Source organism: Adiantum capillus-veneris, chromosome 30 (assembly GCF_014529385.1).
Source record: "Adiantum capillus-veneris isolate H3 chromosome 30, ASM1452938v2, whole genome shotgun sequence".
Lineage (NCBI taxonomy): Eukaryota > Viridiplantae > Streptophyta > Polypodiopsida > Polypodiales > Pteridaceae > Adiantum > Adiantum capillus-veneris.
Window position 1 is genome coordinate 2,390,288 of NC_140960.1, and position 288,358 is coordinate 2,678,645.

At 44.2% G+C, this 288,358-nt stretch overlaps 1 protein-coding gene and 1 pseudogene across 2 annotated transcripts; one reads left to right on the forward strand and one right to left on the reverse strand.

Annotated features, from left to right (window-relative positions):
* Nucleotides 1-613: 613 nt before the first annotated feature.
* On the reverse strand, nt 614-154,437 carry LOC147417440 (endonuclease 4-like). Of its 2 annotated transcripts, XM_086506775.1 has the most exons (9): nt 154,292-154,437; nt 82,209-82,389; nt 81,788-81,889; nt 6,545-6,600; nt 4,750-4,833; nt 4,555-4,650; nt 2,839-2,906; nt 1,002-1,075; nt 614-918 (listed from the first exon to the last, which is right to left on the reverse strand). In XM_086506775.1, exons 1-9 carry the CDS (start codon nt 154,394-154,396, stop codon nt 824-826), a joined length of 861 nt encoding a protein of 286 aa, XP_086362901.1. In that variant the 5' UTR covers nt 154,397-154,437; the 3' UTR covers nt 614-823. The 2 variants fall into 2 exon arrangements, with proteins under 2 accessions (XP_086362901.1, XP_086362902.1); XM_086506776.1 differs by lacking the exon at nt 6,545-6,600 and having other exon boundaries at nt 4,778-4,833.
* LOC147417441 (uncharacterized) lies at nt 122,871-124,153 on the forward strand (annotated as a pseudogene).
* Nucleotides 154,438-288,358: the final 133,921 nt, after the last annotated feature.

Consider the following 288,358-nt stretch of genomic DNA (forward strand, 5'->3'; position numbering starts at 1 on the left):
GAAGCGTTATGTTGGTTGAATCAATGCTGATAACAAAAGTAGCATTTACTACATGTACTCTATGAAGGTTGTAGTAGCAACATACAAAAGACAAAGCTAATTAAGGTTTCTTTGGTATTTGAGTATCAGATTTTTTATCTTGGATAATTTATCCATTAATCAAAAGCTTCTCAAGAGGAAGGCTACATGTAGAACTACCTTGAAAAATATGAAGTCATAGTGGAGATACAAGAAGCCTTCTCATCAGCAATGGTCGTGATGGATGCTCACAAATAGATATTACTCGAGCCAATCGCCTCTAATGATTTAAGTATATCTTGAGAGTTCAAAAGGAGGGATATTTTATTTGAAAAAATCTTTAAAAATAATTTATTTTATGTTGGGAAAACCACCCCAAAAGTTTTTTGGAAAAAAGGAATATTTTGATACCTTGTAGCTGTGAGTAAAGGAGTGTCTTTTAATAGACTTTAAACACACATTGTATGGATAAAATCTGAGAGGTGAATTGGCCCTTGCCCAATCAAATTTGTGGAAAAGAAAAGTTGTAGGAGAACAAAGCCCCCCCCCCCCCCCCCCCAAAAAAAAAAAAAAATGAAGCTCATTGTGAACATTGTATCTATTGAAGGATAATCAAGCTCTTTTTAAAGATGGATGGTTCTCTTGTTTATCCACTTTAATTAGAACGATGTACCCTTGTTACTGTATTGCTGTAAGTAGCTAACATTTCTAGCTTACAATGGCAATGTAAGATAAACATAGCAAAAATGACCTTGCAAATTTGCACCTGGAGACATTCAAATGAAGCATTATATGGGCCTGCTTTTCAAAGTAAGACTTTGTTCAGAATGGATGCCAATCTAACTCCAGCCTGTGCAAGCCGCTTTTGAACAACAGCAAGCCTAGAATGGTAGTATCTATCTGCACAGAAACATCAGAAGACAATGACCAAAAGCTTTCCACCCATAACCCAAGAAACTCTTTATGTTTTAGAATTGATATACCGTCCAGATTGGATCCTCGCGATGCACCTTTATATGCCCACCAACACGCCAACTTGATGCTTTCTTTGGCATACCTACAACAGACCATTCATTTAACCTTGTTTGAAGCCTTACATAAAATCTAAGCAGGTAAGACCAAAAACCGAGAGTGACTAAAGTGCAGCTCAGTGTCTTATCCAATAAGTATGTTTGGAAGAAGAGGACCAATCTTGAGATTACAATACCCATTAGCCACAAAAATGCATTAGCTTGCTGCAATGATAAACAATAAGAGCAAAAATGGTCCTTGAAACTTATGGACGTGCATTTCAATAATGTCCAGTCTCAATTATGACCTCCTTTCTAATAAACACCCATGTTCTGTGTTCAACAGGATGGATATTGGCAATAATCTGAAAGGAGCTGCATTGGTCCAGTTATGAGTGTATGTTGATTAACCACTTGGTTTTTTGTCACCAAGGAAAGAGTGTCAAGCCTTAGTATGCAGGATTCCTTCCAAGAAAAATTGCTTTGCATTCACCCAAGAAGTTGTGATGGAGAAAGGAAGAGTGATTTGATCAAGTTTAGAATGACATCCAGCAGTCCACTTGTTGTTTTGTGTTAGTCCATCCAGGTTGGTGGCGGACCATAATGAACGCCTGCCATTTACAAGGGACATGCATTGTGTTCACTGGAACGATTAACTTGGTTTGGTCACCAAGGAAATAGTGTCAGGCCTTAAAATTAGCAACACGAGTGAGATACTATATATTTCTCTTTTAAGTATAATAATCCCTTGAAATATAAATCACAGCTACCAATAGGCTTAGTATCTTGTTGAAACTGTATGGCCTATCACAATCTTAATCACAATGTCTCATTAAACACATGCACGCGACATACGTGAGAGAAATTAAGAAGGTTAAGTCTTTATACAATAGGCCTGGTCTCGAGAGTCATTTAGGATGCCTTCCAAGGAAAATTGCTTCACACTCCCCGAAGAAGTTATGATGGAGCGAGGAAGTTTGATTCAGTAGCTTCTTTGAATCACATTTTGATGGTAGGGATTGACTTTACAATGACATCCAATAGTTGGTGGCATACCATGATGGATGCATACCAGTTACAAGGGACAAAGCTGCACCGTAGTCACAAGGAAATGGGAACGTTGTGGGGAATGGACGACCCTTTGGAATGGGAATGACAAGCTTGAGTAATAGGGAACAACATTGGGAGCCCACATTACTGCATAAATGTGTTAGAAGTTTGCTTTGAATGTCTCCAAATCATTGAGAAAGAAAAAGGATATCAATGGTGGTCATAACAATCCAACCGTTTTTCTTACATGAACCTCATTAACAAATATAAATTACAAAAGAGAGGGTGTAAATTTTATTGAGCAACATTGACATGAGCACCAAGAAACCTTTCTTTCTTCAACAGATTACTCTCGTATTTCGAAAGGTACCTCCGGTTGGAGTATTTATGAGAAGCTCTCTGCAACGCTAAGGTGTCATATAGACCAAGTAGAGCCCTGTTGAACAGTCTTCTTACTATTAGAGAACTCGCTCACAGGGAGCTCATTACCTTTTTTTGTGCATGAGAGGATAGTGGACACTGCACATCATGTAAAGCTTCTTGGTTTTACAAAAGACAAATTTGGTTTGTATGTAGGATCATGTTCTCAAGACAGTACTGGATGCCATGCTTTTGAGAATCCCAAGCATCATATATAGTCTTCTGACATTGCACATTTGGTTTGAATAGGAGCCAGTGACAAAACAAGCACATGTGCAAAGCCTTCCAGGAAAACTTGAAATCTAAAGAACCAAACCCCTTAAAAAGCAACGCCACTTACAAATCAGGACAGGTGACCTTGCCAGCTTCGCAACTTGTCCAATTTGGGACATCATCCTTCCAATAACCCTGCAGCCAAAAAAATGATTTCCTCACTCAATCACAGTGACCTAAAACAGATGGTTTCACATACTGCCTTTTGAATGCTTGTGAGATACTCTTACCAGCACTCAGCTCATGTGCTCAATACGGAAGCCTATGAGAGATTTTGAGCTAACTGGTCAGATCATGCAATAGTCAAAGTTAAAAGTGGAACTGGAAACCCATTTGTTCTCAATAGCATTTGGCTATGATATACAGATCTTTAGCGGAGCAGGCTTTTGAGAAACTGGGCAGAGGGGGTCAAAGCTGGTTTCTGATAGGCATACACCGCCTTTTTACATAGAGCGATCATTGGAGGGTTGAGCTCAGCAAAATAGGATCTATTGCTGCCTTGTAGAACCTGGCAAAGCATTGGATGCTGCCACATGTGACATTGATGAGGAGGCTACAGGATGCTGGGGTCCTTGTGGAGGTACAATGGAGCATTTGTACCTGATATGAAATAGTGATGAGTGCGGGCCCTTGGAGGCATGTAAGATCTTGTTAGAAGAACCACTGGAGTTATTTACTTTTACCTTCAATATTTGGACTCTATATAGATGAGGTCTAGGATTAAATTGAGAGAGGAGGTGGGCTGCTAGTTTCGATGGGATGTTGAGACCAATATTATGTGCAAATGATATTGTGATTACATCAGACTCACCACAGCATTACAAGATGTGAATGCATTCCAGGCCTTTTGAATAGATAGAGACATTAGGGTGCGTCTTCTAAAGACCAAGGTCGTGGTTTTCAACACACAGCTGCTTGGATAATGAGATATGTATATCACCTCACTTTTGGAGGGGAGCAGTGGCGTTTATCAGACAATACATATAATTAGGGATTACCATCAAAAGACCACGGTACTCTTGGAAAGAGACATCAAAGGCTTGACTTCGACAAGCATATGGAACACTTGGTGCAATGAAGAGGGAGTGTGCACATATATAATTCCATGAGCCACACAAAATTGTGGACTTTTTATGCTTACCCCACACTACCTTATGGGGTAGCTATTCAGGGACCAAGCCTCTACTAGAAGTGAACAAAGTCGCCAATAGCAAAACATGTCAGCATGATGGTTCAGAGAGCAAGTTCATGGAGAATCCAGAGGTCATCATGATGTCATGTATGATAAGAGAGAAGGGCTTGATTTCACACAGATCACTGGAGTAAAGAGGGGGAGAGCACCTGTAGTGGTCGATGCCTTTGTTCAGGCGGTAACTTTCCTTTCCTCCATAGACTACTGGGAGCTCCCTAGAGATAGATATCTGCAACTAGTGTTGGTTTCCCCCATTTAACTAGCAATTAAGGGCGAAACACACTATTTGGTGTAAGCAGATGAGTACTTGCACATTGATAGATTACCACCCAAGAATCAAGGTGCCAGATCGACCTAGTGTGCCTCAAATTCAAGGTACCATACCAAGTGGACCCAAAGTGGTAAAAAGCATGATCGACGGTACCTCACCCAGTTCTTATTGTAGACAGTGCACCTACATGTACGTACATATCCTCCATTTCGACCTGCTATAGTGACAAAGCTGACAACTGTGGTCCTTGCCGTGACAAGTCTGACAAATAACAATACTACAGGTAGTTAGCTTGGTTTTGCGTGCTGATATAGACCCACCGTGATGTTTTCTTGTATATCCTTGATAAGCTCAAGAATGCTGGATTGTGAGTAATGCTGGGATTTCAGACCACATAAGATACCGTCATCCCATACCTGAAAAGAACAAAATGTGAGGTTGCAAAAAGTGTGGGTCTAAGAAGCAGAGATACATGCACTGATGTTTCAAGACTCTTGCAAAGAATGCATGCATACATGGTGTAAAGTTTTTTCCTCGTTGTACCACTGTAAGTTGATCAGGTGTGCTCTTGAATCTTTGGAGAAGCCTACATGCAATGGCTGTTTCAAAACAACAAGAAAGTATATTAGAAAACAGTTCTGTTTGGGAATGATGGAATAAGGTTTAAAGGCATAGATCTTGAAAAGCGTCAAGAAATGCTTTCTTGTCCAATATTTCTATTTCTTTCTCATACATGCTTACAAGGTCCTCATACCCCTATCTGCAACCCAACCCTGTACACTTTGGTATATCCTATTCCCAATACGAAAGCTTTTAATAGTATGCATGCCGTTACCCTCCTCCAGTGGATCCTCAATCTTGAAACTCAAGACCCTTTGTTCCACCTGCATTAATAGGCAAGCCTCACATGCCTTACCTTGGATGGCCTCTTCTTCATTAGCCATTCTCCTTCAACCTTGCCTCGACGTTTGCAGTGTGATGGCTTCTTGCCTTGACATGCACCAATGCTGAATTTGTGCCCTATGCGGTGATTGGACCTCTTGTTTCCTAGACAAGCTAAAATACAGGATTGATGCCTAAACATGTATTGCAAATATTTACTAGATAAACTTCTTTTCTCTGTTCGTAGAAACTACCCACTGTTTATACATGCTGGTAATGGTGTCTCATTTGTTAATCTGATAGCATATATTAAGAATGTAGGGCAGTAACAATTTGCAAGCCGAGCAGAAATAATGCCCGGAAGCCTTTCCAGGATCACAGCCATTTGTGATGTATAATCTGCAGCAGGTATTAAATGACTGTTTTACGGGCATCTTACGGCAATTTAGTTTTCACTGCTACACTAGAATGCCAACTTCATACATCAAAGGTGATTCATCTCAATCTGGCCCAAGGCTGAAGCTCAATGAATATCTCTGACAGATAATCAAAAGTGACGCTGTTCTTCTAGCAAAAAATGCCTTTGCCAATACTACTAGCATCTTTATCATTAAAAAAACATAAAAACCTTAAGAGACCTTGTTTTCACAGCGGACCAATCATGCACCCACTTGTGATTTTTATGAGTGAATCTTGCAGCCACCTGTGATTATTATAAGTGATTTCCATTCTGCTCTTTAGGGCTTATGACACCAGATGTCAATTGTTAGACAAAAAGGCTAGAAGGAAGAGAGCGGCAAACTAGAAAAGCTGATTAAACCACTATGTAAAACAAGCTCTTCGAGTCCCCAAAGAGTTGGTTTAATGATAAGGCTTTGGCCTCTCAACCTACGGGTTGTGGGTTCAAATCCCCTGTTGGGACACACTCTAGAGGGACACCTGGTGTTCACGTTGCTAGGGTTCTTGCCCTTGGACACTCGAGTGCATCCTCCTCCTAGGGTGGGTCACCCAAGGAGGAGGTTCCTAGCTGGTTGCTACGAGTTCTCTCCGTCGTTCCCAGCACGTGGTGCATCAATTATGTGGCCATGGTGATACCTACACATGGCTCTTGCCCGATAGTAGGTGGCCCTTGCCCGACCATGTAACATGGCTAATATTTGGAAGGGATAAGCACCTCCCCCTGTGGGCTGTCTGGTGTGTTGAAAAAAAAAGAAGAAAAAAGACAAGCTCTTTGAAAATGCACAATTCCTCAAAAAAATTGAGTCTACAATGCTTTCCATATTTGATGCATCTCTACATGAAAGGATAGTTTAATGCAAGAACTCAACCTAGTTGATCAACGAAGCATGTTATAAGCTACAAAAAGCACTATGTTGATACATCCAACACAAAAGTGTACAGAACAGTTGAAACTTTGAGTAAAATTACCTGATGAATGTCGCCCATAAAATGAGCAAGAAACAGAATTGATTCAGTCAAATTATCTGCAAAGACTCAATACTATTATGAAATTGTGAAGTTTTTTTTTTCGTTTTTTGCTTGCTTGAAAGAGATCCTTCTATTAGTTTTTTTGAAATTTCCCATTGGGCTACAACTCCCCTATCAAGAGGGTTCAAGTTTCAAGAACAAGGGGAGACTCACCCATGATGAACAGATATGTATAGAGCAGCTAAGTCGCAAAATGGGAGGAGGGAAAAGCCATACAGATGGCAACAGTGCCACTGAATGCCTTGGCCCACCGTGAAGAAAGGCCATGGCCGCCAAAGCTCTATGAAAACCTGGCATTGTCTCTCTGTGCTATCCAGGCTTTGAATCATGTCATACCGGCCTCAGAGCATGTATGAACTGTAACCAAAAAGCGCGCACTGTCACTGCTGGAGGCTCACATTTACCCTTCGAACACTTTATAGCCGCAGGCTCACCATACAAACCATTAACCAAGGCTACTGATGTCGACCCGCCACGAGCTGAATCCCAAGGATGTCATGCTCTCTCTCATATCCAAGGGCTGGCCCTAAATATACTAACCATGCAATTGCACCCAAGGTGAAACTCATCTCTAGCAATAGGGATGCCATCACTCAAAGTATCCTGAGCAAATCTGCTTGGTCAAAGGGCAGTCCCTGTCAAAGTCGACAATGCGGAAGCGTAAAGCAATGGGGAGAATAAGAGAGAGAGAGAGAGAGAGAGAGAGAGAGAGAGAGAGAGAGAGAGAGAGATGAAGTGAAATGAAATGTTATATTAACGTCTTCAAAAGGCCAAAGTGACCTATGAGACCAGAAAGTTACAATGCGGTGTATCTGATGCAAAGTCAGATTAACAAAATAAATTAAACTAGGATAACAAGATATAAATATTGCGGAATCCTAAACTAAGCTGATAGGTGAAAGGCGTGAAATGTGTGAACTAAGCAGTACAATGTGTAGACAATATGGGAGGGAAGTAGAGATCCATCTTCATCTGCACTCTGAATGACGAAAAAGTATAGCTCGAATCCTTTGCTGTAGCCTCTTTCGAAACTGTGTAGCTCCTCTTCTCCATCGGGGTCGTCTAGATCTCCCTAGCTCCAATGCTCGGTCTATGAGAATGCCAGTAGTGCGGGCAGACCTCTCCACTGTTGGTTGCTCCTCTGTTTGTTCTTCTGGGTGTATAATTTCTAGTGTAAAGAAATCTGTGATCTGTCTCTGGGGTTGTCTCTCTTCAGCTCTCCTCAGTAAAGTTTCTCTATGCCTGTGTAACTCAAGTAGATATAGCCCAAGACATCTCTGAACCTCATAACTCATGACCCTAGATAGAGGCCCAAAACCTTCTCTGAATAGACAATGAAAACGGCCTCGTATCTCATAGTACACTGTGCAATGACATATGTAATGTACCTCTGTCTCTGACTCTAGATGGCATAAGCGGCATATCCTGCTATCTCCTGGTGTCCCTCTGAATCTGCCAGTCTCAATCTTGAGCTGATGTGAGGACGTGCGTATCTGGCCAATGGCACAACGCAAACTATGAGAAAGATGTGTCCATATAGCTAGGTCCAATCACAAACCCATCCCCCATGAGGTGGAGAAGATGCTCTCTATAGAAAGCCATCTTTGTGCCCAACTCTTGTATTGGCTCTATCCATGTCCTCCTCGTGTCCAACTGGATCAGATCCTGACAAATGAGTCTATTAATCTCTACCCGCGTCAAAGACCTCAAGGGTGCCTGTAGAGAGTATTGAAAAGGATGCAACCTGTCCATGGTGAAACCATGTGTCTGAGAGAGAGAGAGAGAGAGAGAGAGAGAGAGAGAGAGAGAGAGAGAGAGAGAGAGAGAGAAATGAAATGAAATGATATATTAACGTCTTCAAAAGGCCAAAATGACCTCTGAGACCATCAGATACAAAGTGGTGAATCTAATACAATTTCTGAAGTACAAGTACAAAAAATACTGAAAGTGAAATGTGAAATGTGTAAATGTAGAATAGGCCCTCAATGACAATCTGGGTGTCGTGCTAGAATGCCTCTGATCCTCTGTTGGAGTCTCCGTCGATGGAGTGTGCTTCTGTGTCTCGGTCGTGGTCGTCTTGATCTCCCGAGCTCAGTCGCCCTGTCAATGAGGGTGCATCTCGTATGAATGCGGGTACAACCTTGTGCTGGTGGTTGGTCTCTTGGCTCCCTCGATCCAAAGAAGTCTGTGATCTGTCTCTGCGACTGTCGTGCTCCATGTCTCCTCAACAGACTATCTCTATGTCGGTGTAGCTCAAGTAGATATAAGCCAAGGCATCTCTGATCCTGATACCTCACGACTCTATCTAGGGGTCCAAAACACTCCCTGAATAAGCAATGGAAGCGCCCTCATATCTCATAATACACAGTGCAGTGGCATATGTAGTGTAGCTCTGTCTCTGGCTCTCTACCGCATAGTTGACATATCCTAGACTCCGGCGGTATCCCTCTGAATCTACCCGTCTCAGTCTCCAGCTGATGTGAGGATGTGCGCATCTGAGAGAGAGAGAGAGAGAGAGAGAGAGAGAGAGAGAGAGAGAGAGAGAGAGAGAGTGAAATGAAATGAAATGTTATATTAACGTCTTCAAAAGGCCAAAGTGACCTATGAGACCAAGAAGTTACAATGCGGTGTATCTGATATCAAGTCAGATTAACAAAATAAATTAAACTAGACTAGGGATAACAAAATATAAATACTGCGGAATCCTAAACTAAGCGGATAGGTGTGAAAGGCGAGAGGCGTGAAACGTGTGAACTGAGCTATACAATGTGTAGACAATTTGGGAGGGAAGTAGAGATCTATCTGCATAGAGATCCATCTTCATCTGCACTCTGGACGACGAAAAAGTATGGCTCGAATCCTTTGCTGTAGCCTCCTTCGAAACTGTGTAGCTCCTCTTCTCCATCGGGGTTGTCTAGATCTCCCTAGCTCAAATGCATGGTCTATGAGAATGCCAGTAGTGCGGGTAGACCTCTCCACTGTTGGTTGCTCCTCTGTCTGTTCTTCTGGGTGTTCAGTATCTAGTGTAAAGAAATCTGTGATCTGTCTCTGGGGTTGTCTCTCTTCAGCTCTCCTCAGTAAAGTTTCTCTATGCCTGTGTAGCTCAAGTAGATAAAGCCCAAGACATCTCTGATCCTCATAACTCATGACCCTAGATAGTGGCCCGAAACCTTCTCTGAATATACAATGAAAACGGCCTCGTATCTCATAGTACATTGTGCAATGACATATGTAATGTACCTCTGTCTCTGGCTCTAGAAGGCATAAGCGGCATATCCTGCTATCTGTTGGTGTCTCTCTGAATCTGCCAGTCTCAATCTCGAGCTGATGTGAGGACGTGCGTATCTGGCCAATGGCACATCGGACACCATGAGAAAGATGCCTGTCCATGTCGAATCACAAACCCATCCCCTGTGAGGTGGAGAAAATGCTCTCTATAGAAAGCCGTCTTTGTGCCCAACTCCTGTATCGGCTCTATCCATGTCATCCTTGTGTCCAGCTGAATCAGATCCTGACGAATGAGTCTATTAATCTCTACCCGCGTCAAAGAGGTCAAGGGTGCCTGTAGAGAGTATTGAAAAGGAGGCAACCTGTCCATGGTGAAACCATGTGTCTGAAACCATGATGCCATCAGTGCATACCAGCATGATGTATCCCCATTAAGAGCTAATTGTCTGGAGGACTCTAGAGCCACCCTGGCATATCTGTCTCTGGTAGTATCCCACAGACTGTGTACAAAAGAAACTGATCTAGTAAGTGCCTCAATCACCATAGGGGGAGCAGCTAATTCCGCTCGAATGATATCATGTGGTACGGAGGCCTTGGCTCTAATCAGCCGAGAGATCATAGATACCAGGGGCTTCTCCATACGCCTCCAACCCTCCTAGCCTACAGAAGGTCCCCAAACCTATACCCCATATAACATAGTAGAGGCAACCAGAGTATCAAAGAGCCATAACTTTGTCCTAGGTTCCTGGAACTGAACCTGCGAACACATCCTCTCCATTCCTCCCAGAGCCGCACCAGCTCTGGTTAGTCTAGTCTCTGCCGCTCTTCTCAAGGAAAATCTCGGCCCAGTAAAGACTACCCCCAGGTAAGTGTATGCATCTGTATACTCCACAATCTCCTGACCATATTTGAAAGTAGGTACTGATCTCCTGACCCATTGCGGTGTGGTGTTAAACACCATAACCTTGGTTTTACCTAGGTTTACACACAATCCACTATCCTTTGCAAAACTGCGAAGTGCATCCAACTGTCGTTGCATACCTTCTGGTGAGTCGGATATCAGCACAATATCATCAGCATATAGCAACAATGGGATCCACGTCCCTGCCAGCTGTGCACCTCTGTCACCCTCTCTGTCGATGTAATCAGACACTCATCAACATACATACCAAATAGAGTAGGACACAATGGGCAGTCCTGTTTCACTCCGAGAGAGAGAGAGAGAGAGAGAGAGAAAGAGAGAGAGAGAGAGAGAGAGAGAGAGAGAGAGAGAGAGAGAGAGAGAGAGAGAGAGAGAGAAATGAAATGTTATATTAACGTCTTCAAAAGGCCAGAGTGACCTATGAGACCAAACTGATACAAAAGTGGTGAATCTGTTACAATGTCTGAAAAGTGTGAAAATAAATGCAAAAAAAACTAAATACAAAGTATTAGATAAACTTCTTAGGAGCATTCTGGGTGTCTGGCTAGAATGATTCTAATCCTTTGTTGTAGTCTCCTCCGGTGAAGTGTGCTTTTGCATCTCGGTCGTGGTCGTCTCGATTTCCTAGAGAGAGAGAGAGAGAGAGAGAGAGAGAGAGAGAGAGAGAGAGAGAGAGAGAGAGAGAGAGAGACCTTTTGTATTAGCTGGCACATCCATACAGTCCCAGCTTGTAGTAGTTGTATTTTTTGTTTCAATTCTTTTTGATTCCGGACATGGTATCAAATTTACTATGTTGTAACAGCTTGGTCTCATAGGTCATTTTGGCCTTTTGAAGACGTTAATATATCATTTCATTTCATTTTCTCTCTCTCTCTCTCTCTCTCTCTCTCTCTCTCTCTCTCTCTCTCTCTCTCTCTCTCTCTCTCTCTCTCTCTTATATACATTTGGACACCAAGAGGACATGGGTAGACCCTACACAAGAATTGGGCACGAAGATGGCCGACTACAAAGAAAACTTCCTACAGCTATCTGAAGATGGTTTTGTGATTCGCCCGAGCTACATGGATACCCACCTATCTCATGGTTTGAGATGTGCTATTGGTCAGATTCGTACATCCTCACACCAGTTGGAAATTGAATTTGGCAAATTTAGGGGAATCCCACCTGAGAGCAGAATTTGCAAGTTATGCGGAATGGAGCCAGAGACAGAATTACACTACATATGTCATTGCACCGTATACTATGAGATACGTGGGCGTTTCCATTGCCTATTTAAAGAAGGCTTTGGACCTCTAGATAGAGTCATGCAATACCAAGATCAAAGGTGCTTAGGCCTGTACCTACTGGAACTACATCGGCACAGGGATAATCTAATGAGAAGACAAAGAGCACTACAGCCTCAGAGGCAGATCACAGATTTCTTCGGATCGAGAGAAGCAGGAATGGAAGGAGAAGCAAGAGGCCAGCAGCGAGCACAAAGGAGTACCCACATTCATACCAAAGGCACCCTCATTGATAGGGCGATCGAGCTTAGGAAATCGAGACGACCACGACCGAGATGCAGAAGCACACTTCACCGGAGGAGACTACAACAAAGGATTAGAAGCATTCTAGCCAGACACCCAGAATGCTCCTAAGAAGTTTATCTGTATTTAGTTTTTCTCATTTATTTTCACACTTTCACACTTTTCAGACATTGTAACAGATTCACCACTTTTGTATCAGTTTGGTCTCATAGGTCACTCTGGCCTTTTAGAGACGTTAATACAACATTTCATTTCATTTCATTTCTCTACGCGAGCTCAACGCTGCCCTACGCGCTGCTCAACGCTGCTGCCCTACGTGCTGTCCTCTCGCGCTGCCTTGCAGTCCCGCCTCCCCCTCGCGCCACTCTCTCGTGAGGGACTGCTGATGGCGGGCTACTCTTTGCGCGCGTGAAGGACGGCTGATGCCCCTGCTCTTTGCGCGCGTGAAGGAGACCATGGCCGGCTGCTGATGCCCCTGCTCTTTGCGCACGTGAAGGAGACCATGGCGGGCTGCTGACGCCCCTGTTCACACTGCCTTGAGGCTCGCACACAAGCCCTCTCCTTCTACGCGTAGCAAGTCTCCGGCACCCCTCCTTTACCTACGCGTAGAAGGACTTCCCATTTCCTACGTTAAAGTTTAAAGGTTTTTAAGCTTTGAAATAGACTTTTAAAGTTTAAAGGTTTTTAAGATTTAAAATAAAACTTTCAAGTTTGCCTTATTCTAGTCCCTCACCCTAGTACCCTACCCCACATTTGTGGGGCGGGTTCGATGGATCTGCCTACCAAAGGGGAAGGGCCGGGTGTACATAGCTACACCACCCCAAAAAAAACGACGGCTACTTTCAAACGGAGAAACAGAGATACTGTACTATCAACAGGATCCTTACGAGTTGGGAAAACCTCCAGGATACATAATGAGCTACTAATGGAGAAGGTCGAGGTGATGCTCAAATCAGAGCTAAACTATATGAGGGATGACATCACGAAGGAAATGCACGTGAACGCTGAGAGCTACAGGAACTCCATGTATGGAGACATGATGAGAGAACTAAGGAGAGAGATCCGGGGGGTTGTAGCAGGCTACAGTGTCACTTTCACAGGACACAATTAGGACAGTTGGTCTAGGCTGCTTCACACTGGACGGACATTGGATGGACCCTCTGGGCTGGGGAGTGACACGTGGCAAGGTATCGACGGTGGTCTAGTGGACCTCGTGGCCAGGTCACCTCATGGCTGACATTTATGAGCTGTTGTGAGCTGTTGGTGGCTCTTTATGGTGGTACATATGAGTGGTAGCGGTTGGTGATGTGATCATCTTCTTCACCGATTATCTTGTACGTAGTCGTCTAGAGTGAGTCTATGCACAGAGCACTGCTTCACCATCCCTGCACATCTGAGCCTCGACACCCCCATTGTACCTGTGAGTCCTGGGCTGGAGCTGAGTGTGCTGCCATGGCAGAGTCTGTATCAGTCTTTTTTTTTTTTTCCAAGAAAAAGATCCTTCTATTAGTTAATGAAAATTGCCCATAGGGCTACATCCACCTCTGCAAGAGAGGGCTACAACAAGCATGATGGGGAGACTCTCCCAATGAAAAAACAGCATATATACAATGGGGCTAGATCAAGAAATGGGAGGAGGGAAGAGCCACACAGGTGGACAGTAGTGCCATCTGAGCACCCCCTGGACCATGGTGTAGAAAGGCCCGGGGCGCCAGAGTCGAAGGAAAGCCTCGCGGCGCTCCCGCATGCGGTCGGAGCTGCCCTGTAGTCCCTCAAGCTGTCCTCTGAGAGTATGGATCAGCTCTAGCCAAAAGTCACGAACAGTCTCTGCTGGTGGCATAGGGCGAGCCTCAAAGATGCGGAAACAACGGGCCCGCCAGATGAACCAAAGAGCTAGGCCGCTGATGAGCTCCCAGCACTCCTCTCTCTCACTGCACCACTCCTGTGGAGTAAGGTCTGTAGCAGGCTGGAGTACAGGTCGCCCCCCCTGTATCACTATCATCTTGCTGGTGGAAGATAGTTCAAACTGTAGTGCCGGGCCCGTGAGGGTGGACCAAGCCGCTGCCCCCCAAGTGTACTGTCAAGCCGCGGAGAGGGCAGGCATCAGCCGAAGAACTCGTAGCCACACCTGCTGGGCCGAAGGACAGTCCCAAAGACAGTGTCGCTGACTCTCCACCAACTGGTCACAGGCTGTACATGCGGCCGAGAGACCACTATGCACAAGCCAGCTCCCTACTGCTGTGGCTCTGTGTGCAACCAACCACTGGAACAAAGTGACGCGCCTCGGCTGTCTGGAGTCCCACAGCCTCTGCCAAAAAGCTGCCAAGAACTCAACTGTGAGACCCTCCTCCTGCCAATGACGTGCTGCAGCGGGGCGGGCCTCTCTCTGCGCTGCAAGTATATGACGTCCAAGCCGAACAGTGTACTGAAAGAAAGGGACTCCTGGGCGGTCTGCAGAAGAGAAGGGGTCCCTCCATAGCCATTCACCAGGGTCCCACTGTACTCGTGCCAGTGGACAACACTCCCAAGCCCATAGCCTCCAGTGTCCTGTCTCGAGAGCTGTTGGGTCAGGGTCTATGACGCAAGTCCTCCCACAGATGCCCACAACTCGGATCCTCTGGAAACAGCACTCTGCTACCTGCGGGGCCTCTACTGTAACTCGCTGTAATCGTCCCCCACCCTGAAGCTCAAAGAACAGGCCTGGGACAGTCTTTGAACAAGCCCTGACTGAGATGAGAACCTTCAGTCGTGTGAAGGCTCCCATCCATCGGGGTGCTACTGGCTCGAGAGGCGCGAGCCACTCAGCTGGAACTGACTCTGAGATATCCTGATACATGCTCTGAACCCCTCTCATGCCCTGTAGCTGGACACCCTGCACCTCCTCTGACAAACCTGTGAACTCTAGCCAGTCACCTAGAGAGCGCGTTGGACCTGCTGCCATGGGACCCCATGACACATGAGGCCTACTCCCAACCAGGTGGCCTCTCTGAGTGCTAACCATGGGGTTCCAGACGAAGGGCTGTCGTAGGCGCTCCTCCGTGCATGTCGGTTGTCTCTGCTTTAGGCCACGCCGTAAGAGCTCCCAAGAGCGAAGCAAACTCACAGCGAATCGGTCCTCCAGTCTCCTGCTCAAACCAACTCGGCGCAACTCTGTAAAGATCCATCTGGTCGAAGGTTGCCAAGGGCCTCCTGACTGAGGCACCCTGGCACGAAGCCTCTGCAGCAAGAACTCTTTCCAGGGCTCCTCGCCTGGAAGAAGTCCTCTGACGACGAACTTCCCAAGAAGGGCTCTGCTTTGCTGTGCTGGATCAATGATCCCAAGCCCTCCCTGAGAACAAGGAAGTGTGATGACCGACCAAGCCACCTTGGCTCGGGCAACCTGAGTGTCGCGACCTGACCAAAGGAAGGTCCTGATCAGCCTCTCTACCTGGCTGATACAAGAACTCGAGAAGATCCAGCAAGAAGTGATGTACCACATAGTTGCCAACAACACCTGGTTGGCAACTACTACTCTACCAGCCAGGGAAAGTCGTGCTGAGCTCCAGTGGAACAGCTTTCTCCTGATGGACAGGAGAAGAGGAGCAATCTGCTGCTCGGGGGACAAATCCAAACCAACCTGACAACCCAAGTATCGAACTGCAGTCCCTGGGGGAATCCACCTGAAACCCTCTCCTAGCATCCACTTTGGCACAGGAGCACTGCCAACCGAGAAAGCCACTGTCTTTCTCCAGTTGATCAATGCGCCCGATGCACAGCAGAAGGTCTCAAGAGCCTGCCCACACCTGTGTAAATTGGCCTCCTGGCCCTCTAAGTACAAGGCTGAGTCGTCGGCAAACTCAGCGTCCAAAAGCTCATCTCCCCGTATCGGGAGTGCTAAGCCCCTCAAACCAACCTGCTGTGACACCAAAAATCTACTCATCGCCTCTGCATAGAACAGAAAGAGAAAGGGGGCAAGAGGACAACCTTGTCTGACCGATCGTGTGAGCATGAAGCGCTCTCCTCTACCTCCTGCCAAAAGCACCTGACTGTGAGCCTGTCTGTACAAAGCCGACACCCCACTGATCCAAGCATCTGTAAAGCCCATCCTGCGAAGCGTGCCCTCTAGAAAGTCCCAGTCAACTCTGTCGTATGCCTTCTCAAAATCGAGAAGAAGAATCACAAGGTCCTCCCCACGGAGACGTGTCAGGGCAGAAGCCTCCCAGAAAGTGAAGATGTTGTCAAGGATACTGCGTTCCTTGACAAAACCTGTCTGAGTCCCATGTATAAGGCTCTCCAAAAGTGGCTGAATCCTCAAACTCAGAGCCTTGGCAAGAATTTTGTAGGCTGAGTTGAGGATGGTGATGGGGCGCCACTGTCGAATCTCATCCAAGGAGCCACCCTCCTTTGGAATGAGGTAAATCAGGCCCTCACTCATGCTATCCGGCATCACTCCTGTGTGCAGAATGTACTGAAAGGCACTACAAAGATCTGGGCCAAGCAAGTCCCAGTACTCCAAGAAGAAACTGGGAGTTAGCCCATCCTCACCTGGACAACTACCACGAGGAAGGGCCCTAAGAGCCGTGTGCAGCTCCTCAAGCTGAAGAGGTATCTCCAGCCTCTAGCGCATCTCCTCAGTCACAAGACAAGGCATCTGCGCCCAAACCTGCTCCCTGCATGCATCCTGTCTCTCTGACTGGGGCTCAGCCGTCAGTAGCTCACGGTAAAAGTCAGTAGCAACTGCACGCATATCCTCAGGCTCACAAGCAACTGACCTATCGGGTCTCCTCAGCTGAGTGACCTTGGCATGCGAGTGCCGAGGTCCTACTGTCTCAAAAAAGGCACCTGTCACTCTGTCACCTACATGAGTCCACTGAGATGCCTGTCGGTGAAAGGCAAACTCATGGCGCCTCTCCTCTGTGCGAACAAGCTCCTGTCGAGCCTGCTGTAACTGCTCCTCCAACCATGGACTGTCTGGATGCTGCTCCTGCATCCTCTGTAGTGAAGCAATGCCTCGTCTGAGACGCTGCTCCTCCTCTCTCGCTGCGGCCCGTCGAGCCAAAGACTCCTGGAGAAAAAAGTGGCTAAGCTGAGCTAGGCCTAAGGCCACTCTGTCTGCCGGTAGAGCCTGGCTGTCCATGCCCTTTGTCCAAAGAGCCTCTACCCTCTCTCTGAGTGTTGTGTCCAACAAGACCCGCTCTGGGATGCGAAGCATCGTGCTCCCACTCCTCTGCCTGTCTGCCACTGTGAGGATCACTGGTGCATGGTCCAAGAAGGATGTCCCTGCCAGGATGCCCACTGATCCCCCCAAGTCACTGAAGTGGTCACTAGTGTAGAAGCGATCTATCCGCGATAGATTCACTCCTCCCACTCTGCGGTCTGATCTAGAGAAGGCAAGACTCTCTGGAGGCCTCACAAAGCCAGAATGCTGCCATGTATCCGAGACCCTCAAGGTCATACACAACCTCTCCCAAGCTACTAACTCGACTCCATGCACAGTAGCATGGCTGCCTCCGATCCTGTCAGAAGGGTCCTCCAACATGTTGAAGTCCCCTCCTACACACCAATGGTCAACCTGTGGCAAAGACTCAACAATCTGTGACCAAAACTCTGCACGAGCACTCGCCACATTGGGCGCATAGATGTTCAGGAAGCCCACAAGGCCCTGGGGCCCACCTAATCCCTGCACGTTCCATGAGACGATCCTCATGGGGAGCGAGAGAGAATAGATGCTGCAGCAGCAGCAAGACGGGCTATCTTCGAGGCAGGCTTGGATGGGGAGTAATCCGCATCCGAGCGTCCTCTAGATAGGCGAGCCTGTAGTGAGTGCCTGGCCCAAGCCCAAGCAGAGCGAGCCGAGCGTAAAGCAACCTCCTCTGTCCAGGAGTCCTCATGTATGTATACATAGCAAGGCAAACACTATGTATCAGCAAAAAAGTAAACCACAATGTGCCTACATCCTGCCGAGTCTGGGGGTGTCACCGCAAACTTGGCCAATGGCCACAAAGTCTGCAGCAAATCTGTAACTCCAAGTTCTCCCATGTGGTGAGAGAACTCGAGAACCTGTGTATGCAACCATCCCACCACTGAGTCGAGGGACCACTCTGTCTCGGTCCTACCGCAGAGAGGAAAGGAGAAACCAACTGCTGAGTCCAAGGCCTCTGTCCCCCTAGCGGCGAGGAACAGAGCGTGGACCCTGAAGCAGGCTGCCTCGTGGTCTGCTGCGGAATCGCCGAGAAAGCGAGTGAATCCGTAATCGAAGAAGTCCCAGCGGCGTCGGAGGTCAATGCTCGTCAGACCACGAGGGATAGCTGCAAGGGAAGATGTCTGAATCTGCAAAGGGGGCCGCAAGAAGGGCTGACCCTCTCTCGCTAGGCGACTCGTGGCAAAAGCGCTGCCAAGAGATCTCCTAGCCGCCGGCGAGGGACCAGTCTCCTGAGTCGACTGTGGTATTGAAGCAGGAGGAGGGGGAGAAGGAGCTGGGGGGGGCAGAGGAGAAGAGAAGCGGGGCGGGACGACAGAGACAGGGGGGCGAGGTGGGGAGTGGGCGGGAGCAAAGGGCGGGGGAGGGGATGAGGAGGAAGAGGGGAAATCTGAAGGTGGAGGGGCTGGCGAGGGTGAAACGGAAGAGAAGGCTGGCGTAGGAGGCTCCTCCTGCTCAAGAGGACCAAAGCGGTTCCCCGTGGGAACCCATTGCTGCTGAGTAGGCACCTGAGGGCCACTCTGAGTACCAGGCTGTCGCTGTGGCCCCTGGCGTCGATGGCCACGGGCCTGCTGCCATCCCTCCTCCGCTGGAGCCCCAGGCTCGGAGGGTGGCTCAGAATCTATGCGCTGTCGCTGGCTGAGGCTGCGGCCCAGCCTTGGCAGGCTAGGGCTGAGGCTGAGGTGCAGGTCGTGGTCTCCTCCGTGGACAGGCCTTCGCTAGGTGGCCCATCTGTCTGCAAATGAAGCACTGGTTCGGGAGACCCGAGTACTCCACACTCTGCCTAAACCAACCCCCACTCACCCGAGGCAAAAGGATGACCTTCGGGAGCGTGTGGGTATCTCTGACCAAAACTCGAACTGAAGGGATGCCGGCCGCCTTGGTAGCTACTGATGCTGCCGTACGAGGTGTCTCCAAAACAGTCCCGATGGCGGAGCCAATCCTGGAGAGCAGTGGAAGGTACTTCCTCCGTAAACCCGGAAAGCAGACTGAGATGGGGATGTCTGCCTCCTCTACGAGCACATCCGATGTCGGGTCAAAACCGTGTCGCCACTGTCGAAAGTGGGCGCGTGATGCTCGGATAGCCAGTGGACTCATAGCTATGACCTTGGAGGCCATTTCGGAAGTCTCGAACTCGATCTGGTAGTACCCCCGTCTGAGGATCTGGACATCCAAAATCTTGCCCACCTCTGCGAGAAGGCGGGCCTGGAGAAGGTCACGCAGCTCTCCTCTGCTGGGTCGGGTGCCGAGAATCTTGCAAATGACTGAGGTCGCCTACAGACGCTCTACCTCATCGGCTAGGTTCGCTTGCTCTGTCGGTGAGAGAGCAAGTCGAATGGTGGGCTCAGCGGTGTCGGGCGAGGGGGCTTCGGAGGAGTCCCTCTGAGGTGGAGCATGAGCCTCCATTAGTGTCTGCTGCTCTGAAGGAGAAGGGCGGACGAGAAGGCCAACGCTTGAGAGCTCGGCAAGGAGAAACCAACTGAGAATCCACTGCCAGGCAATTCAAACGAGGCCTTCGGAGGGGGGGGGGCGTGGGGATAAGGGGGGATAAGGGGCTGGAGCGGCGAGGCAGCGGGCAGCGAACAACAGGGGGGGGCAGCGGGCGGGGCTGCACTCTGGCTGGGCTGCGCGCAGGCTGGGTGTAAGCTCAGCAGCGCGCGTGAACAGACAGCGCGCAACAGGGGCAGCACGAGGGCGAGGGCGAGGGCGAAGGGGGGGCTATGGCGCGGGGGAGCAGGAGCAGGCGGGGGGGGGGGGGGGGGGGGGGGGGGGGGGGGGGAGGGGAACGCGCAGAAGCAGCAGCGAGCATTTCGTTTCGAGTCTGTATCAGTCTTTGAGATAGTCGAGTCATATGTTCTGGTCTGCTGATGTGTCTTTGTGAGCTCTGTTGATGTCTATTATCTCCTTTCTGTTCAATCTATTTGAGTGAGATTGTCACGCACATTGCAATGAGGACCACCCACTGTAGAGAGCACGACACATTATCCCCGCTACAGGTGCTCCCATTTTGGCGATCACGGTGGGACCTCAACTGAAATCTCACTTTGTGAGGTGCAAATCTTGAAGCTAGTTAGGTTTATCTAGCTTCGCCTACCTTGCCTAGCTTCGCAGACCTTGCCTTGCACGGTTCTCCTATAGCTTGGTCCAACTGTCTAGTCCCCTCTCGCCTGGTCCAACTGGTCTAGTCCTCTCTCGCCCTGGTCCAACCTTTCCTCGTCCCTGGTCTAGACCTCCTCGACCCTGGTCTAGTCCTCCTCGTCGTGGTGCAGCCTGGTCTAGTCACTTGCCTGGTCTAGTAGAGTCTAGACCAGTCTTCAGCCAGTTCAAGGTTTTCTTGCCGAAGGTTGGTGGGATTGGTTGTCACTGCATGACACATACAAGGCGGTCTGTCGAGCGTCAAAGCGCACTACTAAGCCCTCTGAAGTACTATAACAGAAGACGACCTTTGGTACCGAGTAGAAGTCCATCAACCTCATCACCTATCCCTCCACATACATCACCCATTCCTTCATCCGCTTCCACATCTTCGAGATCTCATTCTCCAGTAAATCTCTCTCCTATTCTGCTACAGGCTACTGAGCTACAGGCTCAGCAAGGGGCCATGGAGCCGTTGGCTAGCGTTTTGGCTAAGGTAAACATCAAGTTCCCTACATTCAAAGGACTCTCTTCAGAAGATGCTGACGACCATGCAAGGAGATTTGTATCTCTCTGTAGGGGTCGTGGTCTTAACAGGGAAGATGCCTACTTGGTACTCTTTCCATCCACCTTGGATGGCTTAGCAGACAAATGGTACAGCCAGTTTGCAGAGAACCATTTTGCAACTTGGGCAGCCTTAAGGCAACAGTTCTGTGCAGCTTTCAGGCCCGGTGACTACCAAGAGAAGGTGTTGGATGAGTTATCCAACATGGTGCTCCAGCCAGAGGAGACTTTTGCAGAGCTTATGACTAAGACTAAGTCTCTGGTTGCCAAGCTTCCTCAGCAACCCAGTGAATTCATGGTGAAGAAGTGGGTGGAGAAGGCGCTTCCCAAAACTTCTCAACAAAAACTCCGAGAGAGTCTCCGGCCCGACGCCACTTTGGAGGAGTTCATCGCAACTGCTACTAGGATAGAGGGGGCTAGGAAGCTGTTCAACAACTCCCCTCACACAGAGACCTCCTCTGTGTTTCCGGAAAGTCCTGCTGATCCATTGACTTCTTTACGTAGAGAACTTGAAGCCCTAAAACTACAACGCGCTCTTCAAGAGGAGAAAAATATCTCTCTTCGCCAGGAGAAACCCCCACATCTTGAGGCTTTAAATCAAATCAAGAGAGAGCTAGAAGAGCTTCGGTCTCAACAAGAGACTAAGGCTATGGTATGGTGCAGCTCGTGTCGCTCTCCAGGGCATCCTCCATAGGACTGTCCCCTTCGGGCTTATTGACACTTCTGTGAAAAATCTGGACATGAGGACAAGGATTGTTACTACCTCAAGGGATTGCGACAAATACAGCAAAGTCTTGGTCCTTCTCTTCAGCAAGGGCCAGCACCTGCAGCCAACATGGTTTCTCCCTGTGGCCATCCACACCATATGCCACCTTTGCTGACAACCCCTTCTATGCAAGGTATGCAGAGCACTTTTCCCTCTCAGAGCTTTTATCATACCCATGCCCCCTCACCACCTCACAGCTTCTATGCCTCCACCTCCAACTCCATGGAGCAAGGACCACCTAGTCCTTTGACTCGTCCAGTGAATTGGCCCATTTTGTGCTACAGATGCGGGGAATATGGTCATTACCAAAGCAAATGCCCTCTCCCCGAAGGGTCTCCTCCTTGCCGTCATTGCCCTGATATGAAGGATCACTACAGTAAGGATTGCCCTAAAATTCGTGCATCTACGACTTCGAACCCAAGTCAAGGCCAGACTGAGTTTGCCTTTCCCAAGCTCAATTTGATAGCAATTAGCACTGTTTCTCAGCCGCCCTCTTCTACCCACGTGGTTACCCCTCAAAATAAGCCACCGCAGTTGGCAAAGGAGCCATCAGGCGTCCTCACCCGGGCCCAGAGAGCCGCTCTCGGTCTTAGCATTCCATCAAGTTCAACTCCCCCACACATTGTCACACCAGTGGATACCCTGCCTGCAGCTGTTAACAAGCCATCCCCTAGTGCCATGAAAGAATCCAGATCTTTGCTCTCAGATATTGATGAAGCTTTCTTGGAAGCAGTTTCCGATCTACAAAAGATCAAAGTACCAGAGGAACAACAACAGGTAGAAAAAGCGAACATACAGCAGAGACAGTCTTGAAGAACACTTTCCAACAAGTGTCCCTCTACGACATGTTGCGGCTAGATGCGAGTTTCAGAAGTGACACCCTTGCAGTTATTCAGTCACTTTACCCTGGAGCAGGGCCTAGTGGCGGGCACCTCCCAGTGCGACCGTCAGAGTCCTATATGATATCCAATCCTGCTGCTCCACTCACTGATTATAGAAGCCCTCGCCTGACAGTGTCCGTTTGGGTCGACAATTCTCAGGAGTGATAGTGGATGGTGGATCTGGCATCAACCTGATGCCCGAGTTCACTATGTTAGCTCTAGGTCTACAACCTACTCGCCCTGCTCCCTTCACAGTTACATTGGCCGACAAGCGGACAGTCTACCCAGTGGGCATAGTGGACAATGTGCCTCTGCAGGTACAAGACTTTACTTTTAACTTGGATTTTGTTGTGGTTCGTCTTCCCCAGGTTGAGGGCGGATTTCCTTTGCTCATTGGAAGACCATGGCTACGACACACTAAAGCACTTCATGATTGGGGAAACGGCGCAATGTGGATACATACTTCTGGCTCCTCGATGCAACCCATTCTCTTAGAAGGTGGTATGGATCCCGTGGTGCAGCAAGTTTCTTTGTCAATGGAAACCAAACTTGAACAAGAACAGCCTACTACACCTGAAGGGTCAGATGAAGATCTGCTGGAGTGGTTAGAGGCTACCCAATCTATGCCTTGTTATGGAGTCTCTATTCACTCTTTGCATGAAGGTACACACTCTTCTAATGTTTCCACAGTAACTAAACCCAATGAGCCACCTGAGCCTATGAAGAAGCATAGAAGCAGTAAGAAATCTCGACCACAAGAGTTCACCACCCTTCAAACATCAGCCTCAGAGATGTCTGCTGCTACGACCAGAACTAAGCTCTGCTCTGGGTCTGGCGAACTCCCTTCACAGAGCCCGGCCTGCTTGACAAATTCCTTACTCTTGATAATTATCTTGCTAATGATAGTTCGTTCTGTCCTTGGCCCTTACCTTGCTCATCATGGTCTGCTACCTCTTCTCCCTTTCCCAACTCCCAACTCTACCCACCTCTCTCCCAACTCGAGCCTACCCACCCCCTCCCTTGGCCTTCGCCCTAGTCCCCCTCACCACCTATCCACTCAACCTCACACGCTCGCCCTAGTCCCTCTCCCTCTCCATTGCCCAGCTCTCGCCCTATTCACCCCACCCCCTCCTAGCCCTCGCCCCTTCCCTCCCCCCAGCCCCTTGTCTATCCCTCTCGCCCCCTACCCACTCGCCCTCGTTCCCTAGTCCCTCGCCCTTGCCCTCGCCCCTAGTCCCTAGCCCCCTCACCTACCCACTCGCCCTCGCCCCTCCCCACCCCCTACCCTCCCCCTCTCGCCCCTACCCTCTCCTCCCCCTTCCCCCTTGCCCCTACCCTTCCCCTCACCCCTACCCTCCCCCTCACCTCCCCTCGCCCCTACCCACTCCCCCTCGCCCCTATCTAGTCCTCCCTCCCCACCCTCGACCCTACCTACCCCCTCTCACCCCTACCCTCCCCTCCCTTGCCCTCGTCCCTACCCACCCCCTACCCTCCCCCTCTCACCCCCACCCTCTCCTCCCCCTTCCCCCTCGCCCCTACCCTTCCCTCACTTACCCTCACCCCGACCCTCCCCCCCTCGCCCCTACCCTTCCCCTCACTTACCCTCACCCCGACCCTCCCCCCCTCGCCCCTACCCACTCCCCCTCCCCCCTCGCCCCTATCTAGTCCTCCCTCCCCACCCTCGCCCCTACCCACCCCCTCCCTTGCCTCGCCCCTAACCAAACCCCCTCGCCCCTGGTCAGGCTGGCATCCAGGTCGGGAATGCTTGCTGGGAGCGCTACTGCCTCGAGCATGGCATCCATCCAGATGGACAGATGCCCAGTAACAAGACTGTTGGTAGCGGTGATGATGCCTTTAACACCTTCTTCAGTGAGACGGGAGCGGGAAAGCATGTTCCTCGAGCTGTGTTTGTGGATTTAGAGCCCACTGTGATTGATGAACCAACCTGGTTACTTACCCCAGAATTCACTTCATGCTTTCATCATATGCCCCAGTGATTTCGGCAGCTAAGGCCTATCATGAGCAGTTGTCCGTTGCAGAGATAACCAACAGCGCATTTGAGCCATCGTCAATGATGGCAAAATGTGATCCTCCTCATGGTAAATACATGGCATGCTGCCTCATGTATAGAGGCCCCTACCCACCCCCTCGCCCCTATCTAGTGCCAATTCGGCCCCCCACCCCCATTGTCTATCCTCTTCTCTCTCTCCTACAAGGAAATGGAGACCTCCGGTAATAAATAATCAATCGTCTCTCTCGCCTTGTTTCCTTCGTCACGAGAGATGGCCAGAGACACAAAGGGACAGAGCAATTTTGTGTAATCCTATCACAGCAGCAAGCTTAAGAGCCTTTTTGGCTGTTTCCTTGGGGCTTTCAAGCATTCACCTGGTTGCCATCACCATGCCGTTAATGCTTTTCGTTTTGCCATTAAAATGGAGCTTAACCGCATCGCGTTATTACTCGAGCTTCTGATCATCCCTCTTTTCGACAATTTCATCTGCAAGTGCAGACCAGGTCATTTTCTTCTCACTATAGTTATGGAGGATAAAGATGCGTTAGATCCAAACCGATGCATATCTCTTTGTTGAGGAGCCTCAGTCTATTTTGCCGATTGGGATTCTTGGACTATGCAATCATATTGGGTTCTTGCCTATTCAAAGGCTTAAGGCCTTGCAAGCAGGACAGTGTTTTACTCCACTTTTGAGGCATGTAAGGTCATGGTTGGGCCTAGCACCTACTTCAAGAAATGTACGGATGCAACACCTAGTGGTTTTCTTTCACAGTTTTCAGTATTCCTCTCACCTCTCACCGAGACGGTGAGCGGTCTTGTGGCGGGCAACCTGTAGGCTACAGTGTCACTTTCACAGGACACAGTTAGGACAGTTGGTCTAGGCTGGTTCACACTGGACGGACATTGGACGGACCCTCTGGGCTAGGGAGTGACACGTGGCAGGGTACTGCCAACGGTGGTCTAGTGGACCTCGTGGCCGCCAGGTCACCACATGGCTGACATTTATGAGCCGTTGGTGGCTCTTTATGGTGGTACATATGAGTGGTAGCGGTTGGTGATGTGATCATCTTCATCACCGGTTATCTTGTACGTAGTCGTCTAGAGTGAGTCTATGCACAGAGCACTGCTTCACCATCCCTGCACATCTGAGCCTCGACACCCCCATTGTACCTGTGAGTCCTGGGCTGGAGCTAAGTGTGCTGCCATGCCAGAGTCTGTATCAGTCTTTGAGATAGTCGAGTCATATGTTCTGGTCTGCTGATGTGTCTTTGTGAGCTCTGTTGATGTCTATTATCTCCTTTCTGTTCAGTCTGTTTGAGTGAGATTGTCACGCACATTGCACTGAGGACCACCCACTGTAGAGAGCACGACACATTATCCGCGCTACATGGGTACAGAATGAGGAAATTCAGATCGTGAAAACGGAATTACGAAACCGAATCAAGGCCAAAGTAAATGTAACAGAACGCGTTATGCAAAAGAAACTCGATGAGGCAGTAGCAAGTTTTGAAGCATGGAGAACAAATATGGAAAAGCACATGGGGGAAAAAAAAGCAATAATCGAGGAGCTAAAAGGAGAACTTGTGGCTTGCAAATCTGCAACTAAGGAGAAGGGAGACGACCAACCTTCGGTGCTGAAGGAGCTCGAGGACATGAAAGATCAGATGAAAGCTCTACGGGAAGGAGATGAACAAAAATCGAAAACGGCATCTTCATGGGCGGAACGTCTTGTTAAGACACAAGAAAAGGTTGATGAAGCAGAGAAATGGATTGAGGATGCGAAGAGAGGGAAGGCCCAGATGCCTGAGACCACACCTACCTCCACCATTATTAATATGACCATTGAGGAAGAGCAGAAAAGGAAGAATCGGGCTCTGCGTGTGCGGGTCACACGAGTCAAAGACAAAGAGAATGTAGATGAAGAAGTGAGGGAACTGCTACAATGCATGGGCATCATAGAGCCTACTCACACAAGTGCATGGAGAGTCGGCAAGAAAGGAATCGACGAGAAGGGAAACGTAAAGGAAAAGGCACTTATTCTCTGCTTCCCGAATATAGAAATAAGGAAAGAATTTCTAAAGAAGAGGCCAACTCTTAAGAAAACCGGTATTTTCCTGGGAGATGACCTTACATTGGCACAAGTGGCACACATGCAAGAGTTGATGCCAGAGATTAGGGCAGCAAGAGAAAAGGGGAAAATCGCCTTTTATAGAGGAGGGAAAGTAGTGGTTCTCGAAAAGTGCTCATCATGACGGTGCGAGACCTATGGGGCGACGCTCCGGATAGCGGCGTGGAATTGTAATGGATCATATAGGCTAGATGTAGGTGCCTTTGAAGACAGCTTTAGGGACAGAGACATAGTTTTCTACTCAGAGACACACCAAATACCGGGATAGATTATGCCACATGTGAAGGGGTATTTATGGGAAACACCTGGTCGACCAGACAACAGATCTCTGCGAGGTAGCCGGGGTTCAGGAGGAGTAGCAGTCTTATTTAAAGAGGAGCTGAAACCACTACTACAGATTATCACGAAAGATGAACAAGCAAGGTATATGTGGGTGAGAATGAGAGCCGAGACAGGTAGATTTCTATATATTGCTATATGCTACTTCCCTCAAAGTACATCAGTCTACTCCTCACCTGAAGGACAGTCCCCTTTCTCCATATTGACTAATGACATATGGGAGTTCTCTAGAGGTGGAGACATCGTTCTCTTAGGAGACTTTAATGCCAGAACGGCCAACTCTCAAGCAGTATTCTATGATACTTCTAAATGCTCAGAGAAGTGGATTTATCACAGGAGGGGCTTACTAGAAACTCACAGGATAAAGAACACACTGAATATGGGAGACATCTCATGGAAATGGCAACTACACATGGTTTGGCCATACTTAATGGTCTAGAGAATTTCCCTTTATCTGTGGGATTCACATGCTTCCCGCACAGGCATGGGGCCAGTACAGTGGATTATGTCATGACTTCACCGAGCTTTATTTGTAGTATTGAGGACTTTAAGGTGGGACCCAGACCGGTTGGGATTGCAGTGGATCATGCTCTCTTGACCTTATCAATCTCCTTCCAATACAATGCCTCTCAAGTACAAAGGAAGAAGACACACACAAGATATACTTTCACGCCAGAGACTGATTCAGTCTATGTGGAAAAGATCTATAAAAGGATGTGGGCAGCCGAGCCAGTATATACTGTAGAGGAGATTACTTCTCAGCTAACAGAGATACTACATGGAGCAGCACAAGAGGCATACCCACATACTCAGCCTGATCAGAAGAGAGGATCTGGGAACATGCCTCAAAACAGTTGGTACGACGAGGAATGCAGAGAGACAAGAACCTCAAAACATGCCTCAAAACAGTTGGTACGACGAGGAATGCAGAAAGAGCTTACACTTGGGATCATCACATATAAGCAGTCTCGGATTGCTCTTCGGCGTATAGTACGTAGCAAGAAAAGGGCATTTTTAGCCAAACTGGAGAAGGATTTATATCAGCTCTTCTTGAGTCAGGACTCACATGAGGCCTGGCGTTTATTTCACGAGCACTCATCGACTCCGACAATTACTTCTCCTGAGATTTGAGGTCAATATGTAACATCATTATATACGGTATATGGACAGCCTCCATTACCAGATCCGCTAGAGCCATGCCCTGCTACTAGTACTTTCTTTACCACGGAAATGGTGGAAAAAGCATATGATCATGAGGGTCTAGTAGCAGAACATCTGATCCATGCAAGGGATCTACTTTCAGAAGTCCTTGCTCGTTTGTTTAATCGGGTCATGTGTGAAGGATTACCTGAATCTTGGAAATTATCTAATATCGTACCTATTTTCAAGTCAGGGGATCCTATGATACCCGGGAACTACTATACCATTATGGTGGGTCACACATTGACCCGACTGTACGCATCCATTCTATAACAAAAATTGAGTAGATGGGCAGAGAATGAGGGCATAAGGGCAACACGATAGGCTGGATTTAGGAGGGGTTATTCCACTTTAGATCATATTCTTACACGCAGAGCCATTATTGAGGAAGGAAGAGCAAGCGGGAGAAGGATGTATTGTTGCTTTGTGGATTTTCGGAAAGCTTTTGATACAGTACCAAGGGCCAGATTGATGTGCAGAATGCAAGAGTTGGGGGTCCCCAAAGAGATATCTGGGGGATCATGGCCTTATACGGGTCAGTAACTGGTTATGTGCGTACTCCAGAAGGGGATTCCGACATTGTTCATTCCACCGTTGGAGTAAAGCAGGGATGCCCACTATCCCCTACTTTATTTGGTATGTATATAGATGAGGTATCAGATTACATTGATAGAGAGGGTGACAGAGGTGCTCAACTTGCAGGGTCATGGATCCCTTTGTTGTTGTATGCAGATGATATTGTATTGATAGCGGAATCACCAGATGGAATGCAGAGGCAGTTAGATGCATTACATAAATTCGCGGAGGACAGCGGACTACCGGTAAATTTGGGTAAAACCAAAGTTATGGTGTTTAACACCACACCGCAGTGGGTTAGGAGATCGGCACCTACATTTGCATATGGTCAGGATACAGTAGAGTACACAGATGCATACACATACCTTGGTGTGGTATTTACAGGACTGAAGTTTACTCTTAAGAAAGCAGCGGATGCTAGATTGTCCAGAGCCTCTGCGGCCTTCGGAGGGTTGGAGAGGATGTGTTCACAAGTGCAGTTTCAAGAACCACGAACAAAACTTTGGCTCTTTGATACTGTGGTGGCTTCGGCTATGCTTTATGGGGTCCAGATTTGGGGACCATCTGTGGATCAGGATAATTGGAAGTCAATGGAGAGACCTTTGGTATCTATGATTTCCCGAATGATTAGAGCCAAGGCCTCCATACCACACGCGATTACCCGAGCGGAACTAGCTGCCCCTCCGATAGAAATTGAAGCTCTTACCAGATCAGTGTCCTTTATACATGGTTTATGGGATACAAATAATTTCCGATATACTAGATTGGCCCTCGAATCCTCACGACAATTAGCAATGAAAGGAGATACATCATGCTGGTATGCGCAACTGTCCTCGTGGTTTCAGAGACACGGGTTCAATATGGAAAGATTACCCCCCTTCCAATACTCTCTTGAGGCTCCATCACTGGAAATCACATGAATGGAAATTAATAAAATCATCCGCCAGGATCTTATATAGTTGGACACTAAGAGGACATGGGTAGACCCTACACAAGAATTGGGCACGAAGATGGCCGACTACAAAGAAAACTTCCTACAGCTATCTGAAGATCGTTTTGTGATTCGCCTGAGCTACATGGATACCCACCTGTCTCATGGTTTGAGATGTGCTATTGGTCAGATTCGTACATCCTCACACCAGCTCGAAATTGAATTTGGCAGATTTAGGGAAATCCCACCTAAGAGCAGAATTTGCAAGTTATGCGGAATGGAGCCGGAGACAGAATTACACTACATATGTCATTGCACCGTATACTATGAGATACGTGGGCGTTTCCATTGCCTATTTAAAGAAGGCTTTGGACCTCTAGATAGAGTCATGCAATACCAAGATCAAAGGTGTTTAGGCCTATACCTACTGGAACTACATCGGCATAGGGATAATCTAATGAGAAGACAAAGAGCACTACAGCCTCAGAGGCAAATCACAGATTTCTTCGGATCGAGAGAAGCAGGAATGGAAGGAGAAGCAAGAGGCCAGCAGCGAGCACAAAGGAGTACCCACATTCATACCAAAGGCACCCTCATTGATAGGGCAATTGAGCTTAGGAAATTGAGACGACCACGACCGAGATGCAGAAGCACACTTCACCGGAGGAGATTGCAACAAAGGATTAGAAGCATTCTAGCCAGACACCCAGAATGCGCCTAAGAAGTTTATCTAATACGTTGTATTTAGTTTTTTTTTTCGCATTTATTTTCACACTTTCACACTTTTCAGACATTGTAACAGATTCACCACTTTTGTATCAGTTTGGTCTCATGGTCACTCTGGCATTTTGAAGACGTTAATATAACATTTCATTTCTCTCTCTCTCTCTCTCTCTCTCTCTCTCTCTCTCTCTCTCTCTCTCTCTCTCTCTCTCTCTCTGCCTAGTACAATGTGTAGTACAATGAGAGAAGGGAGGGGGGGGGGAGATGTGGTAGAGATCAATCCTCATCTGCAGTCTGGAGGGAGAGAGAGAGAGAGAGAGAGAGAGAGAGAGAGAGAGAGAGAGAGAGAGAGAAATGAAATGAAATGTTATATTAACGTCTTCAAAAGGCCAGAATGACCTATGAGACCAAACTGATACAAAAGTGGTGAATCTGTTACAATGTTTGGGTACCTTAGTAGTAAAGTACTAAGTGTGAAAGTGTGAAAATAAATGTGAAAAACTAAATACAAAGTATTAAATAAACTTCTTAGGAGCATTCTGGGTGTCTGGCTAGAATGCTTGTAATCCTTTGTTGTAGTCTCCTCTGTTGAAGTGTGCTTCTGCATCTTGGTCGTGGTCGTCTCGATTTCCTAAGCTCAATCGCTCTGTCAATTAGGGTGCCTTTGGTATGAATGTGAGTACTCCTTTGTGCTGGCTGCTGGCTTCTTGCTTCTCCTTCCACTCCTGCTTCTCTTGATCCGAAGAAATCTGTGATCTGCCTCTGAGGCTGTAGTGCTCTTTGTTTTCTCATTAGATTATCCCTGTGCCGATGTAGTTCCAATAGGTACAAGCCTAAGCATCTTTGATCTTGGTATTGCATGATTCTATCTAGAGGTCCAAAGCCTTCTTTAAAGAGGCAATGGAAACGCCCACGTATCTCATAATATACTGCGCAGTGGCATATATAGTGTAATTATATCTCCGGCTCCATTCCGCATAACTTGCAAATTCTGCTCTCAGGTGGGATTCCCCTAAATCTGCCAAATTCAATTTCCAACTGGTGTGAGGATGTACGAATCTGACCAATAGCACATCTCAAACCATGAGACAAGTGGGTATCCATGTAACTCGGGCTAATCACAAATCCATCTTCAGATAGTTGTAGGAAGTTTTCTTTGTAGTCGGCCATCTTCGTGCCCAATTCTTGTGTAGGGTCTACCCATGTCCTCTTAGTATCCAACTGTATAAGATCCTGTCGGATGATTTTATTAATCTCCGTTTGTGTAATTGCCAATGATGGAGCCTCAAGAGAGTATTGGAAGGGGGGTAATCTTTCCATACTGAACCCGTGTCTCTGAAACCATCAGGACAGTTGCACATACCAGCATGATGTATCCCCTTTCATTGCTAATTGTCGAGAGGATTCGACGGCCAATCTAGTATATCGGCAATTATTTGTATCCCACAAACCATGTATAAAGGACATTGATCTGGTAAGAGCTTCAATTTCTATCAGAGGGGCCGTTAGTTCCGCTCGGGTAATCGCGTGTGGTACGGAGGCCTTGGCTCTAATCATTCGGGAAATCATAGATACCAAAGGTCTCTCCATTGACTTCCAATTATCCTGATCCACAGATGGCCCCCAAATCTGGACCCCATAAAGCATAGCCGAAGCCACCACAGTATCAAAGAGCCAAAGTTTTGTTTGTGGTTCCTGAAACTGCACTTGTGAACGCATCCTCTCCAACCCTCCCAAGGCCGCAGAGGCTCTGGATAATCTAGCATCCGCTGCTTTCTTAAGAGTAAACTTCGGTCCTGCAAATACCACACCAAGGTATGTGTATGCATCTGTGTACTCTACTGTATCCTGGCCATATGCAAATGTAGGTGCCGATCTCCTAACCCACTGCGGTGTGGTGTTAAACACCATAACTTTGATTTTACCCAAGTTTACCGACAGTCCACCGTCCTCCGTCCTCCGTGAATTTATGTAATGCATCTAGCTGCCTTTGCATTCCATCTGGTGATTCTGCTATCAATACAATATCATCTGCATACAACAACAAAGGGATCCATGACCCTGCAAGAGAGAGAGAGACTGTTGAACCAGCCAACCTTGGCAATGAATTGATAAGTTGGATAATACAATGGGAGCAAGGTGGTGCTTTATATAATTACCTTAGCAAATTGCCCCACACACACTTTGACAATAAGTAAAATAAATAACTAAAGCCAAAATAAATATTGGGATCACATTGGGCTATTCACTTGAGATGCTGTAACTTCAATGCTTCATAGTGGACATGTGTAGGAAGACCAAGTCAGTGAAGTTACCATGGATACCCCAGTAGCTCTACACTGCATTAGATACACCTTGGTTATGCTTGCACCAATCTTTTTACCTTAGAAGAATGCCATCTTGAGCACCGTTCGCCTCATGGAAAATTGAATTGTAGACCACACTACGTCCAAGAATGCCCATTCGTGAATTGTAAACAGATCACGTCCAGACTTTCCTGGACAATGAACTTTAAACACATCCTGTCCATAATCCGGCCAACACCAATGGATTGGTGTACTCATCCATAGTGTTGTACATACGTCTGATTGGTTCCTTGCCAGATGCATGTGCCTTGAACTTTGACCCACGGGTTCAAACACCGATAACTTGAACTCCAATGTGTAACTTGAACTCCAACACATTGGTCCAAATTATTTGTAGGGAGCATTGTTTGCCCCTCTGTTGCTCACAAGCCTCTCCCTGGTTGAAGCTAGTTGCGGCAACCGCCAACTGACTAGAGATCTAGCATCATGGCCACTATGGTCACCACCACATGTAACATTTAATGGCCTAGTAACTTGTGTGTAGCGGAAAATAGCATGAACATAGTGAGCATTTCATTAGAATAGACTCCTAATGAGATTAACAAGAGTGCTTGGGAGGAGAAAGAAACTAAAATCATAACACCTAGTTAGATAGCATGAACAATACTTCAAAAGAGAGAGAAATTAAGCAATTGACAACAACTGAGGACCGGATTTGCATGGAGCAGGTCTCCCCTCCAAAAGGCTTTGTATTATGGTTTCTCCCATCAAGAGAGACATTTTACAATACAATTTCTTGTGTCCTTCAATACTAGATAGTGCAATGAAGATGAAAACTTCATGCACTACGCAAAACACAACATCAATTCCCTCACGGTCTCAGACCCAAGACCTCACACAGCTTCGAAGATGGTGAGAGCTAGCGAGGTATGACAGTAGATTGAGAGGAAGGAGTATTCTTACGAGAAAGATGTACATCTCCTCACATAATCACTCATATTAGCATAGCTTAGCTTAGTAATTAGCATGGTAGAGAAGATGAGCATGCATTGAAGCTTAGCTCTTGGTTGGATTTGCATCACAAAGCCAAGAGTTGTTGGTGTAGGCCTTCCTTCTCACAAGCTTGGAGTAGGTGATAAGCTTTCCATTAAAGCTTGAGAAGGAGAGAGAGTCTTCTTTACTTCACACATGAGATTGTGTGAGTGTGTGTGTGATAATGCCTTGCAAAAATCAGCCCCCTCTCTCTCTTGGTCGACCCCTCTTGCTATTTGCTCTTGCTAGCATCCTATTGGACCTCCCCAGGCTCAGCCAATGGTAATTAAGCAGCATAAGTGATAGCCTTCTGACATGTGTCTCCCTTTCCCCTTTTGTGAGAGTTTTAGGTAATTATTTAATTCAACTAAACTCTCATTGGACACCTTTGCCTCCTGACCAATAGGAATCAAGCAAGCCATTGGGTTGTTGAATGCTCATTGGTCCCCTTGGGAGACTGTCCAATAGTCTTCTAGAGAGCTTAATTCTTATTGGTTCTTTTATTAAGTGTTTTTAAATTAGTTAAACTAGATCTACTCGAGCCTAATTCTCATTGGTCCACCTCCAAGGCCATCCAATAGGAATTGGGTACACCTTGTGGGCATCTGGGCAAGGGAGCTGACATGTGTCCCTCATTCCCTTTGTGTAAAGGGAGCTTGTGTGTGTGTGTGTGTGTGTGTGTGTGTTTCTCTCTCATCTCCTACTTGCAAGGCTCGCCCCCTCCTATGTAGGGATTGACAAAGACTTGTTGTGACACACACTAAGCATCCAATTTCCCTAGTGTTTGGCCTTTGGACACAACCTTTGAATTTTGGAACCTTAGCATTTTGGAAGTCTTAATGGGCTGAACCTTAGGGTATTTTAAGCCCATTGTTGCACATTGCTCTTTTGTAGATGGCCCTCCCTTTGGATCCCTATTTTCCCTCCTTTGGATCCCTCTTGTGGCTCGGTCTGCTAGCTTAACCAATATTCTAGCTTTTTCTCCCCTGGCACTTCCCCATATTAAATCATCAGTTTAACATGAGAAAATCATTTAAGAGAATTAGATATTGATTATTATGATATTATCTCTCTCTAGAAATCATAGTCGTGCTCGACTATGGGGTAGAGAAGATAAAGCATACTCATTAGTCCTTTTTCGTAGCGGGTAAAGGATCCCTATGTTACCCTACGACATCATTTCACAATTGTTGGATAAAGGCCGCATCAAATTGTTGGATAAAGGCCAAGACTTTGTCCGTAGCACCAAGAGTGCCATCATAGGTAAGGAAAGAGATGCTCTTCCCTCCCTCTTTGAATTTCTTGAGCTTGGACGACCTCTTCTACGCAGCATAGGATTTCCTATGGCCTCTTCTTTTTGATGGTTCAAAGGTTGTACCATCACTTTCTTCAGAAGATGAAGAATTTGAGGAAGATGGAGAAGAGGGTGACCTCTTTCTCGCCTTTTTCTTGCCTTGATCTTCGTTGTCTTCACCATCACTTTCATAAGAGGAAGAGGATGAAGAAGATGGAGAAGAGAGTGTCCTCTTTCTTGCCTTTTTCTTCTCTTGCTTTTTGTCATCCCTCTTTGAAGTATGGTGTGGAGAAGTATGTGATGGTCTTCTCCGTTTTGGAGGCGATGGAGAGCGTTTAGCCCGCCGTCTTCGTGAAGCCATCTCCGTCGAGGTGACAGGAGACTCACTTCTTTCTCGTTCCTTCGGTGGAGGCTCTTGAATTCTCCTTTGAGAAGGAGATACGTCATCAAGGAGCAAATTTCTGAGCCCTTCATAGGGAACCTTTTCTTCTTCCCGAATCGGAGAGAGACCTCTTTTGGAAGTCTCGCAAGGAGGCTTCCTAGGTGTTCTCTCGTGATGGTGGGGAGCTTGGAGAATCCCATGAGCATGAAGCTGCCGTTGCACTTCACTTTGGAGGGATGGATTGCCCATGGCTTGTGAAGCCTAGAAACAAGATAGTTAACAAGCATCGGGGCATCATTAGTAGCTTGCTCATTAGCAAAATCAAAGTTATCAACATTAATTTCACTCTCTTTACTATTGTGAGCCATTCTAACAACTTTTAGGTGTAAACTTTTTAGGTGTACTTTGGCACTTCAAACCCTAGTTGCTACTCCTCTTTACCCCTTTAAAAAAAGCACTCAAGCTACTGTACCCGTGGCTCGAATACCATTAATTGCAAGGAATAGAAGAGAGGGTCGTTCAACACCAAAACAGCACCGGCTCTTGTCAAGCTTCTAATAGCTCAATAGTGGTTAAGCCATAAGCAAGCCCCGTAGGACTCCACTATTAAGACCATAGCTCTCGACGGTCATGCCCCGTTAACTGCACAAAGGCAAGCGCACTGCAAGGCTGGAAAATCCCTATTCTACTTACTCACATGCAATTAATAGTACCAACCATTTATAGCTAGCTTGAGGACCTCCCTTCTTGAGCACGAAAAGAGAAACCTTGTGCTTTGATACCAATGTAACATTTAATGGCCTAGTAACTTGTGTGTAGTGGAAAATAGCATGAACATCGTGAGCATTTCATTAGAATAGATTCCTAATGAGATTAACAAGAGTGCTTGGGTGGAGAAAGCAACTAAAAGCATAACACCTAGTTAGATAGCATGAACAATACTTTAAAAGAGAGAGAAATTAAGCAATTGCCAACAGTTGAGGACCGGATTTGCATGGAGCCGGTCCCCCCTCCAAAAGGCTTTGTATTATGGTTTCTCCCATCAAGAGAGACATTTTACAATACAATTTCTTGTGTTCCTTCAATACTAGATAGTGCAATGAAGATGGAAACTTCATGCACTACGCAAAACACTTATCAAACACAACATCAACTCCCTCACGGTCTCAGACCCAAGACCTTACACACCTTCGAAGATGGTGAGAGCTAGTGTGGTATGAGAGTAGATTGAGAGGAAGAAGGAGTATTCTTACAAGAAAGATGTACATCTCCTCACATAATCACTCATATTAGCATAGCTTAGCTTAGTAATTAGCATGGTAGAGGAGATGAGCATGCATTGAAGCTTGGCTCTTGGTTGGATTTGCATCGCAAAGCCAAGAGTTGTTGGTGTAGGCCTCCCTTCTCACAAGTTTGGAGTAGGTGGTAAGCTTTTCATTAAAGCTTGAGAAGGAGAGAGAGTCTTCTTTTCTTCACACATGAGATTGTGTGAGTGTGTGTGTGTGTGTGTGTGTGATAATGCCTTGCAAAAATCAGCCCTCTCTCTCTCTTGGTCGACCCCTCTTGCTATTTGCTCTTGCTAGCATCCTATTGGACCTCCCCAGGCTTATCCAATGGTAATTAAGCAGCATAAGTGATAGCCTTTTGACATGTGTCCCCCTTTCCCCTTTTGTGAGAGTTTTAGGTAATTATTTAATTCAACTAAACTCTCATTGGACACCTTTGCCTCCTGACCAATAGGAATCAAGCAAGCCATTGGGTTGTTGAATGCTCATTGGTCCCCTTGGGAGACTGTCCAATAGTCTTCTAGAGAGCTTAATTCTTATTGGTTCTTTTATTAAGTGTTTTTAAATTAGTTAAACTAGATCTACTCGAGCCTAATTCTCATTGGTCCACCTCCAAGGCCATCCAATAGGAATTGGGTACACCTTGTGGGCATCTGGGCAAGGGAGCTGACATGTGTCCCTCATTCCCTTTGTGTAAAGGGAGCTTGTGTGTGTGTGTGTGTGTGTGTGTGTGTGTTTCTCTCTCATCTCCTACTTGCAAGGCTCGCCCCCTCCTATGTAGGGATTGACAAAGACTTGTTGTGACACACACTAAGCATCCAATTTCCCTAGTGTTTGGCCTTTGGACACAACCTTTGAATTTTGGAACCTTAGCATTTTGGAAGTCTTAATGGGCTGAACCTTAGGGTATTTTAAGCCCATTGTTGCACATTGCTCTTTTGTAGATGGCCCTCCCTTTGGATCCCTATTTTCCCTCCTTTGGATCCCTCTTGTGGCTCGGTCTGCTAGCTTAACCAATATTCTAGCTTTTTCTCCCCTGGCACTTCCCCATATTAAATCATCAGTTTAACATGAGAAAATCATTTAAGAGAATTAGATATTGATTATTATGATATTATCTCTCTCTAGAAATCATAGTCGTGCTCGACTATGGGGTAGAGAAGATAAAGCATACTCATTAGTCCTTTTTCGTAGCGGGTAAAGGATCCCTATGTTACCCTACGACATCATTTCACAATTGTTGGATAAAGGCCGCATCAAATTGTTGGATAAAGGCCAAGACTTTGTCCGTAGCACCAAGAGTGCCATCATAGGTAAGGAAAGAGATACTCTTCCCTCCCTCTTTGAATTTCTTGAGCTTGGACGACCTCTTCTACGCAGCATAGGATTTCCTATGGCCTCTTCTTTTTGATGGTTCAAAGGTTGTACCATCACTTTCTTCAGAAGATGAAGAATTTGAGGAAGATGGAGAAGAGGGTGACCTCTTTCTCGCCTTTTTCTTGCCTTGATCTTCGTTGTCTTCACCATCACTTTCATAAGAGGAAGAGGATGAAGAAGATGGAGAAGAGAGTGTCCTCTTTCTTGCCTTTTTCTTCTCTTGCTTTTTGTCATCCCTCTTTGAAGTATGGTGTGGAGAAGTATGTGATGGTCTTCTCCGTTTTGGAGGCGATGGAGAGCGTTTAGCCCGCCGTCTTCGTGAAGCCATCTCCGTCGAGGTGACAGGAGACTCACTTCTTTCTCGTTCCTTCGGTGGAGGCTCTTGAATTCTCCTTTGAGAAGGAGATACGTCATCAAGGAGCAAATTTCTGAGCCCTTCATAGGGAACCTTTTCTTCTTCCCGAATCGGAGAGAGACCTCTTTTGGAAGTCTCGCAAGGAGGCTTCCTAGGTGTTCTCTCGTGATGGTGGGGAGCTTGGAGAATCCCATGAGCATGAAGCTGCCGTTGCACTTCACTTTGGAGGGATGGATTGCCCATGGCTTGTGAAGCCTAGAAACAAGATAGTTAACAAGCATCGGGGCATCATTAGTAGCTTGCTCATTAGCAAAATCAAAGTTATCAACATTAATTTCACTCTCTTTACTATTGTGAGCCATTCTAACAACTTTTAGGTGTAAACTTTTTAGGTGTACTTTGGCACTTCAAACCCTAGTTGCTACTCCTCTTTACCCCTTTAAAAAAAGCACTCAAGCTACTGTACCCGTGGCTCGAATACCATTAATTGCAAGGAATAGAAGAGAGGGTCGTTCAACACCAAAACAGCACCGGCTCTTGTCAAGCTTCTAATAGCTCAATAGTGGTTAAGCCATAAGCAAGCCCCGTAGGACTCCACTATTAAGACCATAGCTCTCGACGGTCATGCCCCGTTAACTGCACAAAGGCAAGCGCACTGCAAGGCTGGAAAATCCCTATTCTACTTACTCACATGCAATTAATAGTACCAACCATTTATAGCTAGCTTGAGGACCTCCCTTCTTGAGCACGAAAAGAGAAACCTTGTGCTTTGATACCAATGTAACATTTAATGGCCTAGTAACTTGTGTGTAGTGGAAAATAGCATGAACATCGTGAGCATTTCATTAGAATAGATTCCTAATGAGATTAACAAGAGTGCTTGGGTGGAGAAAGCAACTAAAAGCATAACACCTAGTTAGATAGCATGAACAATACTTTAAAAGAGAGAGAAATTAAGCAATTGCCAACAGTTGAGGACCGGATTTGCATGGAGCCGGTCCCCCCTCCAAAAGGCTTTGTATTATGGTTTCTCCCATCAAGAGAGACATTTTACAATACAATTTCTTGTGTTCCTTCAATACTAGATAGTGCAATGAAGATGGAAACTTCATGCACTACGCAAAACACTTATCAAACACAACATCAACTCCCTCACGGTCTCAGACCCAAGACCTTACACACCTTCGAAGATGGTGAGAGCTAGTGTGGTATGAGAGTAGATTGAGAGGAAGAAGGAGTATTCTTACAAGAAAGATGTACATCTCCTCACATAATCACTCATATTAGCATAGCTTAGCTTAGTAATTAGCATGGTAGAGGAGATGAGCATGCATTGAAGCTTGGCTCTTGGTTGGATTTGCATCGCAAAGCCAAGAGTTGTTGGTGTAGGCCTCCCTTCTCACAAGTTTGGAGTAGGTGGTAAGCTTTTCATTAAAGCTTGAGAAGGAGAGAGAGTCTTCTTTTCTTCACACATGAGATTGTGTGAGTGTGTGTGTGTGTGTGTGTGTGATAATGCCTTGCAAAAATCAGCCCTCTCTCTCTCTTGGTCGACCCCTCTTGCTATTTGCTCTTGCTAGCATCCTATTGGACCTCCCCAGGCTTATCCAATGGTAATTAAGCAGCATAAGTGATAGCCTTTTGACATGTGTCCCCCTTTCCCCTTTTGTGAGAGTTTTAGGTAATTATTTAATTCAACTAAACTCTCATTGGACACCTTTGCCTCCTGACCAATAGGAATCAAGCAAGCCATTGGGTTGTTGAATGCTCATTGGTCCCCTTGGGAGACTGTCCAATAGTCTTCTAGAGAGCTTAATTCTTATTGGTTCTTTTATTAAGTGTTTTTAAATTAGTTAAACTAGATCTACTCGAGCCTAATTCTCATTGGTCCACCTCCAAGGCCATCCAATAGGAATTGGGTACACCTTGTGGGCATCTGGGCAAGGGAGCTGACATGTGTCCCTCATTCCCTTTGTGTAAAGGGAGCTTGTGTGTGTGTGTGTGTGTGTGTGTGTTTCTCTCTCATCCCCTACTTGCAAGGCTCGCCCCCTCCTATGTAGGGATTGACAAAGACTTTTTGTGACACAGACTAAGCATCCAATTTCCCTAGTGTTTGGCCTTTGGACACAACCTTTGAATTTTGGAACCTTAGCATTTTGGAAGTCTTAATGGGCTGAACCTTAGGGTCTTTTAAGCCCATTGTTGCACATTGCTCTTTTGCAGATGGCCCCCCCTTTGGATCCCTATTTTCCCTCCTTTGGATCCGTCTTGTGGCCCAGTCTGCTAGCTTAACCAATATTCTAGCTTTTTCTCCCTTGGCACTTCCCCATATTAAATGATCAGTTTAACATGAGAAAATCATTTAGGAGAATTAGATATTGATTATTATGCACAACATGTATGATGTGCCATGCCAATCTCCTCTATCAATTCTTTATCATCATTATCTCTGTTTAGCTTGCCCTTGCCTTTGTCCTCTTGTGAGTTCCTGCTTTTGCCTTTGGCTTCACATTCATTAGTCAAACAAAGCGTCTTCTCGCATTTATAACAACGAATTTCGGACCTCATGGGTACCTAGGTAGCTAATTGAGCACTAGTTCTCCCATCCTTGTCAAGCTTGACATTGCCTTCATCCTCTAGAGAACTTGTATATTTGCTTTTGGCTTCATGATCCCAAGCCAAACAAATTGACGACTTCTTGGAAACTTTTGTCGAGTATAGGCCGCTAATTGAGTGATGGCCATCCTCTGATTGCAATCAAAATCACTAGCTATGTAAAAGCATCCATCTACATTGGGTTTGCAACCCTGAGCAAGTCCTGCTATCATGAGTCATCAAGTGATATGCAGCCTAGTACTGTGTATATGCCCATGCTTTGTGTGAAGCAAGTGGCTGAAGATCAAAGGCTTTTGAAGTCGCTCCTCCAAGCAAGTCAGTCTGCTCTGCCCTAGGCATGTGCACATCTCGTAGGATCTCAACACGCTCAAAACAAACCTATCCTCTACCCCCTCCACAGACGAATTCCACGAGGAGCGGTTTTGCCTTGTGAGATCGGGGCAGGCTTCGATGGATTGGTAGTGAGGTCGGGGCAAGCTTCGATGGATTGATCTCTATGGGCGGTGGTGGTTGTGAGCATCTCCCACAAATCTTGGACTGATGACAAGGATCCAACATGATTGAATGAATTTTCATAGACTGTGGTAATTGGAGATGATATATGACTGGATTCACTTGGCCAATTATCATGAATGGTCCAAGTCCTAGATAATCCATCTTTTTGGACGGGCTAGATGAACACATGTCGTGGCGGAGAAGCCACACTTAATCCCAATTCTAGTATGATGGATGTTGCATTTGGTGTTCATCTGCGTTACTTTAATACCTCTCTTGAGCTTCTCTGATATTCTTTGTCAATTCTTTATGAATGCTTTATAAATGTGTGGCTAAATCTATGGCAACCGGATTCTTCACTTGGTGACTCATGTGAACATCCATTCTTGGGTGCTGACCATAATTTGCAAAGAATGGGGTATGTCGAGTAGAAGCATGAATAGTGTGAGAATAGTGTTGTTATAGGGAAACTCAAATAGGGCCAATAGATCCACCCAATTGTCTTGATGGTAGTTGATTGTGCATCGAAGATACTCCTCTTGGACTTAATCCACCCGCTCTGTTTGTCCATTCACTCTATGGATGATTGGCTAAAGAAAGGTTGATCTTCACTCCTAGAAGCTTAAGCAGGCCTCTCCAAAAGCTTGATATGAACTATGGCCCTCGATCTAAATGATGTGATCTAGAAGCCCATGATAGCAACAGATAATCTCAAAGAAAAGCTTCACCGTTCCTTCTCGTGCGATTGAAGCAGGTCAATAGCCCAGTCATAGCTTGTCAGGCTTGGTTTCGACAACTACTTCTCCAAACACACTGAGAGAAGAGTGCCGATGAGACTAACTTGAGAAGCACCATCCGGGTAACGCTCTAGTTGCATGCATATAAATAGCCTCACTTCATGAAAGAAGATTCTAAACTTTGATGTTGTCCCATCAAACTTTTTAGGTGATTTGACCTTGGGCTCCTTCCTTTGTTGTGGGTGGATTTGGAACTTAATTACGACACTTAATAATCTTGATTACAAGACTTCATACTTGATTAAGAGAACTTGATAAAAGACTTGGATTACAAGAATGGAGTATGAGGCAAGACTTGATTACAAGAACAAGACTCGAACACAAGACAAGAATTGGAAGAGGACTTACCTCACACAAGCCTCACACACGGTGTTGGAAAGATTGAGGGGCTTATAGCCTCCATTTACACTAATGCTTAGGGACGTTAAGAGAGACACATGTCAATACAAGAGTCCCAAAGTGTGCCACATGGCATGACATGTATGTCAACACATGGTGCACATGCATGGTGACACATGGCGTAGGAGGTATGACACATCGATGTTGACATAAGCGATGATGGAGACAATCCTCCAAACGCTTCTATTACAAGCTTCTAGAACCTTTTAGGATCTTCCTTCTAAAACCTTTAGAACTTTTCTGGGAGCTCGTATACGTGACAATGACTAACCAGGTCATCTTTGCACGTGTTGGGTCTCTCTCTCTACTGCAGCATAGAAGTTTATGATGAGCAGCTAAATTTAGTCTATGCACAAGCTCAAAAGATCCAACAAAAAGTAATGTACCATATCGCCACCAAAAGCACCTAATTGGCCACCACGATGTCATAAAAACTAATATCTAATTCTCCTAAATGATTTTCTCATGTTACACTGATCATTTAATATGGGGAAGTGCCAGGGGAAAAAAACCTAGAATATTGGTTAAGCTCACAGACTGGCCACAGTAGGGATCCAAAGGAGGGAAAATAGGGATCCAAAGAGGGGGCCATCTGCAAAAGAACAATGTACAACAATGGACTTAAAAGACCCTAAGGTTCAGCCCATTAGGACTTCCAAATGCTAAGGTTCAAAAAATTCAAAGGTTGTGTCCAAAGGTCAAACATTAGGGAAATTGGATGCTTTGTGTGTGTCCCAAAAGTCTTCATGCATCCCTACATAGGAGGGGGCGAGCCCTAGTTGTAGGAGATGAGAGAGAAACTCACACAGACACACACACACACAAGCTCCCTTTACACAAAGGGAATGAGGGACACATGTCAGCTCCCTAGCCCAGATGCCCACAAGGTGTACTCAAATCCTATTGGATGACCTTGGAGGTGGACCAATGAGAATTAGGCTAGATAAATCTAGTTTAATCAATTTAAAAACACTTAATAAAAGAACTAATAAGAATTAAGCTCTCTAGAAGACTATTGGGCAGTCTCCCAAGGGGTTCAATGAGCATTCAGCAGCCCAATGGCTTGCCTGATTCCTATTGCCCAGGAGGCAAAGGGGTCCAATGAGAGTTTAGTTGCCATTATTAATTACCTAAAGCTCTCACAAAAGGGGAAAGGGGGACACATGTCAGAAGGCTATCACTTATGCTGCTTAATTTCCATTGGTTGAGGCTGGGGAGAAAAAGGCGAGAGAGGTCACCCTCTTCTCCATCTTCCTCAAATTCTTCACCTTCTGAAGAAAGTAATGGTGCAACCTTTCAAGCATCAAAAAGAAGAGGCCATAGGAAATCCTATGCTGCGTAGAAGAGGTTGTTCAAACTCAAGAAGTTCAAAGAGCGAGGGAAGAGCATCTCTTTCCTTACCTACGATAGCACCTTTGGTGCTACGGACAAAGTCTTGGCCTTTATCCGAACAATTCGATGCGGCGTTTGGAGATGAGGGCTTCACGGAGTCCTCTAAGCTACGCCATGTAGCTATGCACTTTCAGAAGTCCGCCAGACAATGGTGGTCTAGCCTACGGGCCAACGGTGAAGCTCCACGAACATGGAAGGCTTTAAGAGCTTCCATTACGAAGCAGTTTTTCGCCACAAATGCCAAAGACAAAGTACTCACCGAATGGCGAAGCTTGAAGCTCTCTCCCTACGAATCCATTCACAAATATGTAGACAAGTGTTGGGACTTACAACTCAAAGCCACTATCTTCAAGAAGTTGGATTTGGGAGAGCAAAAGCAGCAATTTTGTGCGGGCTTAACTAAGAAATGGCGGAGTATGTCAACTCCCAAGGCCACGCACCATATCGGCGGTTATACACCATACTATGGTGGCTTCTCGAATCAATTTTCAAATGGGGGCTACAAGAAATTCTAAGCCCATGGAAAACAAGGGTTCCAATGAGCCTAAGAGGAAGGACAATTTCCAAAAGTCTCCTAAGGGCAATTCCAACAAAGCTAAAGAGAAGGGAGTTTATAAAGGCAAAAATAAACTCTCTCCTGAAGAGCTTGAGCGTTATCGCAAGGATAACCGTTGTTTCAAGTGCGGCGAGCAAAGACATGCGTACCGCGCTTGTCCCCAAAAGAACACCCGCCATGAGCCTCCTAGAGCTACCTTGGTCGAAATCCAAGAGGCGGAACTCACCACAAAGGATCTCCTCTATGCCATGCTTGGGGAAAGGTAAGAGAACATGATGCTTTTATTCTCTTTGACCCTGGTTCGACTCACAATTTCATATCCACAGTGTTGGCCATCAAGCTAGGCATACAAGCTTACGAGATGGGAGATGTCCTACTCGCAGACAGTGCTTTTAAGGGGCAAGAAGCTTCAGTCACTCCCTTAATCGGGAAATTGAGGCTCCATGTCCAAAGCTATGTGGACAAAGAGGACTTCTTTATCTCTCCTCTCAAGCGTGAGGATGTAATCCTAGGGGTTCCATGGTTTGATCGCATGGCTGCCAATGTTAAATTCCCTGAAAGGAGAATCTTCTTTAAGTTCAGGGAAAAAGATATGTACATAGATGCCAAGCAAATGGGTAACACCATACCCATTGTACATACACAAGCTTTCAATAAGTCAATAAAGAGCTCTATTTCCGTGTATATGATTTTTGTTAAAGACTCTCAAAATGAACCTAATGTTTTAGCAAAAGAAAATTTACACAATAAAAAAGAATTAGAGTTATCGAATTTTCTCGAGAATTTCAAGATGTCTTTATTGACGACATCCCTTGTGAGCTACCTCCTAAACGAGGGAATGATGACCATGCAATTGAACTTCTTCCAGGAAGTTCACCGCCTAACAAACCTCCTTATAGAGTTTCTCAAGCTCAACAAGAGGAGATTATGCGGCAAGTGCATGAGTTAGTTGAGAAGGGCATGGTTAGGCCTAGCTCATCTCCATTTTGTTCTCCTGTGCTATTATTGCAAAAGAAAGACGGCAGATATCGCATGTGTGTCGACTATAGAGCACTAAATAGGATCACTATCAAGAATAGGTTTTCCGTTCCACGGGTAGAAGACCTATTTTGATAAGCTACAAGGGTCCACCTACTTCGGTAGGATTGACCTAAAAAGTGGCTATCATCAAATAAGGATAGTTGATCAAGACATTGTAAAGACCACATTTCGCACTACGTTTGGTCTTTACGAATTCATTGTCATGCCTTTTGGCTTGACCAATGCACCAACCACATTGAACCGCTTGATGGAGAAGCTATTCAGGCCTCACCGAACCTTTACTGGAGTGTTCTTTGATGATATCATCATCTACTCTAATTCATTAGACGAACACAAGAAACACCTCCAGGTAATATTTCAAGTTCTAAGAGAGAATAAACTTTATATTAATCTAAAGAAAAGTGATTTTTTCTTACAATAGATTCAGTATTTAGGTCACATTATCTCTCAAGATGGCATCCAAATGGATCCATCAAAATTAGAGGTAATAAAAGGATGGCCTAAACCAAGGAATCTTCATGAGCTAAGAATCTTTATAGGTATGTGTGCATACTATAGACGCTTCATAGAAAAGTTCTCACTAATAGCAGGACCATTACATGACCTAACAAAGAAAAACGTTAGGTATACATGGTCTGCCAAGGAGAATAATGCTTTCGAAAAGCTGTGCTTACACTAACGGTTCTCTCAATGCCATTTGAGGTCCAATGTGATGCTTGTGGCGGTTGCCTTGGAGTTGTTTTGCTCCAAGAAGGGCACGCCATAGGCTATGAAAGTCGAAGGCTCGACCCTGTTGAGCAAGCTCTAGGTATATATGAAAAGGAACTCCTCACAGTTCTACATGCCTTAGACTCATGGAAGCACTATTTATTGGGGACTCCTTTTATTCTACGAACGGATCACCAAAGTCTTAAGTACTTCATGACGCAGATCAAGCTCTCCGACAAACAAATGAGGTGGGCAAATTTCCTTTCGCAATTTCATTTTCATATTGCTCACATTGCTGGCAAGCATAATCAAATAGCCGATGCACTCTCAAGACGGCCGAGAGTGAATGCGGTTTCCATAGCAACTCACAATGATCTATCTTCTATGATAGATGAGTTTTTTATTGATCCCAATTTTAGAGATGTGATTTCAGCCCTTGCAGTAGGGAAGAAAGAGGAACCATTTACTTTACAAGATGGTTATCTTCTCTATGGCAATAGACTATGTGTTACTAACACACTCCATGAGAAAGTAATGCATGAATCTCATGCTCCTCCTTATGCAGGACATAGAGGGATTCACTCTACCCTAAAGGGCATTGAAACATATTTCTATTGGCCTACCATGAAAGCAAACATACAAGAGTATGTTTCCAAACGTATGGTATGCCAAAAGACGAAGTTTGATAGAGGTAAGGAACCTCGATTGCTTCAAACTTTGCCAATCCCTAATTGACCATGGGAGAGCATATCCATGGATTTTATCTTTGGATTACCTAAGTCTATCCCTGGGAATACGGGAATATGGACGATAGTAGACAGGTTCAGTAAACAAGCTCATTTTATACCTGTCAAAAAGACTATCAAAGCCCATCAAATGGCAACCCTCTTCATATCACAAATCTTCAAGTACCATGGCTTACCAATGTCCATAGTGTTGGATAGAGATCCTAGGATGACCAGTAATTTCTGGAAGGGTCTCTTTGACAATTTAGGAACAAGGATAAATTTCTCTTCGGCCTATCACCCGCAAACGGATGGCCAAAGTGAAATAGCTAACCTAACAATTCTCGATATACTAAAAGCCTATGTAATGGAAGTAGATCAAAGATCCCAATGGGAGAACTACTTACCGTTAGTGGAGTATGCCTACAATAACATTGTGCATACTTCCACGGGAAAAGCACCTTTTGAGGTAATTGAGGGAAGATAAAAAAGTCCCCTGCTACTTAAGGTACACGGGAAGATCTTCACTACAGATGAGTATAGTCGAGACCTACAAGAATCTTTCCAAAAGATTAAGGATGCTATCTCTATCTCACACCAAAGGCACAAGGCTGCTGTTACAAGCATAGAAGAGCCCAAGCCTTTAAAGAAAATGATTGGGTCTTGCTCAAATTTTCCAAGGCTTGATTAAGGCACACGACGGGCAAGAATCCTACGGGACATCAAAAGTACTATGCTAAGTTATAAAAAAGGTACTATGGTCCCGTCCATATTCTTAGGCCAATCAATGAGATGGCCTATCAACTCAAGTTGCCTAGCCATTGGCTCATACACAATGCTTTCCATGTGAGCCTATCAAAGCCTTACAAAGGAGAGCCACCTCAAGAATCAACTATTGAAGACCCACCGGAGATCGAGGACGAAGAAGAGGTGCTACAGCCCGAGTCCATTCTCCGACATGAAGACAAGGTACTAAGAGGTGGTAAGACTATCAGACGATATCTTATTAAGTTTAAGAATTATCCTTTTGAAGATGCTAGATAGGTGTAAGGCATACAATTAAACGATAACCTAAACCTTGTCAATGCTTCCCAAGAGTAACCAAATGTACAAATGTTAAAAATGAACAAAGTTTTTGTTTTATAAGACTCTCTTTTTCTTTATTGTGCACAAAAATGAAGTAGTATGCATGCTTAGATCAAGTTTGCGGAGACGACGTCTCCCAAACACCAAGTAGAGCTTGTCACTCTACTATGGAAGATTGATAGGACTAATGTGTAGACATGCTTGCGGAAGCTTAGGCTCTCGAGCGCCAAATAGACTAGTCATCCATTCTGGAACGATGTCGTAGGGTAACATAGGGATCCTCTACCCGCTAGAAAAAGGACTAATGAATATGCTTTATCTTCTCTACCCCATAGTCGAGGATGACTATAATTTCAAGAGAGAGGTAATGTCATAAAAACTAATATCTAATTCTCCTAAATGATTTTCTCATGTTAAATTGATTATTTAATATGGGGAAGTGCCAGGGGAGAAAAAGCTAGAATATTGGTTAAGCTGGCAGACCGGCCACAGTACGGACTATAGGGATCCAAAAGAGGGAAAATAGGGATCCAAAGGGGGGGCCATCTGCAAAAGAGCAATGTGCAACAATGGGCTTAAAAGACCCTAAGGTTCAGCCCATTAAGACTTCCAAAATGCTAAGGTTCCAAAATTCAAAGGTTGTGTCCAAAGGTCAAACATTAGGGAAATTGGATACTTTGTGTGTGTCCCAAAAGTCTTCATGCATCCCTACATAGGAGGGGGCGAGTCCTAGTTGTAGGAGATGAGAGAGAAACTCACACACACATACACACAAGATCCCTTTACACAAAGAGAATGAGGGACACATGTCAGCTCCCTAGCCCAGATGCCCACAAGGTGTACTCAAATCCTATTGGATGACCTTAGAGGTGGACCAATGAGAATTAAGCTAGAGTAAATCCAATTTAATCAATTTAAAAACACTTAATAAAAGAACCAACAAGAATTAAGCTCTCTAGAAGACTATTGGACGGTCTCCCAAGGGGTCCAATGAGCATTGAGCAGCCCAATGGCTTGCCTGATTCCTATTGGCCAGGAGGCAAAGGGGTCCAATGAGAGTTTAGTTGCATTTATTAATTACCTAAAGCTCTCACAAAAGGGGAAAGGGGGACACATGTCAGAAGGCTATCACTTATGCTGCTTAATTTCCATTGGCTGAGGCTAGGGAGGTCTAATAGGATGTGAGCATGAGCAAATAGCAAGAGGGGTCGACCAAGAGAGAGAGGGGGCTGATTTTTCAATGGCATTATTGACTTACACACTCACACAATCTATGTGCGAAGCAAGAAGACTCTCCCTCTCCTTCTCAAGCTTTAATGGAAAGCTTACCACTTAGTCCAAGCTTGTGAGAAGGGAGGCCTACACCAACAACTCTCTTGGCTTTGTGATGCAAATCCAACCAAGAGCCAAGCTTCAATGCATGCTCATCTCCTCTACCATGCTAATTACTAAGCTACGCTATGCTAATAAGAGTGATTATGTGAGGAGATGTATATCTTTCTCGTAAGAATACGCCTTCTTCCTCTCAATCTACTCTCATACCCCGCTAGGTCTCACCATCTTCGAAGGTGTGTGAGGTCTTGGGTCTGAGACCGTGAGGGAATTGATGTTGTGTTTAATAAGTGTTGTGCTTAGTGCTTAAAGTTTCCATCTTCATAGCACTAGCTAGCATTGAAGGAACACAAAGAATTGTATTGTAAAATGTCTCTCTTGATGGGAGAAACCATAATACAAAGACTTTTGGAGGGGGGACCGGCTCCATGCAAATCCGGTCCTCAACTGTTGTCAATTGCTTAATTTCTCTCTTTTGAAGTATTGTTCATGCTATCTAACTAGGTGTTATACTTTTTGTTGCTCTCTCCACCCAAGCACTCTTGTTATTCTCATTAGGAATCTATTCTAATGAAATGCTCACTAAGTTCATGCTATTTTCCGCTACACACAAGTTACTAGGCCATTAAATGTTACAACGATGTAGCTTGCCAAAGAAAGACGAGCTGAGTTCCAATGTACACGCTTCCTCCGAATGCTCAGGTGGAGGTGGAGATGTCAATCTACTGCTCTGATGTCAAGTCAAGTCCAACATGGAATCCAAAGTATCACACTACTATCCCAGGTGGAATCCATTTGAAGCCCTCACTAGGGCACAATCTAGGGTGGATGTCCTGCCAATCAAAAAAGCAATTGTCTTGCACCAGTTGATCAACACTCCAGAAGCCATACAAAAAGGTCTCGAAAGCTTGCTGGCCATCCAAATACAATGCAGTGTCATCAACAAACTCCACATCCAACAGCTGCTCCTCGGGCATAGGCATCTGCAAACCTCTAAGCCGAATGTCCTGAGCTGTGCTATAACTACTCAACGTCTCAACAAAGAACAAGAACATAAATGGAGCAAATGGGCAGCCCCGTCTGACATACATCATCAATGCGAATCTCACCCCTGGCTCCCCTACAACCTAGACCTGGCAATGGGCTATAGAGTACAAAGCAACAATATCTCTAATCCATGTCGCTGAGAAACCCATCCTCAGCATAGTCCCCTCAAAAAGATCCAATCCACATGATCGTACACTTTCTTGAAGTCAAGCAACAAAATCGTGAGCTCCTCATTCTGCATACGGGCCAAGGTTGCAACGTCCCAAACATTGAAGATGTTGTCAAGGATATTGCGTTCCTTGACGAACCTCACCTCAGAATTGTATTTCAACTCTCCAAGGCATGGCTAGACCCTCAAACTCAAAGTCTCGCAAGAACTTTGCAGGTTGTATTGAGGATCATAACATGCCTCCACTCCCTGATATCATCTAGTGAACCACCCTTCTTGGGGATGAGATATATCAAACCCTCTGATAGGCTATGTGGCATCACACCTATGTTCATACATGCTCCAACCCACTGCAGAAACCAGGTCCCAGCAAGGCCCAATAGCTCAAAAAGAAATCAAGGTTCAAGCATGTAGCAGGGCTACAATGTCACCTACAAAAGACAAGCAATTAGTTACGGTTGGTCTCAAGTTCACACAAGACGGACTCTCACCCAGGTAGTGCCACGTGGTAGTGATACGGGTGGTGGTCTAGTGGACACACTGGCCAGATCACCACCACCACAGTCAGGAGATAGACTTAGCTGGAGTGGGATATTTTGCTAGCCGTTGGTGGCTCTTTATGATTATATGCGTAGTTGGTTCTAGTCGTCGTAGGGCAATATCTACTTTCTATGGTCTAGCGTCTTGAGTCGTGTGTCTTGCATCCAACACTGCACACCTTCACCCTCCATGTACATTGGAGCCTCGACACCCCCATTGTACCTGTGAGTCTTGGGCTTGGAGCTACATGTGTAGCCAGCCACAGTCTGTATTCATTCCATGAGTGAGTCGAGTTCCATGGTGTTTTGAGTCTATTGTTGTGTCTTGAGTTTCATGTCCAATGTTATTTGTGTTTTCTTTCTATTGGAGTGAGGTTTCATGCATATTGCACTGAGGAGCACCCACTATAGAGAACACGACAGACTTTTCCTGCTACAGGTGCTCTCATTTTTGGCACGCCCTGTGGGACCCCAATTGAAGCCTCACTCCACTCCATTGAGCATACATGGTTGAGGAGCTAGCTGGTTCAGCCCCTCGCTTGGTGTATAGTCCAGCTTGGTCTAGTCCATCTTCACCTCGTCCAACTTGGTCTAGCTGGTCTAGTCTCTCTCGCCCCTATCTAGCAAGAGTGGCCTAGCCGAGTCTAGCCTGGTCTAGTCAAGTATGGTACAGTGAGTCTAGACTATCCAGCAAGTTCAAGGGTCTCTGCGCCCAAAGCTTGGGTGGGTTTGTTGTTACTGCATGACACATACAAGGCAGTCTAAAGATCGACAAAGCCCACTCTTGAGCCCTTTGAAGTACTACCACACAAAGCGCCATCCTTTCGTGCCAAGTAGAAGTCCACCAGCCCCGTTACCCCTACCCTCCCAGGCTCCGATGCATCTACCTCCACTCCCTCAACTAGTGCTTCACCTACTAGGTCACCTTACCCATTACAGTTCTCACCCATTGTATTACACCAATCTCTTGAGCAACAGGCTCCGGGGCACGCAGCCATGAGGAGATAACAAGCGTTTTGTCCAAGCTGAACATAAAGTTTCCGACTTTCAAAGGACTCTCCACAGAGGATGCAAAAGACCATGGTAGGAGATTTGTATCCCTTCGGGGTTGTGGCCTCAACAAAGAAGACGCCTACCTCGTGCTCTTTCCATCAGCCTTGGATGGCTTAGCAAATAAATGATATAATCAGTTTGTTGAGAACCACTTTACTACTTGGGCAACACTAAGGCGACAGTTTTGTGAATCTTTCAGACCAAGTGACTTCCAAGAGAAGGTTCTGGATGAGTTGGCCAACCTAGTGCTCCAACCAAATGAGGCTTTTGCAGAACTCATCACAAGAACAAAGTCTCTAGTCGCCAAGCCTCCCCAGGAACCAGGAGAATTCATGGTCAAGAAATGGGTGGAGAAGGCTCTCCGCAAGGCTTCTCAACAAAAACTCCGAGAGTCTCCGAACTGAAGCAACTCTGGAGGAGTTTAACGTTGCTACTACTAGGAAAGAAGGGGCAAGGAAGCTATTCAACGACCCTCCTCAGGTAGATACTGCCTCAATTCTATTAGAGAGTCCATCTAACCCCTTGACTTCTTTACGCACAGATATAGAAGCACTGAAGTTACAACGAGCTCTTCAAGGAGAGAGATCCTTCTATCTTTGACAGGAGAAGCCTCCACATCAAGAGGCTTAGGACCAGATCAAGCGGGAGTTAGAAGAGCTTAGGGCTCAGTATAGGCGTCTAAGGCTGTGGTCTGGTGTAGCTCTTGTCGCTCTCCAGGGCATCCTCCACACGAATACCCCTTCGGGATTATTGCCACCTCTGTGAAAAATCAGACAAGGATTGCTACTACCTAAAGGGATTGCGGCAACTACAGCAGAGCCTTGCTCTACTCTTCCGCAAGGGTTGGCACCCGTATCTAACATGGCTTTCCCCTATGGCCATCCAAACTACATGACACCCTTGTTGAATACACCCCCTATGCAAGGTATGCAGAGCAATTTTCCATCTCCGAGCACCTATCATGCAAACGCTCCCTCAGCCCCTCAGAGTTTCTACACCTCAACTTCCACCTCCGTGCACTAGGAGCAAGGACCACATCGCCCTGCAACAACAGAGCCTTGCTCTACTCTTCCGCGTTGGCACCTGTATCTAACATGGCTTTCCCCTATGGCCATCCAAACTACATGACACCCTTGTTGAATACACCCCCCCCCTATGCAAGGTATGCAGAGCAATTTTCCATCTCCGAGCATTTATCATACAAACGCTCCCTCAGCCCCTCAGAGTTTCTACACCTCAACTTCCACCTCCGTGCACTAGGAGAAAGGACCACCTCGCCCTTTGACTCGTCCATCCAATCGGCCCATTTTGTGCTACAGATGCGGGGAATATGGGCATTATCAAAGCAAATGCCCCTTGCCAGAAGGGTCTCCTCCTTGCTATCATTGGCCTGAGGCTAAGGATCACTACGGTAAAGATTGTTCCAAACATTGCACATCCACGTCTTCCAGCACAAGTCAGAACCAACTTGAATTCACGTTCCCAAGATCAATCTGATAGCAGTTAGCCCCATCCCTCAGCCGCCACCTTCTGCCCCTGTAGTTGCCCCTCAAGACAAGCTGCAGTTGGTAGAGGAGCTCACTAGTGTCCTCACTCGAGCCCAGAGAGTAGCCCTCAGTCTTAGCATTCCAACAAGTTCAACTTCCCCACACATAATCTCACCATTGAATACCCCTCTTCAGAGGTTGACAAGCCATCCCCTAGTGCCAAGGGAGGATCTTCATCTCTACCCTCCGATATTGATGGGAATTTCTTAGAAGCAGTTGCTGACCTACAACAACAGATCAAAGAAACAGAGAAGGCACTGATCCAAAGAGAACCTACAGCGGAAACTATCTTGAAGAATAGCTTTCAACAAGTATCACTCTATGACATGGTCCGGCTAGACGCAGGTTTTCAAAGTGACACCCTTGCAGTTGATCAGTTGCTTTACCCCGGAGTAGGTCCTAGTGGCGGGCACCTCTTAGTGCAGCCATCAGTCCTATATGGTATCCTATCCTGCTACTCCCCTCAGTAATTATAGAAGCCCTTGTCTCACCGTGTCCATCTTGGGGCAGCAATTCTCAAGAATGATAGTGGATGGTGGATCTGGCATAACCTGATGCCTGAGTTCACTATGTTGGCATTAGGTTTGCAGCCTATCCGACATGCTCCCTTCACACTTACGTTGGCCGACCAGAGGACAATCTATCCATTGGGCATAGTGCACAAGGTGCCTCTGCAGGTACAAGACTTCACCTTTAGCTTGGATTTTGTTGTGTTTCGTCTTTCCCAGGTCGAGGGTGGATTTCCTTTGCTCATCGATAGACCATGGCTGCGGCACACATGGGCAATGATTCCATGTGGATACATACTTCTGGCTCCCCAATGAAACCCATTCGCCTTGAAGGAGGGATGGATCCAATGGTGCAACATAATTCTTTGTCGATGGAGTCCAACCCTGAACTGGAACAACCTACTCCACCTAACCGGCCAGAAGAAGACCTGCTAGAGTGGTTGGAAACTACCAAATCTATGCCTTGTTATGGGTCTCTATTCAATCTTTGCCTAAGAATAACCCATCTTCCAATGTCCTTACAATAGATGGCCAGTGTACCGCCTAGTCCAAAAGCAGGTGTCAAGGTCATCGAGGTTGATGACTTAAATGATGCAACAATACGAGCCTTTGGACTTGGTGAGCCTATAAACCATAGAGGAAAGAATCAACATCCTCTGTGTCTAGGCAAAGCTAACCTGTGTGTCTAATGAACTACCGTTCGATGAACTTTCCCAAGGATGGCTACAAGAAGCATATGCAGATTTCAATATTGATCAAATACCAGCTCCAGATCATGATGTCTTTGTGCTCCAAAAAGTGGCAATCTCTTCACTTGCAAAAACATCTTCAGCAAGGCCCTCTCCAGATCCAGTTTTAGAAGTCAACTTGGCGACATTGACAACCTCCAACCCGTTCTTTCAGCGGCATGGTTGTGGGATCACCCAGTGCTACACAAGGTTTCTACAGCGTATTTGCCGTGTCCCATGTCCCAGAAGATAAAATTAGCCTCTTCCAAACTGACTAAAGAGTCATGCACTGATGAGTTTGAGACAGATTGCTTTGTAAAACCTTTGGCAAGACTAGTGATGGTACAACTCGCAACTCCTCCTGTCTGGAATCTGCATGAGAGGTAAGGGCCACATTGCACAAAGGGCATGTTTCTTTCAAATGGAACTAGTAAGCTTAAGCTTCATCCACCACCAATGTCTAACATCAAAGTTTCTAACACCTAAGATAGTCAGATATCTTATGTGTACACTACTAGCAGTGCCTTCCCTAGCCCTACCCACCCCCTACCCTCTACCTTCCCCCCTACCCACCCCTTGCCCCCTCTCGCCCCTACCCAACCCCTAGCCCCTCCCTTCCAACCGCCCCCACCCACTCCCCCCCTTGCCCCTACCCACCCCTTACCCTCGCCCTTCATCCCCCTCGCCCTACCCACCGCCTCTTTGTCTCTCGCCCCTACCCACCTCCTACCCTCTCTCCCCTCTCCCCTACCCTTCCCCTCATCCCCCTCGTCCCTACCCACCCCCTCTCTCCCTCTCGCCCCTACCACCTCTCCTCCCTGTTACCTAGCCCCTACCCTCTTACCTCGCCCTACACCCCCTGCTTCCATGATGTTGGTATATCCTAGAAGGCACACGAAGACCCACCCCCTTTGCTTGATGTTGGTATATCCCGGAAGGCACAGAGAGGTCTGTCCAATCTCTACCATAGAAGGAGATTCTTCTGAATCCTGATGCCATGTCCAAGGAAGGAGACTCTGCGTTCTCAGATGGTGAGCTTTACAGATGCACAAATGCACACGAGTGTAGCAACGGAATTGAAGAAAGAAAGGATAGACCATGGCTTTCTCCCCACGGACATACCCCAAATCACCGCCCACCAATCAAGAGCCATTGGATCAGGCAGTTCGTTTCAGTTGTCTTGGTGCACATAGCAGTTTCTTCCTGGGACTGCAACTTTTAGTAGTTTTTAGTAGTTTTCTCTCACCAAGATGGTGAGTGGTCTTGTGGCAGGCAACCTGTAGCAGGGTTATAGATCACCTGCACAGGACAAGCAATTAGTTACAGTTGGTCTAGAGTTCACACTGGTGGACGGACTCTCGCCTGGGTAGTGCCACGTGGTAGTGATACAGGTGGTGGTCTAGTGGACACCGTGGCCAGATCACCATCACCACAATCAGGGGATAACTTAGTTGGCTGGGATATTTTGCTAGCCGTTGGTGGCTCTTTATGATTGTATATATGCATAGTTGGTTCTAGTCGCCGTAGGGAATTATCTACTTTCTATGGTCTAACATCTTTAGTCGTGTATCTTGTGTCCAACATCGCACACCTGCACCCTCCTTGCACATTGGAGCCTTGACGTAGCTGGATTGGGATAATCTACTAGCCGTTGGTGGCTCTTTATGATTGTATATATGCATAGTTGGTTCTAGTCGTTGTAGGGCATTATCTACTCTCTATGGTCTAGCGTCTTGAGTCGTGTGCCTTGTGTCCAGCACTGCACACCTGCACCCTCTCTACACACTAGAGCCTCGACACCCCCATTATACCTGTGAGTCCTGGGCTTGGAGCTGAATGTGCTACCAGCCAGAGTCTGAATTGGTTCCATGAGTTAGTCGCGTTCCATGGTGTTTTGAGTCTATTGTTCTGTCTTGAGTTTCTTGTCCATTGCTGTGTTGTGTTTTCTTTCTGTTGGAGTGAGGTTTCACACATATCGCACCGAGGAGCACCCACTGTAGAGAGCATGACACTTTTCCTGCTACAAAGCCATCCTCTCCTGGTCAGCTCTGATGCGACAAAGCCCTCGATGCATCCAACAGCTTTGACTCGGAGAGAAGTCTCTCAAGCCTAATACGCATGTCCTTCATGACCTACTGTCTCACATGAGCCCCCAGACCTCTCCTCTACAAGTGTCTAGCTATGTTGTAGGGGCCTCAACTAACACAAGAAGATTTAGAAATTTTCTCATGTAGGAAAACGGAGTCTTTCTCGTTGTTTTTCATACAATGCATAAAATCATGAGCTTCTGCTCCAGAGGCACCGCATACCTAGCTAGGTATGCGGTACCTCGCTCACAGAAGCTCACGATGTTGAGGTAAGTCACAATGTGGGAAATATTGTGAGAATTTGTCCAAAACTTCTTGTGTAACAAGAGCTCTCTGTAGAAAGCTGTAGCAATTTCCTTGATCTCTTGCAACTCCTGTAAAACCCCGGTGAGAGAAAGTTGAGGTCTACGGATCTCGAAAAACCCACCACATTCCCTATCCCCAACCTGTGTTCACTGTGAGGCCCTCCTACGGAAAGCAAAATCATGCCTCCTATCCTCCAACTCTCTGAGCTCTCGTCTTGCTTGGTCAATCTAGTATCTATCCATACACTGTTTGACTATCTCTTTTGCAGCCTTTGAAGGGAGGCCAAGCCCTGTCAAAGACATTGCCTTGCTCTCTGATCTCCATCAATCGTGTGTAGGCCATGTTGTGAAAGGCTTAACTCAACTCACTAATCCCTACAGCCACCCTTTAAGCTACATCTCCCACACTACTCAAAGCAATCTAAAAAATCATCTCCACTGTGTTGGACAAGCTAGCATCCATAATAACTCTCAAGAATCCAAAGTGTCTGATCAAGTCCCACTTCTTGTCATATAGGTATCGTACGCCCCTCAGGATGAGCCCTCTACCTAGAGCTCATTGCATAGGAGCACTATCTAGAACTGTTTACCCAACCATAGGAGCCCCATGGTTATACAATCCTAGCCTAGCCATTCACACTTGGATGGACATGACCCAAGCCTATGGTGTGTTGGGCTACATACCTCTATGGACATCTAGGCCTCCTCAAATTTTGTGTGGACTATGCCCCGAGCTTGGCATACACGGTGTGTCGTATGCACATATCTATGCATGCCATGTGTATTCCTTGGTCCCAATGCTATAGATGACGTGACATTGCATCCCTCATGCTCCTTGGTCCCGATGCTATAGATGATGTGACATTGCCTCCCTCTGAAGTAAAGGTTACGTCCTCATAAACATCCTAGGACCCCTAACAAGAGAAACCCAAAAGGTGAAAAACACTCCTAGATTGAGATCAACTTAGAACTCCTGTAACCTCTTCAAGTGAGTTCTCATTGAAACCCCTTGTTACCTTGAGATTTTATTGTCGTAAACTCCTCACATCTTAATGGGAACCCTAACCTCTCAGGTTCTTAGAGACACTAACTTAGACACTATAGTGCTTAAAATACAGATACCAAGCATCTCATACTACTTGGTCGAGCAGTATGATTTCCCCTCTTAGGTAGTTATCGTCTACCTATCTTTAGAGATCTTTAAACCATTGGCCACGTGAGAACTCCAAAGATTATAGAATGCTTGCTCAAGACTCCACCATTATTGACTTGACATCTGTGGCCGTATACCCATAAACTTCCTTGCTTCTTTTCAAGCCAATAATCTTACTTTTCCCACAATGTGCGCACTTCTAGTTGGGAATCAACCATTCACCATTAAATGAATAGGTCTTCTAAGTCTCTCACCTTGCAGTGTGTCACTCAAAGTTACCGGGGAATGCGTTCTCACAGACCTGGAATGCCGAAAGGTCGTTCTAACAGATCTTGGTGACATGGAACGGCTCGAAACGTATGGGCGTTCCGGATGGAGAACTGGTACTGGAATGGCATAGTCCAAACGCTGGGTAACGGGCAAGTTTAAATACGGAAGGGGAGCAAAGCTTATAAAATGCACCCCCCCTCATCCCTTTCCTTAACTCAAACTCTCAAGCTCTCAACCAAAGCTCTCAAGCTCTCTCTCTCTTCATTGCTCTACAGTCTACCCTAAAGCTCTCAAGCTCTCTCTCCATTGCCCTCAAGCTCTCTCTCAAGCCCTCTCTCTCGATCTCTCTCTCTCAAACCCTCAAGGCTCAAGCCCTCTCTCTTTCTCGGATAATCCATGGCCTCTTCTTCTTGTACAACCCCCTCCGTTCATGCAGGCAACACTCAAAAGCGGAAGGAATGGTCGTGGTGGAATGAAGTGACTTTGGAGGGCACCTTGTCGACGGCGGGAGGTGCTCGTGTATGGGCACGCAAGCTATGCTCTTACACGCGGAAAGGGGGGCATGACAAAGTGAGGGCACACTTTCTTCGAGTGTCGGGACATGAGGTGAGATTTTGCACCAACGTGAGTGTCGAGAAGAGGAAGAACTTGAGGAAAAGGATCGGCAATGCAACCATAAATCCAAGCCCACACGCAAATCTGTTGACCCAAAGACCCCATTTTCCATTCTTCCACTCTACCTGGTGCCGGTGCCGGTGCCGATGGATCTTCATCCGGTCCGATTGGTCGCTAAAGGACCCTTGCCACCTCTCGGGACCCAAAGAAGAAGGAAGAGGTGGATGCCGCCGTTGCCCGATTCTTTTATCACGACCATATTCCATTTGTCGCGGCTTGGTAAACTTTATCGAGCTTCTCTGTCATTTCTTTCCTTATCGTCGTTTCCGCCACTATGATCTCTAAAGTTTAAACTATGAATAGTGATACTAACCTCTTCTATGTGTGATCGAAATAGGTCGGATTATTGGAAAGCTATGGTGCAACGGATAGGAGAGTATGGCACTAGCTATGTGCCACCATCTTCAGAAGCTCTGAACCAAGCGATCGTGGAGCAAGAAACGCTCAATATTCGATGGATGTGGGCAAAACATGGCATTTGCCTCATTGCCGACGGGTGGAGCGATACAAGGAGAGATCTATCCATGGCCTCATCGCATACTCGAGTGGAGAGATGTACTTTGTGCACTCTCATGATTGGACGGCATGAACGCTTGCATTGCAAGGTTTATGAGGCAATGGACCGCATGATCGAGCAGCTTGCGCAGCTTGAGCCGGATGCAGAGTGATATACAAAGATCCATGCGCTTTGCAACTCGAGATGGAATTCATATGCTTCTCCTTTACACAAGGTAGCATACATGGTGGATCCAAAGTTCAAAGTTGCAAGACAAGAGACAGATAAATAAGTCATGAATCAATTTACAGAGATCTTAAACAAGATGGTTCTAGATAGAGATGGGCGACGCATTGTGAGAGATCAATTGAGACAATACAAAGAGATGCGGGGGTCATTTGGCAGTCTAGATGCTCAGATTGATCGCAAGAAGATAGATTCACTTCTATGGTGGGAGGACTATGGCTATGATGGCCCTGAGCTTCGGAGATTGGCGATCCATATTCTCAGCCAGTCAGTTAGTACCTCATGCTTGAAGCAATTGTGGACTACCTTTAGCCACATTGCTTCCAAGAAGAGGAATCGGCTTGGAATAGAGAAGGCAATTGATCTTGTCTTTTTAAGCACAAATTTGAAAATGCTTTGCAAGAGTACAAGTAAACAGACAAATCCTTTTACACACTGGGAGATGGAGCAAGACGCTCCTCAGGCAGGTGGAGATACAGGGGCACCGACACCAGGTACTTCCTCCATGACCGAGGTCGAGCCGCGGGCCTAGATCTTGATGATGAGGCATGGGAGGATGTGCATGACATACAGCCGGCTACTACTAATTGGGAGGCTTCTCAGGCTAGTGGCTCTTGAATCTTAAGTCTTGAGACTTTAGGACTTCCATTATCCATACCTTTTTGTATTGCGGCCACCCCTTTGTAGCATCTTTATGGTATTTGTCACCTCTCATTTTTTGGAGCATCTTGGCAGGCCTTAATAGCCAAAATTAAGCGAAAACTATATTTTGCTCAATGTTATGGCTCAACTTTCAAGTCTTATCTCTTAACTTCTACTTTTGCAATTATTTAAGAGCTCTAATCTGTAACTGCATCTGTTATTGTGTATGGGCATTGTGTCTGTTGTGTATGTACTATGACCGCGACGCCGCACATCACAATCAGGTCATAATAAGGGTGAATAGTCTTCAAATTGTGTTTTTTGTGGATATTAGAGTCAAAGGACTCTAGTACTACTTGTATTCAAACGCATAGCGCTAAAAATTGCATTATTTGGGTGTTTTTTATGCATCCCATTCTGCAGCATTCCCGTTCCGGACCCCTTGCCGTTCACCCGTTCAGCGGGGAGGCCCGTCGCCGTTCCCGTTCCGCGTTCTGGGTAACTCTGATGTCACTAGATAAAGTGGCATCTTTTCCTAGGAACTTACGACCACTTAATTGGCTGACAATCTTAAGGTATGAGTTTTTACAGTCAAGTTTTCCCAAAGATAACTCATTGTTATATCTTTACTTTCTTCCTCCCTTACAAACTTTATCTGTCCTCGGAAGAAATTTCATTGTCAAGTGTGACAACTTGGATTTGAATTTCTACATGTGTGTTGGAAGTTGAGCACAAAATTGTATACGAAGTGCTCTTAGATGAAACCATGCGTCCCATACCATACAGCTTCATTCAAGGTTGCTTTCTTGACAAAGTCTTTTTAAGGATCACATATCCTATTTATTGAAACTAGGTATTCGAATCGCAAACATGCTTCGAAACATTTATGCGTGATATTATCTTTTGTTTTTCTTTGGTCATTTTTACCGCCATAGGGACTGACTCGTCCATGAGTAACAACTATAATGCCTCCATCATCTAAGTATAGACAGCCGAAGGACTAAACGTTCCAAATGGGTGACATACTAGGCTGTCTCCTACATGCAAGACTACTGAGGGACCAAGGTGACATGCAGTAATCACCAATGACCAAATCCTATTAAACCTTAGGTAGCCATGCCTAACTACCTTTGCATCGTCACCAATCTCATCCTTAGTTGTCTCAATGGTTGTTCAAGATCTAAGGCATTGTTCGAGATTCTAAGTGTATAGACCTTGTCTTGCTTCCACTGTCAAATAGTTAGTTACAACTGACCTTTGGTATTTCTATGATAGCAAAGTTCATCCTCATTGAATTATCCTACGGACAAGCCAGTGTCCCACATCAACAGGGCAAGAGTCTTAGAAAGAACCAAGGGAACCGGATAAAAAGGATTCCGGAGAAGTAAGGGAATCACATGATAGTGCATCCGAGGGTTCCAACGAACCAAGGAAACCAGATGCAAGTTCATTAGAGGATTCTGGAGAAGAAAGGGAATCAAATGATAGTGCATCTGAAGGTTCGGACAAAGCAGGGGAATCAGCTGATGGTTCATCAAAGAATTCCGACGATTCAGATTGAGGTGCCAGTGGATAGAGGAGGCCAGCAAAGCTACCAACAGGTCACAAGGCACAAGAAAAGAACTGAAAGGTAAGCTAGGTCCACCAGATAATTTGGTCAAGGGTACTTTTTGGCTCTTGATACAAAGTGGATGGAGGAGGAGAACATCGCAAATTCTCTTCAGAGAGAGCTATACCTTGAAGCTTTTGGATGGAGGAGGAGAATGTCGCAAATTCTCTTCAGAGAGAGCTGTATCTTGAAGCTTTTGGATTATTAGCAATGTCTATGCCAAAAGTTACCGATGCATTACCAGGTTGAATCTGGTGCGATGCGGAGGGGAGCCACTCCACTCCTTTGTCACAGATTGCCTAGATTGAATAAAGTCAATAATTTCTTTTTGAGATTTCAAGGATACTGACAAGCTGGTAGTATTTTGCTGAATGACCTTATGACCATATGTACATTGAATTGGAAATTTCCTTAATTGAACTAAAGACATGTGCTCTTTCATGTGTGTATTGTTAGAGACGTGTAGAGAAAGATGAAATGTATGCAGCATTTTGTCTGATGAATGATTTGCACTTAGTGAACTGATGTGATTCTAGTGCATCAAGATGTCTATTTGGATGAGATTACTGTTGTGAGTGCATCAAAAGTTCCCGAAAGATGAGATGGTTGCAGAGTGACCTAGGTGCATCAAGAGTCTTGGACAAAATGAGATGGCTAGATTGAATGATTGAAACATGGTGTTCAATGTGAATTAAGTGTCTAATTTCGTAAATTGCATGCTATGTGTATATACTATCTTGTGGGGATCGTCATGGGCATGGTTTTCTTGATTGAAATGTGAAAAGAAAGGATATGAATCTGATAGTAACAAGATTTAGAAGATCAAGACATCATGAAAAGATAAGCGTGCTCTAAATGTGATTGCTAACTAGGTTACATTGATCATGATTTGTATATGAGACCTTCGACAAAAATGTGATTGATTAGTGACTGATGTCTTTATAAAAGTCGTGGATTGGTGGAGTCTCTTGCATGGGTACATAGAGTCAGTGTCTACTGAGAAAGTTTCTGTCCTTTGGCTGTTTTACACGCGTAATTGAGGGCAATTACAATTCTTTCAAGAGGGGGAATGTCACAAAGTGAAGACGTGGCATGCCCAATTGGAAGAGAAGTTAGGGTTTTTATTGAAATCCTAACCCTACCCAACTTATGGAGCACCGGCCAAGAGGCCTAAATCCAATTAGTCAAAAGCTTGATCTTAGGACTGAAATTCCCTAAATCGCGTTGACTGCTGATGTGGCAGTGCTGTACGGAATTCTGTGATTTGTGTTGACTGCTGACGTGGTGTACAGCTGTACGAATTTTCATAAATTATGCTACCTGGTTTCTTGCAGTTTGGCGTGGACTTTTGGAGAGCAGATGCTTTTGGGCATCCCTTGTATTTTAAAAAGAGCCCGGAGGGCCACTCTTCTGCAGAGCATCTGACGCAGAGTCTGGGAGAGAGTCAGACGCTCAAGAGTTGTACTTTGCAAAGTGAAATTAAAAAAAATACCGAAAGGGGCGCCAATCTTTGGGGCCAATGCGTCTTTGTTCGGAACTCCACCGTGCCATGTCGACTCTTCTTTCCTATTTAAGTTCAGTAATTTTGTAGTTTCTGTTTGTGTGTTGCTATTGATTTCTCGCTTGGAGTGTCCAAGCCTAAAACAAGTTGTCGAGTAGAAGCATCGGAAACTATACTAGTTCGCGGTTGTGGGGTATCTTGGGTGGAGGATCATGAACTTGGGTTTATCTTCTAGGAAGGGGCCGTAATGTCGATGAATTCTAGTTCTTTCTTCATAATGTGATACCCCACTCTTGCATGTGACATTAGTTGACGCATATTTGAGACCACTTTTCCTATACAATATCTCATAATGGAAAAAGTAGGCCCACAGTGTACTTCTCATACTGTCCTTCAAAAGTAACGTCTTGAAAAGTGGAAATTGGTAGATAAGCATCCCAAAATCTTTGGTTGTAAGTTGGAAGACTGTTCGAGGGATACGTCCTGAGGCCAGACCAGGCTGCAATTATGTCTACTTCAAAGGTCTCATCAAGGAAGCTTGGGTAGAAAGCGATCTTAAAGTCATGCCAAGTTTTCAGGCTGCCAGGTTTCTTGGTTAGGGCAGCCCACCATGTCAAGGCAAGCGTAGCTCAGTTGATAAGACCTTTGTAGCAGGCTACAGTGTCACTTTCATAGGACAGTAGTTTACAGTTGGGCTTTGGTCAGTTGGTCTTTGGTCTGGTCGGTTCACACTAGACGGACTCTTTGGGCAGAGACATGTGGCAGGGATAGGGTGGTCTAGTGGACATCAAACACCAGATAGGTTGTAGGAGCTGACGGGTCTGACGAGGACCTGCTACAGTGGTTGGAAGCTACCACATCAATGCCATGCTACATGGTCTCTATTCAAAACTCACCTGTGTCGCCGGTAATACTCTCTCTTCAAACTCCTCAGGAGGACACAGATATCCAAAGTCCTACAGCGGACAATACAACAATCGAAGAAGTAAGTGTGTCAGCCCCAAATTCTCATGCTTCGAATGACCCGCCGATGGAAGCCCTCGGTCTTGGTGAACCTATAACACATCACCGAAGGGGGAAGAAATCTCCTCTGCATCCACTCGCCAATTATTTCCCCCTCCTGTAGCATCTCCCAAGTCGGACCCCCTACAAAAGCACTCTGTCATGTCTGGGTCTAAAGATTTACCCTTCGAGGAGCTCCCACAGGGATGGTTACAAGAAGAGTATGCAGAGTTTCCAATCGATCAAACACCTGCACATGATGTCTTGAAGCTCCAGGAGGCAGCTCTCCTCTCATCTTCAGAAGCACCCTCTCCAGCTACACCCTCGGACCCGATCAAAGAAGTCAACCTGGGAGATCCTGACCACCCTCAACACGTACTGTTAGCAGCGTGGTTATGGGAGCATCCCGCATTACTCAATCAGGTAGTCTCTTTCATACACTCTTTTAAAGATGTTTTTGCTTGGTCCTACAAGGATTTGGAGGGGATCCCACCAGAATTGGGTGTTCATACTATACCTCTGGTTGAAGGGGCTAAGCCTGTAAGAGGCCGAGCTTACAAGCTCAACCCGAAGTATGCTGAGGCGGTCAAGTCAGAGTTAGAAAAAATACAAGAGGCAGGGATCATTGTACCTGTGGAGCACTCTGAGTGGTTATCACCCATGGTGATAGCGCCTAAGAAGCAGTCCAACAAAATCCGTGCTCTGAATAAGGTAACTATCCCAGATGGTTTCCCAACACCTTTCACTGAGCGTGTGCTCGAAGATGTAGCAGGGCATGTATTGTACAGTTTCATGGATGGGTTTAGTGGATACAATCAGTTGGGCATCCATCCAGGTGATCAGTTGAAAACAGCCTTTGTGACTCCCTCGGGTATTTTTATCTACACTCGAATGTCTTTTGGGTTGAAAAATGCCCCACCTTCTTTCAATAGGGCGGTATATCTCATCTTTTGTCCTCTGCTGACGGATCATCTTCGCATCTTCATGGACGATTTTTCGACCTTCTCAGGTGCTCAATGTTCAATCCCAGTGGAAAATCTAGAGGAACACCTCGCTCAGCTCTCTGTTGTCTTCCTCAGGTGCAGAGAGGCACGCCTAAAGCTAAATCCTAACAAATGTCATTTTTTTATTATTGAAGGCACACTTCTAGGCCATGTGGTGTCTGCTAAAGGTTTAGCGCTTGAACCTGAGAAGATCGTGGCAATCTTAAAGTTACCACCTCCCATCAACCCAAAAGGGTGCAGAGCTTTGTAGGCCACACAGGTTATCATCGCAGGTTTATACGCATGTATGCACAGGTGGCTCAACCCCTAACCCGCCTAATCGGTGCTACTGTTCCCTTTCAAAGGTCAAAGGCAGAGACTGAAGCTTTTGCATACCTTAAAAAACGTCTCACTGAAGCGCCTATCTTAGTAACTCCCGATTGGTCTCTCACCTTTCATGTGCATACAGATGCCAGTCAACTGGCTGTGGGTGCGGTGCTGACTCAACCTAATAAGGAGTACAACCTGGATCGCCCTGTTCACTATGCGAGTCGCCTACTCACCAAGACAGAGTGCAACTATAGCACCACAGAAAGTGAATGTTTAGCTATTGTGTATGCTCTGCAAAAATTTCGGCACTACTTATTAGGGGTCCACTCCACAGTTATTACTGATCACCATGCCCTGCGATATCTGCTCAACAAGCCGCAGGTTGCAGGTAGAGTATGGCGATGGCTACTCTTATTTCAAGAGTTCAATTTTGAAGTGGTACTCAGGCCCGGCAAACATCATGTCCTTGCCGACCACCTTTCTCGCGTTCACACTGGTGAAGAAGCAACAGGGGTTGCTAACGACTTTCCTGATAGCAATCTCTTTAAGGTGGATACCACTCCGGAATGGTACGGCGATGTTTTGCATCTGCTTTCTATTGGCCTCTACCCAGAGAATGCTTCTCCCCTACGGAAGAGACGCCTTGCTGAAGTCTAGGCCTTTCACTCTGATTGGGGGCCAGCTATACAAATCAGGGCAGGATGGTGTTCTGAGGCGGTGTGTCTCCCCTCATGAAGTCGAGTATATTTTAGAGGATGCACATAGTGGTCCCACTGGTGGCCATTACCCTAGTTATATTACTGCACAGAAGATTCTCCAGTGTGGCTTATGGTGGCCCTATATTTTTCGTGATGCAATTGCCTATGTAAAGGTATGCGATGTATGTCAGCGCTGTGGCCCTAAACCAAGCAAACAGTCAAACCGTCCTCTGCAGATCTCTATGGCATGGCAACCCTTTGAGAGATGGGGCATAGATTTTGTAGGTCCAATTACTCCCTCTGCCCAACCTGGCAACCGGAAGTATCTCTTGGTGGCTACAGACTACGCAACAAATTGGGCAGAGGTACTTGCAACAACGGACTGCACTGGCACTACGGTAGCCAAGTTTCTCTACGAAAATATTTTGTACAGGTTTGGATGTCCCTTGGAAATCACCAGTGACAGGGGTAGTCACTTTGTGAATGAAATAATTTCTACCTTGCTGGCCAACTACAAGATTTTTCACCGAAAATCTTGTTCCTATTATCCTAGAGCAAACGGGCAGGAAGAGAGCACTAATAAGGTTCTGATAGCACTCCTACGGAAAGCATGTCATCTTCATCCCTCGACTTGGGCTCAAGCTATCCACGGTACACTTTGGGCATATCGAACTTCTTTCAAAGCCACAACCAATCATACCCCATTTCAATTGGCTTTCGGTTTGGAAGCGATAGCACCTTTCGAATTCAACTCAGGATCCCCGCGAGTGGGCAGTCTTCGTGCCAATGGAAATTTGGGGTCGGCATCTGTCTCTCGTCTCTTGCTTTTGGAGGAAAGCCGAGGTTTGGCTTCACTGGCTCTAGAAGCAGAGCAGCTTCGTTGTAAAGCCTGGCATGATCGCCATCTCAGAAAGCCGCAAATAACGCAAGGAGCACTGGTGCTACTTTATCAGGCCAAGTTTCTGAAAAAAGCAAAGAAGTTGGTCCCAGCATGGCAAGGACCATATAAGGTGATGGAGATTCTACCCCACGGAGCTGCACAATTAGCCACTCTCGAAGGAGTTTCGTTGCCTTTAGTCAATGGATCTCAGATCAAATGCTATCATGCTTAAGCTACCGCTCAAGGGTCTACCCGAGCTACAATCAAGTGTTGAGCTTCGCCGATTCCTGAACCTTTAAATAACTGCGGAATCACTATCTTCCGCATCTTGCTGTTCCTTTTCATCTTATCTCATACACCCTCTCCTTCTGCAGACTCTGTTAAGCTCAATGAGTTTGATTCTGGAATTGGATCAACTCTACCCTTCACTCTCTGTCTTCAATCTCTGTCCTCTGTAAATCCCTTGTGTTGTGTGTGTAGGAATGATTCTAGTCTGGGGCATAACCTATTCTCCTCAACCCTGACTCAAGCCTTTTTCAAAGCACAGAATTCTTTGATCTATAGCGTCTCATGACACTCAATTCTCTTACTATGCATAAATGCATGAGTATTCTTGATTGGGGTATTTATGAAGGCTGTTGTACCCGTACCTGATGTGTATTGCTTCTGCTGTCCTCTCACTCCTTCCCTTTGCTTTATTCTTCTTTCGGCTTGTGAGTGCCTTGAGAATACCAGTAAACCCTAACCTAACCTAACCCTGATGAATTTTTTCCGTAACGGTCTTTCTATAACCACTTGGGGAAGATTGGCTATGCCATTTCCTTTTCCTCTTCAAAAACCCTCCTCAATAGCAAGTCTTGCGTTCAACTCCTATGCTTGATCTTTATGATCTCTGAATAGTTTCCTGCACGTTAAAACTCTTCTTCTTCCTCTACCACCCTCTGTTTCAACCCTAGCCCTCCCCTTTCCCTCGCCCTAACTTATTCCCTATTCCCACACAACTCGCCTTGTCCCATGCCCTCGCCCTCGCCCTTGCCCTTGCCCACCCTTCCTCCTCGCCCTCGCCCTCGCCCTCGCCCTAGCCCTCCCTTATCCACTATCCCCTCGTCCTCGCCCTTTCCCATCCCCTCGCCCCTAGCCCTATCCCTCCCCTTCCCCCTCGCCCTCGCCCCTTATCCCCTATCCTCTCGCCCTTTCCCATCCCCTCGCCCCTCGCCCCTACCCCTAGCCCTCCCCCTCGCCCTCGCCCTCGCCCTCACCCTAGCCCTCGCCACTTATCCCCTAGCCCCTCGCCCTCGCCCTAGCCCTACCTTTCCCCCTTGCCCTCGCCCCCATTTCCCTCGCCCCTCGCCCTAGCCCCCCCTCACCCTCTCGCCCTTGCCTCTCGCCTTGTCCCTCCCCTCTCGCCCTTGGTCCTCCCCTCGCCTCGCCCTCGACCTTCCACCTCGCCCTCGCCCTTCAACCCCTCAAGCCCCTCGCCAGTTCTCGGTCCAGGCCTCGCCCTCCCCGCAACCTCGCCTCCTGGCTGCTGCGCAAAAAGCAATCAAGGACAAAACAAATACAAAAAACAAAAAAGCACATTTAAAAAAAGAAATCAACTGGAAAACGAAGCTATACTTACCTGACTTTAGCTTCAACTGAAACATAAATCAGCCTCAACTTCTTCATATCAGAAGCGCCAAGAATAATCTGGACTCCACACTCTTCCCATCACCAGGTGCCTCCAAAGCTCCTGCGCCCTGCTACTCCAATTTCTCAGTGGAAGTCCCCGCACAGTTTAGTAAGATGGTTCGTACTCGGAATAGAGAAAAGCATCTGCAATCAGAGGAAGAGTCCTCTGCCTATGGGGATAGCTCTGACAGTAAATTAGACTATACTCCTAGTTCAGAGCAGATTTCAGAGGAAGATTCAGCCCAGTCAGTCACTGCTGACAGGGTCACCACTCTCCAGGTGCCTCGCCCGTCTGGTGCCCTCTCCAAGGTACCTTTAGTAATGATATATCATTTACAGGCTCCGAATCCAGCACTCAAGGATGTGTTCTCTCAGTAGCAAATGATACACTTAGGTCTTCAAAATTTGGCTCGGGCCGATTTGTCCTGCAATATCTCTACTGCCAAGCTAAGTTCCCTCTTGCTCACTTTTCCAAAGCTGAATGGTACTGCACTTACAGTGAAGGATATCGGACAGGCTATGGGAATATTGACTGTGCTGGCACCTCTGCCTGCAACCAAAACCTTCTCGAATCTCTCACCGGAAGAAACTGCAAATGCTTGTCAGGAACTTTTGCTGGACTCACATCCAGACTATCACAGGAGTCAGCAGCTGTATTCAGTGTTACAGTATTATTTTTTACTGCGCGCACCAGAAAGAACAGGGGTTCCATCTTCTCCAGGTTCTCCAGCAATATGCAATGCTCTTTTTTGTCTCTACCACTGCCTGCCGTACCCATTTCACCATCTGCTGTTTAAGCACTACAGGACAGGGCAAAGCGTTTTCGGACTCTGAGTAAAGGGAAAGCGGAAAGGTTCAATTGCTATGCAGCCCCTATTATGTATTGGGTAGTGCAGATTATGCAGCAAAAGGCAAATGCAACAACTGTTCTCACCCTTCAAGATGACCCGAAAGAACAAAACCGTTCCAAAATGGCCAAAGGAAAAGGCATCTTGCGCAAAAGGGCAAAGGTACAAAAAGATTTGTCTGAGCAGCTAGCAACACTACCCTTCTCAGAATCACAAGTCAAAATCTCTGACGTCCATACTACAACTCCAACAGTGCGTATGTCTACTTCTGTGGCCACCGCAACTTTCACACCACCTCTTGTGAGTAGTGTTGCAGTCACTAAAACACAACCTCCAGTTGTGTCGCCAGCACCACGTACTACTCTTAGTGCAGGGGCACCTAGGGATATTGCAGGGGCATCTATCTCTGGGACACCTACATCTGAAAAGCATGACATATATGAGACTTTTGCGCCTCAGGCCGACAGACTCTTAGAGGCGGACAAAAGAGCCATTTCGACGATTATCAATGTAGCCCTCTCATTGCAAGGTACCAACGGTCTGCATCGCGCTTGCTATGACGGTATGACAAGGGAAGTGCAAGCTCATCTTCAACGAGCGATGGATAGGGACAATTTCATTGCTACAGCTCAAGATCGCATAAGAATCTAACTCAACAGTTAGTGGACCTCAAACATATTGTCCACACTCAGCAAAAACAGTTAAAAGAGGCAAATGATATGACCGCAGCAGTTCAGGACCTCTCTCCTGTGGTACATACAGTGTGTCCCTCATGTGCAAAATACCAAGCTGTAACCATTTCACAGACAGTTCCAGCTACAGCTACAGCTACAACTACAACTACAACTACAACCCCGGTTTCTCCGCAAGTTCCTGTTATGGCAACACAGATACAGACACAGACGGACGTTTCCAAAGCACATTCAGGGGATTCTCAAACAGCAAAGAAAGCAAATCCTACCAATATGGAGTCTAAGCCAGCAGGATCGGTCTCATCACAATTTCATGGACCCTCTATGGCCTCCCCTTCCCAATCCCCATCCTTTCCTTAGCACTTCTACGACTTCCCTAGATTCCAACAACCTGTTCCACCCTCGCAGCCTGCCCAATCTTTTCCTGGGTTTCCACCAGCTCCACCTACTCATCCTCACCCGACACAGCCTGCTGCTCATGGGGTGGCTACTCTATACCCGATGTACCCTCCTCATGGCCACTACCCCTCACCATACACTTGGCCTCCATCTCCTTACCCACATTTCTATCAGCCTCCTCCATCATCCGACCACCAACAGTAGATCGCCGATATTTCAGTTCTTCAGTTCCGCTCTCCGAGACGGGCAGCGGTCTTGTGGCGGGCAACCTGTAGCAGGCTACAGTGTCACTTTCACAGGACAGTAGTTTACAATTGGGCTTTGGTCAGCTGGTCTTTGGTCTGGTCGGTTCACACTAGACGGACTCTTTGGGCAGAGACACGTGGTAGGGATAGGGTGGTCTAGTGGACATCGTGGCCAGATCACCACCGCCACCCATTGGGGATAGACTTAGATGATGTTCTTTATGAGCCGTTGGTGGCTCTTGATGATTGTACATATGAGTAGTCGTTTTGGGCCAGTGGTATGATTTTGTACATAGTCGTCTAGAGTGGGTCTTTACACAGAGCACGTCTTCACCATCCCGGCACATCTGAGCCTCGACACCCCCATTGTACCTGTGAGTCCTGGGCTGGAGCTGAGTGTGCTGCCACGCCAGAGTTTGTATCAGTCTTTGAGATAGTCGAGTCATATGTTCTGGTCTGCTGTTGTGTCTTTGTGAGCTCTGTTGACGTCTATTGTTTCCTTTCTGTTCAGTCTGTTTGAGGGAGATTCAGTCTGTTTGAGTGAGATTGTCACGCACATTGCACTGAGGACCACCCACTGTAGAGAGCACGACACATTATCCGCGCTACAACCTTTGTGATGTAAGCCCAAGGTTAGGGCAGCCCACCATGTCAAGCACTATAAAAAGAGGTGACTTGTAGCGACATGGATTCTTCTATAAAATTTCCGTTACTGGGCAGGATGTCGAACTGTTGTAGGAACTTGAGAGCGTTTTGAGAATCTTGGATGCCTGAGAAGGTGAACATCCTTGAAGGGTTTTGGACCCAAATCTGCCACTAGAGGTGCTGAGTAATAATAAAAATGGTGATGGCACCCATCTGATGAATAGCAAGGTGCGGTAGGTGGTGGTGGGACCTAGGGTGGAGGTGCAAGAGGCAATGGTAGGGGTGCTTCGGAAGCCACATGCGATCGTTCTCTTCAAGCCATGTTCTTGAAAATGCCTCCAAGAAATTGAGAGACGTCTCCAAGGCTCTGTCGTGAAAAGATAATCGGGTGATTTCGAGAAGGGTCACGCAGAAGAGAAGAGTAAACCTGAGAGTGTAGAGGGGTGGCATAACAGGGTTAACAAGAGGATTTAAGGTGCCCAAATAGCTATTCAAAGCTTCCAAGTCAATTCTCTCATCCATCGGTCTCTGATTTTGTTGTTCGGCTAAATAAACTAATTGTCGTACCACATTCTGGGCATGTGTCTCTTCATGTTTCCTCTGAGTGCAAGGGCTCAGTGGATTTCCTTCTTCAGTAATGTGATCTCCCGGTGCTCCATCCATGTTGACACGATTGTGCTTCGATTTGCAGAGGGCAAGGAAGCAAGCTGTGCTCTGATACCACTGTAATCGCTTTCGAAGAGTGATCGGACGGAAACATAGAGATAATTGCAATCTGCACACTCAGCAACACTCTTAGTACTTTGGAACACTTGAATAATTGTGAAAGAAAGAGAGAGAGAGTTGACACAGCACGGCAAAGTTCCAAGCCAAGACGCATTGGCAACACTCTTAGTACTTTGGAACACTTGAATAATTGTGAAAGAAAACCCATAAAGACATAGGCACAAGAATAAAGATGGGTTTTGAGAAGCTTTTTCTAAAAAGCAGGATATTTTTGAGTTCTTTCCGGGAATGCAAATGCTCTCCCGTGAGGAAATCTAAATCTGCATTGCATCTGTGTCTGTGATTGCATCCACATACGCCCGGGAAGTGCAATGTAGCACTAGTTTTCAGCTCACAAGTTCTTCTTGAGTTTTTAAATAGGTTCACATTATTTTTTAAAGGTGACCTGCTGCCCACTTAATAAGTGGGCAGCCAACCATTAAAATAAAGCAAGGCAAGAAGGGGGCGCCCAAGCGGCAGCATCTTCTCTCTCCTCTCTATAGTAATTTTCACAGCATTCTCTCTTTTCTCTCTACTACTCCAGCGCCCTTATCCATTGCTGTTGGTGCTGGAGAGTTGCCGGCTATTACTGCCAGCCTCCAGAGCCTATAAAACAGCCAGCGCACCCTCTCTCTCTACACAGAATTGCTAGCGCTAGCACAAGGGAGACTCTGCCACTCGCAAACTGCAAGTGATCGCATGAAGTCGACGTACGGAGGTCGCTTTTCCGTATTTGGAGTGATACAGCCTATGCTCGGGGATTTTGATTACGAAATCCGGAATGGTCTGCAAAGCCTTTTGCTCTAAGTACAGACAAGAAAAGAATTGAGAGCTCATCTCTCGAAATTTCCCTAGCAAGAAGGAAACGACCATCGAGTCTACGATCTAGAACGGAGGGGTTTTCTCAGTTCTTGTGCTGGTAAAAAGATTCTACCTCAATAAAGATTCTCTTTTTTTGGGGGGGAGGAACCAACCCATCTTTTGGTCCCCAATACTCTGTCGATCTTCTCCCTCATCTCTTTTGGTCAATATTCTAATTATTTTCAGCTTATTGATTATTCGTGCACTGGTGCTTGTGACACGAATGCATTGGTCCGATGCGTATATGATCTCGACACGGAAACCCTAACCCTAAAACCTGTCACATCTGCAGCCCCGTTGATATCACACCACTTGTCAGTAATGGTCGTCGTGGCCACTTCTCGCAATCTTCCATCATAGGCCCAGTTTGAGTGTGCTTGACATTAAGAGGCTCTTGAGCACAAGCAAGAAGTCAATCCATATAAATGGGCGCTTCCATCTGACCTCAATGGTCTGCAAGCACGGGGTCTTTTGTGTAGAGTTCGTCATCAAGAAAATTGCTCAACCTCCTCCTAATAATCAACTTCTTCTTCTTCAGCTTCCTTTTCGGATTCCTTTGCTCTATCTTCAACTTCTCTTTTCAGAGGCGGTCTCCCGCTCGTAGTCTCTATCCTTCTCCACGGCGTATATTGCAAAAAGTCGGATCGGTGAATCCGAAGAATCGAGTGAAGCTCTAATACCATTGTAACCGGCTAGCCACTAGCGAGGTGGTGAACACACAACATACACACAACAAAACTTGAAAATTGATCACACTTGAACTTCAAAGAGCACTAGAGACAAGGCACAGTAGATCAGAGTTCTCTACCCAAATGCTATAGGCCCTAAGTCAAGTACCCCACAAAAGTGCTTTTTATATTGATAAAATCAGAGTCACTCTACAACCATGCAATCATGCACTGATCTGCCAAATGTGACCCCCTAGGCCTGAATTTGTAGGCACACAAGCCAAAAAGCAGTAGCAAACAAGGCGCCCAAAAGCTCTACCACCCAAAAATCCAATGCTTTCAATAGCTCTAGCCAAAAAGCAGCATCAGCAACCCGCAAATCATGGCAAAAAAATGAGTACCACGTCAACATACTCTCTCTCCTCTGTCCAATAGGGTCTAGTACTACCACGTCATCACTTTGTGACACTAAGTCTATTACTATGTTGTATTTCCCACTTACGTTTTGTAGACCATCTTATCATTTTGGGTTGTAAAAAAGAAGAGGTAGCTTTCAACCTCCATCTCCATTGTGTGCTCTCTTGATGTGTGTGTGTGTGTGTGTGTGTGTGTACGCACACTGCCGTTTTAGGCACCGCCCATGAGCTAACATCACCTGACCCAACATTTTTGCCTTTCCCTGCATTTACATTCCCAACATCAGCAAACTGCGGATTTTTGTTTTTCCCTTTGTCTACATTGGGAATCACCTTCATAATAGAAACTCCATTCAATTTAGCTTCACCAACAGATTTGCCTATAGGGGCAGGGGCAGAAGCAAGAACAACCGAAAGAGGGGGCTATAGAACTGGTTCAGGGCATTCACATTGCATGTGACCAAATCTACCACATCGGAAATAGGAGTTTGCAAGTTTGCCCCATTTGAGTTTAAAAGGATGCTTGCCAACCCATGGATCCCCTGAGTCCATCATAATTCCATCCGGGATATGCTTGTCCGTATCCCAAAGAATGTATCGTTTAAGCAGCTTCCCTACAATGACAATCGCACGTTGATTGATGCTTGGGAAAAATCCATGCATTCTTATAAGGATGTGCTTTTGGGTGAGGCTTCCACCTCTCAGGCAGATCCTATGGACAAGTCTACTGCTTTCACTCAGCGGATGGGTTCTGGTATGGATGTGGTGGATGGAGATGTCCATATGGGCATCTCGACTTGATCCATGTGTTTCTTGCCATTGTATATATGATTTCTAATGCACAATCGCATTAAATGCATTACATACAATGTGCGTGGATTATGTAACCTTGACAAATGGCGATTGATCTAGCACTATGTACATACATGTAGGGCAGATATAGTTGTTTTGCAAGAACACAACCAACATGACTTTGCTGGTCAGTGTTCTTATTTTGCTCGTTATTGGATTGCAGATGCTGGTTTGCAAGACTATTCAGGTTTATTGATGCTGGTTCGGCATGAGCTTCAGCCAGCTCTCTTATACAATGATCTGCAGGGCCGCCTGATGGTGATTTAATGCCTGTTGAACGGTCAGGTTTATGAATTTGGAGGTGTTTATGCGCATACAGCATCTGTGAAAATGGTTGCTCTATGGCGAGACATCTCTTCTCGTTTACAGACTTTAAATGTATTCCTTTGCGGTGATTTTAATAATACCCCTGCGATGGATGATAGTACCACAGGTGATTCACACATGTTGTCTACGGAAAGGCTAGAATGGGATAATCTGTTTGCTACTACTCCGATGATTGATTTATGATGGCATTTGCACCCAAATGCCTCTGGATTTACTTTTCAACATGTTGCTCACTCTTCTTATCGAGCGCAGTTGGATCGATGGTATTTGCTTAATCTGCAACAATATGAGGATTTTGTATGTGAGGTCAGCATTGATTACACCTCACAATTATCTGATCATTACCCTGTTTTGTTGAATGTGAATTTTGGGCAGTCTCTTTGTGATCGACCTCTTTCTAGAAAACGTCTGCTACATATCAACAATGCTTATCTCACTCATGCGGCTTTCCGTGACATGATTTCTGATATTATTCCCCCGCTTCTTGCTCACATGCATTTTGATCTTGATGCTACCTGGTATCACTTTGTTATGAGGGTGCAAAGTGTCATTTATGACTATGGCACGGACTACATGCAGTGCACTCGGGGGGATGTTAAGGATGAGAAGCAAGCTTGTCAACAGTTGCAAGTGTTGGCTGATTTGTGGCCTTTGTCTGACTCTGAGATGTCAAAGTTGTGCGAAGCTTGTGTGTGTATTCAACATAATGACAAGCGTAAACTTGCTAAATGGCAGACGCGTGCCCGAACAGGCTTTCATGGATAAAGGTTGTGCTTCGAAGCAATTTTTTAAGCATTTGCATCATACGAGGGTCTCGCAAGCAATCAAGCGGGTTATGCTGTTCCAGTTGTTTGGACTTCTTCAAAGCAAGAACTTGTTGATGCCATGGTGTTGCATTATCGACAGGTGTTTGCTGCTCCTTCTCAGGCATCCTCGGTTGCGTGCCATGCACGTCAATCGATGCTTTCCTTTGTTCATCCAATCATATGCCCACAAGATGCATGTTGCCTTGAGGACCCGTTCACTGCCTCGGAATTGCATAGTGCGTTGCTTGCTTTGGGCCGTTGGTGGTCTCCCAGTTGGGATGGACTTACTGTGGAATTCTTCCTCTCCTTTTGGGAGACTCTTGAACTTCCATTGCTTTTCATGATAAATGCAGCATGGTAGAAACAGGATTTGCCACTATCTTGGAGAGAAGGTTTACTTAAATTGCTGCCTAAGCAAGCGCTTTGCGAGCGATTCTCTCACTGGCGTCCGATTACTTTGATGCCGTTGATTTACAAGATATTGGCTAAGATGCTGGTGCACCGCATTAAGGACCATGTTTTTGCAGGACTCCATCAAGCTCAATATGGTTTCATTCCACGTCGCCAGATTATGGACAATTTGGCTGATGTTATGATTGGCATGGAGTACGCTAAGTACACTCATCAGGATGTGCTTGTTATGCAAGTTGATATTGAAAAGGCCTTTGACACTATACAATGGGATTTCATTGCTGCCATGATGAGGTGCCTAGGGTTTGGTCCTAAATTCACCAATGTGGTTTATTTCTTGTATGCATGTAGCACGTCTTCGGGGATCTTGGAAGGCGAATTAACAGAATCTTGGCCTCTTGGTTGTTCGGTCAAGCAGGGTTGCCCCCTTAGTGCTCTGTTGTATGCTATTGCCACTCACCCGTTGTTGATGTCTCTTGATCACTTGACCTCTATTGAGCGTCTTCGTGGTTGCGGTTACTTTCGGGTCGTACATTTGTTGGCCAAGCTAACGCAGATGATTCGTTGTTTATGCCTCATAATCAGAAGGCTGATGTTGAAGTGATTATGGAAGCCTTGGAACTTTTTGGCATTGCGGCTGGGCTTATAGTCAACTTTTGCAAATCGAAGCTTCTGCCTCTTCGTTCTTGTGATTGGTACAGTCTATTGTGGCCAGGTGAGATTGTTTTTCCTCGCTTTGATGTTTCCCTCTAGTAAATTAATCAAATAGATTTACCAAAAAATAAATAAATGTGTGTGTACGCACACGCACTTGCAAGAGCTCAAGATCTCTCCTCCTCTATCACTTTACGTCATCCAAATTTTGTAGCTTTCTTCACTCTGTATCTAGTCATTGGTTCTCTTGCTTTATCTCCTATATGGAACCACCATGGACAATATCTTGTCACCATAGGGAAACTCCAACTACTTCACCTTATGAAACAGAACCACCAATACAACCCCAAGCTTTTAAAGGTGGATAAAATTTCAAGGCTTGGAGTTGTATTGGCAGCTCTGTACTATGTGGTATTATGGCCAAGTGAGGCAGGAGAATCAAGATATAGAGATGCCTGGTCATGTGATAAATTAACGTTTTGATGATTCACAAGCATCACTTATGTGAGAGCCCCATTTGGCATTCTGGTCGTTTGTTGGGCTGCAGGCGTATGAGACTTTCTATCTATAGCATTTGGCATTATGGGAGCTAAGAATGGCGCATTTAGGATGGCTTATGTATTACTGATTCACAAGCATCACTTATGTGAGAGATGCCTGGTCATGTGATAAATTAACGTTTTGATGATTCACAAGCATCACTTATGTGAGAGCCCCATTGGCATTCTGGTCGTTTGTTGGGCTGCAGGCATATGAGACTTTCTATCTATAGCATTTGGCATTATGGGAGCTAAGAATGGCGCATTTAGGATGGCTTATGTATTACTGATGCAGAGTCATGCAATTCCAGTTGGTTGGTCCACAAGCCATTCTTGACATAGCAAGCTTCCCTAACTTGGCTTCTTCCAGGACTTTTGGGGGGCACATGGTGATCACTTTTTGTTTACATCTCTGAGGGTCATCAAGGGCCCACATCGTTGGACGAATATGAGCCACTGATCCCTCCTGATTATGGAGGTGTTAATTAGTCTCATAGATGGTCACTGAGTCACAACATCATTCAATGAAAAACATAATTTTGGCCCACATAATAGGGTGAATCTAGGTCGATGATCCCTCCTGACCCATGGTGGTGTCAATTAGTCCCATGGAAGGCCACAATGTTGATGTTAATTTCTTTGGCACTGGATGGTGTTGGGGACAGGGGAAACGAATGGATGGTTGGGATGGGAAGTACAAAATGAGCGTCCCATGTTACTATGGCCTGAAAGCAAGATTGATTGTGACCTTTGCAAATAGCCTATTTCCTTAATGCCAAGCTTTCATGAGCAACTATCGATATAGGGCTCAAAACTGCAAGAAAAAGGAACGTGAGGGACCGAGCGTGTAGGAATGTAGACCGTGTATACAGCTAATAAAGCAAATTGTGTTTGCCACTCTAATGAACGTAAGCAAGGAAGAACTTTCAAGTCCACATCATTAGGAGATGGCCAAAACCAGTCACTCAGATCCCATGACCTCCCTTCATGCCACATTTCAAACAATTGGTGATGTTTTGGGTAGATTGCTAGATGCGGCTATCTTTAATTGTATTAACTTGAAGAATGGATAGATCACATTCATAAGCATCCAAGAATGTGCCAAAGAATTCCTTTAGGACAAAATTCAGCTTTTAATAGTTTCTGGCTATGTCTGCTGGATTTACGAAGGTCTGGCTACCCTTATCAACAAAATGATGGACTACATTTTGCATTCTTGAGGGACTTTCATCGGAATTTTTCTGAAGTTGAATCAATTCAGGATTTCACAACCTACATGAAATGTGGAGTTTTATTGGACTCTATCTGGTTACAGGAGGTTCGCATATTCACACAGATTGCTTCACCTTTGCATGAGTTCACCAATACTGGTTTAACCTAGTGTTGGGGTGATAGACAAAACAATGCTTTCCAAGAGTGTAAAGAGGAGCTAGCTGCAAAATCCAGTCCTCAGTCTCCAGATCTGAGGAAGTCCTTTACAATATAGTTTGATTCTAGTCACGGTGTCATTCTTATTAAAGATGGTTGTGTTATTGCTTATGAGAGCAAACACTCTTTTCCATTTTGAAAGCTTCTTCAAATTAGAAGACAGTGATTATGTGATGTATCCTTTGCCAATTAGACCAATCGTCAGTCTGAAAAATCTCTCTCGATCAAAGCTTTCGGACAAACACTAAGTGGGGGAACTGTTTCTATTAGCTGTTCTGCTACCTCCAATTTAAAGAGAGACGGGTCACGGTATTGAGCAAATTTGATCAGGGTTGAGATGCTTTTAGCAAGGGCCATATTGGTACATGCCCCTTGCAGAGGATTTACGTGATCACAAGGACAGACAAGAATTGACGTCACCCTATTATCTCAATGCTCACAGTAAACATCGCACTTCATGGATATAAAAGGACCATTCTTTATAAGGAGCTGGCCTCAAAGATGCTTACATCATCAGTTTCCTACACCTTTCACTATACGAAGCAGGGTTGAGAAGGAGGGCGCTTGTTGAAGCAATACTAATTTTACACACAAACGATGTTCTTTGAGCCAAAAGAAGGTATCTCCGGAGATTTCTCAGAGATAGTTTAAGCTGGTTAAAGTGATACTTTTAAGTTCTAGAGGAAAATATCTGTGTGTGAATAATTCCTCATAGCAGACTGGCAAGTGGGGTCAAACTTGCTCAGATTGGGACACCATGTAAGTGTAAAATGTATTTGTAGTCAACCCAACTATGGTGCAAAGACAGATGAAAGAGACGACATTCATTGCTGTGCTTTAGAGAATACAGGGACAATGCTTGTGACTGCATCACAGGAAGAACTAAAAGAGGGATTTCACGATGTGACATGGTGTCTCATTTTATGTGTCTGGTGCAAAATTGGAAAGAATAACTTCAGATGGCAGTTCTTTACTTTCTCTGAGGCAGGAGAGGTGTCAATAGACACTTCTTTACTCTCTCTAAAGGAGATGCCGATAGCATTTCCTAGGCACTCGGACACTTAGATATCTCAATGAAAGAAAAAAGATAGAATTATTATCCTAAGATTAAAAAAGTTTGTTAGAGACTACTGAAAGAGTAAAACAAGTATGCAATTATTTCTGCTCTAACATGCACAAACATGAAAGAAGTAAGTCTTTACATGGTTGACTTGAAGAGCCATACGTAGTCAATTGAGCTGTGTAATTGTTTATAGCTCCTACGGTACACATATCACGGTGACCTTCAAAACTTTGACAATCTCCTGCAGAAACAAATTCATTTTTAACAAAACTCAGTTCCACTTTATGCATTTTGAAGCGAATATAAATTTAATCATGCAGCCCAAATCACACATTGAGTCTTTCAGACCATGAAAATAGTGTCTGATGATCTGTTATGTACATACCCTTTGATATTTACAAGAAATGTTTTCCCTTAAAAGTAGGACTGTAAATTTCAAGTCTATCCAATGCTCAAGGACCATTCCAAGCTTTCTCATGTGTAGCATGAGATGAACAAAAAAGTGGTTATAAAGTACTGAAATAAACTGGGTGCGGTGCTTACTAAAGGAGGAAACTCACTCTTGTAGTCATAATTGCAGAGAAAATCGGGGGTTTCTACAAAATGTAAAGGAATACTCCACTGCCACGTTTCAATAAGCCTGATTTCATTTGCCCAGGTGCACAAGTTTGCAAGGCGGCCTCCAGCACGTTTAGGAAGTAGACTTTGCACAGCTTTTAGGGTATTTTCTGAGAGAAGAGACTGATGCCAAAAGGAAAACAACACAAAGAAAAATCTGTTACTGCTTAAAACTCATCATTGTGCAGAAACTATATAAAGTCCTATTGACTACAATGGTGGCAGCTGCATCACGCTGCACAGATTGAGCTCTAAATAATGAAGATTCAAAAGTGCCCAGGAATCGACAATAACGGTACAGCAACTATACGCTGATAAACTCCAACATACAGTTTTGCAAAGGAACATGATAAAGAAAAGGAGCAAAGCTGAGTTTGAAGCTGCTGCACAAATCTTTCTGAAGCAATTTTGCACCCCAAGCAATCCAGCAGAACCAGTACGACTGCCTCTTGTGGAATATATGCACAACAATACTGCCCATACATTTACAAGTAAGACACCTTTGAAGCGATCAATAACCCAAGAGATAGAGACTCCAATGAAACAATTCTCCCTAGTAACAGCTCAAACTGTCGAGAAAGTGTACTGTCTGCTTGAGACCCAAGGTGTGTCTCAGCCTCTAAATAAGCCAGGCAGAAAAGGGAAAAGCCCAACAGGTATTCATCAGAAGAGTAATTGTGTGTCTTTTGAAACATGAATGCGTAAATAGCATCCACAGCCAGGGGGGCTTACTTGCCATCCAGTGGGACATGAGGATAGGGGGAGAATAGTGGATCAAATTTTGTACCCAATAGAGCTAATTACACAAATTGGTGACTTTGAAATATTACCTAGACTAACTGGAACAGTTGATCACTCATATCCGTAGTCATCACAAGAAACGGAATCAGAAAAAACGTAGTTTCGGAGTTTCGATCGAGGCCAAAATGATCAAGAACTTTCAATTAAAAATTTAGCTTAGTGTACAAGCTATTATAGGACTTCAAAATACACAGTCACCCATAGAGCCACCCAAAATGCCCACAATCAACAAGTGTGTAAAGAAGCCACAAGTACTCGTTAAATCTTGGTGAAAGAGAAGTGAAGTGAAATGATGTATTAACGTCTTGAAATGATGTATTAACGTCTTCAAAAGGCCAAAATGACCTATGAGACTCTTTTGTTACAAATTGGTGAATCTGATACCATGTCTGGGTGCAAAAAAGAGATACAAAAATGAATCTAGAAGTGCTGCTAGCTGGAACTGTGTGGGGTATGTGCGACCATTAATACAATGGGTGCCCAATACAAGAGGGTGATACAATGGGTGATGAATCCATCCTCATCTGTACTCTGGATGTCAAGATAGTATGGCCCGAACTCTATGTTGTAGTCTCCGTCGATGCTGTGAAGCTCCTCGTCTCAATCGTGGGCATCTCAATCTCCCTAACTTTAATGCTCGGTCAATGAGAGTACCGCAGGTGTGAGTATGAGCTGAGCTTTGCAATGGTGGCTGCTCCTCTATCTACCTAGTGTCTGGTGCGAAAAAATCCGTAATCTATCTCTAGGGTTGTCTCTTCCTCATTAAACTATCTTTGTGTCTGCGTAACTCAAGTAGATAGAGTCCAATACATCTTTGGTCTTGATAGCTCATGACTCTAGAGAAGGGTCCAAAACCCTCTCTGAATAGGCAGTGGAAGCGACCCCGTATCTCGTAATACACTATGCATTGACATATATAATGCATCTCTGTCTCTGGCTCTGTATAGCAAAGGTGGCATATCTTGCTAGCTGCTGGTATCCCTCTGAATCTAACAGTCTCAATCTCAAGCTAGGGTGATGATGTCCATATCTAACCAACGGCACACTATAACCCACGAGATAGATGTGTATCCATATAGCTGGGTTGAATTACAAACCCATCCCCTGTGAGTTGGAGAAGATGCTCTCTATAGAAAGACATCTTTGTGTGCAACTCCTATGTCGGCTCTATCCATGTCCTCTTGGTGTCGAACTGGGTCATGTCCTCGAGAACGAGTCTAGCAATCTCCACCCGTGTAAGAGACAGCAATGGTGCATCAAGGGAGTACCGGAAGGGAGGCAAGTTGTCCATGATGAAAGCCATGTATCTCGAACCATGATGACATCTGTGCATACCAGCATGATGTGTCCCCCTGTAAAGCTAACTGTCTCGAGGACTCAAGGGTCAATCTGACATATCTATCTCTAGTTGGAGAAGATGCTCTCTATAGAAAGTCATCTTCGTACCTAGCTCATGTGTGGGTTGTATCCATGTCCTCTTCGTATCCAACTGAATCAAGTCCTGTCTGATGAGCCTGGTAATCTCTGCTCTTGTGAGGGGGATGGAGGGTGCATCCAGAGAGTACTGAAATGGGGGTAGCCAGTCCATACTAAAGCCATGTAACTGAAACCAAGATGACATCTCTGCATACCAACATGATCTATCTCCTTGTAATGCCAGTTGTCACGAAGACTCTAGTGCTAATAGAGCATATTTGTCTCTAAGGAGAGCCCAAGTGCTATGCATAAATGAAACTGATCGAGTGAGTGCCTCCACTACCAATGGAGGAGCAGCGAGCTCCGCCCTAACAATGTCATGTGGTACTGAGGCCTTGGCCCTAATCATCCGAGAAATCATACACAGCAATGGCTTCCTCATACATCTCCATCCGTCAGTACTGCCAACTCTGCTATGATGATCAACTAAGGGGCCCCATATCTCCACCCCGTACAGCATGGCCGAAGTGACCAAAGTGTCAAAGAGCCAAAGCTTTGTCCCCGGTTCCTGGAACTGAACCTGCGGACATATCCTCTCAAGTCTCCCCAATGCTGCATAGGCTCTGGTCAATCGCGTATCCGTTGCACGCCTCAGGGAAAATATTGGACCACTGAAAACCGCCCCAAGATAAGTGTATGTATCTGCATACTCCACAGTCTCTCGACCATATGTAAAAGTGGAGGCGGACCTCCTTACCCATTGCGCCGTGGTGTTTAACACCATTACCTTGGTCTTACCAAGGTTCACAGACAATCCACTGTCCCGTGCAAATACATGCAGTGCATCCAAATGATGTTGCATCCCTTCTGGAGAATCGGAGATCGGCACAATATCATCAGCGTATACTAGCAACGGAATCCATGTCCCTGCAAGTTGAGCACCTCTATCACCCTTTGTATGTACATAATCTGAAAACTCATCTACATATATCTCAAAGAGAGTCGGAGATAGGGGACAACCCTGCTTCACCCCAATGGTGGAGTGAACCATGTCGGACATGCCCTAAGTAGTGCGTACATGTCCTACCATTGTCCTGTATAAAGCTAAGATCCCCCAGATCAGCTCTGTGGGCACCCCCATGTCTTGCAATCTGCGTATGAGTCTGGCTCGTGGCACTGTATCAAAGGCTTTGCGGAAATCCACAAAGCTACAATATATCCTCCTGCCATGGTGTCTACCCTTCTCAATAATGGCTTTGAGTGTCAAAATCTGGTCAAGAGTGGAGAAACCTCTCCTAAACCCTGCCTTTCATGCTACCCGTATGCCCCCTCTCTCTGCCCATCCACTTAACTCATGCTCAAGAATTGATGCATATAGCCTAGCCAGAGTGTGACCAACCATGATGGTTCGGTAATTTCCGGGAAGCATAGGATCTCTCGACTTGAAGATAGGCACAATAGTGGACATACTCCAAGTCTCAGGGAAACCCTCATACATGGCTCTATTAAACATCATAGCAAGAGGCTCCGCAAGCATATCTCTGGCATGGATAAAGTGCTCTGCTACCAGACCATCATGATCATGTGCTCTTCCTGTCTTCATCTTGTCAATGGCTTTCCTTACCCTCTCAGCAGTAAAGAGAGTACATGTTTCTGGGCATGCCTCTGGAGGGTCAGGCAAAGGTGGTCCCGATGCTGTATAGAGAGATGTAGCATATTCCCCCCATGTCTCTGTGGAAGTGATGGCTGGTGGTGGAGAGTGCTCATTGAAAAGCCTCCATGCCTCACTAGAGTCCTGACTCATAAACAACTCATACAGAGAGAGAGAGAGAGAGAGAGAGAGAGAGAGAGAGAGAGAGAGAGAGAGAGAGAAATGAAATGAAATGAAATGTTATATTAACGTCTTCAAAAGGCCAAAATGACCTATGAGACCAATCAGTTACAAAATAGTGAATCTAATACCATGTCTGGGTACAAAAGAACTAGAAAAGAACTAGAAGTGGAACAAAATACTACTACTACTACTACAATCAAATGTGACATGCAAATTTTTACTCCCAAAAGAAAAAGATCAGAACGGTAGATCCTATAACAAGATTTTACATTAGAATAATAGAGGAGATGAGGACATCTTACGTGCAAGGCAAATTGTCGATTAGGAGCTATGTGGAAAATATCAAGGAACTGACTAGACAGCTACAAGAGCCTCCATCTAAAAGGGCCAAAGCATGATTTGGTGGTGCAAAAAGTGGTGTCTTGGAAACTACCTTAAGGATCCCAATTTCATGTGTCCCATATGAACATACCAACCATGTTGTATATCATTGCGCAAACAAGGGTAACCCGTTGGGAAATTACTAGCAATAGCCCACCCAAGAGACCACATATTAACAAAGAAGAAACTTGTTTAGGCACGGCTTTAAGGCTCTGATCAAACCAATGCACTTGTGAACAAAGGGGACACACAATTTTGTCACTTGAAATCATGTCCATGTTCAAAAATTTATTAAAAAAAGGGGGTGTTCAAACTTTGCTCAACTGCGCGAGCCTCCTGCACATGCGGTACCTCCAGTACGCAGCAATTCTAGGTTTCAGCGATTGCTGGCAGTTTTGCGCTCGCGAGTGGACGTGTGTGTGCGGGTGTGTGTGTGTGTGTGTGGTGTGTGAGTAGCCCTACGCAAAGAGAGCCTACGCGATCAATTGCCTTGCGCGAACACCAACTCTGCGCGACGAGCAGCATGCGCAATTTTTCTGCACTGCGCGCTTGCTGTTTTACCTCGTCAACAGGTTTGGGCAGCCTGCAGCTCTGTGTGTGTGGGGGTGTATGGGTGTGTGTGTGTGTGTGTGTGTGTGTGTGTGTGTGTGTGGGTAAACGATCGAGAGCTCCTCTGTCGCGTGGGTCTCCTGCGCGTATCTGCATCTCGGCGCCCTCGCCAGGGTCTATGTGGGTGTGCGCGCTCTGCGAATTGGGTGTTCAGTGCGTCCTATGTATCATCTCACAGCAGCCACCCCTTCGCGCAGTAATCATCTGGCTCCACAGGCTGCCCGCACTGAGTGGTTTTATCTTCGTCCAAGGACAGAGCTCTGTTTGTGTGTGTGTGTGTGTGTGTGTGTGTGTGTGTGTGTGTGTGTGTGTGTGTGTGTGTGTGTGTGTGTGTGTGTGTGTGTGTGAGTGCCCTGCTGTAATTCTCTACGCCTGCGCCAGCAGGTGGATGTGAGAGTGCGTGTGTGTGCGTGGGCGTGTGTGTGTAAAGCAGCAGGCTGCCCTCACGCGAGAAGTGCCCCTGCGCGAACTGCCCTTGCTGGCGAGAATTGCCCTGCGCCAGTTTGCCCCTGCGGCAAGTGCTTCCCCGTGTGAGTCTGCCCACCTGCGAATTGTTGCAATTTCGTCTTGGCTGCAGTTTCAGGCTCCTGTCGACTTGGCTGCTCTATGTGAGGGGTTTTGTTGCGAGCTCGCTGTTGAACATCTGCAAAGGAGTTTTGTCGCCAGCAATAGCCTCTGCAAGGTTTTCTGTCACCTAGAAATTCAGCTCCCTGTTGCAGGTTTCGTTTCTCAAGCAAGGGGTATACTTGTACGTGTTGGCAGTGTGCAGGTTATAACAGTGACGCTTTCTGTTTCTGCTGTATTTTCTACAAAAAGGGGTTTTGGGCCTTAGAAGATTTCCTATTCAGCTTTAGCAGTCTCAGTTTGTTCGGAATTTTGTACAATGCAGTCCTTTATGTACAGTCTTGAGGTTGGTACAAAGAACGTCTGCTAATATAAAAACAAAAAAGAGTGTGTTTTTTGGAAATTCAAGCTGTCTTTATAATCCAAGTAGATTTTGTCAGTACAAAGGGAAGGTTTTTTTGGTCATGGCAGAAGAGGCTGTATATAAGCGTAGGAAACAGGTTGACCTTTCCTCCATGGATGCTGCGCATATTATTAAAGAGTGTTTGTCGGAGGATTTCGCGGATGCTCGGGATGCGTGGGAAGGCCAACAACCCACTAGTGAAGTGATTATTCCGGTTTAGCAGTTGATGGATCCAGTTGCACAGTATGCATTGAATGCCGTTATTTTGTTTTTCCCTGGCAAAATGCCATCGGCACAAGATGTAGGTCAATGGGTTGACTTTTTGTTGAAAAGACAAGCAGTTCGAGGGGTGTATTTTGGTGCCGGCGGGTTTTATGAGGTGCTATTGGAAGACATGGATGCTCGTTCGCGCTTGTTGGAAATGTCGCCTTTGTTTTTCAACATGCAAATGACACATGTTTTGCCATGGGCGCTTACTAAAGATTATCAGAGCTTGATGCGACACAGGTGCCCGCCGGTCTGGGTGGAAATAGTCGGATTTCCGAGGACTTGGAAACATTTCTTGCCTATTTTGGCTGCGCAATTAGGAAAAGTGATTTGCCCCCCAAACTTGGATACTAATTCCAATAGATTTTGCGTACTATGGGATACAGATGTGCCTAAGGCACCGTCAGGAATTACGGTTGACTCTGGTGATCCAATGGTAGGCAAAAGGCCATTTAAACTTAAATGGGGGAAGTTTGCAGGTGCTTGTTTTGGTTGTGGAAAATTTGGCCATATGCAGTCTGAATGTTAGGAATCTATGTTTAAACTGCCACCATCTGTTGTTCCTATGACTGGAACTCGTGTTGTTCCTCTGTCTGCTTCGTCTGTGAAGTCGAAGACAGGAGAGTCTAATGGCAACATGCAAGCCAAGCAAGGCAAAGACTCCATTAAGAATCTGGCTAATATGCAGACTGCTGGGAAGACTATTAATAAAGGTAAAGCTAAGCTCGTAGAGTCTAATGATGGTTGGCAAATTCCCAAGAAGCCGGCAAAACCTCGTGTTTCGCCTATTTCAAGGAATTATATACCTGCTATGGATGGAAGAGGTGGTGGAACCTCTGCATCTACATCCCATGATCGTAAGTCGTTGGTTGAAGCGTGGGATAAAGTGGTTCATTCATATAAAGACGCTTTGCTTGGGTCGACATGTGCGTCGTTGTCGATGTATCAAAATCCCCACGAAGGGATGCATATGGATTCTGCTGTATTGAATGGTAGTATGGAGGCGGACGTGCCTATGGGTAGCACTACTTGATGATTGTGCCTCATGGATCGTTTGTAAATATTGTACAGATGCATTCTCCTATTAGATGTTTGACTTATAATGTGCGCGGATTGTGCAACCAGGATAAGTGGAAGCTCATCTGGCATTGTGTACATACAAACAAAGCAGATATAGTGGTATTGTAGGAGCATAATCAACATGATTTTGTTGGTCAATCATTGTATTATGCAGGATTCTGGATTTCTTATGCTGGTACTCGTTCTTTTTCGAGAGTTTTAATGATGGTGCGTCATGAATTGCAGCCGGTGTTGGCTCATAATGACCCGGCGGGACGCTGGATGGTTGTTCAATGTCTTGTGCAAGGCAATATTTTCGAATTTGCTGGTATTTATGCTTATACTACTTTGGCACATAGATCTCGTCTTTGGCAAGATTTGGTCAAATATCCCTGGCGTTCACATGCTTTTTGGTGTGGGGATTTTAATAATGCGCCGGCAAACACGGATAATACAACTGGCCATTCACATATGTTAAACTTGAAACGTTCTTCGTGGGATGCTTTGATTAGTGGTACAGGAGTGTTGGATCTATGGGCTAGCTCTCATTATTTGGAGCGAGGCTACACTTTTTCTCATAATGCTCGTTCGGAATATAGAGCTAGATTGGATCGGTGGTATGTACTTGGCTCTCAGCAATATGATATGTTTGCATGTGATATGAGGCTTAATCGCTCCTTTACTCTATCTGATCATTTTCGTCTTTGGCTCTTGATCCATACTGAGACATTGGATACAAATTCCTCGCTTCCTACTAAGCGATTTTTGCATATTAATAATGCTTATCTCTCGCACGAGGCATTTCGAACATTGATTGAAGCAGTGATTCCGCCACTTGTCTCTCATATGTTTAGAGATGTGGATATGGCTTGGTACCACTTTCTCATGCGGATTCAAGCAGTCATAAAGGATTTGCTTCATGGTACATGCACCGGATGAGAGATAAAGTGCAGGAAGATAAGATGACTACTCAAACTTTGGAAAGTATTGCAGATATTAGACGGCTTACTCGGTCAGAACAAGATGAATTATGTGCAGCCAAAGCCTCTTTAATGCGTAATAACAGAAGGAAACTTGAAAAATGGAAAGTAAGATCAAGACAATATGCTTTTACGGATAAAGGTTGTTCATCGAAGCAGTTCTTTAAGCATTTGCATCATTCGAGGTTATCTATGTCTATTAAAAGGGTTAAGATTGATACTGAGCAATGGACGGCCAATAAAGGTCAATTGGCGGATTGCATGGTTGATCATTTTCAACAGGTTTTTGCTGGGACTGGGGTTCCTTCAAGTGAAGCTTTGCAAGCCAGACAGCTACTGTTGTCGTATGTGCATCCTATATTGACGAGGAATGATGCAGCTATCCTTAAGGATAGTTTTACTGAGGCTGAGCTGCATGACAGCTTGTTGCATCTTGGGCATTGGAAATCCCCTAGATGGGACGGTCTTACAATTGAATTTTTCCTTCGCTTTTGGGAGTCCCTTAAGCAACCTCTACTCTTCATGATTAATAAGGCATGGGTTAAACAGTCATTGCCGCAATCGTGGAAAGAAGGATTGGTGAAATTGTTGCCTAAGCAGACATTATGTGATGAATACTTCTCGCACTGGCGTCCGATCACGCTTATGCCGGTTGTTTATAAATTGTTGTCGAAAATGATAGCTTCTCGTATTAAAGATCGTTTGTTCTCAGGCATACATCCTGCTCAATATGGATTCATTCCTCGTAGGCAAATTATGGATAATATTGCTAATGCTTTTGTGGGGATTGAGTATGCAAAATATACTGGACAGGATGTACTTATCATGCAGGTTGATATAGAGAAAGCATTGGACACGATTCAATGGGATTTCATCGCTCAGACTATGACGGCTTTGGGCTTTGGTTCCAAGATGTGTCGAGTGGTCTATTTCCTATATAAGAATAGTCAATCTGCTGGAATCATTGATGGTGAGTTGACTCGATTATGGGATCTTGGTAGATCGGTTAGGCAAGGTTGCCCTTCGAGTGCCATGTTGTATGCTATTGCTACGCACCCTCTTTTGTTGTACTTGGACTCCTTGACTATGTTTGGGCGTTTACATGGGTTGGAATTGCCATCTAGAGATCATTTTGTGGCGCAAGCATATGCGGATGACTCCATGTTTTGGCCTATAAATACACCGGAGGATGTTCAATGTATAATGGAAGCATTGCATCTTTATGGACAGGCTGCAGGATTGCAAGTAAACTTTAGAAAATCTAAATTGTTACCGTTGCATAAAATGGATTGGCACTCAGTATTATGGCCAGGGGAGATAGTAAAGCCTGACCAAATTGTGAGACATCTTGGATACCCGCTGGCTTGGTCGGATAATAATGCAAAATTATTGGATTGGGTTGAGAACAAATTGAGGCCTAAATTACACTATTGGAAATTATCCACTTGGCCGCTACATGTAAGACTCAGAATAGTACAGTCCATATTGGTGGCATATGTGCAATTTTTCTTGCCTATGTTGCATTGGCCACCTCGTCGTATTTGAGCTTTGATGTCTCGGATACTGGAGCACTTTTGGCCTACTTCTCAGAAAAAGGGTCTGTGTTTGCTTGTGATGGATAAATTATGTTCTCCGAAGCATTGTGGTGGTTTGAATATTCTGCATCTGGGTTCTCATGTTATAGCAAGAAAGGCCACATTGTTGTTGGTGTTGGTTGAGCAAAAGCAGCCTTGGACACAAATGTTTGCGTTTTTGTGCTCTCATGCGGTTTCTACACCGGCTTTTGGCCATTGGCAGCCATCGTATTGGGATGTGGTTTTTATAAGTTTCAGGCCACGATACCTGGATGTCCTTTTGCCTCCAGTCTTGTAGCGGATTGGAAAGTAGTCACACAGGACTTGTTGTGGCATGGTAGAGATGACGTATGTGGCAACTCGCTTCGGTTAGAAAGTTTACATTGGAGTCGGGTTTTTGATCAAACTCTTGTTCAATGCTCTCCAAGACAGGCTTATTTTCTCTCGCAAAAAGGTATTTGTAGCGTAATTGATGTGCTGGATGTTGATGGACAGATGCTTTCGTTCAGACAGGCTGCTCATATCTTTGGGCTTGGGATGCATTATAGGCGTATGTGGGACAACATTAAAAATCTGGTTGATTCCATATCTCCAGTTCCACCGCTGGTTGCAAAAAACCGAATTTGTGATTGGCACTATGATGGTTCTTCGACCTCTTTGATTTCTGCAAAGAAAGTGTATGGTCATTTACAATCGTTTTCTTGGATGTACGAAAACTGTAATAAGGTATGGAATATGAACAAGAGTGATATTTGGTGGCAGAGTAAGGTCATGAAGGTGTGGCATGCGAAATTGCCTCTGAAGGAGAGACTGTTTATGTGGAGATGCATACTTGGGGTTCTCCCGATTGGCAAATTTCTACGTTCTAGGAGATTGGCCTCTTCACGATGTGTTAGATGTGGTGCAACAGTTGAGACCATTCCGCATTTACTGTGGTCTTGTTCTCATACGCTGCAGTTTGTGGATTGCATCTCTACTGCTCTTCGCACTCGTTTTCCTAGCATACAGTTTGGTAGATCTTTGTGGATCTTTGGAGTACTTCCGCCATTGCTTCGGCCGTATGCATACTTTTTTGGCTAGGTCAGATTTTGGGCGCTTTGGACGGTGTGGAGAGTACGTAATTCCCTCATGTTTCAACAGATGCGAGTCGATTATGTTTTCTTCTTCAAGACGGCTCTGTTGCAGTCTCTCCGAGTGGCTTATGACTTGGATGAGATTACTCTCAGTCATTACGAGCTTTATTTTGACTGTTTCTGATTTCCCGTTTGTAGTATTTTTCATGGGTTTTCCTCGTCTTGAGGTTTTCCATGGGTAATTCAAAATGACATTACAAAAAATGTGTGTGTGTGTGTGTGACAGTCAGCTTCCAGCACGAGTCTTGTACAGCTCATCTACTCTGTAGTTTAAGTTTGGTGTGTGTGTGTGTGAGAAAGGGAGGTGAGTGTGAGAGAGTCCTTCAGCATCACAGCCGCCTTGCATGTGTGTGTGTGTGTGTGTGTGTGTGTCTGTCGAGTGCGTGCGTGTGTACGCTTGTGGGAGATTTGGGTGTGTGGTGAATCCTTCGGCCTCGTCTGTCGCGCGACTCTGTTTTGCACACGCTCGCCTTCGAAACTTTCTACTGAGGTTCAAACTAAAGGAGTTTCAACCTCCTCCCCCTCAGCTGGGGCGATTAAAGGCAAGCGGAAACAAGTACAATTGTCTGCACTTTCTGCTTCTCCAAATATTAAAGACAAGGAAAAAGAACAGGTTTCGACCTTTCAAACTTGGATAGTGCCCAAGAAACCCGTCAAAGCTGCTACAGCTCGTGTTCCGGCATCTTCTCGTAATTATGTGCCTCCTTTGAAGAATGTTTCTCAGAAAAAACTCCCTTGTAATGACAACACTTCTTTGGTTGAAGCTTGGGACAAGGTTGTTCGTTCTTACAAGGAGGTTGTTATTGCAAAATCTTCTTGATCGTAAGGTGCATTTCCTTTCAATTATCCAGGTCCAGGTATTGATCCGCCTTCTCAGGCACCTTCAGCTGGGGAGGATGTGCCGATGGGCATTGGTACTTGAGTTTTATTCCCCCCCTTTCTTTTCCTGTTTCCTCGTCCACTGTATATACCATATAGAATGCATAGTTCTTTGAATTGCATCTCCTATAATGTGCGTGGGTTATGCAATCACGACAAGTGGCGGCTTACCTGGCACTATGTACATACATGTAAAGCAGACATTGTGGTTCTCCAAGAGCATAACCAACACCAATTTGCACGACAGACTTCTTACTTTGAGGGCTACTGGATAGCTTATGCAGGATCAGCTAGCCATTTTGGAGTGCTTATGCTTGTTCGACATGAACTCTTCCCGACCTTGATCTTTAATGACCCGACTGGGAGATGGATGGTCATCCAATGTATTGTTAATGGAGAAGTTTTCGAATTTGGAGGATTATATGCATACACAACTTCTGCAGATAGAGCACGGTTGTGGAGTGCTATTTCTTCTTAGTGTTGGCGTTCCAATGCCTTTCTCTACGGGGAGTTTAATAATGCACCAAACCTTGCTGATAATACTACTAGCCATTCTCACATGCTTCATATGGAACAGCAATCATGGGACCAATTTATGTCGACCTATAATGGGCTTGATTTGTGGCCCTTTTTGCATGCGACTGATCCAGGCTTTACTTTTCAGCACAATGCTCAATCTATGTATCGCGCTCGGCTGGATCGTTGGTATCTTTTTCACATGCAACAATATGATGACTTTGTATGCAAGATGAGGATTCATTATGCTATGTGTCTCTCGGATCATTTTCCCGTATGCTTGAAACTTCGTTTTGGCTCTTTTGATGTCAATGATCGCCTACCCAAGAAAAGACTTCTGCATGTCAATAATGCTTATCTCAAGCATGAGCCTTTTCGCACTATGATTGTGAATATCATCCTGCCTTTGCTCTCCCAGATGTATGTTGACATGGACATAGCATGGTTTCGTTTTGTTAGGCGTGTTCAATCAGTTATACAGGATTATGGCAGGGATTATTTGTCACAATTAAGGGAACAGGTTAACCAGGCAAAGGATGCTTGTATCCGATTAATGCACTTGGCTAATCATTCTTCTCTTACTGAAGCTCAAATGACTGAGTTGTTTTCTGCTCGCGCAATATTAAGGCACAATGATGAGAGGAAATTGGCCAAATGGCAGACTCCATCTCGTCAACAAGCTTTTGCAGATAAAGGATGTGCTTCTAAACAATTTTTTCAGCATTTGCATCACTCGAGGCAGTCTCAAGCTATACGGAGGGTTAAATTACCGTCAGGGGAGTGGACCTCCACTTTTCGAGAGCTAGCACTAGCCCTACACTCTCATTATGGCAAGATTTTTGAGGCCCCTTCTTCTCCCACGAGAGAAGCTCGCCAAGCGCGTCACATGTTTCTATCGCATGTTACTTTCATTCTCTCATTGCGGCAAGCTCAAGACTTGGAAGTTGTTTTCACTGAGTCGGAATTGTATGCCAGCTTGCTTGATTTAGGTCAATGGAGAGCTCCTGGTTGGGACGGTCTCTCTATGGAATTCTTCTTGTCTTTCTGGGATTATTTGAAGTTGCCTCTATTGTTCATGATGAATACAGCTTGGGAACAACAGAAATTACCCTCCTCTTGGGAAGAAGGTTTGCTCAAGCTGATCCCTAAGCATGCATTGTGTGAAGAATTTTCACATTGGCGGCCTATTACACTTATGCCTGTGGTATATAAATTAATGGCAAAAATGCTTGCTAACCGACTCAAATGCTTTCTACATGAAGGCTTGCATCAATCTCGATATGGCTTCATTCCGCGACGTCAAATTACTGATAACCTCGCAAATGTCATTATTGGTATGGAATATGCAAAATATACTCGACAGGATGTATTAGTCATGCAGGTTGACATTGAAAAGGCATTTGATACTTTTTACATTGCGGATACCATGCGATATTTGGGCTTTGGGCCTAGGCTATCCCGTGTCGTGCTTTTCTTGTCTGCAAACAGTACTTCTGCAGGCTTGCTGGATGGTTCTCTCACAGAATCTTGGCCTTTGGGATGGTCGGTACGGCAGGGCTGCCCTCTGAGTGCTTTTTCTTTATGCGATTGCTACTCATCCCTTGTTTATGTATTTGGATTCCTTGACCTCCACTGGTAGGCTACATGGCCTTGCTTTACCTTCTGGTCGACAGTTTGCTGGTCAGGCTTATGCGGATGACTCTTTGTTCATGCCTCGTAATAACTATGATGATGTACAATAGATTATGCATACTCTTCACTTGTTTGGATTGGCAGCAGGTCTCAAAGTTAACTTTTGCAAATCCAAGCTATTGCCTCTGAAAGAGTGTGACTGGCATAAGATATTGTGGCCTAGGGAGATTGTTCCTCCCCATGTTCTGGTTCGCCATTTGGTTCACCATTTGGGTTGGAATGTATCGGCTATGAAGAAAATGGATTAGGTGCTCCAACGTCTACATTCCAAGTTGAATTATTGGAAATTGTCCACGTGGCCACTTCATGTGCGTCTCAGGATTGTCCAATGCATCCTGGTGGCGTATGTGCAGTTTTACTTGCCTTTGTTATCCTGGCCTCAGTTGCGCTTGCAATCTCTCATGTCCAATATTTTAGAACATTTTTGGCGGACCTCATCTACCAAGCGAGGCATTCGGCTTCTATCTATGGACAAGCTGCGTTCTCCCAAGCGGCTTGGAGGGTTGAATATTTTGGACTTGAGACGTCATCTTCTGGCTCGGAAAGCTATGTTGTTGCCAGTTTTGGTGGAGCAGCAGCAACCCTTGGCTCTCATGGTCACACATTATGTGCGCACATTGTCACCCCTTCTTTTGGTCATTGGAAACTGACTTATTGGGATGTTGTTTTTGGGAAGCTTGAAGGACACATTCCTAGATGTCCCTTTACTTCTTCTCTAATTGTTGATTGGAAGGTTGTCACTTCGCAATTGGCTTGGGATGATCGACAATCCTCTGGGGGTAACTCTCTTCGCTTGGAGAGTCTGCATTGGAGCAGGGTTTTTGCTTCAACTTTGGTTCAACGGTCTCCTCGCCAAGCGTATTTTCTTTCCCAAAAAGGAATATGTGAGGTGCATCAAGTGGTTGATGACTCGGGTTATGTTCTTTCTTTCGTTGATGCCGTCTCCCGCTTTCGGTTGGGTCTTCACTATTCTCCTCTCTGGCGGGAGATTCAAAACATGCTTGCTGCTCATTCGCCCATTCCTCCTCTGGATGAAGACTCTCGCTTCTCTGATTGGAATTTGGCTACTACTAGATTGCACTGCATCTCAGCTGCCAGTGTCTATGCCATTCTTCAGTCTGATGTATGGATTGTGCATCGGGGTAATCAGCTATGGTCGCTTTCCGAGTCATCCTTGTGGTGGCAACACACATTGTCTCGTATTTGGCAGAGTCATCTGCCTTTGAAGGAGCGTGTTTTTTTGTGGCGGTGCTTGGTGGGAGCTCTACCTGTTGGCAGTGTGTTGCATGCTCAGCATATTGCGCCTTCCCGCTGCCCCAGATGCCTTGAAGCTGACGAGACAGTGCCACACTTACTGTGGTGTTGTCGTCACTCCAGAGCCTTCATTCGGCAAGTGTCGACTACTCTTCGGCTGCGTTTTCCTTCCGGCTCTTTTCACAGACGATTTTGGCTTTTTGGAGTGCTTCGGTCATAGCAATCTCAGTTTGCGGTGTTCTTCACTTGGGTCAGATTTTGGACTATGTGGGCCATCTGGCATCATAGGAACTCCTTAATGTTCCAGGGCACTCTTGTTGACCCCTTTCCCTATTTCAAATTATCTCTTGATCAAGCATTGCATTTTGCCTATGACGCTGGAGACATCGCTCTTGAAACTTACAGGATTTATTTTGACTGTTTCTAGCCTTCGGAGCCTCATAGTGCTCCGTGTTTTGTATCCCTTTCTTTTCGTGGGTTTACCTCGCTTTGAGGTTTCCCACTTGTAAATTAATCAAAGCAGATTTACAAAAAAAAGTGTGTGTGGCTGGGTGGGTGTGGGTGTGGGTGTGTTGGTGTTTGTGGTGGTGGTGGTAGGGCTTTGGGTCTAGAATGTATCGGCTAGTCTATTTTCTTTATGAACATAGTCAATCTACTAGAATTCTTGATAGTGAGCTTACTCTGTTTACGGGATCTTGGTTGATCGGTCAAGCAAGGATGCCCTTTGAGTGCTATGTTGTATACTATTGCTACGCATCCCCTGTTGTTGTATATGGACTCCTTGACAGCATCTGGTCAGTTACATGGATTGGACTTACCATCTCGTGATCATTTTGTGGTGCAAGTCTATGCGGATGACTCCATGTTTTGGCCTAGAAATCACCCTAAGGATGTTCAATGTATCATAGACGCACTACATGTTTATGGGTTGGCTGTAGGTCTACGAGTAATTTCCGAAAATCTAAATTGTTGTCGTTGCATCAAATGGATTGGCACTCTGCATTATGGCCAAGTGAGATAGTGAAGCCAGATCAAATTGTGAGGCATCTTGGTTATCCACTGGCTTGGTCGGTTAACAATGCGAAGTTACTAGATTGGATTGAGAAAAAATTGAGGTCTAAATTGTACTATTGAAAATTGTCTACCTGGCCGGTGCATATAAGACTCAGGATAGTGCAATCCATTTTGGTGGCATACATGCAATTTTTCCTACCATTGTTGCATTGGCCACCCCCTCGTCTTCGGGTTTTCATGTCTAAGATTCTGGAGCACTTCTGATCTACTTCCTCCCAAGAAAAGAGCCTGCGATTGCTCGCGATGGATAAGCTATATACTCTAAAGCATTGTGGTATGAATATTTTACATTTGTGTTCTCATGTTATAGCAAGGAAGGCTACTTTGTTATTCATGCTGGTTGAGCAAAAACAGCCCTGGATGCAGATGTTTGCGCTTTGTGCTCTCATGCGGTTTCTACGCCAGCTTTTGGCCATTGGCAGTGGTCGTATTGGGATGTGGTTTTTGGTAAGTTTGAAGCTACAAAGGTATTGACAGGATAACAGATGTGGTGGACGCTGATGGACAGGTGCTCTCGTTTAGACAGGCTGCTCTTACCTTTGGGCTTGGGTTGCACTGCAGGCGCATGTGGGACACCATTAAGGAGCTAGTTGACTCGATATCTCCCATTCCGCCGCTGGTTGAGGAGAATCGAATTTGTGATTGGCTCTATGTTGGTTCTTCGATTGGTTCAATCTCTGCAAAGAAAGTGTACTGTCATTTGCAGTCATCTTCCTGGATCCAAGAACACCATAACAAGGCATGGAATATGAATAAGAGTGTTACTTGGTGGCAAAGTAAAGTTATGAAAGTGTGGCATACTAAGCTACCTCTGAAGGAGCGATTATGTATGTGGAGATGCATCGTTGGGCTTCTCCCGACTGGCAAATTTCTGCGCTCTAGAAGATTGGCCTCTTCGCGATGTGTTCGCTATGGTGCAAGCATTGAGAATATTCCACATTTACTATGGTCTTGTTCTTGTACGCAACAGTTTGTGGATTGCATCTCTACAGCTCTTCGCTCGCGTTTCCCTCGCATACATTTTGGTAGATTTTTCTGAATCTTTGGGGTGCTTTTGCCATTGCTTCAGCCGTACGCATACTTTTTCAGTTTGGTTAAATTCTTGGTGCTATGGACAATGTGGACATCACAGAGTTCCCTCATGTTTCAGCGGATTCACGTGGAATATGTTTCCTTCTTCAAGATATCTCTTAAAAACTGGACAGTCTCTTCAAGTTGCCTATGACTTGGACAAGCTCCCCATTAGTCATTATGAGCTCTACTTTGATTGTTTTTGATTTACTGTTTGTAATACTTTCTATGGGTTTTCCTCGTTTTGAGGTTTCCCATTGGTAATTCAATTTGAATTTACTTTTTAAAAAAAGTGTGGTGGTGGTGTGTGAGTGTTGGTGTGTGTGTGTGTGTGTGTGTGTGTGTGTGTGTGAGAGAGAGAGAGAGAGAGAGCCGGAATCGCACCTCAAGCTCTGCGCTCGACTCAGCCCCCTGTGGACGCCGTGTTGCTAGTCGTTTCCTCCGTCCGCATCCTTCTATCAGCCCCTACGCAGTCAGGCGTCAGAGTTTGCTATAACAGCATGGGAAATTGCCTCTAAGCAATATACCAACAGAACTCTCTTTGTCCTGCGTTCTGGTTGGAGTGGGTATGTTCAAGACAGTTAGCCCTCTGCGTCAACTTTGATATCAAGTTCAGAGTGCAGTGTGCTCTGCTACAAATACTGTGATTTTGAATAGACTAGGGGAAGGTGCAGTTTGATGTAAGTCAGGTGTGGCTTCATGTACATAGTTTTGTGGTCTCTGCACGGAGTTGCAAGTTTCTAGATCCCTGTAGTTTTGAAGGGTGTGTTTAGGTGTGTGGTGTGAGCGTGACTAGGAGAGTGGTTTTGTCATTTGATGGATCTGCCAGATCAGTGCATTTGTAAACGCCAGAAAGCCTTGGAGAATTCAGCTATGGATCCCTTGACCCTCATCAAAGAATGTTTACATGAGGATTTCGAAGATGCGTGTCCAACCTGGGAAAGGCCTGCTCGTGCCATGGAAGTGGCCATTCCAATGTGACATGAAATGTTTCCGGGTTTCATGCGTTTCGGGGTTTCAAGGTTTCTAAAACGTTTCGTTTCGGTGCTCAAAGAAACGAAACACAAGTTTCCTTTTACATGTATGTACCTATAATTATACATTCAACATACATACAAATTCACCTATCAAGACATGTGAAATACCAAAATCTAGAGGTGAGGCTTGGGTCACGAGTGAACAAGTTAAGGTAGATGGATTGAAAAATCCCCAAACGGGTGGTTTGAGGACAACTGGTCAAAAGGGAGCCCAAAAAAAAAAAAAAATCAACTCGTTTTGCCCATTTCTCGAAACTTTTCGGCCGTTCCGTCGTTTCAAGGGCCGAAACGCGTTTTTATGTCACTTTGGCGGATTCCGATGCAGAAGCCCGTTGTTCAATATGCCTTGAATGCGGTGATTCTCTTCTTCCCGAGAAAAATTCCTACTGCTCAAGATGTAGGCCAATGGGTTGATTTCCTGCTCAAGCTGCAAGCAATCTAGGGGTTTTACTTCGGTGAGAGAGGATTTTATGAAGTCTTGTTAGCAGACATGGATGTTAGGGATGCTTTGCTTGAGATGTCTCCTCTCTTCTTCAATACGCAAATGACTCATCTATTGCCCTAGGTTCTCACCAAGGACTATCAGAGCCTTATTCGTCAAAGTGCCCCATGTGGGTTGAGGTGGTCGACTTTCCTCGCACTTGGCATCACTTCTTCCCTTGTTGGCTGCCCAGTTGAGCAAAGTCATTTGCCCCCCTAAGCTAGATGCAAACACAAATCATTTTTGTATTTTGTGGAACACGGACATCCCCACTCCAGCAAGCATTTCAGTCGATTCTGGGGATGCAGTGGTTGGAAAGCGTCCATTCAAACTCAAATGGGATAAATTCGCAAATTCTTGCTTCCCTTGTGGTCATATGCAGTCCAAATGTCCGAAACCAAATCTGCAACCACCTCCTTCAGTTGTCTCTACCCCTCAATCTCCCTCACCTCATAAATCTTTTGTTGAGGTACAAACCAAAGGTGCTTCAACTTCCTCCTCGACAACTGGGGCGAAGTTACTCAGAAGAAACTCCCTTGTAATAGCAACACTTCTTTGGCTAAGGCCTGGGACAAGGTTCTTTGACCCTACTTGCTCCTACAAGGAAGTGGTTACAGGCGAAGCGTGTTCATCGCAAGGTGCTCTTATATTCAATCCTCCTGGTCCAGGTTTTGACTCATCTCCTCATGTACCTACAGCTCGGGAAGATGTGTCAATGGGCACTGGTACTTGAGTCCCCTTTTTTCTTGTTTCCTCGCCCATTGTATATACCATATAGAATGCATAGGTCTTTGAATTGCATCTCCTATAATGTGCGAGGGTTATGCAATCACGACAAGTGGCGGCTTACCTGGCACTATGTACATACATGTAAAGCGGACATAGTGGTTCTTCAAGAACATAACCAGCATCAATTTGCCGGGTAGACTTCTTACTTTGTGGGCTATTGGATACCCAATGTAGGATCAACTGGCTATTCTGAAGTGCTTATGCTTGTTCGACGTGGGCTCTTCCCGACCTTGATCTTCAATGAACCGACTGGAAGATGGATGGTCATCCAATGTATTGTTAATGGGGGAGTATTCGAATTTGGCGGATTATATGCATACACAGCTTCTACTGATAGGGCACGGTTGTGGAGTGCCGTCTCCTCATGTTGTTGGCGTTCCAATGCATTTCTCTGTGGGGATTTTAATAATGCACCAAACCTTGCACGGATAATACTACTGGGCACTCTCACATGCTTCATATGGAACAACAATCTTGGGATCAGTTTATGCTGACATGTAATGAGTTGGATTTGTGGCCCCTTTTGCATGCGGATGATCCAGGATTCACTTTTTAACATAATGCTCAATCTATGTATCACGCTCGATTGGATCGCTGGTATCTTTTTCACATGCAATAGTACAATTACTTTGTATGTGACATGAGGATTGATTATGCTACGTGTCTCTCGGATCATTTTCCCACATGCTTGAAACTCCATTTTGGCTCCTTTTCTATCAGTGACTCCCTACCCAGAAAGAGACTTTTGCATGTCAATAATGCTTATCTCAAACATGCAATATGTATCACGCTCGATTGGATCGCTGGTATCTTTTTCACATGCAATAGTACAATTACTTTGTATGTGACATGAGGATTGATTATGCTACGTGTCTCTCGGATCATTTTCCCGCATGCTTGAAACTCCATTTTGGCTCCTTTTCTATCAGTGACTCCCTACCCAGAAAGAGACTTTTGCATGTCAATAATGCTTTTCGCACTATGATTGTGGATATCATCCCGTCTTTGACCTCTCAGATACATGTTGATACGGACACAACCTGGTTTCGCTTTGTTATGCGTGTTCAATGTGTTATCCAAGATTGTGGCAGGTATTGTTTGTCAAAATTAAGGAAATAGGTTAAACAGGCAAAGGATACTTGTGTCAGATTAATGCACTTGGCTAACAATTATCCTCTTACTCAGGCTCAATTGACTGAGTTGCTCTCGCTGGCACTATGTTACGACATAACAATGAGAGGAAATTGGGCAAATGGCAAACTCGAGCTCGTCAACAGGCTTTTGCAAATAAAGGATGTGCTTCAAAACAATTCTTCCAACATCTACATCACTCTAGGCAGTCTCAAGCTGTACGGAGAGTTAAATTATTGTCAGGGGAGTGGACCTCCTCCATATGAGAGCTGGCCACAAGCCCTACACTCTCATTACGGCAAGATCTTTGAGGCTCCTTCTTCTCCCACCGCAAGAAGCTTGCCAAGCGCGTCACTTGTTTCTATCGCATGTTACTCCCATTCTTTTGATGTAGCGGGCTCAAGACATGGAAGTTGTCATCATAGTCATCGTCCTCGTCATCATAGTCGACACAGTTCCTGTAACAAACTTGGACAACCCAAATTTGGAATCTGTTGCGGCACGAGAGAGATTCACTTTCAAAACTTCACAAATTTAAATCACAAAACAATTGCGTTGACACGGCCCAGCGTAGTTCAATGCTCAAAGATTGGCCCCAAAGATTGGCTCCCCTTTCGATATTTCTTTTTGTACTAATAATTGAGCAAGTACAGGTGCCCTTTGGTCATCTCTGCTAACCAGCTCCTCAACATTGAAATGAGCGAGAGAGAGCCCTAGGGTCTTATTTAAAGGCCCTTGGCCTTGGAAAAGCAGTTTACATGAAAAGATTCAGTTTCAAAAGCATCTGGTACCAAAAGCTTGCGCTAAAACAGCCCATCACAAATTGCGGAATTCAGTACAGTCTGCCGCGTCAGCAACGCAATTCGCAGGCGTCCGTACAGTCAACCACGTCAATAGATTCTACACAATTTTTAATGTCTTGTGTCACTTAGGCCCCATCGGCACTTATCCATAAGTTGGAACAACTTATATTAGGAAGTCTTATAATTTTTTGTCCACGGGTCATTCCACGTCATCAGTTTGTGACGTACCCCCCTCTTAAAAGAGTTGTCATCGTCCTTGATTACGCCTGCAGACAGAGGCCGTAAACCAGTTCAATAGACAGACTCTAAGTATTGACGCACTAGACAAACGCAAATCTAGCACTTGCACAAAGATGACACAATCAGATCGCATTCGCATCATATCAATCACATAGAAATTGATTCCAGATCTAAGACCATGATTCCTGGCAACGTATTTAGCAATCGCATCTAGATCCACCCCTGACCTCACTGATGTCGGATTAGTTAATTCTTATTGCGATCATGTCTATAGATTCTCAAGACCGAAATGTTGCAGTCATTTCGTCTTTCAGTTCCTCCATTCATAAAAAACACATGAGAGAGAACACATCAATCAGGTTCCAGTTCGGAAATTCCCATTTTCAATATTCATAAAGTCATATAGCAGAATAATGTCAGCACAACAGTATCCCTGAAATGCAAAGGGAAATCGGTGACTCTATTACATTCCAGATAATCTGTGACAGAGGAGCGGAGTGACTCTCCTCTTGTGCATCCTGTTTGCACCAGATTCAAGCATGCTGATCCGCAAGATCTTTTGGACTAGATGCAGCTAATCCAAAAGCCTCAAGGTAAAGTTCCAAAATTTGAGGAGTATCTGCTAGGTCCTCCTCCATTATCCGCATCCAATGGCGGATAGTTCTTAAATCTCACTAAGAACTGCCGAATCACTTTACCTTTCACTTTTCTTTTCTTATATGCCAAAATTTGTTATGGAACGAGTATCTCCTCACTCTCTTCCACTTCGGGTTGCTCATCGTGCTCCCCATCAACCAGCACCTCATCCTAAAGGGTTTCAACAAACTCACATGAAATGCATTGTGAATCTTCCAAGTATCTGGCAACTTGAGTCTGAAGGATACATCATTTATCTTTTCTTTAATCTGGAAAGGGTCGTAATACCTCATGCTAATCTTTGGAAAAAGCGGCTCCCTTCTCTTTCGTTTCCTTAGGCGTGCCTTCTCAAAACATAAGAGCACCCGATCATCTTCCTTCAACTTCCAGTCGCGTCAATGCCGATTTGTTGCCTTCTTGTGCCATGCTTGAGACTTCTCTAGAGCCTCACAAACCTTGGCAAAAGCAGTGTCCAAGTCCCTCGTATACAGATCGCCTTCAAAAATCTTGTCCTTGGTGCTTAAAAAGGGAGGACCTTCTTAGCACCTTTGATTACCTCAAATGGCACCTTCCCCGTCGAGAGTGAACCATGTTATTGTAGGCAAATTCCACCAAAGGCAAATATTTTCCCATTGAGTCTTCTAATCCGAAATGTAAGACTTCAATAAATCTAAAACCTTTGAATTGGCTATCTTGGATTGCCCATTTGTTTGCGGGTGGAATGATGACAAGAATTGCAACCGTGTACAAATGTTCTCGCAAAAAGCTCTCCAAAACAAACTCGTGAATCGAAGATCTCTGTCGGAGACTATGGTCTCAGGCACGCCATGTAACCAAAATTTATGAGCAATAAACAGTCTCGCTAAATGATCACGCTTGATTGATTTCTTTACTGGAATGAAGTGAGCTTGCTTGCTAAATCTGTCAATAACAATCCAAATGCCGTCGTGCCCACTTTGAGTCTTGGGGACATCAAAGATGAAATCATTAGCAATGCTTTCCTAGGGACGGGTGGGAATGGGTAAAGGCTATAGTAGTCCTTGTGCCTTATGCCTATCAAACTTGATCTTTTGGTGTACTAAACAACTGCAAACAAAGTCATCCACATCCTTTTTGAGTCTCGGTCAATAGAATTAACGCTTCACACCCTTCAAGGTGGTATCTATGCCGCGGTGACCCGTAAGAGGAGGACAATGGCACTCTGTCAAGACCTTTTCCGCAAAGGTTGTGTAAGGTACAACATCGTTTTTCGCATCAAATAGCCGTCTCGTAAGGAATAACCTGAAACTGTCTCCCAGTTCTGTATTCGAGTAAAATGTCTGCAAAGTCGTGATCTGTGGCGTACTGATCAACCATTCCTCGAAGCTTCTGTAATGAATCGCGGAAATAGCCAAGACTAGGGGCTTCCAAGACAATGCATCTACCACTAAATTTTTATGTCCCTGAACACGGACAATCTGGAAGTGAAACTGTGACAAGATGTTAGCCCATCGCATCTACTTTTCCGAAAGCTGCTTCTCTGACAAGAAGTACCGTAGACTTTGATGATCTGTAAAAACTATGAAATCGGCTCCGAGTAAATAGTGTTGCCACTGTGTAAGAGCATGGATCACTGCCAATAGCTCTTTCTCATATATATATCTTTGCTACCAATTCTAGCCGTGAAAACATCCTGCTTTCATAAGCAATCACATGGCCTTCTTGCATCAAAACCGCTCCCAAACTACGCCCACAAGCATCACATAAAGCTCAAATGGCTTTTGCAAATCTGGTAAAGCCAACACTCGTCTGGTAGTCAATTTTTCTTTAAATGTCTAAAAAGCAGTCACGTCAGTTGGTCCCCACGTAAAAGGGACTCCTTTTTGAGTCAGTAAATGCAAAGGTGAAGCTATCTCTGCAAACTTCCGAATGAACTGCCGATAATAAGAGCACAAGCCCAGAAAGCTTCGAACTTTGTGAGCATTCTTTAGGTCAGGCCAATTGCGGATAGTCTCCATTTTGGCTGGGTCCATCTATACTCCTTTTGCTGAGACAATGTGTCCCAAGAGATGTATCTCCGGCAAGAAAAACTCACTCTTTTCGGCATTAATAACCAATCTATGCTTACCTAATGCTTAAAAGACCTATAGCAGATGGTGTCGGTGCTCTGCTTCATTCTTGGAGAAAACTATAATGTCGTCAAAGAAAGTGCCAACAAAAGACCAATACTCTCAAAAAATCCTATCTATCATTCGATTAAATGTTGTTGGAGCATTTGTGAGTCCAAAAGGCATCACCAAAAATTCATACAAACCAAAACTTGTCCGGAAGGTTGTTTTGTAGACATCTCCCGGAGTGATTCTGATTTGATGATATCCGCTTTTCAAATCAATCCTACTAAAACAAGAGGATCCCGGAAGTCTGTCAAGAATATCATCGATCCTTGGGATAGGGAATCTATTCTTGATGGTGGTTTTACTGAGAGCTCTATAATCAATGCACATTCTCCAAGATCCGTCTTTCTTTAGAACTAGCAAAATCGGAGAACTGCAATGTGATGTGCCAAGTTGGAGATCCTTTTCTAAAAGTTCTTTCACTTGATTCATTATTTCTTCATTCTGGGCTCGGTGTAACTTGATAAGGTGGCCGGTTTGGTGGTGTACTTCCAGGAATAAAATCAATCGTGTGGTCCTCAGGACGAGGTGAAGGAAACTCGCTTGGTAGGCCTTCAAAGAAACAACCAGCATGTGTGTGCAGAACTTCTGTCGTTCTTTATCCAATTCAAACATATTGATTCTTTTTTCATCATTCAATTCTTTCAAGTAGATCGAGTAAACAAAAAGACTAGATTTTATTAATTTCGAAATGGCAGAAGCCGATACAATAGGGACGGACTCGCCCTTCAATTTTACATCAAGCACAATTTTCCTGCCCTTCTCATCCATCAAGTCGCTTTCTTGGCCCGATAGTCAACCACGGCGTTGTTCTTGTGGTACCAAGGGATTCCTAGGAGGACGTCACACCCTTCCAAAGGTATGATGTACAAGTCCTCGTACCCTAAATACCCCTAACAATGCAAACGAAGTTTTCCAATGATAGGTGTAATGGCAATATCCCATCTAGGTGCCGCTAGAACTGCCTCCACCTGTGGCCCCATCTTGTCAAGCGTAATTTCAAGTCGAGCCGCCAATTTAGGTGAAATGAAGTTGGCCTTGGCTCCTCCATCAAAGAAGATGAGGGCTTTCTGATCTCTTACTTTGCCCCATGTGCGGGAAAGTTATGTGCTTTCGTCCATCTAATATCGGGTGGGTCCCCATACAATCTGGTACCAATCCTCCTTTCTGCCACATTCTTCCGCTGCTCTAGAGCTCTCTTGCCTATCTTTTGATTGTCCTCACTGTGCCTTTTTGGGGCACCTTGCAGAGACGTGTCCTTGTTCCCCGCAATCAAAACACTTCCCCTCTTTGAGATAATCTGACCTCTGTTCCTCAATCAATCGCGATCGTGCATCCTTCTTTTTCTGGAACTTCCTCATTCTTCTATTGTCATTTGTTGAGTTTCGTCCGGTCCTTGGGGTCGAAACTTGATCAGTGGGGTAAGTCAAGTTACCCGAATGCATACCAAATCCCCGCTTAGCATGTGCCATCAATTGTTGTATGGACTCGGACTTCTGCTCAAGACAGTAGTCTCTCATCTCTTTGGGAAGTCCACAACAAAACCGCTCGATTTGCTGCTTAAAAGTGACCTCTTGAAAGAAGAGGCCGGTAGAAAAGCATCCCAAAACCTCTCACAATAAGCATCCAAAGTGTCACCCTTGGTCAATCGAAGATGGTTCCAAGCCGTCATCACATCACGTTCGTACTCCTGAGTCAGCCAAGAAGAAATAAAGAGCCATTTGAACTTTAACCACTTGGTAGGGGCTTTCTTCCGTAAAAGAAGAGTGGACCACCATGTTCGTGCATTTCCTTTCAAAAATGATGTTGTCCTCCTAATCTTGGAGTGCTCTGAGTAGTGCCCTCCTGAGAATGCTATATCAAACTGTTGAATAAAGGCTAAAGCCTTGGGAGCATCTTGGAATCTTGAAAAGGATTCAAACTTTACTAACTGCCCACCTTCCTTAAATTCCTGGGTCTTTTTGCCCTTGTCCTCGAGAAAATCATACTAATTGGCTCTATAAAAGTGTTTCTTCTTTGCATAAAACATGTGATCATCAGAGTCCGAACTGTCAGAGGAGAATGACTCCTCAGTAGAACTGTCGGAAACAGGTCGGGATCTGCTCTTCTTTGCCTTCTTCTTGTTCTTTCCAAAACTTTGATTCTTGCTTCGCTTCTTGCCCTTTCTGTCCTCCTCGCTCGAATCAGAAGAGGAAGAGCTATCCAAACTATCAGAAGAAGAAGAAGAACTCGATAGTCCTTCGAAGCGTACACCCTTCTTCGGTTTTTGTGCATTTGCAAAAGAAGATTGACGGCCCAAGTAATCGGGGTAGTCAGCCCCCTTGTTGCACTTCTTCAATTGTTTCTTCGATAACTTCTTCGCTTCCCGAAGTTGATTGATTTGTTTTTCGATGACGTCATTAAGTTCTTCTTCAGTAAACATCATTGGGGTAGGAGGCTTCTTGAGGGCCGGTTTTATGGGTGAATCAATGGCTTTCTGCCAATGAGTATGCACTTCATCAATCGGGTATTGGGTCAAAAATTTGGCATAGTGTGGATCCTTTGCAAACTAGAGCATCTGTTTGCGCACTCGTCAACCTGCTGTTGACGTTGCATCTCCATAAGCTGATACTGTGTAGGCTGAGGTTGCCCGTACTCGTGATCTGCTAATCCACTCAAATTCTCAATACTGCCTCCCGTTCCCGATGTGGTAAGAGGAGTCGTCTGATTATTGCCTCAATCCATGTGTGTCGCAAGAAAAGGGATCATATTTCCTGGTAGAAGAGAAATCGACTGAGATCTGATACAATTGTAAAATACTTGGACACCCCAAGTCTGGAATCTGTCGCGACACGAGAGGATTCACTTTCAAAACTTCACAAATTTAAATCACAGAACAATTGAGTCGACACGGCCCGGCGTAGTTCCGTGCCCAAAGAGATTGGCCCCAAAGATCGGCGCCCCGTTCGGTATTTCTTTTTGTATTAATAATTGAGCAAGTACAGGTGCCCTTGGGTCGTCTCTTCTCACTGGCTCGTCAGCACTGAAATGACCCAGAGAGAGCCCTAGGGTCTCAAGTACCAAGCATCCATCACAGTACCCCTCAATATCTACGGCAATACCCTTCAGTTCCTCATCAGTACCTTGCATCAGTAGCATCAAGTACCCATTAACAATCTCAGCATCAGCATTAGCATCTCAGCACTTGCATCATTGTATCAGCATTGTGCAAGTAATAAAGCCAGTACTTACTCTGGCAACAGAGCAAGGGGGGCCTTGAGGGTGGTTGGGACCCGACATGCCGTGTCGTCTCTTTTCTCTCTCTTTGCATCTCTCTCATTCATTGTCTTCAATTTCAGTTTCTCTTTCAAGTGAAGTAAAGTAACCTTGTGTTTGTGCGGAGTACTAGATCCGAGCTAAATCCTTACACACTTCCGTTGCACCTGACATTCGTATCATAGCTCTGTGCGTGCTTTGGCTTTGCGAACTCAAGGGAAGAACCACCAAAAACCCAAGCAGAACCAAGAACCCAAAGAACCTCTCTCACTGTTTTTTCAAAGAATCTTCGTGTCTCGATCCCGGACTTATTAGCCACTCCCACCCTTAGCCCATCGCGCATCAGGAACGCTCCCATCTTCATCGCTTTGTCTTTGAACGAAGATTGACATTGGATAATCCAAATCTTGCCTCCTATGCGGATATGGAAAGAGTTGGAGAGGAGATCCCTAACCCTCTTCTGCATTCACCCACACGTTATAGTTCGCCATTTGGGTTATCCACTAGGCTCTAGCTTGGGACGTATCAACTGCACAGAAACTGGATTTGGTGCTCCAACGTCTGCATTCCAAGTTGAACTTTTGGAAACTATCCACGTGGCCACTGCATGTGTGTCTCCAAATTATCCAATGCATTCTCGTGGCTTATGTGCAGTTTTACTTGCCTTTGTTATCCTGGTCTCAGTTGCACTTGCAGAGCCTTATGTCTGGTATCTTAGAGCATTTTTGGTGGACTTCGTCTGGCACGAAATGTCTTCGGCTTTTATCTATGGACAAGCTGTGTTCTCCCAAGCGGCTTGGAGGGCTGAATATTTTGGACTTGCGACGTCATGCTCTGGCTCGGAAAGCTATGCTATTGCCAGTCTTGGTGGAGCAACAGCTCTCATGGTCTCACATTTGTGTACGCATATTGTCATGATCTCGGGGGATATAGGGTTCGAAAGGCGAGCCAGGTCAGCGCTAGCGGGCTGCTAGCTGTGGGAAAAGGTATACCACACCGCACAATAGAGTAATTATTGCTTGGAAATGCAAACGGAACACGAAACCAATTGAATTAAATAACACGATCAAGAACCGACGCACGATTGTCAAGGATGTTAACAGCACCGTTAACTAAATTAATTGTGGATTAAGGAGTTTAAGCTCCCTTCACAAAAGCTAGGCCAAATTTATTTAGCCTGCACTGAGTTCGAGCGTCCGTCGATGCTCGATGTTGATGAATGTAAAGTTTTGTACGATTATGAAGAAGGAAGCAACGGCGAAGCTCTCCTGCTGCTTCTCTTGCTCGCTAAAACTCCTGCTTGCTCGCTTCCTTGCTCCCAAAGTCTCCTTGCTTCCAAAAGACGACTCCCATCCTTGCCAAGAACTCCTCTTGCTTGCCAAAAGAAATCCCTCTTCAGAGAGAGAGAGAGAGAGGCCTCCTTCGTTGCCCAAAAAAAAAATCTTGACAAATCTCCTCAAAAGTTGTGTGTTTTCTCTCTTCTCTAGCGTGTGTGTTGTTCTTCCTATTTTTGGACTTCTCCTGCTATCATTAGCTTGCTTTTTGCATGTGCGAGCACCCCATTCTATTCCCGGCCCAGGCTTATGTGATTGTGCCCCCTAGAGGGTTGTCACGGCGCCGTGACAACCCCTCATGGGGACGGTCACTTCAATAAAAAGGTTCGGCCCGTCATAGCCACATGGGAACAGCCTAGCCAAGAGCGCCACGTCATCATCTGCCTCACGTCGTCGTCGATAGCAAGAGACGTCCGAGCTCATCCACGCACGGCAAAGCGTCGCCTGGCGCAGGTCCGCCATAGCCACGAGAGGAGAGGACTCTCTCTCTCTCGCACCCCCTGCTGCCCGCCCCGCACCCCCTGTTGCACCTACCCCTCGCGCTCCTTGCCCGCCCCTGCCCCTCGCGCTTCCCCCCTGCTGCTCCCGCACCCTCTCTCTCTCGCACGCTCTCCCGCACCCCCTGCCCCGCACTCCCGCACCCCCTGCTGCTCCTCTCTCTCTCTCTCTCTCTCTCTCTCTCTCTCTCTCTCTCTCTCTCTCTCTCTCTCTCTCTCTCTCTCTCTCTCTCTCTCTCTCTCTCTCTCTCTCTCTCTCTCTCTCTCTCTCTCGCTGCCCGCTCCGCTCCCTCTCTATCCCCCCCCCCCCCCCCCCCCCTTCCTCTGCCTATCGCGCCCCCCCCCCCCCCCCCCCCCCTCCTTAGTCTATCGCGCACCCCCCCCCCCCCCCCTTTTTAATTTTTAATTTAATGATAGTTTTAACCCCCCTCCTCAATCTATCGCCCCTCTCCTCCGTCTATCACCACCCCCCCCCCCCCCCTATTTAATTTAATTTAACTTTAACTTTTTTTTTTTTTCAACTATTCCCTTTCCCCCTATCTATCACGCCCCCCCTCAGTCTATCGCCCCCCTTCCCCCCCCCCTATCTGTCTATCGCCCCCCTTCCTCTGTCTATCGCGCCCCTTCCCCCCCTTCCTCTGTCTATCGCGAGCCCCCCCCCCCCCCCCCCCCCCCCCCCCCACCACTCCCCCCCCACTCCTCTCTCTCTCTCTCTCTCTCTCTCTCTCTCTCTCTCTCTCTCTCTCTCTCTCTCTCTCTCTCTCTCTCTCTCTCTCTCTCTCTCTCTCTCTCTCTCTCTCTCTCTCTGTGCGCGCCACTGCTGCTGCTCCTGCGCGCGCCACTGCTGTTGCTCCTGCGCGCGCCACTGCTGCTGCCCCCTGTGCGCGCCACTACTGCTGCTGTTTCACCCCCTGCGCGCGCCACTGTTGCTGCTGCTGAACCCGTTGTAGCTGACCTGTTGCGACTGCACGCTGCCAAGGCTGTAGCACTTGCCGCTGCCTCACTGTGGCAGCATTACCAAGTGCACCAGGCCCGCTGCCCCCAATCTCTCACACACGGATACATACCCACACACACACTACACGCATACACACAAGTACTCCCTCTCTTCCCCTTCTCCCCTCTTCTTCACAATATGAAGAGAGGGTAGTTACGAAGACAGCCATGTCTTCCCCCATCATCAAGACGCCGGCATCGACAATGAAGACAACGTTCATGCTCACGAACAAGAGGCTTGCACAATTGGAGAAGGACATGAAAGAATGGCGGATGGAGAGAGAGATATGGGAGGAGGAGAAAGCCACCCTCATCAAGCTATGGAACGAAGAGAAGGAGGACATGAGAGCGGAAATCCAAAATCTCAAAGAGGAGAAGGAGAGAAGGGAACGGGAGAACGGGAAGGAGAGGGAGAGATGGAGGAAAGAGCAAGAAGAGATGAAGGCACAAACCGATCTCCTTCATGCTTCCATCACATCCCTCACCCCCGAAGAAGGAGAGATTAAAGAGGAGGCTAAGGAAGCCCTCAAGGAGGAGATCACCAAAGCCCTCACCGCAAGCATTGAGGACAAATTAGAGGCCACCAAAGAAGGATGGGTCGAAGTGGTCAAAAAGAACATCAAGAAGGTTGCAAGAGAGGAAGCCCAAAAAGATGAGGTACTCATCGTACACACAACCATCGAGGAGGAGAAGATGCGACAAGCTCGCCGTCTCAATGTGCGAGTGACCGGCATCAAAGAAGAAGAAGGGTCTACACCCGAGAGCGATGGGAAAGCTTTATGCAAGAAAGTGGGATACAAGGAAGAAGAGATCCCTTTCTCCAAAGTTTGGAGAGCCGGCAAAGATCCAAAGAAGAGAGCTCTCATCCTCCAATTCGCCTCCGAGGAGTCTCGAACTTCTTTTCTCCGAAAGAGGGTCATCTTGAGAGGGCTAGAAGGCCCCCCGATTTATCTTGATGATGACCTCACAAAGATGCAACAAGATCACCGTCGCGCGTGCATGCCTAGAGTCCACCAAGCCCGCAAAGAAGGGAAGAAGGCAGTATATCGAGATGGTAGGGTTATCATTGATGGCAAGACCATCGCATAGGGACTCGCGGCCTGTGGGACACACGAGGAGATTCATGTCACGGTTTGGAATTGCAATGGAGACCTATGGACACACCCAAAGAGACTTGAGGAGGTGATGAGAGGTCGAGACCTCATTCTACTTACAGAGACACACGAGAGCCCAGAGAGAGGGCTACCACGGATACATGGATTCCAGTGGGAGTCTCTACATCGGGGGTGTATGCGCCAGCACACCACTCGTGGCTCAGGAGGAGTGGCCATACTCTTTAGACAGGGGCTTCACAGTAGACTACAGATTGTTGCCCGGGACCCACAGGCCCGCTACATGTGGATTCGCCTCGAGCTCTCACGAGACAGGATCGTCTACATTCCCCTTTGCTACTTTGCTCCCACAGGCTCCAGATTCGCCCCTATTGAGCAGGAGTCACCGTACGCATGCCTCACGGAGGAGATTATGGAGTACTCCACATTGGGTGAAGTCTTCCTTATGGGAGACTTCAATGCTCGTACGCGCAGTGAGCAGTGTGAGGCATATGACCACGAGGACCCAGAGGCACTACACACTCTAGATGAGGAGGCTACTATGAGAGATACAGCAGACAGAGCTCCAGTCACAGCCTACGGACGACATCTACTTCGACTTGGCTCCCAGCACCGTCTCGTTATTTATAACGGGATGGTTCAGTGGCCCACCTCAGGGGGCCTGACTTGTATGCCACATGGAGTTGCAGAGGGAGGGGGGAGTACAGTCGACTATATTCTGGGACCCAGGGAGGCTACACACCTTATCACATCCTTCACCATTCCACCCATACCCATCGGAGCCGACCACACATACCTCTCTTTCTCCATCACCGGAGATACCATCCCACACAGCTCCATAGCACACACTCCACACACCACCATCCATTTCACACATGAGCTAGCCTCTCTTTACTCGGCCGAGGTCGAGCATGGCCTATGCCTCCTCCACCCATCCACACCACTCTCAGTTCTCACATCACATATCTCTTCCGTTCTCCACACTTCAGCTATTAGCTCCTTTCCACACACCACTCACACAGGACGCACTCCCCCCCCCCGGGACTATGCCTCAGAACCGCTGGTATGATGATGAGTGCAGAGAGCTATACCGACGCCTCCGCGCACAGCGAGCCTTAGGAGAGATCACAGAGAGAGAGGCCAGACGGCATATGAAGACGCTGACACGCCAAAAGCGGCGAGCATTCGAAGAGGCACAGGAGCTTGAGCTATACCGCCTATTCATGAGCATGGATAGCGCGACAGCATGGCGCACCCTGCGCGAGCCACATCCGACTACAGCTATTGAGGATCCACAGATATGGCATGATTATGCAGAGCGACTTTACGAGGTGCCAGGACAGTCTCCTATCCCACAGCCACACGAGCCACGCCCCACGTGCTCCTCCTTCTTTACAGCACAGATGGTAGAGAGGGCCATACGCCGCATGCAGCACAGACGATCAGCTGACCATACTGGATTACAGAGTGAGCACATCATTTATGCGGCCTCCACTATAGCCCCGTTGATTGCACATGTCTTCAACCGGGCTATAGGGGAGGGCTTCCCAGAGGAGTGGACACAGCACACCATAGTGCCTATCCACAAATCTGGCGACACCCTGGATCCAGGGAACTACAGGACTATCATGATTGGCCACACGATGGCCAAGCTATATGGAGCAGTACTTGAGGCACAGCTCAGCTGCTACGCAGAGATCGAGGGTTTAAGAGCTCCAGGCCAGGCAGGTTTCAGACGAGCTTTCTCCACCACTGATCACATCTTCGTTCTGCGCTGCCTCATTGATGGGGCAAAGGCGCGGAAGAAGAGGCTTTACTGCTGCTTTGTGGATTTCCGCAAGGCCTTTGACACAGTCCCACGCGAGAGACTCTTCCAACGCCTTCACAGCATTGGGGTACCAACAGAGATGATTTGGGCCATATATGCTCTCTACGAGAAGGTGACGGGTCGAGTTCGTTGCCCAGGCGGTTTTTCAGAGACCATTGCTAGCACCATTGGTGTTAAGCAAGGATGCCCACTCTCCCCGACACTCTTTGGGCTCTACATCGACGAGATCTCCGACTACATACTGCGAGCAGGGGGAGAGGGGAGCGACTTGGCAGGTACTCCGGTCCACATCATGTTATATGCTGATGATATTGTGTTGATTTCAGAGTCACCCGAGGGCTTGCAACGCCATCTTGAGGCCTTGGACGAATTCAGCACACACAGGGGGTTGACTGTGAACCTTGGCAAAACCAAGGTTATGATCTTTCACACATCCAGTGCAGTGAGGAGCGCTGCCACCTTCACAGCAGCAGGAGGAAAGGTTGATGTAGTCACCTCCTATGTCTACCTTGGCATCACATTCACCAGCCTACCAGGACCCTTCACTATGAGGCAGGCTGCTGCTGACAGGCTCACCCGAGGATATGCAGCTCTGGCCATGCTAGAGCGGAGATGCCACCAGGCACACTTTCAGGAACCCCGCACGAAGGGGTGGCTTTTCGACACCTTAGTCACCCCGGCCTTGATGTACTCGGCGGCAGTATGGGCACCAGGATTGACAGCTGACCAGTGGACACAGCTTGAGAGGCCACAGGTATGTATGATCTCACGCTTGCTCCGCAGCAAGAAGACAGTGCCACATGACATTATTAGAGCCGAGCTCGCCACACCACCCATGGTGGTAGAGGCACTATTCCAGACAGTCTGCTTCATCCAGAGGATGAGAGAGCTACCTCCTGACAGACTTACTCGTAGAGCATTTGAGGCAGCTATACAGCTATCAGAGAGTGGGCATGAGAGAGCATGGTACTCACAGGTCAGAGCATGGTTTGAGGGACACGGTCTTGACATGGAGAGCCTACCACCATTCCAGTACGACCCCCACTCACCATATGTTCACCTCTCTCGCAGTGAGAGGAACTTGGTACTGAGACAGGATCTGTGGCAGCTATACACTAGGAGAGTCTGGCAGTCACCTGGCTTGGGGACGAGGATGTCAGATTACAGAGACCAGTTTCTCACCATATTGTCCGGGGGGTTCATACAGAGACCACGCTACATGGACACATATATGCCACATAGCTCACGGGTGGCGATTGGTCAGCTGAGAGTGGCTTCACACAGGTTAGAGATTGAGATCGGGAGACATACTGGTGTTCCCAGGGAGGAGCGCGTCTGCAGAGCCTGCACAGAGGAGGTGGAGAGTGAGGAGCACTTTGTATGTAGATGCAGAGCATACACTGAGATCAGAGGCAGGTATGAGGCCCTATTCAGAGGACAGCCCACTCTCCGAGAGATCATGGACTCTCGAGATCAGAGACAGCTCGGACGGTTCTTACTAGAGATACAGAGCCATCGGGACACACTACTACAGCCACACACAGCTACACAGACAGAGGGGAGACAGTCGCAGCTCACAGACTTCTTTCAGAGGATTACCGCCCCTCCCCCACCAGACACTCAGAGGGGAGTGACACTCCCACAGGCGGAGGTGAGCCGAGCTAGACGACGACCACGAGTCACAGGCTACAGGGGCGCGAGCTCCCACCACCGACAGATCGAGGAGATCCGAGCCCGGGAGCGCCGTGCCACTGAGGAGCGAGTGGCCCGGATGAGGGCCGACCCGACAGCTTTCATCCGGGCAGCCTTGGCACCAAACCCACCCATGTACCACATCTTACATCCCCCCATTAGTACAGGATGGAGCTAGATAGCTTGATGCATTCTCATGATTGTACTACCTTGAGCATATAGACATGCATATACCCCTAGAGATAGAGCTCCATCCCTCCTCAGATACCGCACTACCTACACTCAGTTCAGTTTTGTATCAGTTTTTGTTTCATTTGTCTTTCCGATAGACGGATGACATACACACCATGTACATTTGATTTGTCTCATAGGCCGATTTCGGCCTGACATAGACGTTAAAAATCTTTCTTTCTTTCTCTCTCTCTCTCTCTCTCTCTCTCTCTCTCTCTCTCTCTCTCTCTCTCTCTCTCTCTCTCTCTCTCTCTCTCTCTCTCTCTCTCTCTCTCTCTCTCTCAACCCTAACACAGTAGCTCGCCGCTGCCTTCTCTATCTCCCGTGCCCTATGGGAGGCCTTGAGCCATAGCCCCGCCCCTAAAGCCTGCCGCGACACTACTTACAGCAGCCGACTCGACTACTCACAGCAGCCGACTCGACAGACTGAGTTTTCTCAATGCATTCCTGCGACCTAAAGCCTGCCACGACTCCGACCCTGTGACCCGTCGACCCTGCGACTCTACTCAGAGTAGCAGATTCAACAGCCTACATACTGAGTTCTCACTGCCTCAGCTGACAGCAATTCCCACGTTCTCAGTGCCTCAACTGACAGCAGTTCCCACCCAGGAATGATGGTCAAAACCAGAGATTGCAAGAACAACGATGGCACATCCTCAACACCGAGAAAAACCCGCTCTTTCGTGGCTACCCCCAAGGTAGACCCGCTCGACCGCCTCCAAGCCCAAGTCAAGGAGTTGAAGAATGAGAACGACGAACTCAAACTCCGTCTTGTTGCCCTCGAAGAGCGCCTCCAACTGCTCGAATCACAGAAGCTAGCGGACACTGATCGCATTCTAGCAAATGCCAAAGAAGCTGAGCGCACATTCACCCAGAATGTGGCTTCATTAGCCACCCAAATCCAAGCAAATGCTGCCACCATCCCCTTCAAAGTGGAGGAATGCCTACAAGAACGCAGTCGTCAGGAAGGCCTTGCGTCGACTATACGCATCGGTGGATTGCCCTCCTCTTGGTGGGAGGAGAGTGATGACTTCCCTACTACCCTAACCAAGCTCAACAAGGCTATTGAACCAATCAAGTTTGACATTCCCACCATCGAATTCATCGATCGCGATCCCCGCACCAACCAAGGGAGCCTTGTTTTCAAGACCAAAGAGGACCGCATGACACTCTTAAAGCAAACACACCTTCTCAAGGGAACAACCATATGGATTAGCGAGGCTCTAACCCCAGCCCAACTCAAGATAAAGAAGCAAGAGCTGCAGAAGGTACGAGATGCACGAGCCGCAGGTAAGTACGCTGTCTATCGTGGTGGCAGAGCCATCATCGAGGAGTTTCGGACACAGAAACCCACCCGAAATCCCTCTCCTCCCCCTTAGCCACCTCCTACCCCCATAGGCAACATTTGTTGCAATTTTGTTGTATCACACCCCCTTAGCCCCTCTCCCCACATATCTATATGTATCACTGCGGACATTGTACCCTCTTAGATAGAGGAGCCTCTATTGTACACGTTTTCTTGGTCCCATAGGTCATATCTGACCTTCAAGGACGATAATGGAATCTATCTATCTATCTCATACTTTGGGCCTCACCGTAATGGATCCACTTGAAGAAGACCCTGCACAGGACACGGAAGCCGCCAATGTCTCACCTGTTTGCAAGCCACGAGCAAAGGCAACCTTCATGCTCACGAATAAGGGGATGGCGCAGATGGAGAGGGAAATGAAGGAGTGGAAAACAGAGATGGAAGGATGGTGGAAGGAGAAGGCCAACCTCCTTCAGATGGTCTTCAATGAGGGCGCACGGTGGAAGAAGGAGAAAGAGAGCCTTAACGCAGAAATACAGACACTCAAAGAAGAAGTCTCAGCCCTCAAACAGGAGAACCCAAACGCCGAGATACGGGTATTCAAAAAAGAAGTCTCAGCCCTTAAACAGGAGCTTGCTGATAGAATAAGCAATGGACTAGAGGAAGGCGAATTTCAACCCTCGGTAATAGATGAAATCAAGGAAATTAAGGAACAGGTAAGGATGATCACAGAGGAAGAGAAATTGAGTGTGGCAAAGACATCTTCATGGGCAGAGATGATAACAAGGACACAGAAAAAGGCGGACGAGGCTGAAAAATGGATTGAGGTCGTCAAGAAAGGGAAAGGTCAAGAAACTCCTTGTACACCGACGCTTATCAACATGACTCTCGAAGAGGAACAAAGAAGGCGGATGCGAGCACTGCATGTAGAGTGACCGGTCTCAAGGACATAAACAATGTGGAGAAAGAGGTCACAAGCCTTACATCCATGATGGGGATGGAAAAGCCTTTGCACACAAAGGCATGGAGGGTAGGTAAGAAAAGTGATGGCACCGAAGAGTCTTCAAAGGGGAGAGTTCTCATACTACCCTTCCCCTCGTTGGAAGAGAAGAAGGAATTCTTGAGGAAGAGGCCTACTCTCAAAAAGACAGGTATTTTCCTCGGTGATGACCTGACTCTCTCACAGCTCTCACATATGAGAGAGGTAATGCCAGAGATTACAGCGGCAAGGGAGAAGGGAAAGATAGCCTTCTACAGAGATGGAGGGGTGGTGATTTTAGAACGGCGTACTGCATGACGCTGCGAGACCTATGGGACCACACTGAAGATGGCTACCTAGAACTGTAATGGGTCTATGAGGTTGGACGTGGGTGCATTTGAGGAGAGTTTCAAAGACAAGGATATTGTGTTCTTCTCAGAGACTCATCAGGCCCCTGCACAGGTAATGCCACATGTGGTGGGATACAGATGGGAAACAGCTCACAGGACAAATGCGAGATCTGAGCACGGGAGTAGAGGTTCAGGAGGAGTAGCAGTGCTATTCAGAGAGGAACTACAACCATTACTACATATTGTACGAAGAGATGATCATGCTAGATATATGTGGGTGAGACTGAGACCTGACACAGGTCGATTCCTATATATTGCCATATGTTACTTTCCTCCCAATACATCAATGTATGTTGCATCCAAAGGGCAGTCGCCTTTCTCTACCCTAGATGATGACATTTGGGAGTTTTCTAGGGATGGTGATATCATTCTCCTAGGGGACTTCAATGCCCGAACGGGCAACTCGCAGACAGTCTTCTACGCGACACTTCAGATGAGATACTTAGAGAGCTAGATGTGGGTGAGTTGGGGCTTGACAGATGCTCAGATGACAGAGAGCAAACGGAGTATGGGAGATACCTCATGGAAATGACGACTACACATGGATTAGCCATACTTAATGGCTTACAGCAATTTCTTGGAGCAGCCGGTTTCACATGCTTTCCACATAGACATGGGGCCAGTACAGTGGATTATGTTATGACACAACCGAGCTTTATCCCTTGCATTCAGGATTTCACAGTGGGAGCCAAGCCAGTGGGCATAGCAATAGATCATGCTCTCTTGACACTATCCGTTAAATTTCAGTATAGTACAACCCAGACATCAGGAGACAGGTCACACACCCGCTATACATTTACTCCAGAGACTGATTTCGTTTATTCAGAGGAGATCTGGGACCGTCTATTGGAAGGCACAGCTGGCACAAATGGTACATGCCTCTCAGTGGAGGAGTGCACCACGCTACTGACTGAGACATTGCATGGGGCTGCATCAGTGGCATACCCACACACTCAGCCGGGCAAGAGACGACATTCTGGGAGCATGCCCCATAATAGTTGGTATGATGAAGAGTGAAGAGAGATGAGAGACCAGCTTCAGAGGGATCTTCTTTTAGGAGTCATCACTTACAGACAATCTCGGATTGCTTTCCGACGCCTTGTGCGACGGAAGAAGCGAGCTTACCTAGCCCAAATGGAGTGAGACTTGTATCAGATGTTCTTGAGTAGGGACTCAGGAGAGGCATGGCGTCTCTTCCATGAGCACTCCCCTCCCCCAGTGATTACTTCACCTGAGGTGTGGGGCCAATATGCGACATCATTATATACGGTTCCTGGACAGGAACCCCTTCCAGACCCTACCAAGCCTTGCCCAGCTACGAGCACTTTCTTTACACCTGAGATGGTACAAAGGGCCATCGACAGAATGAAGACCGGGAAGGCATATGATCATGACGGTCTAGCATCGGAGCACTTTATACATGCCAGGGATATGCTGATGGAGGTTCTCGCAGTGTTGTTCAATCGTGCCATGTGTGAGGGATTACTTGAGACTTGGAGATTGTCTAATATTGTGCCCATCTTCAAGGCTGGTGACCCTACAGAGCCTGGGAACTACCGCACTATCATGGTTGGACACACATTGGCACGGTTGTATGCATCTATCCTGGAGCAACACTTGAGTAATTGGGCAGAGGGCGAGGGGGTACGAGCAAAGGGTCAAGCCGGCTTCAGGAGGGGTTTCTCCACTCTTGATCATATTATGACACTCAGGGCCATCATTGAGGAGGGCAGAGCACATGGGAGACGGATATATTGTAGCTTTGTGGACTTTCGTAAAGCATTTGACATGGTACCAAGAGCTCGATTGATGCGCAAACTACAGGAGATGGGGGTGCCGATAGAGGTGATTTGGGGGATTATGGCTTTGTACAGATCAGTGATGGAACGGGTACGCACTCCGGAAGGGGTATCTGATTTAGTTCACTCTACCATTGGAGTGAAACAGGGCTGCCCATTGTCTCCTACTCTATTTGGTATGTATGTTGATGAGGTGTCTGATTACATCGATAGAGAGGGTGACAGAGGTGCACAACTGGCAGGGACGTGGATCCCATTGTTGCTATATGCTGATGATATTGTGCTGATATCTGACTCACCAGGAGGTATGCAACGACAGTTGGATGCACTACGCAATTTTGCAGAGGATAGTGGATTGTGTGTAAACCAAGGTAAAACCAAGGTTATGGTGTTTAACACCACACTGCAATGGGTCAGAAGATCAGTACCCACTTTCAAATATGGTCAGGAGATTGTGGAGTATACAGATGCATACACTTACCTGGGGGTAGTCTTTATTGGGCCGAGATTTTCCTTGAGAAGAGCAGCAGAGACTAGACTAACTAGAGCTGGTGCGGCTCTGGGAGGAATGGAGAGGATGTGTTCGCAGGTTCGGTTCCAGGAACCTAGGACAAAGTTATGACTCTTTGATACTCTGGTTGCCTCTACTATGTTATATGGGGTGCAGGTTTGGGGACCTTCTGTAGGCCAGGAGGGTTGGAGGCGTATGGAGAAGCCCCTGGTATCCATGATCTCTCGGCTGATTAGAGCCAAGGCTTCCGTACCACATGGTATCATTCGAGCGGAATTAGCTACCCCCCCCATAGAGATTGAGGCGCTGACTAGATCAGTCTCCTTTGTACACAGTCTGTGGAATACTACCAGTGACAGATATGTCAGGGTGGCTCTAGAGTCCTCCAGACAATTAGCTCTTAATGGGGATACATCATGCTGGTATGCACAGATGGCATCATGGTTTCAGACACATGGTTTCACCATGGATAGGTTGCCTCCTTTTCAATACTCTCTACAGGCACCCTTGAGGTCTTTGACGCGGGTAGAGATTAATAGACTCATTCGTCAGGATCTGATCCAGCTGGACACGAGGAGGACATGGATAGAGCCGATACAGGAGTTGGGCACAAAGATAGCTTTTTATAGAGAGCATTTTCTCCACCTCACGGGGGATGGGTTTGTGATTAGACCTAGCTATATGGACAGGCATCTTTCTCATGGTGTGCGATGTGCCATTGGCCAGATACGAACGTCCACTCATCAGCTCGAGATTGAGACTGGAAGATTCAAAGGGACACCAGCAGATAGCAGGATATGCCGCTTATGCCATCTAGAGCTAGAGACAGAGGTACATTACATATGTCACTGCACAGTGTACTATGAGATACGAGGCCGTTTTCATTGTCTATTCAGAGAAGGTTTTGGGCCTCTATCTAGGGTCATGAGATACGAGGATCAGAGATGTCTTGGGCTATATCTACTTGAGCTACACAGGCATAGAGAAACTTTATTGAGGAGAGCTGAAGAGAGACAACCCCAGAGACAAATCACATATTTCTTTACACTAGATATTGTACACCCACAAGAACATACAGAGGAGCAACCAACAATGGAGAGGTCTACCCGCACTACTGGCATTCTCATTGACCGAGCATTGGAGCTAGGGAGATCTAGACGACCCCGATGGAGAAGAGGAGCTACACAGTTTCGAAGGAGGCTACAACAAAGGATTCGAGCCATACTTTTTCGTCATCCAGAGTGCAGATGAAGATGGATCTCTATGAGGATAGATCTCTACTTCCCTCCCAAATTGTCTACACATTGTATAGCTCAGCTCACACATCTCACGCCTTTCGCCTTTCACACCTATCCGATTAGTTTAGGATTCCGCAGTATTTATATCTTGTTATCCCTAGTTGGATTTATTTTGTTAATCTGACTTGGTATCAGATACACCACATTGTAACTTCCTGGTCTCTTTGGTCACTTCGGCCTTTTGAAGACGTTAATATAACATTTCATTTCATTTCATTTCTCCCTTGCTTGTCAAATGGAGGCCATGCCTCAGTACTTATACCCCTCATTGTTTTGACAGGCGCCCGTATGTGGGTTTAACCCCCCCCCCCCTTCTGCCACGTGGCAGTTGTCACAAACAGGAGCGCATAGCAATATAAAATATACTTGGATAAATAGAATTTATTACTTAGCAAGAGGATATAGAGAGAAATAGGGAGAGATAGAGAGTGAGAAGATCGACACAATACTGGGACCAAAAGATGGGTTGGTCCCCCCCGTAATAGTATCTTTATTACTGAGGAGAAGTCTTTACAAGCACTTGAACCGAACGTATTATGTCACGATTGTGACTATATTGCAATATTACATCTTGTCCTAGTTGCAGATACAAGAAGTGACATGCTAGGGAAGACTCCTACGCTTGGATGGTCACGACCCTTCGCTCAAGAGACGTGCCTCTTCGCCAAAAGCCACACTCCTTTGACGACTGGTCACACCCCTTCGCTCTACGGTTGCGACTCTTCGTCCAATGGTTGCAGGTCTTCGCCGAAAGGATGTGTCTTTACGTCTAAAGTCGCGTCTCTTCACCATGAGACGTGTCTTTTCATTTGTGTCTCTTCGTCTCCTATATAAGGAGCCTATTGTACTCAGTTTTAAAGCATTCAATCAATCAATCAAACACACATTCAATCTCTTGAGTCTCAGTTTGATCTGAAGTATAAAGTTTTAGTCTTAAATATAAGATTAGCACCACTAATCCTCACAGTGGTATCAGAGCAATTTTTTTCCCGGGACCCGAAGGTTGTGAGCCTCTCACCCTCGCCGCTACCCTCTCCCCCTCTCCCGGAGTTGCATGGAAGCAGCAGAAAGGTGGATTGCGATGACGGTGTTTAACCCTTTGATGTAGCCTTCCCCACACTATCTGGTGGCTGATTTGAGAGTAATTCCTTACCCACCCAGGTTGAGATGGGGTGGTGGCTGCAGATTTTCCTTGCGTGCTCATGTGCCCCTTGGCGTTGACCCGGTTGCTCTCCCTCACGCCATCCGCACGCTTTCTACTGCGGTGTGCTTCTCGCCCAAGTGTGTCCCTTTCCCACACTTACACCCTCTTCTGAAGCGACGCACCCCCCAGCTGAAACGCTGCCATGCTGAAATGCTGGCTGAGAGACGCTTGGCTGATTTCAGTGCTGGATGATTTTTTTAAATTCTCACGCTGGCTAAAGAGTTACGATGCAAAGTTTTTTTTTAAACACTGGCTGGACTTTAAGCTAAAGACTTAATTTAATTGGGTGACCGGCCAAAGAACCCAATTTTTTAAAACCCATGTGAACACACCTTTTAAGTGACCCTCTTGGCCACATTCAACTTACGTAAAGATTTTTTTTTTAAAAGAAAAAAGAGACAGCGGCGATTCCAGTATTTCCACGTTGCCCTTCTCTCTCCTCTAGCGCTGGCTCTCTGCTACTTATTTGTGCACCGTCAAAACCACCACCATGGCCGATGATCACGCCTTCTTCCGTATATCTCATACGTAGACAAAACTCGAGGAGTTTTACTGACAAATTCTCCTACACTCGAGGTGGTCATCATAATTCTAGATTCCTCTACTCCATAGCCCGAACCCGTTCGGAACAGAGTTTTCACTCCTGGAGTATCCATCCCAGAACCTGCTTCAGCACCTGATCGAGTTCCCTTTGAGGCGTAACCATGCCAAATTCTAAGGACGGAGGTGGTCAATCTGACGACGCCCTTACTCTTATCAAGGCGCAGATGGCCACACTTTCCACGAGCCTCGCATCACTACACACTCGTTTGAATCAGATGCAGACACAAAATACTTCTTGGAGTCGTCCTACGACTTCTCGGACAACTAATGCTACTTCTCCACCACTTGCTTCTGAAGCTTCAGTGGACGAACCAAACGAACCAGATCCAACTAATGAGGTAGACAATCGCGAACTTCAATTACTTTATAAGATTTTTAATGCTGCACAGAAGAAGAAGCTTGATGTTAAACTGTTCGAGCCGTATAATGGCCGCCGCGACAAGCGAGCGCTGGACCAATGGCTATTCAAAATGGAGGTCTACTTGTCCAACACGGACTTAGTAGAAAGTAAAAAAGTTGCACTTGCTAGTTTCTGCTCAAGGACATAGCATTTCTTTGGTGGCAATGACGGGTTGCTAATGGTAAACACACACCTTCTTGGGATAAATTCCGACGTGCTATTCGCAAGGCGTTTAAACTTGCCAATGCGGATTTTCATGCCCGGTCCTCTCTTCCTTGGCCGCGTACATCACAGAGTTCCAAAGGCTAACTCTGGAGATAGAGACCCTTAGTCCCTTTGATAAACTTCACAGCTTTATCGATGGACTCGAACCCAACCTGAAGGACGATGTGCACAAATACAACCCTACCACCTTGGATGCTGCAATTGCCTATGTAGAGCGTCTTGGTGATAATTGGCGCCCTACACGGAATTTTTTCCCTGGTGATAGATCTTCAAATAGCGCTCGCTTTTCATAGCGTGATCGCAGAGAAAGCTATAGCCGAAGTCAACAGCAACAATCTGAGTTCAGACAGCAAGCCACAGCACCTTATTCAACTTCAAGGTTCCACTCTCAAGATCGACAATCTCAAAGCAGATCTTCTTCAAATGCTCCACTTGATCGTGGTAAAGGACGTGATTTTTCTCAAGATTGGCGTTCCAATACTCAACAAGGCTCTTCGTCAAATGCTTCTTCGACTTCAAAGAAGGAAGGATTATGTACAATTTGCGATGGTGACCATAGATGGTATCAATGTCTAAAGAGATCAATCCATGTAATTTGAACAGAAATTCCAACGCGGAAACATCATTGAATGTTGAATAACCAGCTTTTGCTCAAGATAAAGGAAAATCAGTGGTCAATACAATTCGTGTCTCAGAGGATCCGACTATTCTTATGAAGCATGCTCAAAGCAATTCTTCAGTTTTGGAGCCTCTCTCAAAGCAAGTTTTGAGTCTTCTTGGAACTCTGAACGATCGCTCCATCAATATTTTGGTGGACAGCGGATGCTCGAATAATTCGTCAACACTCAAATAGTTCAACAGCTTGGTTTGCCAACTTAGAAGACATCTCACTTATATGATGTGGAATTAGCAGATGGATCAATTTTAACTTGTGATGAGACAGTTCAATAATTGCAGTTTGGTATTCAAAATTATGCAGATCAATTGGATTTTGAAGTTATGCCTCTATCTTATTTCGACATGATTCTTGGTCAGCATTGGTTATTTCAATGTAATCCAACCTTAACTTTCGAGGACATACTATCAATTTGTTCAAAGATGGACGTGAACTGGTTCTACACGGGCTTTATCATGCGGAACGAGTGATTCAAGCCCCACGTGTACTAGTCAAACGGCATGATACAGTGGATTATGAAACGAAAATGATCTTTGATGTAGATGCAAAAATTATTATTGATGAATTTTTTAGTTCATTAACTTCTCTTGAATCAATTGAGGAAGACAAAGATGATTTCAAGCAAGACGCTTTTCCAAGAGATACTTCATTACCAGGCAAAGTTAAGGACATAGCTGTAGATTCTGAGTCAAGAGATGATTATGCTTTCTTTGATTCTTTATTGGAAGATGATATGCCAATTGCAAGTCATGAAATGGCAATTTCTGAAGATGATTCTGAAGAATTTTGGGATTCATTATTGGAAGATAATTGGAGTCTCAATCGAAAATCCTCTCCAGTGATTAGCAAAGATGAAGTTAACCCCTTCAAAGAACGCCTTGAGAAGATTTCCTCTTCACCAAATATTTCATAGTTATCGGAAGAGCTTAAACCAGAAATCTTACATTGCATGAAGAATTTGGAAGATCAATCTCTTGTTGCAGTCAACCTAATTATGCCAGATTCCTCTAAAAAGTCTTTGAATAATGCAATGACATGGGATTTAGCAATCAACGCAAAAAGGTTTTGCAAGAAGCAAAAGTTCAAGACAAAGGTTTCAAATAACTCAACGATTGAAGATTTTCTGAGATGCAATGCTTTTCCAGAGTTCTATCAACATCAAAAGTCCTTTCTTTAACCGAAGCTCTCATTTTAAATGGGAGGGAATGTCACGATTGTGACTATATTGCAATATTACATCTACTCCTAGATGCAGATACGCAAAATACCGTGCCAAGGAGAACCCCTACGCTTGGATGGTCACGACCCTTCGCTCAAGAGACGTGCCTCTTCGCCAAAGCCACACTCCTTCGACGATTGGTCACACCCCTCCGCTCTACAATTGCGACTCTTCGTCCAGTGGTTGCAGCTCTTTGTCGAAAGGATGTGCCTTTACGTCTAAAGTCGAGTCTCTTCACCATGAGACGTGTCTTTTCATTTATGTCTCTTCGTCTCCTATATAAGGAGCCTAATGTACTCAATTTTAAAAGCATTCATTCAATCAATCAAACACACATTCAGTCTCTTGAGTCTCACTTTGATCTTAAGTATAAAGTTTTAATCTTAAATATAGGATTAACACCACTAATCCTCGCATATTACCACGTTCGTTCTAGAATAAAACTTGATGGTTCCCGGAAGCCTCAGCTTCCCATTCCTAGGGCAAAACCCTATTCCAAGGAACTTCCATTCCTTATTCCAAATCCTCGAGAACCAAGGTTCTCACCTTCCAGACTCAGGGCATGGCATTCCTGCAACTCTTTTCCGACTCTGTTTCCAGAGTCCTCTTCCCGCAGAACAACTCTGCTTTCCCGAACACGAAGTTCTTACTTAGGAATCCCCACTTCCGGTTCACAACTCGAGAGACTACCTCTCTCCGATTCGTGGATCTACTTCCCAAACTTGGGTACGAAACCCTTGGGCTGATCTGGCTCTAGTTCCTCGGAGCGCTTTCTCCTGCAGAGGCTCAAGCCTTCCTTTGCTTCTACTCCCTTGTGAAGAGGAAGTACACCTGCAAACACACACAAACACGGGACAACAATTCGTATGGCGAATCCACAATTGATACTTGTTGCTCTTCGCATAGGAAAAACGACCTCCATGCTTCATAGTCTCGCGATCTCTTGCGTCTTCCGGAGAAAGAGTCTTTTCTTGCTGACGTTGGCAACTCCTCCTATGAGAGAGGGCGTGTGATGCTTTTATAGCTCCTTGGCCACGGCAAGGAATAGCTGAGCGCTAGTTGCCCACGCAGAGATCAAGGCGGGTTTTTTTTTTTTTTTAAATCTTCTCCCATAAAAAGGGAGCGAGAAATCGCTAGCTAGTTTTTGTTGCTTTATTTTCCAAATTCCTCGCAAGAAAGCATCTGCTTTCCCAAAAAGCAACCTGCTTTCTCAAAAAGCAATTGTATTTCCTCAAAGTTTCCTCTGAACCCATCTTCATTCAAGTGCTTGCTCTTTCTTGTGCACAATTCTAACACAGTTCGAAATTTCCTCCTGACTATGGATATTCCCTTTCTGTTGCACCCGTCACCCATCTTGTGACGCATCAGGAATACCCATCACCTAGTCCTTTCCTACCGAACTTATGGTACAATCTCCTTCACGATGCTCTACGTCACCCATCCTATCACGCATCAGAGATGTCCGTTCCCGGATGGTCGAATACTTCTTTCCGATGCTCCCTGTCACCTATCCGATGTGACGCATCAAAAGTACTCGTTCCTGGTGGCCTTACAGATATTTTCATTCACAATGCTCCCGTCATTACTTTGAATGATGCACTAGAAATACTCTGTACTCGGATGTCTCCAGTGAGAAAAACCCTCTCACTTAAAATTCCAAATATTCAGTTAGAATTATTTTCCCGGGTGTCCCAAGCGAGAAAACCCTCTCACTTATAAATCCAATAAAGCCAATTTAGCAACATCCCTCTCACTTATAAACAGTTGTCCTTAACTGTAGAGGTCCAACTGAACTGGCCGGGGAGAAACCGGAAAAAAAATTCAAATCTTGCTCAATGGTGAGTTGAGCTAGTCCTTTCTCAAAAGAGAACTTAAAAATTAAATGAAACAGAAATTCAATAATTCAATACTTACCTTACCGATTCATGTTGTTTCTCTAGTACCTCGAGGATATCCTTCTACAATTATCAATTTAACAAGGCACGTAGGCAACTCGTCATTCACGTGTTGCCAACAGATCGGAAGTTTCCTTATCCGAAAATCTGCTAAGTCAATTCCGCCTTCTCATTCCCAAGAAGAGTTATCCTCCTAGAAGTCAAGCTAGGTGTTTGTGCTTGCGCATAACCTTGCGCTATTAGTCATGAGGATATTAAACCTCTTGTGTCTTCCCACATAGGGCATGTCGAGAGCATTAAGCTCATGTGAATCTTCCTGTGGTAAAAAAAGTATGCCATCTTACGAAAGTAAGTTCTTATTCCAAGCCTTTGCTTTGGGTAGTCCAATTGTTCTGATCCAAAGATCCCTTGTGCATTGTTGCACGTCTTTCCGCGTTTTTCCTCCAACGGATTGTTACCGCCTGCAGTGTTTTCTTACGCCTACTTGCGTCTATTTCTTGCCAAAATCATCAAGAATTCCTTGCGCGCAAAAAGGCGCTCAAGAGAGTATAACAAACTCCCGTCCAGTCCTCTGCATCTTCGTGTGTTATCCATGTACCCAAAGGTGTACATAATTCTTAAGCTATGTTAGAGTTTCAATGAACCTGGAAAAATTACCTTCCCTTCGTAAGATCCTTAGAGCGAAGACGCTCAACCTGACCATTCCTTGGCTCGATCTTAGAGCAAAACCCGCTCATTAAATAAGCTAGGATTTCAATCCTTGGATTCCTCGAGCACAGGCCGTAGCCATCGCTTGTTTCTTCCCTCTTAAAGAGAGTGTTCATTCACTTGTGCGAAAAGCACTACGATAGCTTCCATTAAATGGTTTAGGATTCAAGCTTAGCGAAAGCTTTTACTCTGCTTGAAATCTCGGAATGGTTCCTTCTTTTCTGCCGTCCTACCCGCAATAGCAAGTAATTTGTTGAAGAACTACAAGATACTAAATCAATAGCTGACCTTCCGGCTGGTTGAGCAAACCAATTCATCTTAGAAAACAATGTTTCAAATTGATCCTACTCTCATAAACACTCTAGTGTGAGTAGTGCCGGTTAGACATAACTATACTTCGTGCAAAAGAGCAAACAAGCACAATGCACTTTATGATTTCCTCAAAGCTGTAACTTTGATCAAACATCTGCCCTCTCACTTAAAGTTGAGGGTCTTCTGTACAAAACTCAAAAAGTATATTTCCTTTATTGCAAAACTTTCGTCAAATGACAACGCATTCTTCGAGGAGAGATAACAAAATTGTAGTGTTTTCTTTTTCATGATTCATCCTACTGCCGGGATAAAATTCTTCCTACACCGAAGTGTACACTTTCAGCTTGTACTGTTCACTCCACCATCCGTTGCAAAGTATCTTACGGATGCGTCTACAAAATTCGTGCAAAAGTCCTCCCTTGAATTTCTTCATCTTTCCTTCCTCAGAGAGGGTCAAGAGTGGAGCGGTCTTGGCAAGAGTAAACCACTACTTGCTTTGACTCGCTCGTGTTCCTATTGGGCAAACGGATCCCAATCTTCTTCGAGACCCCCTTGCATCACTATCATCCTGCTGGTGGAAGATAGCTGAAATTGAAGTGCCGCGCCCGTAAGAGTGGACCAAGCAACTGTCCCCCAAGTGTACTGCCGAGCTGTGGAAAGAGCTGGCATCAGTCAAAGAACACGAAGCCACACCTGATGTGCCAAAGGACAGTCCCAAAGACAGTGACGCTGACTCTCCATAAGATGGTCACAAGCTGCACATGCGGCCGAGAGACCACTATGTACAAGCCAGCTCCCAACTGCTGTAGCTCTATGTGCAACCAGCCACTGGAACAAAGTGACTCGTCTCAACTGTTTGGAGTCCCACAACCTCTCCCAAAAAGCTGCCAAGAACTCAGCTGTGAGACCCTCCTCCTACCAATGAGATGCTGCAACAAGACGAGCCTCTCTCTACGCTGCCAGTATGTGATGTCCCAGTCGAACAGTGTACTGAAAGAAAGGGACACCTGGGTGGTCTGCAGAGGAGAAAGGGTCCTTCCAAAGCCACTCTCTAGGATCCCACTATACTCGTGCCAGTGGACAGCTCTCCCAAGCCCACAGTCTCCAGTGGCCAGTCTCAAGACCTGCTGAGTCGGGATCTATGACACAAGTCCTCCCACAGATGCCCACCACTCGGATCCTCTGAAAACAGCACTCTGCAACCTGTGGGAACTCTATTGCAACTCGGTGTAAGCGTCCCTCACCCTGTAGCTCGAAAAACAGGGAGGGTATAGTCTCTGAGCAAGCCCAAACAGAGATGAGAACCTCCAGCTGCGTGAAAGCTCCCATCCATCTGGGCGCTGCTGACTCGAGAGGTGTGAGCCACTTAGCTGGTACTACCTCTGAGATGTCCTAACACATGCTCTGCACCCCTCTCATGCCCTATAGCTGAAAGCCCTGAAGGTCCTCTGACAAGCCTGAAAACTGTAACCAGTCACCTAAGAGCGTGTTGGACCCTCTGCCATGGGACCTCAGGAAACATGAGGCCGTCTACCAACCAAGTGGCCTCTCTGAGTGCTAACCATGGGGTTCCAAACAAGGGGCTGTCTCAGGCGCCCCTCCGTGCAAGTAGGTTGACGCTGCTCCAGCCCTCGCCGTAGTTGCTCCCAAGATCGGAGCAAACTCACAGCGAAGCGGTCCTCTAGTCTCCTGCTCAAGCCAACTATGCGCATCTCTGTGAATATCCATCTGGTCGACGGTCGCCAGGGGCCTCCAGCCTGAGGCACTGTAGCACTAAGCCGCTGAAGCAAGAACTCCTTCCAGGGCTCCTAACCTGGAAGAAGTGCTCTGACGATGAACTTCCCAAGGAGGGCTCTGCTCTGCTGTGTTGGGTCTATGATCCCCAACCCTCCCTGACAACAAGGAAGAGTGATGACCTGCCATGCCAATTTGACCCAAGCTACCTGAGTGTCACGCCCTGACCAAAGGAAGTTCCTGATCAGCCTCTCTACCTGGCTGATACAAGAACTCAAGAAGATCCAACAAGAAGTGATGTACCACATAGTAGCCAACAACACCTGGTTGGCCACTACAACTTTGCCTGCCAAAGAAAGTCGTGCGGAGCTCCAATGTAACAACTTCCTCCTGATAGACAAGAGAAGGGGAGCAATCTGCTCCTCGGGAGACAAGTCCAAACCAACCTAACATCCCAAGTACCGAACTGCAGTCCCTGGGGGAATCCACCTGAAACCCTCACCTGGCATCCAATTGGGCGTAGGAGCACTACCAACCGAGAAATCCACTGTCTTTCTCCAGTTGATCAGTGCGCCAGATGCACAACAGAAAGTCTTAAGAGCCTGCTCACACCTGTGAAGGTTGGTAGCTCATCTCCCGGAATAGGGAGCGCTAAGCCACGTAAACCAACCTGCTCTGAAACCAAAACCTGCTCATCGCCTCAACATAGAACAGAAAGAGGAAGGGGGCAAGAGGGCAGCCTTGTCTCACCGAACGTGTGAGCATGAAATGACCTCCTGACAAAAGTACCCGACTATGTGTCCGTTTGTACAAAGCTGACACCCCTCTGATCCAAGCATCCAAGAAGCCCATCCTGCGTAGAGTGCCCTCCAGAAAGTCCCAGTCAACTCTGTCGGTCGTAGGCCTTCTCAAAATCGAGAAGAAGAATCACCAGATCCTCACCGTGTAGACACGCGAGGGCAGAAGCCTCCCAAAAAGTAAAGATGTTTTCAAGGATACTATGCTCCTTGAAAAAACCTGTCTGAGTCCCATGTATAAGGCTCTCTAGAAGTGACTGAATCCTGAAACTCAGAGCCTTGGCAAGAATTTTGTAGACTGAGTTGAGGATGGTGATGGGGCGCCCCTATCGAATCTCATCCAAGGAGCCACCCTCCTTGGGAATGAGGTAAATCAGGCCCTCACTCATGATGTCAGGCATCTCTCATGTGTGCAGGATGTACTGAAAGCACTACAGAGATCTGAGCCAAGCAAGTCCCAGTACTCCAAGAAAAAACTGGGAGTCAAACCATCCTCACGTGGACAGCTACCACGGGGGAGTGCGCTAAGAGCCGTGTGTAGCTCCTCTAGCTGAAGAGGCAACTCAAGCCTCTGGCGCATCTCCTCGGTCACAAGACAAGGCATCTGTGCCCACACCTGCTCTCTACATGCATCCTGACGCTCTGACTGAAGCTCTGCAGACAGTAGATCACGGTAGAAATCAGTGGCAACTCCACGCATGTCCTCTGGCTCTGAAGCAACTGACCCGTCGGGCCTCCTCAACTGACTGACCCTTGGCATGCGAATGCCGAGGTTCCACTGCCTCAAAGAAAGCGCATGTCACTTTGTCACCCCACCTGGGTCCACTGAGATGCCTGTCGATGGAAAGCAAACTCATGGAGCCTCTCCTCTATGCTGACCAGCTCCTGGCGAGTCTTGTGTAATTGCTCCTCCAACCAAGGAATGTCTGGATGCTGCTCCTTCATCCTCTGCAAGGAAGCAACGCCCCCTCGGTGACGCTGCTCCTCCTCTCTCGCTGTAGCCAGGCGAGCCAAAGACTCCTGAAGAAAGAGTCGACTAAGCTGAGCAAATCCTGAGGCTACTCTGTCAGCAGGAGAATCCTGCATGTCTAAGCTCTCTGTCCAAAGAGCCTCCACTCGCTCTCTAAGCGCTGAGTCAAGCAAGACCCTCTCTGGGATGCTAAGCATCGTGCTGCCCCTCCTCTGTCTATCAGTCACTGTAAGGATCACTGGAGCATGGTCCGAAAAGGAGGTCCCTGCCAGAATGCCAACTGTCCCACCCAAGTCACAGAAGTGGTCACTAGTGTAAAAGCGATCTATCCGAGATAGATTCACGCCTCCCACTCAACGGTCCGAACGAGAGAAGGCCAGGCTGTCTCGGGACCGCACAAAGCTGGAATGTTGCCACACATCTGTAACCCGCAGAGTCATACAAAACCTCTCCCAAGTTGCCAGCTCAACTCCATGCACAGTAGTATGGCTACCACCAATCCTGTCAGAGGGTTCCTCCAACATGTTGCAGTCACCCCCTATGCACCATTGCTCTGCCTACGGTAGAGACTCAACAATCTGAGACCAAAACTCTGCACGTGCACTCGCCACATTGGTCGCATAGATGTTCAGGGAGCCCACGAGACAACCCTGAACCTGCATAGTGATCCACTGAGCCCTGCCTGGCACAATAATCCCTCTGCCCACAATGGCCTGCTGCAAAGAATCCGCAATAGTCATACATACCCCGCCCTGGATGCCTCCAGGTCCAAATGCAGCTGACCAAAAAGTCTCATATCGTCCACGCAAAAGCTGATCACAACGTCTAATGCGGCTCTCACACAGATGATGCTCCTGTAGCATAAGAAGGTCAATCTCTCCTCCCACGAGGCATCGCTGAAGCTCCTGACGCAGTCGGCCCCTCTGACACTGAAACTGGGGCCCATCTAGTCCCTGTACGTTCCATGAGACGATCCTCATGGGGAGCGAGAGAGAACTGATGCTGCCGCAACAGCTAACCGTGCTATCTTCGAGACAGGCTTGGATGGGGAGTAATCCGCATCTGAGCGTCCTCGAGATAGGCATGACTGCAAAGAGTGTCCAGCCCAAGCCCAAGTAGACCGAGACGTGCGTAAAGCAACCTCCTCTGTCTAGGAGTCCTCATGTATGTGTACATAGCATGGCGGGCTCTGTGTGTCAGCAAAAAAATGAGCCACAATGTGTCTACATCCTGCTGCGTCTGGAGGTTTCACAATAAACTTGGCCAATGGCCAAAGAGTCTGAAGCATATCTGTAACTCCTAGGTCTCCCATGTGATGAGAGAACTCTAGGGCCTGTGTCTGCAGCCACTCCAACACTGAGTCTAAAGTCCACTCAACCTGGTCCCTGCCGTAGAGGGGAAAAGAGAAGCCAACCGCTGAGTCCAAGGCCTCTATCCCCCTAGCTACAAGGAACAGTACATGAACTCTAAAGCAGGCTACCTCAAGGTCTCGTGAGGGGCCGCCGAGAAACCGTGTAAAGTCGTAGGCAAGAAATCCCAACGACGACAAATGTCGAAGCTCGTTAGACCACGAGAAACTGCTGCAAACAAGCGACATGCTTGGCAAGCTTCTTGTGTGGGAGGTAAAGTAGCCTCAAAGATCTTGCCATAATGAGACTGCAGAACCTGAGCGAGCTCCGGTAAGGAGGAGGTTCACTCCCTTGATGGAAGTTTGATTCTCTTAATAGCTTGAGATTGCCTAGGATGATGCAAATGGTGGAAGAATTTCTCAGAAGCGCAACCTTTGTCTGTAAGAGCTCGTTGGCGAGCTCGAGTCTGCCATTTAGCCAGTTTCCTCTCATCATTATGCCGTAACAAATTGCAAGCAGATAACAACTCAACCATTTGAGTCTCATCAAGAGAGAAGGTGTTGGCGAATTGCATAATTTTATGACAGGTATCTTTTGCCTGCATAACTTTCCCTCTCATTTCCGACAAGTTAGACTTGCCATAGTCTTGGATGACACATCGAACCCGCATAACAAATCGAAACCAAGGTGTGTCCATATCAAGGAGCATCTGGGATGTCAAAGGAGGAATGATGTCCTCAATCATAGTGCGAAATTGATCATGCTTAAGATAAACATTGTTCACATGCAAAAGTCGCTTCTTGGGTATGGAGTCATTGGAAGAAAAGGAGCCAAAATGTAGCCTCAAGCATACAGGAGTATGTTCCGAAAGACAAAGAGTATAATCAATCCTCATGTCACATACAAAGTCATCATACTGCTATATATTGAAAAGATACCAGCGGTCTAGTCGAGCATGATACATAGATCGAGCATTATGCTGAAGTGTGAAGCCTAGATCATCCGCATGTAAAATAGGCCACAAATTCAATGCTTGACAACTGTTCCACATGAAGCATATGAGAGTGGCCAGTAGTGTTATCCGCAAGATTTGGCGCATTATTAAATGCATTGGAACGCCAACAATATGAAGAAAGAGCACTCCACAACCGTGCCCTATCAGCTGAAGCCATGAAAGCATATAGACCGCCAAATTCAAAGACTTCCCCACTAACAATACATTGAATAACCATCCATCTCCCATCTTGGTCATTGAAAACCAAAGTCGGGAGTAGCTCATGTCTAACAAGCATAAGCACTCCAAAAAAACTTGCAGATCCTGCGTAGGCAATCCAATAACCCGCAAAGTAAGAAGTTTGACCAGCAAAATGATACTGGTTATGCTCTTGAAGAACAACAATGTCTGCCTTGAACGTATGTACATAGTGCCAGGTAAGTCGCCACTTATCGTGATTGCATAACCCACACATTATAGGAAATGCAATTCAAAGAACTATGCATGCTGTACAGTATATACAACGGGCGATGAGCCAAGGAAAGGAGACTTAGGTAGAAGTGCCCATAGGCACATCCTCATCTGCAGTGGGTACATGAGAAGACGCAGCACAACCAGGTCTAGGAGGATTCAAGAGAGTAACGCCTTGCAATGCAAGGGCTTCCCTTGCCACCACTTCCTTGTAGGAGCGGACAACCTTATTCCATGCCTCGGTCATAAAAGTGTTGTCATTACAAGGTAACTTTTTCTGAACAACATTTTTCAAGGGGGGCACATAATTGCGAGAAGATGCTAGGGGGCGGGCTTTAACAGATTTCTTAGGCACCATCCAAGCGTGAGAGGATGAAGCTTGTCCTTTGCCTGTCCCTTTTGCATTCAGAGAAGCAGGAAGTGTATTCGATTGGGATTGCTTTGCTTTGCCTTTATTTGCCCCAACTGTCGAAGTAGAAGGTGAAGCACCTTTGGGCTGAACCTCAGAAGAGGATTTCAGAGGCAGAGGAAGCTGAGGGGAAGGGACAACTGAAGGAGGTGGCTGCAAATTCCGTTCGGGACATTCAGATTTCATATGACCAAATTTGCCACAACGAAAACAAGAATTTGCAAATATACCCCATTTAAGCTTGAAAGGGCGCTTTCCGACCACTAGATCCCCATAATGAAGCGCAATGCCTGCTGAAGTGGGGATGTCCGTGTCCCACAGGATGCGGAAACGATTGGTGTTCGCCTCCAACTTAGGAGGACAAATGACCTTGCTCAACTCATTAGCCAACAAGGGAAGAAAGTGATGCCAAGTGCGGGGAAAATCCACCACCTCAACCCAAACGGGGCACTTATGACGAATAAGACTCTGATAGTCTATGGTGAGAGCCCATGGAAGAACATGAGTCAGTTGCGTATTGAAGAAGAGAGGAGACATTTCAAGCAATGCGAGCATCCATGTCTGTGAGTAGCACCTCATAAAACCCTCTCGCACCAAAGTAAACTCCTCGGATTGCTTGCCTCTTGAGCAGAGAATCAACCCACTGGTATACATCCTGAGCAGTCCATGACAAGAGCAGGCCCTTCTCATGCTCGGTGTGCATCCTCAAAATCCTCATGAAAACAATCTTTGATAAGAGATAAAGCATCCATAGCCGAATTCTCCGAAGCTTTCAAGCGCTTGTAGATACATTGATCGCCCAAATCCATCCGCACCAAAAACCACACACACACTCTTTTTTTTTTAATTTATGAGACCATGTACTGAAAAAACAAAGAAACCCTGCTCCTGCTGTACACACTTTTCTAGAAAAACTCTATTGTACACACTTTCTTTGAAAACACTCCTACTGCACACACTTTTTATGTAAATCTCATGTTGCACACACTTTTAATGTAAATCCCTGCTGGACACACACTTTTCTTGACCTGTTGCACACACTGCTTGCTATAGGACCTGTTGCACGCACACACACACACACACACACACACCCACATTTTTTTTTGTAAATCTTGTTGATAGTATTTACAAGTAGGAATCTCAAAGCAAGGAAAACCCACGGAAAATAAGAGATACAAAAAGCGTAGCACGATGAGGCTCCGATGGCTAGAAACAGTCAAAGTAAATTTTGTAGACATCAAGAGTGATGTCCCCAGCATCATGAGCGACAATTTGAAATAGGGAAAGGGGTCAACATCAGTGCCTTGAAACATGAACGAGTTCATATGGTGCCAAATGGTCCACAAAACCCAAAATCAGACTCAATTAAAGAACACTATAAGATGAGATTGCGGAGATTAGAGCACCCCAAAAAGCCAAAACTGTTTGTGAAAAATGCCGGAAGGAAAACGCAGTCGAAGAGCAGTCGATACTTGTCGAATGAAGGCTCTGGAGCAGCGACAACCCCACAATAAGTGTGGCACAGTCTCCTCAGCTTCCAAGCATCTCAGGCAGCGAGAAGGCACAATATGCCATGCATGTAATACATTGCCAACAGGTAGAGTTCCCACTAAGCAAACGCCACAAGAAAATACATTCCTTCAAAGGTAGATAACTTTGCCAAATGCTGGATGAAACCAGCCCGTAGGGCGGTAGACTTTGGCTTTCACCCGAAATTCTTTACTTTAGACACACACACGGAGCACTTTAGAAAGGTAACCTGCGACGGGAATTAACACTTAAGCACACACACAGCTCGGAAGCTAGAATGCTCCGAGTAGACGCCGACAACCTGTAGGCCCTAAAATTGGCGCCCCTTTCGGTATTTCTTTATACTGTGAGAGGGTAAATTACAAAGTAGAGTCCTAGGAATTCTTTACCTATATCCAGCTAGATACCACCTGTTATGGCCAAATTCCGGCAACATAACAGCCCCAAAACTTGCGCGAAACCCATTTCCCTTGTGAAACTCACTTCCACTAGCATAAACCCTCTGATTCCTGCCCAAAAACAGTAAATTCAGCACGCTGTATTTACTTGTTTTTGCACTATTTTCAGCCCTAAACAGTCCCCGAACTGTCTTTGTCAATGGGGCACTGTTCACAATGGTTCTGGAGTCCGTATGGCTGAAAAACAGTCAAATTACAGCGCATACACAGTGTTGAAAACGCACCTGTATGGTGAGCTTATGACCCTCACCGGTGCTTGCTTTGGAGTAGCAATTAGCTGCGCCTGTTCCTGCTCAAGGAGGCTCTTCCCTCAGCACAAAAGCATGAAACCACACAGTTGTACATCAGTCAAATGAAGAGCCTCTTGTGGGGCATCACATAACTACACGTAGGGGAGAGAGAGAGCAGTGTGTAGTGTGCAGGTCATCACTCCTAGCACACACTGTACATAGAGAGGAAAGCAAGTACTCCATAGCTCTTAACCTGTGAGACGGGTTCTCAATGAAGCATCCCCCCAGCATAAATCGAGCGCCCCCTCTTCTATGCTTGACCTATAATGCATTTGTGACCAAATAGATGCAAAAGGGGAAGATTTCCAAGTCTGCCAAAACTTGCGTATCGCTAAAAACGCAGCAAAACAGCCCTGTAAACACGCATCCGATGCCTTCCAATGCTGAAAATGAGCTCCTTGGTCCTAGGTAAAGTCATGGGAAGCTCAAAAATGGAGAGAAATGGCTGAAAATCACAGTTATCAGCCTCCAACACTGCTCCAAAAAGTCAATTACGAATTCTGTTCTCCCAAACTTGGTAAATTGGCCAAAAAGTCCCACTTTGCAGCAGAGTAATAAAATGTTCCCCTTGTCATTCTGAAGCTAATGACGCAAATAGATTTTGTGGCCCAAAATAGCAATTTCCTAAATTTTAGGGGATGCTTCCGTTGGACTTCCACTGGTTATCTGACCATCAATCCCCACTGGGACCGCATTCAAAAATGCAATGTAGCCTAGCTGTTGGGTACTTTCCTTTGGTGACCCCACCTTAACATTGTACCTTTATTGAGTTCACTTCCTACCAACTTGCTAAGTGCGACGGGGGTACCTACATGATCTTGAACTGAGCCTAGACATCCTTTTACTTTACGAGTTCCAGTGCCGACCAACTTCCCGTCCGCGGGTGGAACTACCGTTCACATTGGCCATACAATGCCCGACCATTTGCAACTTCAAAAAAAAGGGTCTCAAAAATTAAACAAAAATCATTGGAAAGAAACCAACAACTAAGGTTAGCAGTTGCCACGTCCTCGTGACACTGGACAATGTTTGTTGCCACCACAAGGATGACTCGGAGAGTGACCACAACTGATTACCATGATGCACAATCCACACATTAGATTGTAGAAGGGCATAGATATTGCCAGCTGAAATGCAATCCTATCTGATAGTAGCAAGGTTCCAATCAGAGAAGCAGGATTCCACATTCATTACAGGAATGGGGGAGTGATCAACAAGCATCCTTTGAATTTCTTGCCAAAAAGGAGAATAGTGGAGACCTAACAAAAACGGAACATCGCATTAGCGAACGAAAGAATATAACCCGTGTCATCCACCACCTGATGCACTTGGGAGATTCCTTTTCGGGAAAGAAAATACGCTTGGCGAGGAGACCGTTGAACCAAAGAGGAAGAGAAGGCCCTGGTCCAATGCACTCCAAACGAAGGGAGTTACCCACAGAGGATTGCCTACCATGCCATGCCAAATGCGAGTGAAAGCCTTCCAATCAACGATGAGAGGAGAAGTGAAGGGACATCCAGGAATGCGTCCTTTAAGCTTCCCAAAAATAACGTCCCAATATGTTGGCTGCCAATGACCAAAAGATGGTGTTGTCGTGCAGCTCCGCTTCCATGATGGGAAAAAGATCAAAAGGATGCACATTGTGCTGATTGAAGTCTACATGATTGTTGACCAGTGGGGTTAGGGCTTGATAACAAGCTAATTTCATGCTAAATGTATGCCAGATGTGGATTTGAAGGGCCAAAAGTTATCTTGATTAATGCTAAAAGAGAGTATGTTTGAAGTGATCACAGATGGGTGTTTATAAACTAGAATTGCAGTACTTGAGGTGCTCTACAGGCTTGTCTTTACGGCTCGTCGATTGGAGCAACACTGAGGAAGTTATGCCAGTTTGAAGTTTAAGCGGTTTACAAATCTGTATTGGATTGAGCAACTGCAGACGAGGGATCAGGGATAAAGAAAGTGCATGGGCCTGAAGTGCTCATCTTGTGGAGCACGGAGGTCTTTTCAGATCGGCAATCGGGGTTCTCATTGCCAAGATACTGATAGTGAAGTTTCATCGGGGGCCAGCTCTGTACCAAATTGGTCGCCTCGGTTAATGTGCCATTTGAAGGTTTTGCAGTCTCGCTAGGGTTTGTATGGAAGCTATGTGGTATGTGAAATCCATAGGAGTTCAGGGCTCGTCAATTAAAGCTCAGACCGACGAAATGTTGGAGTTCAAAGTTGGCAACAATTGTTGGCGGTAGTAAGATGCCAGATGATTTTTGGCAGATTTGGTAACCTCGGTTAGTGGGCCCGGAATGATCGGAATGCGGCAATTTCTGTGAGGGTCAATGTCCGGGATGGAGGTTTCCAATAGGAGCTGACGGCTCGATCATTGGGTTGGCAAGCCACAAATGGTAGGAGGTTGAAGCATGGAACAAAAACACTATTTTTTTATGCTTCTTGTGGTGGTTTTGGGGAGCCTTGGAGGACCACCCCATGAGCTGCCGCTGTCACAAACGGGAGCGCATAGCAATAAAAAATATACTCGGATAAATAGAATCTAGCACTCTCAATCTCTCCCTATTTCTCTCTATATCCTCGGGCTTCAGTATTAAGTGCGAACGGGAAGATACGGGAAGAAGCCATGACAAGCCAAGAAAGAAGTAAGCAGGCGGAACCCTAAGCCCTCCAGGAAAAGCTTGCAGAAGTTTAGAAAATTTTTCTCTCTGCAAGAAGTCGACACAAGACCTGGGATTCTTTGAGAAGGCGACAAGAGCATGATGCTCAAGAACCTAGAGAATCTAAGGAGCGGAATGCTCAAGATCCTTCAGAATCCAAAAAATATCCATGAACATCAATCTAGAACCATAGCCAAGAAATCTCGTCATTCCGGGAAGGATATGAAGGTCTCTAGAGACCTAGGAACACTCAATCAAGTTTGCTACTTTTGACGAAGGCAAGATATCCTGAAAGGTACCGCTTTCATTACACAGTTTGAAGTTGCCTTTGCAAACGGCAATTTTTGAGAAGCGTCGAAGGTGAGGCATGTGACCAAACACCTCAAAGGGGTTGCAAGTACTTGGTGGTATAGCAAAGCTCTGCAAGGAACTTACAACAAGACTTGGATTCAATTCAAGGCTGAATTTTTCGATAAATTTTTTCCTCTACGCTTTGAGGAAGGCAGACCTACACTCCAGCCTGCCACAGAGCTTACTCCACACGAGTGGTGCAGTGAGAGAGAGGAGTGTTGGGATGGGAGCTCATCAGTGGCCTGACACTCTGGTTCATCTAGCGGGCACGCTGCTTCCGCATCTTCGAGGCTCGCCCTGTACCACCAGCAAAGACTGTTCGGGATCTTTGGCTAGAGCTGATCCATACTCTCAGAGGACAGCTTGAGAGACTACAGGGCAGCTCCGACCGCATGAGGGAGCGCAGAGAGCCTTTCCTTCGACTCTGGCGTCCTAGGCCTTTTTTCACCATGGTCCAGGGTGTACTCAGATGGCACTACCTGCCACCTGTGTGGCTTTTTCCTCCTTCCATCTCTTGATTTAGCCTCATTGTACATATATTGTTTTTTCATTGGGAATCCCCAACATGATTGTTGTAGCCCTCTCTTGTAGAGGTGGTTGTAGCCCCATGGGTAGTTTCATTAACTAATAGAAGGATCTTTTTCTCGGAAAAAGAAAAAACTATGATGATGCACAACAGATTATGAATACTCTTCACTTGTTTGGATTCGCAGAGGTCTCAAAGTTAACTTTTGCAAATCCAAGCTACTGCCTCTGAAAGAATGTGACTGGCATAAGATATTGTGGCCTAGGGAGATTGTTCCTCCACATGTTCTAGTTCGCCATTTGGGTTATCCGCTGGGTTAGAATGTATCGGCTATGCAGAAACTGGATTGGGTGCTCCAACGTCTGCATTCCAAGTTGAATTATTGGAAATTGTCCACGTGGCCACTTCATGTGCGTCTCCGGATTGTCCAATGCATCCTTGTGGCTTATGTGCAGTTTTACTTGCCTTTGTTATCCTGGCCTCGGTTGCGTTTGCAATCCCTCATGTCCAATATTTTAGAGCATTTTTGACGGACCTCCTTTAGCAAGACGGGTCTTCGGCTTCTATCTATGGACAAGCTGTGTTCTCCCAAGCGGCTTGGAGGGTTAAATATTTGGACTTGCGATGTCATCTTCTGGCTCGGAAAGCTATGTTGTTGCCAGTTTTGGTAGAGCAACAGCAACCCTGGGCTCTCATGGTTACTCATTTGTGTACGCACATTGTCACCCCATCTTTTGGTCATTGGAAACTGACTTATTGGGACGTGGTTTTTGGGAAGCTTGAAGGACACATTCCTGGATGTCCCTTTACTTCTTCTCTAATTGTTGACTGGAAGGTTGTCACTTTGCATTTGGCTTGGAATGGTCGACAATCCTCTATGGGTAACTCTCTTCGCTTAGAGAGTCTGCATTGGAGCAGGGCTTTCGCTTTGACTTTGGTTCAACGGTCTCCTCGCCAAGCGTATTTTCTTTCCCAAAAGGAATCTGTAGGGTGCATCAGGTGGTGATGACTCGGGTTATGTTCTTTCGTTTGCTAATGTAGTGTCCCGCTTTCGGTTGAGTGTTCACTATTCTCCTCTCTGGAGGGAGATTCAAAGGATGCTTGCTGCTCATTCACCCATTCCTCCTTTGGATGTGGACTCTCGCTTCTCTGACTGGAATCTGGCTACTACTAGATTGGACTGCATCTCAGCTAGCAATGTCTATGCCATTCTTCAGTCTGATCAAATTAGTGTGATTCGTTTTCTGAATATCTCCCTTCTATGTATGACGGATTCCGCCACGCCTACCATTTGCTCTTACAAACGCAAAAAACAGATGGCCGCAGAGTCCTCGGAAATGGGGGAAATCTGAGCTTGCTTATCGGAGGATTTTGAGGATGCGTGAAATGCCTGGGAGGGTCAAGAACCCACCACTGAGGTGCTCATTCCAGTTCAAGCTCCCATGGCCCCAGTTGCATGGTATGCTCTCAATCACGTTATTTGTTCTTTCTCGGCAAGATACATATTGCACAAGACGTTGGACAATGGGTAGAATTTCTTGTTAAAAGAAGGCACTCACATTTGTCTCTATGAAGTCTTGTTGGCAAACACTGACCCCTGCAATATGTTGCTTGAATTGTCACCATTGTTTTTTGGTACTCAGATGGCATATGTATTGCCCTGGGCTCAGACTACCAAAGCCTCATTCGCCACAAGTGCCCAATATGGGTGAAAATAGTTGACTTTCCGCACACCTGGCGACACTTTCTTCATATGCTTGCCTCTCAGCTAGGGAAAGTGATATGTCCTCCCAAACTTGATGCCAATACAAATCGGTTTTGTGTGCTCTGAGACATGGATGTTTCCACCCCTGAAGGTATTACTGTTAACTTAGGTGACCCTCTCATTGGGAAACGCCTCTTCAAGCTCAAATGGGGGAAATTTACAAATTCATGCTTTCATTGTGGAGCACATGCAATTTGAATGTCCTTAAGCTAATTTGCAACCTCCTCCTTCAGCTATTCCACAGCTTGTTGTCACCAATGAGAAAGAGGTCTCTAACCCTAGATCAACCTCCATTGGGGCCTCTATTGTGCCTGATACTCCACCTCTAGATAAAGGCAAAGTCAAATCTGCTAATTTCCCAAACACTTTGAGCAAGGGAAAGCTTTCAACTACACATGAGACCAAGAATAAGGGAAAGAATGTGGATTCGGGGAAGGATCTCCTTGGGTGTCCCCCAAGAAGATCGTTAAAATAAGCGAAAGCTTTCAACTACACATGAGACCAAGAATAAGGGAAAGAATGTGGATTCGGGGAAGTATCTCCTTGGGTGTCCCCCAAGAAGATCGTTAAAATACACTCACACCTTTCTTCTCGGAATTATGTACCTCCTGCTGTGAAATCTGCGGTGCAAAAACCTCTTCCTTGTAATGATAATCGCACACTTACGGACGCATGAAACAAGGTGGTACATTCTTACAGAGATACAGTGATTCATGGGGCTTCTTCATCTCCTGCAGGCTTTATTTCTTCTGATGCGAGTATGCAGGATGCTGTAGTCGAGCCACGATCTGTTGATGTTGATGTGCCTACGGACACGTCAACTTAGTCCCCTACTTCCTTTGCTTTTGTACATATCCCTCGAATGCAGAGTTGTGTTAAATGCATTTTATACAATGTGCGTGGGTTATGTAACCCTGATAAGTGGAGATTAACCTGGATTAAGTACATACAAGTAAGGCAGACATTGTTATTTTGCAAGAGCACAATCAGCATGAATTTGTCGGGCAATGCTTGCATTTCGCGGGCTACTGGATAGCATGTGCTGGTCTAACGGGTTTTTCAAGTGTCTTGATGATGGTTAGGCATGAGCTGCAACCAATTCTTGCGTACAATGATCCAGCAAGTCGTTGGATGGTGGTTTGATTGATGTATTATCAACGGCCAAATTTATGAATTTGGTGGTGTTTATGCGCATATAACTTTGTCTCGTGTGTCGTGCAATCTCTTTTCGTTCAGTTGTTATTTGAAGTGCTTAAAGTTATTCAGTCTGTTCTTTTCCATTGGCACATGGTATCCTCCCGTTACACAACAGACTGCTTTATGGCGTGTGATGTCTTCCTATCCATGGCTCTCCGATGCTTTACTTTGTGGTGATTTTAACAATGCGCCCGCTTTACCTGATAACACCACATGGCATTCACACATGTTGGGGGTGGAATTGCACGCTTGGACGGATCTTATTGCATGCACAAGGATGTTGGATTTGTGGAGCCTTTTGCATCCGAATGTTTTTGGGTACACTTTCCAGCATAATGCTCACTCCTCATGTCGTGCACGATTAGATCGGTGGTATGTCCCATAGTTACCAGGGAACAGCTATTGTCACAAGACGAGCACCACGTGCCAATAGAAAAGAACAGACTGAATAGACTTTTAGCACTTCAATAACGATTGAACTGAAAGAGAGAGAGAGAGAGAGAGAGAGAGAGAGAGAGAGAGACGACACGCGACAAGGAGTGACGGAATTCCACCCCAGAGAGTATTGGCCCCAAAGCTTGGCGCCCCTTTCGGTATTTCCTTATATTGTATCAACACAGTACAAGCCGGTACTCCAGACTCTGCACCTTCTCTAGGAAGCATGCCAGAGAATGAGCCCTAACCTCATATTTAAAGGCCCTTGGCCTGAAAAGCAGTTACAGTGAAAAGCTTCAAACTCAAAAGCAACTAGTCCAAAAAGCACCAAAATTGTCAGCGCGATTTGCGAAAATCCATACAACTGCCACGTCAGCACGTTTTGCGGAAATCTACCACGTCAACACTGTCAGAGTGAAACGTGAAAGTCCGTCAATTCTGCCATGTCAGCAATCAGCGGAAAATCCGTGCTGTGTGTTGGTGGGTCCTGCTTATTTATATGCCTTTATGTCACTTGGGCACCATCGGACGGGGTCCCATAAGTTGGTAGGACTTCTTCTTCTCTTGCTTGTTCTTCTTAGGGTTTAGACCCCTCGGCCGGGATTTGCAAGTTGGCTCCATTCTTCAGGGCTTTGACACGTCAGCAATTTGTGACATCCCCCCTTCTTGAAAGAAAGTAATCGTCCACGATTACAACATATCTGCAAAACAACTCAATCAATTCGCTCTTTTTTTTTTTGTTAAGGAGCTGGCTTTTCCTTTCGTCCATATCAGAAATCATGATATTCCGACGTAGTAAAATTAGCCATCACACCCAGACCGCACTGATCTTCCACAGGTGTCTTGATGTACTAATAAAGGTGGGAGTGACTAATAACTCCGGGGTCAAGACCCAACGATACTTCAAATAAGATTTCAATAGACTTTGGAAGCGCCGGTTTGCTCTGTCTACTCTTTTGTAGGACCGGTATGCTTTCAAAAAAGCACATGCCTGATGCTCTGATACCATTGTCACAAGATGGGTCCCACGTGCCAATAGAAAAGAACAGATTGAACAGACTTTCATCACTTCAATAACTACTGAACTGAAAGAGAGAGAAAGAGAGAGGGACGACACGCGACACGGAGTGACGGAATTCCACCCCAGAGAGTATTGGCCCCAAACCTTGGCACCCCTTTCGGTATTTCTTTATATTGCATCAACACAGTACAAGCAGGTACTCCAAACTCTGCACCTTCTCTAGGAAGCATGCCAGAGAATGAGCCCTAACCTCATATTTAAAGGCCCTTGGCCTGAAAAGCAGTTACAGTTAAAAGCTTCAAACTCAAAAGAAACTACTCTAAAAAGCATCAAAATTGTCAACGCGATTTGCGAAAATCCATACAACTACATTAGCGGAAAATCTGCCACCTCAGCATTGTCAGCGTGAAACGCGGAAAGCCGTACAGTTCTACTACGTCAGCAATCAACAAAAAATATGGGTTGTATGTTGGTGAGTCCTGCTTTATTTATATGCCTTTATGTCACTTGGGCCCCATCGGACAGGGTCCCATAAGTTGGTAGGACTTCTTCTTCTTCTGTTGATTGTTCTTCTTAGGGTTTAGACCCCTCGGCCGAGATCTGCAAGTTGGCTCCATTCTTCAGAGCTTTGACACATCAGCAATCTGTGACAGCTGTGCATGGCTCTGGAACGCCAGAATGGCATTCCAGCAGGCGGGGATGGCATGGAACGTCCTGGAACGGACAGGCCTTCCGGCAGACACAAGCAAACCGGAACAGACAGGCCGAAACGGCCCGGAACGGCAGAGACATGACTAAACGGCCGGATTCGGGCCAAGGGACTCATTTCCGGCCAACAATAAAAAACGGGCAGACTTTTTGGATTGTTTTTTTTTTTAAAAGCGGGCAAAAGCCTATATAATGCTACCCCCCTTACCCCTTTCCATCACAACTTACAAGTGAATGCATCATTGCATTGTTCTAACTTCTAGCCTCTACCCTATGAAGCTCTAGCCTCTTGAGGCTCACCACTCTACCCTCTCTCTCTCTCTCTCTCTCTCTCTCTCTCTCTCTCTCTCTCTCTCTCTCTCTCTCTCTCTCTCTCTCTCTCTCTCTCTCTCTAGCTCGAGCTCGAGCTCAAGCTCTCGAGCTCTCAAGGCTCCAGCCTACATGACGGCGTGACGTACATTAGCCATTGAAGATTCAAGAAGCTCTCATTGCTCAAGTCTCTTCATCTCCCTCTTTCTCTCTCTCTCAAGCTCTCTCTCGAGTCTCTCTCCCTCCCTCTCCCCCGGACTCTCTCTCTCTCTCTCTCTCTCTCTCTCTCTCTCTCTCTCTCTCTCTCTCTCTCTCTCTCTCTCTCTCATCATCCATGGCTTTTTCTTCTCCTACAACCCCCTCCGCTCATGCAGGCAACACTCAAAAGGCGAAGGAATGGTCGTGGTGGGATGAAGTGACCTCGGAGGACACCTTGTCAACGGCGGGAGGTTCTCATGCATGGGCATGCAAGTTATACTCTTACACGCAGAAAGGGGGGCATGACAAATTGAGGGCACACTTTCTTCGAATGTCGGGACATGAGGTGATATTTTGCACCAACGTAAGCATTGAGAAGAGGAAGGAGCTTGAGGAAAATGATCGGCAATTCAATCATAAATCCAAGCCCCCACGCAAAGGTATTGACCCAAAGACCCTCATTTTCCATTCTTTTTCTCTACCCGGTGACGGTGGGTGGATCTTCATCGAGTCCGATTCGTCGAGACCCTTGCCACCTCTTGGGACCCAAAGAAGAAGCAAGAGGTGGATGCCACCGTGGCCCGATTCTTGTCTCACGACCATATCCCATTTGTCGCGGCGAGGTATGCTTTATCGATCTTCTCTCTTATTTCTTCCGTTATCGTCGTTTTTGCCACTATGATCTCTAAAGTTTAAACTATGAATAATCAATTACCATACTAACCTCAGCTATGTGTGATCGAAATAGGTCAGAGTATTGGAAAGTTATGGTGCAGCGGATAGGAGAGTACGGCACCGGCTATGTGCAGCCATCTTCAGAGGCTCTCCGAACCACTTTGCTTGATTGAGAGAAGGCAATCGTGGAGCAAGCAACACTCAATATTCAACGGCTTTGGGCAAAACATGGTGTCTCCCTCATTGCCGACGGGTGGAGCGATACAAGGAAGAGATCTATCCATGGCCTCGTCCCATACTCGAGAGGAGAGATATACTTTGTGCACTCTCATGATGCCACCGAGAGTGGCAAGTCCGCCAATGTCCTCTCTGCAGAGTGGATAGCGGCCATAGAAACAATCGGTGAGCAACACGTGGTGGCCTCTGTCACAAATGGGGAGGCATCAAACAGGGTAGTAGCATCTATTGTAGAGGGCCACTATCCGCATGTGACAGTGTGCTTTTGCATGGCGCATTGCTTGAACAACCTTCTATAAGACGTCAGCAAACTAGAATGGATCGCTCCAATTATTGTTGATGCAATGAAGATTGTTACTTTCATCAACAAACACAACTTGATTCGGAGCGAGTACCTCAAGAGGTCGGGCGGTAAAGTGCTTCTAAAGTATTCAGACACTTGCTTCGCATTCAACTTTCTTCTTGTGCGCAGACTATCTGAATGTCAAAATGCGGTCCGACAGGTCTTCATCAGTGATGAGTTCACCACCTCCCCCAATGCAAAGACAACTGCAGAGATTTTGTGCAAGGAGAAGGAGCTCAAGAGCCTATACGCACACATAAAACTGGTGGTTCATTTCCTTCGAGTTTCGGATGGCATGGACCCTTGCATTGGCAAGGTTTATGAGGCAATGGACCGCATGATCGAGCAGCTTGCACAGCTTGAGCCGAAAGCAGAGCGATTTGAGGAGATCCATGCGCTTTGCAGCTCGAGGTGGAATTCATATGCCTCTCCTTTCCACGGGGCAGCGTACATGGTGGATCCATAGTTCCAAGGTGTAGGGCAAGAGACAGATAGAGAAGTCATGAACCAATTACGGAGATCTTAAACAAGATGGTTCTAGATAGAGATGGCCGACGCATTGTCGGAGATCAATTGAGACAGTATAGAGATATGCAAGGGACCGTGGGTCATTTGGCAATCTAGATGCTCAGATTGATCGCAGGAAAATAGGTTCACTGCTATGGTGGGAGGACTATGGCTATGATGGCCCTGAGCTTCAGAAATTGGCGATCCGTATTCTCAACCAATTAGTTAGTACCTCATGCTTGGAGCATTGTGGAGTACCTTTAGCCACATTGCTTCCAAGAAGAGGAATCAACTTGGAGTGGAGAAGGCAAATGATCTTGTCTTTGTCAGTGCAAATTACAAGCAATGGAGGTGGATTTTACTGAAAATAAACTGCACTCATCGTTACTTGCTCTTGGTCGATGGCGTTTCCCTTGTGATGGCCTCACCGTGGAATTTTTTATCTCCTTCTGGGAGGCCTTAAAGGAGCCTTTATTCTACATGATGAATGTTGTCTAGACTAAGCAGGACTCGCCATTATCTTGGAAAAAAGGCTTGTACCCAAACAAGCACTCTGTGAGCAATTCTCTCATTGGCGGCCAATCACTCTCATGCCGGTCATATACAAAATATTGGCTAAGATGATTGTTCATTGCAACAAGGAGCCTCTTCTTGCAGGTATCCATCCGGCTCAGTATGGCTTCATCCCTCGTCGCCAAATCATTGATAATTTGGCTAATGTCTTGATTGGCATGAAATATGCCAAATGTACCCAGCAAGATGTACTCGTGATGCAGGTAGACATTGAACAGGCCTTTGATACAATAGAGTGGGCTTTCATTGCCGATACATTGCGGGCCCTTGGATTTGATCCTAAGTTAGTCAATGTTGTATATTTTGTGTATGCTCATAGTACCTCTTCTAGCCACTTGGATGCTCTTTCAGTTTTCAAAAATCCAAACCCCTGCCTCTTAATGCACATGACTGGAATCATCTTTTGTGGTCCGGAGATATTCTTGATCCACATGTGATTGTCAGACACTTGGGGTATCCTATTGGCTAAAAGGTAACTAATACTCAGCAAGTGGATTGGGTTTTGCAACGCATGAATGTCAAATTATAGTATTGGAAACTATCCACATGACCATTACATGTTCGGCTCCGTATTGTCTAGAGCATCATGATGGCATATGTTTAGTCTACTTGCCGTTGTTGCACTGGCCTCATTCTCGCTTCACGTCGCTCATGTCTGACATTTTATCTCATTTGTGGCTCATTAATTCCCGAAAGAGAGGGCTCCGTTTGTGGAGAACTTTGCACTCCGAAGCATTCTGGGGGGCTGAATATTTTGGACCTTCGCCGCCACGCTCTTGCAAGGAAGGCCATGTTATTATCTACTCTTGCACAACAGTCTCAGCCATCGACAGTCATGATTGCCTCACTATCTCAGCATGATACCACTTCTGCCTTTGGTCACTGGCAAACCTCCCTCTGGGAGATTGTGTTTGGCAAGATGATCTGTCATAAACCTGGTTGTCCGATTACCTCTAGTTTACTCTTTGCTTGGAAAGCTGTTACGGCTCATCTTTCATGGCATGGCAGACAATCACCAAATGGGAATTCGCTACGCTTGGAAAGCAATCACTTGAGTACGGCATTCTCTCTTACTCTTGTTGACCAGTCACCACGCCAGACATATTTCCTTTCTTGCCAAGGCATACGCATGGTGGATGATGTGGTTGACACATCTGGTCTGAGGCAGCTACACGCTTTGGTTTGGGCATGCATTATCGTCAAATTTGGAGCGCCCTTGAGCATACGTTGGTTGTTTTCCTTTCCATTTTGCCATGGCAAATGGATGTCGTATGTCAGACTGGACTTTATGGGACGCACCTTTGTTGCCATTTCTGTCCGCAGCATTTAAATTTTATGCTTCTCTCTTGCATGAGTCTTGGCTGGTTGACCATTGTAATGCCCCATGGTCTTTGCATAAGCCTGAGCAATGGTGGAGAAAGGCTCTTACTGCAATTTGGAAGAGCCATTTGCCTCTAAAGGGACATTTGTTCTTATGGTGTTGTTTGTTGGGAGTTCTCCCTGTTGGAACTCTCCTTAGTGCGCGTCACATTAGCTCTTCTCGTTGTGTCAGATGTTCAGCCTGTGATGAGAGTGTCAAATACCTGCTCTAGGATTGTTGCTGCACCAAGGCCTTCCTTGACCGCATTTCAGCCTGTATGCGCCTCCGCTTTCCCTCGGCAGTTTTCCACAAATGATTCTAGGCTTTTGGCATTCTCCCAACTTCCCTTCAATGTTTTGCGGTCTTCTTCACATAGGTCGGATTTTGGGCTCTATGGTCTTTGTGGCGTCAACGCAATTTTCGCATGTTCCATCAACATGACATGGACCCGTTCAAGATTTTCACTTAGGCAATCCTTACATTTTGCCCTTGATGTTGGGGACATATCCCCGGATATCCTACAACTCTTCTATGTTTGCTTTTAGCGCCTTTACATTATAGAACACTTCTCTGTTCTTCCCGTTGTATCTTATCTTTCTGATAGTTTTTCCTCACTTTGAGGTTTCTCACTTGTAAATTAACCAAAAAAGATTTACAAAAAAGTGTGTATGCACGCGAGCCCGTGTGCTCTTTTTTGTATGTGCTTTGCTTTGGGAGAAGGGGGGTTGTAACCTGTGCTTTCTACATCTCATGTCCGACAAGTGCATCTTGAGGATGGTGCATGAATGCAAAATGATGCTGGTGTATGTGTGTGTGGGTGATTACAAAAAAAAAGGTGTGTGGGTGCGCGTGTGCGTCTTGTTCAGAAAGAAGGCGGGTTGCAACCTGTGCGATAGCGCATGCGATGTAGTGACCATCCTTCCCCCATGCATAAGCAAGGCCAAGCTGCAAAATGAAGGTAACTGCGAGCACCTTCATCGTACTCCTCATTGTTGTTTTCGCGGTACTTCCAAGAAATTCAAATGGGCATGTTCGTATTTTTTGCACGTGAGATGAAGTTCTGAACACTTTCCGAACTGAATTCTCATTGGTCAGTGGTGGTTGTTTTTTTCTATTTTCGTGGAGCTTGTCTCTTCTCTTTCTTTTTTGGCATGCCCAAAGGGCAAAGTCTATAGTGATGCCTTCCCTTTTTGCTGACTAAAATAGGAAAAAAGATTGAGTTGTATTTTCAAGCAATTTTTAATGGGCAAAAAATGCTGATTGGTTGAAATAAGATAGTGGACACTCATTTCAATGAAACATTTGTACATCTAATGATACACACGTCTTGAGATTTGAAATATGAAATACCAAGGAAAAGATTTTGGGGTGCATTTGAAAGCATGAAACGAGCTTAAAAGTTAAATGATAAAGACTTAGCAACGATGAGAGGGAGTATAAGTTCAATGATACCCTAGGCTACTATCGAGTACTCCCCCACTTATTATTGCACAGATTGTGCGTCCATGTGACGATGGTATGTAGAGTAACGAATTAGAGATATAATTTCCTAGAGGCTAGGAATCCCCATCTTCTCACGCAGGTCCCAGTGCCCACAACTCCACTATTGGTTGCATAGATCAAAGTTCGACCACCCTGGACCTTTGTTGTTTTTTCTTGTCAATCTCCACGCTCTAGCTTATGAGGGTTTCTCTGGTTTCGGTCGTGGGGCCCATGGCAGAGAGGTGTAGCAGGAGAGGTTGCACTAGGGGCCATGGCGGCCTCTGGTTGCAACTCCTACATGACAGGTCTTGACGGGAGTCGATAAGTGTCCCACCATTCATAGACGTTGAGTGGGAGATGTTGAGCTTGCACCCTACTGCTCTTATCACACGTAGCTCCACGAGGTATCCCTGCTCGACAATGTTAGTACTATGATCATCTCCGAGATGGGCATCTTCGCCCAATACTAGAGCGGTAGCAAGAGGAGAGGGCAAAAGGGAGTTGTGTCGTGAAAGCAGCGATGGCGGTGTGGTGATCAAGCTCGCCATAGCTGCTATAGGGCTGTACAAAATGGAGGAGGATGATGCCGATCTGACAGGGGATCAGGGGAGCTATGATCTTCTGCAAGTAGTATGGAGATGCCGAGCTGACAGGGGAGGGAGAACTTGCCTTCACCAAAGCCCTCGACAATGCCAACAGAGCCCGGGAAGCTGCAAGGGCCATGGATTTCATGGATACATGACGCCTTTTGATTCTAGCATCTTGTCATTTGCACTCTCTCTCCCCCATCCTCTCTCTACAGCAGTGCCATTCGCACCCCCATGCCATCCTTGAGAGAACCATACTAAGGCTGTCAGGCTTGATTAACAAAAAGGGGCCCGTCTCTTTCTTTCAAAGAGTGCCCTGACTACTGTAGGGATTGGAAGGCTGTGCCGCTTTGAGCTCCACTTTCTTGCTCTACTGGGTATGTATTGCTTCTGCATATGCATGCTTTGCACACCTGGTATAAGAAGTGTCTACGGTTGGGAAGAAGGGGATACAGTAGGGCTGAAACTAGCCGTAAAAGAGGGTAGACAGTGGGTCTCGATAGAATGGCTGTCCAAAAACTGCATGTAGAAACCAGCAACCAGAAATTGCACAAAATTGCAAGATTGCAGAGTAAGCACCGCATGGAGAATAGAGCAAAAGCATAGTCAGGCGAGTTCATTCCGGAAATGTGGCCGCATAGAAGATGCATGCCTCTTTGTGACAGGTTTCCACTTCGAGAGGTTGCAGTATATGGTGCAGGTGTAGGGGAGGCAGTCCTTTAGAAGTATAAGTATTTTTTCTTTCTAGAGCTAAGGCGGTTGAATGACTGGGAGACAAAAGAGGGCGAGACAAGGAGGTAAATTTCTCCGATTCTACATGATTGCCTACATCACCAAGACTGATCTACAAGTTGTTGCATATGCCTGTTAGTAATCACTCTGCTGACTGATTGCTTGGAGGCAGAGGAGTTGGGTTCTGAAGGAGCATTGAGCAAGCATGGGATAGAGGCTTGGCCATATAGTTGGAGGTGATGTTGAGGTTATGCCAGCCAGAGAAGAGCTCTTTGAGGAGGCCATCAGGTATACTGAGAAACATATGTAGACTAGTGTGTTAATCTTGTGTGAATTTATCACTTTCTTGTGTTGATATTAAGTGCATATATTGGGGTCGTGTGTGTGTGTAAGTTTTGTGTAGCAGTGCTGGTAATGGCTTTGGAGAACTTGCATGGGTTGGATGTTGTGTAATGATGTCTAAAGCAAGAGACCATGCTCATCTTTGATGTTGGTCATGTTCTTGCCAACTTAGACATGTTTTTACAGCTACCCAAAGGCAGGCATTGCAAAAAACGATGGACAAGATGAAGCACCATTGCCAATACAACAGAAAGCGCTGGCAATGCTGTACCATAGTTGCCTTCTTGCAATGATGCCAATGTTTTCCACCCAAACTGAACCGATCAAGAGATCAAGACAGACAAGAAGCATGCACCTCCAAAGTTGGCCCAGATTAAGCAGTTGTGCGGCCCATCATTGGTTTGCAAAAAAATGCAAGCCCTCCATCCCACCATGATAAGATTTTGTGCACATGCAGTTTTTTGTCGATGTTTGAAGCTTGTGCTTCTTCGACAACTTTGAGAGTATGTTGCCTATTGTGGCCGCTTACAATGGCCCATGTGCTTTGTATTGCAAGGGATTCTCAAATCTAATAAAGTTTGAATCCGATACCCTTGTGTAGTAATGCGTATTCATTTGGTTGATCTGCATGTGTGTGACCTTTGTAAGGATCTTACTCATCTTCAGTTTTTTACTAGGCTTATATCTTTCTAGCCTTTGGCAGGCCTTGTGATTTTATCACTTGTTTTATCATAAGAGCGAGGTGAACACATTAAGAGAGAAGCAAAACATAAACCCTCAAGGAGGTCCCCAAAGGGTTGGTCTAACGGAAAGGCTTTGGCCTCTCAACTTACGAGTTGTGAGTTCAAATTCCCCCGTTGGGTCAAACACTAGAGGGACACCATGTGCTCACTTGTTGCCCTTAGACACTCAAGTACCTCCTCCTCCTAGGGTGGGTCACGCGAGGAGGAGTTTCCTAGCTAGTTGCTACGAGTTTTCTTCGTCGTTCCCAGCACGTGGTGCATCAATTAGGTGACCATGGTGATGCCTACGCGTGGCTCTTGCCCAATGGTACGTGGCCCTTGCCCAACCATGTAACATGGCTAATATTTGGAAGGGATAAGCACCTTTCCCTGTGGGTCCTCAAGTGTATCGAAAAAAAAAAACCAACAAGAGTAGATTGGCATGATTCTGGACCGATTAATTTGAGGTGAATCTGAGATGCCTTGATCATTAAAAGAAAATGTAAGGGAGATCCAACTGGCCATAGGTGAGCAAACGAGGAAGGCGTCGCAGGGCAAAGGTGGTGGCAAGGCGAGCATGTAGCAACTGCAGCACGAGGTGTGGTGTGTGTAGCAGCCTGTGCGACCTTCACATGTCAAGGAATGGTGGGGGAGTAACATTTTTTAAATACTGAAGATATCAACTGGATTGCAGCAACTATGTCCGGTTGTTGTGGTTAGCGCATACGTTTCATAGTTCACACGCGTGCGGCTCAGTTCAATTCTAGGTTGTGACGCATGGGATTTGCATCGAGCTTTACTTCAAGTAGGTACAGAAGAGGAATATGGGAAGATATTGCTTATTAATAGAAATAGGAAAAGGGCTAGTAGGTTTTGCTGGCTATCAAGGGGAATCTTACAAGATGCCCCTAATAAGCAGCAAAACTAGAGAAAAGAAAAGGCAACATCTTCCCAGATGTCACACGAGGCATGGTAGGTGGCAGGCTTGGCAGGGAGCGCCAACATGGCATTCAAGGCAACTCACCCACCACGAGGGTGGCAAAGGTTGGAAGGAGATTCTCCCAATGAGGGAAGAAAAAAGCAACGTGTGTTATTGTAGGCAGGATATCAAAGAGTTCATACGACAACAAGTTTAGTGTATATGGCTAGGAGCTCATCGTGTTACGAGTTTGGCCACCCTCTTGTTGTATGTGGTTAGCATTACAATTGGGATAGTTGGCATGTAATGGTTAGTTACACTGCTATGTTTTTATTTTTACTAATAGTGAGATTGATGTTGTGTGGATTGGAATTTTGGGAACTGCAGAGAAGGCGCCAAATAATATCTCTCGGCCATTTTTATTTGCACAGTGTTTTAGTTATTATTGCCAATATGGTTTCATTGTATATATTTGGTGAGAACTCACCCTATGAAAGGTCATGCAAGAAGTGATAGGCACCACTCATGGACTAAAGTGTGAAGAGAGGCCTCAAATACTTGGTACTTAAAATAGGTTTCATAATAAAATTAAATACTCAACTCCCAAGAAGAGGTGCGTGGAGTTTGGGGGCTAGGATTTTAGGCCATATGTGTGCAAGATTCTCCTCTCTCACTCTTATGCTAAGCTATGTACAGAAATTGTATTAACATCTCCTTCTCTACATGCTTTCACTATCTAATTTATTGTGTGTGTGTGTGTGTGTGTGTGTGTGTGTGTGTGTGTGTTAGTGTTTGGTGTCCTTGTCTTATTGTGTGTACTTGGGTTTTGGGAGAGATGATGAGAGGTTGATGGTTACGTGTGTGAGTAAAAGTTAAATACTTAAAGCTTCCGTTCTCTCGGTCTCCCATCAGTGATATCAAAGCGTAGGTTTATGGCAATCGGTAGTGTGTGTGTGTGTGTGTGTGTGTGTGTGTGTTAGTGTTTGGTGTCCTTGTCTTATTGTGTGTACTTGGGTTTTGGGAGAGATGATGAGAGGTTGATGGTTACGTGTGTGAGTAAAAGTTAAATACTTAAAGCTTCCGTTCTCTCGGTCTCCCATCAGTGATATCAAAGCGTAGGTTTATGGCAATCGGTACTTGATTTTCAATTTCTAAGTAGGAATTTCCAAATCAGCAATATTGGATTTGCAAATCAAAACATAATCGATAATTAATTGGCAAATTAACCAACCAATCGCTCCTATTGACAAGTGTAATCTGGTCTGCCAAGTCTTAATTCAAATCAACAGTTAAAGTTTGTGGATTGTAAAGATGGAAGCGCAAGAACGAGAGAAGAAAGAGATCTTGAAGATACTAATGAAGTGTTAGTTTTGATGCAGCATCGGAGTTCCTTGAAGGAGATTTTGAAAGGCCGAATCCCGTATAGATAGATAAAAACAAGAATGGCCTAAAATCTTAACCCCAAACTCCATTGCACCTCTTGTAGAGTTGAGTATTTAATTTGATTATGAAACCTAATTTAGATGCCAACTATTAGGCCCCTCTTTACACTTTAGTCCATGAGGGGTGGCCATCACTTCTTGAATTACCCTTTATAGGGTAAGTTCTCACTAGATATATACAATAAAACCATATTGGCAAATATAACTAAAACACTGTGCAAATAAAAATGGCAAAGATATTATTTGGAATCTTCTCCTGAGTTCTCAGAATTCCAATCTACACTGCATCAATCTCACTATTAGTAAAAATAAAAAGACAACATCGTAATTAACCATTACATGCCAGTTATCCCAATTGTAATGCTAATCACATACAATAGTAGGGTGCCCAAGCTTGTAAGATCAAACTCGTAACATCTCAAACAAAAATTGTGTGTTACAAAATCCTTTCTTCTTTTATTCATTGAAGAATTGCATAAACCATCTTATGTTGGACATAGAGTATTTATGTCGTGATTTTTATTGGCATAGTATATTTCATCTTGTTTGATTTTTCAAAAGATTAAAGCAAAAATAGGTAAGAAATTAAATTTTTTACAACCTCTCGCTATTCCTTAAAGACCTTCAAAACACATTTCTATGGATTTTTTAATCGGTTTTTCACTCACTATTCATAAGCACAATATGATTTGGAGTGTATTGATCGTTTTCCTAAGCAACAAACTTCATTCCATGCAAGAAAACTCTCACAGTACATCAAGTTGCACTTCTCTTTCTTAAAGTTGTCTTCCTCATCATGGTTTGCCAAAGGTAATCATATTTGATAGAGATTCCAGTTTTTGTAGTATTTTTTGGACTACAGTTTTTTTTAATCTTGGCACTACACTTGATTTACTTCTGCATTTCATCCCGAGTCTGATGGTCAAACAAAAGTCACTAATTGCACCATCATTGATTTATTGAAAGCTTATATGTCCTCAAGCGAAGAAATGGGATGATCTGTATATTTTGCAGTTTGCTTATATCAATACCACTCTACTTCTATATGTAAATCTCCATTTGAGATTGTGTATGATCACTCTCTTCCTACTCATGCTACACGTCTTTCTAACATTGTGCATGGCACAGATACTTTTAATGAAAATGTTCGTGGCATTTATGAAAGTATTCATTTTGCTATTAAGCATTCACAAGAACTTTTACACAAAGCATGCTAATAAGCACTACAAAGCACATGAACTTAAAAAAGGTGATTATGTTATGCTTCAAATTGAAAAGCGACAAATTAAAAGTGTTGGTACAAATATTTTTGTTAAACTTGCTCCCCATTTTTATGGTCCATTCAAGATTTCTGTTGTAATTCACAATGCATTTCACATTAGTCTATTATGATCCATTCAAGGACACCTACCTACACATCACATTTATGAGAATCCACCTTGCACTTGTAGATCAAGAAGAGAAACTCCTCTGAGACCACCACCACATGCACTAGCATGGTTTACAATCGTTATCGTTTGACTTTCAAGGCCCACCCTAGAGAAGATGCTAAATGAATTCCTGAAAATTTTCTCTCAAACTTTCAAGATCTTTTGACACACTTTTTGTCACTCATGATCCAATTGATTCTCTATTGAGCAATTGAGGACAATTGCTATCCCTGGTGGGAGGGATGTTACGAGTTTGGGCACCCTCCTGTTGTATATAGTTAGCATTACAATTGGATATAGCTTGGTTCAAGCAGCGGCCTTAGGAGTTGATAACATTACTATCTTTTCATTTTACCTAATAGTGAGATTGATGTTGTGTAGACTTGGGAACTGAGGAGAAGGCGCCACATAATATTTGTTCATCATTTTTATATTCAAAATTTTAAAGTTATTTTTATGGTTTCATTCTATATATCTAGTGAGGAATCACCCTATAAAGAGTCATGCAAGAAGTAATAACAACCACTCATGGACTAAAGTGTAAAGAGGGGCCTCAAATAGTTAACACCTAAAATAGGTTTCATAATAAAATTAAATAATCAACTGCATAAGAGGGGTGCCAGTGGAGTTTGGGGGCTAGGATTTTAGGCCATTCTTGAGCAAGATTCTCCTCTCTCACTCTTATGCTAAGGTGTGTACAAAAATCATGTCTATATCTCCTTCTCTTACATGCTTTCACTATCTAGTCTATTCTATGTGTGTGTGTGTGTGTGTGTGTGTGTGTGTGTGTGTGTGTGTGGTGTCCTCGTCTAATTGTGTGTACTTGGGTTTTGGGAGAGATGGTGAGAGGTTGATGGTTATATGTGCTAGTAAAAGTTGAATACTTGAAGCTTCCGTTCTCTCGGTCTCCCATCACATCGTTTGCCATCTCTCTCTCTCTCTCTCTCTCTCTCTCTCTCTCTCTCTCTCTCTCTCTCTCTCTCTCTCTCTATGTGTGTGTGTGTGTGTGTGCACACCCCATCCGGAGGACAGGTCACACACTCGTACAACTAAAGTGAAAGGGTGTGAGTATGACATATAGCTAGTACAATATATTAAATCTCATAACATAGTGAGACCCGACGGGGACCCAGCTCTAACAAGCCTCTAAGATGAAGTTAGAGGCGGGTTGACAGCATAAGAAATTTGGCTTGCGTGGAAATTTTTTGTTGAATGCGCCAGAAGCTCAAAACTGTCAAATCCATCATTATTGGCCTCCTCAAAAAAATCTTTCTGTGAAGCACGCATAGGCCTCATAGGTGACAGAACACTAGCCAAGGTCTAGCTTCAATCATTCTTCTTTTTCGCAAGGTAAAAAACCTTACAAGGTAGTGGGTAAAAGTAGCATCATTTAGCCAAAGGTAGTCTAAACTATGGTGGATCCATATGTTAGCTTCTCATTGGTCCCTTCATTTGGTATTTGTTTTATTTTCAAATATGGGTATTACTAGTACACGTTCATTGAAGCATCGACTCTTTCTACTTTTAATTTATGATTTAATCGGATAACAAATTTGTGATGTATTCTGCACGATATCGACAGTTTGAGGAGCACCTCTATCCTTCACATTTCTGAGATTTTATTATTTTTAATATATTTTGGTGTTCCTTTTGAAGGGTAGCTCACATTTCACTTGTAATAAAACAAGTAAAATTCTTGGCAAAAAGCGATCCTTCTTATCATTTCTTCTTGTCATGTAGACAAGATACCTTGTTGTTATCGTGTAGAGTGAACATGGTGTTGAAAAATATTTTTGTGGAGAACTAACACCTCCGCACTCACTTGAACCCTACCATAGCACAATAACCAAGATCTATGCTCAAAGCTCGGCACTTCTCTCTCTTCCTTTTTGGCTTGCTAACCAACCTTACTATCATTTAGCCAAAGGTCATATGAATGGTGTGATCCATTTTTTAGCTTCTCATTGGTCCCTTCATATGGTATTGTTTTCTTCTCAAACATGGGACTTTCTTTTTGCCATACTCACTCCAGAGGAATAAGTGATAACATATTAAACCATAACAGTAAAATACACCAAGCCCATGCTCAGAGAGGTGCCATAGGTGCAATAAAAAACAATTTACCTATATTAGAGTAAATTTTGATCACCTATATCAGTCCATAAATGATCTTTTTACAAGGATGCTCAAAAACCCATACATCATATGAACATAATTATAAAAATTCACTAAGGCCGAAAGAAGGAACAAATCTCAATCGGGAGCCACCATAACATACCTACTCACCCTAAGCATGACATGTCCCAATCAAGGAGTAGCAAGAATATCTCCCGAGGCATCCACTAGGAAATATGTAAGATAGCACGTGCAAACAAAATAAGGGATTTATAATTAGCTACATTTATAGAAAAATGTACTTACATAAAGGGTTTTTTAACTGAGAAAGTAGAAATTTTCGTACATAAGGGCTAGTTTTTTTACAAAAAATGCATGCACAAGGGGTACATGTAATGCTTGGAAATATAAAGGTAAAGGATTATTTAAGTATCTCTTGTTCTCACGTGCTATATGCAATTTTTACATAGTGGACTCCCTAGGGAATATCATAACCACTAGAACAAGAGGGGAAGCCGGGATCAATAACTACCAAATTGTATGCAAGCAGGTGCATTGCATTTGCACTGCATCAAGGCAACCTTCATGTTTCTTGAGCAGGCCCGACCACTGACTACGCGGTGCACTGCATCGCTCTCTCTATTTCTCAGCATAATTGGTGCCACTTCCATAACTCTCTCTCTTTCTCAGCATAATCGATGACACTGCCATAGCTCAAAGATTGTTTTTTCACATGCTGTCACCCAGGGGGAGGGCCTTTGGTGTTAAACCCACATAAGGGAGCATGCCCACACCCCCTCCCCTCACCTCCTCTCCTCCAACACATACAGTGCAAGTCAGGAAGTTTGAATCCAAAGGTGCCAATGATCAAGGCACGAAAGTATTACAAAATTTTTGCAAGCTCAAAAAACTTAGAGAATTCTGAGAGTACGAGCAACATCGTTTGGCAACCTGATAGTAAAAAATAAACTAGGTATAGTCATGCAAAAAGCATGCAACGGACAAAATTGTATGATCGCAACCATCCAAAATAAGAGGGACACAATCCAGCCCATATGCAAGGCATGTGATCATATTTGGGCTACAAAGAAAGTTTCCATAGAGGGTTACTCAAGCACAAGGATGATACATTAAGTGGATGTGGATTTTATTGCAATCAGTATGGAGCACGTAATCAAGCATGCCTAGAGAAGGAAAAACCTAATTGGTCGACATGGTCATGGGTAAGCAAGTCTATTTTTGTTTAACTTGATCTCAAGTTTATTTTGCAGAGTTATGCCACGCTTGACGAACATTGCCAGGCTTTACATGTGAACATGTTTGGATGCAAGCTCCATATGAGGCCTCTCACGAGCAAGGCTTGTGCCGCAAGGTCAATTTTACTATGTCTAGACTTTGAGCATGGTCACAAGGTAGCATCCAAAGTTGGGCGGCTTCACGCTTAAAGTTCATTATGAGATGTGTCATACAAAGCTCTCTTTCTAGCATACCTTTGTTTGCCGAAGAAGGTCACAAGGTAGCATCCAAAGTTGGGCGGCTTCACGCTTAAAGTTCATTATGAGATGTGTCATACAAAGCTCTCTTTCTAGCATACCTTTGTTTGCCGAAGAAGGCAAAGGTGCTTGGCAGGGCAGATGTGTGGCAAAGGTGCTTGGCATGGCCGACTATTTGTTATAATTCACGAAGCTGACAAGAGTCTCTCTTTGCTTATCTGCGAGTTTTGGGGTTTGAATATTTGCTAGGACATGGGTCCTAGTCAAAGTGTTTCTACAGTTAATTTGATCAAGACAATGATTTATGGTGCGACACGGTTTCTACATATATGTAGCACTCTATATAAGCCAACCATACCAAGGGGGATACAATATACAAATTCCGATGCCAAGGATGGTGCTTCAAAAAATCAATAAGTATGTTAAATTCAAGTTTCAAACTTCAACCTTAATCAATATTGAAAAATTTTCTACAATGCCATCTTGATCCGCAAAGGTCGCTTTGGTCAAGCAGAGTTTGGCAGTTAGAAGAAGTTTGATAGCTACATTTCTTGAGCTATGTATTGTTACAATTGGGAAATCTAAGGTACTTTTATGTTGCTCAATCTGACATACTTTTATGTTCCTGAGCCAATCTATTGTTACAATTGGGCAATCTAAGGTACTTTTATGTTGCTCAATCTAAGTCACTTTTATGTTCCTGAGCTATCTACTGTTACGATCGGGCAATCTAAGGTACTTTTATGTTTCTCAATAAGATGTACAATTCAACAAGGTCGATTGTCTGTGAACGATAGACAAGGTTGATTTTATTTTACCATGATATTTGTATATTGGTAGGAACACTTGTTGGCTATGAGCACAAAGACTCCATCCTATCTAATCTTTTGATGTATTTATGCAAAGCAAGGATTCAATTTTAGGGCATATTGCAAAAGAAGTTCCCAAAGTTTGGAATATGCTATCAACATACGAACTTGGGGAGCTTTTGCAACATGTTTGTATGATTTTTCATTGGAGGTCGGTATGAACCGAACACCGAGGTTATACATGGTATCTTTGACCACTCTCAATTTATCAGCATACATGGCTATGAGCCAGATGGGTGACAAGGTTAGCAAATCTCTAGTTCTTTTATTTTTTAGTGTGTTCAATTTTTAAATTGGACACGATTTTTTGCTTTGCAAAGCAAAGTGCTGTGGGGGCCATATGAGAAGCAAGGATTCTAAATCCATACCGAGGTACTGCTCAGTGCCTTGGAATTAAGAGCACTAGTATACAACTTCGGGACATTGGCAATTAGAGCATATAAGCTCACAGTTTACATTTGGCAACATCAAACTGTGATGTATCCATGTCAATATAAATTATACAAGGCACGTATCGCATCGGCTCACATTGTTGAGACCGTCATTGAAGCCAAGGGCTTATCACTCTATTTTTTGATATGAATGTATGGCGTGCTAGTACGGTGGGATTCATTCCACTGAATCATTGTTTACACTTTTGCTATAACACTAGCTACTCTGTCAAGTGGATTCCATTGGTTGTGATGTCCACAACCAATGGATTCCACTGGCTGTGAAGATGATGTCCACATGCATTGGATTGACACAATTTTTAAAAAGAGTTAAGACCTTATTTGTTCTCAAAGGTGTGTGTGTGTGTGTGTGTGTGTGTATGCTTGAGAGAGAGAGAGAGAGAGAGAGAGAGAGAGAGAGAGAGAGAGAGAGAGAGAGAGAGAGAGAGAGAGAGAGAGAGAGAGAGAGAGTGATCGAGCATCACGGTGACATCGGCAACGAGGCGGTTGAGCGCGGCATGGACGGCGGCTCCTTCTTCTTTGTAGCACAGGATCCTTCACGACGGAAGCATTGAGCAGTGAGTGACACACCCCGATGATTTTTCTCAAAACTTCTCATGTTGATGTTGTTTTAGGGTTTATCTAGTTGAGGCTCGTATACTTTCTTGTGATCGTTGTATATGACTACATTGGTGGGCACTTTAAATCATTGGCTATATGCACAATGAGTGAGTGAGTGACACACCCCGATGATTTTTCTCAAAACTTCTCATGTTGATGTTGTTTTAGGGTTTATCTAGTTGAGGCTCGTATACTTTCTTGTGATCGTTGTATATGACTACATTGGTGGGCACTTTAAATCATTGGCTATATGCACAATGTGTAGGCAATACGGATGTCTCTATGCACAATGTGTAGGCAATACAGATGACACTTTGTATGGGTAGCAAGTAGGCATGGCCTTACTATCTAGCAAATAATTCATGGAATGACATGAATTAACTAAGACATCCTTCAAGTAGGTAATCTCTTGTTTCAAACACCAAAGAAAATACACTATGACTACTGTCTTTTGGGTGTTGGGAATATTTCTCTTCTTTTCATGGGGAGATGTGCTTATTTCAAGATCCAATTGTAAATAAGATTTCGACTTGAGAGGATCTATTGTTTAATATATAGCAGTGATTGTGCTTATGTGAGTGGTATTCCCAGGGGTATGACCTAGCTAATACCAAATTAATCCATGAATGTTGAGGTCCACATTTTGGCTTCTTCATAGTTGTACTTTCAAGGAAAGAAGTCCTTAATCTACCAAGGGTTAGTGGATAGGCTCAACTTTACAAGTTGATTACAATCACTTTTGGACAAGGTAGACCGTGTTGGTAACCGTTAATTGCTACTTTAAGCAGTTTCCATGCAGAATCTAACCAAGGGGTTTGAAATTACCGAATCTCACCAAGGGGTTTGGATTTCCAAGGCAACACCCAAGGTTACTAGTTAACAATTGGTTTATTTTCACTAATATTTAAACTATAGTTTAAAAATTCAGAGAAAAGTTAGGCCTTTTAAGGCTGGATTTTTTGGTACTGTACTTTCTAGGTTGTACCTTTCATGTTTGGACAGTGCACTTGACTCTAGATAAGTGGACACTATTTTCAATTTTTAGGTTTGCATATGATTTGGTTTCATTTCATTTTGGAATATGCTTTGATTGAGTTTTCCAAGTAGGATGTATAAGCTAGAATGTTTTCATCCATCTCTCTCTTCAAAAACATGATAATGTCATGTAGGAGCAAAGAATTTTGAGACAGTAGTGTACCAGATACATTTTTGCACCTTGCAACTATGGACCTACATGATAGGTTTCATTTGGCACATGTTGTCACAAGGGATACAACATGGTCTAGGAACTCATGGACTTTGGTTTATAGCCATTGTGGAGCAAGAGTTATGAGGGTCCTCTCACTCATGTCCCTCAGTATTTTCAATTACCTCCACACATTAGTACATCTCGTACTTGAAATATGTTTTTTTTTTTTGGACATCCTTATCTGAGAAATATTCCACGTGGAGAACATGAGTCTCTAGGTCTGACATTGGTGCCTGTTATTGCAATTATGTGTCATGATAAAGTCCCTAGGTGCTGGTTAGATCCATTTATTACACCATTTTGAGCATGGTATATCATGAACAATTTCAGTGGCAAATTTTTTTGGATATCTAGTAAGGCTTGTTAAGTTACAAGTACTGTTAAACAACTTTAACAGATGGCTATTTACATATGTAGCAAAACTATGTTCTGTTCATGAACATGTTTTATTGTAGATGTGATTAATTTTCACATTCTACTATGTTCCAACTATGTTAGCACGACTTTCACATAATTCCAAAGGAAAGTAGTTTGTTATTTTCCTCTAAGCTATGAGCATAACATTAGCCATAATCCTTGGCAATTACGTGTTACCATATACATGTGGTAGTGATGTGTGTGAACAGACTAGGACCGCCGTGGCATTTTTTCCCTCTTTAGGAGGTTTATTCCCCCATGCATTGTATATACACCCATCACTCTAGGGCTATCTATCTTTCCATTGCACACTAAGTAATATACTCTCTATTGTGTGCCTTGAGCTTCCTTCGTCTTCTCCAAGTTGTGTGTGTTTTCTTGCAACCCTAATTCCAACAATTGGTATCAGAGCAGGTTGCATCCTCCCGGGCTTAGTCGCCAGTAGCTCTAGCACACACCTGCTCACTTTCTTCGGTTTCAGTGAGCTTTGGCGAGCATTCGCAAGTCAACAAAATTTTTGGGAGAGCTCGTAGAGAAAATTTGGACTCATTTCGGCCTTTGTTTCCACTATAGGCAGTACTGCACATGCTATTTTGTCATTTTGTGCAGAATTTCTATCAGTTGCATTTTCTACATAACACGTGCCTTACAGTCTTCTAGGGTTTGTGCTATATAGCATGTGTTGTTCCCGCTTTGTTTCTCCTCTTTTTGGGCAGTTTTCACATCAGGTGCATCATTTACCATGGTTGACAACAACACAGATGTGTTCAAGATGTTTGCTTCTAGGACAGATTAGATGGGGACAATTATCCTATGTGGGCTTACATGATGCAACATGTTCTTGTGTTTACGCTCAAGTTCTGAGGATGTAGGCGATGTTGAGGATGTTGCAGGTCTTGCTGCACGGATTGCTGGTTTAAGAGTTGTTTTGACTACGACAGAACAAGCTTGTTGGGATGTAAAGGATGCGCAGGCTCATGCACTGATTGTGTTTTCTGTGAAGCGCACCATTACTCCTCACATTTGTTCAACGAAATCTACAAAACAGGCTTGGGGTATTCTAGCAGGTCTTTATGCAAGCCGCAATGAGGCTAAAATTGCTTTGCTACGTAAAGAGCTGGAATCGAAGATTATGCATGAGGCAGATGATATGGACACTTTCCTTGCTAGTGTCAAGGATATCAATGAGCAACTTATTTCTGTAGGTGAAGTCATTTCAGACAGTTCCCTTCTGCAAACTGTTCTTCATGCCTTGCCAGATTCTTACCATACTTTTGCTAGTACTTGGAGACTTATGACCCAAGGAAATTCTGAAGTTGTCAAGTTTGATGCATTGTGCACATTGCTGTATCAAGAGTCACTTTCCAGAAAGAACAAGACTAGACAGCGTGCAGTTGAGCAGGATTTTATTGCTTCTCAAAGAAAGGGTGGTAACAACAATGCAGCCACTTCTTATGGTTTTGCTGCGAGTGGCAAAACTTCAGTTCCCAATGCTTCTGCTGGCAGCACTTTGTCTGGCAATTCTGGTGATAAGGGAAAAAAGAAGATGCGTTGCCATTATTGTAAAGCTAATGATCACTTGATCAAGCAGTGTCCTAAGTTAAAGGCCAGAGAGGCTAAGAAGAAAGAGGGTGGTTCCACTGCAAATGCTGGTTTCACTATAAATGCAGCCATTGTTGAGTCTTATGTGAAAGGAGACTGTGATGCTAATGTTGATGCAGAATGGCCCTTTTAGTGCAGAGTGCACTTACAATCCTATTGTCCATGATGCATGCATGTCAGTTGCTACAGATCCACATGTGTGGTATTATGACAGTGGTGCTACAAAGCACGTTACCTCACATCGTGAATTGTTACCCTCTCTTGAGTCTGTCCCTCATGGGAATTCAGTGACTTGTGCCAACAATGCCTCTTATCTAGTTCAGGGAGTTGGAAACATTGTGCTTATTGCTGCAAATGGCAGTTCTTTCACACTTGTTGATGCACTTTATGTACCTGGGATCAAGAAGAATCTTTTGTTTGTATCCGCTCTTGCTAGACTTGGACTTGTAGTCAAATTTGTGGATGACTAATGTACAATTCATGATCTCAGTTTTCGTGATGAAATTGTTGCATCTGGCCTTTTGTGTCGTGGGCTGTATAAGCTTACTTTGTATGACAAGTGTGGACAAAATTTTGCAAATGTAGTTGCAGATTCAAGGGTTGTTTCAGATGCAAAAATGTGGCATGCACGTTTTGGGCATCTGAATTTTGCCAGTTTGCTGCGTTTGCAGAAATCTGATATGGTTGCTTCTTTGCTGCCTCTTGAAGCACCTGTCAAACATGTTTGTGAAGGCTGTATTTTGGGTAAGATGCAACGTTCGAAGTTTGCAAAGGATGGTTCAATTAGGGCCACATGCAGGTTGCAGCTTGTGCATAGTGATGTTTGTGGGCCCATGCAAACTCCATCCTTGGGCATTTACCTTTACTTCGTGACTTTCATTGATGATTACTCCATACATGCATGGGTATTTCCGCTTAAAGCGAAGTCCGAAGTTTTTATGTGCTTCAAACAATTTCTGGCTATGGCTCAAAATGTATCAAAATGTACTATGGACACCCTCCATTCTGATCGAGGGGGGGAGTATATGTCTCATGAATTTAATGCATTTTTGGCTAGTCATGGGATGAAACACCAATATACAGTGCCTTATATACCTCAACAAAATGGTGTTGCTGAGAGGAAAAACAGGTCACTTGCAAAAATGGCACGATGTATGGTCAAAAGTCAAGCTTTGCCGCATTCTTTTTGGCTTGAGGCCATCATGTGTGCCACTTATGTACTTAACAGGTGTCCTACAAAATCTTTGCAGTCTATTACTCCATATGAAGCATGGGTTGATAGAAAGCCTTCTATTGAGAACATGCGTGTTTTTGACTGTTTGGCATATGCTTTAGTGCCACAAACACGACGCAGAAAATTGGATGATAAGGTTGTCAAATGTATTTTTGTTGGTTATAGTGCTCAAAGCAAAGGTTACAGGTTGTATCATCCGCAAACAAAGAGTATTTTGGTTTCATGGGATGTAATGTTTGTGGAAGATTCTGTTCAGCCCTTGTTGTCATGTACTAGAGACAGTAATGTAAGCTCACAGGACATTTATGACACTTTGTTGCCTCTTTTCAGTGGTGGAAGTTCGAATGTAAATTCCAATGAGGCAAATGTACATCCTATGGGGGTTTCCAAAAATGTTACAGATTAGCCTATTACTGATGCAGATGTACATGATGTACTTGATGAGGAAAGGCTGAAAATGAGCAGGCTGGAGGTATGCCAAAATGGCTAGTGCATACATTGCATGACAGTAAATTGGATGCACCTTTGTCTAGTCATACTTGTTCAGGGTTTGGCCATGCATCTTATGCATCACATTGTTATACTTTGGCTATGTCTAGCTTACATGATGTTGATGAACCTCCTTCTTTTGATGAAGCACAGAATTTAAAAAATTGGATGGCTGCCATGCAATCAAAATATGATGCACTTATAGAAAATGACACACGGACTTTATGTGATTTGCCTCCTGGCAAAAAGGCCATTGATACGAAGTGGGTTTACAAGTTGAAACGCAAGCCAGATGGTGAGATCGATTGCCATAAGGCTCGACTTGTTGCAAAGGGTTATGCACAACAAAAAGGCATAGATTATGAAGAGACTTTTGCTCCCACTTGTCGTATGACTACTGTGCGTTTTCTATGTGGATTGGCATCTCATTTTGGTTGGGATGAACATCAATCAGACATTATTACTGCTTTCTTGAATGGTGACATATTTAAGGAAGTTTATGTAACACAGCCTCCTGGTCTTGTCAAGAAAGGAGAAGAGGACAAAGTGTGTAGATGTAAGAAGGCTTTGTATGGGTTGAAGCAATCTCCTTGTGCTTGGTATGAGAAAGTTGACACTCATTTGGTCAAACGAGGCTTTTGTAACAGTCTAACAAAAAGCACATTGTATGTCAAGCGTGAGGGCGATGTACTTCTCATTGTTGTTCTTAATGTGGATGATTTGTTGATCACTGGACCCAATGAGGCACATATTGCTGAATTTAAGGCTAATTTGAATGCTACTTTCAAGATGAAAGATTTGGGGCTGTTGCATCATTATTTGGGCATACACTTTAAGCAGTGTGATGGTGGTATTGCCTTGTGTCAGAAAATTTACATAGAGACATTGCTATGTAAGTTTGAACTTGAGGATTGCAAACCTACTGCCACTCCCATGGAAACAGGTTTGAAGTTGAGTCTACATGATGCTGGCGATTCTGATGATGTCACTCTTTACCAAACTGTTGTTGGCTGCCTCATTTATGTATGCAACACGAGGCCAGATATTCAGTTTGCAGTCTAGCAGGTTAGCAGATATATGCATAGCCCAGGGTCTAAGCATTGGCAGGCTGTCAAGAGGATTTTTTGCTACCTTAGCGGCACTTTACATCTTGGCTTGTTTTATCCCAAGGGGGGATCATTGCCGCCAGACTTACATGCTTTTTCGGACTCAGATTGGGCTGGTTGTTTTGACACCCGAGTGTCCACAAGTGTCTTTTGTTTCATGCTTGGCAGTTCATGTATATCGTGGTTGAGCAAAAAGCAACCTATTGTGGCCACTTCTAGTTGTGAGGTTGAGTACATGGCAGTCTTCACAGCTACGGTTGAGTGTGTATGGCTTAGAAGCCTTATGGCTGATTTGGGTGTTGGACAGGACACTACCAACACTATCTACACTGTCAGTCAGAGTGCATTGGCAGTTGCGAGGAACCTAGTTTTTCATGCTCGCACAAAGCACATTGAGGTGCATTAACACTATGTCAGGGAGAGGATCTCAGGAGGAGAGATCAGCTTGGCTTACGTGCCAACACAGGACAACCTTGTAGATCTTTTCACAAAGGCATTGTCTCGTGAGAAGCTTGAAGCTTTTTGCAAAGCTTTGGGCTTACTTCCCTTTGTGGACTGATCATGTCCTCAGAGCATGGCACTTCCCTTTACTCATGTGCCAGCTCTCATTCACCGCATCACTCCAGGGGGGATTTGTTACCATATACATGTGGTAGTGATGCGCGTGAACACACTAGGACCGCCGGGGCATTTTTTCCCTCTTGAGGAGGTTTTTTCCCCTGTGCATTGAATATACGCCCATCACTCTAGGGCTATCTACCTTTACACTGCACACTAAGTAATATACTCTCTATGGTGTGCCTTGAGCTTCCTTCAGCTTCTCCAAGCCGTGTGTGTTTTTTTGCATTCCTAATTCCAATATTATGGTCATGAAAATGCAGGTTTAGATCCATTTTTTCTAATTGCATGCACAATAGGTGTTATGGGTCTAGTGTTTAGCAAAGGTTGATTTGGAGTGGTATGCAGATTCATAAAATTGATAACTTCTAAAGCATTTTGCACTATACGTGCAATATTTCTATGAGATTAATTGTGGGTCTACCAATCACCATCATAGGTCATGGCTTGGTGTGGATGCTTGTAGATGGCGTAGACAGTCTCAATAGGTGGGAACCGGCCCCTGAAAGCTGAACAGCGGACCGGTCAGTAATTACCATGGTGCTTACCACAATAACTTCAAGGGGATATAAATAGGACCCATTACATTGTAATCGGGTTGGTTGTACTTTTGGGCTGTGTCAGGACAAGGGTCCTACAGGGCAAGGCCCAACCTAGGGGGTCAAGGACCTAGGCCAAGGGCCTGGACTGGACCAGTGTGGACTGGGGATCCTCTTAGGGCAAGAGCTAGGAGCTAGGCCTATATAAAGGGCGGTAGGGAGGAGGATCCTATGTCTCAGTTTCCTAGGTCTTACATTGGTATCAGAGCTTACTTTTGGGTCCAAGAACGTGGAGCCACTCTCATGCTTTTGCATGTTCATGCAAGCAAGGAGTGCCGAAGCTTCTTGTAGGAGGTGGGCATGGCCGCTTACTAGAAGGCGAGGGATAGCACATCTCCAAGGCCGCGAGAAAGCACCCCTAGGCGGGGGAAGTGAAGAAAGGTCGCCTTTTTCACAGTGCTCGCAAAGCGGCTCTATCGGGTCGTAGAATGCGGGGGAATAATATTCAATAGAGGGTTAGGGCGCGGGATGCAATAGAGCATGCGGTGTCTCTCTCTTTCTCTCCTTCGATGTAGCTTCTCGCCATCGCCAAGCTTGAAAGCCTTTATTTTCACACACAGGCGCCCATAAGCCTTTGGCCTTAGGGCACATATTAAAAAAAAAAAAAAAACTTGGGCCAAGTGCTGACGGGCAATTCACTGCTCTTCGACCCCAACCTCCGATACGAAATCGAAGCACACAAGGGGAGACGTACATCGAGCATGCATGAAAGAGAGTTGCAGGGGTTGCCTAAATCGGCATGTAAACAAATTCCAAAAAAAAGTGACATGCTTCGGCATGGCCAACCTTTCAAGGAAAGATGGCTGCATGACGGAATCGCAGAGATCGATTTTTCTCACAAATTCGATCTTTTCTAACCGCGACAAAGACGAGACTGGATTATAAGGTTTGAGCTTCCATATTCTTTTGATTTTTCATAGTTCTATGTATACTATTCAATTGCAAGAACAGTTCATTAGGTAACATGTTAATCTTGAACATGGTACACTGCGAGATTACCTACGAGATGGGTATGGCCATGATCAATGCAATACGTGAAATTTATAGCTGGGCATTATCGTGATTTGGACTAAGGAGCAAGGCTCCAATTGAGATAACCCATGCAAGGGATTTTTGGCACTCTACCGAGGCAAGGTTGTCTTATCGTACATACAACTCAAACATGGCCGGTGCCTTATAAGGCAATGGTGATTGGCAAGCCCGATCATTAATTCAATTCTCAGAAGCAGACAATCCGAAATACTGAAGTTGAATCCACTGTCGGCATTGTCTATGGAACCAAACATCAGTATCGGGAAGATCTTTTCTCGGTTTTCTTCTTGCTGGCAACTCATTCGATTCTTACGGCAGCAAGCTTCATCAGTAAGTGTAATTAATAAGGTACGCAATTGATTTTTTGGTTATGCAACATCTGTTTGATAGCTACGATATGCAATAGACGTGCATACAACGTGCATACACTTTAGGCATGCACATCACAAGCATGGCTTGTAAAAATTACTGTAAGTACCAAAATGTGGGTTTGTTTAAAGATTGGAATGAAGCATGGCAAAATTGCAATCTCAAGGAGACATGAATGGCCTTTTACTGCACCTGTTTTTGAAGGAAGCAAGGCTTCAATTTATGACTCTTACATTAAGCTATTTCCCGTTTGGGGCATGCTATGAGCACACGCCCTTGGGGAAGTTCTCCCTATGCCTACAATATATTTCCGGCAAAATTTCTCCTGCGGACCAGAGAGGGTTATGATCTACATTGGAGCGGGCTTTTCTTCTGACATCACCAGGCACCTGGTTACAGCTGGATGACCAGGTTAGACCATGTTCAATATTGTTTATTTTTTCCATGTTTATACATTTCCATTAGAAACTACTGCTATTGTGCAAAGCACAAGGGTTTACCAATTTTACATGAAGCAAGGCTTCTCCCTTGTGCCAAGGTACTGCCCAATGACTTGGCATCACGAGCAGCAGCACACAAGTTTAGGGAACTGGCAAAATGGGAATATCACTCACAGAATCCCTACCATTACATATGTGCAAGGCACTTATGGTTTTGGCTCTCCCATTTGAAGCCATCACTCTTGCCAAGGGTTTACAATTGTGCATGCAAGGCATGTTAGCCCGGTGAAATGATCTCCATCACTTCTTGGTTTATGCTTCCGCTATAACACCAGACACTTTGTCAAGACCAAGATAAGTTTTGGATTGTTTAACATGCTTGTTAATTGCTGTCAACACACAACAAAGGAACCTAAAATTTGGACTTCATTCCTAGGCAAAGTGCCAATGCTAAGTCATTCTCATACAATCACGACCCCTGCACGGTAGGTAGGTCAAAATGTGTGTGTGTTTTTTACCCTCTCTTGGTGAGAGAGTCATATCATAAAACTATGGAATGCTTATAGGATAACCTACAAGTCAGGCATAAGATGCGTAACACACAGATTGAGCACACACTCTAGAAATTTAAGGAAAGTTCCTCAGTCCAGCATGCTCTTCTTATCTCTCTTTCTTATTTCTCTCGAAGAATACTGCATACTTTCAGAAGCTTTTGCTACATGTTTCCCTAGTGAGTCCTCCTAAGCCAAGATGCTCTATCTCTCAGCTAGAAATTGGGCAAGATGCCATCCACATTAGTCTTCATCGGTTCAACGATTGAACACTAATTGCCATGAGGGCTATGAGCCACACACGCTAGCTAAGAGCCATTGTTAAATCTAGGGTAAGATCCACTTGTTCGTATTCCTTGGATGATTGTTCTCAAGATCGAACAACTCTACCTAGTGGAGTACACATTGACGTTAATTGACAAGCGAGCGTCTTGTCATTACGCATGTTTAGGGTGTCATTTTTGCACTACATGTTTTTAGTGCGACGCTCAAGTGAGTTTTTGATAATCTTAAACTCACACCAGCTGATCTCTACCACGAAGTATAGACATAGCAATCAGTTGTGACAGCATGGCTGTCCATAAGAGATTGGCAGTTCACTTGTGTGGGTCTCCTGCTCTCTTTATAGCACTACGGAGTGTCTACGGACATACTGTTTTGGGGTAAGACCCGGCGGGTGATTGTTACATCACCCCATAGGCATTAGGAATCACAGTATGATCTGCATTGAGGATCACAGTTGATCTCTCCTAGTTATACTTTGAAGGAAAGAATTCCACAATTTACCAAACGCGGTAGCGGACGGACACACTTTTCAAGTTGATTCCAATCATTCTGTACACGGTTGACTACGTTGGTTATCGTTATCTGCTAGTTGAGCAGTTTCTACAAAGAGTCTTACCAAGGGGTTTGACTACGTAGATTCTAATCCAAGGGCTTGGATTGCAAAGGCAACACCCAGGGTTCCTAGTGCAATGCTGTTTGTTTTTTCGGGTAGGGGACGTGCTCCTCTCCATTTGAATACAGGTAAGTGTACATTACGTTCAAATCTCAAGGTACGCATCTATTGATTTGGTGTTATTCCATTTTCAGTATACTTTGCTTGGTTTTTCAAGACGTGTAAGTACGCTTGAATGTTACAGAGCCATGCCAAGGGCATGTCGGCACAAAGTATTTTGGGCCAAGTGTCCAATCTATCTTTCTGTCTTATGCTGTTAACGAACCTACTTGTAGGGTTCAATTTGGCACATGTTGACACATGGGATACAACATGGTCTAGGAACTCAAGGAGTTTGGTTTAGCCAGTGTGGAGCAAGAAAATGATGGTCCCTCTCACTCTTGTCGCGGAGAGTTTTGCAGTTCCTCCACACACAAGTACATCTTGTACTTGATGGATGTCGCTTTTTCGGCCATCCTTCTTCGAGACATATTCCACATGTGGTGAATATGAGTCTCTAGGACTGACACTTGTGCCTAATTCTTAATGATGTGTCGCGACAAAGTCCCTATGTGCTGGTCGCATCCGTTTATTAGACCATTTGGATCACACCATATCAGGAACAATTTCAGTGTGGCCAGAAATTGTCGGGTACTCAGTACAGATTTGTTGCAATGACAAGTGCTGTGAAACCATCTTAACGGAGGGTCGTTTCTACATATAGCCAAGTATGCTAAGTTACTGAGAATGTCTCATTGTTGGTACCTAGGTGTGACTGATCTTTCAGATTCTGTTATGGTCCAACTCTTGTTGAAAGGCTTTCACTTACGTACCGTGGAAAGTCTCGTCATGGAATTGCGGTTTGGATAAATTTGTGTTAAATTCATGCACAAAAGGTGTTATGGGCCCTAGTGTTTAACACTGATTTTTTTGGAGCGGCATGCCAATTCATGGACTTTTATTCTCTCTGCACCTTTTTGCACTGCATGTGCAATCTCTCCTGCAGATTAATTATGAGTTTACACCCTGCCATACAAGGCACTGGCTCATGATGGGTGTCTATAGGTTGGATGGTCTAAACTCTAGGAGCTTACTCCAGTCCATCCGCTTTCAACCTAGTTGCTTTTCTTCACTCCATATAAAATATATGGTTGGATACTCAATGATTGAGTCCTAGTTTATCCACAGTCAGGGAAGACTGTCGGTAAGTGGTTGGGGAGCAACACCTCACTCTTACTGCTGCTATTCATCTCATGTTGTATGGGCAACTTACAAATATTTCTTTTGCTAAAGGATCTGCTAAGAGCATACGTTAGCACAATGCATTTATGAATAGATGATTTTCTCCCTATTCTAGAATGTGCTTAAGTACGGTTTTCAACTTTGAACACTTGTTGTGGTGGGGTTGGAGATTGTTTCAATAGTTTCATATGTCAAGGACTTACCAGGTGTGCTGACAAAGTATGTTGGCAAGTAACCTTCATTAGGGATGAACATGAAGTTCTTTGTGTTCCAAACTATTCAGAATTCTCAGAAGAGGACACTCCCTACCTATGAACTTTTCAAGATACTCACGCGAGGAGGAAATCTGGCTCACAACTGCATGGAAAGTTACGCCAAGGTTTCCTTGCATTATTCCAGTACCTTTAGAAGATCTGAAAACTGGTTATGCCTTTGAACAACTCTTAGTTGTGGTTACTTCTTTATAGTACTCAAGTGAGTTATAAATGGAGTTACCATTTACACCAAGTGGTTGCAAAATCACAACAATGTTGAAAATCAAGATGTTGCTCTTGGTTTCATTGAACCTCCTCACTGCACCAATTATCGGTCATACAGGCAACTGGCTCATGTATGGGACGTCAATAAAGAACATCAGTGTCCTTAAGAAGATATTACTACTTGTGTTTTCGAGGACAAAAACTCTTCCTTAAGGGGGGAGTAATGTGAGGACAAGGGTCCTACGGGGCAAGGCCCAACGTAGGGGGTCAGGGACCTAGGCCAAGGGCCTGGACTGGACCAGTGTGGATTGGGGATCCGCTTAGGGCAAGACTAGGAGCTAGGCCTATATAAAGGGAGGTAGGGAGGAGGATCCTATGTCCAAACTGGTCCAGTCCAGGCCCTTGGCCTAGGTCCCTGACCCCCTAGGTTGGGCCTGACATTACTCCCCCCTTAAGGAAGAGTAATGTAAGAACTAGGGGAAACTAGACTGAAGATCCTCCTCCCAACCTCCCTTTATATAGGCGGGCTCCTAGTCCCTTGCCCTAGACGGATCCCCTGTCCACACTGTCTAGTCCGACCCTTGGCCGTAGTCCATTAGTGTAAGAACTAGGGGAAACTAGACTGAAGATCCTCTTCCCAACCTCCCTTTATATAGGCGGGCTCCTAGCCCCTTGCCCTAGACGGATCCCCTATCCACACTGTCTAGTCCGACCCTTGGCTGTAGTCCATGACCATCCTAGTTCTTAGGTTACAGGACCCTTGTCCTGACATTACTATGTCTCAGATCCCTAGGTCTTACAAGCTGCTTATCTTTTCATTACTATGTCTTAGATCCCTAGGTCTTACAAGCTGCTTATCTTTTGACTTCTTACTCTTAGTTGTGTGGTTTTAGTCTTGAAGCTGTTCCTGAGCTACACTATCTTCACTTGTAATCCTACTCTGTAATCCTTAATACAGTAGTCGAGTGTACTTCAGTCAGATACACCTTGTATTCATTCTTCATGAACTCTGAATCTAAATCTGGACACTATTTCCAGTCATTCAGTCTATCTCTCGCTTCTGCAGATGTATTTCAGTTCATGTAACTATTCCAGTTCAGTTTCTATCTTCTCTTTCAGTTCTACTGATTGAACTAACGAATCACCAATAGCTATAAATTTTAACACTGGAATCAGCTATCTAAAGAGATCAGCTCCAATTCCATTTTGGGGATCACGATGGCTAGAGCTGTTGCTCATTGACCAGAAAACTCTTCCCTAGTTTGAGTTTTCAGTTGCAGTGATGGCACCCAAACCTAGCCGTGACCGAAAACCATCCTACCGCGTTGACCCTATCCCTGAGGAGTCAGAAAGAGATTCCGATCCTAAGAATGAACAAGTAACTGACACTGAGGGTCACAAGGAGCAGAGTCATGCTGATGAGGCAAAGGACTCTCAGCATTCTAGTCAGTCCCGAAGAAGAAGGGCTAAAAGGGAAGAACACAAGGCCAAGAGTTCTCGGACCATACTGGGGGACGAAGGAGCCAAAGGTAGTAAAGGAAGTCACCATAGTTCCAGTAGAAAAGCTAGGGAGGAAACAGAAACTAAGACGGAGGCAGAAATTAATTGGGATGCAGACACAGACCATTATAAGAAAGCTTCAAAAAGGCGTCAGGGCCCCAAGGTGAGAAGAGGAAGAAATGATGTTGATAGACATGATTACACATCTTCATTGAATTTTTTTTTTCCCATGTTCAAAGGGGGAAAGAAGGATGACCTAGATGTTCATATCCAAGCCTTTGAGCAGTATGTTGAGTTGAAAAATATTGATGAAGATGACTGGGGTGAATACTTTCCGCAAACATTAAAGGAGGCAGCAAGGAAATGGTACTACCATTACCCGGCTTGCCAACTCAAATCATATAATAAATTGCTTAAAGCTTTACGACTGGAATATTCAAAAAACAGAGGAGATGAGGATATACTCTGTGAATTGGATAAGATAAAGTGGAGAAGATAGTCAGTCAGAAGTTATGTTGAGAAAATCAAGGAACTGACTAGACAACTGCAAGAACCACCATCTGAAAAGCGGTTGCGAGCATGGTTTTTGAATGGTTTTCGCAGTAAGAAGCTTAGGGAACAGGAGGTGCCAGCACCAATAAAGAAATTCAATGATTTGGTGTAGCGAGCCCTGAAGCTAGAACAACAAGCTAAGAAGGAAAATAGTCATAGGAAGAGGAGGTCCAGTAGTAGCGGTACTTCTACTGAGGATTTTGATTCCAGTAGGGCCTCCAGTAGTTCTGAAAGTAGCTCAGATGAAAAGACCAAAGACAAGCTTAAGAGGGGATCTTGGTCTAGGAATATTGAAGAGATGACTCGACAAATTGCTGAAATTAGCCAGACCAGACAACCGGTAAGAAGAGTGGAAACCTGGTGTTCAAAGTATAAATCTAAAGACCATGTTTCAAATGAATGCCCACAGTGTACTTATTGCAAAGCCTATGGACATCTATGGAACAACTGTGGTATTCGAATTCATCATTTCAAGAAGGGAAAAGATTTGTCGGTGGTGGCATTTACCAATGCTGAACCAGTAAGAGTGGAAACTACCAGTGCTTCTCAAGAAGAGAAATCAGGTATCAGTGGTACTGGTACGGCGTGGTAGATACCAAGGGGGTACTAGCCGGGGCCGGGGTCGTGGTAATTTCCAGAGTCGAAGCCTGAATTGCTATACTTGTGGTAAGTATGGGCATTTTGTGGCTCAATGTCCAGAAACACCTGTGACTGCGGTTACTGAGGTGAAGGTTCCAGAACCATTTCCTGTACGAGCAGTTACACGATGTTAAGGGGTGGTGATTGAGGAAATTCCAGAAAATCCAACAAAACCAGTCACTTCTGAAAGTAGCAAATGGGCTCATCAGAGAGAGGTATGGAAGGCCAAGGGTAAAGAAAAGGTGGTTGATGAATGGCAGGAGTAGAGAGAACTAGTGGCGAAAATCATGAAGGATTTAGCCAAGAAGCTGCCAGAACAGCCAGAGAGTTCTGACACCCGGGTCATTAAAAAGATACCTGTCCAGTTTTCTGAGACAACAAAACCAGATTAGTCAAAGCTTGGAATACCTTAGACCATGTTGGTTGTAGTACAAGGATTGATTGAAGAGTTGGGAGCTGATAAAGGAGTTGAAAGCACTAAAATAAAGGAATGGTATTGTGAAGATACTACCGGTTCTTCAAGTTCTGATAACAACTCTGATCATGAGAAAGAGGAAATTCATGCCAAGATTTGTGACAGAATTTAGAAACTCATTGTGGAGTTAGAGGACATTAGAAGAACTTTGCCTGAAGCAGCGAAATTCATCAGACAACGAATGAAGGCTGAGGCGGAGGCCAAATCAGTTGACTTGTTGGTTGTTAGAGATGATGAAGTGCCGGTGATCCAGGTGGATTACAAAGTTTGGAAACAGTGGGGAACCACTATCGGGCGTCATACTAGATGGAGGAGCAGGGGTAAACATTCTGAGGGCACATCTTCACAAAAGGATGGGAATTACAAACCTGAAACCAGCACCTTTCAAAGTTCAAATGGCGGATCATTGAGTGGTGAAGGCAACTAGTATGATAGAGAGTATGGAGATAAGAGTGGGCAAAGAAAAGTTCAAAGCTAGTTTCCTAGTACTAGATGTGCAAGGAGCGTATGGGATGCTACTGGGGCGTCAATGGCTACAAACAACACAGGCTATTCACGACTATGCTAATCAGACTCTGACAATACAAGGGGCCAGTGGCACAATCCAGATTCAGACGAATAACACTAGAAGTTGGAGAAAGGAATTGAGACCCAAAGAGCTTTTCTAGAAGTATAAGGTGAAGAATATTGAGAGAATTCTAGCAGCCATGAATATTGTTAGAAGTTGGACAAACCCCACAGAGACTAACTACTCGGAGGATTATCATTTTTTTGTAATTATTCATTTATTGAGGAAACCTGATTTTCACCTTGTAAATATTGGGACTTACAGAAGTTTCCAGATTGTATCCCAGTTTTGATAGATAGAGGGAGTAGTTGGTTGATTTTGGAACTTTAGGGTTTGAGAATTGTAAGGTATATATACCACTTTTTTGACCTTAATGAAAAACCTTTTTTCATTTTTAACAAGTTTTGAAGTCTATGAGTGAGCGTACTGTGTACAAGAGAGAGTGTGAGCTTCATCTTGACACTACGTGTGCACCGGTGGTCGGAATCGAGTGCGGAGAAGTGCAGCGTGTTGCCCCCACGAGAGCTACGCGCCGATACCTACATTGCACGCGTACGGTCTGGTTTTGCGAGCTCCTTCTACGAGCTTCATCTGGTGATTGGGTGAGCACACGTTGTTCGATTTTTCATTGCAGCATATCCACACGTTCACATTGAGTAGAACTACACATTGGGCACTTTAGATTTCGAAAACGAAGACCTGCAAATTTCGACCAGACATCCTACGTGATTTTGCACCGGGTGTTTTGGGTTGGGATTTTGGTTCATAGACCTTAGGGAGAGCGACCTATTGGTGTTAGTAGGGTCTCCTTCAAGTTCTATGGTGTTTCGAGATTGTTTGATGGGTGTTTGGCTCTAGAAAGCGTTGTAGGAAGTTTCCTCTTATGCACTCTTGAAGGCTGTGACTTAGACAATTGGTAAAGACCTCTGTAGGAATTAGTTAGGAGTCGGTCAAGTGTAGGTTGACACCTTATGCTTGCTTCCACGCGCCTGCGGGTCGAGCTTCGTCCTTAGCTAACATTATATGTTAGGTGCGTTCTCGCTGTGCTGACGTCTGTCGCGGCGTATCCGGCCGACATTGGCGCCGCTGCCGGGGACGAAAACCTTAGGTAGGTGATCGAGACTAATCCTTGAGGATAGGGATTTTTGGCTTGCCAAAAGTATTGTTTTACATTTAGATAGGATCAGAGGGTGGAGGACTCTCTAGGTCTTAGAGGGAGTCTAGGAAGCGTGTGTCTGGCCTAGATCCTTCGACTTAGGTAGACTAGGTAGACCAAGATAGTTTTAGGTAGTAGTCGAGTTCTTAAGTAGGAATTGGAGTGGTAGAAGCGGTGAGAGGAGAGCTTGAGAGTCCGGAGAGGCCAGAAAGCAACCAAAACACCATTATCACCATTTCACATGGTGAGTAGGAGTAGAGTAAGTAGGACATCATGATTCAGGATCTAGAGCATTTCATGTATGTATACTTGCTTGGTAAAGTCATCACAAGTTTGTAAAAGACGCAAAAGTGTGTTTGAAAGCCTAAGAGAAGTCCAAAAGTTACTGTGAGTGTTTTTGATAGAGCTACAGAGCATCAGGAGCATTTTTGTCAGGAAAAAAATTAATTTCAAGCCAGAAGACATCCTACGTGTAGGATGTCTATAGGCTAATCTAGTGGGAATTTTGGGATTTTGAGTTGACCAGTGTGTTCAGAAGGTGGGGTTTACCCTAATTTCAACTGGAAAGTGGAAATTTGACCATATCTTGACAGGATAAGGCCAGATAGACTGAAATTGCGAGACATCCTACCTAAATTGTTCCAAAACATTATTTTGAAACCAAAACCATAAGATGGCTGCATGAGCATGTCTTGCATGATATATTGAGTGACTGAAAGGGGTTTCATCTCATTTGGGTGAGAAAATTGGGTTCAAAGCAGACTTTAGCACTTTTGACTGAAAAAGGCAAGAACAGTTAAAATTGGGGACTTTTGAAATCCAAACCAAAATCTAAGCATACCACATACCACTGGGTTACTGACATCAAGGGGAAACTGTGGGTCAAGTCTGGGGTCAAACAGGCCAAAAAGACATCCTACGCGTAGGATGTCTTCTGTGTGATTTTGGACTCCAAACCAAATTTTGAGTACACAAAAGTGATCAGCAACTCAAGGGGAGCCTGTGCTTTGAGTTTGAAGCCATTCTGATGAAAAAGACATCCTATGCGTAGGATGTCTAAAGCAAGAAATTGAAGCCAGACATTGACAATGGGCATAGCAAGGTGTTGTATAGCCTAAGGCAAGCCTCCTAGTCAATTTTGGTCCAAATTGGAGTTGATTAGACTGATCAAGATCAACAACAAGCTGTCGGAACAGATTTCTGACTCATTGATCAGCTTGTAGGTGTCCAAATCAAAAAGTAAAAACAGCTGTGGGCTCAGCACATCAAGGGGAAACCATAGTGCAAAAATCCAGGCAAAACAAAGCAGGAGACATTCTACGCGTAGGATGTCTATAGGGGCTTACTGAAGAGAAAATTTGACTGGGCTTAGACAATGAGATTCCATTTGAATTAAGGGTTCGAGAACTTATTTCAGAAGTGAATTTGGACCTTGTTTGTCCGATTGACGGAGCAAAGACTGAATTCAGACTTTTTCGCGTGAATTGACCAACGTGCGAGGGAAGTACCGTTCCACAATAGCAGACCTAATCTAGAACATTAGCAGTGTATAAAATACAGCAGTGGTTGAGATTAACTCTCCAAGTTATACCAATCATTACTAAGATAATCTCTAGCAGATAAATGCTTTGATTCAATTGCCGAAATTAAACGCTTGTGTATAGGTATATTCAGCAACAAATTAAGCAAGAAGTTGTGCAGAGACTGATCCTTTGCCAGGTGAGTGGTTGGATTTGTGATAAATTGCATTGATAAGTTTGATGAATTTAAGATCAGGAAGATACATTGTTAGAGACCAGAAGGTGGCAGGTGACCAAGGTAGCTTAGTGTCCACCGAGGAGAGTGTAACTCAGGCAAGGCTAGATCCGCTAGCACCAATTATTGAGGAAGGTAGTGATACTGACACTTCATCAGACAAATCTTTCTTCATGATGTGTAGTCAACAGCCAGGAGGTTTCACCTATGATGGACCAATGCCAGGAGGAAGCACCTCCCAAAATCCTTTGAATGATTCCAAGCTCACTGTGATCTTCTTAGAGGGAACAAACTCGAGGGGAGCCCTAGTCTATTCTGACTATCGAGGACGCAAGTGCATTCGTATTGAAGAGAGGCCAGCATAGAGATTGGAGATAATCCGAGTCTATGATGATGGAGATAGATTCTGAGATGAAAAGGGAAACCACTATCTGATAGTAAGTAACCCTGAAGATTATCTGTTAAGTGCATTCGTATTGAAGAGAGGCCAGCATAGAGATTGGAGATAATCCGAGTCTATGATGATGGAGATAGATTCTGAGATGAAAAGGGAAACCACTATCTGATAGTAAGTAACCCTGAAGATTATAACAGATATGGAGATAATGTGGCGAAAGGGAAAATGGTTTTAGAAGCTCAAGAACCGCCACAAACATTGATCGGCCCGGAGCTGTTTTTATGTATGATAAGAAAACAACCAGGGTTCCAACTTATAATGAGAACGTGGGAATCTACAAGCTTGAGAGTGAGGGTATAGTCGCTTACTTTCCCAGCAAATAACCATACGTAAACGAATTAAGCAAAGACAAGGTTCTTTACTTATTTTCTTATGAAACTGCTATGGGGAAGGGTATAGTTTTTGTTGATAGATACGAGCGAGAATACCAACGTATTCTCCCAGAGGAGGTAGAAAGGGCAACAGGTCCAGGAGCATCAGCATATGCCCCTGAAGAAGTGCCAAGAGCCACCTACACCCCAAGTAAGTCGACAAATCCCTTTTCTAATGAGTATGACGCTACCTCACATTCCACCCGACCGCAAGCATTCAACAACCAAAACCAACCAGCAAACCAGCCATCATTGCAGGCATGGCTTCGACAGAGTGGAACATTGGAACAAGACTGAAGACGGGATGGTTATCAAGCCGCACGAGGGCTAAGGGATTTGCAAGAACCACCACCCTATTCAAGGTATCAAGGAGAGAGTAAGCCAAAGACTCAAGGGTCAACAGAGCCTGGAGGGCCACCCATAGAACGAGTTCGAAGAGATGAACCATCTCTGGCGAGAACTGTTAGAAATTATGGCTTAGGAGCACCACTGGGAGAGGAACCAGCCTATTACAGAAGACCTGAGGAGGTATATCGATTAGGACGTGGAGATCCAATGATGAGGTTTGTAGACCATCGGAGAATTAGACCTTCTCAAGTGCAAAAATGGGTAAACAAGAAATACACAGGAAGCAGAGACTCAAGAGATCATGTAGCAGCCTTTGTGCGTGTAATTAGAGCTGAAGAGGTGCTAGACTTTCCTACCCAATTTGCGGGGTTTGGATTGACCCTAGAGGATGATGCTGCCACTTGGTTTGACTCTGTAGAGCGTAGAGACTTTGAGTCTATGGAGGAAGTGTTTGATGAGTTTATCGAGGAATTCTCACAAAGGGGGATAGCTCATAATACCGTCTCACAAATCCATAAATTCAAACAGAAAGATGGGGAATCTGTACGAAAGGCAGCCCTAAGACTAAAAAGATATGTTAATTTCTGTCCTGTGGAAGAATTGCCAACTCAGTCCAGACTCATGCTGATATACATCCAAGGACTAAGGAATGCAGATCTCCAGAAAGACTTACATATGAAAAGAAGCACGACGTTGAATGAGTTGACCAAGGAGGCTCTTTACCTTGTGGACAATTGTGAGGTCTACAAAGAGGGAGAGTTCAAGGACCTTGATGACGATTCATCTTCACAACAAAGTGGAAGCAAGTCTTCTAAGACAACACCGAAAGGAGAAGTAGCTGTAAACCAAGAGCAGCTTGTAGATGAAGGGCTAAAAAAGATTACCTTGTACGCCAAACCCCAGGTTAAACAGCCCAAGTGGTGTGCTATTGAACAAAAATGGACAAACCATGGGACCGAGGAATGTTATTATAACAAGGGATATGTGAGAGAGAGAGACCTTATGCTCCCCAAGCTCCGGTAGCTTCTCCTCAAGTTCCACCGATGTCTAGGTATCAAGCAGGCAACCTACAAGGACCTGTAGGTGTAGAAAGACCACAACCGGTGTTGGGGCAACAACCACCCCTACCAGGATTACGACCAGTCGGTATAAGATACACACCAACCATAACCAAATCAGAGGATAAGGTTTTGGTGCCTATGCATGCATATTATGAAGATCCCAATGGATATGCAACAAACTCTGTCTATTATCCACCGGAAGAACCCTCGACTCCAGAACCATGGAGAATGAAATTTTGGTCCAAATTGGAGTTGATTAGACTGATCAAGATCAACAACAAGCTGTCGGAACAGATTTCTGACTCATTGATCAGCTTGTAGGTGTCCAAATCAAAAAGTAAAAACAGCTGTGGGCTCAGCACATCAAGGGGAAACCATAGTGCAAAAATCCAGGCAAAACAAAGCAGGAGACATTCTACGCGTAGGATGTCTATAGGGGCTTACTGAAGAGAAAATTTGACTGGGCTTAGACAATGAGATTCCATTTGAATTAAGGGTTCGAGAACTTATTTCAGAAGTGAATTTGGACCTTGTTTGTCCGATTGACGGAGCAAAGACTGAATTCAGACTTTTTCGCGTGAATTGACCAACGTGCGAGGGAAGTACCGTTCCACAATAGCAGACCTAATCTAGAACATTAGCAGTGTATAAAATACAGCAGTGGTTGAGATTAACTCTCCAAGTTATACCAATCATTACTAAGATAATCTCTAGCAGATAAATGCTTTGATTCAATTGCCGAAATTAAACGCTTGTGTATAGGTATATTCAGCAACAAATTAAGCAAGAAGTTGTGCAGAGACTGATCCTTTGCCAGGTGAGTGGTTGGATTTGTGATAAATTGCATTGATAAGTTTGATGAATTTAAGATCAGGAAGATACATTGTTAGAGACCAGAAGGTGGCAGGTGACCAAGGTAGCTTAGTGTCCACCGAGGAGAGTGTAACTCAGGCAAGGCTAGATCCGCTAGCACCAATTATTGAGGAAGGTAGTGATACTGACACTTCATCAGACAAATCTTTCTTCATGATGTGTAGTCAACAGCCAGGAGGTTTCACCTATGATGGACCAATGCCAGGAGGAAGCACCTCCCAAAATCCTTTGAATGATTCCAAGCTCACTGTGATCTTCTTAGAGGGAACAAACTCGAGGGGAGCCCTAGTCTATTCTGACTATCGAGGACGCAAGTGCATTCGTATTGAAGAGAGGCCAGCATAGAGATTGGAGATAATCCGAGTCTATGATGATGGAGATAGATTCTGAGATGAAAAGGGAAACCACTATCTGATAGTAAGTAACCCTGAAGATTATCTGTTAAGTGCATTCGTATTGAAGAGAGGCCAGCATAGAGATTGGAGATAATCCGAGTCTATGATGATGGAAATAGATTCTGAGATGAAAAGGGAAACCACTATCTGATAGTAAGTAACCCTGAAGATTATAACAGATATGGAGATAATGTGGCGAAAGGGAAAATGGTTTTAGAAGCTCAAGAACCGCCACAAACATTGATCGGCCCGGAGCTGTTTTTATGTATGATAAGAAAACAACCAGGGTTCCAACTTATAATGAGAACGTGGGAATCTACAAGCTTGAGAGTGAGGGTATAGTCGCTTACTTTCCCAGCAAATAACCATACGTAAACGAATTAAGCAAAGACAAGGTTCTTTACTTATTTTCTTATGAAACTGCTATGGGGAAGGGTATAGTTTTTGTTGATAGATACGAGCGAGAATACCAACGTATTCTCCCAGAGGAGGTAGAAAGGGCAACAGGTCCAGGAGCATCAGCATATGCCCCTGAAGAAGTGCCAAGAGCCACCTACACCCCAAGTAAGTCGACAAATCCCTTTTCTAATGAGTATGACGCTACCTCACATTCCACCCGACCGCAAGCATTCAACAACCAAAACCAACCAGCAAACCAGCCATCATTGCAGGCATGGCTTCGACAGAGTGGAACATTGGAACAAGACTGAAGACGGGATGGTTATCAAGCCGCACGAGGGCTAAGGGATTTGCAAGAACCACCACCCTATTCAAGGTATCAAGGAGAGAGTAAGCCAAAGACTCAAGGGTCAACAGAGCCTGGAGGGCCACCCATAGAACGAGTTCGAAGAGATGAACCATCTCTGGCGAGAACTGTTAGAAATTATGGCTTAGGAGCACCACTGGGAGAGGAACCAGCCTATTACAGAAGACCTGAGGAGGTATATCGATTAGGACGTGGAGATCCAATGATGAGGTTTGTAGACCATCGGAGAATTAGACCTTCTCAAGTGCAAAAATGGGTAAACAAGAAATACACAGGAAGCAGAGACTCAAGAGATCATGTAGCAGCCTTTGTGCGTGTAATTAGAGCTGAAGAGGTGCTAGACTTTCCTACCCAATTTGCGGGGTTTGGATTGACCCTAGAGGATGATGCTGCCACTTGGTTTGACTCTGTAGAGCGTAGAGACTTTGAGTCTATGGAGGAAGTGTTTGATGAGTTTATCGAGGAATTCTCACAAAGGGGGATAGCTCATAATACCGTCTCACAAATCCATAAATTCAAACAGAAAGATGGGGAATCTGTACGAAAGGCAGCCCTAAGACTAAAAAGATATGTTAATTTCTGTCCTGTGGAAGAATTGCCAACTCAGTCCAGACTCATGCTGATATACATCCAAGGACTAAGGAATGCAGATCTCCAGAAAGACTTACATATGAAAAGAAGCACGACGTTGAATGAGTTGACCAAGGAGGCTCTTTACCTTGTGGACAATTGTGAGGTCTACAAAGAGGGAGAGTTCAAGGACCTTGATGACGATTCATCTTCACAACAAAGTGGAAGCAAGTCTTCTAAGACAACACCGAAAGGAGAAGTAGCTGTAAACCAAGAGCAGCTTGTAGATGAAGGGCTAAAAAAGATTACCTTGTACGCCAAACCCCAGGTTAAACAGCCCAAGTGGTGTGCTATTGAACAAAAATGGACAAACCATGGGACCGAGGAATGTTATTATAACAAGGGATATGTGAGAGAGAGAGACCTTATGCTCCCCAAGCTCCGGTAGCTTCTCCTCAAGTTCCACCGATGTCTAGGTATCAAGCAGGCAACCTACAAGGACCTGTAGGTGTAGAAAGACCACAACCGGTGTTGGGGCAACAACCACCCCTACCAGGATTACGACCAGTCGGTATAAGATACACACCAACCATAACCAAATCAGAGGATAAGGTTTTGGTGCCTATGCATGCATATTATGAAGATCCCAATGGATATGCAACAAACTCTGTCTATTATCCACCGGAAGAACCCTCGACTCCAGAACCATGGAGAATGATAGGAAGTACAGGACCACCAATAGCTGCACAGGCAGCAGGAGAAGGGAGATATAGTTTAGATGAACGAACATTGTTGTTCATAGCCAACGGAGGCATGGGTGGACAAAGACATGCATACCAACAAAGGGGAGCTCAAGGAGCACCTCAACAACCAAAGGGACCCTGCTACAAGTGTGGTGGAGAGCATTGGCTAAGAGACTGTCCTCATGATGAAATCATAGAGTCAACACGTATTGCACTGAGTGTGGAGTTAATCATTTGATTCTCGATTGCCCTAAAAACCCGAGCAAAGGAGCAAAAACCACCTTGAACATGCTAGAGAAAGTACCTTCCAGTGGAGGGTCGGAAAATGAAACAATCATACCTATTCAGGCAGTAACACGAGCCCAAGCTCAAAGAATGACGAACCAACCCATAGTTGAAGAGCCAAAACTGATGCCCAAAGTTCAGAAACGAAAGATTAGAGAAGCACTTGGAAAGCTAAAAAGGCGCGTATGAAAGCCAGGAAGGAACAAGAGCAAACAGCTCTATCCGAGGAGTTGAAACATACAAAGGATAGACTAGAGCGGTTAGAGGATCTAGCTAGCTTAAGTTCACTAGCTTAAGTTCACACACCACGAAAACCATAGCACCCAAGGAAATAGTAGAGCCCACAAGTGCAAGATCAGGAGGATCTGTACTGGCAGATAAGGTAAATGAGCAGTTGGATACGCTTCTAAAAGCTTATGAAGCTAGACTTAAAAAGAACCAAACCCAAGAGCAAAGGTGGATGACTTATCCCTATGCAGAAATAGAAAAACAAAGGTTGGAAATGTGTAAAAATATGATCGAAATAGCTCAATCATTGATGGAAGACCCGTTGGGTAAACCTGCAAATTGGCATGAGGCACCAGCTCCAACCCCTATCCAACCAACTTTAGAGAAACATGTAGAAACAAAGGAAAGACTCACTAATGCCTATGAGTCCAGAGGAGAGCCTATCATAGTGCCAAATACCACAGAGGAGGCAAGTGACGGGTTCCAGCCTAAAATATTGTAAGGACTATAACGGTCTAGACGATCTGTGGAAGCAAATCCGTGAGGCCAACGAGGCTAACAGGATGAGTAACCACATGAGTAGCACGAGAAAAGAAAAGAATGTAACCTTACCTCCTATTGAAGAATTTGAGGCAAGGTCACAAATGAACTTTGAGATACATTCACAAGGGGGAGACCAAGGATCAATTAGCTCGGGGCACAGCCAACCAGACTCACTGAGAACTTTGCCCTCTTACCTAGGAGAGTATGAAGCCAAGTCGGAAGTGAGAGCAATCCCATCTCAAAGACTTTCTTCTAACAAAGTGATGGATTCGCAAGGATTGATTGAGTTATTCTCCACCCCGGTGGCATGCACAATCACATTAGCAGAACTCCTAAGGTTACGACCAAGCATGTGGACCACAATAGGTAAATGCCTAGAAAAATTTGGAGTGAAAGACCCCACCTTGAGGCTACAGGAAGGGATCAGAGAGTTGGACAGACCTCAATTAAACACTAGGCCAGTACCATTAAACAAGGTTGGAGAGTATTGTGAGGGAGAAGATGGAAACACCACGCTACCAGTAGAATTCCAAGGAGTAGTTTCCAAAGCTATTCTTGACAGTGGAGCGGGAGTTGCTATCGCCACCAAGGAAATCTGGAAAAAATGGGGAAAACCAGCTTTGAGAGCTAGCAGAATGAAATTGCAATTGGTAGATGGGTTCATGGAGAAGCCTCTAGGACTCTTAGAAAAAGTGATTGTCACTTTGTGCAGAATCGAGTATGAGCATACATTTGCAATAGTCGATTTCGACAAAAAGAACAATTATGAGATCATCTTGGGACGACCATTCATGCGACAATTGAAGATGGTCCAAGATTGGGGTTACGACCACATATACCTCAGACATGGTGAGACAACAACTAAAATACACCTGAAAGACCATAGTTACAAAGATGTGAACCAAACACCTGTGGAAGAGTTTGATTAAGCTACAGTAACAGGATCAGAACTCCCAGCATGGTTAGGGCAACAAAAAGAGCTATGGATGTGCGGAGCTTCACATTGTGGAAGCTTAAGAAGAGAGGAATGCATCTTAGAAAGAGCAATTGGGGACAAGGAGTATATTCCGGAACCTTTCCCTGAAGATGCCTTGGAACCTCTAGAATGGGAACACATACTAGCAACATTGGATGTCTGTACCATTACAGATAGTCCAACAACAAAATTTTACGAGAAGGATGGCTATGATGTGCTACCCTACTACATGGTAAACATTATACCAGGAGAAGATGAGACGATAGAATCACCGGGACAAGAAGAGTTTTATAACTCCTTTGAACATATGGAAGAAAATGATGATGCAGATAATGAGTGTTCAGACACCTCAAGTGAGTGTGGAAGGGAAGCCTATCAAGTTTTATGATTTTGCTAATCAACACCCTAGACGCCAGGAATGCCATAGGAGGAAACGAGCAGGAAACAAAGTGAGAGAGAACCCGATGCCCAGGATAAAAGGTAAAACTCACTTTTTGATGCTTGTAAAAGCAAAAGATTGTGTAAAAGATCAAATATCAGGAAGATTCTCAAAAGATCGAAGGAAAAGAACGCGAGAGGAAGTAAAAAAGGTACGAAAAGCTAAAACAGAAACAAAATCACAAAAATCTCAAAAATAAAAAAAAGAAACAACAAAAGACCAAGAGTGGACCAAATTGGAGCGTAAACAGAAATACCAAGAATTGAAATGGTCTTTACGTGAGATATGGACTACCGAAGAAGATAGTGATGGTAAAGGGGAGTCAGAAAAGGGAAACATGAATGTACCATCACACTATCGAAAATTTACCATCCAGAACAGAAAAATCATCATGACACCACCAGTCAGGGAAAGAACCAACCAAGAATCTTACAATGGGCCAGAAAATGCAAAAAGGATAGACCTTGCAGAACCATGTGAAAGCCTCATCCGGTCTATATAGCAAACGATTTAGAGCCTGAAGAAGAAGAACGGCTAACATATTTTCTCAAGAAGTATAAAGATGTGTTTGCATGGTCCTATAAAGACCTCAAAGGAGTTGATCCATCGATATGCCAACATACAATTCCTTTGAAATCAGATACAAAACCTAGCAAACAACGTCCTTATACATATAATGACACATTTGCTAAACGAATCAAAGAAGAGATTGATAAACTGATGGAAGCTGAATTCATCTATGAAATCGAACATACAGATTGGGTGTCACCCATTGTGGTAGTTCCCAAAAAGAATGGAAAACTGCAAGTGTGTGTAAACCTCAAAAAGGTAAATGCAGCCACAATAAGGGATAATTATCCCTTGCCAATCACAAAACATGTACTTGAGCGGGTGGCCGGGAAATGGGCTTATTCCTTTCTGGATGGGTTTTCAGGATACAACCAACTGGCAATAGCAAGGGAGGATCAACACAAAACAGAGTTTGCCATAGAATGGGGAATTTATGCGTATCGAGTTATGCCGGTTGGCCTAACTATAATGCCACAACTACCTTCCAAAGGTTAATGACGCACGCGTTCAAAGAATACCTAAGAATATTCTTAGAAATTTACATGGATGATCTTTGTGTACACTCTCTTCTACGAGAGGAACATATTAACCATTTGCAAAAGGTCTTTGAAAAATGCAGGACATATCGAATCTTTCTTAACCCGGAAAAGTGTATATTCATGGTTAAGCAAGACCGCATCTGAAGGAGTACGAGCGGAAGTGCGACGCGAGAGAGAGTGTGAGAGGAAGAGCACGACGATATGGTGAACTCGCTCTACTGTAATGTGTAGAGCATAGTGAGTTCTTATTAGGTTTTAACAAAAGAATATGTGTACATACCTGGCGGCCCGCCCACTTACCTGGGCGACCACATTGGGCTTTATACCCCAACAAACTCCCACTTAAAGTCCAATGTGGTACTTTAAGTGTGAGAGAAGCTACTATACAAGCTAATATACAAGAGATGTAGAGAAGTGATGTACTACCCTACACCTAGCTGCTTGCGAAAATGCGCAAAGCTCTCTGAGGGAAGTCCTTTTGTAAGTAGATCAGCAGGATTTTCTGTGGTGTGAACTTTGACAAGCTGAAGTTGCTTATCCTCGAGCATTTCCCTGATGAAATGATACTTCACATCCACATGCTTTGTCTTTGAGTGATAAACTGGATTGCAAGCCAATTGTATAGCACTTTGACTATCACAATATAACACATGCATCTCTTCTTTGATTCCCAAATCTGTTACTAGTCGATTAAGCCAAATTGATTCTTTGCATGCCTCTGATGCTGCAACATATTCAGCCTTTGTAGTAGAATCAGTAACACAATCTTGTAATCTAGAACGCCATGATACTGCTCCACCAGCCAATGTAAAGACATACCCTGACGTAGACCTTCGGTTGTCTAAGTCACCTGCATAATCTGAGTCTGTAAAACCCTTTACACTTAGCTCCTGACTCCCATAGCATATACGCATACTCTTTGTAGCTTTCAGGTATCTCAATATTCCTTTCACTGCCTCCCAATGTTTCTTGCCTGGGTTTGACATGTATCGACTTACTACTCCCACTGCAAATGCAATGTCTGGGCGAGTAGCAATCATTGCATACATCAAACTACCCACTGCAGACGCATATGGAATCTTATCCATTTCAGCCTGTTCTTCCTCAGACACAGGAAAATCTTGTTTGCTAAGTTTCACATATGGTGGCAATGGAACACTCAGTGCCTTTCCCTTCTCCATATTGAAACGTTGCAAAACCTTGTCAATATACTCTGTTTGAGATAACCAAATCAACTTCTTTGATTTGTCTCTCTCAATGCGCATACCAAGTATATGACTTGCCTCACCCATGTCTTTCATGTCAAACGATTTTGCCATCTTTGACTTCAAAGCTGAAATTTCTTCCAAGTGCTTGCCAGCAATCAACATGTCATCCACATACAAAATAAGGATCAGCCAACTGCCATCCTTAGCCTTCTTTGTATATAGACAGTGATCGAACTCACTACGTTTGTAGCCTTGAGAAAGCATAAACTTGTGGAATTTATGGTAGCATGCCCTCGGTGATTGTTTTAAGGCATAAAGACTCTTTAACAACTGGCATACCCAATCTTCCTTGCCTTTCTCAACAAACCCTTCTAGCTGCTGCATGTAAATTTCCACATCTAAATCACCATGCAAGAACGCTGTCTTGACATCCATTTGGTGCAACACCAAATCTAATATGGCAACCAATGCAAGAAAGCATCTCAATGTAGTCATCTTGACCACCGGAGAGAAGACTTCATCAAAGTCAATGCCTTGTTCTTGCTTAAAGCCCTTGGCAACAAGCCTTGCTTTGTACTTTGGTTGACTATCATGAGCGGTGATCTTATACCTGTAAACCCATTTACAGGGTAGAGCCTTTTTGCCCCGTGGTAATTTAACTAGCTTCCATGTTTGGTTTTTATCCAGAGCTGTCATCTCTGACTGCATGGCTAATTGCCAATTCTTGGAGTCCTTCATTTGCACTGCTTCCTTGTAACATGAAGGCTCATTGCAATCAGTCAACATGACATAGTTCATAGATGGAACAAACCTATCAGGAGGTCGCGTGATACGTCCAGATCTACGCACAATAGGTGGCTCAGGCTCAGCCACAACCTGTGGTTCCACTCTATCATGTCCTTGCTCCTCTTGAGCCCTGACATTTTGTCTTGCACGTGCAGGTCCATCTTCTTGGAAGACAACTCTTCTAATCTCATCAACCCTCTCTGGTTTAGAATGATATTTGGATTCATTAAAGTGAACATCATTGCTGCGGACAACCTTTCTGGATTCGGGATCCCAGAGTCTGTACCCCATCTCACTAGAATTACCATAGCCTAGAAAGATGCACTTTCTACTCTTTGGCTCAAGTTTGTTCCTAAATTCCTTTGGAACATGAGTATATGCCTCACAGCCAAAGACTCTGAGATGCTTGTATGAGGGCATTTTGCCTGACCATACCATCTCTGGCACTGAATCCTTCTGCAAAACCTTGCTAGGAGATCTATTTACAAGATGAACAACTGTTGATACAACTTCAGCCCAAAACCCATTTGGCAGCTGTGCATTAGACAACATACTTCTGACCTTCTCTTGTATGGTCCTATTCATCCTCTCAGCAACACCATTTTGAGGAGGATTGTAAGGAGCAGTAAGTTCATGTTTTATACCTTTTGACTCACAAAAGTCCTGAAAGGCCTTTGAAACATACTCTCCACCATTGTCAGTGCGTAAGCATTTAAGCTTCTTGCCACTCTGATTCTCCACAAGTGTCACAAACGTTTTGAAAACACTAAACGCTTCATCCTTGTGCTTGAGAAAGTAAACCCATACTTTCCTCGAGTAATCATCTATAAATGTCATAAAGTAAGAAGCTCCCCCTAGAGATAGGTTAGGCATAGGTCCACACAAATCACTATGAACAAGTGCCAACTGTGTATCTCTTCTACTGCTTCTATGCTTATGTGGCTGCTGTGTTTGCTTACCATATAGACAATGTTCACAGAATTCAAAATCATTAAATGAAAAGCCAGGCAAATAACCAGAACGAGACAAGATTTCCATTCCCTTCTTGGACATATGTCCTAACCGGCTATGCCACAAAGAAACGTTCGGCTGCTCGGTTACATTGATTACATTTTTAGAGACATTTGATACATAAATCATGTAAATTCCTCCAGGCTTTACTCCATGTGCTACTGTCATAGAACCCTTGGATATCTTCCACATGTTCTGTCCAAAAGTGGTGACGTAGCCAGCATCATCAAGTAAACCTGTGCTGATCAAGCTCTTTGTAATTGCGGGAACATGTCTCACATTCTTCAGTGTGAAAGAAGAGCCATTCTGAAACTTCAATTGAACATCTCCAACACCTAAGATCTCACATGTCTGCCCATTGCCTAGCCGAACATGATCTTTAGTGGTCACATAAGAGGTAAACCACTCCTTGTTTGGAGACACATGAAGTGATGCCCCTGAGTCTATAATCCAGTCACTCAGAGCATTTCCATCAGATGCTGTAAGAAGAGCTGAGTCCATTGTATTCTTCAAGAAGTAGATGTCTCCTGACACTAGACTGTCATCCTCTGCAACAGTGTTTGTCACATTTACTTCTTGAATCTTCACTGAGGACTTGTTCTTCTCACCATGGTCTTCAGCTTTCTCTTTGCCTTTTTCTGCATTCCATTCTCTGCAGTCTCTTTTCATGTGACCCTTCTTGCCACAATGGTAGCATTCTATGTCACTCTTGCCTTTAGCACTGCGGGACTTGCTACGAGACTGATTCCTCTTTCCACCTTTGTACTTTTCTTTGGTCCTTCCCCTGACAACTAAGGCTGTTCCTTTGCCTTTGTCCATTGTCTTTCTATTGGTTTCTTCAGTAAGCAGACTTCCTTCTACACCTGCTATGTTTAAACCATTTGGAGGTGCAGAATTACTCAAAGCTGTGCGAAAAGTGTCCCAACTTTCCGGCAATGTGATCAACAGGAACATAGCTCTAACAGGTTCATCAAACTTGACACCTTGAGCTGACAACTGACTATAGATTGTGTTGAATTCATTCAGATGATTGGACATAGGCGTCCCTTCTTTCATCTTCAAGTCAACAAGCTTCTTAAGCCAGTATACCTGTGAAGCTGCACTCTGCTTCTCATAAAGATCACTGAGCTTTAACCATGCTTGATAAGCCGACATCTCGTCTGCTACATTGAAGTAAACGCTTTCTGCCAAAGTCAGCATAATGGTAGAAAGTGCCAATTCATCCATTTGGCTCCATTCATCTTCGTCCATATCTTCTGGTTTTATCCCCTTGAGCTTTATAGGTTTTATCTGCTTCTTTTGTACCAACACGTGCCAAATCTGCTTCTTCCACAATGGGAAATTGGTTCCATCCAGCTTCTTGATATTGTAAAGAGCAGTGTGCTGTGATCCAGCCATAGCTACGCTTCACAGTAGTTTACTTTTCTGGGAAAAATTCGGCAGAGTTTCCCCTGTAAACTGACCTCTGAACCAATATCAACCTGTCAAATGAACCAAGAAAGCTTCAGATTCTGCATAAATTTCTGCAGAGTCTCCTTTGTAAAATGACTATGGTGTACTAAAAACAGACCAAAAAACAGCTCAAAAAACACTGTCTCTCTGACACTGTAAGTTGCGGGTAAACCTGTCCTGCACCTGTACTGTCTCTCACTGTCCTGTCACTGTCTTGTAAGCATAGACTGTGACAATGCCTCAACGGCAGTAAAGCAAAGATGCAATCCCAACTGTCTAACTCACAGTCAATACATCCTAGCTGCCTATCTAAGGGTGCTCGAGGGATCGCTCCAAGACCTGTATCACCGAAAGGATCTCAACATTCGAGAATCCCCTAGCTCAATAAAACCTCACTCGACCCTCAACAAAGGCTGCAGTAAATCTGACAGTACATAGACTTCCCACAAAGTCATACATCCACAAATTTCCCACTGTATGCTGTAACCGCTGCGGCGGTTGTTTGCTGCGTGACTCACAGCCAGCAAACCCTCAACAGATATACATCATCTCTGACAATACATCCCATGTGGAAGTACCTGCAATGTCAGGATGAAATCTGGAATATCAAGCAGCAAACACAAGCTACCTGATGAACTAGTGGATGTCGCCTACAGTCTGTGTGTAGATGCGCCCGTGTCGTATGTGACACGCCTCCAAGAACTGTGAGCCGTCCTTCGATGTGTAGACAACCACAAATCAACACTCTGGGAGTGTCGATATCCTCAGCACCTGCAGTCGTAGGCCGAAAACCCCAAATTTGCAGAGTCGGATATGCACCCGTCGAGACCACGTAGTCGAAAATGGCATACGCAGACCTTTGTCGAAGCCGAACGGTGGCCGAGATGACCTCAGAATGAAATTCTGAGAACACCAAGGCCTTCGGGCGCTCCCACAGGATTTTGGGGCCGTGTCTTCGCCTGTCGAATTTCACTCCAATATGAGCTGGCGACTCTAGCCTCCTGCAGTGCTGCCTCGAGCCTCGATCTGAGCTCTGATACCAGTTGAAGGAGTACGAGCGGAAGTGCGACGCGAGAGAGAGTGCGAGAAGAAGAGCACGACGATATGGTGAACTCGCTCTACTGTAATGTGTAGAGCATAGTGAGTTCTTATTAGGTTTTTACAAAAGAATATGTGTACATACATGGCGGCCCACCCACTTACCCGGGCGACCACATTGGGCTTTATACCCCAACAACATCTTAGGACACATTGTCTAAAGAAATGGCATAACCACTGACCTAGACAAAGTCAAAGTCATAGTGGACCTACCCAGGCCTACTAATGCTAAACAAGTGCAATCCTTCATGGGACACTGCGGATATTATTGAAGATTCATATACATGTACGCGGTTATCACACAACCTGGAGACGGAACAATGGATTTTCCAGTTTGTTATGCAAGCCGACAGTTAAATAGTGCGGAAAAGAACTACACAACCACCGAACAAGAAGGGTTAGGAGTTATTTATGCTGTAAAGAAATTTCGGCATTATTTACTCACAAATAAATTTGTGTTCTTCACAGATCATCAAGCTCTTTTGTATCTGGTAAGTAAACCATGCAATATAGGGAGAATTGTACGCTGGTTTATTATACTGCTAGAGTTTGACTTCACAGTGGTGGTCAAAAAGGGTAAAACCTATCTACGAGGGGATCATCTTTCAAGGATACACAACGGGGAAGCTCCTGAAGGAGTAGATGATGACATACCAGATGCTTATCTTTTCAATGTTGAAATAGTACCCAAATGGTCTCAGGAAATTGTTAGCATTATTTCCTTTGGAACTGGGTTTAATAGTACGGAATACAGATCCAAACAACAAACAATTCGACAAACAAAAAACTTCCAATTGATAGCGGGACGGATGTATCATCTAGGATCGGACCAAATCCTACGATTATGTATAAATCCGGAGGAATTCGAGTGCTACCTTGAAGAAGCACATGTCCAGGATTGTGCCTTGCATTGTTCAACAGTGAAAACATACCAGAGACTGAAATAGTTAGGGGTTTATTGGCCAACTATGTATGCGGACACACATTCTTATGTTACCAAATGTACTATATGTAGTGCCAAACGACCAGTGGATCACGCGACATTGTTTCAAGTAAACATTGCACCTGCATGGAGTCAATATATCATTGATTTCTTAACCACTAGGACGTTCCCTGAGAACATCACAAGAGCATGTAAAAAAGCTATAGAGCTGGAAGCTCATGACTTTCAGTTGATCGGAAACCAACTCTATAAGCGAGGAAAGGACAATCAACTTAGAATCTGTGCAAGTGAAAGCGAATACCTGCTGATTCTAAAACATGCACATAGCGAAATAAGTCGAAGCCATTTTTCGGGCGATAAGACGACAAAAATAGTCTTAACCGCAGGTATATGGTGACTTACATTGCACATGGATGCTAAAGAGTTTGTAAAGCGTTGTGACGCGTGTCAGCGCACCAAGGTGCCAATAAAAAGAGATGAGATGCCACTACGGCCAATGATGGGAGCAAGAGCATTTGCGAAATGGGGCATTGATTTTGTGGGACCTATCTGACCCCCTGCATATCGCACCCATACCCAATATATCATTGTGGCTACGGACTATCTCACAAAATGGGTCGAAGCCAAGGCAACACAAAAAGCAGATGCACGCACCACTGCACAATTTTTGTATGAGAATGTTTTTGTACGATACGGTTTACCAATAGAAATTGTCAGTGATCGTGGGACACATTTTCTTAATGAAGTCATTGAATATCTGCTAGAGGAATTCATGGTCATACATAGGAAATCTGCTCCATACCATCCACAGGAAAATGGACAAGATGAGGCCACAAATAAAACACTATGCACAATTCTCACTAAAATAGTGTCAGAGTCAAGAACAGATTGGAATCAACAGCTACACTCAACACTATGGGCATACAGGGTAGCTTACAAAACATCATAGGAACAACACCGTACAACATGGTGTTTGGCATAAATGCTATACTACCCATAGAGTTTGTAATTCCAACTCTACGAGTAGCGAAACACTTAGAATGGACAGGGCATGAGCTCTCTTCAAGAATAGATGATCTTGAAAAGCTAGATGAACTCCGATTGAGAGCTATAGCTTCAATCTATGCTAAAAAGAGAAGACAAAAAGAATTTTTTGAAAAACATGTGCACACTAAAGAGTTCAAAACAGGTGATTATGTACTTGTTTATACTTTGAAGCAACATGCCAAGAAACTTAAAAAGTGAGGGATGGGCCCATTTGTGATTAGTGATCTATCACAAAGTGGAGCTGTCAAGCTTGCTACATTAGCAGGTGAAGAAATGCAGAACTGAATTAGTGGATGTCGACTGAAGAAATATCATCTACCACTCACACAGGAGACGCTCCAACAAATTCATCAAGGAAAACAACGAATGAAGGAAAAACAGAGAGTACGAGAGGAAGCTCAAGCAGAAGCACAAGAACGCATAGCAAAAAGAAGACTTCTACGACAACAACAACAAAGTGGAGCACTAGTGCGAATCAATGCCATTCGACTGACAAAGTTGGATGAAGACACAGTGGAGCCAATAATTGCAGTCAAAGTGGGCAGCAATCAAGTTGAATCAACGGCATTGCTTGATTCTGGAGCTCAAGCAAATTTGATCTCTTACGGATTTGATCTCTTACGGATTATACCAACAGCTCAAATCCACAGGTCAACTTCATCCTACTCCTCAAGTGCTGGAAAGTAGTACATCACAACCGTTGAAAACATTGGGATGGACTATATTGCATGTACAAATACATCAATATATTTACCCACACAAATTCTATGTGGTGGAGGATGAAAGCACACAACACCCAATGATGTTGGGACAACCTTTGCAAAAAGAGTACAATGTGCAGATAGATTGGAATGCGAATGCAGTCAAAATTCAGCATGCATATGAACAACAGGTGATAGCCTTTGCTCAGCAATACCGAAATCATCAGCTGCAAGCCAAGCAATCACTGGCAAAAGGGCCAAAAGCAAGAATGCCACCAAAGAACAACATGATACCCGAGACCAACAAACAGGTAAAAGCCAACCATGCTAATTACAGACATACGAAGTCACCGACCGCAATGCAAAGATCTAGGTTACCAAAACAAGGGAAACAAGTATGGATGCGGAAGGATAGAAATGACATGGTAGACAAACAATAATGCAACGAAAGAATTCAATCGAAGCAGATAGTTCAACCCAAAACCAAGGGCATAAAACAGATATGGATCCCAAAGAAAATGCTCAACCATAACCCAAATGTCACTCGCATTTGGATACCAAAACAAGAGCAAAAGGAACTGCCTTCAGTACAAGCAACAACGGAAGGCAGACAGCTGCATTTGAAAAAGGACAGCCGACTTATGTGGATGTCAATCAGCAACAAAACAGTCGCAACAAAGGAAGTAGCCAAACATCTACAAAAACCGGTAAAAGCAAAATACCAATGGAAAGCAAAGGCAATACGGCCCACGGCCATTTCGGCCAAGCCAATCCTCTCCATAGAAAAAGCTACGGCTATATCAACAGAAGCGGCAAAGCGATTGCCTTTTGAAAAAAAGACAATTAAACAGAGAGCAGTAGAGTTACAGCTCTTACTTGCAAAGAAAACAGGAAACCTCGATGGTGAATGCCAATAAGCATCTTGCTTATTCCCTTCTCTTGCACAACATTAATTTTTCCATGCATTGACCGAGTATGCATAAAATAGGGCCACATTAATCGGTCAAGTATTAGCACAAATTTTTCAACCTATGCACGACACATACTCCGAGGCGATACCTTGTCGTCCGGGAGGACTCCGGCTAGGAGGGGGGGAGGCATTCTCAAATGCGGAACCAATAGCAGAAAGAGGAAAAAAGGGCATGATTTTTGACTATTTTAAGGGTTGTTGTTCGATTGTGAAATTTTCTGGACTAACCCAAGTACATATGCCGTTATACAACATGTATCTATAGGTATATGGGTCCAAGGAGATGACTACAGCCATATCAACAGTAGCGGCAAAGCAACCGACTTTTGCAAGAAATACAATCAAACAAAGAGTAGTAGAGTTACAGCTTTTATTTGCAAATAAAATAGGAAACCTCGACGACGAATGCCAATAAGCATCTTGCTTATACCCTTCTCTTGTACAACATTAATCTTTCCATGCATTGACCGAGTATGCATAAAATAGGGCCACATTACAAGGCCAAGCATTATCACAATTTTATCAACCCGTGCACGGCAAATACTCCGAGGCGATACCTTGTCGTCCGGGAGGACTCCGGCTAGGAGGGGAGGAGGCATTCTCAAATGCGCACCCAATGGCAGAAAGAGCAAAAAAGGGCATGCATGATTTTTGACTATTTTAAGGGTTGTTGTTTGATTGTGAAATTTTTTGGACTAACCCAAGTACATATGCCCTTACACAACATGTATCTATAGGTATATGGGGCCAAACGCCAAATCAAGCCTCTAGGTGTGTGTATATAAGTAGAAATAGCCTTTTTTCGAGAAAAATATTGGTAAAACGAAGAAATCCGGCCAGAAAAATTGCATGTGAGTGTATATAATGTTTTGCGGTGACGTTTGTGATTTATTATGATTTTTGGGGATGTTTTGGGTTTGATTTGCTATTTTCCTTTTAATTTTGCTAATTTTTGGCAGAGAAACTTCAAAAATACAAAAAGCAGGTGAAAAACGGTCGTAATGAAAAACAAAAAATATGGGGATGATCAGTGACTATAGGAAAACCTATGGTACAGTGGGGGTGCAATTATGAGACTGGAGCGAAAAGCGTGTTTTGGCCAGGTTTTGACCGAAATGCCAAATTTCTGGTAAACAGAGCAAATGGAGTCCAAATCAAGAAATTTTTGAGCTTAAACCGCATCTCGCAAGAAGATAGGAGCACATGTCAAATTTCATGAAAAGTGGTTCGAGGACCTCCACTATAAGAAATTTTCACCTCATTTTTAGCTCATTTTCACTATTGACTTTGTGGAGAGAGCTTCTGCCACCTAGAGCGGACGGACCTTCCAGCAGCTTCTACGACACGCACGACTACCCGACGAGCTTTAGACATGAGAGGTAGGCTCACCACCTTGAGCTTTTCGTGCATGTTTGTCATTATGTCGCGAAAACTAGCGTAGGGATCACACACAAAGCGGGCGGTAGAGACCTACAAGTAGAGACGGTGACCTAATGGCTAACCCAAACGCAACAAGACTTCATCGGCGGCTTACCCTAGCATAGGAGACCAGTCCTGGATGTCCAAAGGCAGTAGAAAACCATCGGGAAAAACCCTAATTCCTAGAATCTTGCAAGAGGCCACCAAATGGGAAATCGGCGAAGAGGCGCCCAAATGCTACCAAATTTCATGGGTAGGAGCATCTCGACATGCTCGACAAGTCTATGTGACCCACATAACCAAAAAGTGACCCGAAGCGGCACTAAACTTCAGAAACGGCATCGGACACACAAAGCGTCAAATTGCTCTCGCGGCCAAACCGCATGCCTGTTTGCCACCAAACTTCACGAGCGGCTTTCCTAGACCATCAACAACCAAGTCCTATGGTGGTAGACCACCACAAATCATCGAAGGTATGTAAACGCAACCACGGGTGCTTCTAGAGCGATAAATTGCCAAATGAAGCTCCGGTGAAGCCAAAGTCGACAAAAACCATACGGCAAGGATCCCCAGGGGATCGGGAAGCTATGGAGACCAACATCAAGAAATTTCATCGTCAAAAAGCACTCCAAAAGTAAGAAAATGGCTCGGAGGCTCTGAAGTCCACACAGGGAGTTATTCTCTATCCATTTGACTTTTTTGTTGAAATTAGGCTTAAAAGGGACTCATGAGGACCAAGGGCAGTCACTAGGAGCACAATCATTAAAAAAATCATCAGGAGACATCCTACGCGTAGGATCTCTCAAGGGCATTTCTGGGCACAGACTCCACATTTTTCATCATACAAATTTTTTGAATGACCTTTACATGCTATCCACCAAGTCTCATCACAATTGGACCAAAATTGACCTCATATGCATGAAAAAACGCAAACTTAGGGCATAGAGGCAATAATGGGCGATAGACCTACCAAATCTTGTCCAAATCACATGAAACTTGCACAACACATTCACCAACACATCACCAACCAATCTATGTGGTCAGAAGCAAAAATTTTGAAGTAGACATCCTACGCGTAGGATGTCTATTTGACTTTTTTGGCCTGCAGAAGATGTTTGTTCATTCCAGATCCAATCACCTCATCATCGAGAGCTCATATATCAATTTTGAAGCCATTCTAATCATATTTGACCCCCAACACCTTCAAGATACACTTTTGGAGCCCAAAAACACCACTCAGGCTCTTACAAGCATCAATCCTTGTCCAAATCCAAATCCAAGAGCATAGCGATGTTCCATAGGCCAAGGACTACCCCACAGAACAAATCTCATGTCATTTTGATGAAATAGATAGGATGTCTCCAGCTTAATTTGGACCTTATGTGCAAAGACTGACATCATGGGAGCCAATACCATGGTGCAAAGAGCCCATATACCAATTTTCAACCCATTTGGACATCAATTACTACCTATTATGGACTTTCTATCCAATTTGTGACCTAAAGCCTGAATCAGCCCAAAAATCCACTTTTTGATATCCAAATCCAAATCCAAGCATATAGCCATGTTCCATGAGCCATGCACTACCAGCATGCCAAGTATGAACCAATTCTGATGAAAAAGACATCCTAAGCGTAGGATGTCTAAATGGAAAATTTTGGCTAGATTTGCATTGTGAGCACATGCACAGTTTCACAAGTTCCTTTTGAGCTTTATTTTCAATTTTCAAGTCATTTGGATAATTAAAACTCAGTTTCTCAGCTAATATGGAAAAAACGCTAACTTCGGACTACTGAGTGCAACAGGATCTATGGCATCCGCGAAGTCACCGGCAAAGAAGAAAAGAATGACCATCAAGGATTACCTAGAAGAAGTGGAGCCCTTCGTCATACCAGAAGGAACACTAAAGCCCACCAGCACATGGATCCAAGAAGATCTATTAGAGTCCAACGACCTAAAGATCTACCAAGGAGTATTTAAAGACATTGAAGGCAATGTGATCGAGCTACCAATGCTGCCGCGAGAACTCAATGAGTTCGTAAGAAGCAAGATGGCTGGGTACTTGGAGAAGATTGATCTCCACAACTACTTTGAAGCAGTACCGGCAGGGGTGGACATAAAGAGAGTCTGGGAGTTTGTGACAACCATCAAAGAATATGGAGTGGCCAAAGTAATAGATCTACAAGGCAGGCCAAAAACAAAAATAATCATCACTGAGCAGGTTGTAGCAGATGCACTAGACCTCTCCAACAAGGGGGATAGTGTAACTAAAAGAAGGGATGAGGTCAAGGTGTACAATGAGAAGAAAGGAAACTACACCTTTGAAGATATTGCAAACCCAAGAGTGGCAATCATGAGCCAGTTGTACAACCAATACTTCCACATGTGTACGAAGAGGCCACAAAAGTACAGAATGCCGCCAGGTGCAATTGCCACGACATTCACTTGGGCAATGACAAAAGGCACCCCAAAGATAATCAATTATGCAGCGTATATACATGACAACCTAGTAAAGATGGGTAACAAGAAGCCAACATATATTGTGCCAGGAGAACTAATCACTAAGGTGATTTATGGGGCACTGCACGCAAAAGAGAGATGGCCTGACCCCCCGTCTCAGAATGACTGGCTGAGGCTAAAAGAAGACAAAGAGGACGAGCCACAAAGAGCACCAAGGGTTGCTACAAGACTGAAAAGACGGCTAGAGCCCGTTCAAGAGGAGCAGCCAGAGCAAAAGAAAGGAAAGAAGCAATTTTCCCAAGTGCCGGTGAAAGAAAAAAAGTCACAAAAAGCGGCAAGATTAGAGAGGCTGATGGAGAGCTTCAGAGCAGAGAGAGCCCTTAAAGGCGATTTGAGTGAACTCTGGAAGCCATCTCTAGTGTCAGTGCAAAGGGACAGATTCGAGGATTATATCAAAATTTTTGAGATTCTTGATGCCGCATCAGAAAATATACCGCATGTACCTTTCACAGAGGAGGAAGTGGAGCAAATACGGCAGAAACTGCTAGATGAGCAAGAGAGCCAAGAGAGAGAAAGAAAAACTAAAGTAGACAGAGATTTAAAGGGAAAGCCTACATCTCTACCGGCCAGCCCTAAACCCAGCCCTAAACCTAGCCCACCGCCCTCACCACCTCCTCACAGCCCTCCACAAGAAGATAAAGAGGAGGAAGACAAACACAAAGGCCAGGAGGAGCCCAAGAGAGACCAAAGCCAGGAAAGGGAAGAGTTTAAACCCAAGAGTGAGGAGACAAAGACAAACGAAGAATATAACACATTTTTGGACCTGCTAGCTGCAGGGTACACAAAAGAAGAGGCTGCCACAGTCGCATTCGACTTGGCAAGCACAGGGCCTAAAGAACAAATGCAAGGCATCCGGTTAATAGAACTAAAAGAAATGGCCACAGATACAGTGGACCTGCACCCACCCTCCAACGACTGGGATGTGGTGATGACGAAGCTACAGGGTTGAGAGCGCAGTCCATGGCTTCAGAAAGTGAGATGGAAGCTCTCAAGGCCACGAAAATAAAGATAAAGCTGGAAGTAGACTCTCTACAAGGACAAAACCAAAGACAGAAAGAGAGAGAAGCTGAGCTACAGGCCAGCCTAGCAAGGGCATTGCAAAGATTCCAGGCAATGGAGGAAGAAAATCAGGCAGTAGCACAAAGAATGCAAGGAGTTGAACAGGAATGTCAGCAGCTCAGCAAATCACTGATAGATGCCGAGAGAGAAAGGGATAACCTGACCCTAGCTGGCTGAGGAATCTAAAGAAGTTGAAGCCATGAGAAACGCCAAAGAAAAGGTGGAGATAGATCAAGAAGATCAGACCATCTAGAGGCTGTGTGAATCCCCTGCCAGAGTCAAAGCTACTAGCTCGACTCACATCACTACGGAAAGTCAACTCTATGAAGAACAAATGCAAGAACTTCAGAAGGAGCTGACTCTAGAGAAAAAACAAAGATTGATGATGGCAGAAGGGTCTATTGTCATGAAAACAAGAATGGAAGAAGACCAAAAAACCCTGCAAGAGGAGGTAGAAAGTATAAAAAGAAAGCTCGAGGAGGCGGAGAGGATAAACACCGAATTAAATGACCTCCTCGTGAATATGGGCGAAGAGGCTGAATGTGAAAAGCAGAAACTCCTAAAGCAGATTGAGGAGCTGAGAGGACAGCAAGCAGGAGAGCAAGAGGGCACAGGACTAGCAGCCAATGAGGGCATCGATTTAGAAAATGTGGCAGATCCGGTGGACACGCCTATGCAAGAGGAAATCCTAGAAGGATCCTCTCAAGAGCCACAGGATCTAACACAGGAAGAGGAAGAAGAGTTGCGTAAAGCAATAGAGGTGGAGATCAGAGAGACAACAAAGGAAGCCTTAGAGTGGGAGCAGAGGGTTTTCAAGTCCATGACCATCCAGAAGATCGACGCCAGCAACCTCAGGCGCGAATGGCTTCAACCCTCTCTCCCATATCCATTGCTGAAATATGAAGCAACCACCATCAATAAGCGGATAAGAGAAGAGCCAACCTTACCACTTTACAATGTAGATACCTCCCAACCAGAAGGGGTCAGGCTCTCAGCCAAAATGGAGGAAGGCCTGGCTCACAAAGTACCCACAATACCTAATCCACTTGGTAGAGGCACCGAAAAACATCAGAGACAACCTCAGCTTTTGTCCTCTACCAAGGATCAGGACGTGGAAAGCCCAGGAGATCTTGCAAAGAAGCCAGCCCATTTGGCTGAATTACCCTAAGCTACCGGGATTAAAGGCAGGTGAGCCTAATAAGTGTCCAATACATGGTGAAAACCCTAACGGGCGCCATCAAATTGTTCACTAGCTCACCTGACCTTACGTGCATCATGATGAAGAAAATCTGCAACACTTTTAGTAGTATTTGAGATATTCAAGCCAGGCCAGGTGACAGACAATATCTTCTTCTTCAAGATACTTACAGATGCGCTTATGATCTGTCTGGTCAACCTTCCAAGGAGGTGATACATGCGCTGTATCAAAGGATAATGTTTCTACCATCCTATCACCTCCAGGCCTTTGAAGAAGCGTTCTACACAGGATTATTCACAATAAACACTGACATTTTTGGCCCAACAATGATGAACCTGCAAGCAAGATACGAATCACTAATCAAGATGCGTGAAACTATACGATGAAGAAGCGGATCAGCGGCCATGTCGGGGACGACATGAGCAAGGAGGGGGGGAGTGTTAGAAGCTGGACAAACCCCACAGAGACTAACTACTCAGAGGATTATCATTTTTTTGTAATTATTCATTTATTGAGGAAACCTGATTTTCACCTTGTCAATATTGGGACTTACAGAAGTTTCCAGATTGTATCCCAGTTTTGATAGATAGATGGAGTAGTTGGTTGATTTTGGAACTTTAGGGTTTGAGAATTGTAAGGTATATATACCACTTTTTGACCTTAATGAAAAACCTTTTGTCATTTTTAAAACAAGTTTTGAAGTCTGTGAGTGAGCGTACTGTGTACGAGAGAGAGTGTGAGCTTCATCTTAATGCTACGTGTGCACCAGTGGTTGGAATCGAGTGCGGAGAAGTGCAACGTGTTGCCCTCAACGAGAGCTACACGCCGATACCTACATTGCGCGCGTACGGTCCGGTTTTGTGAGCTCCTTCTACGAGCTTCATCTGGTGATTGGGTGAGCATACGTTGTTCGATTTTGCATTGCAGCATATCCACGCGTTCACATTGAGTAGAACTACACATTAGGCACTTTAGAATTTGGAAACGAAGACTTGCAGATTTCGGCCAGGCATCCTACGTGATTTTGCAACGGGTGTTTTGGGTTGGGGTTTTGGTTCATAGACTTTAGGGAGAGCGACCTATTGGTGTTAGTAGGGTCTCCTTCAAGTTCTATGGTGTTTCAAGATTGTTTGATGGGTGTTTGGCTCTAGAAAGCGTTGTAGGAAGTTTCCTCTTATGCACTCTTGAAGGCTGTGACTTAGACAATTGGTAGAGACCTATGTAGGAGTTAGTAGGAGTCGGTCGAGTGTAGGTTGACACCTTATGCTTACTTCCACGCGCCTGCGGGTTGAGCTTCGTCCTTAGCTGACATTATATGTTAGGTGAGTTCTCGCTGTGCTGACGTCCGTCGCGACGTATTCGGCCAACAAATATTTTTCCATTAATAAAGATAGATCTCAATGCAATTTTACTGAACAAAGATCAAGCTGAAAAACAAATGAAACAATTTCCAGAACAGTTCACTGAACTGAATTTAGGAGAACGTCCAGTTCAGCTAACTGGAAGGCCAAAAGAACCAGCTGATTTCAACACACTAGTAGACCAGGCACATTCTGGAGGAGCTACTGAAAATCAGAATAGTAGATCAGAGCTTAGAGGATCGTCTTGGGATTACGCTGAGGAGTCAACCAAGAGAAAGGGAGGAGGGCCTAACTGGTTGCTTCCAGATGAACAGAAGATAGAGGAATGGAATTTGGGGTTGGAGGAAAACACTAGATTGATCTAGGTCAATAAACATCTGAATCCTACGATGAAAGAGAAGGCACGACATATGTTCCAACACTATAAAGGTGTGTTCGCATGGGAACATACTGATCTCAAAGGAGTGGATCCAGAGGTATGTCAACATTGAATACCACTGAAAGCAGATGCCAGAACAATACGACTGCAGCGATATCGAATGAATCCAAATTATGCTAAGAAGGTCAAGGAAGAGATTGACAACCTTCTAAAAGCTGGGTTCATTACCGAAGTAGCCAGTAGTGATTGGTTGTTTCCTATTGTGGTTGTGCCCAAGAAGAATGGGAAGCTAAGAGTATGTGTGGAATAAATAGGAAACTGAACCCCCAAACCATCAAGGATCCATTTCCATTACCCTTCACAGACATGTTACTTGATGAAATTGCAGGATATGAGATGTACAGCTTTATGGATTGTTATAGTGGCTATAACCAGTTACAGATTGCTCTTGAGGATCGGGGTAAGACCACTTTTATTACGGATTGGGGAGCATTTATGTATCTGGTAATACCATTTGGCCTTTGCAATGCACCAGCCACTTTTCAACGATGTATGATGGAAATATTCAATGAATTTCTTCATCGATTCCTCACCATATTTATGGATGACTTCACTGTATGTTCAATAGAGGAAAATCATTTACTATTTTTGGAGATGGTTTTTAAGCGCTGTTAGGAAAAGCGGATTTGTTTGAATCCATTCAAGTCTCTTTTCTTAGTCTAGAAAGGACAGCTACTGGGACATGTAGTGTCCATAAATGGAATAGAAATGGCCAATGACAAGATCCAGTGTGTTCAACAGGCCAAGGCGCCTAGAAATGCATCAAAATTAAGTTCTTTCTTGGGATATATTAATTTTTATAGAAGATTTGTGCACAAGTTTGCTTCCCAAGCATTACCATTGTATGAACTTACAAAGAAAACTAGCAAGTTCAGTTGGACTACTGAATGTGAGGAAAGTTTTCAAAAATAAAAGAATCCCATCATCAGTAAACCAGTTCTTCGACAACCGAATTGGGATGTCATTTTTTATGTACATATAGATGCTTCAGGATTGGCGATGGGAGCAATGCTAGCTCAGCCAGAAGGAAGAACTGATTATCCAATATACTTTGCCAGTCGTAGGTTCAGTCATTATTTGTTGGGCAAGCTGTTTCATTTCTATGTGGATCATCAAGCCTTATTATTTTTTATTAATAAAGTCATTATTCAAGGCAAGCTAATGCGGTGGATGATGTTCCTTATGGAATTTGAATTTTGTATTTTCCATAAACCTGGCAAAAACCATTGTGGTGCTGATTTCCTGTCTAGGAGTATGGAGGGCTACTCTGAGGTGTCTTTAAGAGACGAGCCAGTAGATGTAGAATTATTTCGGGTAGAAGTGGCAGAATCAATTGATCCATAATTGTATGAAGTATATCAGTTTCTTTCTAAGGGTGGGTTCCCAGATGACTGGACTCAGAACTAGAAGAAGGCTCTGGTTATTAAAAGTGTAAAGTTCACTATCATTGGTGGCTCACTTTACAGATTGGGTGTCGATGGGATTCTTCGCCGATGTGTGCCTATGGAGGATAGAATGCAAGTTATTTTAGAGGCACATAATGGGGAATCTAGTGGACATTTTTCTACTAATATTACTTTCAAGAATATTTTGCAGGCTGGTTTGTGGTGGCAGACTTTAATATCTGATGTAAGAAGCTTTTGTAAAACATGTGATATATGCCAAAGAATGGGCAGACCCACAGTAGCAGATATGACTCCTTTAACACCAGTCCAGCCACTGGGAGTTTTCATGAAATGGGGTCTGGATTTTATGGGCCCATTCAAGAAGATTACTCAAAGGAAGAATAGGTATATATTGATGGCTACCTCTTATGTGACCAAGTGGGTAGAAGCTAAGGCTCTTCCCAACAACACAATAAAATCCACTGCTAGGTTTCTATTTGAGAATATTGTCTGTCGATATGGATGTCCTGTGGAGATTGTGTCATACCAAGGTACACTTTATAAATGACACTATGGATATTCTCATGGATATGCTTTCAGTCAAGCATCAAAAATCAACGCCATATTATCCTAGATGCAATGGGCAAGCCGAAAGCAGCAACAAGACTATCCTCACCAAGATTGTGCAGAAAAAGCCAGAGCAGTGGGACTTGAAACTTCAAACTGCTCTATGGGTATATAGAACAGCTTATAAGGTCACTACGGGGTTAACACCATTTAGAATGGTGTATGACATTGAAGCTGTTGTACCAATGGAATTTGTCATACCCAGTCTCAGGATGGTAGTAGAGCATGGCTTGGATTTTAATCACAATCTAAAAAAGAGAGTGGAGGAGCTAACACATCTAGACGAGTTGAGACAGAGGGCTATGCTGGAACAAGAAATTGTTCAGCAAAGAAGGAAACACTGGCATGACACACAAATTAAGGTCAGGGAGTTTCAAAAAGGTGATCTGGTTCTCCTATATCAATCAAAACTAGGCCCTAAGAAACCGAACTTAAAGATAGCCTAGGCAAGACCATTTGAAGTTGATTGGGTGTTCTCTAATGGCACGGTAAGGTTGAAAGATTTGTCTGGATACTATTGCCAGGGGTATATAATGGAGCCAAAATCAAGCTCTATTATTTAGAAGCCAGAGAAACTTTTCGGGAAAAGGGTACTGATGGTTTGGGAAGTGAAGACCAGGAAATTCCAGAATCAGCTATTTTAGGTCCTTTTCATGTACATCCAGTTCCAAAGCCAGTCAAAAAGTCAGAACAGTACTAGTACGATCAAACCATGTCCATACCAGAAACAGAAAAGTATGGAAACCAATATCAGTTTTTATGGGAACAACGGTCAGAAGGACTATCAGATGTAATCATTTCAAAGACAAGAGAGAGTCTTGTCCAATGCATGTCTGCCACGTCAATTGCGGTGCACAGAACTCTAGGAACGGTAAGTGGTGGAGCTTTTATGGCCCGAACGCGTATAACAGTGAGGCGAGTAAGCGTTTTTTCTCGGAAATCTCCAGCGCGACGTCTGCCTACTGTTGTTCATTCGCCATCGCCAAGCTCTGAAGTTTCCTCACTACAGCCGCAAACTTCTTCATTTGAGGAGACTGTGGATTGCTACTTATCCTTGCCAGCCACACCAGGATACAGGTTTGACGAATCAAATAAGTCCTCTTCTTCTTCGTATACTGATTCATCGTCCAAGCCCTTATTGCTGTTGCAAAAGCAACTCTTCTGCTTATTCCTCACAATAAAATACAGAGATATGTGTTTACTGAGCAAGCCGAGGCCTTACTTAGACTGTGGGATTTGCATGTGGTTGTGCAAGCCACAAGGATAGAGTTTGACATAGCTATTATAAGGCAAGTTATGGATTCCTTCAATGCTGATGGCGGAAGTGCTATGGTATATGGTAGGAAAGTGTCAGTCACTCTAGAAAATATTGCTTTCGCATTTCGAATGCCAAATGGGCCAAAGCCATCTGTGGCAACCGCATAGCAAATCAGTGCAACCCTGAAAGAAGATGATGCTGCAAAAAAGAAACAAAAAGCCAGTGTGCAAGGGGTTCAAGTAGCAGGTTTGGACATTCCTACTACTTACTGCTTTGTAGCTGAAGCTGTGAGTCTTAAAAACAATCCGACTTATGTGTCAGAGAAACTATTTGCTATGCTCTTAGCAAAAAGATTGGACTCTACAGTTTCTATCAATCTCTATCAGATATTGTCACATAATGTGCTTCAGCAGACTACCAAGTTGAAGTCTCAGAATGTTTTCAAAGCTTGGTATGTTTGACAGTTTCTTTACTGGGCATCTGCTCCAGACGCCCATGCCCACGTAAGAATGGCTTGGAGCCAGAAGCCATTTTCAATCACCAGTAATGTGGATTTATCGTCAGATGAAGAATCCCCTGAAAACTAGTTAGCTCTCATTGTGGACAAAAGAGAAAAGCCTTAAAAGAGGAAGCTGGCAGTTCTAAAAGACCAAGGACGACATTGACCAAAGGCACTGCTCTTCTTAAGCAGTTAGAAGTCAGATCCAAACAGTGTCTACTAAAAAGACTCCAGCTAGCCAGACTGAACAACCTCTCGTCCAGACCACTGGTGGAGTCAGCCAGTCAACAGGGCAAATTTCAGCAACCACCAGTACAAGACAAGACCAGTCAGATAGGACCAGTTCTGAACAGCCATCGGATCAGACTAATAAGGGAAAAGGACCAACACCTTCAAGTCCACTTAGAAAGGTTTCCATCCCTTATAGTGAAGAGGCCCTGCGTTTAACTAAGAAAGACAGGTTACAACAGCTGCAGACTCATCCTCTCAAAGGACGTCTACTTCTGCATAAATCTGATTATACTACATTACCATATATGGCTCCTATCACGGTTTATGAGCCAATTGCTTGTGACTCGGCCACAGTGAAGGATGGCTGTTCTGTACGTATTCAGTCATCTTGGAACACTATTGTGAATGCCATAGGAAAAATTCTGGATGCTTCAGTGTCAGATGATGAATTAATCAAGGTAAAATCTAAACTCAAGGAGGATGAGTAGCAAATTGAAAAGCTGGAGCAGGAGAGAGGAGCCTAGACCTTGCGCCACAGTATCATTGAAACTCAGTCAGCTAGGACCATTCAACAATTAGAAAATAAGTTAGCCACGGTGGAGTCTGAGATACGGACCTTGAGGGAAGAAAAGGAAGAAGCTAAAAGGGCTGCGGACAGATTCAAAACTCTGTTGAGAATGAAGCGAGTTGATTTAAACTCATTGCTGACTAGTCACACTGCTATGAAAGCCACATTAACGGAAAGATACAACTATAATAATTTGGCTGAGATATTAAACCCATAAGGGAATGTTGTTTTCAATATGGATAATTTGAGGACTCTCATGGAAACAATGCAGAGTGATTGTCAAGACAAACTCTTTGAATATAACAACGCTCTCGCAAATCAAGCTATCCTTGATTATATTGAATAGCAGAACAACCTTGAAGAGGATGATGATAAGGCAGAAGAAGAAGAAGAGAAGGAGGATGAATCAGAAGAAGGGCATGATGATGATGACTCTCCTCCATCTCCATCTTCAGGACCTGGTACTGGTGGAGCGAGGGACTAAAGAAGGGAATCAATCAAAGACAGACCAACCAGACCAGCATGAAGGTCAGTAGTCGGGTGATCAGCATGGAAGATCAACAACCCAGAAACGCTGGGAATTAACAAGTACACCAATCACAGCACAGTATGTGTTGAGCCAGCAGAGGATCACACCCACATTTTTGCTCACACTCATCATTTTTGTAACCATTGATTGTAATAATTGTCTTTCCGACATTGATTTTGCATTGAGCCATTCATTAAGTAACGGGACTCAATTGAGCTTCTAGCTTGTAATCCCGAAGTAATTTCACTTGCTGATGTAATTAGTTAGAGATGTTCTCACCTCCAAGGCTGAGGTATATAAGCCAAAGTTTTGTAACCTAAGGGGATTCAGATTATTAATCAAAAGGAGTTTTTGAGCGCCGTGACTGTGTCTGAGAGAGAGTGAGTGAGAGAGAGAGAGAGTCTTATCTACTTGCTACGCGAGCTACGGAGCCGCCATTGGAGAAGCGACACCGCCATTGTGTTAGCAACGGCGAGAGCTACGCACTGATACCAAGAGTGCGTACTATCGGCTTCTATGTGTGGTAAGTTCCTAAGAGCTTCGGTGTGAGTTTTCTTCCAACTCGTGTGTCGGAATAGAGCGTGCAGCATATCTATAGAACCACAACGAGTAGAGCTACGCATTAGTACCATCGGGGTCAAGTTTCGAGCACCTGTATTTTTTGGCCTGTCTTCATATGCGTTTACCGCAAGGAGTGATTATAGGTTGATTTTGCAGTTCAAGTCTTAAGGGTGTTGTTCTTACCTAGTGTATAGACTTCCCCTTGAGTTTGAGATCGATTCAATGATTCTAGATCCTGTTTCGTATAGCATTCGTTCGTAGTACGGATTTCAGTCACTTGCGTATTTTAGAACTTAGATTTGATTTCCTTAGTAGTGATTGTCATTAGAAGGTCGAGTAGGTGATTTGACACCCACCTAGTTGTTTCCATGCGCCTGCGGGTCAAGCTTTGTTCTCGTCTGACAAATTCTGTTGTTGGTTAAGTTCTCGCTATTTAGCTTCCGCTAGCGGTGTAACCGCCTTAACATTTGGCGCCGCTGCCGGGGACGAGAGCCCTAAGTAGGTGACCTTAGACTAATCCTATGAGGTGAGTCGTATAAACTACTTTGTATACTTTAGTTAGAAAAGATCTAGGAGTGGTGGACTCCGAAGATCTCGAGAGATACTAGGAAGTGGGGTATTCCTGGGTCTTCCGTGTTGACAGTATTTTTAGTTTAGCTTAGATTGGTTTGTTGTTTTGTTGGTGTTGAGTAGTTGTTGATATAAGAAGAATTTGCTAGTCCGTGAGTGGCAGTGGATCTCTTTAAAATCACAAGTACCAAACCCATTTTATGATTAGGAATAGCTTAGGTAGGACTTCATTTGATCCTGATCTAGAGCTAATAATCATTGGAGTATTTGCTTGATATGGCTGATTGCATGTTAGATCACTAAACCATCGAGTTAGTAGTGAAACTTGCAATAAACAAAAGTCAGAGAAATTTTCTGTGTATCTGGGAGTTGCTAAGCACTTGAGAAAGCTTTAGGAAGGATTCTGTGCCAAAAAACTGGAAATCTGCAACTTTAGACATCATACGCGTATGATGTCTAAATGACCAAACAGAGACCAAAACAAAAATTTTGACTTTACCAGAGTGTTCAAAAGGGGGGTTATACCCTAATTTCAACTTAAGACAAGAGCATTAACACTCAAAGAAACCCGAAAAGACAAGTCGGAGTCCAAGAAACGCAAAGAATAGGAAATTTTGGATTCAGATCTTGTTTTTACATTCAAACCTGACAAAAACACTTGAAACTCAATTATAAACATTGGAGAAGGCTTAAAACCAAGAATAGTCCAAATCTGTGAAAAAAGACATCATACGCGTATAATGTCTTTTTCAGCATAACTGAAACAAAAGTTGTCCAACTGACAAGATTAAACAATTGACCAAGTATCAGTCAGTTTGGATCAATTCTGACCACAAAAACTTGAGGAAAACAAATTGCCGAGACGGAAAAGTTAAAGTCCTTTAGGGGAATTGATGAATTTGAGATTGGGCAGGAACCTCCAGAATAACCAACCAAAACAAGGGGAACCAGCAAGTGTCATATCAACCGAGGGAAGTGTAAACCAAAGTTGGGTGCAACCATTAGAGCCGATCTTTGAAGGAAGTGTCTCTGATACTTCTTCGGAGAGATCTTACGAGATTTTCACCGAACACGTGGAACACCTGAACCTGAACAACAGAGAAAATATGGCAGCAGGATCATCAAACCCTTCCGCCACAATGAAGCTATTGTTCATAAAATATCAGTACGACAATGAGCAAGGTGCCAAGATCTACAAAGATGGAATGGACCGCTATTGTGTAAAGATAGAGGAGAGACCTAGTCAGTTCAAGGACTTAGTGCCTGTGAGCTATAGCGGAGATAGATATCTAGATGACGAGGGTACCATGTACTTGGTAGTCCTAAACCCTAACATTGTGGACAAGTGGTGATTGATGGGCACCAAAGCCAAAGTAGATGAAGAACTCGAGGAGAAAGCACCAATAATGAACTTCCCTGATGCGAGGTTAAGAAGAGAGAATGAAACTACAAGGATCAACACTGATAACATCTATGTGGGGCTATATAAATATAATAATGGGGAGCAAGATCTCTATTATAGATGTGAAGAACCCTACATCGGAGAGTTGACAGACCGAAAGAGACTTTATGTCTTTACCTACACAGAGGGATCGGAAGTGAAAATTGCCGCTTACGACAAGTATGGGAGGCAATACTCAACAATGGGCAAGAAAGAATTAGAAGGATATACATACTTTGGGGGACCACTACATCAGTATTATGTTACTTCTAGCTCACAAAGACCAGCACCAACAAATGGAGGGCAAAACCCAATGACGACAGGAGGAAAAAGAACTCAGGCTGCTGACTCTTTCAGTCAACCTCAGTACTCGAAGCCCGGACCAATGGGATCATTACATTCCAGAGAGTCAATGGATAGGAATCGAGGTAGTGCAGTTCCAATCCCCACGTATACCACTCCAGGTCCAAGGTTCGAAGCGGAACCATCACATTTACCTCCTAGTAGTAGATTCAGGGCAGGGGAACCGACAAGGGTAACCCGTGAAGTCCATGATGCTAGAGAAAGCTTTAGCCGGGACACAGGAGCAATGAGATTGGTAGCAGATCATAGACGTATGAGACCATCTCAAGTAGCGAAGTGTATGCCAAAGAAGTATGGTGGTTCGGGAGATCCGTATGCACATGTGTCACTCTTTAAGCAAGTCTTAAGAGCTGAGCAGATAACAGATTTCCATACACAATACGAGGGATTTGGTCTTACTCTAGAAGGTACGGCATTGACATGGTTTCAACCACTGAACATAGGGGGATTCCATGACAATGACCATTTGCTAAGAGAGTTTGCTGAGGAATTCTCAAAACGAGGGATTAAGCACAATACGGTCTCACAAATATATGCTTTTAAACAGAGAGAACACGAAAAAGTGAAGGAAGCTTCACTTCGCTTCAAACAATACATTGAGAGATGTCCAGTACGTGAACGACCACAAGATGACAGACTATATGTTCTCTTTATTGAGGGACTGAGAAACGACACTCTCAAGAAGGACTTGCACTTGAAAGCTTGTACAAGTTTCGAGCAAGTAACGAGAGAGGCATTGTACTTAGTGGATAACTGTACGGTTTATGGAGAGGTGTCAGCGGATACAGATTTCGCATCCAGTAGCTCTTCCTCCGTAGCGAGTGAGACTACCACTAAAAAGAATGTTCAAACAACAACCATGCCAAATGTAGAGCAAATGATAGAAGATGCTCTAAAAAGGATGGCACCATACCAAAAACCATTGCCAAAAACACTGAAATGGTGTGCTATTGAACAAAAATGGACAAACCATCCAACAGAGGAGTGCTATTACAACAAAGGGTATGTAAGGGAGCGTCAGTATGCACCTCCTGCTCAATTAGCACCACCTCAAGTACATCCAGTACCTCGATACCCAACGGGAAATGTGCCAGGACCTATGGGGATAGAAAGACCGCAACCGGTATTGGGACAACAACCACCTTTACCAGGAGCAAGACCAGTAGGCATTAGATATGCACCAACCTTAGAGAATCAGGAAGAACAAGCCTAGTGCCTGTTCAAGCCTATTATGAAGAATCTGGTGCACACATGTCTCCAACTGTGTATTACCCACCAGAAGAACCCAAACAACCAGAACCATGGGGCATGATTGGGAATGTTGGAATACCAACAATTACAAGTGCTTCTGATGAAGAGAGATACAATTTGGACGCAAGAACATTGATGTTCATAGCTCATGGAGGGTTAACAGGACAAAGACCATCCTATCCACAAAGGACGAATCAAATGGGACCAAGACCAGCACTAGGACCCTGTTACAAGTGTGGAGGTGACCATCTGATGAATGTTTGCCCACATACGGAAATCATTAGAATTAACGCTTATTGCACTGAGTGTGGGGTTACTCACTTCATTGAGGATTGTTCAAAGAATCCAAACAAAGTGCAAAAGACGACATTGAATATGCTAGAAACTATTCCTACCAGCAGTGGGTCTGAAAATGAAACTCTGATACCAACGCAAGTTGTTACTAGAGCTCAAGCTAAGAAAACCACTAGAGAACCTGAGAATGGAAAGTTAGCGACTGAAATGGTTAGTCAAGGACCGCGGAGTCAGAAAAACACATGGAAAGCTAGAAAAGCACGCATGAAGTTGAGAAAAGAACGTGAAGACGCTATTCTAGCTGAGGAACTAAAGCGAACTAAAGATAGATTAGAAAAACTTGAGAGTCAAAACGGGAAACGAGAGATGAGCCCGGAAAGAACGAAACAAAAGAGTATCAAAGAAACAACGAGCTTAAGCTCAGGGGGATCAGTGCTAGTCGACAAAGTACACGAACCATTGGACGCACTGATGAGAGCTTACGAAGCTAGGTTAAAGAACAACCAAACACAAGAACAGAGGTGGATGACATACCCAAACGCGGAATTGGAAAAGCAGAGACTTGAAATGTGCCAGAGAATGATCGAGACTGCACAAGCCTTATTAGAACCACCAAAAGAAACAATGAATTGTGGAACGGAAAACCCAATTCAGCAAGAGACTATTGTTTCACAGGTAGCTGAAAAGACTCCCAGTGCACAAAAGCCTGAAAATACACACAAGGATGACCGCATAGTGTTGAACACAACCGATCAGGAGATAGAGAGTTTTCATCCAGTCATACAGAGGTCTTACGGAAGAGATGAGGATTACAATGAATTTTGGAAACAAGTGAGAGAGGCAAACTTTGCAAACGAGCTAAGTTGCCAAGCTAATCAGACAAATTGGGAAAAGGACATCAGGAATCCTCCCATAGTGGAATTTGAGGCAGGATCTCAAGTGGACTTGGATCTGCAATCTTACTGGGGAGATGGGGGCTCTGTTAGAACAATGGAGAGCAAACCTCACTCACTGAATACCTTACCTTCATACTTAGGAGAGTATGAAGCAAAATCCGAGACTAGAGCACTTCCCTCACGAAGAATCTCATCAGAAAAAGTCATGGACTCGCAAGGATTGATAGAGATCTTGTCAACACCAGTGACATGCACTATCACTCTAGCTGAGCTTTTGAGGCTAAGACCACATATGTGGACCACTGTAGGAAAATGCTTGGAGAAATTTGGGATAAAAGACCCAACATCGAGACTGCAAGAGGGTATACAAGAGCTGAGCAAACCACAAAAGAACGCTAAGCCTGTACCCTTAAACAAGGTCGGAGAGTATTGCGAAGGTGAAGAGGGGAATACAACCTTACCAGTTGAATTCCAAGGAGTAAACACGATGGCAATACTAGACAGCGGAGCTGGGGTAGCCATTGCTACAAAAGAAATCTGGAAAAAATGGGGGAAACCAGCAATAAGGAAGACTAGGTTGAAACTCCAATTAGCAGATGGACACATGGAGAAACCTATGGGGTTATTAGAGAAAGTTGTAGTGACTTCTTGCGGCATTGAATACGAACATACTTTTGCTATTGTCGATTTTGGCAAGGAGAATAACTATGATATCATATTGGGAAGACCATTCATGAGACAGTTGAAAATGGTCCAGGATTGGGGCTACGATCACATATACCTGAGAAATATGGAAACCACTACACGTGTGAACCTGAAAGACCATAGCTACAAAGATGTGAACCGAACACCGGTAGAGGAGTTTGATTCAGCTACTTTGGCGGGATCCGAATTTCCAGCTTGGTTAGGTAAACCCAAGGAGTTATGGATGTGTGGAGCCTCGAAATGTGGAAGTCTGAAACGAGAAGAATATGTTTTAGAAAGGGCTATCGAAGACGAAACTTATATAGGAGAACCCTTTCCAGAGGACACGCTTGAACCATTAGAATGGACACACATTCTAGCAACCCTAGATGTTTGTGCAATTCCGGATGGTCCCACAACGAAATTTTGCGACAAGGACGGGTACGACGTGGTTCCGTACTTCATGTTGAGAACTGTACTCGAAAAAGAAACTGAAAAGAACGATACACTGGAAAAGGAAGATGAAGAAGAGGTGTTTCACGACATTCCCGATCATCCTGAGTGGGGAAATGAAGCAGACAACGAGTCAACGGACAATTCAAGCGGAAACGAAGAAACTATAACGGATGTCCGATTTTATGATTTTCCGAACCAAACTAAACAACGCCAGAAACGCTATAGAGCAAAGAGAAAAACAAAGGGGGTTAGAACCAATCCGATGCCTAGAATAAGAGGAAAAAATCAATTCCTAATGCTAGTAAAGGCGGAAGATTGTGTTAAGGACAAGATTTCTGGAAGAATGAGAGGCAATGATCAAAAGAGCTTACGAAAAGACAAAAAAGGCTCAAGAAATCAAGTTCAAAGGAATGGAACGAAAACTGAAACAGAAAAATCAGAAAAGAACAAGCGCAACAGAGAACACACGGAGTCCAAGTTAGAACGTAGAAACAAGTACAGAGAGCTCAAGAAAACTCTGAAAGAAGTTTGGACGACAGAAATTGAGAGTGGAGAGGACGAAAACGCCAAAATCAAGGAAAACATGGATGTTCCCTCTCACTATAGGAAATTCACAATAGAGGATAGGAAGGTGGTATTAACCCCACCTATTCGAGAGAGGAAGGAGAACGAATCTTATGACGGACCGGAGGATGCAAAAAAAGTTGATTTAGCAGCTCCAGGTGAGCCACCTAGACCGGTGTACATAGCCACAGATTTGTCTCCAGGCGAGGAAGAGAGACTTTTGAGTCTTCTCAGAGAGTATAGGGATGTGTTTGCATGGTCTTATAAGGACTTAAAGGGAGTTGACCCATCGATATGCCAACACACAATCCCACTGAAACAAGACGCAAAGCCTAGCAGACAGAGACCATACACATATAATGATACTTTTGCTAAGCGAATCAAAGAAGAGATAGATAAGCTAATGGAAGCTGAATTCATATACGAGATTGAACACACCGATTGGGTATCTCCAATTGTGGTAGTACCCAAGAAGAACGGAAAACTCCGAGTGTGTGTCAACTTAAAGAAAGTGAATGCTGCAACAATCAGGGACAATTATCCCTTGCCGATAACTGATCATGTTCTAGAGCGTGTATCAGGGAAAACAACATACTCTTTTCTTGATGGTTTTTCAGGATATAACCAGCTAGCCATAGCACTGGAAGATCAACATAAAACAGCTTTTGCAACGGAGTGGGGAATTTATGCTTATCGGGTTATGCCTTTTGGTCTAACCAATGCTCCCGCAACCTTCCAGAGGCTGATGACGCATGCTTTCAAAGAATACTTAAGGTTGTTTCTAGAAATATACATGGATGACTTATGTGTACATTCTCTTCTGAGAGATGAGCATCTAGAACACCTAAGAAAAGTATTTGAGAAATGTAGGACATATCGCATTTGTCTCAATCCTGAGAAATGTGTGTTTATGGTCCGACAGGGCAGAATTCTGGGACATATTGTCTCACAAAACGGAATATCCACGGATTTAGAGAAGATAAAAGTTATAGTGGATATGCCTAGACCAACCAATGCGAAACAAGTACAGAGCTTTATGGGACATTGCGGATATTATAGACGATTCATTTACATGTACGCTATAATAGGCCAACCACTTTACAGGCTAATAGTGAACTTTGAATGGACAGAGGAGTGTGAGGAATCGTTCAAGAAATTGAAAGAGGCACTCATTACTGCTCCAGTCTTGAAATCACCAGATTGGGAGAAGATATTCCATGTGCATATAGATGCTTCGGCATATGCAATAGGATGCATTCTGGCTCAGCCAGAAGAAGGAAACATGGATTTTCCTATCTGTTACGCCAGTCGACAGCTCAACAATGCAGAGAAGAATTACACCACAACAGAGCGAGAAGGATTAGGAATGATATATGCTGTGAAGAAATTTCGGCATTATCTTCTAGCCAACAAGTTTGTGTTTTTTACGGATCACCAAGCCTTGCTCTACCTAGTGAATAAACCATGCAATACCGGGAGAATAGTGAGATGGTTCATTATCTTACTGGAATTCGACTTCACGGTAGTAGTAAAGAAAGGAAAAACACATCTTAGAGCTGATCATCTTTCGCGATTGACGAATGGAGAAGACCCTATAGGAGTAGATGACGACATGCCAGACGCGTACTTGTTCAACATAGAAATGATACCGAAGTGGTCTCAAAATGTCGTTAACCTATTAACCTATGGAGGAGAGTTCGATAGAAGAGAATACAACCAAAAACATATTGCTATTCAGCAATCCAAGAATCTTCAATTGGTTGCAGGAAGGTTGTATCAATTGGGAAATGATCATGTTTTACGACTATGCATCAATCCTGAGGAATATAATATATATCTGCGCGAAGCACATGTTCAGGAATGTGCATTTCATTGTTCAAGAAGGAACACATATAGGAATTTGTTACAATTGGGAGTCTATTGGCCAGGAATGAAAGAAAGCGTACATGAATATGTCACTGTATGTATTGTATGTTCATCAAAACCGCCAGCAGAGTATTCGACATTATATCAGATAATGATCGCTCCAGAATGGAGTCAGTATATTGTTGAATATCTCACAAATAGAACTTTCCCAGAAGGAACGTCAAAAGCTCGTCAGAAATCTGTAGAGACAGAAGCTAGAGATTACGCTTTAATAGGAGATCAACTCTATAAGAGAGGTAAAGACAACCAGCTTAGGATTTGCGCATCAGAGTCTGAGTATGTGATAATCCTGGAGCAAGCTCATGGAGGAGTAGGTGGAGGCCATTTCTCAGGTGATAAGACAGCAAAACTTGTCTTAGCCGCAGGAATATGGTGGCCAACATTACATATGGACGCTGAGGAATACGTTAAACGGTGTGATGACTGTCAGCGGACCAAAGTACCACTTAAAAGAGATGATATGCCGCTTAGACCAATGATGGGGGCAAGAGCTTTTGCAAAATGGGGGATTGATTATGTCGGACCCATTTCACCTCCTGCATATAAGACTCATGCACAATACATCATTGTGGCTACAGACTATCTAACAAAGTGGGTCGAAGCAAAGGCAACTCAAAAAGCAGATGCCAGGACCACGGCACAATTTCTGTATGAATACGTCTTTGTACGATATGGATTGCCAATAGAAATTGTGAGTGATCGAGGCACACATTTTATAAATGAAGTGATAAGATCCTTCTAGATGAATTCATGGTAATCCATAGGAAATCAGCCCCGTATCATCCACAAGCAAACGGACAAGCTGAAGCAACAAACAAAACCATATGCACGGTCCTCACGAAGATTGTATCTGAGTCGAGAACTGACTGGGACCAGAAGTTGCATTCAACATTATGGGCATATAGGGTAGCATATAAAACATCAATAGGAACGACCCCATATAACATGGTTTTTGGGCTAAATGCTATCTTACCAATAGAATTCTTGATTTCAACCTTAAGGGTGGCTAAGGATCTAGAGTGGACAGGGCACGAGCTTTCTGATAGAATAGATGACCTGGAAAAGCTAGACGAGCTTCGCCTAAAAGCAGTAGCTTCTATCTACGCTCAAAAAAGGCGACAAAAAGAATTTTTTGATAAGCATGTGCGGACTAAAGAGTTTAAGGTTGGGGACTATGTCCTAGTTTACACTCTGAAACAGCATGCTAAGAAGCTTAAAAAGCGAGGGATGGGACCTCTGGTGATTAAAGATCTATCACCAAGTGGAGCCGTCAAGCTTGCTACATTAGACGGAGAAGAAATGCCCAATTGGATTAGTGGATGCAGAGTGAAAAAGTATCTTTTGCCGCTAACCCAAGACATGCTTCTCAAAATACATCAAGAAAAGCTGCGTGTCCAGAAAAAGAAAAAGATTGTGGAGGAAGCGCAAGCCGAGGCGAAGGAAAGAATGGAGAAAAGAAGACTACTGCGTCAGAAACAGCGCAATGAAGGAGCAATACGAATAAACGCAGTCAGTATAACAGAAATGGATAATGACAAAGAAGAACCCATCATTGAATGCAAAGTAGGAACCAACCAAATCAAAGCCAGAGCACTATTGGATTCAGGAGCTCAAGCTAACCTACTTTCACTCAGTTTGTATAGACAATTGACAAATGACACTAAACTACAAACTGCCAAGCAAGAGTTAAAGAGTTACTCTGAGAATTCAATCAAAACTGTCGGATGCACAGTTTTACATATACAGATTAACCATATGTGTATCCTCATATGTTTTACGTGGTTGAAGACCAAGCTACACAACATCCATTATTGCTAGGACAACCATGGCAGAAGCAATACAATGCAATGATTGACTGGAGTTCTAATTCAGTGCTTATCAAATACGAAGGTGAAAGTCAATCAGTTAAGTTCACCAAAGGAGAAGAGCCAACTCCAAAGGACGAATCCAAAGACAAAGGTAAACAACAACCAGAGAAAAAGAAGAAGCAATGGCAACCAAAAGTTTCTATACAACCGGATTACTCTTCGACGAGGAATTCTCAACAGTGGATAAGGAAGACAAGCAATAATATAACAGCTCAACCTTGGGAAAAAACGGAGTCAAAGTTGGTATGGAGACCAAAAAAGGTTGTGCCAGAGAACACAAAGGTGGAAAAAGAGTCTTCAATACCAGACAACAGAGTGATTCCAGACAATCAAGGACAGTGAAACAGATCTGGATTCCAAAGAAGTTCATGACGGCACAAAGCTATAGCAAGCAAATTTGGATCCCAAAGATTTGTAAACAGGAACTCCCTTCAGTACAATCAACGGAAACTCCTAGGTATTTCAAGGCGAGGAAATCAACACAAAGAACAAAGCAGGTTTGGGTCGCAAAGAGTTTGTGGCAAGCACAAGCGAAGCGGAAGCAGATTTGGATTGTAAAAAAGAACAACAAGTAAAGAAGAATCCATCTACTGATTCTACTACCGAAGTGCCAAAACCAACCCAAAACCCGACCACCAATCCTTCAATCAAACAAAGAGCAGCTTTATTGGAAAGACTGTTGTATCATCGCTCTACAATTGCATTGGGAACTTATGACCAAAACAACTACAATGCTTCGCCCACAGACACTTCATAGTCGTCCGGGAGGACTCAGACTAGGAGGGGGGGAGGTATACAGGTATACAGGAGTTACAAAGCAGCTACAAGCGCCAAAAACAAAGAAAAACAAAAATTATATTACAAGGGCAGTGTCTTACATGATTTTGCAATTTTTATGTTTGATTGCGGATATTGATAATATTTATGCCCTTATATACCTTTTTTTGCAACAAGAAGAGATCAAATGATGAATTTGGGTCTCTAGACGTGTAAATATCACTAAATAAGAGTGTTTTTGGAGCAAAAAAGTAAAAAAAGTGGTAATCCAAGTCCAGAAATCACAAATAAGTGTATATTCATATACACAGGGTTACCAGCTATTTATCGTGTATGTTTGGAATTTTTTGGCTTCAATTTGCTATTTTCCTTTATTTTTATGATTTTCTTGATAAAAGTAAAAGAAAAATAAAAAAACAGGTGAAATGAGATCGGAAAAAAGAAAAGAATAGACGGTGATGGTCCTAATGACAAGGGCAACCCATGGTAAAAATTGGGTACAATTCTGAAAAAGTTGCGGAAAGCCCGAAATGACAGAATTTTGGCAAAGTGGACAGATTTCTCAGAAACAGGTCAAACGGAGTCCAAATTGAGAAATTTCAAATCCTAAAGTGCATTTCACGACAAGATAGGAGCACATGTCAAATTTGGTAACAAGTGATCTGGGAAGTCCGAAGTTAAGTATTTTTCACTTCACTTTCAAGCTCATTTCCACTATTACCTTCTTGGAGAGAGCAAAGAGCACACAGGAGCATCCGACCTTCTACCGCCTTCTACGACTGCTACGAGAGCTCAGAGGACACCAGACATGAGAGGTATACTCGTTGCCATAAGCTTTTGATGCTTATCGTTAACTTTTGTCGCGAAAACTGACCAAAACCAAGAAACAAGAGCAGACGGGGAATGGGGAGGAACGCTAGGTAGGGGCACAACCGCCTAACCAAACCTTGCAAGAACTTAGAGGTGGGTTACCCTAACATAGAAGATGGGTTTCTAACACTCAAAGCTCGAGAAAGAACACCTTGAAAAAACCCTAGGTCAATAGAGCCTGCAAGAGGCAAACAGAAAAAAGTTGTCGAAACGACACAAAACTTCTCAGGAAGCTTAACAACATCGAGGGCAATGCAACCATGGAGTATCTCCGGGTTTGGATCACCAAAAGTAGGTCGGAACAACCGATTCGGCGGCGGACACACAAAGCGTCATTTTGGCATAACGGCTAAAATTGACGACCAAATGACATGAAACTTCACAAGCAGCTTCAAATATACATGGATGACTTATGTTTGCAAGCAAAACCCAAAAGAAAGCTGATTCACTTACCGATGGTGAAAAAGACGCTTTCGGGCAACCAAATGGAGAAAGATGGAGAACGGGGAGCCAAAGTCAAGTTCAACCAAATAGGTGGCTTCACAACATATCCAATGAGCTGGAAATGCAACTCTCGAGAAGAAAAGTTGAAGAAATTCAACTCCAAGGCAAAAAGACGACTTCGGAGACTGAAATGCCTAAAGGGGGCTTTTTAGCTAAACTAATGACTTTTTAAGTTGAAAACTAGTTAGCAGGGCTTAGGGCACTAGCACAAAGCATTCTTTGCACAAAAAGACCAACATTTCAAGAAAAGACATCATACGCGTATGATGTCTCACAGCATGATTTTCACATCCATTTCAACATTTGAGTGCATAGCCTCATTCCACATGTTAATCACATCCTATGAACCAAATATCATGAGAATTGGAGTTAGAAAACCCAAGGAAAACCAAAAAGACGCAAAGTAGGCCATAAAATTGATTTTTGGTCCTAATTTTGTCAAAATAACTCCAAACTCATTGAAACTTTGTAGGATTGTTGATTAACACATCTACAAGCTATCTGGAACCAAAAAGCACCATTTTGACACAAAAGACATCATACGCGTATGATGTCTATTTGCACTTACAGAGCCAAAACTGCTCATTTGTCATCATACATCCATTATATATATCTAATACATGCTACATATGAAGTTTGGAACCATTTGGTCAAGTGGATCACCCCATTAGCCCAATTGAGGGAAAATCCTTCATCCAAAGCCTATTTTAGCCCAAATCCAACATACTCAAGTCCAAACCAAGATTTGAGTAGAGACAGTCCTTCACTAGTACATGGGGAGTCCACAGAACCAATCCCATGAAAAATTGATGAAAAAGACATCATACGCGTATGATGTCTCCAGAGCCATTTTTAGCCCAAAATCTATCCAAAATTCATAAATCCACTGAATAAGCCTATCTAAAGCCATATCCAAGCTTATAGAGAAATTTGGTCCAAAAATACACTAAAAGACATCATACGCGTATGATGTCTCACTATGTGATTTTGGCACCTCAGGGCTTCAACCACCAAACAGAAGTGATCTACATGCCATTTGAAGGTGAACCACCAAGTTTTATCCAATTTGGATCATAAAATCCAATTCCCTTTCAAAATTTTGCCAAGAGCCTGAACTGGACTAAACTGGCCAAAACTTGACCAAATGGGATCCAAACTCAAATCCAAGCATATGATACTCATGTATACACTATCAGCTACAAGCACAACCAATATGAAGTCATTTTGACACAAAAGACATCATACGCGTATGATGTCTCCAGCATGATTTTGAGCCCAGTTTGCATATTTTTTCACCTACCCTGCATCCTTAGGCCCTGAATAGCTCATGTTTCAATTTTCAAGTCATTTGAATAGTTAAAAGCTTCATTTCGGCTTTCAGTACTAAAAAGACGCTAACTTCTGAAATTGGAGTTACAGGATCCATGGATTCCGCCAAGTTATCGGCAACGAAGAGAAAAAGACCGACAATCAAAGATGCTCTTGCAGAAGCGGAACCCTTTGACATTCCAGCAGAAACCCTCAAGCCAACCAAAACTTGGGTGGAGGAAGCAGTACTGGAACAAGAGGGAATAAAGATCTACCAGGGGACTTTCAGAGATCCTCAAGGGCAAGCGGTGGATATACCGATGATCCCACAAGAATTGGTGGATTATAGCAGGTCAGAGAACATCAGCAGGTACCTGGAAAGGGCAGACTTGCACAGATTCTTCACCTCGAGACCATCAGGTGTAGATACAAGAAGAGTGTATGAGTTGGCAACCTCCATTCAGAAGGATGGGAAAGCCACATTAACAGCAATAGATGGAGAGAAAGTAGAGGTACAGATCACTCCACAGCTCATTGCAGATGCATTGAAGCTGAACAACAAAGGGAGCTCTGTCAGGGAAAGAAGGGAGGCTATAGAGGTTTATGGGTCCAAGAAACAGAATGCAACTTATGGAGATATGGCAGACCAAAGAGCGGCAACCCTTTGCCGACTGTACAACCAATTTCTCCATATTTGCAGTAAAAGACCGCAAAAGTATACAACACCGCCCCATGCCATTGCAACTACCATCACATGGGCATTGAAGAGCAATATGCCAAAAGAGGTGAATTACGCTCAACACATCCACGAGCAAGTAATTGCCATGCACAACGAGAAGCCAAAGTATATAGGAGGAGCTGAAGTTCTGACAAGAATAGCTTATGAAGCTATTGGAGCCAGAGATCAATGGCCAAAGGTTCCCTCCAAGAATGAGTGGCTTAGAGAAGCCGATGAGGAGGAAAAACAGCCTGAAGTATCCAAGAGGGCGTCCACAAGAGCACGCAGGAAACTAGAAATAGTTTCAGAACCTGAAGAGAATGTGGATGAGCCGATTATGAAGAAAGCAAAGAAGAAGGTTGCTCCCAAGCAAACCAAAAGTCAGAAAGCGGCACGAATGGAAAGACTAGTGGAGCAGTTTAGAGCGGAAAGAGCTCTAAAGGGGGACTTTGAAGAAAAGTGGGTGCCAGACCCCACTAAAGTCGGAACTAGCTCAGCCAGGCCACATGTTGATCAATATGATCAATATATTAGAGCTTATGAGGAGTCAGAGGCTATACTGGAGCAGCAACCTGTCGAGCCATACACTGAAGAGGAAGTACAACTTTTAAAAGCTGAGCTGAAAAAGGACGACAAGGGGAAGAAGAAAGTAGATGAGTCTACTGAAACTCAAGAGAAAGACGGGCAAGCAAACAAAGGGAAAGCCAAGATGACTGAGGACAATCAGCCCTCCTTTACTGATGTACCCAGCCCGAAGAAGACGGAAATCATTGTGGAAGAAACCACAGTAGAGATGGACACGACTGGTATGGAAAAGCCGGAGGCCGGGACCAAGGAAAAGGAGATAGATCCAATTCAGCAAAAGAAAAACGATTATGAGGATCTGGTAGCAATAGGGTACACTGAAGAAGAGGCCCTTGAGGCGGTTTATGGGATCACCCTACAAAAACGAGATGATCGGAAAGGGACAGAGGAAAATACAAAGAGTACAAAAGAAAGTGATGAAAAACTGGACGAGCAGAACGTACTAGAAGAGCCGAAGCTAGTGGAGGTGGTGGCAGAAAAAGCTTTAGAGTTGACAGATGAAGATGAAAAGGACATGCACATGGTGCATGAACTGCTCAGCAAGATCAAAGAAAGATCCAAGGCAAAGGAAGTGGAGATTGAGACAGCCAAACAAAGGGAAGCCGAGTTGCAGAGGAAATTAGAGAATGCTATGACTGAATCTGAAAGTCATAAAGCATCACTCTACGATGCGGAAAACGAGAGAGATGGCCTGATACTCCAGCTAGCCGAGGCTTCAAGAGAAGTAACAAGTGCACAGGAAGCAAGGGAGCGGATGGAAGATGACTTGGAGGTGCCTAAAGATGAGCTCATTGAGCTAATGGAAAGAGTCGAGCTCCAAGAAAGAACAATCACTAGACTCAGGACTACCCCTAGAGCTAGCAGAGCAGGAACCGAACAAGAGGGAGCTCTTGTACCAGCTCTGGAAGACCAGGTCCGAAGCTTACAAAGAGAGCTAAGATTAGAGCAAGTGCAAAGGTTGCACATTGCGGAGGGATCATTGGCAACAGAGGAAAGGCTCACTTTAGAAAATCAAACACTAAGAACAGATAATGAGACCCTCCGCAAACAGCTCCAAGATCTACAAGAGCAACAAAGAAGAGAGACAGAGACACCACAAGAAGGATCAGGTGGAGCAGCCATAGAGCTACCAGAAACTGGAGAGGCAACCACAATTGAAGATCCAGCCCCAGTTCAAGAGGTGGCCTCAACTTCAGGAATCTCTGACGAAGAAGAACAAAGGCTCCATGACCAAATAGAAAAGTCAACAGAGGAGAGTGCCAAGGCGGAAATGGAATGGGAGAGGAGACTCCTAATCTCCATTAGACTTCAGGGACTAGACACAAAAGTGCTCCATGAAGAGTGGATGCAACCCAGCCTGCCTTTCCCTTTGATGAAGTTTGAAGTGATAAAAACGAAAAAGAGAATAGAGGAGGAGCAGTATGTCGCTCTTTACGAAGGCGACATCACAAAAGAGGAACAATCAAAGAAGATTATAGATTCGCAGCCTAGATGGAGGAAAGGTTGGCTGAACAAATACCCAGCCTACCTCATCTACTTGGTAGAGGCACCAAAGGAGATTCGGGAGGATGCAACCTTCTGCCCGGTGCCAAGAGTCAGAAGCTGGAAAGAGCATGGCAGGATTGCAGAAAAGAAGCCAAATTGGCTTAATTACCCAAGGATGCCAGGACCAAAGGCAGAAGAGAGAATAGGTAAAGCCTACATGGTGAAAACCCTAACGGGCACCATCAAGCTCTTTACTGGCTCTCCTGACCTTTCGTGTCAGATGCTCAAGAAAATTTGCAGGACTCTCTTAGCTTGCATTGAAGTGTTCGCGCCAGATAAAGCCACGACCTCGAGTCTACTATCGACGGCCGACACAGTGACTAATATGATGTATGACCTTTCATTGCAGCCTTCTCCAAAAGTGTTGCACCTCCTATACCAGAGGATTATGTTTTTGCCTAGCTTCCACTTGCAAACATTCGAAGAAGCTTTCTACACCGGCTTTTTCACCCACGAAAGCAAAATATTCAGCCCAACCTTGACCATCGGCAACCTGCGATACGAATCACATTTGCAGATGCTCAAGACGACAGGACTTTATTGACCAAGCATAGAGGTCATTTCAGGGACGACATGAACGCGGAGGGGGGGAGTGTTGAGCCAGCAGAGGATCACACCCACATTTTTGCTCACACTCATCATTTTTGTAACCATTGATTGTAATAAATGTCTTTCCGACATTGATTTTGAATTGAGCCATTCATTAAGTAACGGGACTCAATTGAGTTTCCAGCTTGTAATCCCGAAGTAATTTCACTTGCTGATGTAATTAGTTAGAGATGTTCTCACCTCCAAGGCTGAGGTATATAAGCCAAAGTTTTGTAACCTAAGGGGATTCAGATTATTAATCAAAAGGAGTTTTTGAGCGCCGTGACTGTGTCTGAGAGAGAGTGAGAGAGAGAGAGAGAGTCTTATCTACTTGCTACGCGAGCTACGGAGCCGCCATTGGAGAAGCGACACCGCCATTGTGTTAGCAACGGCGAGAGCTACGCATTGATACCAAGAGTGCGCGCTATCGGCTTCTATGTGTGGTAAGTTCCTAAGAGCTTCGGTGTGAGTTTTCTTCCAACTCGTGTGTTGGAATAGAGAGTGCAGCATATCTATAGAACCACAACGAGTAGAGCTACGCATTAGTACCATCGGGGTCAAGTTTCGGGCACCTGTATTTTTTGGCCTGTCTTCATACGCGTTTACCGCAAGGAGTGATTATAGGTTGATTTTGCAGTTCAAGTCTTAAGGGTGTTGTTCTTACCTAGTGTATAGACTTCCCCTTGAGTTTGAGATCGATTCAATGATTCTAGATCCTGTTTCGTATAGCATTTGTTCGTAGTACGGATTTCAGTCACTTGCGTATTTTAGAACTTAGATTTGATTTCCTTAGTAGTGATTGTCATTAGAAGGTCGAGTAGGTGATTTGACACCCACCTAGTTGTTTCCATGCGCCTGCGGGTCAAGCTTCGTCCTCGTCTGACAAATTCTGTTGTTGGTTGAGTTATCGCTATTTAGCTTCCGCTAGCGGTGTAACCGCTTTAACAGTATGGATGATAAAGGGAAAGGAAAAGCTGTGACTGAGATTCTAATTAGTGATGAGCGACATTCATTACAGCTCATCACGCTGAACAAGAGATTAAGACATCAGCAAGCTCCTATAACTAGGATGTATCTAGAGGATGATTATCTTATCACTGATCTGGAGCGATTTCAACGACTATATTCGGCGCTAGGGAAATGGTTCAACATTGGAAATTAGCTGCTTTCCATATCAGGAGGTGTGCCAATTGCCTGAGCATCCTAGTACAATACAACTGTTAGAGAGAGTGCCTGAATGGATACTAAGCTGATGAGAAAGTAGCTAATCCACATTGGCAGCGGCATTCTACTGCAGACTGTCATTCCCTAGCCATCGAATTAGAGCTCCTGCTGGGGAATAAGCCGACATATAAATGTATGAAAGAGGTCAAAAGTCAATTAAAAGAGGTCTTAGTGCAACTGCAGATTTCTAGGGGAGTTCTGAATCAGAGGGTGCGAGCTATTCTTGAAGATTAGACTACCACCAGCAAGGGGCCTCAAACTCAAATGACAGTAGGAGAACAGGCAACTGCTCTCCGGAGATTATTTCAGCTGGTTAAAGTTACCAGAAAGATGATGCAGTAGGAGAACCAGGTTGTCCTCAATTTTTTAGAGTTTGTACCTGATTCCCCAGTTCTCCTGTATGCTTTACCAGCAAGAGAAGCGGAGTTGCCGAGGTTTTTTCCAGCGCTATATCCTCAACATACAGAACTAGTAGATTGGCTCACATACTATAACATTACTGATGATCTTCAGGATTGATACGAGCGATCAACTGTGGAATGGAAAACCTGGCAAACGCTATTCAATGATGCTCTTCAATTAAATGATTTCCAAGAATTAAGAGATGAGGTGCAGAGGATTAAGCTGTGTATGAGACAATGGAAAATCCAGATTAGAGGTCTCACTAAGATCACAAACCAAGAATTAAGAGATGAGGTGCAGAGGATTAAGCTGTGTATGAGACAATGGAAAATCCAGATTAAAGGTCTCACTAAGATCACAAACCAAGAATTAAGAGATGAGGTGCAGAGGATTAAGCTGTGTATGAGACAATGGAAAATCCAGATTAGAGGTCTCACTAAGATCACAAACCAACTGCTGCAACTCACTATTGAGTGCTGTAAAGTTCTTGAAAAGGACATTACGGCTAAACTTGGCCTAGGACCACAGTCCAGAGAGATGGCTAAGATTCTCTTTGAAGCTAGGATTAAAACAAATCAGCCTCTTCCAGAAGGATGGATCCATACAGCCTTGCATTGTCACAAATTGGCCGGAACTCATCTAACAAAAGGCAGATGCACGCTCTACGGTCCCGATGACGAGCGCAAAGGGCGACACGGACCCTGACGACCTCGAAAACGCCGGGAGCCGATGCACGCCGCAAGCCGGTCTCACAATGAAGCGAACAAGGGGCACCACCTAGCTTTGAGCGGCTAGGACGCAGACACGGTGATTTGAAATACCACGGACTCTCCACACACACACACACACACACATAGAGAGAGAGAGAGAGAGAGAGAGAGAGAGAGAGAGAGAGAGAGAGAGAGAGAGAGAGAATGACAGGTGATGAAAACCCTCAGAGGTGTGAGGGAGAATTATTTTCTTGCAATATTTACAGCAACCTTATTTTCGACAAGGTGGCAATTCATGGTGATAGAGAGATAGAGGGAGAGGTAGTGAGCCTACTTGGTGTGTTCTCTAGAGATGACTCACCGACACGAGAATATTGCTAACATGAGTGTGTGTGCATCGACCATTGGAGTCGAGATGTAGACATAGCTTCTTTACATAGTACAAATTCCAAAGAAAATTGTTACACTAAGTCCCGTCTCTGGTGATGCAAATGTTGCCAATTCCTCCCACCAAAATACTACCAAGTGCTGACCTCTGATGAACTTGCCCCCCCCCCCCCCCCCCCCCCCCCCCCCCCCCCCCCCTAGTGACCTCTCAGTGCCTTTTTATAGGTGCTGGCTGCTTTAGATTAGGGTAATCTAATCAGGGGAGACAAAGCAAGGTGGTGGGCCCTCGGTGGTTGACCCTTGCTTTGTCTTGGGAAATATTATAAGAAAAAACCTCTAGGTGGGCCTTTGTGACCATCACCTACAGAGATGAGAATTTACAAGATTTGGGATTTTTTTACAAAATTTGGTTTGAAACTGGAAAAAATGACGACAACCTACGGGTTTTACTGAAGAGGGCATCGTGGACGCGATGCTGGTGAATAGCGGCCTAACTGGTGCGTCGGTGTAGCGCATTCGTCACTTTCGGGGTCGGCCGGGGCATACCTTCGGCACCTTTGCTTGTTTCGGTGTCGGCGGCGCGCAACTTGGCTGTCTTCTTTTCTTTTCGTTGATGACATGGATTCCTCGTTTTTTATCTTCTTTGATGGGTGCGTATGGCATGTGTGCTATATATGTGAGTGCGCTTGTGTATATGTATGGGTGTGTGTATGTGGGGTTATGTGTGTGTATTAGCGTGCGTTGGAACAAGGGAGTATATAGTTATATGTATATATATATATATATATTTTTTTTTTTTTTTTCTTTTTTTTTTGTTTGTTGCCTGCTACAGGGAACGCGAGGAAGAGAATGGGGGAGAGAGAGAGCTCGGGCGTTGTGTGGGGGAAGGGAGGGTGTGTGTGTGTGTGTGTGTGTAAGAGAGAGAGGAAACGTGACAACGCCTCCTGCAGAGGCCGAGAGCATGAGAGAGAGAGTGGGATGGGCTGACTCAGTGGGCACTAGAGGGAGGGGGAAAGGGGTGCGTGAGTGTGTGTGTGTGGTGCGAATAAGACGGGGCGGAAACGCGCAGCGCCTTCGGGCCTGGTCCGGGAGCGAGAGAGAGAGAGAGAATGGGATGGGCTCGGGTGGCCCGCTACCGATAGGGAGCGAGAAGGGGGGGGGGTATAGGTAATGGTCAACGAAATGGGAAGGGCTCGGGGTATAGTGGTTGTAGAGAGAGAGAGAGAATTATGTTGTGGTGGGTTCCTACCCGTGGGAGAGAGAGTGAGAGAGAGTGTGTGAGTGAGGGGGGGGTATAGGTAAGAGAAAGAGTTTATGTGGGGGGGGGGGGGGGGTGAATTGAGAGAGAGAGAGAGAGAGAGAGAGAGAGAGAGAGAGAGAGAGAGAGAGAGAGAGAGAGAGAGAGAGAGAGAGAGAGAGAGAGAGAGAGAGAGTTATTTTATTTCATGCCCGCGGGGCCGCTCACTCAGAGGGAGAGAGAGTGAGAGAGCTAACTGAGGGAGGGGAAAATAGTAGAGGATAGGGCGATGGTCCGTCGGTAGGAAGAAAACAAGAGGGGAGGGATAGGGAGGAGAGTGAAGCCGAGGGGGTGTGGACGAGAGGGAAGAGGGAGGGGTGAGGTATGGTAGCCCGCTGAGCTGGGATATGGACGAGCGAAGAGAGAGAGAGAGAGAGAGAGAGAGAGAGAGCTTGTGAATAATGAAAGAGAGAGAGGGAGAATTTACAAAACTGGTGGCCCGCCTGGGAATATAGGAAATGTTTTTTTTATGCGCCCATTGGGCCGGGTGATGTAGGAGCAGGGTAAGTGAGAGAGAGTGTGGTGGAGCCGAGCAGCAGGAGAGAGAGGGCTCTGTCTTTTGGCGATAATGGAGAGGTGTGGCCAAATTAGTGGCGCCCCGCCAGTGGTTAAACCTAGAGGGGTGGTGAATGTTAAAGAACTTTTTTTTTTGGTTTTCCCTTGGTAACATGGTCTCCCCTTCTTGGGGTTTAGTTCTCGCGGTCGCGGTTTCGAAAACCGGCTGTCATTAGCCCTCCCATCTAGCTAGAGGCATTCATGCTTCTAGCCCTACCTCTGATTCTTTAGTCGCGGAGTTGGAGGGTCCTCCCTCTTCTGGAATATCTTGCATGAACTCTAGATCAGACCTAAGGAAATACCTCTTTAGCTTCCATCCATTGATTCTAGTCTTGTGAATTCTTCCATCTGCTTCGATCAGCTTGTAGTTGCCGTTGTCATAGCGTCTTTTGACAATGAATGGTCCTTCCCATCGGGGTTGAAATTTCTTGTCCTTCCTGGTATCAAATCTGTTGTCGTATCTCAATGCTAACATGACTTTTTCCAGGCCCTTTTCCTTAAGCCCTTGATTGAAGGTGAGCCGGCGTCGCTCTGCTTGCGCTACATAGTGATTGATTGCATCTTCCCTATCTAGTTGGGGCCTTTCTAGATCCAAGATGTGGTTGTGGAGATTGAGAATTGGGCATTGTAATTGGCTAGCCATAACCTGTAAGCTGGCTATCTGTATCTCAATGGGTAGAATTTCCTCCTTTCCATAAACTAGATGGAAAGGGGTGAAACCTAATGATGTTCGGAATGTCGTTCGGTAGGCCCATAGAGCGGCCATGAGATGTTTATCCCATTCTCCTGTGTGGTTATTCACATGCTTTGTGATGATTTTGTAGATCATTCCGTTTACCTTTTCTACTAGGCCATTGCACTATGGATAGTATGGTGTGGAATGTCAGCGTGTAATGCCTAACTTTTTCATCAGTTCTCCCACCAGATCACCTCTGAAACCTAGTCCCCTATCAGATATTATCTCGAGAGGAGTGCCAAAACGGCAACAAATGTGCTCAAATATAAACTTTTCTACCTCTTGGGCAGTAATGCGGGTGGTGGCTGCTGCTTTCGCCCATCGGGTCATGTAGTCTACACCAACTAGAATGTATAGTTTACCTCATTGGGCGCTTGGTAGAGGACCGATTTCATCTATCCCCCACTTCTCAAATGGAATGTATGCGATGATAGGAGCCTGTGGTTCATAGGTTAGTGTGTGATTCACTGGCCACTTGACAGGCCTTGCATGTTTTACACCAATGATGCACATCCCTGTTCAGGCTAGGCCAAGAGTATCCTGCCCGTAGAATCTTCTGAGAGGTGATATCTAAAGCAAAATGACCGCCGCGCAGACACTATCATGGCAACTTGAAATTACCTTTGTGATCTCACTGGAGGTTGGCACTAGCCTGAGAATCTGATCCTTGCCCTTACAATACAAGTGGTCGTTTACAAGGTGGTATCTTGTAGCCTTCCTTACCAGCCACTGTTTCTGGCCCCTAGTGTACCCTTCCAGACATTCTCCTGTATCTAGAAAGCTGATAATATCAGGCATAGCATCACTACCTTGGAAGAGGGGTAGTTTAAGTTTGATTGCTCCTATGGGAACGTCTTGTTTTCTTTCCTTGGCTAGAGCATATGCTTCCTAATTTTCTGTCCTGGGGACATGAAATAGCTGCACTGCTTCAAACTTTCTTAAAAGATCCTTAACTTGGCGTAGTTGACCAAGTAAAACCTGATTTTTACAAACCCAAGTGCCGTTTATCTGCTATATCAAAAGCAAAGCATCGCCAAACACATTTAGGCGCTGAATCCCTTGCAAAATACACTGTTCTAACCCAAGAATTAAACTGCATACTCTACTTTGTTGTTGGAGTGGGAGTGTAATAACTGCTCGATGGAGAATACCCTTTCCTGTTGCTCATTAAAAATGATGATGCCAGTTGCAGACTGGTCCACTGTTCTCTTGTATGCTCCGTCAAAGAAAAGAGAGTGAGCTCTTTCTAGCTTAGGAATTTCTACCATTGGTGTCTCTTCTTTTGGTTCCGTGTTCACCTTCAGCTTCTTCTCATAGTGGCGATGAGTAAGAATACCTGCTAGACTGGCCCTGGTGGAGTTTTCCACTTGCATGGGGTAGTCAAACTCTTGTAATCTAGCGAGCCATTTAGAGATCCTAGATGAGACATCCATGTGTCGCATTACATACGAAAAAACCTCCTCCATTGTCAGAATTACAAAAGGTTTAGGAAGTAGATAGAAGCGGAACTTTGTGGTAGGAAACATTAATGCGAGCACCATGTGTTCTACTGCGGTGAATCCCCTTTCTGATGGGGTCATGACATGACTAGAGAAGTAGATAGGATGCATGAAAAAAGTTTGGGGGTCCTTTTGCATTAGTACGGCTCCGAGTGTATCACTTCCTACACAAGGGGTTCATATAAAATGGCTCGTCCCATCTGGGGGGTGAAATGGTGGGAAGAATTGCTAGGATTTGCTTTACTTCGGTAAATTGTTGCTCATTTTCTTCACCCCATAAGAAGACATCCCTCTGGGTGACTTGTTGTAGAGGGAGAACCACTTGAGGTAGCAAGTGAATGAACCTCCTTAAGTATCTTACCTTCTGAAGGAAAGAAACCAATTGCTTAGCAGTGGTGGGTGATGACAAAGATACCATAGCTTGGATCTTGCTGGGGTCAGCCTCAATCCCTTTTGCTGAAATTACATGGCCAAGGAGAGTGACTTTGCTTTCACCAATGTGACACTTATCCACGTTGAGCTGGCCACCCAAGGTTTGCAGCTTGGTCAGGCTATCATAGACTTTGCTCAAATGGAGGGAGCGTGAACTATAGATGCAAAAATCATCTATGAAGACCGGTATTCACGTTCCAAAGTATGGTTGGAAGACAAAAGTTACATAGCACTGGAATGTGGCTGGAGCGTTGGTGAGGCCAAAAGGCATCACCCTGTAAGCAAAGCATCCCCAAGGTGTTATGAAAGTTGTCTTTTTCTGGTCTTCTTCTGCAATGCTAATCTAAAAGTATCCTGAGTAGCCATCACATACTGTGTAGCGCTCATGACCTGCCACTTCATTGAGAATTTCATCTTGGAATGGGAGGGGAAAGTGATCCCTCTTTGTGGCTGCATTGAGAGGTTTATAGTCCACACAGACTCTCCACTTGCTATTCTTATTTGGTGTGACTACTACTGGAGAGACCCATTCGGAGTCTTCGACGGGGTAAATGAAACCTGCCTGTAGCAAATTCCTCACTTCTTTGAGTAGTGCCTGTTGTTGGATTACCCCAAGTCTTCTGAGCTTTTGCACTACGAGTTTACTTCCTTCCTTGAGTTTTATGTGGTGTTGTACTACTGTGATTCCTGTGATCTTATCATAACCATCAATGAACAATGTAGTGAAGTTACCTAGCATGGAAACATATTCCTTCCTCTCTTCATCGGTTAACTCATTGGAGAGCATCCAATGTAACTTACTTGTATCCTCAAAGGATTGCGTACCTGATGGCCCTTCTTGGTTTATCGGTGGTGCTTCAGATCGTGTCAACCTTTTTGGGGTCTTCAAGGATGACCCCCATCACTTCGATGCTACTGTCACTCTCTTCAGTTTGTGTTGTCTCTTCTCCTGAGGTGACGAATAGTCACTGGTGGAATCATCTTATGAATCCTCCAAGATCATGTTGCGTTGCTTACCAGTCCTCATGTTGTAGAATATGGACTTCCCATTAGCGTCCTTCATTTGAATCATTCCGGTACTCCAGTCTTGCTTAGCTTCCATAGCCATGAGCCAGGGTCTCCCAAGAATGATAGGGTAGCCCTCCCCTTTGTGTGGCATGAAAAAAATGTCTACCTCCACTTCTATATTGTGAATGCCTTTACTTTGACCACATTCATAATGCCTACACATTTCACTCTTACGTTATTTGCCAGTTTGGCTCGGCAGGGTGCCGGCCTACTCACCTCTAGGCCTAGATGGTGCATCATTTTTTCACTCATGACGCATATTTGCATGCCACCATCTATGTAGACATTTGAGATTTGTTGCCCCTTGATGTGGGCGTCCATGGTTGTTAGGATGTCATCGAGATCCCTCCCAGAGATAGCCCCAGCTATCCTTGGTCTTGATTTCCTTGTACTTGCCATCTTCGTCCATTGCCTCCTCATCCTTGGTGCAAGGTGGAGTGATTGGGGCCAAGTTATCTTTGGGCCCTGCATCAACACATCCTGAACTAAGTCATAAATTTAGCATACTCACCTAGTGAGAAATCCATGATGTCTATCTTCCGTCGTGGCTTAGATGTCTGCTTGCTAGACTCGCCTTTTCCTTTCATTATCTCTTCTTTTTGAGAGGCTTCTTCGTGCCTGGCACGCTTCACTCCCATGGCATCCACCTCTTCTACTTTTGCTTTCCCTTTGTGCTTCTCTTGAATTGGTTCTTCTACCTTTGCCTTCCCTTTAGCTTCCAAGCTAATAACACTCACTGCTTGGTTTACAGTAGGTGGTGGGGGTAGCAGTGGCGGTGGTGGTTGTTGTATGGGTGATCGAAGGATTTGGACCGGTGGAATCGGCCATGGTTGCCTAGGTGGTGGTGGTCTCGCCCTTGGTGGAGAGATCTGATTTTGTCTCCCTCCTCTATTGAAATTCTGCCTTCTTGGATGTGGGCAGTAGTACATGCCATGGCCGTCTTCCCCGCAATTATAGCATTGGTACTCTTGGTTTTGCCTTTGTTGTCCTCTCCCTTGCTGTGGATTTCTGACAAGTGCATGCCCTTGCTGCACCAGATGCACGGATAAACTATCGAGTTGGGTAGTGATGCGACTCAGCAGGTCTTGCTGCTGTTTTGATGCTTGTTGTGGTTGGGCTTTATGAACGGATGTTGCAGTCACTGGGGTTAGTCGAACTGAGCTCGATTCCTCTGACTCATTGAGTCTTTCTTGCATGATCAACTTCTTGTCTTTAAGGTGGGCTACTTCCACTGCCAACTCATATATTGTAGGGAACCTTCCCTTCACCTTTTCCTTAAGCAACGACCACATGCCATCAATGAAACGGTCCTTCTTCAGGAAATTAGGCGCTCCTTCACCTTCCTCCAGTGAGGCAACCCATCTCTCCCACAAATCCACAAACTTGGACTCGTAGGTGGCATACTCTAGCAGACCTCCCTGCTTTAATTCTGTCAGTAGCTGCCATAGCTTTTCTGGGGTTGTGCCTCCACCAAACCTCTTCACAAAGGCAGCACGTAATACATCCCATACATTTTTGGTAGCTTGGGGCAAAGCATTATACCAAGACTTGGCCTCTACTTTCATCGGGAGAGGAAAAATTTGTGTCGTGAGGCGTCGTCATCCTTGTTGGAAACCACACAAGCGATGTCGAAATCATCCAGAAAGTTGGTGGTGACGTCTTCTCCCTTCTTTCCACTGACGTGGGGAAAGAAACACTTGCCATGGTAGTGACTCAAGAAATTACAAACTTAAAAAAAAAAAAAGATTTTAATGACAGTAGCGGTTCATAGCAGCTTTTTACAGGGTTGGGCGGATAGATTAAAACAGGATAAAGATGGAAACATTGAAGGAGTGGTGGTAATTGAATATAGGGAGAATGATAGGGTTTGGGGAGCTACGGATTTCTCCTAGCACTGCAGCGCCGAACAAATACACAATCTTCTGTTGGTAGAAGATTTTCCTATCTACATAAATATTCACATGCATATGCTGTAGAAATCTAAACGGGAACGCTGTTGGCCCGTTTTCCATCACGCACAGAGGGTGGGCCACTTACTTATACTCTTACCGTGCCGTGTTGATGAGTTGGCACATCCACAGGAGGTCGTCGCCTTTCATAGGCTCCACTTTTCCTTCGTTGCTCAGCACGTACGGGGTGATGGCGACGCATCTGACTACTCCTAGCTAGGGATTTAATATTTACATAATTACGTCAAATTTTGTGTGATCACAAGTCTTATTGACACATTTACATGATCACAGTAAACACGATCATACAGAAACCAGTTTAGGGTGACTTGCAAACCCACAAAACTCCCGTCGGGTTTTATTATTTTTCTTGCGGGCTCACCAGGGAAGCAGAAAAGCCCGGTGGGCTGTTTGCGTTATATATACGCGGGCCCGATCGGGCCCGCTGGGTGTATTACCGCTTTTGCCCTCTGAGAGGGAGAGAGAGAGAGAGAGCGCTTGCGCCACCTTTGCAAGTACGTCAAGAGGAGAGAGGAGAGAGAGGGAGAGAAGGGGCCGTGTGGGAGCATGCTCTGCGTCGTAGTGCACGGTAGCAGTAGAGTACTTGACCACACGATCCGGGTATGTGTTGTGTGTGTGTGTGTATACGTTGTGTGGTAGCGTGCCTTTTGTCGTAGTGCACGGCAGTAATAAGGTACCTTAGCACACAATGAGAGTGTGTGTGTAAGCTGTTCTCCGGAACAGTGCTTATCACGGGGGCATCACCTTGGTGACGCGGGGAAGATGGTGTCTTTGTGGTAAGTATTGGCTTACTGTCTGAGTACTACGTCGGTAACGCGGAGAATCTAGTATCCTTATGGTAAGTCAACTTCCCTTCCCCTTTCCCAGAAAACATATGGGAATCGGTCGGTAACGCGGCTAAGAGATGTTCGTATGTTTGCCATTGTTTTTCCTTAGATTCAGGCGACACTCAGTCCGTAACGCGGCTAATAGAGTGCCGTTTGTTAGAAGCATATGTTTTTGCATGTGGCGTTTAGGCCGTTAACCCGGCCGTACGAACGTCATATAATTTGTATGTGCGTGTGTAGTTAATTTTTTAAGTATTAAGTATATGTAATACTTGGTCGGTAACGCGGCTGTGAAGAGTATTTCATATACAAAATGTATGAATTGTTTGATTTTGTTTTTCTTAACTGTCCATTTGAAATTATGTACTAGCTAATCATATTCAAAAGAATACTTTATTCATCAATCATCGCTATTTTAAATGTTCTATTTATATAGAATACTTTATTCATCAATCATCACTATTTTAAATGTTCCATTTATATAGAATACTTTATTCATCAATCATAGCTATTTTAAACGTATCATTTATGTAGAATACTTTATTTATCAATCATCACTATTTTAAATGTTCCATTTATATAAATTATATGTAAAAAAATATTTGCACACAAATTACATGTTTAATATTCGTTTTTAATCTTTTTAAAGGACTCTCAAGCATTATCGCTAGTTTTAATGCTTCATTTACATAAATTCTCTGCAAAAATCTAAATACATACAATTTGCATGCTAAATATTCTTTTATATCTTTTTAAAGAGCATCAATTATCATCACTTTTTGATTGCTACATTTACATAAATCGTGACAAACTATGTAATATCGCTATTTTAAATGTTCTATTTATATAGAATACTTTATTCATCAATCATCACTATTTTAAATGTTCCATTTATATAGAATACTTTATTCATCAATCATAGCTATTTTAAACATGTCATTTATGTAGAATACTTTATTTATCAGTCATCGCTATTTTAAATGTTCCATTTATATAAATTATATGTAAAAAAATATTTAATGCACACAAATTGCATGTTTAATATTCGTTTTTAATCTTTTTAAAGTACTCTCAAGCATTATCGCTAGTTTTAATGCTTCATTTACATAAATTCTCTGCAAAAATCTAAATACATACAATTTGCATGTTAAATATTTTTTAATATCTTTTTAAAGAGCATCAATTATCATCGCTTTTTGATTGCTACATTTACATAAATTGCGACAAACTATGTAATATCGCTATTTTAAATGTTTTATTTATATAGAATACTTTATTCATCAATCATCACTATTTTAAATGTTCCATTTATATAGAATACTTTATTCATCAATCATAGCTATTTTAAATGTGTCATTTATATAGAATACTTTATTTATCAATCATCGCTATTTTAAATGTTCCATTTATATAAATTACATGTAAAAAAATATTTGCACACAAATTGCATGTTTAATATTCGTTTTTAATCTTTTTAAAGGACTCTCAAGCATTATCGCTAGTTTTAATGCTTCATTTACATAAATTCTTTGCAAAAATCTAAATACATACAATTTGCATGTTAAATATTCTTTTATATCTTTTTAAAGAGCATCAATTATCATCGCTTTTTGATTGCTACATTTATATAAATCGCGACAAACTATGTACTATCGAGAATATAAAGCATTGTAATTACTCAAAACACATTTGAACACAAGGTCTTTTACAATGGTTTTTGACATTTTCTCATTCTATTCTCAAGCTATATTGAATCAGTTGAGTTGTTATCTGGTTCTAAGTCTGAGTGTTGTGGTTCTCCTTGTAATTCAACCTCCACATCTATTATCAAATTCTCTTCTATTTCGTCTACAGTGCATTGAGATACACCAACATTGAAATCTTCTTCATTTTTGTTTTGACAATCATACAACCAGGTTGGCATTTCCTCCTCGTAGCCAGCACTTTCGATGTGATTCAATATCTTTTTGTTGCAATACATATACACTAATTTCTCTGCTCTGTCTGCTAATAGTCTGTTGCGAATAGTGATGTGAACATACTTGTACATACTCCAGTTTCTCTCTGAACTTAAATTTGCTACACATTGTGCGAGTACTTTCATTGCAAGAGGACATAAGATAGAGTAATGCTCTCCACCATTCATCATCCACCACTTCCATGCAGGTTGCTCTTTTGCCATTACTTGTACAAAATCATTCGCAAAAGGATCTTCTTTTAATTTAAATGCACTCATTTCTTTGATGCAATCAATTCGGTCCTAAACATTGGAGTAGAATGTGTTGACCACGTGATAGAAATCGCCTACCACCTCTGTATTGGACATCATATCTAAATTCCAATACTCTGGATCGAGCATGTAAGCCATGCTATGGAGTGGATTATGAGCACTCTTCCACCTTGCATGAAAATACTTAGCCAAAATTTTCCGCTGTTTGCCAGAGAATGGTAATCGCCACTCCTTATCTACTACATACTCTTTCAGCTCTTCAGGATTTTCAAGACTCTGTTGGACTGACCACCATGTCATCCACACTTTGTCCAAGTTTGGCGCCCTTTGATCAAGATTGCGGATCGCGAACATAACGGGCATCATTACATGGTATGCATCCATTACACTCCTCCACTAAGCAACCTTGTTTACATTGCCATGTAGACATGTAATATTATCCTTCACCGTTTCTTTCTGCTCAAGCTGCCATGCATCAAAGGACGCGCAACTGAATGTGTCAATCACAACACATTTATTACGGAGAAGTGATTCCAAGGTATAAAAGTGTGTGCGGAACCGAGTTTCAACAGGAAGTTTCATCATCACTGACATGCGCATCCTATACCAATCGAGCACTCTCTGTCGTTTCAAGATAAATTTCACAACCTCATGTGCTGTATCAATTATTTTGGCGAACCATGTGGTTTCTTTGCTAGTGTACGAGTCTTTCGACACCAAGTTCAAGCTGTGTGTATTACAACCATTGGAAAAAAAGTGTGGAAAGCACTTCTTTATTAATTTACTGGCGTTTTTACAATTCTTTGCGTTGTCCATCACAACTTGAACGACATGTTCAACACCAATTCTTTAATTACATCAATCAAGACCTCAAAAATGTATTTGCCGCTTTTAATTGCACCAAAACTATCAATCGCCTTTATAAACGTTTCTCCCCTTGGACAAACCAGCATTACATTGATCAACGGTCTTCTCTGAACATTTGACCAGCCACCATCACTCACAATCGTACACCCTGAAAGTGAAATATTCCCAAGTATTATTTTGCCAACACGCTCTTTGACTTCGATGTAACATTTGTCCAAGAAAACATTTCTTATCGTGTGATAAGAAGGAGCTGAAAATCCTGGACCAAACTCACCAATTTTCTTCCAAGCAGCCTTCCAATGATTGCTGTCTACCATGACCAAAGCACTTCCAGTAAAGAATATTGCTTTGGCGAGTGCTGTTTGTGCTTCTTCTAGAAACTGCACTCGAAAGCTTTGATGTAATAATTTTTTACGCATTTGACAAAGTCCACCTTCATTGTGATGTTTAAAAGGAATACTGCTTGGAATTTCCTCTCCTTGCGAAGGTTGCTCTCCAAGGTTAGTTGGTGTCACTACATGATCTGCGGAGTTAATATTTGGCTCTGGAAACTCTTGATTTGAAGGCACAGAGTTATATATCTGTCGTTTCTTGCCATCCTTTTTGGCGAGCTCTTCTCTCAAACGCTTTGCAACTGCAGGTGCCTGAGAATGTTCACATTTTCTACAATTGTTTTTAGCGCTACCCAGAAAATGATCCCTAATATGTGGTGCACCGCCAGATTTTGTTGTGTGACAAAATTTACATTGCCACTCCATATATCGCCCGCATATGTTGTGAGCATAATCCCACTCTTTGTTAGGAGCTTTTTTTATTCTTTGGCTTCTTTATACCACTTGTGCCCACATTTTGCTCCATTGCTTTTAAATTAAAACTGAAGAGAAAAGAACAAGATGTTACAAACTGAAAACAATTTTTTTATTTTCAATATATATTATAATTTAAAAACCATTCAATATGAAAGTAACCATGATGCACAATATGAGATTTTCAATGCACGCTAGTCGATCCACATATCGATCACCTATATTGTGAGTAACCATACACATTGCAATGTAATTTATACATGGCCCATAACAATGCTATGAATCTCTCTATGCAATTATTATTATAATGATTATTTATATGTCCACTTTGATTTGCAAACAATAAGACACATCTAATTTCATTTGCTACAAAAACAAACGAAAGCAATGAAATATATAATTGGTCATTTCATGCACTAATAATCTATCGCAATAAATAATGCAATCTCTGTATAAACCAATGCATGAACTAACGCAAATAAATCTTCAATATAATCACCCAATTGGAGACTACTTGTACCCAGTGAAGGATTGTAGCCCACCCATGCAACCAATTCAATATATAAAAGCTATTTTAAGGCAATCAAGGATTATAGCTCTTATATTGTAAATCAACTCAAATATAAGACTTCAAGGATCTTTATATGCCCGGTACACTAGTAGAGGGCATCCGAGCCTTGACTATCGACTAGTCATTTACATATGCTCATCTTCCAAAACCAATTACAGCCCTCATTTGGACCAATGGCTTCTTCGCAATGAGCATGATTCCCCAAGTTTTCAGTTGTTTTGGTTTCGTACCTTTATGTCGATAAACAAATTAAATTTTTGTAGAAGTGGTTACCGAATTAAGAATCACGTCCGGCCCAAAAAAGGACCTGTGACTTTGTAACCTTAGGTCAAATCACAAGGAGATGACAATACCCGGCACTCAGATACACTCCCCAAGGATTTGCCTAGCTAAAAGACCGGGGTTAGCACACTATTTACTATATATAATTAGGCCCGTCGGGCTTTTTTGTTTTCCCGACGGGCCCGCCGGGCAATGCAGTACCCCGGCGGGCCCGCCAAAAAAACGAAAAAGCCCGGCGGTTCCCGTAGGGAAATTATGAAAGCCCGGAGGGCTAATCGGCTCTATAGGTTTTTGCAGGTCATCATCAAAGTCGCATTAACAATTAACGTGATCACGTGATTTTTTTGTGTAAATACTAGAGTTATTTACGTAATCACCCGATCGTGATTACGTTAATGAAATCCCTGCTCCTAGCCTTTTGGCTAGCAGCAACTGCAGATAGTTATTGTAGTCGGCGCGTTGCATGAACTCCACTCCATTCAACTGTAACTTGTCTCCAGCCCACTGGGTTTCATCTGTGGTGGAGAGCTTCTTCAGGATGAGCTGTACAGGGAGAGGAGGAAGGCCCTGTACCTGTCTTCCAAAACAACGAGAGTAGTAGCCGAACCACTCTTCCTTAGGGCATGGAAACCTTCTTACCACTTCTGTGAGGTTATGTGTGGGGGGAGGGGGGGAGGGGGGGGGGGTGAATTGAGAGAGAGTGTTATCCTATTTCATGCCCGTGGGGCTGCTCACTTAGAGGGAGAGAGAGTGAGAGAGCTAACTGAGGGACGGGAAAATAGGGGAGGATAGGGCGGTGGTCCGCCGGTGGGAAGAAAACAAGAGGGGAGGGATAGGGAGGAGAGTGAAGCCGAGGGGGTGTGGACGAGAGGGAAGAGGGAGGGTCTGAGGTATGGCGGCCCGCTGAGCTGGGATATGGACGAGAGAAGAGAGAGAGAGAGAGAGAGAGCTTGTGAATAATGAAAGAGAGAGAGGGAGCCGAGGGGGTGTGGACGAGAGGGAAGAGGGAGGGGTGAGGTATGGCGGCCCGCTGAGCTGGGATATGGACGAGCGAAGAGAGAGAGAGAGAGAGAGAGAGAGAGAGAGAGAGAGAGAGAGAGAGAGAGAGAGAGAGAGAGAGAGAGAGAGAGAGAGAGAGAGAGGGGGGGAGAATTTACAAAACTGGCGGCCCGCCAGGGAATATAGGAAATGTTTTTTTTATGCGCCCATTGGGCCGGGTGATGTAGCGACAGGGTAAGTGAGAGAGAGAGTGTGGCAGAGCCGAGTAGCAGGAGAGAGAGGGCTCTGTCTTTTGGCGATAATGGAGAGGTGTGGCCAAATTGGTGGCGCCCCGCCAATGGTTAAGCCTAGAGGGGTGCTGAATGTTAAAGAACTTTTTTTTTTTTTTTTTGTTTTCCCTTGGTAATATGCTCTCCCCTTCTTGGGGCTTAGTTCTCACGGTCGCGGTTTCGAAAACCGGCTGTCACAGACACCAAAACTTATCACCCTCTCACGCCTTATGAGGTCAAAATGACCACAGAAATGTGGGATCAGTTTGAGCAGCAGGCCATTTACAGACTCATTCAGAAGGACAATGCTGGCACTGGGACTTCTGAGACGCCATCAAGACCAAAGGGCAAAAGAAAACGGGTTCAGTGGAAGGATACTTGGTAATTCTATCTCAGAATTCGATGGAGGAAATTTTTAGCCGTTCTCACGGTGGATTTTTCCAAGAATTTTTAGAATCAGACGGTGGATTTTCCGAGTCAGGTCTTGGTATCTCTTTGGCTGGACACCCATGGAATTACAACTATAGGGGTGTCAAGCACTCAACAAGCATGAAGTATGGCATAAAGCTAGCAATACCACAATATCCAAAAACATCAAAAGAATACGCTCATGGGGAACATAGGCCGACTCATGAGGAACATCGGCCAACTCAGCAAGCAGACAAAGAGCTTCCTCAAAACTTCAGAAGGATCAGACGGTGGATTTTTCCAAAAAATTTGGAGTCTTACCAAAATTCAAGAAAGGAGGGAAGGATGTAGATGGCAGAGACAGTCTCAATAGGTGGGAATTGGCTCCTGGAAGCTGAATAGCGGACCGATCAGTTATTACCATGGCGGTTACCACAGTGACTTCAAGGGGCTATAAATAGGACCCATTACATTGTAATCGGGTTGGTTGTACTTTTGGGCTGCTTATCTTTTGAATTCTTACTCTTAGTTGTGTGGTTTTAGTCCTGAAGCTGTTCTTGAGCTACGCTATCTTCACTTGTTATCCTACTCTGCAATCCTTAATACAGTAGTCAAGTGTACTTCAGTCATATATACCTTGTATTCATTCTTCACTCTGAATCTGAATCTAAATACTATTTCCAGTCATTCAGCCTGTCTCTCGCTTCAGCAAATGTATTTCAGTTCATGTAACTATTCCAGTTCAGTTTCTATCTTCTCTTCTAGTTCTACCGATTGAACTAAAGAATCACCTATAGCTGTAAATTCCAACACTAGAATCAGCTATCTAAAGAGATTAGCTCCAATTCCAATGCTTGTAGATAAGTTGACTATACTTTGTACAGTTTATTCAAGTCATTTTTCCAATCTCTACAGTTAACCAAGTTGGTTGTTCATATTGATTATTCAACAATGTCGCATGGAATTGTGATCTCACTTTACTAGTCATTTTGCAAGATTGTTTGTAAATGGTTGGGAAACACACCTCAGTACTACTAGTCATCCAGAAATGGATAAGCAGATTACAAGTATTTATCTTGTCTAAAGGATATACTGAGCATGTACATTAGCACAAAGCAATCCAATTTGAAAGGTTATCTCTCTAGTTGGAGTTTTCTTAACGTGAGGCAAAGCATGTTGCAACTAGGTTTAGCCCCTTCATGTTAGGCCAGGTTCTCAACCTCAAGCACTAGTTATGGTGGGGTTGTTTACTAATGAGAAATGATAACAAGTCAAGGACTTAATCTTTGCTGATGCGTTATGTCAGCATGTTACTTTCATGGGAAGTGAAAAGAGATATACTTTTAGACATCTCTTAGTTGTGGTAACGAATTTAAAATACTTTAGTGAGTTATACATAGGGTTTACACACTATGCTGGATATAGGCCCGTTACAAAAAACAGTTGCAAAGGGACAACAATGTGGAAAATCAAGATGTTCTTCTTGATTTCATTGAACCTCCTGTTGAGCCTTGTTCCTATCAAATGGATAGATGAATCCATGAAGGATGTTATTGTGGAAAACATTAGTGTTCTTATGAAGATATCATCACTTTTGTGTTTTTGGACAAAAATGCTTCTCCAAGGGGGGAGTAATGTTAGGCCTAGGGTAAGACAGGCCAGGGGCAAGGGACATGACACACATGTGGTACAAGGCAGCCTATATTTAGGAAGCCAAGGGCCTATATTAGGCATGGTTGGGTGCAGAGTTGCATGTGCTAGTCCCCAGTCTCTCACAAAAATGCCAGAAGTTAGACCACCTGACCATTAAAGCCTCTTGGGAAAGAGATGGATAAATGGTCACACCCTACACACAAAAAATCACAAGGGGGTAAGGGGGGGCATGCTGCATCCATGGCAGTTATTGCCAAGATCCCTCCACCAGCACGTACCTCTACCATTACAACCCCGTTGTGCATCACCATCTCCTAGGATGCCACAAAATGTTGAGAAACGTCCCCTTCCATAAGCAATGCTTAGGATCCCCCTGCTCTGCATCCCTCGCAAGCTGGGGCAGAGCCTCACGAGGATGCATCGCCAAACCCTAACAAAATTTGGTCTTATCAGTACACATTTCTAAGAGTTAACAATATGTACCTCTAATTTTTTTTCCACTTTTCTCTTTTAGTCTCAACATTGTGTCTATTGCAAAAGTGGCGAGGTTCACTTTTGAAGGCTGAAGAGCCCTTGAAGGACACTTTTGACCTTCAAGAGAAGTGGCAAAGTATCAAGAAGATGCCTATGAAGAGTTATTTCAAGAGTTTGTCCTTTTTGTTGAGCTGCTCGTAGAAGGGTGGGTAAAACACAATGTTTCTCTCGAAGGTTACTTCATTTGACAACAGTTTGATGTACATATATATGTACTGGTGTTCCAAACAGGTTGGTTTGTCCCACTCCATCGTTGACAAGAGATAGAGATTAATAGAAAGACTCGAGGGTCCACTATTTAGAGCCCCCCTATATAACGTGCATTCGTAGGGTACTTAAAAAACCCCTCCATTAAAATGTGGACATGAATAGATTGACCGCTCTTTTTTTATGAGTTAAGAAAATCCCTCTTGTCAATGTGTCTCTATTGGATTGCTTAAACTATCAAAATTAAAAACTTCCTCCTACTAGACTCACATGGAATATTAAAATGGTTATATAGAGGAAGAAGAGGCAGAGAGAGAAAGAGATAAGAAGAAGAAGAAGAAGAAGAGAATTTTAACGTCGTAGGAAGCTATCCCAAGAGAGCAAAGAGAGAGAGAGAGAGAGAGAGAGAGAGAGAGAGAAAGAGAGAGAAAGAGATACTACAAATAAGCACATCACTGAAAGAGTCTTTTTATTTTTAAAAAAGATTATATTCTCTATAGCAGAAAAATTGATAGGCTACATTACTTTACTGCCAAAAATGCTTTGGAATATACTTACATAGCACTCATAGTCGTTTCTTTAACACATCTCAAATCCAAGTCTCAAATCTATGTCTCTAGCTATCTATCTATCTGATAGCTCCTCTTTGACATCTTTTCAAATCTCTCTCGTGCATGCATGCATGCGGACATGTGTGTGTGTGTGTTTTGTAGTAGATAGTAGGTCTAGGTGCAAGTTTGGTCATTGAGACCACTTGGGAATTTTTCTACGAAGAATTAGGTGCTGCATTCAAGGCCTGTTAAATAACTCTCTGACATTTCTTGGGATTGTTACTAAAAACATTAAAATTTCACTTCTTAGGAGCGTAGGTTTGCGGGTCAATAAGTAGAGAAAACTGGAACAACCTTTCACCCAAATGTGGTAAATTAATCTACCTAGTCAACTCTACAGTCAAAGGTCTTAAATAAGACTTGTCAAAGAGATCTTTGAGGTCTCTAGAGATTTTTCCATGAGCATAGTTTCATGAGAGAGAGAGAGAGAGAGAGAGAGAGAGAGAGAGAGAGAGAGAGAGAGAGAGAGAGAGAGAGAGAGAGAGAGAGAGAGAGAGAGAGAGAGAGAGAGAGAGAGAGAGAGAGAGAGAGAGAGAGAGAGAGAGAGAGAGAGAGAGACTACAAATAAGCACACAACTGAGGTTACAATCATTCCCTAGAGTATCACTTTGACAATTTTAGTCTAACAGGATAGGAAAGATATTAGAGATCTATCACGATTCTCCCCATTATGTTTATATACTTTTATTGAAAAAATATATCTCTATCTATCTCTCTTAAATATTCTTTTTTAAAATTGGCATCTTTGTTTTTCCTTTTTGGGTAATATTAAATCTTTCTCTCTTTCTCTTTACCTTCATAAAAAACAATCATTAAAAAAATATAACAAATAATAATACTTCTTCATCTTCAATTTGAAAAATATTATTTTCTTTTCAATTTTTTTCAATTTTGGTATCTCTTTTTCTTGTAAATTTACTTCTCACTCTTCCTCCCTCATTTTTATCTAAAGAAAGTTAATCTCTCTCTCTCTCTCTCTCTCTCTCTCTCTCTCTCTCTCTCTCTCTCTCTCTCTCTCTCTCTCTCTCTCTCTCTCTCTCTCTCTCTCTCTCTCTCTCTCGCTCTCTCTTCTTATAAACAATCAGTAAAAAATTATAACAAAAAACACTTCTTCACTCTAATTTTTTTTTATCCCTCTCTATTTACTTGATAATCCTAACAAGGTTGCGCCAAACAAAGCGCATACACAGAGCCACATGGATGAATCACCACCCTAGGTTTTTTGAATTCGTTAGCATACAATGTTTTTTTCTCACTTGGCCTCTATTAAAATAACGAGGAAAGTGCTTTAGGATTCTTGGCACCCAAAAAGTGTGCGTGCAAATCCACGACCTTTGAAAAGGAGTTGCTATTGTGGGAGGTGGTCATGTCTTTACCATCACTTCTTCATGGTGCAACCCTGCATCTTAACAATGGGCTCGACCAGACAACCCTATGGCGCAAATAGCTGGAATTTCTTTGTTTGTGAAATATCAGAGGAGCTCACCCGAGAAACAGCTCATGCCTTGATATCACGTGGGTTAGCAGACATTGGGTACAAATTTGACAGCATCGATGATTCTTGGTTGTCACATCGAAACGAGTAGAGAAGTTTGGTCCTCAAAGAAGAAACATTCTGCTCAGGCTTTCAATCACTTGTTGATTATGTGGATGCAAAGGGATTAAAACTAGGAATCTATTGAGATGCTGGGATTCTTACATGTGAAAGAAGACCTGGCATATTTTCATCCTAGGGTATTCATTATTTGAAGTATGACAAGTTGCTTCAATTTAGGAAGTGAGATATCCTCCCATGCAGGATGCTCTTAACAACACAGGGAGAGTAATCTTAAAAAAACTTATTTTAGAGATTGTTGATTTAATCGGGGCCACGACTAAAAAGTGCTTATTGTGATTGCTATGTTTTTGGTTGAAGTCATCAGAGTAGGCAGCAACCTGAGGCACAAGAACAATCTTGTGCAGAGGAGAGGGCAGTTGCATTAGGCAGAGCCTAGGTGGATCGAATCAAAAGATCAGAGGCAAGTCATGAGTGATTTGAAGATGTGCGAAGGCGATAATGCTGCTGTCTGAAGAACACTTGTGTGTAGAGGAGACGACTATTTTCTACTGCGAAGCCCAGGTGGAGTCCCAACAACACCAACATCCAAAACCTACCACACATGAACCGAAAAGACCCAACTGCCTACACTTCACCATGAATGCCATGAGTAGTTGTGAGTGTGGATCCCTTCTTTATATTTGTGGAGGCCCTCTCACAAAATTGCAACAACCCCCTGGCAACTTCCCGCACGAGTGATCGCCCAAGCCTCTTGGATGATGACCACAGAGAGAGAGAGAGAGAGAGAGAGAGAGAGAGAGAGAGAGAGAGAGAGAGAGAGAGAGAGAGAGAGAGAGAGAGAGAGAGAGAGAGAGAGAGAGAGAGAGAGAGAGTTTTCAAGACAATTTTCATGGTTACAGAGGGCAAGAGACGGGAGCTCACAGATAGTGAGAAGTAGGAAAGGTTTTTTGGAATCATGGTAATGATGAACACAGAAATTGAAGCGAGAGCGATCGAGATGTAGCCATGACTCCAACTTGAAAACAATATAATGTCCATTATGACAACACTGCAAGGTCCATTGTTTGCATCCAATTCCCCATGCCTATGCATTTGTTTGGTCACGACTTTGATTTCTTATAAGTTTTGAACCGACCACAATGCCAACTCTCCACCATACTTTTGTATGGATCTTTTGCATGATGTGCATTATATAATTAGCATTTTCACTTTGTGACGCTTCATTGCAAGACAAAATGTTTAACTATTCACATTGGTTTTATATAGCTTGACACAAACATTGTCCTCTGGCTTGGACAATTGGACGACACCCCTACACAATTATCAGGTCCATAGTGCAGTTAAATTTTTATAGTATGTTGATGCTTTTTGTATTTTTTGAGTTTGTCTATGCTTCCTTTAATGTAGCTACAAAAAACCCAATGTGATAGCAATCACAACCAACTAAGAAAGTGACCAATCGTGCTCCAAAATCTATCAGAACACAGAACACGTGTTGCAAAGAACAGTGCCTTGGTCTCAATGCCCAAATAGTTGTAGAGAAAGAAAATTGGACCATTTTATAGATAGCTATAGAGGTAACCATTCATCATATATGCTATTCTTTTTTAAAAATTTGCCAATGCACTTTGTACTTGTTTACTTCAATGCTAGATGATTGATGTCAATATGTGTATGTCTATAGATGTTCTATAGATGTTATATAGCAATGCCCACCAAGCAAGACTAGTTTCTCTCCCTTTGTCTTTAAAAAAAAAACTAAATCTCTCTTTCTCTCTCTTTACTTTTATATTCAAATCTTTATCTATTCAATTTCAAAAAACATATCTTTCATAGTTTTTCTCCATTTTTGGTCTCTTTTTTTGTTTTTTTTTCTCTCCCTCTACCTATCTTAAATAATTAAGACAAAAAATGATTTATTCAATTTGAGAATGATAAAACTAATTATAGCGGTTTGCAAATGTCAATGAAGGCCGGCTCTTTGGTGCACCCAACAACTTTTGCAACTTCAACAAAACCTATGAAGCAATCTCTCTCTCTCTCTCTCTCTCTCTCTCTCTCTCTCTCTCTCTTTTTCTGCCACACACCATTGCTCAAATTCTTTTCCCCAAAAACTTGGCAAACCTAAATTTTAGAGGTAAATTGACTAAATTTGACCATTTTTACACTAAATTTCTCAAATTTGTAGGTTTTTTCACCTTCAAATTTAAAACTTAACAATATATCTCAAAATTTGTAGGGAGGATTACACTAAACCTAAGTTTTTTTTAGCTTTACGACACGCACACACATATTGCATTTTAAAATTAAAAAGTGCTAATTCAAAGCAGAGGTCATGCTCAAAGTCAACCTATGGCCTCATCAGCCCCTATATATACTATATGGATATGCTTTGATTGATGACCTTGGTGCCATAGAGCTGAGGATGAATGAAGATTTTAAAATAAGTAGCCCTATTGAGAGGCCAGAGTCATAAAGGTTGCCCTACTAAGAGGCTTTACAACACCAAGGCTAGAGCTACAGCAGATAACAACACTAAGAATTGCTATGCAAAGTTTGGGAGACTAATGGGTTTAAACCCTATGGGACCCACCCCCTTTGTTTGAGTTGGGTGGATGCTTGGACAATTATTTCCCCAATTCCGAGTCCTTCATTGCTTTGTATCTGAGATAATTCATTTCCTTTTTTTCCATGCCTCTTTTCTGGCAAACCTCAAGCTGGGTCATCCTCACTCTATCAACTCTCTGTATCATTTCCCTCTACTTCATGTGCTTTCACTGCAGACCCTTACCTACCCAATCACCTTTCCTTTCCCACTCTCTCTCTCTCTCTCTCTCTCTCTCTCTCTCTCTCTCTCTCTCTCTCTCTCTCTCTCTCTCTCTCTCTCTCTCTCTCTCTCTCTCTCTCTCTCTCTCTCCCCTATAGTGACACGATGCCTTGCCTTTTGAGCAACCTTGTGAAGACTACATATTCTTGATACCAAGATTTGGTGAAGATTTTGTAGCTGTGCTTGGCTGATCTCAGTGCTAAAATCAAGGTTTGAGGATGGAAACCGCATGGAGACTTGCAACCTACTTAAACAGGTGAGGGTTTTCTATTGCCCTCACAATACTTGTTTATGCTTTGTATACCTTTGAATGTGAATGTTAGAGTGTTTGTACATCCTGATACTGAGGAAAGCGGAAAACCGGCTCCATATCAGGTGCTCTTTCATTAAACTGTTTAATCTGATCCTGCTTTTCCTCTACTGTGCAATGGTTGTAAATCAATACATAATGATTTAACTATAGAAAATTTTACTAGAATTATTTTTCTGAGCTCCAGGGTTGAAGGGTTTGTGAATTTATGCTTTATTTGTTGGTAGTATCTTTTGCATGGTGAATTTTTTTTTGGAAACACTTGTCATAATGGAATGTACTATTGTAATGTACCATAAGTTTGTGGTGGTGTGATCTGCAGTATATGACAACCTGGATATGGGTAGCTATCTGAATCTCTAAACTCTGTCCTTTAGAACGGAGCCTGTTGGTTCATATATGACAAAGTAAAACAATTTTTGATTCTAGCACTTTTGGGCTAATGAATACTCAGATGTGATGAGTGTTGTGCTTGAGCATGGCTTGCATTGTTTCTTGAGCTATTATTTTTAACCATTCAAAATCTATTCTAACTTTAACTCATGAGATGTGACTGTAGGCTACCTTAATTTGACTGGTTTGCTAATCTATTGGTTGTTTTTAAACTTTTCTTGATAACACATGTACATTGTGGCTTTGATTTGAGGATGCTGGCATGAGTTGCTTACTAAGCCTTACAAAGAAATTTTCATAGGCATGGTTATTTAAGCTTTGAGTAGTCTTGTGAATCCTTGGAAACACCATAATGCTTAACTAGTGAGTATTTGTTGGCGTACGTTATGGTTGATACTATTTTTTTTGCTCATCTAAAGAGATGGAAATTTTTTTCGAGTTCTTAATTTCTGTGTATAGTGGATACTATGGGTTTCTCAACCTTGGAGTTTTTTTTATTATGGAGAGGCTTGAGTGGCTTTTTTCATACTAGTAGAGCATGGTTTTTCCTCATATACAAAATAACATATTGCTGCATTTTCAAAGACCATATTGATGAGGAAAACCCTTAACATGTGACCCTATTTGATGATTAAAAAAACTTTTAAAATGCTACTTGGCAAGTGATGGTCTTTTGATCCACAACAGCTAAAATTATTTCTCATACTATAAAGACGCGTGCATTACTTTATTTTCTTTTTGGTTATACCACTCGAATCAAAAGGGGGTGATGGCCTTTTGATCCACATAACAATTAAAATATTGGTGGTATCTATTGAAGATCCTTGATGTTGTGGGGATCTTAGAAATTTGGCTTTTTTCAGATTTTGATAATTGTAAAGAGGTATGGAATATGGTAGGTTTTTTACCTTCTATTTTGATATGTACTACTGCTTTGAAGGCATATAAATTTATGGTTATGCTTTTGCCAAAAAAAAATAAAAATCTATTGGAACATGTGTTTTTTTAATAGGTGCTACAAGACCATAATAAAAGATAAAAAAGCATAATAGTTGAACCAATTTGACTTGAAAGAAAAACATTTTTATCGAGGTTATGCCACTCGAATCAAAAGGAGGTGATGGCCTTCTAATCTGCACAACAATTAAAAATAGTTCTCAAGGTGAAAAGACAAATGCATATCTTAAAGACCATAATGAAAGATTATTAAATTTTTCGAACCCAACCTGATTAAAGAGAATAAATTATTGGTGAATTTGGTCATGCCATCTTTAGAAGGGGGTGATGGCCTTCTCACCCACATAAATAAAAATATTTTTAGATAGTAGCTTTAGTTAAAATATTTTTAAGTAGGACAAGGATAACAACTGATAGATTCATTAACACTTGTTATTCATATTCAAGGCTAACAAATATATTGTCTTGTTTATATGAATGCAAGTGAAAATGCTATCTTTACTTAGAAGTATTTGGCTTAGCTGCTGTTCGACTTTGAAGTTCCTTGCTGATTCTACCTAATGGCCTCCACAACTCTATTTCTTTTGTATAGGATCATTGGAATGATGCCTCATTCAGTAAGCAAGGATGGTCTTAAGAGCAAGCTAGTCAAATCTGTAGAGGGACCGAGCTCTGACCAAGGCGAGGACAAGCGGATCAAGGACTCAAAGATGATGGTGCGTAGGCGAGTGGAGCTATTGTAGGTCAAGCGTGAACCGATGTGAGACCACAAAACTAGGGAAGTCTGACAACAAGATGTAAGTTGGTAGAAAAGGATGGCTAATGGGACAAGTAGTCAAAATAGTCAAGACAATGCAAGGATTATAGACTGAAGACAAAGAAGAGGATACCCTATCGTTGATGCACACACCTTGAGAAATAGTCACAAAGTTTAGAAAAAAAATGAAATCCAACATTAAGTAGAAATTTTCACCAAGCACGACTCATGGAAATGAAATATTTAGCTTAGAGTAATATGCACAACAACCAATGGCCAACAAGCACATGTTCTATTAGGCTAAAAATATTATGTTAACTACGAATCTAATGTAGAAGGTGGATATGGTAGACTTGGCTAGACCTTAAGATAAGTGGGGATGTGAAAAGGTGTGAGTTTTGAATTATATATAAGGAATTGTTGTCTTGAATCATGTATGTAACTGAATCGTGAAGGTAATTGAATATCTGAATATGATGTGAATGTATCGTGTCACAATTGTTGCGTATGTTTCTCTGTGATGTGACAGTCTGTGGGAGTGTTTACTATTCAAAATGAGAGAGAGCTGTTATGTGTTGTTCTTTTGAATTTAATAACTCAGTATTCAATTTCTATGTATCCTACTAGCTTGGACAGGAATTGTTGTATTCAGTGTCTATATATGTAGCGCTTGTGCCAAGATACACATTGGTGATCTTGCAGTTTCAAATTTGAATTTTGGGAGTTAGAATTGTGATATGTGTGTGAGTATTGATGTATGAATGTTTGACAAGGATGAAATGAGAAGAATGTGTACTTCACCAGATAGAAGAGTCACTAGTATGGTAAAATCTCTTAGCATCATAATATGATCTTCATTCACTTTATCACACAAATCACTAGAGAATGTTTGATGTAGCTTACTTTCTTAGGTTGTATACATGGTGGCTCCCCTTAGTCTAATGATGGTATATCAGATTGCTCCATCTTTGTAGAATCTTTGACAATCACCCCCACCACTTCAATGTTGCTATCACTTTCTTCTATTATTGCAAAATTCTCCTTTGAAGTGGTTAAAGAATTGCTAGAAACTCTTCAAAGGTTTCTAGATCCATTTCATGTTGTCCACTTGTCTTCGTGTCATGGACTATTGGCTTTCCTTTCGCATCATTATTTTGGTATCCCAATCTTGCTTAGCTTTCATAGCCATAAGCCAAGGTCTCCGAAGAATGATGGGATATCCCTCCTCTTTGTGTGGAATGACAAAGATGTTTGCATACACCTCAGTGTTGAATTCTTTTACCCTAACTACACTTACAATGCCAACACATCAAAATTTGACATTGTTAGCCATCTTAGCTTAGCATGGAGCATGGTTCCAGCCTCCTCACCTCTAGGCCCAAATGGTGCATCATTATCTCACTCATGATGCATATTTGTCTTCCACCATTGATGTAGATATTGGAAATGTGTTGCCCTTTGACATAGGCATCCATCACCGGTAGTATGTTGTCTAAATTCCTCCAAAGATAGCCCCAGCTATCTTTGCTATCTTTGACTTCGGTCATCTTGTGCTAACTATCTTTTCCCACTACCTCCTCACTTTGGGTGCAAGGCGGAGCAACTGGGGACATGCGATTTTTGGGCCCTACATAGAGACATCTCGAACCAAATCATACGGTGTAAAAAGTTCACCTAGAGAAAAATCTACAATGTCACTTCTACATTGGGGATTAGATGCTTTTGCTAGACTCTCCCTTGGTCTTCATCTTTTCTTCCTTTTGGGAAGCTTCACCATGCCTAGCACACTTTAGTTCCATGATATCTACCTCTTCTACCTTAGTCTTCCCTTTTTCCACTCCTTTGATGTGTTCCTCCATTTTCATCTTGCCATTACCTTCAAGGTTGATGACACTCACTACTTGGTTGCTGGCTAGTGGTGGGGATAAGGGTGGAATGAGGGTCTACAATGGTGATAATTATGGTTGTATGGGTGGTTTTAGGATTTGGATGGGTGGTGGTTGTCTAGTTGGTGGTATTCTTGCCCTTAGTGCTAGTGAGAGTTGATTTTGCATTGTCCCCTATTAAAATATGCCCCGTAGTATGTGGACAATAATACATACCATGACCATATTCTTGATAGTTGACCATATACCTCTTAGTATGTGGACAATAATACATACTATGACCATATTCTTGATAGTTGTAGCAATAATAATCTTGATTCTACCTTCATTCTCCTCTTCCTTGCTCTGGATTGCGGTTGGGTTTCAAATGTATAGATAGATTCTCTGGTGATGCGGCTTAAAAGGTCTTTTTGCTCTTCTGATGGCTCTTGTGGTTGGGTCCTCTGAGCAGCTAGTGGAGTTTTTGGGGTTGTTTGACTTGAGCTTGATTCCTTCAGCTTGTTGGATTTTGCTTGCATGTGAAGCTTCTTGTCTTTAAGGCGGGCTATCTCCACTACCAACTTGTATGTTGCAGGGAATTTTCCCTTCACCTTCTCCTCAACGGGTGACCATGGGCCAACAATAAAACAATCCTTCTTAATAAAATCAAGTGCTCCTTCACCTTCCTCCAGTGAAAAAACCCATTGCTCCCATAGATCCATAAACTTGGATTCATAAATGGCATACTCCAGTATACCCCCTGCTGAAACTACCTCAATCTTTGCCATAGTTTTTTAGAGGTAGTGCCTCCTCAAAAGCACTTCATAAATTGCACCTGAAGGTCATTCCCATTCTCCTTAGTTGCTTGCAGTGGGGCATTGTACCAAGACTTGGCCTCTACTTCTATCAGCACAGGGAAAATTCGTAGCCAAGAGATGTCTTCATCCTTGTTAGAGACCACCACATAGGCAATTTCAAAATTATCAAGAAAGTCGATGGTGGTGTCTTCTCCCTTCTTACCACTTGATGTGGGGAAGGCCCGATACTTGCCATGTCAGCAAATTTGATGAGGAAAAAAATCAAGGACTTTTTTGAGTGGAAAAAAACCCTTTTATTTCTTTCCTTTTTTCCCTTTTTACAAACTTAGGGAGTACATGGTTTATACAAGGATGTATACACACACGTTGAAAGAAACTTGGTGATGGATGAGGGGTAAGATGAATGGTTGATTAGAAGCATTAATTTCTTATAGTCACTCACTTTTGAACATCGCTGTGATGATTTGTTGATAATCTTTCGGTCAAGAATTTCACTCCATGTTTAAATTGTGAAGCCATAGGAAGATGTGATCACTCTCTTCTACATGCAAGATTGCTCCTCTAGCAATCACTTAAAAGACTCTAAAATGCTTCTTGTTTATCTTCAATATTCCATGTTGTTACTCAAATAAACATCAAGCAAGCATACCAAGTGTACTATGTAGGTTGTGAGTTGCAAAGTCATTGTCATAGCCATGTTTGAATAACAACTTCCCTTGTATGTGGAGAGTGGTGTTGTCTAGTCAGGCAAAGCATGTGTCAAACACCTTATTAATGACAAGGATGACCAACTCACTAGGAGGTGTCAGAGAGTCCATGCTGCTTATGCTAGCTCCCTGCTCATGAGATGAGGGTGAAGTGTGAAAAGACTCTGAATAATTTACCTTTTTGTTTTGAAGACATGGTGATCATTGTAGGGAAAACACTCTTGGTTCTCTTGGTGCAAGGGAGAGGGAGGGATCATGTGTTCACATTATCTTTCTTAGGTGGCAAATGTGGGGGGTGTCAGTGTAGATAATCTCGATGCAACTTGAAAACTTATGGAGGTAAGGATGCTTGTGTGGATGTCAAGGGAATAAATGATATACCCTCCTTCACTTTGGGTTGTACTCATTTGGCACGTGTGAATGTTGCTCCTTTCTTTTATGCTTGCAAGGATGGTGAGAGATGTACATAGTTTGAGTAGGAAAAGAGGGTCTTATCAACACTCTACACTGACAATAGAGTACCCTAAAAAGAGCTAATTGATGTTTCTTGAAGTTTACTCTCCTCAGTGGTCCAGTTGGAAAATTCAAGGAGCCACTCATCCATGATAAAATGCACTCATGTCAAGTTTTTAAACTAAAGGTCTGGAGCCCCCTGAGTGGGGCACCAATGAAACGATCTCGTGGGAAATTGGAGCTAGGTAGGGGTGGCTTCTACACCTCCATCTAGCCAAATTCACCTATCATTTTGAGGAAGGATGTTCCATCTAGGGAGAAATCAGGGCACCAGTGAAATGATGGTGGGAAATTGCAATTGGGTAGGGTGGTCCCTACACCTCCATCTAGCTAGAGCAACATATCACCTCAAGGGAGGATGATCCGTCTAGAGAGAAATTTAGGCACAACCTAGAGGGCATGTGGCTAGCACGCAAAAACAAGATCATACAACACACTACACATCATGTCACACAACCAAACATGTTATCAAATGATGCACCATCTAACACCACATGTGGGATGTAGCCCTAGGGAAACAAGATGGGAAAGAGAGTCTGTGAGTGTAGGTTTATGGCTTGCTATTCATATAGAAGGTGGCAAACCCGCACATCTCAATATGCAAAGCAAAACAAAGAACAACCATAGATAATACTCACAGAAATTAGCTAGTTAATCAGATAGAAGGAATGGCACAAGGAAGAGGGTAAATTATTCAACAACAAGGACTGGAGGAGAGCTAGGCATGGTGTGAGAAGCCTTGCTCCCTCTGGCCTTGAAATTTGGAAGAGTGAGGCATGGTGTGAACAACCATGGGGCATGTGGCCTTGAAATTTAGATACTTTGCAACAGTCGAGTTCGCGGAGGAGGGTGCTTGACAGGCTCATTCTAGGGCATCAAGGAAAACAAAAAACTAGGGCGCTTGGTAGGCTCGTTGCTAGTGAGAGGCAAAAGTGAAAAAATAGACCCGGTGGCCTCTACACCAAGACTATGCACAATGGCCTCATCATGGCGGATACACAATAGGGGCACCACCTAGCAAGATATGCGGCTAGGACACATACATATACACAATGAAGCATGCCATGGAAAACAATTTCAAGATCCACGCCCAAATGTGGAATGGGGTGGTCGGAGAATAAGGTGAGAGGAGTGGTGAGTGAGTGAGAATGGGCTCGTTACTCGTGCATGTAGCAAGGAACATAATGAGGTCAGGGAAACATGCAAGTATGCTCACTTCTCATACAAGAGGTGGCGAATCCGCACACCTCAAGATGGAAGTAGCAAGATGATAGGAATATGAGAGGGAGAGAGAGAGTGTGTGTATGCTGGCAAATCCACACACCTTAACATAGGCAGAAAAAAATGGCAAGGAACAAGCATATACCATACTCACAATGAGATGTATCCAAAGCGACACAAGGTATGGCACCAAGATGAAGTGTGTTGATTGCTTGCAAAAGATGAATACAATAGGTAGTGTATGGCAAGAAGATGAGAAGGGAACAAGATTGTAGGAGGCATAATGGAGAGATGGGAGTTGATGGTGAGGAATATCATGAGTGTGTCCACCCTTCTTCTTATTGAAATTGTGCCTTCAATCCTTAATTACAAGTGGTGTGGAGGTATGGTGCTCATTTTTTGTGCATGGTGATGGTGATGGTGTTGTGATTATGTGATTAGGGTTCATGCTACAAGCACGTAGCACAAGGGTGTGTATGGATAGGTGTGTGTGTGTGTGTGTGTATTCTCCCCCTTAGTGAGCTCTCATGGTCTCCTTATATAGGGAAGGAGGAGAGGATTTAGCAATATTTCTAATTGAAGTGAGTGTCCCACTCTGGTGACTAGGAAAATGGGGTGCATGTGACTGTGGCTCCCATCTTGTCTCCTCATTATTTAAAATACCAGAGTCAATAGGGAGAGAAGAAGAGAGAATGTGGGTAGGATGTAGAGGATAGGAGATATTTACAATAGTCTAGCTTTGGCTAGACATAAGCTTATTAGGGAGAGAAGAGAGAGGTAAGAAATTTATAAGAGAGGTTGTCGAAGGTGGATAGTTGTTGATGAGGATGGATTCTCCCAAAATGGTGATAGAATCACTCTAGACTTGCCAAGACCTCATTAAAAGAGCCTTGTCTCTTGTAATCATGCTTGAAGACTTGTAGAACCATAGCCATTCTAGAGGGAAGAAAATTGGGGATGGCCTGTGTCACCATTACACGAGAAAACTGGGGTCCACCACAAAAATCATAGCTCCGCGTTCATAACTCCAAAAATTCTGAAAAAAATTGAGCTAAAAGTTGAGATAAGGAGCTACATCTTTTATGTTGAACGCTCCTTCAGATTTGGGGTTCTTCTCTACTTAAAAAATTCAGCCAAATAATGTATTATTTGTGGCTGCAAAGGTCTTTTGGTGGTCCCCTTTGAGTGGACTTCCCTCTTGCCTTCAAGTGTAAGATCCTTCATGTGTATGAAGACATGAGCTAGAGTTTTGAAAAGATTGGCAATCATCTAGATGGAGATATTATTGAAATTTGAAAGTGGGGTTGAGGTTTGAAAATGAAAACTAGTGAATAAAATATTTGGTAGGGTGGAATAATATATATATATGAAAAATATATTAGAAAATACTAAAATATATAATGTAATTTAGAGTATATATATTTAATATTTAAGGTCAAAAGAGAGATCAACAAAGAAAGCTTACTTATTTATGCTACATCGATATATTAGCATAAGTCTTATTTATTTAATAAAGGCAAAAACGTTTGTGAAAAAGGGAAGAAAAATCAAAAGTAACTTATATAATAGGAAATATTTTTGGTAAAAGAGAAAAAATATATGGGGGGTTCCCATGCATGGAAAAGCATGCCTCATTAGCCCTCCCCCTAAGGCTAGAGGTATTCATGCATCTAGCTCTGTACTTCTGGAGCATGTTGAAATAGAGTAGGATTTCTCCCTTGTGGCTGGTAGATCCTTGTAGGGAATAATGGATCCCTTGGAAGCATGAGGCTCCCCAAAGTTCTTTCCGGTGTCCACCCAGGTCCCACACTAAGCGTAAATCCATTGTATGCAATAATGCCTTCTTCAGAAGATCACACTTATAATGATTCTTGAGTCCACAAGCTGCACAAGAATTAACTCTTGCATAAGTGATAGAAGGTATGGAAAGAACTTGAGCAGTCCTTGAAAGTATTCCAAAGAAGCACCATGCATGGCTTCCTCGTCTAAACACATAGCCTAAAGGGAGTAAGAAACCATAATCCTCATATCTTGCTTGTTGTCCTTCTTCATGCCAAATTGATAGAGACCTTTTGCCCACATGGATAGATTGCATGGTTGATGCTTGTTGCACAAGAGATCCCACCATGTACAAAAGATAAACTGCAAACCACATTTTGAAAAATGACTCCATGTTACCACTGGTATGCAAAACCATTCTTCCTTGATTGGCGTGTCCTAGATTGATTCCACTGGTTGTTGATGTCAATCCTTCCACTCTTGTCGCAAGCCAACTTAAAGAGCTTCCCAAATTAATGTTACACACAATGTTCACAATTAGAAAGGAAAACCTAAAGTGCCAGTAGACCTCAATTGCATTTCTCTGCATGAGTCTTTCTCTAGAAAGGACTTGCCAAGTGGTCATCAATATAACTTTTGGTCGTCTTCCACCAATCTCGTGCCATAGGGGTAGTTGAAGTGTCTTCACCACTTTCACCTGTGGTGGCAAATTTGAAGGTTCCACCTTGTTGTGGTTGAATGTGAGGCCCATTACCTCAATGGAGCTATCACTTCCTTCACTCCTTGTTGACTCCTCCTCTAAAGTGGTTGAAGAGTCACCACTAGAAAACTCATCCATAGAGGTTTCTAGATCCATGTCGCATTGCCGACCTATCTTCATGTCATAAAGTATTGGCTTCCCTTTGGCATCTTTCATTTGGATTATGCCGGTGTTCCAGTCCTGCTTAGCTCTCATAGCCATAAGCCAAGGCCTCCCTAGAATGATAGGATAGCCCTCCCCTTTGTGTGGCATGACAAAGATGTCCACATCTACCTCGGTATTGAATGCCTTTATCTTAACTGCATTTATGACACCAACACATTGAACTTTTAAATTATTTGCCATTTTGGCTCGGCATAGTGCCGGCCGACTCACCTCTAAACCCAAACGGTGCATCATTTTTTCACTCATGACGCATATTTGTGCGCCACCATCGATGTAGATATTGGAGATGTGTTGCCCTTTGATGTAAGCATCCATCAATGGTAGTATGTCATCTAGATTCCTCCCAGAGATAGCCCCAGCTATCTTTGGCTTTGGTCGTCTCGTGCTAACCATCTTTGTCCATTGTCTCCTCACCCTAGGTACTAGGTGGAGTAATTGGGGCCAGGTGATTTTTGGGCCCTGCACAGAAACATCTTGAACCAAATCATATGGTTTAGAACATTCACCCAAAGAGAAATCTACAATGTCAATTTTACGTCGTGACTTGGACGGCTTTTTACTAGATTCCCCTTTAGTCTTCATCTTTTCTTCCTTTTGGGAAGATTCACCATGCCTAGCGCATTTTACCCCTATGGCATCTACTCCTTTAAACTTGGTCTTACCTTTTGCTACTCCCTTGATATCCTCCTCCACTTTCTCCTTTCCTTTACCTTCAAGACTGATGACGCTTACTGTTTGATTGCCAACTAGTGGTGGGGGTAAGGGTGGAATGAGAGGTTGTGGTGGTGGTGGTGGTGGTTGTGGTTGAATGGGTGGTTGTAGGATTTGCATGGGTGGTGCTTGTTGTGGTGCCCTCGGTGGTGGTGGTCTTGCTCTCGGTGGTGAAACCTAGTTTTGCCTGGCTCCTCTGTTGAAATTCTGCCTCCTTGGGTGTGGACAGGAGTACATGCCATGACCATCCTCCCCACAATTGTAGCAGTGGTATTCTTGGTTTTGCCTTCGTTGTCCTCTTCCTTGCTCTTGGTTGCGATTGTGTGCATGCCCTTGTTGTATCAAATGGACTGAGAGATTCTCAAGTTGATTGGTGATTCGATTGAGCAGGTCTTGCTGATCTTCAATTGGTTCTTGTGGTTGAATCCTCTGGGCGGCTGTTGTAGGTGGTGCTAGAGGTGGTCGGGTCCTAACGGCTTCCTCTTCATCGATATTCTTGGCTTGTAGGCGCAACTTCTTGTCTTTAAGGCGGGCCACTTCAACTGCTAGCTCATGCGTAGCAGGAAACCTTCCCTTCACCTTCTCTTTAAGAGTTGGCCATAACCCAGCCACAAACCGATCCTTCTTTAGGAAATCAGGTGCCCCCTCATCCTCTCTTAGCGATGCAACCCATCGCCCCCATAAATCTACAAACTTTGACTCATATGATGCATATTCCAGCATACTGCCCTGCTTCAACTCTGTCAACAATTGCCATAGCTTCTCTGATGTTGTGCCCTCTCCAAAACGCTTGACAAAGGCTACTCTTAATAAGTCCCACCGTTCCTTGGTTTCTTGTGCCAAGGCATTGTACCATGATCTTGCCTCCACCTTCATTAGAAGTGGGAAGATGCGCAAGCGCGAAGCATCATCATCTCTCGCAGAGATGACACATGCTATTTCCAAGTTGTCTAGAAAGTCTGCAGCATCCTCACCCATGTTGGAAATGCTACACTTGCCATTGTGAGAGTGAGAAAATTAACTCGACTTAGATTTTATTTTTATTTTTATTTTTATAGAGATTCAATACATGGGTGGTCGGTGGTTGGAAAACATACTATACAAGGATGAAAATAACTACATCAAAAGACACTTCATGATTGATCATAGGGAGGATAAAGGGTAGAGAAGAGGTGTTTATCTCTTGCAGTCGTTCTCTACCAAACATGGTTGTAATGATCTGCTGATAAAACATCTTGCGGTCCAAGATTACTTTGATTGATTGAATTCGTTGTGGTGCATAAGTTTGGTTCCTTGCAAAAGGTTGATGCGCTGGGTCCATCACATGATAATTCGGAAAGGATATCTCCTTCGTGGTGGAAGGTTATAGTCGGAGGTGTAGAGCTCTTGGTAGTCGAGGTCAAATTTATAGTACCACAGGACAAGGTTGTCTTCATCTTCTAGCTTTAGGGCTGCCCCTCTAGCAAGCTCTTGGAAAAGCTTGAACTCTCTCTCTTTGAGCAACTTCACTTTCCTGCAAGATAGAGTGCTATCTAGTGTATACACAGGTGTGATGAGGTAGGTGGTGAGTCTTACCACTTGTATTAATCCAAGTTGGATGGATACATAGCAAGCTGTAAAGTCGTCATCATAGCCTTGATTCACAAGCAACACCCCTTGAAGGTGGAGGGTCTTGTCTTTCCGCCAAGCAAAACCAGTGTCAAAGACCTTGTCGATGACAAGCTTCGCCACTTCACTCGGTAGATGACGTAGAATCCATGCTGCTGTTTCTAGTTCCTGGCTCATGAGATGAGAGTGAGGTATAAAAAGACTTTGGAGGATTTACCCTTTTGTTTTGGAGACAGGGTGATTGTCGACGTTGGAAAACCCTTGAATCTTTTGGTGCAAGGGAGAGGGAGGGACCACGCGTTTGTAGTAGCTTCCTCAAGTTGTGAACTCTTGTTTTGGGTGTAGGTGGAATAGGTGGCAAAGATGTGGACGTATATGTAGAGAAGCCTGGTGCTACTTGAAAGCCTACTGATGTGAGAATGCCTGTGCGGATGTCGAGGGAGAAAATGATGGCCTTTTCTTCACTTTGGGTTGCACTCATGTCGAAGGTGCGGTTTTTGGCTACAATGTGAGCATGATGCAGCTTGTGCCTTGCTTTTACGCTTGCGGGGATGATGAGAAATGTAAACAATTTGAGTAGGGAAAGAGGGTCTTACCACTTCTTCAATGCTAACAATACAACACCCTGGCAAGAGTGTCTTGATGACTTGAGTCAAGCCTTCTTGAAGCTCCTCCTCTTCAGTGGTCCAATTAGAGAATTCAAGAAGCCACTCGTCCATGAAGAGAAGTAAACATGTCAGCCTTGTAAACTGAAGGTTTCAAGAGCCCTCCTCAGTGGGGGCACCAAATGAGAGGCGGAAGTGAAAAATTAGACCCGGTGGCCTCTACACCAAGACTATGCACAATGGCCTCATCATGGCGGATACACAATAGGGGCACCACCTAGCAAGATATGCAGCTAGGACACATACATATACACAATGAAGCATGCCATGGAAAACAATTTCAAGATCCACGCCCAAATGTGGAATGGGGTGGTCGGAGAATAAGGTGAGAGGAGTGGTGAGTGAGTGAGAATGGGCTCGCTACTCGTGCATGTAGCAAGGAAGATAATGAGGTCAGGGAAACATGCAAGTATGCTCACTTCTCATACAAGAGGTGGCGAATCCGCACACCTCAAGATGGAAGTAGCAAGATGATAGGAATATGAGAGGGAGAGAGAGTGTGTGTGTATGCTGGCAAATCCGCACACCTTAACATAGGCAGAAAAAAATGGCAAGGAACAAGCATATACCATACTCACAATGAGATGTATCCAAAGCAACACAAGGTATGACACCAAGATGGAGTGTGTTGATTGCGTGCAAAAGATGAATACAATAGGTAGTGTATGGCAAGAAGATGAGAAGGGAACAACATTGTAGGAGGCATAATGGAGAGATGGGAGTTGATGGTGAGGAATATCATGAGTGTGTCCACCCTTCTTCTTATTGAAATTGCGCCTTCAATCCTTAATTACAAGTGGTGTGGAGGTATGGTGCTCATTTTTTGTGCATGGTGATGGTGTTGTGATTATGTGATTAGGGTTCATGCTACAAGCACGTAGCACAAGGGTGTGTATGGATAGGTGTGTGTGTGTGTGTGTGTGTGTGTGTGTGTGTGTGTGTGTGTGTGTGTGTATTCTCCCCCTTAGTGAGCTCTCATGGTCTCCTTATATAGGGAAGGAGGAGAGGATTTAGCAATATTTCTAATTGAAGTGAGTGTCCCACTCTGGTGACTAGGAAAATGGGTGCATGTGACTGTGGCTCCCATCTTGTCTCCTCATTATTTAAAATACTAGAGTCAATAGAGAGAGAAGAAGAGAGAATGTGGGTAGGATGTAGAGGATAGGAGATATTTATAATAGTCTAGCTTTGGCTAGACATAAGCTTATTAGGGAGAGAAGAGAGAGGTAAGAAATTTATAAGAGAGGTTGTCGAAGGTGGATAGTTGTTGATGAGGATGGATTCTCCCAAAATGGTGATAAAATCACTCTAGACTTGCCAAGACCTCATTAAAAGAGCCTTGTCTCTTGTAATCATGCTTGAAGACTTGTAGAACCATAGCCATTCTAGAGGGAAGAAAATTGGGGATGGCCTGTGTCACCATTACACGAGAAAACTGGGGTCCACCACAAAAATCATAGCTCCGCGTTCATAACTCCAAAAATTCTGAAAAAAATTGAGCTAAAAGTTGAGATAAGGAGCTACATCTTTTATGTTGAACGCTCCTTCAGATTTGGGGTTCTTCTCTACTTAAAAAATTCAGCCAAATAATGTATTATTTGTGGCTGCAAAGGTCTTTTGGTGGTCCCCTTTGAGTGGACTTCCCTCTTGCCTTCAAGTGTAAGATCCTTCATGTGTATGAAAACATGAGCTAGAGTTTTGAAAAGATTGGCAATCATCTAGATGGAGATATTATTGAAATTTGAAAGTGGGGTTGAGGTTTGAAAATGAAAACTAGTGAATAAAATATTTGGTAGGGTGGAATAATATATATATATGAAAAATATATTAGAAAATACTAAAATATATAATGTAATTTAGAGTATATATATTTAATATTTAAGGTCAAAAGAGAGATCAACGAAGAAAGCTTACTTATTTATGCTACATCGTGATTGATTATCATAAGTCTTATTTATTTAATAAAGGCAAAAACGTTTGTGAAAAAGGGAAGAAAAATCAAAAGTAACTTATATAATAGGAAATATTTTTGGTAAAAGAGAAAAAATATATGGGGGGTTCCCATGCATGGAAAAGCATGCCTCACTAGCAAGGGAGTATTCGTAGAAGGTAGGTTGGGATCACTCATCTTAGGTGTGCCAAGGTTATTGCTACAATCATTGATGATATCATGTTAGGCTGTGGTCACACAAACATAGTTATCCATAGAGGATAACTAAGCATAATTAATGCGGCCTCATTTATCAGCAAGCAATGACCACATTCATTATGGTCACATGGAAGAGGCACTCGCAAGTCAACATGCAGGTAGAGGTCAAGTGGGTTGGTCATCCTGTAGTGCATATGGAAATGAGAGAGTGAGGAGGCGGGGGATGGGGCCCAACCTATTTGTTTCTAAAGGCCATACTGTTGCAATGTAAAATCTATCGCAATAAATTGAATGCTTTGTCCCTGGCTACAATGCTTGAGAGAAACCTAAGTTTAGTGTACTTCCACCTACAAATTTCTAGATTTACCTCTAAATTTTAAATTTCTATGTCAGAAAACCTACAAAATTTAGGCAGGTTTAGTGTAATTAAATGTAAAAACTTTTCATTTAATCAAAGTACCTCTATTTTTTTTGTATATGTAGGTTTGTTAAGTTTTGGGATTATTTTTTTTGAGCACTGCCTAGCTACCTTGTGCAACTATGCCGATGGCATAGTTACAAATGTCCAAGCATAGTTCTACAATGTAACATACTTTTCCTTGTGTGACCATAATAGAGGCATAGTTACCATACAAAATAACTGTTAACTATGCCTCATGTGACCACCCCATTAGAGAGAAAAAGAAGAATGAGAGAAGAGAGAGATAGTGAGAGAGCAGACATGCAGAGGTGTATGCCAAAAGTGATGTATATTATTGATTCTATCATTACAATTGGTTACAATGCCACATGAGGTTCATTGTAGTGTAGATTGTTTGTGACAACATGGATGATGACTTGGTGGATGATATAGATTATAATTCCCACACGCCATCTTTTAGAAAAATCTAGCAAGAAAGTAAGAGAACTTGTAAAGGCCATGCTCATTTAATATTCATCCTGTCTCTCCAAATGTCTCACTCTCGCAAAGAAGACAATAACACATACACACAAAAATCTCTCTCTCTCTCTCTCTCTCTCTCTCTCTCTCTCTCTCTCTCCTTATTAGTGCACCTATGTGTACAACAAGTACATTAAAGTTGTAGTTTGCACCACAAAATTTTGTTAAAGGAATCTGGATGCTTGTCCAGGCTCCCTCAACATCGACTGTTGTTGCAAACCCGCATGAAAAAACACTTGGCCTACATGTCCCAGTAAAAAAGAACATGCCCATTAGCCTAAAAAGAAGGTCCATCGTGTCAACCTGTAAACAAGCTTTGGTTGATGAGGAAAGGGATTTCAAATGAGAGGGAAGAAGAACTTACCTATCTACAGTGGCACTACTCCATTGGGCCAAAGACTTGTAACATTTAATGGCCTAAAAACTTGTGTGTAGCGGAAATTAGCATGAACATAGTGGGCATTTCATTAGAATAGATTCCTAATGAGAATTACAAGAGTGCTTGGGTGGAGAGAGCAACCAAAAGCATAACACCTAGTTAGATAGCATGAACAATACTTTCAAAAAGAGAGAAATTAAGCTATTGACAACAGTTGAGGACCGGATTTACATGGAACCGGTCCCCCCTCCAAAAGGCTTTGTATTATGGTTTCTCCCATCAAGAGAGACATTGTACAACACAATTCTTTGTGCTCCTTCAAGACTAGCTAGTGCAATGAAGATGAAAGCTTCATGCACTAAGCAAAACACTTATCAAACACAACATCAATTCTCCCTGGTCTCAGACCCAAGACCTCACACACCTTCGAAGATGGTGAGAGCTAGCAGGGTATGAGAGTAGATTGAGAGGAAGTAGGAGTATTCTTACGAGAAAGATGTACATCTCCTCACATAATCACTCATATTAGCATATCTTAGATTAGTAATTAGCATGGTAGAGAAGATGAGCATGCATTGAAGCTTGGCCCTTGGTTGGATTTGCATCACAAAGCCAAGAGTTGTTGGTGTATGCCTCCCTTCTCACAAGCTTGGAGTAGGTGATAAGCTTTCCATTAAAGCTTGAGAAGGAGAGAGAGTATTATTTAGTTCACACATGAGATTGTGTGAGTGTGTGTGTGATAATGCCTTCCAAAAATCAGCCCCCTCTCTCTCTTGGTCGACCCCTCTTGCTATTTGCTCATGCTACCCTCTCATTGGACCTCCCTAGGGCTAGCCAATGACAATTAAGTAGCATAAGTGATAGCCTTCTAACATGTGTCCCCCTTTCCCCTTTTGTGAGAGCCCTTTGGACCCCTTTGCCTCCTGGCCAATAGGAATCAGGCAAGCCATTGGGCTGCTGAATGCTCATTGGACCCCTTGGGAGACTGTCCAATAGTCTTCTAGAGGGCTTAATTCTCATTGGTTCTTTTATTAAGTGTTTTTAAATTAATTAAACTAGATTTACTCTAGCCTAATTCTCATTGGTCCACCTCCAAGCCCATCCCATAGGAATTGGGTACACCTTGTGGGCATCTAGGCTAGGGAGCTGACATGTGTCCCTCATTCCCTTTGTGTAAAGGGAGCTTGTGCGTGCGTGCGTGTGTGTGTGTGTGTGTGTGTGTGTGTGTGTGTGTGTGTGACTTTCTCTCTCATCCCCTACAAGCAAGGCTCGCCCCCTCCTGTGTAGGGATTTGTAAAGACTTTTGGGACACACACAAAGCATCCAATTCCCCCCATGGTTGACCTTTGGACACAACCTTTGAATTTTGGAACCTTAGCATTTTGGAAGTCTCAATGGGCTGAACCTTAGGGTCTTTTTAGCCCATTGTTGCACATGGATCTTTTGCAGATGGCCCCTCCTTTGGATCCCTATTTTCCCTCCTTTGGATCCCTACTGTGGGTGGTCTGCTAGCTCAACCAATATTCTAGCTTTTTCTCCCTTGGCACTTCCCCATATTAAATGATGAGTTTAACATGAGAAAATCATTTAGGAGAATTAGATATTGATTATTATGACATTACCTCTCTCTTGAAATCATAGTCGCCCTCGACTATGGTGTAGAGAAGAGAAAGCATATTCATGTGTCCTTTTCTTAGCGGGTAGAGGATCCCTATGTTACCCTACGACATCATTCCACAATGGATGAGTAGTCCATTTGGTGCTTGAGAGCTTGAGGCTGCCGCAAGCATGTCTTCACATTAGTCCTATCAATCTTCCATAGTAGAGTGACAAGCTCTACTTGGGGTTTGGGAGACGTCGTCTCCGCAAACTTGATCTAAGCATGCATACTACTTCATTTTTGTGCACAATAAAGAAAATGAGTCTTATAAGACAAAAACTTTGTTCATTTTTAACATTTTTTACATTTTCTTACTCTTGGGAAGCATTGTAAGTTTTGACAAGGTTTAGGTTATCCTTTAATTGTATGCCTTGCATCCATCTAGCATCTTCAAAAGGATAATTCTTAAACATAATAAGATATCGTCGGATAGTCTTACCGCCTCTAAGTACCTTGTCTTCATGTCGGAGAATGGACTCGGGCTGCAACACCTCTTCTTGGTCCTCGATCTCCGGTGGGTCTTCAGTAGTTGGTTCTTGAGGTGGCTCTCCTTTGTAAGGCTTTAATAGGCTCACATGGAAAGCATTGTGTATGAGCCAATGATTGGGCAGCTTGAGTTGATAGGCCATCTCATTGATTAGCCTTAGAATCTGGAAGGGACCATAGTACCTTTTTGCTAGTTTAGCATAGTACTTTTGGTGTCCCGTAGGATTCTTGCCCATCGTGTGCCTTATTCGAGCCTTGGGAAACTTTAATAAGACCCAATCATTTTCTTTAAAGGCTTGGGCTCTTCTGTGCTTGTTAGCAGCAGCCTTTTGCCTTTGCTGTGAGATAGAGATAGCATCCTTTATCTTTTGAAAAGATTCTTGTAGGTCCCGACTATACTCATTTGCAGCGAAGATCTTCCCATGTACCTTAAGTAGCAAGGGACTTTTTGATCTTCCCTCAATTACCTCGAAAGGTGATTTTCCCGTGGAAGTATGTACAGTGTTATTGTAAGCATACTCCACTAAGGGTAAGTACTTCTCCCATTGGGATCTTTGATCTACTTCCATTACATAGGCTTTTAGTAGATCTAGAATTGTTAGGTTAGCTATTTCACTTTGGCCATCCGTTTGATAGGCCGAAGAGAAGTTTAGCCTTGTCCCTCAATTACTGGTCATTCTAGGATCTCTATCCTCGACACTATGGACATTGGCAAGCCATGGTACTTGAAAATTTGTGAAATGAAGAGGGTTGCCATTTGATGGGCTTTGATAGTCTTTTTGACTGGTATAAAATGAGCTTGTTTATTGAACCTGTCTGCTATCGTCCATATTCCCGTATTCCCATGGATAGACTTAGGCAATCCAAAGATAAAATCCATGGATATGCTCTCCTATGGTGAATTAGGGATTGGCAAGGGTTGAAGCAATCCAAGTTGCTTCCCTCTATCAAATTTTGTCTTTTGGCATACCACACATTTAGAAACATACTCTTGTATATTCACTTTCATGGTAGGCCAATAGGAATATGTTTCAATTCCCTTTAAGGTAGACTAAATCCCTCTATGCCCCGCATAAGGTGGAGCATGAGATTCATACATTACTTTCTCATGTAGTGAGTTAGTAACGCATAGTCTATTGCCATAGAGAAGATAACCATCTTGTAAGGTAAATGGTTCTTCTTTCTTCCCTAATGCAAGGGCTGAAATCACATCTCTAAAATCGGGATCAATAGCGTACTCATCTATCATTGAAGATAGAACATTGTGAGTTGCTATGGAAACCGCATTCACTCTCGGCCGTCTTGAGAGTGCATCAGCTACTTGATTATGCTTGCCAGCAATGTGAGCAATATGAAAATGAAATTGCGAAAGGAAATTTGCCCACCTCATTTGTTTGTCGGAGAGCTTGGTCTGCGTCATGAAGTACTTAAGACTTTGGTGATCCGTTCGCAGAATAAAAGGAGTCCCCAATAAATAGTGCTTCCATGAGTCTAAGGCATGTAGAACTGCAAGGAGTTTCTTTTCATATATGCCTAGAGCTTGCTCAACAGGGTCGAGCCTTCGACTCTCATAGCCTACGGCATGCCCTTCTTGGAGCAAAACAGCTCCAAGGCAATCACCACAAGCATCACATTGGATCTCAAACGGTTTTGAGAGATCCGGTAGTGTAAGCAAGGGTTGAGAGATAAGCTTTTCTTTAAGCTTTTCGAAAGCATTGTTCTCCTTAGCAGACCATGTATACCTAACGCTTTTCTTTGTTAGGTCATGTAATGGTCCCGCAATTTGTGAGAACTTTTCTATGAATCATCTATAGTATGCACACATACCTATAAAGCTTCTTAGTTCATGAAGATTCTTTGGTTTAGGCCATCCTTTTATTACCTCTAACTTTGATGGATCCATTTGGATGCCATCTTGAGAGATAATGTGACCTAAATACCGAATCTCTTGCAAGAAAAATTCGCTTTTCTTTCAATTAACATAAAGTTTATTCTCTCTTAAAACTTGAAATATTACCTGGAGGTGTTGCTTGTGTTCGTCTAATGAATTAGAGTAGATGATAATACCATCAAAGAACACTCCAGTGAAGGTTCGATGAGGCCTCAACAGCTTCTCCATCAAGCGGTTGAATGTGGCTGGTGCATTGGTCAAGCCAAAAGGCATGACACTGTATTCGTAAAGACCAAATGTGGTGCAAAGTGCGGTCTTGACAATGTCTTGATCCACTATCCTTATTTGATGATAGCCACTTTTTAGGTCAATCCTATTGAAGTAGGTCGATCCTTGTAGCTTATCAAATAGGTCTTCTACCCATGGAACGGGAAACCTATTTTTGATAGTGATCCTATTTAGTGCTCTATAGTCGACACACATATGATATGTGCCGTCTTTCTTTTGCACTAATAGCACAGGTGAGCAAAATGGAGATGAGCTAGGCCTAACCATGCCCTTCTCAACTAACTCATGCACTTGCCGCATAATCTCCTCTTGTTGAGCTTGAGAAACTCTATAAGAAGGTTTGTTAAGCGGTGAACTTCCTGGAAGAAGTTCAATTGCATGGTCATCATTACCTCGTTTAGGAGGTAGCTCACAAGGGATGTCGTCAATAAAAACATCTTGAAACCCCTTGAGAAAATTGGACAACTCTAATTCCTTTTGTTTGCTTTTAATTTCTTTTGCTAAAGCATTAGGTTCATTTTGAGAATCTTTAACAAAAATCATGTACACGGAAATAGAGCTCTTTATTGACTTGTTGAAAGCTGGTGTATGTACAATGGGGATAGTGTTACCCATTTCCTTAGCATCTATATACATGTCTTTTTCCCTGAACTTAAAGGAGATTCTCCTTTCAGGGAATTTAACATTGGCAGCCAGGCGATCAAACCATGGTGCCCCTAGGATTACATCCTCATGCTTGAGAGGAGAGATAAAGAAGTCCTCTTTATCCACATAGCTTTGGACATGAAGCCTCAATTTCCCGATTAAGGGAGTGACTGAAGCTTCTTGCCCCTTGCAAGCACTGTATGTGGGTAGAACATCTCCCATCTCATAGTCTTGTATGCCTAGCTTGGTGGCCAACTCTATAGATATAAAATTGTGCGTAGAACCAGGGTCAAAGAGAATAAAAGCATGATGTTCTCTTACCTTTCCCCAAGCATGGCATAGAGGAGATCCTTTGTGGTGAGTTTGGTGAGTCTCCTACTCTTGGATTTCTACCAAGGTAGCTCTAGGAGGATCTTGGTGGTTGTTCTTTTGGGGACAAGCACGATACGCATGCCCTTGTTTGCCACACTTGAAACACCGGTTATCCTTGCGATAACGCTCAAGCTCTTCAGGAGAGAGTTTGTTTTTACCTTTGTAAACTCCCTTCTCTTTAGCTTTGTTGGAGTTGCCCTTAGGAGACTTTTGGACAAGGTCCTTCCCCTTAGGCTCATTGGAACCCTTGTTTTCCGTGGGCTTATTATTTCTTTCAGCCCCCGTTTGGAAATTGATTCGAGAGGCCGCCATAGTATGGTGTATTACCGCCGATATGGTACGTGGCCTTTGGGAGTTGACATACTCCGCCATTTCTTCGGTTAAGCCCGCACAAAATTGTTGCTTTTGCTCTCCAAAATCCATCTTTTTGAAGACAGTGGCTTTGAGTTGTAGGTCCCAAAACTTGTCTACATATTTGTGGATGGATTCATAGGGAGAGAGCTTTAAGCTTCGTCATTCGGTGAGTACTTTGTCTTTGGCATCGTTGGCCAAAAACTGCTTCATAATGGAATCTCTTAAAGCTTTCCATGTTCATGGAGATTCACCGTTCGCTCGTAGGCTAGACCACCATTGCCTGGCGGACTTTTGAAAGTGCATAGCTACATGGCGTAGCTTTGAGGACTCCGTGAAGCCCTCATCTGCAAATGCCACATCAAATTGTTGGATAAAGGCCAAGACTTTGTCCGTAGCACCAAAGGTGCCATCATAGGTAAGGAAAGAGATGCTCTTCCCTCCCTCTTTGAACTTCTTCAGCTTGGACGACCTCTTCCATGCGGCATAGGATTTCCTATGGCCTCTTCTTTTTGATGGTTCAAAGGTTGCATCATCCCTTTCTTCAGAGGGTGAAGAATTTGAAGAAGGTGGAGAAGAGGGTGACCTCTTTCTCGCCTTTTTCTTGTCTTGATCTTTGTCGTCTTCACCATCACTTTCATAAGAGGAAGAGGATGAAGAAGTTGGAGAAGAGGGTGTCCTCTTTCTTGCCTTTTTCTTCTCTTGCTTTTTATCATCCCTCTTTGAATTATGGAGTGGAGAAGGGTGCGATGGTCTTCTCCACTTTGGTGGTGATGGAGAGCGTTTAGCCCGCCATCTTCGTGGAGCCATCTCCGCTGAGGTGGCGGGAGACTCAGTTCTTTCTTGTTCCTTCGGTGGAGGCTCTTGAGTTCTCCTTTGGGAAAGAGATGCATCATCAAGAAGTAAATTCTTGAGCCCTTCATATGGATTCTCTTCTTCTTCCCGAATCGGAGAGAGACCTCTTTTGGAAGTCTCACAAGGAGGCTTCCTAGGTGTTCTCTTGTCATGGTGATGAGCTTGGAGAATCCCGTGAGCACGGAGTTGCCGTTGCACTTCACTTTGGAGAGATGGATTGCCCATGGCTTGTTGAAGCCTAGAAACAAGATAGTTAACAAGCATTGAAGCATCATTAGTAGCTTGCTCATGAGCAAAATCAAAGTTATCAACATTAATTTCACTCTCTTTACTATTGTCAGCCATTCTAGCAACTTTTAGGTGTAAACTTTTTAGGTGTACTTTGGCACTTCAAGCCCTAGTTGCTACTCCTCTTTACCCCTTTAGAAAAAGCACTCAAGCTACTGTACCCGTGGCTCGAATACAATTAATTGCAAGGAATAGAAGAGAGGGTCGTTCAACACCAAAACAACACCGGCTCCTGTCAAGCTTCTAATAGCTCAATAGTGGTTAAGCTATAGGCAAGCCCCGTAGGTCTCAACTATAAAGACCATAGCTCTCAACGGTGATGCCCCGTTAACTGCACGAAGGCAGGCGCACTGCAAGGCTGAAAAATTCCTATTCTACTTACTCACAGGCAATTAATAATACCAACCATTTATAGCTAGCTTGAGGACCTCCCTTCTTGAGCAAGAAAAGAGAAACCTTGTGCTCTGATACCAATGTAACATTTAATGGCCTAAAAACTTGTGTGTAGCGGAAATTAGCATGAACATAGTGGGCATTTCATTAGAATAGATTCCTAATGAGAATTACAAGAGTGCTTGGGTGGAGAGAGCAACAAAAAGCATAACACCTAGTTAGATAGCATGAACAATACTTTCAAAAGAGAGAGAAATTAAGCTATTGGCAACAGTTGAGGACCGGATTTACATGGAACCGATCCCCCCTCCAAAAGGCTTTGTATTATGGTTTCTCCCATCAAGAGAGACATTGTACAATACAATTCTTTGTGTTCCTTCAAGACTAGCTAGTGCAATGAAGATGAAAGCTTCATGCACTAAGCAAAACACTTATCAAACACAACATCAATTCTCCCTGGTCTCAGATCCAAGACCTCACACACCTTCGAAGATGGTGAGAGCTAGCAGGGTATGAGAGTAGGTTGAGAGGAAGCATGAGTATTCTTACGAGAAAGATGTACATCTCCTCACATAATCACTCATATTAGCATAGCTTAGCTTAGCAATTAGCATGGTAGAGGAGATGAGCATGCATTGAAGCTTGGCCCTTGGTTGGATTTGCATCACAAAGCCAAGAGTTGTTGGTGTAGGCCTCCCTTCTCACAAGCTTGGAGTAGGTGATAATCTTTCCATTAAAGCTTGAGAAGGAGAGAGAGTCTTCTTTACTTCACACATGAGATTGTGTGAGTGTGTGTGTGTGATAATGCCTTCCAAAAATCAGCCCCCTCTCTCTCTTGGTCGAACCCTCTTGTTATTTGCTCATGCTACCCTCTTGATGGGGGCTTTTCACAAGCCAAGCTCCCATACCCCTCTTCTCTCGTCCCCACCCCATGAAAACCCCCTCTTAGGGAGGGAGTGATAAAAGACATTGGAAAAAGTAAGAAAAAAAATAAAGTATGATTATGTAAATATATAAGAAAGGTAAAATAGGCCACCTCATGCCTGCGGGGTAGCCCATCCCCACCTTGCCTCCTTTTTCTTCACTGTTGCCCCGCCGGGTGTCCCTTTTCCTCTCCTCCACTCAAAAGGTCAACCCCCTCTCTCTTCCCCTTGTCCTTTCTCCTTTCTCTCTCCCCTAAAGCTACCCCACCTCTCACCAATAATGCATTATAACTCACCAATAATGCACCCTAACTCACATGCAACTTACCCTATCTTCCAAAATAGTATACCCCACCCCCTCTTTCTCTCTCCTATCATATCCCATGACCCAAATACCCCCCTCTCTCTCTAAAGGATGCCATGTCTCTTGTCTTGTAGCTAAATAACCTCCCCCACACTCACACACACTCAGTTTCACTGAAAAAGGTGCCCACAGACCCATCCCCACCCGGTGGTTACCTGACTTTTCTTGTGTTCACACACATCTGCACACAGATTCACCTCTGAACACACTCCCCTCTCTCCCCTCTTGTAATTACTTTATTCTCCATGTCACCTCTCACTTTTTTTCATCAACCCATCTCTCTCTCTTAGTCTCTCTCTCATGCGACTGCTATTCTGGCACATATACACACAGCCAGACAAGTGGGGCCCACAGTCACATGGCCTATGTAGATAATGATTTCTTCATTTCTAAATTCTAGAATTTCTCCCCCCTCCTCCCCTATATAAAGAGGGGTCACCATCACACTAAGGACACACATCACCAAAGAACGCACTATGCACTGTGTGTGCCTAGTGCACACACACACACCCACACCATCACCATCACCATCACCGCAATCACCATGCTTGTCTTGAGCATGACCTCTACACCCTTGGCTATGGAAGATGAAGGGCAATTAAATGAAGGATGATGGCCATAATCCTCGTGCGAGTCTTCGCCATCAACTCCCACCTATCCGCCATGTGCTCTACCACTCTCTCCCTTCTCATTCCCCTACCCTATGCTCCCCATTTCATCGCCTAATTCTCTAAATAAAGCTCAAGGTTTTGTGAGTATGTTTTCTTGCAATGTTTTACCCATGTGAGGTGTGCGGAATCGCCACCTAGTCTTGTGTTTTGGAGTGAGCTTGTGTATGTGTGAAGGGTGTGCGGATTCGCCATCCTTTTGTGGTGCCTAAGTACTAAGCCGCTATACCCCCTCCCTCACTCTCTCTCTCTCTCTCTCACTTGATCTCATTCCATTTCCTCTTCATCATTACTCCCAAGCATCCATCTCTCTTGGATGAAAACTTTGTTATGGTGGTGTGTTGTTTGCGTCCTAGCCACTGAAGCTAGGTGGTGCCCCCTGTTTGCTTTACCATGACAGGCTCGAGGCGCGCCATTCGGTCCCCGGTGTTTTAGAGGCCGTCGGGGTTCGGGGTCGCTTTGCTTTCGTCATTTGGTGCCCCCACGAAGGATCTTTTCATGAAACCCTTCAGTTTACAAGACTGAAACCCTTAAACTATTGTGAATGGATGAATGGCTAGAAGGATTTGCTAATTGGACGATAGAAGAAGAAGAGCTCCAAGCACAACTAGACGAACTCCGCATCTCCATCGAAGCTCGAGTGCCAGGCGTAACGGTAATCGATTTACAGTGGGAGAGTCAACCAACACGCCAAACCCAGTGGATATACATAGGCCAAGTGCCAAGAAGAAGAAGGAGAAGGTCGAAACCATGTCCGCAACCTACAACCAACCCACAACAACAAAATGGAAGGAGCTCTACACAATAGAGAATCAACACTATTCTACTTTGAGAATCGGGTGACTCAAGTCACCGAGGTAATTATCACAGTCAGTTTTCAAGTCGCACCTGATGCTGCAGCACAGATAACGGAAGCATTGGCTCACACTCTCACTAGAGAAACTAGGGATCTACTGAGTTTGTTTCAGGAAAGAACACCACCCTCTCCCACAAGCTTGGACAGTGACTAAGCACCTCTAAGCTTCACATGAATCAGTACAACCTACCTCAAGACAGATCACACATACCAACACGTGTACGCTCAATCAAGGTAATACTGGATTTGAAGGCTCACTAGCAGCACGTCATTGACACCATGCCGGGTGGGGAGCGGTTTTTGGAGGTTCTGGCATCAGATCAACCATTTGTCTTACCTTTGGTACAAGGCAATGTACCGTTTGAAGTTTTAATCTATGTCCTAGTATAAGAGGGTATACACGCCTCCTTGTAAAGAAGAAAAAAACTTTTGCAAGTTAAGCAGTGTGTCTTTCTAGCTCTCTCTCAGTAATCATGGCAAGTGTAGCATTTCCAACATTTAAAGGAAAGAAGGGGGAGGATTTGGTAACAGACTTCCTAGATGACTTTGAAGTAGCATGTGTAGTGAGCAACAAAGATACGGATGAATCCCGGGTTAGAATCTTTAAGCATCTCATGAAGCTAGAAGCTAGATCATGGTACAATGCACTTCCACAAGCAACCAAGGATGACTGGGAACCCTTAAAAACCGCTTTTAAGAGGCGCTTTGGGGGAGGTACCACTTCAGAAAAGTTATGGGACAAGTTGAGAGACTTGAAGCAGGAGGGTCTTTTAGAATATGCCACCTATGGTCCAAATTTGTGGATTTGTGGGAACGGTGGGTTGAGTCACTGGCTAGGGGGGAAGCTGCACCCGATTTCCTAAAAAAAGATCGGTTCACGCATGGCTTATGGCCGCTTCTCAAGGAGAAGGTGAAAGGTAGATTCCCGGCTACGTACGAGTTAGCCGTCGAGATTGCTCGCCAAGAAGCTGCGAATGAAAGTCAAAGAAACTGAGTCAACAGAATCAGGAACATCGCGTCGACCAACAACTACGACAACCACCATTCCACCACCACCACCGGCTCTTGGGGTAAGAGATGACCAACAAGATATGTTGGCCCATATTACTGACCAACTGCAGAATTTGTCTGTCCACTTAATACAACAAGGGAGGAGTCAAGAAAGAGATCAAGACCCTGGAAGAGCACGATGACAAAACAGGGAGTATCATTGCTACAACTGCGGAGAAGACGGTCACGGTATGTACTACTGTCCCAAACCACGACAAAACTATAATAGAGGAGGTAGGAGGAACCAATTGTCACCCCATAGAGAAAGAACACCCCCACCCCGAGCACCACCCCCACCAACACAAATTCTACGTCCACCCCAGACACCACTACAAGCATCCATCCCACCTCTTCCACCAGCCCCACCACCTGATCGCCCTGTAAACATCATAAGGCTAGAAGAGAAAGGAAAAGCCATAGTAGTGGATCCACCCAGAGCAAAGGAGAGGGACAAGGGTAAGGAGAAGGTAACCTTTTTATAACCACTTGAAGCCATGACTGTGAAAAGAGCTAGGAGGGAGAAAGCTACACAATCAGATGATGAGAGAAGCATGAGAGGAGAAACTAGCAAGAGGCCATCCAGGCCACGACGGAAATTGGGCATCACCGACTTCCAGCTAGGGGAAAGTTCTAAGCCCTATGATCTAACATTGGATGTGGCAGAGCAAGGACCGAAGATTACATGGCCACAGCTGCTACATCTTGCACCAAAAGTAAGGCGACAATGGTCTAAAATGGTAAGTACAAGACGCTCCAAAACAAAGGTAGCCGGAGCAATTTCGGGATGCAACATGGATGAC

What these genes read in the sequence shown, in the direction of transcription:
- LOC147417440 (XM_086506775.1), bottom strand. Translation starts at nt 154,396, where the DNA reads ATGAGGAGTACGATGAAGGTGCTCGCAGTTACCTTCATTTTGCAGCTT. An exon ending in TGGCTCTTCAAGTCAACCAT is followed by an intron (nt 6,601 to 81,787) that starts GTAAAGACTTAC and finishes GAGTCTTTGCAG; the next exon opens with ATAATTTGACTGAATCAATT. An exon ending in ATATACAAGAAAACATCACG is followed by an intron (nt 2,907 to 4,554) that starts GTGGGTCTATAT and finishes TTTTGGCTGCAG; the next exon opens with GGTTATTGGAAGGATGATGT.